This window comes from Melopsittacus undulatus, chromosome 4 (assembly GCF_012275295.1).
Source record: "Melopsittacus undulatus isolate bMelUnd1 chromosome 4, bMelUnd1.mat.Z, whole genome shotgun sequence".
Taxonomy (NCBI): Eukaryota; Metazoa; Chordata; class Aves; order Psittaciformes; family Psittaculidae; genus Melopsittacus; species Melopsittacus undulatus.
In genome coordinates, this window is record NC_047530.1 from 48,837,342 (window position 1) to 49,069,768 (window position 232,427).

General features: G+C 46.5%; 5 protein-coding genes, 1 long non-coding RNA gene and 1 pseudogene across 17 annotated transcripts; 4 read left to right on the top strand and 3 right to left on the bottom strand.

The window, feature by feature from the left end:
* The first annotated feature begins 733 nt into the window (after positions 1–733).
* Positions 734–67,598, top strand: LRRC56 (leucine rich repeat containing 56). Of its 2 annotated transcripts, none has more exons than XM_034062630.1 (13): positions 734–794; positions 12,606–12,772; positions 22,771–22,858; positions 29,818–29,878; positions 49,069–49,165; positions 49,566–49,763; positions 53,743–53,920; positions 56,059–56,259; positions 58,553–58,617; positions 59,856–59,986; positions 60,727–60,920; positions 64,081–64,444; positions 65,206–67,598. In XM_034062630.1, the coding sequence occupies exons 2-13, from the start codon at positions 12,617–12,619 to the stop codon at positions 65,393–65,395; spliced, it is 1,923 nt and encodes a 640-aa protein (XP_033918521.1). In that variant the 5' UTR covers positions 734–794; positions 12,606–12,616; the 3' UTR covers positions 65,396–67,598. The 2 variants fall into 2 exon arrangements, with proteins under 2 accessions (XP_033918521.1, XP_012984561.1); XM_013129107.3 differs by having other exon boundaries at positions 740–790.
* Positions 67,599–86,329: 18,731 nt separating this feature from the next.
* RASSF7 (Ras association domain family member 7) lies at positions 86,330–121,458 on the top strand. 5 transcript variants are annotated; one of them, XM_031049103.2, is made up of 6 exons: positions 86,330–86,456; positions 116,649–116,802; positions 116,960–117,858; positions 118,847–119,015; positions 119,675–119,785; positions 120,487–121,458. In XM_031049103.2, exons 2-6 carry the CDS (start codon positions 116,700–116,702, stop codon positions 120,516–120,518), a joined length of 1,314 nt encoding a protein of 437 aa, XP_030904963.1. In that variant the 5' UTR covers positions 86,330–86,456; positions 116,649–116,699; the 3' UTR covers positions 120,519–121,458. The 5 variants fall into 5 exon arrangements, with proteins under 5 accessions (XP_030904963.1, XP_030904964.1, XP_005149277.1 ...); XM_031049104.2 differs by lacking the exon at positions 86,330–86,456 and adding an exon at positions 91,545–91,658; XM_005149220.4 differs by lacking the exon at positions 86,330–86,456 and adding an exon at positions 103,164–103,300.
* A 1,844-nt stretch (positions 121,459–123,302) lies between these two features.
* On the bottom strand, positions 123,303–127,652 carry LOC117436155 (uncharacterized). The gene is made up of 3 exons (XR_004549593.1): positions 127,607–127,652; positions 124,183–124,375; positions 123,303–124,108 (listed from the first exon to the last, which is right to left on the bottom strand). It is a non-coding gene; the product is annotated as an uncharacterized lncRNA (long non-coding RNA).
* Positions 127,653–130,455: 2,803 nt separating this feature from the next.
* Positions 130,456–160,235, top strand: PHRF1 (PHD and ring finger domains 1). Of its 5 annotated transcripts, none has more exons than XM_031049038.2 (18): positions 130,456–130,474; positions 137,596–137,710; positions 138,044–138,157; positions 139,501–139,733; positions 140,666–140,749; positions 141,696–141,817; positions 145,011–145,108; positions 145,615–145,787; positions 147,202–147,412; positions 147,776–147,915; positions 148,736–148,923; positions 149,605–149,724; positions 151,437–151,591; positions 152,445–155,255; positions 155,982–156,058; positions 156,665–156,925; positions 158,043–158,171; positions 159,348–160,235. In XM_031049038.2, exons 2-18 carry the CDS (start codon positions 137,620–137,622, stop codon positions 159,513–159,515), a joined length of 5,175 nt encoding a protein of 1,724 aa, XP_030904898.2. In that variant the 5' UTR covers positions 130,456–130,474; positions 137,596–137,619; the 3' UTR covers positions 159,516–160,235. The 5 variants fall into 5 exon arrangements, with proteins under 5 accessions (XP_030904898.2, XP_030904896.2, XP_030904899.2 ...); XM_031049036.2 differs by lacking the exon at positions 130,456–130,474 and adding an exon at positions 131,115–131,243; XM_031049039.2 differs by lacking the exon at positions 130,456–130,474 and adding an exon at positions 131,115–131,243 and having other exon boundaries at positions 147,776–147,903.
* Positions 160,236–163,625: 3,390 nt separating this feature from the next.
* Positions 163,626–169,847, top strand: LOC106023466 (malignant fibrous histiocytoma-amplified sequence 1 homolog; annotated as a pseudogene).
* Positions 169,848–170,377: 530 nt separating this feature from the next.
* On the bottom strand, positions 170,378–174,226 carry IRF7 (interferon regulatory factor 7). 2 transcript variants are annotated; one of them, XM_034062109.1, is made up of 11 exons: positions 174,058–174,226; positions 173,539–173,701; positions 173,143–173,305; positions 172,996–173,069; positions 172,774–172,819; positions 172,523–172,636; positions 172,280–172,435; positions 172,002–172,121; positions 171,488–171,868; positions 171,236–171,354; positions 170,378–170,768 (listed from the first exon to the last, which is right to left on the bottom strand). In XM_034062109.1, exons 1-11 carry the CDS (start codon positions 174,069–174,071, stop codon positions 170,622–170,624), a joined length of 1,497 nt encoding a protein of 498 aa, XP_033918000.1. In that variant the 5' UTR covers positions 174,072–174,226; the 3' UTR covers positions 170,378–170,621. The 2 variants fall into 2 exon arrangements, with proteins under 2 accessions (XP_033918000.1, XP_033918001.1); XM_034062110.1 differs by lacking the exon at positions 172,523–172,636.
* A 3,404-nt stretch (positions 174,227–177,630) lies between these two features.
* On the bottom strand, positions 177,631–225,529 carry SLC25A22 (solute carrier family 25 member 22). 2 transcript variants are annotated; one of them, XM_034062557.1, is made up of 10 exons: positions 225,450–225,529; positions 206,731–206,846; positions 202,369–202,494; positions 199,348–199,403; positions 193,556–193,646; positions 185,655–185,773; positions 183,187–183,358; positions 181,912–182,066; positions 180,505–180,580; positions 177,631–179,714 (listed from the first exon to the last, which is right to left on the bottom strand). In XM_034062557.1, exons 2-10 carry the CDS (start codon positions 206,748–206,750, stop codon positions 179,561–179,563), a joined length of 969 nt encoding a protein of 322 aa, XP_033918448.1. In that variant the 5' UTR covers positions 206,751–206,846; positions 225,450–225,529; the 3' UTR covers positions 177,631–179,560. The 2 variants fall into 2 exon arrangements, with proteins under 2 accessions (XP_033918448.1, XP_005149276.1); XM_005149219.3 differs by lacking the exon at positions 225,450–225,529 and adding an exon at positions 224,762–224,778.
* Between the last annotated feature and the right edge of the window lie 6,898 nt (positions 225,530–232,427).

Here is a 232,427-nt window from a genome sequence, read left to right on the forward strand (position 1 = left end):
GCACAAGAAAATTCCCCCCACAGATCAATGGGTATCCTTTATTTGTATCAAGGTTGAATAATGAAAAAGGAATATGATGATGCTATGGCAATCTCCAACCAGGAAATGGTGAATGAGCAAAGAACAGTGAATTGCCATTCACGGATCTGGACTAGGGTTGTATTCTTGCACCAAAAGAGCTGTCTGATCAACAAAAGTTGAACCACATCCTAGTCTTTCGACCACTCTGGTCTGGAACTTTAGTCTTTTAATCTGTTTCTCATTTTAAAAAAATACAAACCGATTTGGTGAAACCAGCCTTGTTATACACAAGTTGTATTTTCCAGTCCTCAATACATCACAGGAGTGTGGAGTCACCTTTCTGCACGACGGCAGTGTTAATTATCCGTCAGCCCACAAAGAACACTTCAGATGCCTTCAACTCCCCTCCTACTGCCACCCCAAAACCTTCAGCTGTATGGTCACTTGCCACCCAGATCCTGCTGCCTTTCCCATCCCGTTCCTATCCTCCCTGCGGTACCCACCCCTGTTCTCCCGACGGGACTGGTAACATCCCTACTCTTCCCCCTACAGCCATCGCCCTCCACTCCCTCCAGACAGGAAGGGGAGGGGGGGGCGGAGCATCGGGGTGTTAAGGGGGCGGGAGGCGGGGCCTCGGGGGCTGTAGGCGGGGCCTCGTGGCAATGGGCGGGGCTTATTTCGGTGGGCGGGGCCGGGTGAGACTACTTGGTACAGCAGCGCCGCAGCAGCGGTTGCCTGGTGACGGTCGCTGTGTGCCCCAGCCCGGCCGGTAGGTAAGTGCCGGCCTCCCCCTGCCACCAGCAGTCAGCCCCGTGCCGAGGGGCTGGGGTGGGGGGACAGCCTGGAGACGGCTTTGTGAGGGTGGTAGGGACCGGCTGAGGGGTGGCTTCCCTTTGGGAACCCGGTGTTCGCACACGTATGTTTAGGGGTCTTGAAGAAAGGCTCTTGTGGTGAGTGACCATGCTGAGTGATGTGGTACACATCTAGTGCGTCCCAGGGCTTAAGTGCCCTGAGAATCAGTAGATGGAAAGCACCTGAGGGTCTCTGTTTATGTTGGCAATGAATCTGGTAGGTTTAACAGTGTGTTTAGCTTTTTTGCTTTGGTATAGCTCTAAGGAGAAAAGTGCTTATGAGTAAACAGTCCTGGGCCATTGCAAGCTGTAGAAACACCCGTGGGTATTTCATGTTGAGAGAACATGGCTCCTCCATGGTGCCTGCTCAGCTTCCCTGGGATGATGGGAGAGCCTTGCCAGTGCCAAGTTTATAGGCTAAAGAAAAAACTAAAAATAAAAGTTAATAGTTAACTAGGTTAAAATAAAGAAAAAGAAAAAATTATTTCAGAAGGCACTCATTTCTGTGATTGTAGTGTCTCACATCAGGAAGCAGTATTTGAAGTATAGATTAATGCTGGCTATTTATCTTACATTTTTTGTGTCTCAAGTTTATATTTTTCAGAATTACTAGCATAAGTAGTGCTTGGGTATATTTTTGTTTTATTTTAATAGAGCACTCACCCAAGTTCAAAGTAATGAATGTGGGGGAAACAAACATATATAGAATGGAGAGTTACACATAAATTATTGCTGTTTGGGAAAGAGCATTAAACTACCATAGTAGTTCTCTGAAAATATTATCTTGCAGCAAGCGAAAAGACAAAGAGCATTAAAATTTTGAAGAAGAGGAATTGAAAACACTGACAATCCATGTACTGTCTCTCTGGCCATTATCTTGAGTCTTGCATTCAGTTTTGACCACCCTGGTAAATGGCAGGACTGAAACTGTTTCTGTGAAATACAACAAGATAGGAAATGGGAAATGGACAAAATATATGAGACTTTTCAGCTAGGAGAGGAGATGAAAAAGGAGATGGTGCAAAAGAAAGCTATGAATTAATGGATAGCATAGACATGTGGATGAATCCTCCATAATTCTGCCTAACTCCTTTTAACTTCATTTATAATCTTAGCCTCCACAACCTGTGCCATTGTCTTCCAAGATTTAAACAAATATAAAAATGCACTTTCCTCTTTTTAGCAACTGATTTCCAACAAAATTCCTGATGTTTCTTTAGTCAATGGATGACTATTTGTCATGTCTTGAGGCATGACAAATAATTGTTTCCCTATGTATCTGCCCAGCTGGGGAGCACAACACACCTTTTGGCTTGGGAAGTTACCCAGCAGCTGATTGCTAGAAATTTAAACAGTGTGTCAGGGGAAGTGTCACTTTTGACTACTTCTGATCCTGTTTTTAAGCATCTGTTTCTGATTACAGTAGCTAGCTGGACATCTGCCTTGATCTAGGAGGACAGTTATAATTCAACCTCATTAGTAGCCTATATTGAATTTGCAAAGTTATTTTTCTGCTCTTGCTAAAATTTTGGGAGTATTTGTGCCATCTTCCACTGTTTAGTATTTTCCTATGAGTTCAGCTAGAATTAATCTCTTTTTGTACAATGTATCCCATGTGAGCAACACATTGGAAATTGGAAACATCTCAGTGTTGAAAATGGTTCTTCAAATGGATTTGTAGGCCATGGCATCTCTTGCTTCTATCAGATAATTACCAAATAAAATGGACTGGAAATTGTTTGGGGACAACAGAGCACTTTGAAACTCAAAAATGCCATATATGATGCATTTTCATCCTGTGCAGAAGTCTGGATTTCAAATGGCTCATAAAAGCAGTTCAGTAGTAGCTGGGAAAAAAATGGGTTTCACTGTCCTTTTCTTAGCTGGAATCTGGCAATGCTTCTAAATGGTGGGTACTAAAAATGCTTTAAAGACCAAAACCATGGTTTTAATTCTCTGCAGCTTTGGACTGCCACTTAGCTCTGAGTCCATGGGTTAGAGTGGCCTGTGAATGAGCAGCCAGCACTATTGGGAGCACCTGTGCAGGGAGACAGTCTCTCAGAAAACTTTGCTGCACTGTCATATTATCCTAATGAATGGAGAGAGCCTGCAAGATCTTTGGGCATGTGGGAGACCAGGGGGAAGGTGCTGGAGAGAGACCAGTGTACAGGTGATTTATCCAGCTTCTTCATGACAAGATGGGACAGTGTCAACTGATGTGAAAGCCTCTTGCTGCTGGTAGAGAGTAAGGCCGGGTCAGAAGCAGTGTTTGTGCAGGGTGAGCAGAGTTTACATGTGACAGGAAAGGATAATTAGTGCAACACTAAAGCAAAATGAAGTTTGCAGTGTGAGAGAGAGAACTTCTTTTATTTGTCCATCTTTGCAAGAATTGACCCTGCCTTGTATATATAGTATTTTTAAAGTGTGTGAAATCTTGAGTCTACGTGGGACATACTAACTTATTCTTTGGCTCTCATCACTTACAGAAGATTAATCTCAAACATTTTGTGCCATGTGGCCACGAGTGGAATATGGTACAATCTACGGAAATCAGTTGAAAAATTAGTTTATTCATTTGCAAAAGCTTTGTTCAGTAAGAAGGTACCTTTACACTGATACCAGAATAGATCTAAAGGCCTCACTCACAAGCATTAACCCAGGGGAGTTATTGCTTGGGTGATGAATTAGCCCTGAGCCACTCAAATCTTGATTAATTTTTTTTTTTATTCCCCCCTAAAATATTATTTCATCATTCTGCTTCTTACTGTTTAAATATACACATTGCAGGCTATGTGCTGAGACAGTATTGATTATTTTTCCAGATGTTAAATATGCATCATAAATGGAGAGATCCCTGAAGGTAACTTTTCTTTTAACACACTCAGACTTGCATAGAGTGGTTGTATGATGTGCAGTGCACATCTTGGGCATGTGGGCAGGCTGACTGCATTTTTTATTTTTTTTTTCAGCAGCAGCTCAGAAATAATATGCTGGGATTCATATTTTCAACTCTTCTCAGTTAAATTTGGGCAAAGTTTACTGATGTGTGAGCCTTGACCTATGGGACTTCATGTAACATGGCTGATGAAGAGCGAAGAGATCTACCTGCTTGTCACCACCTCTTGCATAGGTGTTGTGGTGAAAGAATACACATCTGGAGGAGGCTGTTGGGAATGCTTTTAATAATACTTTACATTATACCAGTGGTCTTGGGTGTTAGACACATGATTAACTTCATATTTGGTTCATCCCTCTACTTGTTCTGCCCAAAGTTCCTCACATGAATGAGTCTTTCAGGATGGGGACCTAAATCCTATGATATGGACTTAGATTTACATTTTGAGCTTGGAAAGTATAGATGCCTGCCCATGACATGAAGAGGAATTTGGATGCCTTAAAATTTGTCTTGTTTTCTTAAGTGACTGATCTTAAAGATACTAACTCTGCAAACGCTGACTTTGTTCATGTCCTTCCTTGATGTGTACAGTAACATGAGAGCATCTGCAATTTAAGTAGTTGCTGAATTAGGCCTTTTGAATACAAGAAAGGTAAATGAATGACCTGGCTGATGTTTTAGAAGAAAAAAATAGTTGCTTGGGTTATATCCAGTAGATATTAAGATAACCTGTGAAGTATTAAACATGAAATCAAATCTTAATTCAGCCTGGCAGGATGCACTTGTACATTCTGTACATTCTGTCTTCTGAAATAAGACTACAATATCATATGTAAGGCCCTAAACTAAGGATATTAAGCATTTCCTGATAAAAGACTTCATTAAGCTGGTGCTGTGGTTTAAATTAACATCTCTACCTTGGGAATAGTTTAAAAGAATAGCATTATAGTTGAGTACTTTTTATTCTAACAAAGCTGAAACTGTAATGTTGGAATTGCCTAAACTAATTATTTTCCCTGATCTTCTGCTCCAGTGACATCTACATTTAAGGCAGGATCTATGTCTGTGACAAGCACAGGTATGCTGGTTCCTGTGTCCCTTCACATTAGCTATCTGTGATAGGATCCCTATGTAAGGACAGTAGGATTTTAAACAGAGCATCCTTGTTTCTCCCTCGCTTAACATGCTGCATTAAAACTTGTGGTCATAAAGAACCAAATTTAGCTTCCTGATCCCTGGCTAGCCTGCCTAAGTTAAAGCAGCAGGAGACTTATTCTTATCTCTCCCACTAACTGAAATGAGAAGATCATTTGGCAGCCTTCTAGCAGTGAACACAGGCACCTTGGAGCTCTGGTTTTCCATAAGCCCTGCTGTTCACCAGCTATCCCCCAATTTACCCCCTACTTTGCTTTCCTTAGGCTGATTGTAGGAAGGAGTGGGTGCAGACAGCAGAAGAGCCATTTGGGGTATTTTTTTGCAGTAGGAAGTTCATCTATATAAGAAAAAGAAAATCATCTCAGTCTGTAGCATCTTGTAGTTTCAGCAAAGGTTTCAGATAATCCATGCTTATTCATAGCTGCTGTCTGTAAACTGCACTGCAGAGAGTACCAATGAATGTTTGTAGGCAGGCAGAAATTGCCACTGATCCCCTCACACCACAGGACTCTAAGAACCAAGTACAATTATTTGGACACTGGTCTGTTATTTTGTTGACACCCAATAGCACATAAAATAGAGGGATCTGCTTTTTACCCTGCTGTTGAACAGCATTTGACAAGATAGCTTCAAAATTATTTAGTTTAAAGGCATATCCAGCACACATGATAGTTTCTCATCACCTTACAACCTCCTCAGCAAGATTTGGGAAAGTATTATATATTCTGCTTTTTTAATGCATGTAATTTGTAGGTAAATGAAGGAGAAATGGCTGGCATTTAAATACATTGCCTTTTTATTTATTACTGTTATGTTTTTTCAAGATTATGAAACACCTTTTATTTCAAGCATGTTGGCTCAAACCTAGTCTGGGTTTGTAGCATGCGTTTTCTTCTCTGGGATCATGGCTGCTTTAGTTCCCAAGAATTTTCACCTAGGACTGTGAGGGACATAGTTCTCAAGGCTCACCTGTCATGGTCATGGCAACTGTAGAGTAGGATTTATATGTAGTACCAAGGGACTTTCTGGCACTTAAATAACAAGAAGACAATTTGGTACACTTGCTTTATATTTGCAAATTTGGGTGCTTAAACTAAAGGCTCAAATTGACTGAACTGTTAAGTAAACCAAACATTGTAAGAATTTGAGTCATTCACTGTCTTTGAAGTCAGTGAATTTTTTATTAAACAGGATAGTGATATCATGATATTTCAGCATTCTTGTAAAAGCTGGTTTTTCTTTAGTGGGGCACACAAGTGGAATACTTATATATGCTCTTTATAGTGTTTACATGATCCTTTGATATTAAAGTAGTGTTACTAAGGTAGTCATTACATCCTTCTGCTTAACAAAACCAGAAGATTATAACAAGATTTTTTTTGTCCTATACAGAAAAAATTCACATTGGTATCAGGTCAGATGTTTTATTTTTCAACTTTTTGGAAATTACACCTGCTAAAATAGATCGATGTGTTGCAGGATGCTTTGTATTACATAAATGTAGCAGGAACTGGTTTTGCCATTAGGGGTGGATTATTTTAACAGTAGTTTCCTGATGACATCATAGTAAATTCCAGCTGCCCAAACAGTTATTTTCCAGAAGAGGTTATCTGTAGTGCACTTGCACAAGATTACACTTAAAAGGGCACTCATAGTTCCCTTGGGACTTATAAACCAAACCTTTTGTTAAATCCTTAGTCAACACAGAATTCTTTGTTTTCCTTCTGTGGCAGTAGTAACAGTATGGACACTACTGTAATTGTGATTCTGGATTAAAAAAATAAAAATTACATTATTCAGGGCAAGAGAAATGGAAGTCTGCAGTGCAAGCTTCTTGTCATGAAGGAAGAGGTAGTACAATGGCTCTCAGATGTTTTTTTCCTAGATAATTTTTAGGCTGGTGACAAAGCTAAGGGCATACAGACTGCGGTACCCTACCTGAACTGACAATCCTCCCTGTCCACTGAAGCTTTTTGAAGGCATGGGAAGCCATAGAGCTAGAGGAGGCTGGTTGAGAAGCTGGCCTGAGGGAGTAGAGATTCATTCTTGTATGGCATATTAATACATAGAGCCATATGTCTTTTCCCATAGTAAATCTAGACTGATAACAGCAACAAACCAAACAACAGTAGTTGTTGTTTTTATTTTTAAATGGCAATGTATTCGCTTGGACAAGCTTTTTAGGTAATGTCTTGGCTACATTAGAAATTATCATGCCTCGTCACACTACTCAGAGGGTCTTTCCCAGACTTAAGAAACCATAATTAATATGAAGTCCAACATTTCCAGCAATTGCTGTATTTGAAATGTATATTAATACATATTTAATGAGAATACATGATCCCATCATTGACTCTTTGATAAATCTTGTAGCAGGAAAAGAAAACCTTGGAATTTTACCTGTTTGTTGGTCCCTAAGAACATCAAATGACTATGCTCTGCCACTTTCTGTCTAGCAAATTACAGTATTCTGCAGGATTTTGAATAACATGTTCCAAGGATCATATAATTTTGATAATAATTTTTATTAGCTGTATTACTCTATATATGTTGACAATGTTGCACAGTTTTTGATGAATTTTCACAATATGTATGTGAATTGAATAGCTTATCATCATCATCATCACACTTGCTTTGGGAAGGAGAGTGGCAGTGGTGGGGAAAGTTGGCGGATTAACTGTTTGTAGAATTCAAGACACTGATTAGCTGCTTCTAGTTATCCACATGTGCAAGAGGCTGCCAAGTCTAGACCTGTGATACAAAGCCTGCAAAATCTAATTTGTTGATTTCTTTATTTTATTCTTGTCAATGTTCACATGCAGGACAAAACACCATGGTTTTTTAATCCATTTTCTTTCCTGACGCTCTCATATACTCACTGATATTACTTTGCTCTCCCATTGAATTTATTGAAGGTTTTTGTTAGGTGCAGTTAGCTTCCATCCTTGTTGGTCTTACGAAGTCTTTCAGCAATCACCTGCATTACCATTGAGAGTACAGATCCAACATATATCCTATGTGACTGTGGAGTAAATCTTCAGTTTCATGACTTCTCAGACCTCATTAGTGACAATGAAGTCTTTCCAGTCCCTGTAAACTGTCCCACTGAAGCTGATATTAGTTTGGATCAGTGGTTGCTTGTCCTGGGTATTTGACAGAGCCATAGATTTTTGTCGTGGTTTGACCCCAGCTGGCAATTACATATAATGCAGCTGCTTGCTCACTCACACACACAGTGGGATAAGAATTAGGAAAACTGTTGAGATAAGAACAGTTTAATAACTGAAATAAGGTATAAAATAATAATAATAGTAATGAAAGGGAAATAACAAAGAGAGAGGAAACAAACAACAACCCCCCTCACCAAACAAACAGCAGGGACACCCAGTAGAATTGCTCACCACCCACCGACTGATAGGCTCCTCCTAGCCAACTCCTCCCATTTTATGCACCGAGCATAATGTGCTGTTGTATGGAATATCCCTTTGGCTAGTTTGAGTCAGGTGTCCTGTCTCTGCTTCTTCCCGTCTTCTATGACAGCGCTACAAAAATTATGGACAGGGGTGGAGCAGTTGACATCATCTACCTGGACTTGTGCAAAGCGTTCAACACTGTCCCACACAACATCCTTGTCTCTAAACTGGAGAGACATCAATTTGATAGGTGGACCTCTTGGTGGATAAAGAACTGGCTGGATGGGCACATGCAAAGAGTTGTGGTCAACTTTTCAATGTCCGTCTGGAAACCAGTAACGAGTGGTGTCCCGCAGGGATCTGTGTTGGGACCAGTCTTGTTTAACATCTTTGTCGGTGACACGGACAGTGGGATTGAGTGTGCCCTCAGCATGTTTGCCGATGACACCAAGCTGTGTGGTTCGGTTGATTCGCTGGAGGGAAGGAATGCCATCCAGAGGGACCTTGACACTCTTGTGAGGTGGGCAGATGCCAACCTCATGAAGTTTAACCATGCCAAGTGCAAGGTCCTACACCTGGGTCAGAGCAATCCCAGGCACAGCTACAGGTTGGGCAAAAAGGAAATTCAGTGCAGCCCTGCAGAGAAGGACTTGGGGGTGTTGGTTGATGAGAAAATGAACATGAGCCAGCTTCAGTGTGAGCTTGCAGCCCAGAAAGCCAACTGTATCCTGGGCCGCATCAAGAGGAGTGTGACCAGCAGGTCAAGGGAGGTGATCCTGCCCCTCTACTCTGCTCTCATGAGACCTCACTTGGAATATTGTGTTCAGTTCTGGTGTCCTCAACATAAAAGGACATGGAACTGTTGGAACAAGTCCAGAGGAGGGCCATGAGGATGATCAGGGGACTGGAGCACCCCTGTATGAAGACAGGCTGAGAAAGTTGGGGCTGTTCAGCCTGGAGAAGAGAAGGCTGCACGGAGACCTCATAGCAGCCTTCCAGTATCTGAAGGGGCCTATAGGGGTGCTGGTGAGGGACTCTTCATTAGGGACTGTAGTGATAGGACAAGGGGTAATGGGTTGAAACTTAAACAGCAGAGGTTTAGATTGGATATAAGGAAGAAATTCTTTACTGTGAGGGTGGTGAGGTACTGGAATGGGTTGCCCAGGGAGGTTGTGAATGCTCCATCCCTGGCAGTGTTCAAGACCAGGTTGGATGAAGCCTTGGGTGATATGGTTTAGTGTGAGGTGTCCATGCCCATGGCAGGGGGGTTGGAACTGGATGATCTTAAGATCCTTTCCAACCCTAACTATTCTATGATTCTATGATTCTTGTGCCCCTCCTCACTGGCACAGCATAAAAGACTGAAAAGCCTTTGATCAGGTAAGTGCTACTTAGCAGCAACTAAAACATTGGTGTGTTATCCGCATTATTCTCACACTAAATCCAAACACAGCACTGTACCAGCTGTTAGGAAGAAAATTAACCCCATCCCAGCCAAAACCAGGACAACTTCTCATTGCTTCTTGGCATTTTAAGTGAGTGGGTGAGGTGGCTTTACAGGAATTATTTTACCTGTCTCAGAAAGTCAAGTGGACCTGATAAACATGAGCAATCTAAATCCTGTATCTGTAGGGGGATGTGCTAGGCCCCTTTCTTGCTCCCTTACAGTACTGGAGATTTTGGAGGTTTGTGTATTTTTATGTAAGATTAGTACCTTACTACTAGGATTCCTGCACTCTTAGCTTTTCTGTATTCCTCATTTTGAGCATGTTACTTTGATCCATGTTCAGGAAAAGATTCCTCTCCAGATGAAGTTCTAAAATGATGGAAGCATGTGAAAAAAAAATAGTGTTGTTTGCTGACAATAACTCAATTTGATCCCAGATAATTTGTAGTGAAAATACTTTTCTCCTCACTAATCCAACTTTACAATAATTGCAAGCAGCAGATCAATAGTGGGAACTACAGAACTGGAAGTGTTACTCAGATATTAAGCCACAAATTGATCCCTCTGCTGTATCAACACAAGACTGGGGAGTGTTCTGAGGTGTAATAATGATGGACTGAAATAATTTGGTTTTGCTTTTCACAGCCTGAATCTACACAATCCTGCTGTTACCTCGTTATGTTTTGAGCTCACACATTACATCAGTGTTTTCTGACTATTGCTCCAGTTGGCTCCAATAACATACGGGATTAGTTCTGGATAATCACAGTCCTCACTTGAATTAGAAAGAACCACCAGTACTTGCATGGGATCCAGCACAAGTCTTGTGCAACTGTCAAAGTATTCCAGAATTTATATGGCAGATATTCTAATCCAAGTCTATTATTGAAAAAATGATTCCTTTTTAGGAAAATAAAGGCAACACTAGAAGACCTTCATAGCGCATACGATTCTTGAATTGCTTTGGGCAACTGATGACTGTTGTGACTCAGAGTACTGACTAAATCATACTGATCTGCTCTAGAGAAAGTAGAGGAAAATGTCTGAGAAATTATAGAATACTTTGGAAAAATAACAAAAATCTATGGGTTGGTTGTAGTGCTTCTCCCAAAAACTTAAGACACACGGTGTTTATTAGATCTCTTTTCCCTCTTAATGGGCAGAAGTATGAAAGTTGTCCTTATATGACTATAGACATGTTGAGGTTTTAGAAGTTGCAAAGTTCAATGCTCAATTCACTTTATGGTGTTTCTTTTATAAGCCATTGTGAAAGATTGAAAGGAGTAATGTGTCTGAAGAATTTCTTCTTGAATATGTTTTTTAAGCATTGAATGTTGCTGTGGCTCAGACATCGCACATTTGAGAAGTCAACTACTCCTGTAGGAATGCTTGCAGTGACCTGAGAAAAATAGTTGTTGCTTTCTGTGGGTCATCTCTTTCCTAATGAATGAGAAGGAGCATGTGGAGTGTGAGGTTTTGGTTCTTCTCTTCCCAGTGCTAGTAGACCCTGCAGGGAGAGGTATGGTGGCTCAGTAATTTTTTGTTGTTACTCTTCTTCAGATAAGGGCTGCCTTTTTTCTGATAGTACAGAGTCTTTTGAATTTCTTTCGTTAGTGCAAAATTGAAGACTTCTGATTGGACATGAGTAGTCAGAGCAAGAAGTCTCTTTGGCGTAAACCCCTCACCTGCTAACCATTCAGTCTTCTCAAGTAGAGATGACTAGCTGACCAGTCAGACCTTCTATTTTACCTAACAGAATTCACTCCTGCATTTAACTATAAGGGGGAAGGAAGGTGGCAATTCTCAGGGTCTGGCCACCACTGAAGCCCTGTCAGCCAATTATGATTAGCTTGATTATTTAATTACTTTTCCAGCATGAAGAAAAAGTATCGCTTCACAGTGGAGAACAGAGGAAAACTGCAGGTGTCCCTTCAGCAGAGTGAAAAAGGCTTTTCTCTAGTCTAGCCTGTTGTTGTTACAGCAGTGTTTCCAGCTGTGATACTTCCTTGCTGCCAAGTAGTAGTAAATAGCTATATAAATCATAGTAATGCTTGTACCATTTGGGTGCAGCTGATTTGCTTTTGGACTCTTAACGGGTGTACATATGCTTAGTCTCATATTTCAAAGTTAATTGTTCATATTTCTGTGAAAGTAATAGCTTTGGGAGTTGACGATTGAGCACTTCTGAACTGCTTCATCTTCAACTTTGTATTTAATTCTCACTTTAAGCATACACAGTTTTGTTTGAATTGTATTTTAATTTTATTTTCTCCAAGACTCTCTTCAGAACTCGAAGTCAGTAGCCCTGACCCAGAGGGCAGCCAGTAACAGTGCAGGTATGTTTAATTTAGGACAGCAAATAGAGACTGCTGCTGTCCATGCTACCTACAGGCAGGGCTGGAAACTGCAGAGAAGTGGTGACATGTCTTGGTGCTGGCACTTGCAGTCTAGAGCCTGGCAGAGTTTTGCTGCGTGCTATTTCCAGAGAAGACTGGAAAGAACTAGTGTCCTGGTTTGCTTGTTCTTTACTGCCTTCTTTGTAGAGAGCCATAGGTATGCCTGACTTTTTGTGTAACTGCAAATGATACCTTGCTGTAGAATCTTACACTCTAAGCTGAATGAGAGGTAGGACTACAACAGTTCTTGAAGGTAAAGAAAAGAAAGGATAAATGTTACAAAATGGATTGGGTTCTTTCTGATTAAAGAAACCTGTATCTCCATGACCATTTTCTGACTTGCAGTTGGAGTCAAAATAGATTTTGCTGAAGCGAAAATAATAAATACAGGAAAAAAAACAGACCACATGTTATTCTTTTATTCAGAGCATACTGAGATGGACCTGACATGGAATACTGGCAGAGTTTCTCATCCAGACTCAGCTGCAGACCAGGTGACTGATTTGAGTTGGCGAGGCAACCTAAATCTCAGTCCACTGATTAAAGATGATGGAGAGCTACTTGTGGATGAATACCTTTCCCCCAGGAAACTGGTGAGTAGACATCCAGCTTTTTAATGAAGTAGAAGAGGCAAACTGGCATATACAGAGCTGTGTTAACTTTCCAGCTGCCTTTGTGATGATTGCAGATTGTTGCATATCTGACAGTTAGACTTCTGCATAAAGTAGATTCTGTCTTATGGAAATTTATCAAATGCTTGTCCTCCTTTCACCTTGTTTCATATAAAAAGTACTCCCAGCATGAATGCTGCTGTCCTTATTGTTAGGTTTCTTGAAGCAGCATGAAGAAAAGTAAGGGTAGCATAATTATAATTTAAACAGATCTCATTAATGCCACCTGAAGTACCTTGAATCTTACCATCAGAAAAAGCCTTTTGCGTTAACCTTGTTCTAGAGATTGGAAATGTAACTTTAAAAGCACAACTTTTTTCTGAATTAGTGAAATCTTCTGTCCTCCTAAGAAACCAATTAAAATATTCTGTAAGTGCTGGAAGTACTTTCTATATATATCAAAGTGTGTGAAATTTCAAAGCACTTTTGAAAGCCCTGTTCCTTTTTGACAGGAGGGAGATGATTTTGGCATGCAGCCTGTTGAAAGAGAATAACATGCTGCAATCTTCATGAAGGAATTCAGTTTGCAAAATACTTGCGAAGGAATACTTGGTTGTATATTGTGCTTTATTTGCTCAGGAGTAATTAAGGATTAAATCCTTTGGGATGAGTAGGGGCTGGGAAAATAACCTCATTTATTCTTGCTAAAGGAAGGAAGATGTGAGAGCAGCTTTCTGTGTTGAGGAATTGTGTAGAGCTTAGTGAGGAAGAGCTAGGGCCAAGCCTGTGGTTCAGATGTTCCCAGCAGGCAGAATGATGATCACTGTAACCACAGTCCTCTGTGTATCCATTGCACCAGTGGAGAGACACTAGCTTCTGCAGGGGGCACGTTCCAGGTGCAATTTTACACCACTCCCTGACTAGATACCAGCCACAATTTTAACTGTGTGCTGTAGATTAGACAGCAGGTTATTCTCAGAACTACTCTTAGCAGCTAAGTTTTCCAGTGTTTATAAGATAGTTGGAGATGTAAAAGTCATTTTCTGTAGAATGTCTATTTAAAGCATTCTGAGGAAATTTGATATATGATCTTATGGTCTATGCCTTTCATTTTTCTTTGGCACATATGAACCTCTGATAGCTTCTTTGTCTTTTGCTAAAATCTGGCATATAGTTTGGCCAGTCTAATGTGTTTGTGGCCTATAATACCCTGTATAAATCCAATGGGAAGCTCTCAGATTAGTTTGTTTTCTTGGGGCATGAACCAAAGTCCATTAGAGTAACCAAAAGAGCTGCCCTCTGACTTCAATAATCTCTGAACTAAATCCTTATAAAGTTCTTCCATAGGCATGAAATTCTTCTTCAAAGGCTCTGCTGCTTTTAGTTCACAGTAAGTTGTAAGTGTGCATAGGGCATTATTACCTGCATCCTATGATGTTGTAGTTCATTATTTAATAATATTCCTTAAAATGCAGATCAGAAGTTAAATTCTCCCATAATTATAGGCCGTTTTTTAAAACAGGAAAGAAATCTTTATTATTCATAAGTACCCTCTTGGAATTAATCAAACCTTGCTTCTTTAAGGATTGTGTACATTAACATTTGTGTGGAATTCCATTTCAAAAAGTCTTTTAAATGGATGTTAACTATCCTATCTATTTTTCTGGACAGAGCTACTTGCTGGCCCTGGAACCCAACATTTGTGTTGGCACAGTGGGGATACTTCCTGCTCAGAGGAAAAATTATATGACATTGTCAAGGAAACCTGTCAAGGAAACCTTTACAATTTTTACAGCTTATTGTAATAACTTATCCAATATCTCTATTCTTTGACCTTTATGTTGATCAAATGGAAACCGCTGCTTCCATAAATTCCAGAGGAACTGGATTTGCAAATGTAGAAATAGAGACACTGTTCAAACATTTAATCAGAAACAAGTTTTCACATGCATATTTATTAAGGAACCACATGCCATTGGTAACCAAATGGTTTGAAAGATTGTTTTGCTTAAATCAATAGACTTGCAATATCTTCTTGATTGTCTTTTAGTTGTGAGTATTTTAGGAGTTATTGATTGTATTTACTTAAGTGCTCTGAGAAGGAAATTAACATTTTTGAAATACAAGCTCATTAACCTAAGATTCTTTTACATTCAAATAAGGACATAGGCCCCAGTTCTGCAGTGTTGTGTAGGCAGATATCTAGATACCTAATAGAGGTTCCCGAGGAATGTTTTTGTCCTGAGGTTTACTTCTTGTCCTTGCAGTGTTCTGTCTTGTACCAGTTCATTTTAACCTCGGGGAGGCTAGAAGGTCTAGCTGTGCAGAATCTGTGAAGACTGGGCACCTTGAATTGCAGCTTGTGGCCTCATCTCTACCTGCACATTTTACTAATTTTGCCCTTTTTTCCAGGGATATGGCAGTCTATTTAGTAGTGAAAACATTAGCAGTCCTCATTATTAAGTTCTCTGTAAAAACTATGATACTTGTATTCCTTCTTTTGACTTTTCCCATTTGCCAGGTTGTTTTCCTCAAAGCAAGGAAAGTTTGGCTCAAACTAATCCTTTTTTTTTTTTTTTTCGCCTCCTTGGATCCTGTTGAACATTAAACAACTCCTACAAAACCATTGATCCCTTTCCCATTCTCTTCTTCTCAGTTGTAGATCCTCACCTCACTTAAATCTTATGCTCACTCACTACAGGCTTTGTGGTATTCTGTGGCCTCATTTCAGCAGAAGGTTTGGTTTAAAGTCCTGTGTGATTCCATATTCCCATAATGTTAATCACATCTTGAGTAGTTTCTTCTTATTGCCGTCTCTCTTGCTGCAATGTCATCTAATGTCCCTTTATATTTGAATACTCTTAATCCAAGCTACAGGTCAAAAGCCTTTGATTGCAAGGGTTGGTGTCATTAGATGTTCTTTTTATTCTTTCTGCTATTATCAATGTCAATTTTCTGTTGTACTGTGTAATCTTCATCTATACAAATAGGCATTCTTGCTTTTCCATTTGTACACAGCCAGTTAATATTTCCAGCTCCCTGCTCTGCCTGTACTTGTTTAGTGCACTCATGTTGTTGACAAATGATGCAGGATACCAGAGTAAGCAAATTCACCATTCTCCCTTTATTCTGGAAACTGGCTATTAATGTGCAATACATTGCAGATAATTTTTAACTTTGTTAGGCCTGTGGCATGGACTCCTCATTAAGTGTGGAGGAGCTGAAGTTAAGGGTTTCACCTGTCTTGAATCAGATTCTTTTTGTTCTATTAACCCCATCTCCTTCCTACCATTTGCAAAGGATCTTTTCCTGGCTTCCACAAAAAGCATTCCAATTCTCAGAACCAACTAATTTTACAAGGTCAAATGATCTTCCAGATATTGTGATGTTATCAAAACTAATCACATTTGTGTGCGATCTTTAGCGAAGAAAGGAAGTAGTATTCTGATTTCACTATTTGTTGATCCTGTTCCAATTAATCATGTTTTCTAAACTCATGAACACGTGTTCGGAAGTGGTGTTTAGTTCTGTTGCTCAGGAGGTTAGGGTGTATTTCATATGGTATGCACTCATCCTCAGGGGGACAAGAAAATCCTGGAGGGTCCTGGAACAACAGACTGGATTCCTGCTGAAATGACTCAGTCGTTTCCTTTTTTCCTTTGCAGAAAGTTTTCCTCTTAGTTTTAAGCTAAATGGATTTGAGGGGGAAAAAGAAAGTTAATCATGGAAGCAAGTGCAAAATCGTGTTAAATGAAGTGGAGTCAAGATTTGGATCTGCTCAATAATGTATTAGAATTATTAGAATTGTATAATCATTTAAAAAATAAAACTGAAAAGATTTGAAGGGACCTCTGGAGGTATTCCAGTTCAGTCTTCTGCTCAAAGCACAGCTAACAAGTTTCAAGGTTAGATCAGATTGGTCAGGGCAGCAGATAGTAATAAACATAATACTGGGAACAGGAAAAAAATTACAAAGCCTCATTTAGTTTCAGAGCTTTTATTTTTTTAGGCTCTTGTACTAACACAAATGCCTTTACTATAGTTAAAGCTTGTAGTTGTTATATTAGTGTTCATCCTGCTACTTAGATATCAGATGTTTTATGTTCAAATTGTCACATCAGAAATCTTTATATGTATACACACACATTTGCATGCCTTTATATGAAAAACCCAGATTTTCATTTGCATACAGTCACAGCTGCTTAGCTAACATGAAATAGCAGATTAGTCTTGAGTTTTACATGTTCAGTAACACAGCACTGAGCACTGATTGTAGCTACTTATGCACCTAATTGCTAGATAGGAAAAAAAGAATTAACATCAGGTATGGCTTTTTTAATATGTATGGAAGGGAAAGTAAATCTTTAAAAGAAATTTAGAGCAAAAATTGATGCCAGAATATTTACTATCCTGTCCACTCCTCACCTGTGTGTTAATTCAGCACGCTGTTGAAACTGAGTTTGATTCCTCCTACCAAAACAATACAGGCTATTTCTGGGAGATCAGCAAATAGTTTTGGTGATCACATATAGTTTCTGGTGCCCCATGTGCCCACTGAGGTTTATGACAGTTAAGAGAACTCTCAGCAACTTTCAACATCAGATCCTTAATGCTGGTTTAAAAATAGGTGTCAGTGCTGTGGGTCCCCAGCATGAGTCAGTGAGGAGCTGAACTGGAAATGGCAAGACTGCGTAGGGGCCCATCCATGCAGATCTGTTGGTGTAACTTGGGGGCTTTAGCATAAGGACATCTTTGATAATGTATCCACCGCTTAAATTTCATAATTATTGCCCTCATCTGCAATTTTCATACAAGCCAAGAAGATTTCTTTATCACAGACTGAACACCTAGTTAATCTCTTCATCTGAGCTGCAAGAAGAATGTATTCGCATGTATATGCAGAAAATAGTGAAATATAGCTAAATATTGTAACTATGGGCATCTGCAGCATTTAACCATTTTGAAAAGAAGACTGCATGTGGGACCACAGGGAAGTTCTGCTCCCTCTCATTGAAAATCCCTTACTTAGAATCACTTAAAACCTTGTGAACATCCTTGTAATTTTCTTGTTAGAAGCAATATTTTGTCATACTTTCAGCAACCTTAGGGGTTTTGTGCAGGGAGAGATCAGAATTCAAAATAAATTTCCTGCAAAAAGCAATGAACACATGAATGGACATGACTCTAGTATTTGCATACAGGTGTAGTATTAAAAGAAAATAAGCTCACCACTCAGGAATTCCTGTCTTAGCCAAATTAACCAGGATCAACAAAATAAACGCACAGCTGGAAATGCTTCTCTGACAGCTGCACACCACACGTACTTCAGTAACCTATCCACTTTTCTTGGAGTATGTGAAAAATCTAGGAAGAGGGAACAGAACAGTTGTGTACACCAGCTTTAACTGAACAGATATTATTTACCAATTAATGAATTTACAGACAGTTGCAAGTGGAACTTGAACTGGGTTTCCCAGCATCTCCAGGTGACTGTTCTGCCAGTTGGGAAGCTTTGCAAGCACACAAGTATTTTTCACTTGCTATTCTTTACAGAATACTTACTGGCTTTTCTTGTCAGTCAGAGGAAAAGCTTTCCAAACTAGTGCACAGTCTCCTCTGAGATGTTGGCCAGACATTTTGCACGGTGGGAACGATTTGTGAGCCGTCGTGGAGTTGCTTTTTAAATTACTGGCGAAATTATTTACCAAGATGTTCTTCATGATCTCCTGTGAAATAGTTTTACTCCTTATATTTTTGCACCTCCTTTAAAACAGGAGAACTTTATCTGTTCTTGCTTTACTTATCATGTGTTCGTCTTCAAGGAATTGTGCAGTGCTTTACCATGGAAATTTATTTTCTGGAATAAACAAATTTAAGGTGAAGTATAATGCTTGCTGTCAGGCCACATTCTTGAACATCATGTGCCAGAAAGGATTTGATGTTTGATTCTTCAGAAAACATCGTCCTTCTCTATCTGATACCCACCTTGCCTTGCAGGCAGTAGATGGGCGGCAAGCAGAATTGTCTTTGAACACCAACAATCAAACTGGAATTATAATTATTTTTCTTCAAAGTATCTTTTTGCTGTAAAATAACTCTGACTATATCCAATTCTTTGCCTAGAACAGATCCTTGGTACATTTTGTCTGCTCTACATTGAGGCTGAGCAGCTGTTCACAGGCAAAGAAATCCCTAGATGGCACAGCACCTTCATGTGTGTAGCATTCCTTGGGGACAGGCAGAGAGACATTCTGTTCCTGGCTGTCAAAACAGCCCTTTGAACTGTGGGCAGGCAGTCATTACCTGAAGTCACAGTGGGATACCTCTGAATTAGTGCAGCAGCCTGCCCTAGGCCTGGCATGACACTAGGAATGAAAAGATTTAGAGCACCTTAGCATCACTTCAACCTTTGTGGTGCCAGGTATCTCTGTATCCAAGCTGATGATCCCTTCAGTGTCTTTGGAGATTTTTATGTTTTATTTCTTTCTTTATTTATTTTTCCCTTTTACTACTCAATAGCAATAAAATTATTCCTAAATATCCCTGCTTCCAAATTTTGGTGAAGGTTCCTGTGCTTTGGCATTAAACAACGGCATAAAAAGGAGAGCCTGCTAAATGTGTCATCTTTGTTTAAATATTTCCACATCCTTCCCTAAATCTCCCTCATTCCTGGTGCCATAATTTTAGCTGTGATACAAGACATGTCACACTTCCAGCTGCACCAGTATGCCAAGAAAGGTGTCTGGGCAGTAGGAGTGTCCTAATTATCTTCCAAAGGAACCATTCACCACAAAACATCCTCTTGAGCTGCTGCCCTGGCCTTTTGCTTGCTAACTAGCTAGTAGTCAACACCTGGGATCTCTGTGCTTGTAGTGCCTTTCAGTGAGCTCGTGCCCAAGAGCATTTCTTGTTTCCTTCATGTAGTCTGATAGCTTTTGCATCCCACAGCAAATCGGTTCCAAGCTTTCCAACCATCTCCTCAGCATCAGCAGATGGAAGGACAGTGATTTTCACAGAGACTTTTGGAAAAGCAGAACAGGGAATTGGGGACTGAGAGCACATGGAGTCTGGTTAGCGCATGCTTCAAGGCAGCTGTCTATAGTTCAAAGAGTTGGTGATGGCAGCCAATAACCCTTTTCAGCACCAGAGCCACAGCTGTGCCTGTTGCAGTACAAAATGCGGATGTGCTAAGATGTTCATCTCTCAGATGGGAAAAAGTACAAATGATGGATCTGAAAGAAGAAAGGGAGGGCAAAAATTCGCACTAATATCCCTGGTATGAGGAAAACAAATAGGGAACCCTAGAAGAGGAGAGAATATAACTCTATGCGGTTTTTATGCTTAGATTTTGACAGAGGAGGACAACAAGCAGAACTGTGAGAGAAGGCTGTCTAGAATACAGCAGTGGGAGGAGAGCATGCAGGGAACTTGCAGACAGCAGAGCAGAAAGGCAAAGCCAGGAGCTTTTGCCACTCAAAACCTGTATGAGCCTAAGCCTATTATTTGTTCTGAGATCTTCCTATTCTGCCTTCTAATGATGTAGGCTCTTAAGACTGTTTTGACGGGGAAGGGGGAGATATTTTTCAGGAGCAGATTCCTTTCATGACCAAAGCTTGTGTCCAAGTCCAGCAATCCAAGTGGGTGCTTGTGTGCCAGGACATCAGCTAGCTCTCATTTCACACGTACTCTCATGCTATATGACAGACAGTGTCATCTGTTGAAAAGGATTACTGCAAGATATATCTTGCAGTGAGGGATTTTGTGTTTACTTGGGGGGGAGAAAGCAGTCTGTAGTTGATAAGCATGGCTTCTTTGCAGGAACAAACCATTTTTTGTGGTGACTGCATCTGGGGATAGAAAGTAAATTTCTGAATGCCATTGAAGACTCACAGTTTTTTACCTTAGACCTTTGTTTCTCATATTCTAGGGGGAAAGCAGGAAAGTAAGAAGACATCTTAGGTTCAGCCTGCTTAAAATCACAGTTTTTTTAAAAATAAGATTAAAAAGAATTTCAAACACAGTGTTATAAAGGCAATTCAAAAGTAAATGAAGATTTTTGATAATTCTGTTTCTTAGGAGTCCAAGTCAAAACCTTACAAAGGGAGCCAGATTTTCAAGGAGGGATGCTCAGCCTTTTCAAGAAACCATGCCCTTTTAAGCTATCTCATTTACACACAGATTGTGTTTGGTCCTTTGTAAAAGGATGCGGAGCTATCATAGAATCAGGTTAGAAAGGACCTTAAGATCATCTATTTCCAACCCCCCTTACACTCAAACTAGACCATGTCACTCAAGACTCTGTCCAACCTGACCTTGAGCACTGCCGGGGATGGAGCATTTACCACTTCTTTGGGCAGCCTATTCCAGTTCCTCACCACCCTCACAGTAAAAAACTTCTTCCTTATATCTAACCTGAGCTTCACTGTTTAAGTCTGAACCCATTACTCCTTGTCCTATTACTACAGTCCTATCAGGGTGAATGAAGTTGTTGTTGCTTGCATGCAGTAAGCAGGAATGTTACAACTGCCTTTTTTCTCTGCAAAATGAACTGGATGTTCTTGTGGTTATTTTTTCTTCTCCAAACTCATCAACAGAAGTGGTCCTACACATTCCCTTTTAATGAATAATTCCCCCCTCATTAAACAAACTAAAAAATGTTATAACTTATAATAGGAAGAAAACTTGTCTCCTGTATGTGGAGGCTGTTGAATGGCTTCCTGTCTTCATCTTAAATAGAGGGGCAAAAGGCAGGTGACACTACTGACCCATGCTATTGACTTCATTATTGAGGGGGAAACAGTGATGCCAGGGCTAGCCATCTCTTTGAAGTAGGTTTTTTTTAGCCCCACATCCTAATTTCTTTTTCACTGAAAGGTGAGAATGTAGCAATTGTATCACCACACAGAGCATCAACTCTTTCAGGTGATTATTGTAACACAAAAGCCTTGTTTTTCATCTTTCAAGGAGTGTTTCAGGCCCTTCATGAACCACTAACACATCAGGGACAAAATATATGGTTCCCCCCTGATCTGTTTTGGTGAATCCATGCATGGAAGGATCTACTGAGCACTGAAAGATGATGCAAAAGACATGGTGGAACATGTAGCCTGAATAAGGAAAACTGGGGAGAGAGGAGCTCGTTGTAGCAGAAAGGAGCAGGGGATAAGAACAGTGGTAACGCAACATTGCTTCAGCTGCTTGTGGAATTGCAGCCTGGCATCTTAGGACTCTTATAGCCTTGCTATAGTTTTCACTGGCTGTCCTAGAGCTTCCCTCTCTCCTCTGCTTGTTTCTGTCCTCCTGCTAACATCTGCCAAGGCGAAACTTACATGTACACATCAATGCAGACTTTAAGATATTAGGAAAGATCCTGCATTCACACACTCTTGTTTAGTACAGTGTTTGACCATATTACTAACATTTTGCAAAAATAATGGAGTATTTTGGAGGCTTCTGTTTGCATTGCCTAGATATCAAAGGAATTTGCAATTCTTGTAATTAGTGCTGTCTTCCTTCAGAAAAGTGAGATGCTTGTGCTAAAATCATGTGTCTTTTTCATGGTTTTGGGTTAAAAGGCTAAACAATGTGTTTTGTTGAGTGTTACTACCTAGTATCTTTTTGATTACAGGTGACAGAGTAATTCATTTGCTGAGGATTAGTACGAGACTTCTGCAAATCTTAAAGCATGGACATAGAGTTTAAATGAAGTTAGGCATGTAGGTCTATTGATTCGCAGCTTGGATGATCCTCAGCTTTGACTCAAAGAGACTAGAATAATTTGGAGCTATGAGGAAGAAATATCTTTGGATACTAAATTTATTTCAATGTGATTGCACATCTAGCCATTTTGGCCTGGAGTATATGTTGACAAAGCACTGGTTGAAAGCCTTTCTACACCTTTTTACTTCTCATCTGGTTTATTGCATGTCATCTGGTTTATTGCAATGAAAGTTTACATATATTTCTGCTTATCTTTACAGAAAATTTTGATAGGGGTAGATGATCTGCAGCAAGTGAATGCCCTAGAAATGCGAGTAGATACAAGAGAGAACAGCTTGGGGAACTTTGGTAAGCAAACACTTTATCTTCTGCTCACTGTCTCAAATTTTCCTTTATTGTGTCTTGAAGCATGACTGGGGACTCAGAAACTAACAACCACTGCAAAGTACTTTCCTGCTCAAGAGCTCTTGAAACATAGTCTCCCTGGAACCTCTCATTCCTTGATCTCTGTTTTCTGTGAAGCTATAAACAGGATGAAAACTATGGCAGTGGGATGAGTAATGCCGTTTCTGTCTAAAGAAAATTAGTTTAAACACGTTCCTCTTGAATGACATGCTTCCAGGCCCTAAATGAGCATTTATTGATTACCTTGCCCTCTAAGTACTTGGCATTACTCTAATAAAGCAGTAGCCAAAGTTCAGCTTCTCTCCACTGTAAGGTTTTCCTGTGGGTGGGAAATCACTAGTGGTATCAGGATACTCATGCAGGCAGCAGCCTGTCTTTGCATCCTGTACTACCTCATCAGGCTGTGCTGGATGATGTGATGGAGGAAGGTCCTATAGATATGTCATTTTGATGAGTCCTAAACAGCCCTAATGCTTGCCCTTAGTTTCTATGTTGTCATCACTGCACTGGGGAAGTTAAGAAGTACTAAAGGAATTCCCTCTATAGTATAGTTAACAGTGAGAATATGAAACCTTCCTTTTTCCCACTACTGGCAGTCATTTTCTCTCATGTGGATGTCCATCACAACCAAGTCTTCTGCAACCAAGCCTACTGCAGGGTAACATTTTCTGTGCCAAAAGGAGTCACATCCCCAAAAGTGGGTGCTGGTATTTTCAGCCAAGCAGTTAATTTTTATATGCAAAGGACTACAATGTAACAGCCAATTAGCTTTAGTGGATTGATTGATGTCTATTTGTCAAGAATGGTGAAGCAAGTACAGTGAAGGGTTTTTTTGTCTTGAATTATATAACCGCTTTGTATTGGTTATTCCGTTTATTTTGTAAATAGTTCTCTTTATGATAGGCACTTGATAATTTAAGGTAAATTACATGCATTTCAGAAATCATAATCTATTCAGTCATGTTTCCTCCGCTTGATAAGAAAATCTGATTACGCCTTTTCTATAATGCTTGAAAGTGCTGCTCCCATTCCAATGCCATTTCATGTGAGCTGTGACAAGCAAGCAAAATATTTCACTTTTTCCACTCTGTACTTCCCTTTCCTTTCCATTACTGGAAATAAATCCTTTTCTGCTCCCTGTGGTTAGGCTTTTGCAACTTTTACAGAATGTGGAGAGCTATCCCCATATTGCAGACAATTTCCATCTTGTTTATATCCCACCATCTGCACCAAGACTTGGCCCATGAGAGCTATAAAACCCAGCAGCTGCAGGTGCCCACTGCTGTTGAGAATAACAGAATGTCAAGACCGAAAAAATTTCTTTTTTTCACCAGACAGCTGATTTTTGGGTGCATGGAGTAAGGTCTACCTTTTTAGGGGTGTCATAGGACAGTTTGCACTTTCAATGCAAATAATGTAAACAGGTCTGCTGTTGGAGGTATTGGGCTTGTTACATGCTTCTCGTTGTCTGCCTGCCCCTAAAACTCTGCTGCTGAGCTGGTCTCTACTCACAGGGGTCTGGATAAATAGATGGAGGGAAAGAGGAGGGTAAGAACAAGACCAGCTGGAATGACAGAATTCATTCCACCATTCCACCAGAAGCTTTTACACCATTAGGACAGTTAAGCAATAGGGCTATCCAGAGAGGTTTGAGTCTCCACCCTTGAAGGTTTTCAAGATCCAGCTGGGTGAAGACCTGAGCACCCTGGTCTGATCTCACAGAAGACCAGGATCTGAGCAGGAGGCTGGGCTCGGGACCTCTGGCTCTCTCCTCCAGACTGGATTGCTTTGGAATTTGGTGGTTTTATTTGCATTCCAGACCTAGCTAATTAACTTTCTTTATAGCCATATTAAATCTGTTAACTTTGCTCTCACTGTGTTCCTCAGTTGCAGAAGGTGGGTAAGAGGATCTTTGTCATCAAAGAGTTCTTTATTTCTATGATCAGTTTGCACTCAATAAACAATATTGTTTGACTGGTTTTATGCATAAAGATAAAATGGGCTGTGCAAGCTTTTAAATGGCCAGGTAAAATAGTTGCAAGTTACTAGACTGCACATAACTCTGGGTCACCTGGAACCTTGCAACACTCAAATCCCAAATTTACACTGCAATTTCTACTTGAGAAACATTTCAATGTTTGCAGCCATACACAGACTGCACCACAAGCCCTCAGGGCCTACATCTCCATTAACATGGTTTCCAGAGGGATTTAAAGCATGTGACTTGAGTTTTTCTCATGAGCATTCCAGTTTGGGATGTGCTAAACTTCAAAGCTTCATCTTGCTAAGCTTCCCCAGTTCGTCAGATCAGCCTCTTTACAATGCAGTGACATAGTGGGGAGGAACAGTTGCATTTCTTAAGGGTAGAGTGTGGGCTAAAACTCAGAAAGGCCAATACTACATTATTTTCATGTGTTCAGTTTTAAAACTAAGGAAAGGCTTTGTGCCAGAGATGGAATCAGAGTCTCAAGGCTTGGGATAATTGCTGACATCTTTAGCTGTTTGTTTTCAGTGCACCCTGCTGAGTGACAGGTAAAACACTGAAGTACCCTGGCAAGTCTTGTACCCAGCTTTGCAGATCTTGGACTTCACTTCTGTGCTCTTCAGTTTGTGTGTAGGCTTCAGTCCATACTCAAACAGATGGATTATTTTTCTTTTCATTAGCTTATCCCTTCAGTTCTGATTGATTGCTGACAGATCTGGGACTGAATTCATGCCCAGCTCGTAGAAATTCCTGTTGAAAGTAATGGTGGGATACAGTCATTTAAGACACTACATAGTCCTCTTCTTTCTAAGTGATTTTAATACCTACAAATCAAGTTACCCACAGTGCTGTTCGCTGGTACTTATTGAATTGCTGCCTGCTGGTGGCCAGGCTAAGTTGATTATGTGTCTGAAGACTGCTGCTTCCCTTGCACATGTTTTATCAAGGAAAAGCTCTGCTAAAGGTTCAGAAGTAAGCACATGCTATTTTTCACTCAGAGTCATCATCTCTCTTTCCTCTTGTTCTATTTGTCGGTATTCCTGATGTGAAGCTGAGAGACATTTACTGGAGGCTAGCATTGCAGTGGCAGGTACTTGTGTGGTCAGGAGGCCAGTGTGGAAATAACATTCAGGTGATGGATCTTACTTGATTAAACACACCTTAAGTGAATTAAATAGCCTGTTTAATTTATGTATTATGTTGTTGCTGCTGCTAGAAGAGTGCAATCTGTGTTCACATGTTCTGTAGGATCACATGTACTGTAGGATCAATAAAACATATAGGTGTCCTGGTAGCAATGCAAGTATTTGTCAGTAATTTCTTTTGTGTCTATTTTTCTCAAGTCCATATTCCAGAAGTCATAAGAAGTCAAGCTACAATGATTTTTTTTTGTTACAATAGAATACATTGTAATTTCAACAAGTTTTATAAAATAAGTGTTGTAGCATGTAGAATATAATAAAACCAGCATCTTGCCTGTATTTCTCCTTACTCCTAGTCAGTTATCTAAACTTCATCTGCTGTACCAAAACAGCTCAGAAAGACACCTCCATTGCTACCTTGCTTGTGAAGTGCAGCACTTAAGGCAACATTGTTGAGTGTGCATGTGTCATGGATTAAGCCCAGCCCCAAATCAGAACCACATAGTCTCTCACTCCCACCTTCCCCACCCCAGCTTCCAGAGGGATGAGGAGGAGAATTGAAAGAATACTCCCACAGGCTGAGATAGGAACAGTCCAGTAACTAAGGTATAATACAAACCACTGCAGCTGCCACCAATAATAGTAATGATAAGGGAAATAACAACGGAAGAGAATACAACTGCTCACCACCTGCTGACCGATACCCAGTCCAACCGAGCAGTAACCCTTCCAGGTAACTGCCTCCAGTTTATATACTGGGCATGATGTGCTGTGGTATGGAATACCTCTTTGGCTAGTTTGGGTCAGGTGTCCTGTCCCTGCTTCCTCCCAACTTCCCCTCCTCCCCAGCAGAGCATGAGACTGAGAAAGTCCTTGGTCAGAGTAAACATTGCAGAGCAACAACTAAAAACATTGGTATTATCAAGCGCTGTTCCCAGGCCGAAAGTCAAAACCACAGCACTGCACCAGCTACTAAGAAGGAGAAAAATGACTGCTACTGCTGAACCCAGGACAGTATGTATCACTTTTATTCACCTACCTTACACTTTGATTTCTTTTGCTCTTCATTTAGTTTTGTTCCACTGGGATAGTACAATAGAATAGGTTAGCACATTGTTGGTGGTTAGTAGTTTCAGACACACGTAGCAAAAAGGGTATGTAGTGAAAGGAAATCTTAGAACGATAACATTGTTCACCATTCTAAACTCTCAGCCTTGTACTGCAGTCATCAGTATTTTTCTGGACCATTCTTATTTTAGAAAGGCAGTTACAAGATGAATATATTGTTTGTACTTTAAAAACTGATTGGAAGTTAGTGTTGTTAATATTTCAGAGTATTTTTATGTTAGTATTATGCAATTTGTATAAATTAGTATAATTTGCAACCTTGCTCTCAGGAAAGATGCCATGAGGGTTAAAATTAAGAAAATTAGAAGTATTTTGCTATATTTGGATAGATCTCTTATTTCTGTCATCTTCATTTTACAATACTCTTTCAACTTAATCTTGCAGTCTCTAATATATATATATGGATGGATGGAACTGGGACTATAAAACCATGCAAAATTAAGTGGGCAATGAATTCTTAGCAGCAAAGAACAATTACATATCAAATATAAACCTTAAAGGAGGGAAGACCTGCAAAACTGGATAAATATGCAAAAATCTTGTTGGTAGAATTTTTCACCACTGCACATAGCATACTTTTATTTCAGTCTACTAAACAGCGTATTAGAGCTTAACACTCTACAAGTTCTTGGGGATAGATTGTACCAAAATACAATAAAATGTCTGAGATGGAAGATCAGGTTACAATAATGAAATAACTAGATGTGAAAATGGTATTGTCAGCCTGTCACTCTGCCTCTTTGTGTTCTTTAAGAGTTGCTTTTTTCCTGAACCAGTTCTAAATGCATTCAGTGGGAAGCTTTTTCTTGAGCAAGTCTCTCGTTTTTCTCTGAGGTAGTCTGCTTGTCTCCTCCTTCAAATCTTCTGCTTGATACTTGTTTTTAAAACCCATTTACTTTGTAATGCTTTGCAATAGCTTTTGCTTGGTAACCCTTTAATCTCTCTGGTTGAACTTGTGGCAAAGCTATTACCTGCTGCTGTGCTGGGACTAGAGAGGCTACTGCATCCTTCTTGTTCTTTCCTTCAACGCTTTTGGGGAAGTAATTTCATTTCTCTACGCTTGAGGTTTTTTATCAGAAACATGGTAGGAATCTAGATTAACTAACAGAGATCCTAGTATCAACCCTGTCAGGACTCCAAATTGTTTTGTTGCCATACTTCATAAAACTTATTTGATGTAAGAAAGTCTGCCCTGCAGGATGGGGATGGTATAATTTGTACACTTTTTAGGGGTATGAAAAATTACAAAACAAAGGTTAGAAATGTGTTTTGGATTTTTAATATTTTCTAAGGAGGTTTGCAAAGACCTGAAGTTCAATATTTGCAGTATAGCATGAAGATTTGTATGTATTATATGTGTTGTAATCAATATATGCATGAAGGTTGATATGCATTATAATCATTCCCAACTAGCACTAGATATACATAATGCTTCTAGTAAACCACAATTTATTAAAATCTATTGGCTGTAAATGCTCTTGTTATGTTTGGGGAAATAGGATGAACAACATGACCTCCTTTGTTTGCTTTCTTTCGTTTGTTCTGTTTCATTTTGATCCTTTCAAAGAGCTGGAATGATGTCCCTCTGGACACTGCTAAGTCACCCATGATAGAGAAAGATTACTCAGAGGACTTACAAAAATATTAGCTTGGAACAGATTTTAATGTTTTAGCAATGATCCAGTTTGTCTAAAATTGTTATTATCTTTACATGGTTGCATGTTATACTGGAGGGTGCTCATCAGCCACAGGTGAACTCCTCTAGTGGGAATGGCTAAAATTTTGGTGTTGTCAATACCTAATGTTTCCCAGAACTAGAGCTTATGTCTAATTTACTTGGTAGCTTGGAGAGATTTTGTGTATGATTTTGGTTCAGAGATACCTGTAGAAACAACCAAAAAAGGAAATGTCTCTTGGGAACAGAAAAAAAGCATTAATCAAAATAACAACAGAATACTGAGGTATCCGTAGATACAAAATTTGTACAATTGAATAGTAAGCAATAGATGAGATCCAGAAAATTAAAAGGAGATGACAATGCATATCAAAACAAAGTAGGATTTTGGGGACCTCTGAACTATAAATGGTGAAGTTATGACATGAGAAATTATGCTATTGTTGTTCGAGTCAGAATTATATTTTGAAGTGTTACCTAGCTGCATATCCAATAAATCTGTCACTATTTGACATCAAATTGGTAGAAAAATATTTTTGGGAAGAGAAGCAAGAACATTATGTAGAAATCAGAGGTCATGGACTGCTGTACCCTGAGCATCCCTTACTTCTTCAGAGTAATCACTCAGTTAACAGGCAATGACTGTCAGGAATGAGACCAAAGAAAGCAGTCACCCATTGAGCCAGTTTCTGTTGTTGTCTGTCTGGAAAGATGCTCTGTCGGAATTGTCAGAGTGGGGTTCCAAAAACTGTAGCAGGGTAGTCATGCAGACAGTACGTATATGGTGCAAAAATGCAAAGGGTAAAATATTTGTTGAGTGAAATGATCTCATTAATTTTCTTAGAAGAGTTCTAGCACAAGTCTGGCAGAAACAGGTAAGAAATGCATGTAAAATTAGATGCTTCAACTTAAAATTTTCAGCAGTTTCCTTTACTCCCAGATCTGCAAAGTGTTTTTTATTCTGTTCCCATAGGTGCCTATCTACCTAATCTGAGAGAACTGCAGTTGAACAATAGCTTGCTTATGTCTGTGAGGTAAGAAATTAATGATAACTGAAATAAACATAAAGAATAACAGCCCTCAATTTTATTTAAGTGATAAAATCTTCATTTGTGCTGCTGTGCTGCTTTCGTTTCTTCCATTTCCCCATGCCATGATAATGAATTAAGTCATGAATATATGATCCACAAGCACATAAGCTTAAGGACAAGACCTTCACTGGAATAAATCAGTGTAGCTGCGATGGTGCCAATGAATTAGCCCCAGTCTACCACCAGAGAAGTTCTTGTCATGCTTAAAGTCCATGGAAATTTGTTACAAAGAGCTAAAAATTCACCTCTTACTAATGTCTAGGCACTTGGATTTTGTAGTGTTTCACCCTTCGGGCTTTTATTGTGCACAGTAGTGTGTTCTGTACAGGTCAGACCAGTTCTTCAACTGATAAAAATCACTTTGGCTTTATTTGAAGTCAATGAAGTTGGGTTCATGAGAGCTGCTATGAAGACTGTGTGTCCCTGGCTTGCTGAGCTTCATGAAAACATCACACGTTTTCTTGCAGAGAACTGGGGAGTTGGCAGGTTGGGAAGGGAGAAATGAAAACCATCACAATGAGGGGGCAGACCTGTCTTCTCTGCCATGTGCTGATATCTGTGTTACCCTTGCTAAATAATGCATAATGGAGAAGTACAGTTCATATCTGTAAAGGGCTGTGTAAGAGGCCACCCTTATGTTAAATAAGACTGCTTTCTGACTCTGCATGGCAATCTGCTGAACTTTTTTTTGGGAAAAAATAAAATAGAAAAATAGTGTTAAAGAGAATATGTTCCCTGATGGTAAACAGCAACAAATTCTCCCTGGTCTCATGCATCACCACTGAAGTAGCTAATGAACTTCAGTTGTCACACTTTGATCTTATTTGCTGTTGGTCTGGCAGTGAGATTAAGTATTTGCAGTGTATTTTTTTTTCCACCTTCTAGTCCATAACATGGAAAAGTAGTGATTTTACATTGCTGCGATTATTTTACTGGCAACCAACCACTATGATAACCATGAAATCGCTCTATTATTGCAATGGAGGAGTAAGTAGTGGGTGAAAAAAAATTTTTTTTATAATATCAAAAGGTATATTATATTAAAAAAGGTGTTTTGTTTGGTCAGAAATGCATATTCTTTTAAAATGTGGTAATGGAAAATGTTTTGACAAGTTCTGTTGATCCTGAATACATGGTGTAGTTCAGTGAAACTAAACTGTTTTGTTTGGCCTATGGCTTTAGTAGTATTTTGCATATCCCTTTGTATTCTGAGACGCTAGTCTCTATCATGGGAAGTTTTGTTAAACCATTTTCTGTGACCTGTCATCCGTGTGGTCCTTGACACAGGTAATGTTGGTCTCAAGTGAAGTTTTGATTTGATCAACTATAGTATAAGTATATGCTATTTTTTTGTTTGGATATCAAGTCTAATATTGTGATGTTTTTCAGGCACACAAACCCTAGAGGAAGCTATCCATTCCTCCTTTAAATGAGCATGCTTTTTGTGTGCCTGTTGAATGCAATTGTCAGAGAATAGGTAAAGGAAGATGACTCTCTTAGGTCACCCTGTCCAGAATTCAGTTGGTATAGTTACAGTAGCTTCCCTTTATTAATTCCCATCTTTGACAATCTGTCATTAATAAACACAGATCACTTAAAGGCACAGTCCATGCAAGCACAGCCTGGGTACTTGAACTTCATTTTTGGGTGTCTGCATCATGTCAAATTAGTGCCCATTAAAACAACACTGCAGCCACAGCAGTAGTGATGTCTGGTATAGCTAATGTAACATAGCTGCTTCCATTCTAGCAGGCTGTTGTCATTTACTTAATAAGGTTTAGAAATCTTATTTCTAAATTAACTTGTTGATGTTTGAATTCTCTCAAAAAGTGTTTCTTTTGTTGTATTTGACTAAACCCTGCCAACTGAGGGTTTTGAGGATGATAGGAAAAATGTTCTTTTCACTAAAAGCAATTCCCACAGACTTTCTCAGCCATAAGGTCAGAATCATTGTGGTTGTAATTTGAAAATGGGCAGCAGATAACAGGAAATGTCTCCTAAGGACAGACTGGAAGATTGGTTTGTTTACTGAAACAAGAAGGTAAGGGCAGAAAAGCAGGCAAAAGGTAGAGGTCATTTCATATGTACGTGGGGTGTTGAAAGGATACATTCTGTTCGTGCTATATTATGTGAAAAAAACGTATTATGATGAATCATTATAAACAGAAGACTGTCAGTGTGTATGCATGAGTGGTTAATAAGATGGGAAACCTGCTTTTTGTCACTTTAGTTTTGTTTTGTTCTGTCTTGCAGAGCAGAATTTCCTAATTATTTTAGGATGAAAAGGAATTAAAACATTGTTTTTGGTTTGAAAATTGAGGAAGAATCTCTTAATAGTTAACTGCATATAGGGATATGTCAAAATAAGGATTTAGTATCCTGACTCTGGTGACTGATTTTTTATTTATTTTTTTAAACATTTACTCCTGTCAACCTCACATGGGAACTGAAGTTGTGAGGATGCTGAGGTGCATTGTGATTCTATAGAAATCAAAGGAGGGAAGTTCTGGGCTTGAGGAATCAAGATATTCGTGTACTACAGTTTTTCATGGAAGGGCAGGGCTTGCTGCATCAGTGAGTTTGGATACTGGCTTTCCCTGGTAGTTCCTGAAGCAGCTCTGATTTCTTTGATGGGGAATGTAGTGGAACTACTTTAGTTGTAAATTCATGGTCCCTCCCCAGCCCTCCTAAAACTTGTGTCACTTTTGAATACTTGAAACTTTGGGAGGCTATATGTAAGTGCAGGATATCATTATCAACTCTTTCATTTGATCTATAAGGAAAATGTATCCAAATTTATTTGCACATAATCCAGCCTGGCAGTTGAAAGGGAATTTCTTTTTTGGCTGTTTCTGGGTTTTAGTTTTTACTGGCCTTTTACTAAAGAGGAACAACTCTGGAACATCTAGTGTACTGGGGAAAGAAAGTAGTTCAGATTGTGGTTAATTTTCCAAATTGCACTAATTTAATGAGGTCCTTTTTTTGGTGACCTTTGCCCATCTGCTAGCAGCGAAGAAATTCTAGATTGATGAACTGATAATTGAGGGTGAATCATGGAGCCTATGCTAAAGAGTGCCTGTTAAAAATTGTCCCCCTTTTTTTTTTGTGATGACACACAGTCCTCATCTTCATCTCATCTTCGTAATGTTTCCAGTAAAAGAACCATATTTCAAGGCCAATGAATTACTACTTCTGGTTTTGGCATGTAGCCTATGTATTTTTTTATCAGATTGCTTTTATTCTCTATTCAGGGATGAATTTAAAGATCTGTTTAAAAATGTTAAAGAGATACCTTTATGAAAGGGCTTATTAAATCAGATACGGGGATCTCAGGACCTGGTTCCCATAAGTTTATAGCACAAGCTGTTTCACCAGCTGAAGTTCATTCCCTCCATTCAGCTGTATGCAATCTAGCCAGCAGAAGACTGATTGGCTCCCAGGACTACTTAAGCAACTGCTTGTAACAGAGAGAAGTTATTGGATTTTAAGTCAGATGAAAGGCAGAATCTGCAGAATGTGGGGACAAAAGTAAGTATGAGGAATATAAGAAAAAGAAAGTATATTTCCTTCATCTAGACAGAGTTAACATTTGTTTCTGCAGTATGTATTGCCTGCAGTTTTCAAATTGCTCTTGTCCTGTTGCAGAAGATTCCCCCAAAACAAGAGGACAGTAATCCTGGTCTACCTTAGTCAGTAAAGTCATCATGGAAATGGATAGCTCTCCTGAAGGCTCAAATGAGCAAGGTGCAGAGTACATTCAAATTCAGTAACTCTTATGCTTCTATGAGTCTAAGGATAGACTTTATTATTATTATTATTATTATTTCTCTTAATTTTTTTTTTAGCGCCAGCTCCAGGGGACAAGACTAAGCTACATCTTAGGCTGTAGCTAATCTCTGCATTCACTTTTCGAAAGCTTCAAGCCCTCTTAACTATGAAGAAAATAACTGCAAATGTGAGCCAAGTGATTTGATTAAGAAATCAGATCCAAACTGATTCTTTCTTAAGTTTAGGGCAAGGGCTTTAAGCTCATGTTTAAAAATATTTTGGAGAGCTGAATTAGGATCTCTAGGAATTTGAATATAGGAATAATACTCCTTAGTACTTATCCAACAAAGAGTTTAAGCAAATCCTCACCTCCTAAAGTCACAAAAAGTTTGACTTCGGTGGAACTGATCACAAGCTGAAAATAGAACATTAGCCCGAGTGCTTTGCTGGATCTGGACCAAGTTATACTATCTTGTATAAGGCTAAGCCATGATACTGATCAGCCCAAAATGTGATATACTGTTGATAGTGTGTCTAGACACCCACTGTTTGCTGCATAGTTTTCTTTCAAGCAGGAGAAATTTAGGGCCATTTTCTCCCTAAATTTGTTTTTAACTTGTCATTTTTGCTTGTTCCTTTCCTTGCTCTTTTTCTTCTCCAGTTTGCTTTTTCTTCTGCCTGTCATTTCTCCTGGATTTTGGGTTAGGGTTCTGTTGTTTGTTTTTTGGGTTGTTTTGTTTTTTTTTTTTTTTCAGTTACTGGACTACTATGCCTTTAGCATAGGTACTACACATAAATGCAATGAGTTTTGTGCAACAGGGATCAGCATTATTTTGATGATAGATAAAATCCCAAAACGTTATCCAAAATCAATTCAGTTCAGTTTGCATTAAAGATGCAAATGTTTGTCAGCATATGATTTATTTGTATTAGAGTATTTGCTTATATTGTTTAATGAGGGATCAGGTGCTCTTGCTCTAGGCTGTTCTTAAACATGCAGTCAGAGAGCCATTGTTTTCATTTGGTCTGAGTGAATCCCTTCATGTTCTTATTTCAGTGCCCAAAGCATCGCTGTTTGCTTTGGTGCTTGCTTTTCTGGATGGGGAAAGCATTTAGTTTCAAATGCAGTCTAGTTTCTTTAGGAAGAAACTGTTCTGTTATTTCTTCTGTGTAGGCAGCCTGAAAGTCCTTCAGCAGTTAAGGTTGCTATGAAGTCTATCTTCAGAACATGTTCTTTGAGGCCTTTGAGTGCTTGCCAGGAACTAGGAAAGCATTTGAGTTGATTTTTAATCTCTGTATTAATAAGCCTTCTCTGTATTAATGCCTGCAGATCCCTGTGAATATTACAAACCTTGGCTACATTACGGTGGCCTCAGGTTTTACTTACCATTGACATCTTTTAAGGACATTCGTATCATTGATAAAACGTAGTGATCTGGGGACAGAAATACGGCTACTTTCAGTTGAGTGGATTATTTTCAGTAAAGCACAGTCAGCCTGTCTGCATTAGGCCCTAGGGAAATCTGATTGCTTTGACCATTTTATCTGTTCTGGGTAGACCTCTCTGAGATGCCTAGCTCCCCCTTGACTAGGAAGGCAATATGTTGCTTTAATTTCTTGCTTTAATTTCACCAGGTCAGGTGCCCAATGTAGAGAGTGTGACTCTCTTTGCGACTTTAGATATCAGAGTCTGACAGGCTGATTCACCAGCAAGGAAAGCTGAGCTTGTTTTCTGTACAAATACACCTCTGTGGTTCTGGAGGTCAGGCTCCATTCTACAGCAAGCTTGGAGGACATCAGCACAAGTTCATGGCCTTACAGTTTCTTTCTATGATTCTTGCCTTCAACATCACGTTTTATGCCGCCTTCCCTAGCTGAAACTCCCCTGCTACTGATTTCAGGCTGCCAGGTGCAGAGCATACCTGTAAGGAACAGGGTTAAGAGATAGGTCCTACCATTCCACCTCCAAGTTTAAAAGTCTCCTGGTCATGACAGGGTCAACAGGGAGGGTCTTGTGCATTCATATCATCTTAGGCAGAGCAGAGAGGATCTGCTTTCACTGTCACCTGAGCAGTTCCATGGAGGTAGTTTTCTTCCCCCAAGAGCACCACTATCATGTTTCTATTTTGTGATCCAAGCTGCGGTACAATACAGGGTATGAAAACCTTGACAGGATCATCAGAGACCGCTGCACTTTTTATGGAGCGAATGTGGCTAGTGAAATAGAAAAGTAAGTAAATAATAGGTAAAGCATGGGGCAAATCTGCCAGTAAACACCTGCACATTAAGGTAAACCCGTCATTTAATAAATAACTGTGCCCCTTTTCTCTGCCCATCTGAGGAAGCACACCACTTTGAATATGTTTGGTAAAAAGTGTCATTTCCTTTCAGGGCTCTTTCTTGTGGCACACACCTGTCTGAGATGAGAGTTCAGCTTCTCTTTACTGCTGCCTCACCCACTACCTTGCCAACATAGCTCTGTTGAATATTTGATCAGTAAAACCTCTGCTGGGGCCTGGGCTTGTTGACATGAATGCCTCAAACGTTTTCCATGTATAATTTTCTCTGGGGTCCAGCCTCACTTAGTGTTGTCCACCCAGCAGATGTAGCTCATCTCAAAGCAAGAAGTCCCCAAGTTGTGGATGTGCTGACAGTATGGTGTGCTCCACAGCGTCAGTGAGTTAAAGGGGAGACCTATATTTCTCAGCTTTCCCCTTCTGAGAATGTCTGAGAACAGAGATTTCCTGCCTTCCTTCTCTGACATTTGAAGATAGACTGTTTGGTCCCATAGGAAGAATTCAGCCCTCACTCTTTTGTCAGTGAACAGAAGTGCATGCATCCACACCTGCAAAAGCCACATCTCTGGCTCCTCTCATGCTCTATACACCATGTCTCATGTCCTTCATCAAGAAAATATGTAGGTAAAAGCTTTTGTTATTTTCAAAGGGAACATATGAAGTTCTATACAAATACTATTTGCTTACAAGTAGTTATTACTTAAGATGCACCAATTCAATTTTAGTGAATAAGGAACCTTTTAGGAGTCCATCATCTCACCTGATTCCAGTCTCTGGGATTACAGGAGCAGCTTTACTCTTTGGACCAACTGGAGATAGCAATGGAAATTACTAGGGGCTTCGTGGCTGACTAGGCTTTGATTAGACTAGGTTGCGGCAAGACTTGGCTTTATGGATGAGCCACTGAACTAGGACTTTAAAAATATGACTCATTTCGTGTGTTAGCTGTTGTTTCTACAACATCCTATGTTAGCTGTAGAAATTTGCTGTATTTTCAATCTCGGTTTCAGTCTCCAGGGCAGACACAGTCTTTTGAATAAGTTATGTACAAGGCTTTGCCTAATGGGATCATGATCTCACTTACATGTTCTGGATGGCTACTACAATATGATAAATAAAAACATTGGTAATAACTGGTTGATCTCTGCCAGCAACTAAGTACTTCCATGCCTGGCTATTAGGGTTTGCAGCTGCTCTGATTCAGCTGTCGATGTCAGGGATCACTAATGATAATTTACACCTAAATGTCCATTTTAGTCAATGATGAGAAAGAATGGTTATAATTGTTGTCTGAGAAAATCCAAAGAACTGGGATGGGAGGGAGTAGTAATTAGCCAATTGCCAGTGGAGCTATTCAGCTGTGGAATTATTGTCTTCATGGAAATAGGTAGGAAAATAATCTTAACATCGGTTTAATGGGTTTGTAGGTTGCTTCAATTCTCTTGTACAAGAGTTGCTTGTCTGCAGCTTGGTTTTGGTTTGTTTGGGTTTTTTTTAATTGAAAATAATTATATTCAGTGGGAAATTATATTCTTGGAATGCTGATTTTAAAAAAGCAAGAGAGTCAGGTTGGAGGGGAGAGTAAGCTATGTGGTTGTATTCATCAGCTGGTAACTGCCAAGCAATCTGAATAAACAATGAAGAAATAAATAGAATTTCAGTGTGCAATCAGTTTTTACAATCTAATTTCTATAAAATGTTCTTCTAGAAGTGAATTTAGTTGCTCCTTTTTTCTGTGGACACATTACTGCACACAAAGGACCTGCTGCTATTTTTTTCCTAAAATACATGCACACTTTTTCAGTAGATTTATTTCTGATTTGCTGTTTGGCACAGTTTTATCTTTCTGTCCTGAGATCTTTACAGGGTGCACCAGGTCACTCAGGGGTGGATCAGTACCTGCAAAAGGAAATTAGAAATGCCTTCGTGTTTTAGGCTAAGTTTGCAATTCCATCAGCAGGTGTTAATATGTGTACATTCTTCACCCTTTGCCTTAAGCTTCACTTTATGTTCTTCTCATGGAGGTGAGAACCTGAAAAATAATGTCTGATAATGAAGCCTACAACCCACTTTTGGTACCAGAAGTTTTAGGAAGGATTGTATGTTTGAAAGACCATTTGGTAGCATCTCCTGGTTTGAACTTCATCAGCCTCACAGTCCTACTACCCTCTTTCCTCGCTTCATCTTACCATAGGCAAGAACTTGCAGTGCTTTGGGTTACTTTCCATGTTGTTGTTTAGTTTATCTTGCCCTTATTTATAATTATAATAATTATCCCTAGTAAGGTCCCACAGACTTTTTTAAGTTCTTGCTCTTAGGATCCCAAGGTAAACCCAGTTTTTAAATGTAACATTTGTTGCATAAAAACTTCTTAAATTAAACAAAAGAAGGTTTTATTGCCACATGCCAAATTTTGATCCTAGAAATAATAAGAATCAGTAGCATTATTTTTCTCCTTATAGATTAAACACATTATAGTTGCTGAATCATACTGGAGGATCTTAAAAATAGTTGAAAATGTGCTTATTTGTGTAATGAGTCTTATTTTGTCACTCATATGTGTTTGAACAATACAGCCACTATTGTTGAAAAGACCTTCTGTAAGGTTCGTCTATGTGAATAAGAAAGTTTTGTGTATTTTGAGTATTTGCTCTCATCTGCAATATACGATTCTTCCCATTACTTTAAGGTAAAAGTGCATTTTGGTTTGTTTTTCCTGAGTGGATTGGGGATTTTTGTTTTCAAGAATCTCATTACTTTTTATTAAATAGTTTAGGTTAACTGGTATTTACTTTTAAACTCACAAAGCATCATAATCAGGGGGAGTCATCTTTCTCTGCCTTTTACACTCATTAATATTAAATACCACTCATAGCCATCATCATGAGGTTTCTTTTCTTTTTGCATTCCCAAGCTAGCTTAATGGAGCAGAAGAAATGTTAGTCTCAACATAGTTTGAAAGAAAACTGTATATGTGTATACCTATATATTTGTGTCTTGTGAAATATAGTTACTTAATTTCTTACTGTCTGTACTTAACAGTGATACCATATTATTCTACAGTACATTTGAGTTAGCGTATATAAAAACTGGTAGGTAGATCAATTTGGAAACCTTTGTCTTAATTGAAGAGGTACAGAGAGACACTGAAATTCATGATATGAGTGTCTGCTTCTGGATAATGTGGCTCAGGAGTTACTCTGCTCACATGTGATGAGGTTTCTCCATTGATCAGGGGAAGTGATCAGTGGCTTCTCTGGCAGCTGAGAGCCCTTGTGAGGGTTTGCACCTCTGCCATAAGGCTCATCTCCATGACTTGAGGACACATTACAACACACTGCTAGATCCCACTGGAGTGGGAATTGACTTGGAAGCAGTCAAGCTACGGGGTGTGGAATTTAATGTACATCCAATTAAAACACCCGCACCAGATCTGGGATGTCTATTAGTGTACTGTGAAATAAATGCTGAGGTTCTGTGTTGTAGCAACTCTCTCAGACAGTATGGAAACCAATAAGGTCTCATCTGCCCCAGTAGGCAGGCTGATGGGCTCAGGGGTCCCCCAAGCTTCTTTTCTGTATAATTTGCTTGTCGCAAAAGAACATCTGGAGGCCAGTAGAAGCAGAGAATGTCTTCCTTGAACCTATCATTTAAGGAAAAAGTCTTGACTTGAGAAATATGTAGACAAGTCTATCATGCCAAATCTGGGGTGAACATTAGAAGCTGAGAGAGAAAATAAATTTGGAGATCAACTGGCATTTGCCAGCCATTCACAGGCACAAGTTGTTCCTGTATCTGTTCCTTGCAAGCTTCTGTTTTTATTCTGTTTTCTTACTGAATATATGCACAGATAAAAAAAGAAAGGAAGGAAGAAATGCCCATCAACCATGGAAGAAAATCATTAGTATCTTACAAATGTGCCAAATCTAAAGAAGCTTAAGAACCTGCATTCCCATCACTGTACATTCAGACTAAATCACTTTAATTTACTTTTTTTCCTCTAGGTTTTCATATCATATCAACCCATTTCTGCAGCATCTCAAGTTTTGGTTGTTTTTCCACTGGAAGTTCTATAGCCATTACCATTACAAAAGTTGAATAGCAACTCACAGCTGATCCAATTCTTTAGTTCTGTATGGTCAATTAATCTAGAATTCAGGGGTTTTTTTCTGGTACTGAGAAACATGGGTTTGGAGGCTTTTTTATTTGTGTGTCTTAACATCACTGAATCTGTCAACTGATTTGGATCTTTTACAGAATATTCCTTCTGCTTATCCTGCAGCATTTAAAGTTTCAAGTGTTGATTTTGAAGGATGAGATCTATACTAAACCAAAGCTGCAATGTATCTGTCTTACTCTGCCAAAGCTCAGACCTGGAGCATGCTGTGAAACAGGCACACAACGTGTGGGAGACTGAAAAGTTACTCATGCAGGAAATTTTAAAGCACTGTGGGATTCATTCCTTAAATGTAAATAATTCATTCTGTAACCACAGTTTCATTATCTTCTATTTTTTTAATATGTAAACTTTCAACAATGAGAATGAACGATTGCCAAAGCTATAGGAACTGTCAGTAGCTCTGGGGCTAAATTGAGGAGCAATGGATATGTGGGTGTGGGAGTTTTATTTACTATCTCAGCTTTATCCTATTTGAAAATTCACTTGCTCTTGTGGGAGATGGAATGCACCCAGTGAGATGCAGCACAGTGCAGTGGGTTTCTACAGCATCTCTGGGGTGCAGCTTCATGCCGAGGGCGGGAGCTGGAATAGGGTGGAAAAAAAAGATCAAGGGCAGGTCTTGGCCCACTGAACCATACTTTAACAACCCCTACTCCTTTCAGACTGTGGGACCTGAGTTAAGGCAACTGATCTTTCATTGTTAAAATGCTACCAGTAAGTAAGCTGACAAGACGCTTTAATGATCAAAAGGAAATTAACACGAAATTACGTTATCCCTCCCACGCACACTCTATATTCATGTGTTAGGGAATTGCTGTTCCTAACTCCAAGTGCATCAACTTTGATCAAGCCCATTATTCTGCTTTAAGTTTTCTGACAGCAACTAAAAATGAGAACACTTGAAACTAAATCTATATTTCATGTGTATTAACTTTAACAGAAGTGTCTGGGTTAACTTAAGCGTGATTATGACTAGTTGCAGAAGTGTGTGTATCAGCACTTGATTTAATTTACAAATACCTCTTCTTGATCTCAGTAAGCACTTTTGGTTTAAATGAGGTATAGTCTGACATGGAAAATAAAGTGGTTGCAAGTAGCATAGCACTTAGTGTAATATTGTGGTTGCTACAGTGAGTTCAATGAGGTAATGAAAAGCAACAACAATGAGTGAAAATGTTTTAAGTGAAGAACAGCCCAGAAATGTATCTCATTGGGGTTGGATTTTTCTTCTGTTGTCATCTCCTGTCTCTAGATGCTGTCTTAGCCTGCTGGCACCAGAGAAGGAGATCTCGGCCCCACTGAAGGCAGGTGGAGTTTTGGCATTGGTGTTAGTGGAACAAGGATTTTTATGGAGTGTCTCTGGTTGAAGCATTGGTCACAGACGAGTCATGGCAGAGCTCAAGTACTCTATCAGGACCACCAGCATGGTCTCTGGCTCCAGTCCTCTACAAAAACCAAACTGCCCTGAACGGTTTGTGACTTTGCTGTAGCTGGGTAGTCTTCTGTCCTTGTTTTCAGGCTTTCACTTTAGACAAAGTGCTGGCCAAAAGCATGTGGCTCCTTGATAATCACAAGCTGATTTATCAAGCCCATGAAAGCTGCAGCAACTGGCTTTCCCTTTGGCATAACGAAACGGAGAAGGCAGAGTTGGGGGCTGGATGAAGCATGAAACCCTGACTGCTCTCCACAACTTACCCATTGTGCAGCACCATGGGAGTTGCCTTTCCTGCTGTCAGCAAAGTGTGCAGCAGAGACCCACAGGTAAAAAAGCAATATGCCAGTCCTTTGCCCCTTTCCAAACTTGAAACTTAAAAGCTACCAAGGAGCAACAAAACCAACAAACAAAAAAAGGAATAAAACTGTGAAATCCTTTTGTTGGGAGAAATATGACCAGTAGCATCACCATTGCAGCCCATTCAGGAAACAGCTTCTTATTGATGTGAAGGTTGCCTCGAAAAGATGGGACAGCAGAGACACCCTACTGCAAAGACATTTGTCAACAGTAGCTGTTCATTCACACAGAAATTCTTTATTTGCATGTAAAAGGGAGGTATTTAAAAAGACATTCTGTAAATGCATGCTTTTTGTACAGCCCAAAACATGTTTGCCTTTTGCTGGTGTGTTTAAGCTTATGAGTTGAGAATAGCCTAGCAAAGTTTCTTCTTGCTTAGTTTTTGAAGTCTCCAATAACATACCTCAGCAGGGTTAAGAACCCTTACTTGGAAAAATGGAAAAGCTGCAGAGCTCAGAACTAAGTAAGAACATTAGGTGCTACATTTCCATAGCATTTCAGCCTAAAAGTGGGCTTCCAGCAGCAAAAGATGGGATGTGATCCTTGTTAGCTTACACCTTAGGCACTGATTCATATTCGCTCAGTAAGCTTAAAATTCTAAGGACAATCTATGTGCCATGACTGTGAGGTGAAAGACAAAGGAGACCCAAGACAATGGTATTTAGTGTATTGCTACTTGAATTTGGAAGAGTAAGTACAAAACCAACCAAGGCTGCAATACTGCAAAGCTAGTCTGGTCTTCACATTCATATGGCATTTTTCTGACTGCAAAAGGCCATGGGAGGGATATAAGGACATGGCCTCAGCACTGCTTGATGACTTGGGGCCTGTGTCGTGGTTTTGATCAAGTACGAGCAACACATGCATACAATCAGGTTTACAATTTTGAATACAGCTATTTGAGAGTACAATGAAACTATTATGTAAGCTTCCTATTAGGACATATGTTACTGATTTAAATAACATTCAGGCTTTAAAGGTTTTTGCTTCTGATGTCAGAAATATCTGTACAACCAAACTATTGTGTGCTGACATACGGACCAGATCATTGTTATCACAGTGCTGCTTGATAAATTCTACTTGATTTCTGTAGATCACAGATGAGATTTCTTTTTTTCCTTTAGTTTGGAAGAGCATAGTTTGGTCACTTTAAAATCTGAACCTCTTCACTTACCAGTGCATCTGTGTTCAGAGCAACCTTAAAACCAAAAAATATCCACATTAATGGCTATTTTAGATACATTTCTACTGAAGATTTATTCGACAGATGCATGTGTGCTTTGAGATAATTTGCAAGTTCAGTGGATTTAGTGTTTTATTTCAAGGTGAATGATTCAAAAACAGCTTCCAAAAGAAACTACGGTTTTAAAGCTGATGAATGTGTTCAGGGTTGTGCTGTTGTAAGTGTTTACCGGGTAGCTTGATCTCAGTGGAGCTATTTAAGATTTATTGTGGTGAAACCAAGAGCAGGATTTGGCTCTCTAGGTCTGGTCTCTGTCCAGTAAAATTTTGGCTGGAACGAATCAATCCCTGAAGAACAAGGATGTTGGATTAATGGAAGAACACATTATTTCTCAAGCTCGTTATTAGGTGTTGTAAGCCAAACTGTTCCTTGCCCCTCTGTTCTCCCCCAGGCTGGGGGAGTGATGACAAGATGGGAGCATCAGATTTCATGGGAAAGAAATCCTGAAGGGTTGTGCACAAGTGCAGAGGGTGTTGCCAGGACCCTCGCAGAAACGCAGGGTTGTTTGATTCATTCCCACCCCTGCAGCAGGATCTGGAGATAGTCAGAACCCAGGTTTCAAACCCTTCAATTTATTAGTATTACTTTTTAAAAAGCAATTACAAACGCTAGTTTATGGGTCCAGACTGAAACTGTATGTTGGTTTCTTGCCACTTTTGGATACTAAAAGCATGATCTGGTATTCAGTGTGTGTCCTTCAGGCAAGTGCGTAGGTGCGTGTGGAGTAATTGCTCTGGAGGACACTGGTTTGGCAACCTCAGAGGCTGTAATCCTCTGTTTATCACAACTAAAAGATATGGCATACACATTCCCACAGCATGCCCTGTCTCTGCTTCAGATCTGAGCTGCAGGATACACAGTTGCTTTACCTTTTGATTCCTTGCCCTTCCTGTAAAGTTCTCAGCTTCCATGTCACTCGGGACGGGAAACTTGTCCACTGGAATAGAATTATCTGTTGTGTATATTAATGGGAGCTATATTTCCCCTACAGTGTCTTCTGCTTCTTTCAATATGGTCTTTGCTGTTTGCACATCACTGGGTCACTCCTGTGCTGCACCATATGACCAACTGCCACCAGCTTTGTACAATGCATCATTGTTTTTTCCTATTTCAGCTGTCAAACTTCTCAATCGTATTCTCAACCCCATTTTTTAATAGAAACTGTCACTTTCTATATGCTTATGTCATGCCTAATACAGGAGGGTTCTGATCTCTGACTTGTGTCTCATTAATCTTTGTCTCAGTCAATGATTATTTTGGGGGGAGTGTTTTTTACACCATGTATAATTTTAGTGGATTTTCTCTCTTGCTAACCTGGTTATTTGTTATACAGAGTTTATTACTGTAATTAATAACAGCATAAATAACAATTTACCCTGGTGAATTATTATCAGAGAGATTCCTGTTGATTCCACTGTTGTTAAAAAGCCATGAGATGCATCTCCCTGGTTTGGTCTGATCTGACCCTCTGCACTTGACATAAACAAAAACATACCCATGCTCACACTTGCACGCACACAGCAGTCATACTTGCTCATGCAGCTCCTTGCTTTGCTCCAGCCCCCTCCGAGGTGGACGTGCTGGATGCAGTAGGGCTGGTCCCAGAGGAGGCACTCCCATCTCCTGCAAGCTCTTAAGTTCCCTTCTCACCAGCCAGAATGTTTCAGAAGTATTTTCAGAAATGCAGGTGCATGGGGCTGTGGGGAGCAGCTTGCTTTGACTTACATTGCCATTTCACCTTGTAGCAGACGTGCTCTTGGGAGCAATTATCTGTGTAGTAACTAACAAGGGAGTTTTCTCTGATGCTGCAGTGTGATTCACACAGATTCCAAAAGATTAGTTTGTTAGTTACCGAATAAAATACTTGCAGCTGTACTTTGCTGTGATAACATCTCTGACTGGAGATGACTTGTTATGGACGCAGGAGTAAAGATCTGCAGGGCCAAAATATGACTGTGTGATCCAGAATTTTAGGCTCTTCCAGCAGCGAGCATGACCCCAGGATCAGCAAAGGGAACTTTGTTCATGGCTTTAACTTGCAGCAAAGCTCTGCGATCAGGGCTGGGCACAGGAAAAAGTCCTTTTGCCTCTTCTCCTCACTGCTGCTTATCTACATAGCAGGGAAGGAGAGACAGCAGTCATGTGCCCTTCCTAGGAGGTGAGGTGCTCTTCTGAAGAGGAAGAGGACAAAGATGCCTTAGCTTGCTAACTCCCTTTCCTGAAATAGAGGGCAAATGTGGGCTGAGTGATACCAAACAGTGTAACCAAATACATGCTTTCTTAATATGTTGTGCCATGAGTTAAAGGTGAGCTTGGGACAGCCAACTTTTGTCTCGTAAGAAACCAGTTTCCATTAGCTTCTTTTTTTCTTCTTCTTTTCTGCAGCATTGCCTGTATAAATATTTCTTAATAACGAGACCGTTATCAAACACTGGGTTTTACTGCAAACAAATGCAGCAGTTCTGCCTTTTGTGAGTACCCAAGATGTGTAATATACAGCTGAACTCTTTTCTCTGCAGTACTAATACTAATCAACCAGTTTAAAAAGTTTTCATACTTTGATTAGTATTGACCTTATTAAACATGCTGCTCCTGACTTGCGCTGAAGTTAGCTGTAGGAGAGTCAGAACTGCAATCAATGAATGAAAATGGTACGGATTTGAGACTGTAGACGTGTCAGTGTAAATTGTAAAGAGTGAGGTAAGTAGGTTTTGGAAGCAATTTAATTAGCATCTTCTGATGGAGTCTGCAGCAGGAGAATGTTTGAAGATTTGTTGGCTAATAACTCATAGTGAATATGTGCTGTGCGTGACTTAGCAGGTGCTGTGAGTAGCGACTGACCCCATTCATGTGCACTGTTTTAGCCATAGCCAGCACTGAAACTGAAAACCGTAACACGCAGAGGGAAATACGATTTAACTGTATAAGTCTTTGATCTGTGAGTAAGAGGAGGGAACTGCTTCTTCAAAATCCATGAAGTGGTGCAGGTTTTAGCAATGGAGGGGATAGCTGTTTCTTCTCAGAGCCTTGTGTAAAATCTGCTTGGGAAATAATCCATTGCTTTATTTTGGCAGCCTTTATATTGACAGAGAAACATTAAGAACAAGCATGTTACCGAAAGGTCCTTCTGTGGCAAAAGACCTGCAGTTAGGGAGTACAAGACAAACAAAAATAAAAATAGGATTCATCAATCATACCTTACCATACACATGTATAATAGGTTAGGTTGTCTTCAGTTTTGCTGGCCTAATAAGCAGAGCGTCTATCAGAAACACTGTTTCAGTGATACAGAAATGAGCACGACCACTTTCTTTAGCTATGTTCAGCAGTTTACAGAAAAGAAAATTCTGCACCAAAATTTGCCTGACATTTGAAAAACTCATCAGTGCTTTAAGTGGGTTGGGAAATGAGCAATGTAGTTCCTTCACATTACTCCTAATGCCATATTTATGTTTATGGATGTATTGGCCTTGGTTGGTGGTAGGTTCTACTTTTGTAATTTAATTTAATTTCTTTCCTATTATAGGCATGCAGTTTGCAAATCTAATAATAAATTTATGTAAATATTACTTTGGAGGCATCTGTTCCTTAAGGAAGCCTTAGAAACCAGGGTTTGTTTTATTTATAAAATACACGTAAATAGTCCCTGAAAGATCTTCTGCAAGGCTGGGTATGTGGTAACACACAGGGACATTACGATCCTTCAGGACAGACAAATCTGAATGAGTACTTCGAAGGAAATGTGATAAATTCCCATCTTTTTAGGTCCTTATCTGGTCACAGGTTTAGTGACACAATGCCAGGTGTTCCACATTGCCCTGATAGCTGTAAAAGGTAGAGGTAAAGTAAGCTTGCAGCAAACTGGCAGAAGGACCTGTATTGTTTATACATGAAGGGAGTTTCTGTGTGTGCTTGGCTTGCTTTACCCATGTGTCTCTACTAGACATCAATGTCCTGTGTCAGTATGGGCAAGCTGCCTAAATACACAAAATTCAGTTGTGGTTTATGTCAGTTGAGGGTTTTCTCCTGTGAGGAGGAGTAGCCTTAGACAGAAAGAGATGTGCTGTTGACTGAGATTTTTCTTATTGGCTTTGTTCTGGCCATTAGATCAACTGCACTGTTTGTACTTCAAAGGCTATAAAATGTTATGCAAACACACTGTATGGTGTATCCATCATGGACTTACTTAAGTCTGCAGCATCCAAAGAAGAGATGACCAGAGGCACCCAAAGCATGGAGCTCCTGCAGTGGATGCATGAAGTGAGATAGGTCTGAATGATGTCCATGGACAAACCCAGAAGGCAGAGGTGTGAAAATCCCCAGTTTCACACTAGAAACTCCTGTTCATTCCTGTATTGGGGAAATCACAGAAGAGAGGCATCTAAGCATGTTTTTCCATGCATCCACCTTTTATTCAGCTTTATGCAGTCCCCTTGCTCCTGACATGACCCTTCCAAAGTGTTCAGATAGTGGAGTAACAACAAAAAAAAAAGCCAGGCAGGAATATAGCCCCACTTGTAAACGTACTGTTCCTGACCTCTTGGCCTGGCTGGCTGTGCAGTGTCCCTGAAACAGGCCATTTGTAGCGTTATTTTCTGCAAGGCTGCATCAAAGCTGCAAGAGGTTCTCCGAGGGCAATGCAAAGTTGCTCTTTTCCCCCATGATCCATAGAGAGAAGACATGAGTAAAGGAATTGAATTCTAAGATTAGAAGGAACCCCATGGCCATATTATTTTCTCTTCTGCAATTTTGCCTAGACAGTGCATTAAAGTGTTATTTCATTGTTATTATTATTTATTTATTTAACATATATTATAAAGATTGATATTATTAAAAAATAGCTAATCCACCATTTTTAAGTCCAAGAATCTCTATTTAAGAACTCTTTAGCTGTTTGAATGTGGTCCTGGGCAACTGACCCTGCCTGAGCAGGACTGGACAAGATTACTTCCAGGGGTCCCTTCCAACCTTAGCCATTGCTGTGATTCTGTGAACTCCTCTCTACCTCCTCTGATAAACTGTCCTCATATACAGTTCCCCACTGATTAGCTGTTTATTATGCAGGTAGCCTGACATCATGGCTCCAGGAAAGAATTCTGAGTTTCTGATTGGTTTGTTGTTTCATAAAGTGTTGTATTTTTGGCGTGACTGAGTAATGGCTTTATGCAAGTTAATGTTGCCAAACAGAAGGTGGTTCAGCCTCAGTTTGAGTTGCCACCATTTTTGCATTTTGCATTACCTTTTGTTGCACACCGTGGTGATGGACTTAAGCAGGTCAGTACGTGGTTTTCTGGGTTAGGACCTGAAAGGTCGGAATCCATATAAATGATCCCTTAATATTTTTCTAGACCTAAAGGGTAGACAAATATGATGGAAAGGATTATAATTTTCTGCTGATTCAAAAAATGTTATTTGGCAAGAGTGCTATTCCTTTCAACTGCAAAATTGGAAGAAAGGTAACTCCATAAGAAGATAGAGTGAGGTTACTTTGCAGTCATCTGAGATATGTTAATTTGGGTTATGTGTGTAGAGCAAATGATGCCAGCATAAACAAACTTCACTTAATTCTTAGCAATTACCTGCGATTTATGACAGAATTACCATGATGTAGGTCTTGGAAGAATCTTAATCCACCTGAACTGGAGCAACATATTGTCATAAAAGAACAAAAGTGTCTGAGAGACAGGTAGAGAGGGGTATAATTTTTTTCTCCACCTTTGAAGGTGAACATTTTTAATGACATTTATTGTAAACAATGTGAAATTTGAAGGAAATAGCAATGGTCTGTTCTTACGAAAAAGAAGCAAGTTTTGAGATCCATTCAAATTGAGTTTGGATTGTTTCTTTCATAAGGGATCTTGGAACCACATTGTCCCATCTCTACATCTTGCGGATGGCTCACTGTGGGCTCTCAGATTTAGATGGGATCTCTTCATGCAGTTCTCTAAGAGTAAGTATAGATGTGTCCTGCCAAATGACAATCTCAAAACTATCTCTTCAGTTGATACTTTTTACTTGTAGTCTTTTTTCTTTTCTGACTCTTTGTTTTTCTAAAGGACTTTAGTTAGATGCCTTGAATTGCATGTGTTAGTTCAAAAGATGCCACAGTATTTCTCTTTCTTAATGAGGTACAATATTCAGGTCTGATCCTGAAGATGCCTAATGCAGCACAGTGCTTATTGCCATATTAGCCCTAACTATTTAAGGTGGCAACAGCCACACTTGTTCACCTGTGTGCTAGTTTCATGCTGTCATGTAGTATTTCAAATATTAGAAAACATTTTGCAAAGCTTGAGTGTTGCTTGTGCAAGCCTGTGGTTTACATATTTATTTTGTCTGCTTCTGCTGAGGAACTCTACATAGCTTATAACAATATCTCTGACCTGAGCCAGCTGCCCTGGCTGGACCACCTTGAAGTTTTGGACCTGGAAGGGAACAATATTGAGGACATCAACCAGATGCACTACCTGGGACTTTGTTGCAAGTTGCGCCACCTGACAGTGGAGGGCAACCCTATCTGTCTGAAGCCAAATGCAGAATCTGCAGAGGTGAGGAACTCAGTTTGCGTATATTGTGTTAATTTTTGGCAATGTATTTTTAGTTTTGAGTTGGAAATGAGAAATGTTTCTTCATCTTCTTATTGTATCCTTCTGAGTAATGATATGGGATGTATTCCCCATTTTTCATTTCTGTTGATATTGTCTTCTCGTGGGTACTGTCTACAAGACAAGCACAAATGAAATACAAAGAGTGCTAGCGAAGACTCAGGCCTGTTTCCTAGCAATGTGTTTCATCTTACCTATGAGAATGGGACTAAACTAGAAATGAGCTTTTACTAATCCATACAGCTGTTCTGTCTACTCCCAGCTTGCATTGCAAGCAGGCATGTTAAAGGAAAACCAAGGACAGCATGGACCACAGCTATTTGGATCTTTCTAGCTTGTAGGGATCTTGCAGCAGGTTAGAAGGTAGCCAATATTTTTCTTACAAAATGTGCCAGTTGCAGTGTCTCAATTACATGTCTGTCTTTGGGCTTTTACATTTCCTTTAGGAGGCTTTCTGGTCCAACAGCAAGTGCTCCAGGACCACCACACTCAAAAGCTGAACCCTCAGACAAACAAAGCTTGAGATAACTAGGAAAAGCAGTATTGTGGGAACTGCTACTTGTCCTTTTCCCTGAAAGATTAAAATCAAATTACCAAAAATTACAGTAGTTCACCTCCTATGTACTGAAATGATGAAATGTTTTCTGTGGAGATTCTGTGGAGGTTGTTGAGGACATGAAATCCTCTGTGTCACAAAGATGAAACCACAGTGATGAATGATCTGTTGAGATATAAAAACAGGCATCTTGGCACATACTAAAAAGGTACTTGGAAGAAAAGCAGAGTTTGAAAAACTTGGTTGAATTAGGTAGGCTGTTCCTCATTTTGGTCACATAATGTCTAACGCATATCATCAGATGGCAGTTTATGGCCAGTGCACAATTTATTGTCATCCAGGTCTTTTGGAAGGTCACAGGCCTATGCACATACACATAGGTATGTAATAGACAGCACTCACTTTGGATGATGCAATCCCCATGAAGAGCTGATAATGCAGGGGTTAGAAAGCAGAGCAGGTCTTGGTGCTGTGACTCCACTGTGCCATGTGCCATAGCTTTGCTGTGCATTTCAAAGTGATTATGCCCATGCTGCTAATTTTCCTAAAAGGTTGGGTTTGATATTTGTCCTGGATTTAGACTTGAAAACCGAGGGGCTGTCACTAACAGTCAATCATGTAGCAGACATGCATGTATTTTAAATATCCTCACTTCTCAGGTACACGAGTTATTAACATTTTTCAGATTTAATTGTTGGCTTGATCATATCCCTCAGTAAATTGAGCCACAGAAGGCAGTGCTTTAGCTAAGATAATATTCCTCTCTGGAATCCAAAAGAAAATATTGTACTCTTGCCTTTCTGTTTTGAACTGGTAGAAGTATACTTCGGAGACTACACTTGTAACTATTTGTAACCAGAAGATGCAATCATGAGAGGAACGCACATATTCCTACAGTAAGGAAGCACTGCCTGCTTCTGATGGACAAAGTATGCTTAATTTTTTGGCTTTCATGGAGCCAAATACAGCTTCTGACACTTCCTTATCATAGCTTCCTAGCATGAAAATGGTGCAGTATATCGTAACAGCATAGAAAGTCTTTCTATTCTCTCATCATTCCTGCTCAATAAAAGTGGTGATTTTGGAGGATGTAGTTTTCACTTGGTGTCTTCAGTCCTTACATGTACTTGTAATGGAGAAATGTCACATTGCCCTTGGTTTGTTTACCTGAGGAAATGAGTCCTTGGGATGTCACTGCATGTTGTCATGTAACAGAAGTTCAAAGAGGAGTGGTATACAGTGGTCTGCACTACTACTTTTCTCCTCACTGAATGGCTGTCTCTACTCCTGGGCTATTAGTTGCATTCAAATGCCAGCCAGAATTTGTTGAGGAATGGTGTGTTTTACACAGAACTGTAACAGAGACAGACTGTGAGTTCACTGTGGTCTCTGACCCAGCCTCCATGCTGGGAAGCTCCTGAGCCCCAGGGAGGTTAGGAAAGTGGCCTTTCCCTCAGCTGCTGAGAGCTTCTCTGTGGACTTTGCTGCTTTCTTGGTTCCAACTGAAGTTTGTATCTTTTCAGGGTAGAGAACTTGAAATATATAAAAGAATAGATGTGGGCTTATTTTGGTGTGCCTTAGATGGCCAGCTCTAATTCCTCAAGCTCCTTCTTGCAATCTGGCCCTTGCTACAGCCCTGTAAAAAGCTCTTCTATTTATTTACTTTCAATCTACAGAATGCTCTAGCTAAATTTACTGCTCTTTTTTTTTTTTCAGACAGCCTGTTTGCTCTCTGTAATTTGATTTTCAGATGAGCTCATCTTTCCCTGTTATCTAAACCAAGAGCACCAACCTGATGATAAATCCTGCAGCCTCTGCTGCACTAATGTAACATGAGTGTAATGTGATGCTCCTCTCCAATAGGACATGGCTGGAAACTGGCTGTAGCCCAGACACTGTTCAGAGTACATGTGGTACAGGGCAGCATGGCGAGTGGTTGACTCATTTTCTAAATTAAGATTAAAGGCTTAGTTAGAGAGCTCCAGTGTTTGCCTCTCAACAACAAAAAGCACACCCTCTATTTGGTGAGTTCCCCTGCCAGCCTCAGTGCTGCACTGTGCAGAAGGAGGGAGCATACAGCCAGGCAGGTCCCACAGAAAGATTTCTGTTTGTGACAGCTGTGTACTGAATGAGGACTTGGCTTTGTGAAGTTTTCTAATATTGCATGCAATGTCTTGAAAAGCATAACATTTATCTGGATGAAGCAATTGATTTGCAGGGAGCTGTCCATTCATATTCTGCCACTAGCAGTGTGCTCTTGGTTTATATTTTTTTTCAGTATCAGTCATCATTGTTTACTGTTTTTTGTAATCTGAGACTATTTTAACCAGAAATATTCCCATTGCAAAGCAGCATGACCCAGTCACCCCTGCTGTATTGCTAACTTTTCCCAAAGACAAAGGTGCCACGTGAAGGTGTCTATACCACCTGAACCCACCAAAACAGCCCAATTTGCAGTGTGCTCTGAGCACAGTTGTAACTGTTCTGGATTGCCTCGCTGCTCAGGGGTCCCAAAGCATTGGCATGTGCTCACGAATCATATCATATCATGTCAGCTTCCCACACACATGCAGAAGGGGCTACACCTGTGCTTTCCCCCATGGCTGTCACACTGAGTCCATGTGCTTTGGAAGCAATGGCATTCTTTATCCAGCACAGAGAAAAGAAACCCAAGTGCAGTCCATTTTAGCCTTCTGTATACCTGCTGTTGGTATGTGACTTCTTGCAGAAGCAAATGTAGTGTGAAGTAAGCCATCACATCTAACAGTGTATAAAATCACACACAAGCCCCTGAAGACTGCCCAGAAAACCAGTGCAGTTCACTCGCTGAACCTAGTTTATGAGTGTGCCTAAAAACACAATCCATGAAAATGCCCTTTTTCCATGAGCAGGTGTAGCAACATTCATCACATGTTTTCAAGTCTTCCTATCACCTGAGTATTGATGCAGCAACCAGAGAATCACAAAACCAGTGAGAGAGGCTGGCTGAATGCTGAGGGTGCGCAGGCTTTCCATGGGCATTAGTGGCTTTGTACACTTCCGTACATTATATATAGTAAAACAGAGACAAATGCCACGATCACCAGTGGGTAAACAGCAAAGGAACCTTTGGGCAGGTGTCATGTGTTTGCACTGCTCAGGGCATGTCCCCAATACATTTTTTAATAAAAAAATAATTATGCAAGCAGAAAGCTCAGTGAAATTAAAGTCTTGACTCTTTATTTCTGTTGAATTAATAGGTTTGCCTCATAGAAGGCTTTTCAAATTATAAGGCAGTCATACAAACTGAACACTGCTGTGCTGCTGGTGGAAGTCCACAGTCTGTTAAATCAACTGTTCAAGTGACCACTTTCTCAATTTCACCAGGAAGCAGATTATAATTACAGAGCTGAAGTAAAAAAACTCATTCCCCACTTGGAGTATTTGGACGAAATACCAGCAAGCCACACTGCTCTCCTTCTTTCCAATAAGATGCATGAGGACTGGCTAATCATCAAGGAATCCATCAAGGAAGGTGGTTTAGCTGGCGGCTTTTCATGGTTAGGTATGTCAGGTTTCCTGTCCAGGTTCATTTTTCAGGTTATGATGTATGAAAAAGAAAGACGAAGAGCAAGCTGGCCTCTTCAAAGCCAACGTTTAATTATAGTGAAGGGACAAAGGATGTTGTTGTGACTTGGGAAGTGAGGAAGCTAGAATTCAGCACTGTGCAGACTTAAATGAAAGCTGTCCGAAGCTGGGCATCAAGATCAGAAAAATGCAGATGACTTCTAGCGCATCAAGCAAATCCAGTAGTAGCTGGGAGTCTGTGCTTAGCATTAATTGTGCATGATTGGAAAAAGCAAAGCTTGGAAAGGAATGTTTCAACAGCAGCTCTTCATAGCCCTTTCCATAGCAGCAGTCAATCCTACACTGGGTGGATGTAGCAGGATTTCCTTCTCCAATTTAATAATAGGAAAGGCAATTTGGTCACCACCCCGCAATGGTAGCAACATCCTAGCAACTGAGATTGCATGGAGATCTGTTCCATTTTCCTTGCCTCTGTGATTAAGTCCGTTACATTCATTAGTAGGGAACAAATGGTTTGAAATAAAAACCTGTTGTCCCTTTGCCTGTAGCCTTGGTTATAGTTCAGATGTCCATGCTTTTATGTATCAATCACCCTACATTCATTTTACTGCGTGCCACTAAATATTACCAAGTATTTCCTAAAACTGCTCCTGTTGCTCCCCATTAGTGTGGGCAATGCACTTGGCTTCCCAGTCCTCTCCCCATACCCCCACTGTGGTTTGCCTGCCAAGTGTATTCCATTAAATATTTAATTTGTTTTGGAATAAGTACATATATTTGTCATTTATTTAATCCCTATGGGTACAAATCAATAGTTGTAATAGAAGTTATTGTAGGAAAAATAACCCATTAAAATCTGATCCCTCAATGATCCTGCTTTGGCAAATATCAGCTATGGTTCAGAAAACTGGTTAAATAAAGTAAGCTGCCAGCTGTGCCAGTAAGGACAGGGCACAAAATTGCAAGTTCATATTATTTCCTAGTGCAGCCAGACTCATATTCTTGCCTTCAGCTCTAAATTGATGAGCTGATATGGTCAGGTTCGAACATCCTCATATTTGTTTCTTTCCTAGAGCAATGTTGACTCAGGTGCTTTTAACACACTGTGTATTTCATGAGTTTGTATTAACAATTATGGCCCAGATATTTTACAGGTCCCTAACATTCCACCCGTAAGGAAATGGCCATATTATTACAGAGCTGATTCCTCCACTGTTAAGCTGGTAGACGCTCAACACTTTTCAGTGCCTAGATGAATGGCATGCTTTGTAATGAAATTCATTCTCCTATGGGTTGTTGGTTGCACATGTTGCTCTTACAGCTGTGATGTGCTCCTAGGGCAGCCGGTGGTTGGGCAAGCAAGAAGACAGGGCTCTATCTACCTTAGTTAGCTTCTGTATTATCCAGCCTTCCCTGTAGCATTACAAAACCTCAGTTTTCACCTTTCTTTCTATGGTAGAGAAGTATCTGTCTCTGATGCAATACTGGAAAAATCTGTCACTGCCATTCTCAAATTTCCATAGCTCCTGATATGTAGTTTGCCCTGATTGTTTAATAGCTCTGGTAGCAGCGTCACCATCTGCATTACACATGGGCATTTAAGCAATATATTTTAAGACTGGAGGCTTGGACCAGTAGCAAACCCACAGTGGTTCCCCCACAGGCAGATGGGCAGCAAATGAGAGGTAGCATGCTCTTACCCTGGATATGCAGACAGAAGAAGTAGCAGAATCCTGGATATGTCCAGGCTCACCTGCAGGGCAATTGGAGGTGGGTGGTGAGCACAGAACAGTTCCTGACCCCGTATTCAGCCAGCAGTCGGTCTCTGGTGTTCAGAAACAGGAGGAGGGTGGGAAGGGACTTTAGCTTAATTGGGGACCCCCGGGTTCTACTGTCTGCAGAGGACAGCTATGGGGGACTGCATGCAGCACCAGGAAGCCTTCTGTCTCTGGGTTTGACCCACTCCAGCATGTTTCTTGTATCTGCAATGACATGTTTTACCATCTCCTACAGCTCCAGGTGTGCAGCAGCAGTCCCCATATTGGCAGTGTACGGTGATGGTGTGGTTTGAAGCCATGAATGACTGTGCTTACTCTAGCAAAGTCTCTCTCTTAGATCCATGTCATGGGGCAGTAGCAAGGCAGCCTAGATGGAACCCAAGACCCCCGACAACTTCCAGACCTGGCACTGCACAGTCATCTGCTCATGCAGGGCAATCTAGCAGTGCCTGCCTCTTGTATGGTGGCTGTCCTCTTCCAGATCCCACTGTTTCTGATGAGCTGTTCACAGAAGACGACTGCAGTGATTTGATACATGGTAATGTATGTTTTTTAATCCTGTTCTTTCCCACACCTCCACCTCCTTCTGATTATTATTGCTGATGAAAGCCTGAGTGCTTTGAATACCACCTACCTATGGTGCTGCTAATCAGGTTCAGCACATGTTTTCTTCCGTGGGACTTACCTGTTTTAGCATGGGATTTCCTTTATTTCCCCCTGCAGAAGGAGGTGCATATCATCTGGGCTTCCCCCTCCTCAGTCCCACACTCCCATCTATTATGTGCTGCTGTCCCTCTTAACAGCCCTGAACTGCAGTGGTGCTCCCTCACTGAAACTGCCCTTCATACCTTGTCCAAAGCTGTTCTGCTCAGTCCTTCAAGTTGCACATAAGCCTAGCTGGAGCTCATTTAAGTCACATCTGGCACATCTCGTTCAGTCACGGGATATGTGGTCCAAAGCAGTACTCTAGAAAGGCATGGTGATGCACATTCACTCCCTGTGGGATCATGTGCTCCAACAGCAGGTACTGCAGTCTCATATTGCAGCATCATCATCACTGCTGTCAATGAGCACTTTCTTTTGGGTTTCCAGGAGTGGGTTCCTCAGCAAAAGGGGCCAGTTTCTTCACATACCTGATCTACAGGCTCACCCAAAACACAGATGTACCAGCTCTCTTTGTGCCCTGGCTACACAGAAGTTCTGCCAAGTTAGCAGCTCCTGGAGACAGCTGGATGGAAAGGGAGCTCACTTCTGGTACAATATTTGGCACTTGCCAAAATGTCCTTTCCTGGCTCCTGAAAATATATTGATGGTGCAACTCCACTGGCCCATGGAGTGCAGATTAGATAGAAAGATGGTGTTTGCTTTCCCAGCATTGTGGGCTGCTTCTCTCAGATGCCAGTCTCAGCTCAGTTCTTTGCTGTAGAAAGACTCAGGATGATGAGCTAGGTGAAGTGATGTAGTGTCAACTGAGTGCTCATTTGGAAAAGAACATGGAAACTGAATGCAGCTTGCTGGGGAATGAGACCATCCAGAGGCACCTTGACAGGCTTGAGAGGCAGACCCATGCAAACCTCGTGAAGTTCAATAAGGCCAAATGCAAGGTCCTGTACGTGAGTCAGGGAAATCCCACAAACTGGGTGGAGACTGGACTGAGAGCAGCCCTGAGGAGAAGCACCTGGAGGTGTTGGTTAATGAGAGACTGATTATGATCCATCAGCTCAGAAAGTCAACTGTATGCTGGACTGGGTCAGAAGAAGTGTGACCAGCAGGTCAAGAGAGGTGATTCTGCCCCTCTACTCTGCTCTCATGAGACCCAACCTGCAGTACTGTGTTCAGCTTTGGAGCCCCCAAAACAAGCAGGATTTGGACCTGTGGGAGTGAATCCAGAGGAGGTCATGAAGATGTTCCAAGTGCTGGAGCACCTCTCCTGTTGAAGACAGACTGATAGCGCTGTGGTTGTTCTGCTTGAAGAAGAGAAGGCTCCAGGGAGACATAGCAACCTTCCAGTGCCTAAAGGAGCCAACAAGAAATTTGGAGGGGGATTTCTGATGTGGGTCTGTAGGGATAGGACAAGGGGGAATGGTTTTAAACTGAAAGAGGATAGATTTAAACTAGAGAGAAGGAAGTTCTTTCTGTGAGAGTGGTGAGACGCTGGCACAGGTTACCCAGAAAAGCTTTGAACACCCCATTCCTGGCAGTGTTCAAGACAAGGTTGGATGTGACTTTGAGCAACCTGGTCTAGTGAAAGGTGTCCCTGCCCATGGCAGTGATGTTGGAACAAGATAATCTTTAAGGTCCCTTCCAACCCAAACCATTCTACTATTCTATGATAATTCTACATGCACTTTCAGGTAGCTGGCACTGCTGACAGAGACAGTTTCACCCAACGCTCACTGCTTCTTCCTGCCCCTTTGCTGCCTTGTACCTTTTTTGGCAGGAACATCTGCATAGCCACATGGGGAACCTGATTCTGATCAAGATCCAGCTGAAAAATGGTCCAGCAAAACAAACACACACCCCCCACAAAAAAGAAAAACAAATTTGGTTTTGATGTGGATCTGTTCCCTGATCTGACACACCGTGTGGCCACACAGATGTTTGCAGCAGCGCAGTGGAGGAGGCAGGGCAGAAGCAGAAGGAAACAGATTCTGGTAGAAACAGAGAAATGCCTCTTAGCAGTGGTGTCAGGCCATGCCAGCTCACACTGTGAACCTACACCATGAAATATTACATCTTTCTGTCTGTGGAAATGATACTGACTGATTTCAAAAACAGCACCATTTGTTACATGCTGGAATAAAACGTTCTCTTTTTCCTTTTTTTCTTAGGACTCAGTCAAGTTACGTGTGGGAACCACACCGAGGCTCCTTGTGCAAGGAGGCAAAAGCTAGGTGTATGTTTTTCTTCTGTATGTCATATGCCCATGGCAGGGGGGTTAGAACTAGATGATCTTAAGGTCCTTTCCAACCCTAACTATTCTATGATTCTATGATTCCTGCCTGGTAATCCCCAGGATCCTGGGATAAACTGAACTCTCACTGTGGCTTGTGGAAGCTTACTCTCTTCTGCAGCACAAAAGCCCCCCGAGATGCAATTGACCTTGAGGAGGACAAAGTCTCTTGCCCTAAAGTTACAAATGCTCCCATGTGCTAGCAACAATTAACCATCAGCCTTAAAGGAGCACACGAAAATAAGGTATCAGCTGATGGTGGTGCATTTTGTGTTGTCCTGGCTGAGCAGAGCACAAGGCAGGACTGCAAAATTTGACAGGATTTCTACAGCAGCTATTAAGCAAAAGATTTTTTTTCAGCAGTGTTTTTTTGATGTTGGTGTAAATAGCCAAATTGCTGCAAAGTCATTCCTACTGATTAAACAAAGGTTGTTCCTCTTGGCAGTGGGGTGGTACCTCAGCCCTGTGGGTCAGCCTGCTCATTTCAGCAGTAACATAGTGAGAGGATGCCCCTGTGTGTAAAGGGTGCAGTATGGGTCATCACGGTTAGCTTCTGTGGGCCATGATGTTCAACGTGGCACAAATGCACACATGCATGTTTTTAAACAGGCTGTACTAAAGCAGAGGGACAGCATGCACAGGACACCTGCATCACTGCATTATCAGCAGCCTCACTTGATGCTGAAAACAGATGTTGAAGAACCACTGGAAAAAAAGTTTCCCTCCCTTGTCTCTCCACTGCCACTGCACAAGCACTGGGAGCTTTTCTGAAACAAATCTGAACACTGGAAATAGATGATCTTTAACCCAAACCATTCTATGATTTGAGTGAATTACTGTGTTATAAACGAGGATGTGAAAGGGGACCACAGTCACATGCTGAATGATGCAGTTTCTGTGGTACTGGTCTTAATATGTTTATTGTCATAGATACTACAGGCTTATACACCAGTGAGATACAAGTCAACATCTGTCTTACTGCCACCATGGGTTCCACAAACTGTAACGGTGCACATGACTGGGGTGTGGGGCTTCTTAAAACTGGGAGCAAGAAAATAGCGAGGTATGATCTGAAGATTCAGGAGTAATAGCAGACTTTGATGCCTTCTAAAATCCACAATCTAGAAGCAGAGCTGGAGAGAGCGCCTGAGGTTATAAAAATAATTTCTGTCATTTTCCAGCCACCTGCAGCGAGCCCTTTGGAACTCTGTGGTCTGAGGACAGAAAACCTTTACAGCTCTGCAGGAGGAGGAAGTCTGCACCAGGAAGATGTGCTCTCCGAACTGAGCGCCAAGAGAGAGCAGCAAAAGAGGTGAGGCTGCAGGGGAAATCTTGTGCAATAAAGCGGGCATTCATTTTCTGCTGTAATAAAATAAGCTCCTTGGCCACCTGGTGGCGGTTTGGAGGGATAGTCTGGGCCTCCTGCCTTCCTGTCCCTGCGGTGCCAATCCATCCATCAGTCCTCCTCACTGGAGCGTCTGCAGGGTGGGCAAGGGAGAAGAAACCTCTGACCTCTGTCGAGAGCAGGCTGAAGACCTGCATAGTCAGGGTGCGCTCACTTGCTTAGTGAGAGCAAGGAAATGACTTTTCACAACAATGAAACATTGGGCCCTGACAGTGTCTACCTTCAGACACTAAAAGAAGTGAAAGTAGATGAGGTTTTCTGCAAACATTGCATTGGCCTAACCAAATGAAAGGCTGACAGGAAAATAACACCCAGCTGAGATTCCCCCACCTCATAGACAATTAATGGCTGTTCTGGAAGGAAAAACAGCTTCATATCTCTGAGCTTACTTCTTTGTGTAGTATTTAAAATCTGTCCCATCTCACTTGTTAACTTCAGGACATTTTCAGATAATCAGACACAGGAAGCTTAGATGGCTGATCGATTTAGAACTATTTTCCATTTTTCTGGGAAAGTGGGAAATCACAGTGACTGACTAAATCCATTTTCTGGGTGTTTGCCTATGTGGCCATGCCAAGCTGCACATGGCTGGCTGCATATTTACAACTCAAAGCCTACCTAAAGGTGTGATATTCGATATTGTCCAGGTGCCTGCATAGAGGACAGCAAGAAAAAGTCACCCAAGCACTGAAGGTAACTCTCAGTGATAAGGAAGAGGGTGAAGACTCCAGCCTGACTGACAGTTATGAAGGTGCATTGAGTGAGACCTCTGATACGGACCTCATTGAAAGGATTTCACTTGATTCTTCTTGCCACTCCTGTCTCTCCCAGTCTTCCTCAGGTACTGAACCTAAACCTCTAGGGAAGGATCAGCATTGGGTAGTGATACTTGCAACTAACGATTTGTAGACTGGTGTATTAGTGACTGCAGTGTTTTAAGAGATCTGGCTTCTGTGCTCTAGAGCAGCAATCTGGAAATATCACTGGAGAGCCAGACCCTATGAAATCCATTCTAGTTTTTAAGCAGGACATGGTGGCTAGCTGTGTTCACCATCAGTTGATTCATCAACATGGATCTGTAGAATTAAGAGGAGCAAAGCTGATCTTAAACCAGCTTAGCATCAAGTCTAGAGGAAGGACATGCCTCTGTCTTCTACCTTGTATCGTCAATTTATGGCAGTGACAAGTAAGTCTAAAACACTGGTGTTCTACCTAAGCTATATTTTAACCCAGCTGTCACTGGTGGAAGTATTGGCTGAGTGTCCTGGGTTCAGCAGTAGCAGTCATGTTTTCTCCTTCTTGGTAGCTGGTGCAGTGCTGTGTTTTGACTTTCGGGCTGGGAACGGTGCTGATAGCACCGATGTTTTGAGTTACTGCTCAAATGTTTACTCTGGCCAAGGACTTTCTGAGCTCATGCTCTGCCAGGGAGGAGGGGAGGCCAGGAGGAAGCAGACAGGACACCTGACCCAGGCTAGCCAAAGAAGTATTCCATACCATAGCACGTCATGCCCAGGATGTAACCGGGAGTTACCTGGAAGGGTTAGTGCTCTGGGGGGTTGAAGGAGGTATCGGTTGGTGCTCGGTTGGGCAGGGTGGGATGAGTTATCTGTTGGCTGGTTGGTGAGGTGTTGTATTCTCTTCACTTGTTATTGGCTTTATCATTATTATTTGTGGTAGTAGTAGCAGTAGTGATCTGTGCTATACCTTAGTTATTAAACTGTTCTTATCTCAACCCATGGGGGCTACATTCTTTGGATTCTCCTTCCTAACTGGAGTTGGGGGGGGTAAGGGGGGGAGTGAGTGCATGAGCTGTGCAGTCTTTGTTTAAACCACAACACTGAGCTAATGATTAAGGTTTAATTGGGCAACTGGGAATTCTGGAAAGATATGCAACCAAAGGGATGCATTCAATAATCAGTTTAAAAATGAAATGTGTTCTTCTACTCATTGAAAACAAAGTCAAAGGCCTCTCCAGAACTGCATTTACATAAATAAAAGCAGAATTCCTGCTCTTCACCACTTATTGAATATTATATTTAAGAGTATTCAAAACATTAACAGTGGTTATTCCAAATACATATTAAGTAGAGTACAAAAGTACAACTTTGCTACTATTGTTAATGATAACTTTTTGGGGGGTCTCAGTAAATACTGGCATGTGAGTTTTTGCTTTATGTTTCTTTCAAGGGCAAAATTGAGCTATTAAAATTTAGAAAAACAAATGTTTTGAAAAACCAGAACTATCATTAAACCATTCAAAGCCTCTGTGTACTAACAGTAATATAAGCAATATCTCTTTAATAAGAACAGAAACGGTTTGGAAAAATCTAAAGGAATGGCCAATTGTCCAGTGACCACAGAGGTCTTAGATTATGATCTCATGGTCTCTTTAGGTTTAATCAGATCTTTTTTAGATTTAATATGATTTCCATAAATTGAGTATGATTTATTATGACCTCATCATCTTTGTAGATCGAGTAAACAATGCCCCAGGTGTCTCAGTGCAGCAGGGCAATGCCTGATAGGACAATCAAAGTGAATGCTTGAGCATAAATCTGCCCATCTTGTAACCAAATCTGCTAGCATCTGGTTACAAGATTGTTGGAGTGGTTTGAAATCTAGTATTACATAGGGGATGGGGGGTGTGCAGATGATCCAGATCCCAAATTACAAGCAGCTGGCCATAATAACCAAGGTTCAAATAATCACAAGCACAGTAGCCTTTGCCCGTTGTCACTAATACACATATGTGTTTTGCAGAGCAAATACCTGATAAAACTTTAGCAACTGATGGATTTTATTCAGCAGGGCAATTAAAAATATGCTTGACTTCTGTGACTTGAGACCGCCTCAGGGTTTGGAGAGGCATTTAAATGCCTCAACACTTAACTTTGGAAGTGTATTCTACCCAGTTGCTTCTGTGAATTTCTCACAGATGAACTTGTTGCTGAAAACAGTCCTGATCAGGAAAGGAGAAGTCATTTGAGCAAAACCACTGTTATTTAAAAGTAGTTGCAACAACAGATCCATATAATCTGCACCCTTTGGAAGCTGTTGAGTGTTATTTCGGGCTCTTGAGTCAGGCATACCAGTCTTTCAGAATGTCTTTACTTAAATAAAAACCCCTATGAAATTTAGACATTTTTAAAGTATAGTATTATGGAAATTGTTCAGTGAAAATTTTGTATCAGCTTTAAGTTGTTACCTAAGCAGTAAAATACATGCCCATCAATTAGGAGCTGTGAAGCTGAACTCTCTGGGCTTGGTGGCACATTGTTTAGACTGTGTCCCTGCCCTGGACCCCACACATTAGTCACTTAGGTACAGTTAGTTCTTTTAATAGACAAGAGTAATAAGACCTCTGCCACATATAGCATCATTTTAAGTATGCATACATGCATGTTACATTCATAAGTCAGGAACAAGACTTTTCTTCTCTATATGTTGCACCTGAGATTACATGGGCTAACATATGAACAGCCAGGTAGTAGCCCTGTATGTAGGACAATATTTTCCCTATCAATCAGGTCATTTCCATAATTTTAAGGCTAATCTCAAGATCTTTATCTTATATCTTTGCCTCTGATTAAAAAAAATCCTCTGATTAAAAAGTGAATCTACTCATCTACAGTTATTCCTGTGCCTTGAATTTCCAATCACTGGATGAGGTCCTCAGGTATTTAAAACAACCCAGTGCAAATGCTAGCCAGGATTGATGCATGCATGATCCTGCGTGAGAACAAGGGGATGGGTGAGCTGGTTTGCTCCACTTGAGCTGTGCGTTGCTCATGAGCAGTTCCAGTGCTGGGCATGTCACCAGCAGGGAGGCTGCCAAATAACCCAAACCCCTGGCTCTCAGAGGAAGCAATTCAACAAGGCCAGGGACATGTCTGCCCACCCATCTCCATCACACAGCATTCTCCAATACATTTTTCTCACCAAGTCAGTAATTTAGGAATAAGTTGAACTGGTAAATCACTGTACTTCCCTCCCTGTTTCAGGTTCATCACAGGCTCAGGAAGGTGCAGTGTCCTCCAACCCAAGCCGCTGCCTAATTCCATCTCCTCCAAAAACCCCTTCACCTGCATCTGTAACAGGTGTCGCAGGAGGATCCTGGAAAAAAAGGAACCACAGGATAAGATGCCTAAAAACACCCAGCCAAGAGGACAGGCAGTGGATACAGCAATGCCAGCCAAGGGCTCATCAAGAAACTTCAGCCCAGCCTCTGGGCAAGAAATGTGCTCTTCTGAGCCAGCACAGCATGCTGGCTGCCTCTGGATCTCCAGGGCAGCACCAGACTGCTGGGAGCACTGGCCGGCAAAGGCCTATTTCAATACCAACAGCTGTTGGATCAACAAGCATCAGGTATGCACACTGCCAGCAGCAGTGCCTGCAGTGTGTCTGGGGAAAACAGAAGGGACTTCACAACAGGAAAAAGCAGACTTCTGTGTTGTATCTGGAGTCACCTGTCTGTTCTGTAAAAAACACATCTTTTATTTGTGCTGACATTTACTTTTGTGCATCTAGTGCTAAACTAAACATTTCCTCATGTTCCTTATAGCTTGAGCATTGGAAATGTTGTATTTTCTTAAATAATAGCCCAGAATTTTCATGTGTTCTTACTCCTCCATTCTCATGGACCGATGCCTATGTCTGTTGCAGAGTTCTAGTAGTGGCAGTTATTCAAGACTCTCCTTAGCTAAACCCCAGCACAAGTTCCTGACATCACACTTCTTATTTTTTCCTCCCCTTAAAACTTACATTGATTCATGTTAGAATGAGCTTTGGAAAATAAAGTAAGCATTAGAGAAGTGTTACATGCACCAAAACATGGTTATTTATGAACCTGCTTACTGTAAGATTAGCATCTTGTTGCTTCTTTGAAGCAAAAAAACTGAGGAGCTGTGAATGACACTTTGATTTTTGAAGTTAACATAGGCATTATAGAGCAGTAGAGGCAGAGAGTACATGCCTTGTGTGGGAAGCTGGTGTGTCTTCTGCTGCTCCCAAGCCTGGCAGCTTTCTGTTGAGTTTTCAGAGTGAGAGACAGCAGAGCTGGTGGGGAGAATGCAGATATCCAGACCTTGAGTGCTGTTTGACCGCAGTGTTCCTCTCTTTTCTCTCAGGCCCATTGTGGATGAGAGCCCTCCTGGAGAGATCAACCACTACCAGCCAGCTGTCTGCTCATCCACAAAAGCCTCAGAGAGACCTGGACTGATGAACACTGCTTGGCCCCTGACTGCCAGGGCCATTCTGCAGCCATTGCCACACAGACCCACTTCCCCAACATCTCAGAAGAGAAGTCCCCAGTCATAGAAGATACCTATGTGGCAGTATGTGTAGGATCTACATACACAGCACAGTCTTGAAGGATTGATGCTCTCTTCTTTCAGCTTCTTCTACAAGCTAAATGCAGAGCTGTGCAAGTAGAGCAGTTCAAACAAATGACATGATTTGCCTCAATCAAGACTACAGCTGGTCCAGAACTGCTTTCTTCAAAGAGCACCTGCTGATCAACAGAAGAGCTAATAAACCTCTTATTATAGACAAACATGGTTATTTTTGCAGCCTTCATGCACTAAAACAGAGCAAGTCCTAGTGTATTTCCTGATCCACATTGTGCTCTACTCTGTGAGTCAGGCAGGGACACTGAACCAAGCAGAACGTGGTGCTTGCAGTTTGTGGAGCTGGCTGGAGGAGGTGAGGGACAGAGCATTCCTTCTCATTCTTATCCTCCTGATCTAGCAGCAGCCCACAATGCACCTTATGCAGCCCTGGATGTTTAACATGTAAGGGACAAGCCAAGGGCTTGGGAGGAAGCAATGTCTGGAGCAGGTTGTAAGGGGAGTGTGCATGGCCTGAGGAAGAGCCCAGGAAGGTCAAGTGTTTTCAGAGCTCATGCTCCCCCAGGAGCTCACCCATTCACAGGCATCTGAGGATCTTGTTGCCTACATTGCTATGGGAGACAGTGCTAACAAAGTGGCTTGCAATATTAACATTTTTGTTTGCTCCTTAGCTACGTGGAAGGATTTATCTTGTTTCCTATGGATAGAGGCATACTGGAATGTCATTAGCATGTAAGCAAGATGTCAAGAGCATCCTCTGCATGTGCCTTTAGTGTCAGGCATCCCATCTCTAGCTTTTTAGACCAAATAGACTTCTAATTTCATATGACTGAATAATTTTAAGTAATGCTGCCACAAAGACAAGGCAGGGAAGTAAGGGAAAAATCCTTTTTTTTCTTTTTTTTTTTCAATAGGGCATTTATTTGTTTTACATTTGGGTGAGATTCAAACCATTGATTTGAGTGACTGCAGACTGAGATGCTGATCCAGATGACTGGGCCTTAAAACTTCATTGCTGTTGCAGTCTGAAACCATGCATCATTGCATTTTTTCCAGTTTAAATTACTCTGCTGGAGATATGTTTTTAAAATGGTTGATAAACAGTGATTACATGACAGGTTAACGAATTGGTTTATGTTTTCTTTCTGCTGGTCAGCTTAATGTAGAGGAGCAGAATAATACAGAAAACACCAAAACTTTGTCTCATCATAGTTATACTTGTACCACTTTTCCCTACAAAATAGTCTGGAGCTTTAAGATAATTTGCCCAGTTTCGGCAAGTCCTAGAGGAATTCATCCATCAAAAATCATTAAAACCTATGAGGTATGTGATCCTGTGCAATATTATGGGCGCAGGCAGGATTTCCCATCAGGTGTCGCCCAACACCAGTGCCCGTGTCCTGAAACAGGCTCCTAAAATTCAGTTTTTGCCAGTGTTGCTGACCATGATCACCATAAAACCAAAAATCTGGCACAGAGAATGGGGGAAGACTTATTAGTTCTCAGCACATGACACCTTAGCAGGTAGCAGAGCCAAGCATTGGTGGACAGCTCTGAGGCTTGAGTTTTTGTGTACCACCTTTGTTGTGTCTCTTCTGGGTGATCTGACCTGCTGAGTAGTATGTGCAAGAGTATGTGCTCTGAAGCTAAACGCATAACGTGACTCAGCACCAGGCTGTCATGCTTGGAGCAGCAGGGAGGCTTGTTAAGAGAGCAAGCCTGTGATCACAGACAGACCTGATGACTGGAAGAGGGCTGGTTGTCTCCTCTGCCAGGAGTGGGTGCACCTCAAGGCTGCCATGCTGTTGTCACAGTTTCCAGGACAAGCAAAATAAATAAGGCCGCTGCAGATCAGATCTGCACAGCTGTAACAGATGCACAGAGGAAATTGTTCTCTAGTTTTAGCCTCTGTTCATCTACCTTCCACCTTTTTCATCTAGAAAATGTAAAAGCCAGCCAGGGCTTTATGTGCTTATTATGAAATGTCAGGCATGATGGGCTACCCAGGAATTCTGTTCTCCTGTCCCAGAAAGGAAATATATGGGGAGTTTCACTCTGAGTTTTGTCACTGGTTCCTCTGCTAAAATTCTGTGTTGGTCTATTGAGTACAGACAAAATCCTTTAATGAATGAGCTTATTCCTATCCCTGCCGTTGTAAACTCTATTAATATTTATCTCAGTAGGATCCTTGCTCTCAGTTGGATGCAACTAGTTTCATATGTACATTAACAGCATCCATCCCCTTATTCTTGTAAGGAGTTGCTGATGGCTTTAAGTATCTCACTGCCTTAATGGGATTTGCTGCCAGCTGCCAAATTGATATCTAGAGTGTAAGCAGGAGAGAGGGGTGAGAACTACTCCCCCCCCCAGCTATTAATAAATAGAAGTGCTTTCTGCCGGGAGCTGAGTCTCATCAGCACATGCTGCTGAGCGATGGGGTGGTTAGCTGGGGCAGATGCCCTGCAGGGAGCAGGGCTAGCAGCAAAGGGATGTGGTCCAAAGTGGTCCAAAGTGACACTGCTGTGGTGTTAGCAGAAGCACAGTCCACCCAGGGGGCCTCTCAGCCTCTTAGCTGGTGTCCTGCGAGCCCCTCTGCTGGAGTGCTGGTAATGCCCTGCATACTGACAGGCTCTGCTCAGCCAGAGCTTTAGAAAATGACTGAGAAAGAAGTGTGGACTGCATGCCAGTTAGTGCAGTGTCTAACAACCCATCCTCATCCGGAAGGGAGCATGGCTGGGACAGCATCCCACCCAAACGAGCTCTGACCCGTCCACCAAACAAAGCATCCACCACTGACACATCCTCTCCTCATTGCCATCAGGAGCCTTGCTGTGCCTGTCCATCTCCAGCTAGAGCTCAGCCTGATTGTGCTAAAATTAAGGGAGTAGTTGAGATGGTTTTTAAGCACGTCGGGGGGGAGCTGCCTTGCGACAGGATCCTCCCGCATGGCACGGTGTAAAACAGAAAATGAAATGCTGGACTCCTGGGTGGAGAGTTGCAGTATCATTTACAATGTAAAACCTGTGCCTGAGGAAGAGAGTGACCGCACATGCGATCAGGCAAGCCGCGCTTTGCTTAGGAGCAAGAAGAACGTCTCGAAACGGACGCTAGAGGGAAGAAGAGAGTCTCACAAGTGTAACTTTCAAAAGACTCGAAAACCAGCCACAAACAGCTCCAGAGCGTTTGGGAGGTGATCGACACCGCCTGGGCCCAGCATTTTCTTTCCTACCTTCTCCAGCATCCAGTGTTCTGGCCTTGTATGACGCTCCTGAATGCACCATGCTGTATCACATACTATTTTGATTCATTTGGAAATACTTCCGCAGTGTCCACAAAATGTAATGGAGAACATCCTGGGCCCTCCCTCTGCATGGAAAAGCTGTGGTGCTATAGAGCATCCGTGGTGCTACAGGGCATCTGATGATGCTACCGTGTCTTAAAGAGATGATTTTTGTCACAGGTCATAGCTGCAAGCAGGGTCTAGACTGCATGGCTTGATCTCAAGCTGTATCCTCATCCTGCCTCTTGCCATGCCCAGCTGAACTGAGGTGGTCCTGGGAGGGGAAGGGGGTTATCTGCACAAGATCTGGGTGCTCCTACAGTTGCAGCAGGAGCAAGTGTCTGTTGAACCCGCAGCTCAGCAACCGGCCTGGCCGCCTCAGCTCTCAGGCTCTGGTGGACAATGCTCCAGGAGCACTACACGGTGTGTCAGGCTGTGTGTCCAGGCTCTGGAGCACGGGGCACATGGGATGCCTGCATGGAATGCTGCCAGGCCTGAGCAGGAGGGGCCTCACTGCCCACACAAATGGGCAGGGATGGAGAGGGGCTGTGGTGTCATGTTGGCATTTGGGATGGTGGCCAAAAGTGCCAGAGGGGGCTTTGTGTGTGCGCATGTGTGTGCGGCTGTGTGTGTACGTGCATCTGCTCCCTGCCAGGTATCGAGCCCTGATGAGAACAGCTCTGGCATCACTGCCACCGTGCCCTCAGCCAAGAGCAGAGGGCATGGGAGGTTGAACCAGGGCAGCAGGGGGGGTTCAGGCTGCAGGAGGGCTTACCCAGCAGGACGCTGATTATTCTGAGTCAGCCATTGCCAATCTGGGGCCAATGTGGAAATAGCAAAGAGCTGCAAAAGCACTCCTCCTCCATTTGCAGGTCTTGGCAGGATTTGTGTCTCCCGCTGCATGCTTCAGCCAGCACAGTCCCCCAGGGAGGCTCTGGCAGAAAGGCTGTGAGAATCCTTTCATTTGAGATGCCCCTAGAGCTGTCCTACCCCAGGGCACAGTCCCCATCTGCCCTGCTGCAGCCCTTTCCTGCCCCTGGGTCACTGTAGATGGAGGACCAAGCAGCTCTGCAAGTCCCAGCCTCACTGCTTCCCTCTCTTTTGAGGTGTCAGTGCAGTGGGGAGCATCTCCAGGGTCAGTGGTGTAGTTGAATCATCACAACATCTTCAGTGGTCAAGCAGCATTTCAGCCTCACAGGAAGGCACCAAGAGTCCTTTTGTCCTGCCCATGGCCAAGGTAAGCTCCTGAGTAGCACCCTGGGGTGCATGGGGTTGGGGTCAGTCTTTCTGGTTTACAAAGCCTCAGGCCAGATTCCCACCTGGTGCAAGCTGGTGCTGTCTCCCTGATTTTCACACAAGCCACATTGTATGTGCTAGCTGCAGAGCTGGTCCTTCCCTCTCCAAACACTGTGCCCATCTCAGCAAGGATCCTGGAAGGGTGTCAGGGTTTTATTTGATGGGCACTGGGACTGTTGCTGCCACATGCAACACATGCAATTCATTCCTGTTCTGGATCATGGAGCTTGAACCATCTTTCCTATTTTCAGTGTTCCTGCCATGGCTTCGTTTGCAGCATCATTATTGTTCAGCAGCTGCTTGTGCTGCATGTCCAAGTAGGGTATCAGAGCTCAAGGGCAACTTCCAGGCTCCTATGGGACCAGCAGGTGCTCAGCAGCCACCCACATCTGTGTCCTGCCCACCTCCAGGAGGCATTGCTCGAAGCCTGTAGCTTGAGTCCAGGAGCAGTGTGCTTTGGTCCTGGAATGTTGTTGATCCAGTGGGTCCAGGGTTCTCTATCTGCTCAGGCTTTTCGTGGAGGCAACCAGCTTTTTGTGATGGGATCAGGTTGGCTTGGGATGAGAGACCCAGGGACATGCTGGTGTTGATCTAGGTGAGGAGGCAGGTGCCGATTCACCGGCTCTGAGGATATTCATGGTGCTGTCAGGGAGGAGGCAGCAGAGAGAAAGTAAATACAGCTCAAACGCAGGAGAGAACTACAGGAATACCTCTGCAGGGTAAGTCCTAACCCCCTAAGCCCTCACTCCTGGTCCTGTGTCATCTCCAACTGTAGAAAGTAGCAGATGCCCAGAGAAAAGCTATCAGAGCATAGGAACATGACAAGTAATTTCTCTTCCTTGTCTCTCAGCTAAGTGCCTGTTGCACAGGACAAATGAACACCAAAATGGGCCCAAAATGCTCTCCCAGCCTCCAGCAATCTGTAAATTTGAATATTTGCATTTAATACATGGCGTTGGTTAGGTATTGTTAGATTGGGCTGGTTTTGGGGGAGCATCCTTCCGCAGCTCCTTGTCCCCATCCACAGCCTGAGGGTGGGATGCAGCCGGCATGACTGCCAGTGGCTCCACACTTCCAAAGATTTGGTGTCGTTTTGTCTTTTTCCGAACATCAGAAGCCCAGAATAACAGCCAGGAGGGGACACAACGTGTGTTTGCCAAGAGGAATGGAAATCCAGGCAGGCTGCCATTGCTCCTCACTCTCAGACTGTCAATCACCTCCAAGTCTCCCCGCTCCCCCCAACACTGCCACATGCCACCATTCCCCTGCTCCATGGCTCCCCTGAGCAGGCTGTCCCGTGTATTACCCGCCCCTTCTTGCTCTGCTTTGGCTTGCTGGGGCTCATTGGCGCATCCTGCCAGTTTGCCCTGGCTCCACACACTTCTGCCTTGTCTTGCAGGCCTGGTGTGAGCAGTGATGCTTCGTGCTGCTATCACTGTCTCCCTGTGCAGCACCCCTAGATGAGAAATTTGGGTGCTCTCCCTTCAGACTGTGGTGTGCAGGCACTTTGTGCTCCAGAGTTATCCCTGACTGCCTGCAGCCCCACTGCCCAACTTGTGCGCAGTAGCTGATATCTCCTGCCAAACTGCAGAGCAAGCAGCAGAATCATGCATGGGAGAAAGGAAAAGCATGCCAGGCTCCATCCCCCTGTAACATCCCAGCCAGTGTCACACTCTCCCTGACATGCCCATGCCCCTGCCTGGGCAGGGGTCACCATGTCTGATAGGTGAGTACCTAGGGCTGTGGGTGCACATACATGCATCCAAATTCCTGCCAGTGCTGCAGAGGGCAAGAGCAGTCCCAGCCACATCCCCTGATGACCTTGTCACCCGGCAGGGACCTGCCACAGTGCCAAGTGCTGCTCTTCCCCGTGGCTCAACCCTGCAGCATCCCGCCTTTTCCTTATTTGTTTTTCTCCCCTTGAGAGCTATTCTTTCCCTCCCATATGCTGTAATAATTACAAGCGATAACTCAGCAGCTGCTCTGCTATTCCAGGCTCAGCAGAGCCACGCGCCTCCGCCTTCCCTCCCTCCCACTGCTCCAGGTCAGTGTCTTGGCTCCAGCAATCAGGGATTCCTGTGATTTCTGCCACTTGGGAGGATCTGGACCCTTCTCCCCTCCATTGCCATCTGGCTCCTGCCCGCCCGCCCCAGCATCACCAAGGGGGATGGGGCTGCGACATCCATCTGTTACCATGGAGAAAGCTAAGCCAGCAAAGGGATGCACCCTGCATCCCGGGTGAAGGGCAGGAGAGTTGGGGAGGAAAGGGATTTTCTTGTGTATTTGTTTTATTGTCATGTATCAGGTGTCACTCGTGAGGTCTGCTGCAGCTGACAACCACCACCATTGCTCATGATGGATGCTACCTCCTAAGACCTCTTGCTGGAAGAGGTAGTGGCCTTAGATATGGTGTGGCAGCTGCCACCATTGTAGCTGGTGAACCAATTCCCCATCCCTCAGATGAATGCAGTGCCTCCCGTGAAACACTGGCAGTGCAAAAGTGATTACAGGAAAAAACAGCTTGGGTTCAGCTGCTTTGGTAGCAGCCCAACACTGCAGGCTGCAGCCAACGGAGCTAAAAATGGTGCAGAGATGGAGAGCAGAGCAGAGATGAGAAGGCCAAACGCAGCTTTTTGGTGGTGAGCAATAGCAGTTGCAAAACCAGACTCATGTAATTAAAGGTTGCATCTTTTGTTGGCCTGGGCTGACCCCAAAGACGACTTTGCTACAGAGATAAGAGAAGAGCAAGGAGGCTGCCTATTGCCTGGAGGTCCTCTTCCCTGTCCTGTGCCACATGCTGCTCCAGCTGAGTTGACACATGCACACACAGCCCATAGCCCCCTCTGGGCATGCAGTGCTATCCTCAGCACTGCACTGCATCACATCCCATCCTGGCAGACTCCCAAGCAGGTGATTGCCCCCCATGCAGCATCCCTGGGGCCCAGGGTAGCATCCAGCCCTCCTGCTCTGGGTGTGAAAGGGGTTTTCTTCTCCCTTTATAAGAGACTTCTGCCTATGTTCTACCCGACTGCTGAGAGCTCAGTGGAAAGCATGGCAGGAAGAGGTGTTTCTGCCTGCTCCCCTCCCCGAAGAAAGCTCTGCCTCTCTGACAGCCCCAGCCTCCCCCCGGACAGTCAGGCTGCCGAGGCCAGAAGCTCATCTCCAGCACAGATGAAGCTTCCCAGAGATGTGTCAAAACAACCTGATCTGTGCCAATGGCAGCGAGACGTGAGAGTCTGCTTTACACTCACCCAGCCCATGGGGGGCTGAGCTCCCCTCCCCAGGCGGTGTAAATGCAATGTCTGCCTGCTCCTGTGTGATCCTATACCTGCTGCTTCCCGTCTCCCAAAAGTGGCATTCCCAGTCCAGCTGCAGTGGGTCTGGGACAGTGACAAAACCCCATGACAACGTGAGGAAAATGTCTGCAGCGTGGCTAGCACCTGAATTCACTTTTGGGAATCTGGGGTACAGGCGAGCTGCCTGTTCTTCCTTCCTCTTGTGTGCTTCTCTTTACTGAGATAGCAAAATGCTGGGGGTTAAGGACAGGGATTTACTCAGGGATGAGATTTGCCACAGCCACCAGCTGGCAGTGGTCCTGGCTCTTCTCACCTCATTTCCACATGGAGATGTGTACCACAGCAGTGACATCAGCCAGACTGTCCCTGCAGGCAGCGGATCCTGCAGGATGTATGGGGCAGGTCTCTGTAAGGGACAGGGGTGGATGCTCTTTCTCATGGTCTTCCCAAAGCTGTGAGAGTCTGCAAGGATGAGGGTCTTCCCAGGAATTTTGCTTCCCAGATTGGGAATGCTGCTGCTGGCACCACTTCAGTGTGGTGGTGGGCCAGGTCAGGGTCTGTGGCTGAGGATTTTGTGCCACAGAGGTGCAAAGGTAACCATGAAAACTGCATCCCTCTGCTTTCGGGCCAGCAGCAGCAATGCTCTGCCTTGCATTCCTCTCCACCCAGAGGGCACTTGGAAGAGGTGACACGGTGCTTATCGGAGCTGGCTTTGATGCTTCACACTCTGCGAGACCCAAGCACAGGCTTCAGTGCCGGTGCTGGTGGCACTGGGACGTGCTGGAGGACCACTTACCGGGGAGGCAACACGTGCCTCAGTTACACCTCCCACACGGGAGTAGGCAGCCCCAGGAAGAGGCATCTTGAGCAGCCTGTGCCATCTCGTACAGGCGAGCTGGCAGCTCCATCTGGCTCCGCTTCGGTGGAGCTGCCGAGGGCGGCCGGCGGGGGCTGTGGGTGGCGTGCTGGGAGCGGGTGAGGAGGAGGAGGAAGAGGAAGAGGAGGAGGGGTACACGTGCCCCACACTGACTGATTCCTCTTGGCAGGTGCTAGCCCTCCATGAAATCACCTGCTCTGCCCCATGAGAGGGGTGATGGGTTTGGGGGCCCATTTACGGTGGTTGCTGGAGCTCAGCTGGACAGGAATGTGCTGTGGGGGCTGCAGCTGGCCCGTACACAGTGACCCAGGGCTGGGCTTCTTGCCCAGGAGCTCTAGCTGCCGCGTGCATTGGCCATACGGTGAAGTCTCTTTGAGGCTCTGCTCATTTTCACGGGTCTTGCACTTTGCTTTTACTGTCCCAAAATGCGGTGAAGTTTTTGCTTGAAGCTGGAGATGTGAGAGCAGGCTCCTCACTGAAACAGGGCAGCTGGGGCATTGGTTAGGATAAAAACACATGGAGTTATCCCTGCATCCCTGGCCTTTCTGAGCCCAGGGTAATTCACAGCAAAACTACAGCCCTTATCTCCATCCAAGCTTTGCAGCAGGGTAACTGTGACCGCTTGGTTATTGGTTTCTTCATTTCAATCTCTTTGATCATGTGCCACGATTAATCTGATCTCCACGAGGCGGGATGAGTAGGAGTCAGAAGAGAAATTGCAGTCGTCTGTGCCTTTGGCATGCCAGAATGGAATAATTCCCTAGGCTCATCTCCACACTGGCAGCTCTAGGAAAAGCCCCATCACTTTAATGGCCAGGGACACTGTGCAAGGCTGAGAGACACCGATATAAATGGAAATACTTGACCCATCTAATTGTGTAGCTTCCTTCAAGGGTTTCTTACCTCTCTTGGAAAGCATCATCAGCACAGAGCAGAGATGACCATGCCTGTTTTACACCAACCACTATGCCGTGTGCTGTGATAAACTCATATAATGGATTATGATCCAAAGCATAGTCTGTATAGCAATTCTCTCATCCTGTATCCAACTGATTTTTCCAGCTAGGACAGCTCTGTCCACCCTCCATTTGTCCAACCTATCATCCCATCTCACCTCACCCTCACTTCTGTTGAAGTATGTTCTGTGGGGTTTTTTCCAGCTTCTTTCTCTGATTTCTCAAGACCATTTTGCATCATAATACCTTCCTCAGGCGTGCTGGCCATTCCTCCTGTTGCTCTTATCTCCAAACTGAATACCTGAATGGGTTAACAATCTTGGACCCTCTCTGTTTTGACCTGAGTAACCAGTATTCACTCTGTGCACTCCCTGTATAGTATTTTTCACCTCTGTAATCATTCCCCAGGCTTACCTACAAGAATCCATACATACATACATTGTTACATACATACAATCCATAGAATCATAGAACAGTTAGGGTTGGAAAGGACCTTAAGATCATCTTGTTCCAACCCCCCTGCCATGGGCAGGGACACCTCACACTAAACCATATCACCCAAGGCTTCATCCAACCTGGCCTTGAAAATACATACATACATACATTGTTATCCATAACAATGACTAAAGTCTTACAGCAAAATACATTGTCTCCTGCTTTTCCTCCCTGCAAAGCTGGTGGGTCCACATTGGGAGGAGGCTGGATGAGTCTGGCACAGCTCACCTTCAACAAATCCCTGTTGGTGATGGCAGGGGATAGTCTACACTTGCTCACTTGCTGGAGCAAAAGCAAGAATCAGGTGGAACATGTGAGCAATGGGGGCTGCTGTTCATCCAGTGCTTCACTGTATGGTCTTGGTTGCATTGGAGAGTAGCCCAGAGTGTCGTGCCTGTTCTGACCAGCCTTGCTAATGGGGCGTGATAATAAGATCTGCTGTGGATTTCGTGTCCTTGCCATCTCCCATGCACTTCACTGCCACACCAGCACCCCCCTGCCAGGCAAATGGTACGTGGTCTCAAAGACAAGTATATCCCAGGAGAAGAGTGAAGATGAAGGCTGTCCTGTCCCTCTGGACCTGTCTCCCCATGTCTCTGTGGTGCCTCTTCCCAGTTGCCACCTATTGTTGCTGATTACCAATAACTCTCATCTCCCACTCTGCCCCCAGAGCCCGGCTCTTCTGGAGAGCAGCCAGTACATTTCATGTCAATACATTTCCCAGGAGCAAAACCTGTCTCACTGTCAGCCTCCTCAGCGTTCCCCACCTGGAGCAGACCTTCTTTGCAAAGCAGTTTTAGAAGGAAGCCCACTGAGAAGCAGCTTAGGCTGAGGAGCCTAAATGGGCCCTTACAAAAACACCTTCAGAGGGCGATTTTTACCAAGACCCTAACTCTCACCTGGGACTTACTTCAGACCAGAAGAAAACAAAGAGGAAGAGGCTGTTAATGCAGCCTTATGGGCAGAGGGGTGGCTCACAAGTCCCTGCAGCCTCTTGTGTAGATCAGGCTGGGCTCAGCCCCCCTCCTGCCTGTTCTCTGCCCTCAGCCTGCCCAAAGGCTGATGAATGGGGCTGGCGCTGGCTGCTCCTGTGCCCATATCCGCTGTGGGGCTATGTGCTGGAGCCGAGCAGAGCCACGCTTCCTCCTCTCTGGCACTGTGAGACACAGATGCCGATTGCTCCCTTCCTGTTTCTGGCTGGGCTGGGCTGCCCAAATATCCCAAGCTGATGCTGGCTTCAGGGAAGAAGCCTTATTGCCTTACAAGTGATGATGGACAACTACTTAGTGATTGGCAAGGCACAGTTTTGGGGTCTGTACCTGCTGTGTGCAGTAAACTGCAGCACTGGGCACATGCATAACATTAATATGCACCCATGCAGTTCCGAAAAAGCTTTGAGAACTGATCCCTGTGGTTCCGGATCCCTGTGGGGATGGAGGGTGTTTTCACTCCCATTCCCTTCCTTCTCCCTCTTCTCCAAGCTGCTCAGTACTCTTCTGACTGCTTGGGTTTGATGCATCTGAAGCAGAGATGGTGGGAAGGGCTGGGGACCGTTTTCCTCATCTCCATAACATGCTTAGCTGGGTTTAGCTTAGACAGCCGTGCTCCCCTCTGAAGCTCCCCCAGTGCCCAGCTGGATCCTGTTAGGAAGCAGGCCCCAGAAGTTACTTTTCTACACAGGGGAAGCTGCCCCAAAGCCCCCATCTGGAGCAGCTGCTGGGTCAGCACTTCACAAGGTGCATGGTTATTGTGTTCATCAAACTCTGCATTGCAAAGAAGAGTATCTGGAGGCTGTATCAGGTACCATGCTCTGCTCTACTGTCCTTAGCGCTGCTGCTGAGACTGGGTGGGTTTGGATGCAGGCCGGGGCTGTCCACATTCCTCTGCATGGCAGCACCAAGAGAAGCACCCCACTGGTTGTGTTTGAGCTGCGGTACCGCCCCGGTGATCAAACAGGAACCACTGCTCCGCTGGGGACGTCACCGTCTCAGCACACAGCACAGGACAGACCTTTGCTTTGGAGAAGAGGTGCCAGAGCCCGGTACAAGGAAGCGTGCGGGTGGCTGAGTCAGTCTGTGAGCATCCTGCCTGGCATTGTCACCAGGGCACCAGCTGTGCAGTCAGGAGCTGAAGCCTGCTCTTCCCAGCACAGCTCAGGTGCCTGCAGACACCTGCAGGCATGTAAGAGTGAGCTCTTCCTGGGAAAGAGACCCGTGGACTTCAGATGGGACAAGAGCCATGGGTTCTCAGTGCTCTCACATCCTGCCAGCCTGTGGCAGAGCAGCGACCAAGGTGTCCTTCAAACCCAAGGCAGCTCCTCTGCAGGAAAGGGAAAAGGACAGAAAGAAAGGAGCGCTGCCTTTTTAAAAGTGCTGGCTCTGGGTGACCCTCCTGCCTCAGCGTCTTGGGGCTGAAAGGCAGAGAAAAAGGGCTTGTTGACCTGATGTTAACCTTCAGCTGCCAGCCGTTCAGCTCCCTGGTCCTCACATGCCGCTGCTTAATCCAGGAGGAAAAAAGTACAAAGCCTGCCCAGAGCCTGTGCCGTCTCATTAACATTTGGCTTAAGTGTGATTCTTATCCTGCACTGCCAGTGCAGCGGCTCCAGCTTAAGGGGTGTTTTCCTCTGCCTTTGGCTTCCCAGGCTGTGCTGGCAGTGTAGAGGTTTATCACATCTCCTGCAGCACCATGCATCAGGCTGGGGTCCCCGAGGTGAGCACTGGATTGTGAAATGTAAGCCACGTGGAGGCACTGGCATTTTCTGGCTTTATGAAAACTTGAAAACAGCTCTCTGTGAGGCTGCATCATCATCCTTTTGGGCAAGCTGAGGTGGTTTCTGCAGGCACAAGACACAGACCAAAGGGGTTTGGCTGTTGCCTGGTACCTTTTGTTGAGGGTGGTGATTCCACAAAACCATAAAAGTCAAACCTCAGTGTCTGGCTTGCCATCATGTCCCTCACTGTGTGCAGAGGAAGGGAAGGTTGGAGGGATGCTCAAGGAAGACATCACATGGGAGATTCAACAAGGAGCACATGGGCATGTTGAGCTTCAGTCAGCTCTTTCCTGCCCCACATCTGTGCAGACTTCATTAAACATTACAGCTCTGCAGCAGCTAACACGTATTACATGAGGTTCAGCACTCGTGAAGCTGGAAGGGTATCTGCTGCCCTGTGGGTTGGCATGGGGCTGGCAACGTTCCTTTGCTCAGCTGGGAACTGGTGCTGCTGAGAGTGCTCCCACCTGACAAGTGGGTCAGAGGAGGGAGGCTTTGTGCTGTCTGACATGAGCAGTGTGCTGTTGGTGGTGGAGGAACATAGCCACATGCTGAATAGTGTTGCATGAGCTTGGAGATGGAGCTTCAGCCCTCTAAAGATGGACAGCTTTCTGTAGGCTTGATGGACTTCTTCAGTGGAAGGACCTCTGTTTCTGCTGAGTATAACACATCATCTCATAGCAGTAAGTCTTTTGGGGCTGAAGCTCTGTTTCTTTGATGTAGGTTAGTCCTACAGCAAAGCCTAGCTGAGAATACATACTACATGGAGAAATCACTTGCTGTTAGGCTCTTTTGTGATCAGCTGCAGAACAGCTCTGAACCTGGGAAACCTAATGGGACAAGACTGGGATCCATGTTGCTGCTTAGCCATGAGTAAGGAGAAACCCTTGTACCATGTCAGACCAAGGATCCGAATTGCTGAGCATCCTAGGGAGCCTTCAGGGAGCAGCAGGTGCTCCCAAGGGCATGTTCCTCAGCACTCCCTCGATTCCACCCCTTGTCATCTCCTTCAGGAGTGAGGCCCGTATGTCCCCTCACCATTATCTACTAACACAGGTCAAGAGCAAAGCCCCCATGCTTCCTAAAAAGCATGTGCCTGTGTTTATTAACCCAGGTAATTCTTTATTCCCCACCAATTTGTCCAGTCTCATCTTGAACCCATGCAAATGCTCACAGCTGACAGCATCCTTGGGCAAGGAGTTCCCAGGTCTGTCCCCACTACATGGGGACCTGAGTGCTTTGAAAGCAGCCTCAGTTTTGCACTGGGGAGAAGCAGCAAGGCCAATCCCTATGAGCCTTCTTTGGGCCATGCATGATTTTGTAGCCCTCTACCATAACATCTTCAGTCATGTCTTCTCTAGACTGCACAGGTCCTTGCTTGCAAGGCAGCTCCTCCAGACCTTTGATCCTCCTTCATCCCCTTCTCCATGTTCCCCTGTTGTATTTTGGGTCTGAGGCAGCAAAGAGGAGCCTTTTGGGGCACAGGTCAGAGCAGTGGCTTGGAAAGCATGCCTGCTGCACAGCGTGTGTGCCAGATGCTGCTGTTTCTTGGCCACAGGCTGTGCCAGCTCCTGCAATCCCATTTGCTGAAGCAATTGGCACAACACACCATGCATAACCTGCTTGTTATGATATATAGAAAGTCTCTTTTTTGGTATTCAGGACTCTTTCTCCTCTGAAGGGTAGAGGTGACATCTCTGAGGTGGTTCTATGTGCATTGGGCTACCTCCTGACTGCAAAGTCATCCTCCCACTGCTAAATCTCCTTTGTTTTCCTGCAGAGACCCCATGGTGCGTAAGGACTATAGGTGAGAGCCTGATGGTGCCAAGAGCTGAGAGGAGCATGTTTAGTGTTGTACCAGCTTCTTCCCTTTGCTTTTATCCCAGGTAAAATGTATTTACAAGACAACACAGAAAAGAAAAGCAAGCAAACAAACCTCACTGTGGTCAATTATCTCCTGGCTTCCTTCATGCTGATAAGTCAGACGGACTCCAGCTGGAACTTCAAACTTCTCTGAAGGCATTCAGGCTATTATAAAAGCAAGAACACAGTTTGGATCCTGAGATGAACTTTGCTGCAGGTAAGGCTGTAATGTGATCCTGTCTTAAGGAATGATAGCATTTGTTTCCCCCAATGATTTTTCCTTCCTCTTGGCCCCACCACAGATTCGCTCTCACCACTCAGCTCTAATCTTTTCTTTGGCAGCCGAAACTATTACCTTTATTGTTTCGGGGCTTGGTTTCTTCCTGTTAGATCTCCTAATTGGATTTTTACTCTCTGATCCATTTAATCTCCTCTTTGCATTCAGTAAAAGCCTTTAACCCTTTGGCACCCCTCCACCTTGCTAACCAGTTACCCTTGAAGGTGCTGTTCTCCTCATGCTGCTCTGATTCACCTCATCTCCCTGATTTGCATGGGTACAGGCTGACATCTCCGATCTCACTGTCAGTAGACAGAGTGCTTCATCACCACCTCCTTCACTCTTTGCAGGCTGCAAAGGCTTTTTGGGTTTTAACCAATACTAAGCCAAGCAACCCACATCACCCTTTAAAAGAAGGTTTGTGGTCACTGTAGGGTGAAAATCATTCAGAAACTATGACATTTTAGCAATGGATCACAAAGGCTACTGCTCCATCTGGTTGCCCCAAAAAAGCTGTGGCTGCCCCATCCCTGGCAGTGTTCGAGGACAGATTGGACAGGACTTGGAGCAGCCTGGTCTAGTGGAAGGTGTTCCTGCCCATGGCAGGTGTTTGGAACTGGATGAGTCCATTTCAACCCAAGAATTGTGATTTGCCTCCCACCTCAGTGGAGAGCCCAGTCCATCAAGACCAGATGTCAGTTCTGTGTCTCTGGCTGCATCTTAAAGTACTGGGAGCCACGAGAGAGGTGATAGAGCAGGGGGGTTGCATCCACTTCTGGCTCTGGCATGGGCATCTGGGCTGACTGTGGGCAGGTTGCCCAACCCTTCCACTTCTCTATGTCCTCTCTGGAAAATGCAGATCATACAACATGCTTTCTTCTGCCTCCTATCAATCTTCCTCCTTTGGCTCTCAAGCTCTGCAGGATGGGGTCTTGTCTATGCAGTGCCTCATGTAATGGGGTCAGGGTCTTCACTGGAGACTCTGAGCATGCCAAGAATGATCCGGTTGGTGCTTTCTGTACAGCTGCGATGACCTCGGTCCCCCATACCCTCAATTTGTCCTCTCCATGCGTAAATTGATGCAGAAAAAGGAAAAATGTGCTCTGATTTATCCAGGCAGAAGGAATGCTCAAAGCTACCCTATGAGCACAGGTGAGATGGTGATGGGGTCTGGCATGGACAGGACTTGGGTACGCCATATCCGAAGAAGGAGATGTTTAATTCTGTAGCCTAAGCCGTGCAGCTCAGCTCACAGGAGGAGAATGGAGCTGAGACAATAGCATCATGCCACTGGTCTGCTTTTAATGTCAGGCCACGCGGCGATGCAGTGCTGTGATTTTCAAGCAGCTAGGATTTTCACTTGTAACATGTCTTGTTTACAACCCAGAGCACAGTGGAGCAAGCTCTACCCTAAGTCATTCGAGCCTAATGATGGAATAAAACCTCTGCTTAGCAAAATGCTGAGATGTAAGTACAAAGGGAGGAAAAGGAGGGAGAAGGGGTACCAACATCCCTACTACCTGTCTGCTTAACCCAGGCCCAGGTGCCTGGCTTCTGACAAGCCTTGAGGGATCTGGTCCCTCTCCTCCTTTCATGCTTTTTTCCAGCCTTTTTACACCTTGGTGCCTTTGTTTTTGTAATGTTGGTTGCCATGGTTAAAGCTGTTATTCACAGCAGAGTTTGCATCTTATCCATGAGACAGATACAGAGATGGAGATGTGCATGAATACACGTGTTTATCCTCATTCCAATTCCCCCTGGACATGTGGAAAAACAAATCTGATGGGGAAGGAAAACCCTTCAGGTAAATGGAGAGAGAGGGAGAGAGTCACCTTGGAGGAGTGTGTCCAGTTAAGACATAGACTAAGCCAAAAGTATGGCAAAGAAGAGATATCACCTGAGAGCAGGGGATGCAGGAGGCAGAGGTGGACTTAGGTTTGTTGGAGGTATTATTGGGTAGGGAAAATACACAACTTCAGTCTATTCTAAGGGTGCAGCGCATGTCTGGAAAAGTGGGGGTCATGGTTATCTTCCCGTACACCGTTCCCCCATCTGGCAGAGCCAACATGATTCTCCTCCTCATCCCTGGTATTTTCCTGGTTGCTCCAAGTGCTAAAGGGGTTTGAAAGGGATTTTTTGTCTTTTTCCCAAATGTGCTTGTCAAATATATATATTCTTAATTTTACTTTATTATTCTTCTTTTGTAATATTAACTATCCAAGGAAAGGGGGAGATATAGAATTGGGTCTCAGGCACATTCACATAGGGTATTCTTCTCCAGAGAAAAGCAATAGCAAAAACTTTGGCTTTTAGACTTTGAGGGGTTTTGGCTTTGGTGTATCAGGCCGAGATCATCTTATTGTTGTAACTTAGAGACTGATTCAGAAGAAAGAATATGCTAGGAAAGAGGGACCAAGTTACAGAGTTTCGTGGCTAATGTTGCACAAGTTTGAATTGATGGGACAGTTCTGAATTGCTTCACTCAAACATACAGCGAATGAAGAATTGCATCAATAACTGCTGGGCCTTCTTACAGCCTCTCCAGAAACAGCTGATTTATTTCTCCCCTTTCACCAGCCCACCAGCTCTGATGTTTCTAGGGATCTAGGGATTTTGGGCAGCTCCAAAAGGAATAACCATTTGTAGGGAATTCACACTTCGCTGCTGCATCCAGATACAGTCTTGTCCCATCATGCCACTGCCTCAGTGTGTGTCTCACCCACAGCCACTGATGCCAGTACACATCTGCACAGATAACAGGCAGAGAAGATCTGGTTTGGAGAAACAAGAAGGGGCAAAACTGAGCCACTGGACCCTGGGAAAGACTACCCACTTGCTGGCCTGGATGGTAAACTGTCTGAGTTCACTCTGCCCCATCACTGAGTTAGTTTAGCACATTTTACTGCTGTCTTTTAGTCTTGTCATGAGATGACTCATACTGACATGGTGAAGGAGGTTTCTGGTGGGACCCTTTTCCATTGTAACCCTTTCAAAGGGACCATGGTCAGATGACCCATCTGTCCTGATGGATGTCTGTTGTCCAGCAGCACAACAGCTTTGCTGACAGCTCAGCTGTGGGAGAGCTGTGTAAAGGGGGATTTTGCGCTCCCTCCCGTGCTGGCAGCAGCATCAGCATTGTCTTCAGCTCTGGAAGTTGCTGGTGAGTCCTGGAGGAGGGAGCTGAGCTCACTCACCCAATCCACCAGCTGTGCCCATGCTTGGACAATATGCATGGGGCTGCCCCGCGGTAGCTCCTAGGTAAGAAGTGAACCCAGGTCCTCTGGGGTATTTTGGTATCCTTTGACTCTTGCTGGAGACAGGACTTGTCTCCTATGTTACATGAGGCACTTGACTATGCGTGGTTATCCCTGGCTCCTGCCTACCCAAAGGAGGGAGATGGCATCCTTAGGGGCTGAGTCAGCCACCTAAGAGACAAGTCACTCTCAAGTGTGTTTTTATCACTGACTGAAAATCAACCCAGGAGACAGGAACCCAAGATTAACTGCTGACATTAAAACTTGAGACAAGAGATCCTGAGCTGGAGGATGGAAATTCACTCCTGACTTGTTTGGGGACAGGTGGGTAGAGGATAAAGGTGATCACTTCTAAATCATATGCAAGAAGTGCAGAAATGGCTCCTTCTCCATCAGAGCAATGCTGGTACAACACCAGCTCAGTGATTTTGACAGCCTCAGGCTTATGTCCAACTGCTGGCCAGCGCTGGCCATTTGCCTTTTGATTGGGTGCAATGTCACAGCTCACTGCCATGTGTTTCTGCACCACAGCAATGCCCAGCCAGCCAGGTCTTAGTGCTTTGCAATTTTGTCCATCCCTCATAACTGCTGCTGCAAGCGCTGACAGCCCTGGTGAGGATGTTGTCCATACTCACCTGGCCCCATGCTGATAGGCACCTGCTGTCTGTTCCCTTTGGGAAGACCCCCAGAAATGTTGTTTTCTCACCCTTGTGCACTGTGTGTGCCAATGGGACTGCAGCCCTGCCTGACAGATGCCACCCTCCCCAAGCTTTGTAATTGGGATGAGGGAGCTAATGAGGGAGTGAAATCCATCCCATTGCTTTCTGTGATTGTTTTTTCCCTTCTGCTCCATTGAGGCAATGGAGAAACCTGATATCTGAGCCAAACAAGGGATGTCTGTAACCATGGTCCTACCAGCAAGGATGGAGCCTAATGCCAAGAGGAGCAGAGCAACCCCAGAGCTACATGAAAACCTCCCTGTGCTTTTGTCTTCTCCATAAAGTCACCACAAATTAACTGCAGGTACATCCTGAAAATGAGTTGAAGTCCTTTACAGCCACATATGGGCCATCTTCTGCAGGATGGGTCCTTAATTCAATCCTACTTCATTCCTGAGGTGCTGTATTGAGCCTGATGGCAGGAAAGCACTCTGATTGCCTGGTGCTGTACAAGCAACATGCAGGTCCACTGGGAAAAGCCTGCTACAGCTGATGTGCATCCTCCTGTGGAGCAGAGCAGGGTGAGGAGCCAGCCTGGATTCATTAATGTCAGCACTGGGTGACGAGCAGACCAGCCCAGTTGCTAGCCCCAGGAGTGGATTGCACCTCGGCAGTGTAGCAAATTAGCAAAGTGAAATCAGTGTTTGGGGGATGCTATAGTGGAGACATGACTCAGGCACAGCACCACACACAGCCGATCCTGTGGTTCCTTCCTCCAGCCTGCTCTTCTCTTGAGACCTGGCAAAACCTCAGTTGCCTTCTTCTCAGGAGGATCAGTGGCAGGCAGCAGGGTTAGCAGGAGCCAGGTATGCTTATCCCAGAGGCTCAGCATCTGCTTTGGACATGGAGGATGTTACCCTGCAGCTTTGTCCCATGAGCAGGAAGGAGATCCACATAGATTCCTGGGTTGGACGGTTTAAGTGGCTCAAGGGGAGGAACTCTGCCAGGATACCTGTGTCCCTGTTGTCATCCCTGCTGTCCATCCCCCTGCCAGCACCACCAAGGTAATGTGGAGAGCTCTCTTCAGTATCAGCTCAGGCACCTGGACCTACCTCACCTTGGGAAGAAGCCTGGTGGGTCTAACCCTCTCCAGCTGTGGGCAATCAAAATGGCACTGAAGGAGCAAAGACAATGCTGCTTCTTTCACCCATGGATGCACCTTGGCAGCAGCTGAAGAGCAGGGAAGACAGCACCAAGGACGGTCTGTCTGCATTATGTACCTGAGTCCCTTGTGTCTGTCAGGAGCTTAGGGCTCCCATTCTGTCCTCTATACAAAACATCTTGTAGGGCCTGACTGGGAGAAAAGTGCCCTTATGACTGCATGTGAGCTCGAAAGCAGCCCTGAAGCTGTGAGTCTGTGGGTCCATGCCTATACTCCGTGGTCTGGAGCAGAGCTATGCAGATGGAAGCGGCTACACTGGGGGCACAAAGAGCCCCCTGCCAGCGCGGAGGAAGCTCCACTGCTCCTGCACAGAAATGAGCCGGGTGCTGCCTCTCCCGGGTGAGGTGACCGCCAGGATCTGGGCTGGAGCTGGAGTAAGGGCACATGCAAAAAGCTCTTTCCCCTTCCCTTCGCCGCCGCTCTTTTGTTCAGCACAGCCTGGCAGAAGAGGCTTCCATCAAGCGGCCGGGGCGGGGGCAGCCCGGCCCGCACAAAGGCAGCGCCCCACGGGCTGTGTGACCGCTGTCACGCTTGTTCTCTCCGATAAACGCCGGTGCGGATGACGTGGGGCTGGTGCTCCCCAGCCCCGGGGCTGATTGGTCCCAGCTCAGGTTTGAACGCCAAAGGTGTCCTGGCAACGAGAAGCAGAGGAGCCAGACTTCCCGTCCCCGCTGCCCGCGCTGGGGAGCGGCAGTCGCCGCGGAGCGAGGAGCGGCACACGGGGCCACCCCACAGGTACCCCCTGCGCGGTCCCGGCCCATACCTCATTCCCAGCGCTGGAGCCGGGGTGAGTTTGTCCCAGTGTGGGTGCCATCAGCAGGGACTTTGCAGGTCGCTCATCCGGCACCTGCACACCCTCGCAGCGGAGAAGCTGGTTTGAAGTGGGAGAAGGGCAGGGGACATCACTGGGGCTTTGGGGGTCTTGAAAGTGGAGCATGCGGGAGGAATGCTCTGGGAGAAGCTGTGTGGGCAGAGGGGAGCTGAGGAGCCTTCAGACAGTTGTGGGATCAGCTCTCTCGCCCCAAGAAGGCAGCGCAGGTGATTTTGGGTAGGTTTGGCTTTGCTTGATTAATCGAATTCAAGAAAACTCCGCAGGGCACCTAGGGCTAAGAACTATGCTATAAGAAGGTGGCTTTAAATTAAACCTAATTTAAAGAGGTTTTCCTGCTGATAGAGAGCTGCTCTGCTTTTGCCTCTGTGAGAAATGCCTGCATGTCTGTTCCCTGGAGCCAGGGGATGAAGGGAGAAGGGGTCCCATGGCTCAGCTGTGTGGAGGGAAGCAAGGAGCATTTTGGGGGGGTGTGCTATAAAGAAAGGGGATTTTCTTCCATTTCGGAGATGGGAACAGAGGTGCAAGGAGCTGGCAGGGGATGGATGCTTGCCTGCGTGGGGAGGCAGCCCTCAGCACAGTGTATTTTGCACCCATCGCAACTGTGCCAGCTGTTAATTATGGGGTAGGTCCAAGCTGTCCAAGATGAGAAACCCCCTCCACAGGGTAACCCATCCCAGAGGAGCCTCCTAGCCCAGTCACAGATCATGAGCTTCAGAAGGACCCGTGTCCTGCATGGATGCAGCAGCACGCATTGAAAAGCAGAGCCACGACTCAGAAAAGTCTTGGTGCCACAAGTCAGGGACAGAGAGGGCTGGCAACGCCAAATCCTTCTGGCTTACAGCATATGGTATTTATCAGGGCACAGGGCTGTGGACTGCCTGAACAAGCCTTTCCTGTAGACCTGAAGGCACAAGGAGAATTGGAGATCCCTCCTAACATCATGCTTGTAGCAGAAGAGCAGTTTCTTGGCACCCTGGTGGCAGGGCAAGGCAGAGGAACAACACGAAATGAGCAGAGAGCGTGTTGCTGACAAGTGTGTCGAGCAGAGCTGGAGCAGGAGGGGAGGATCCTGGGGCTGAGGGGGCAATATTTGATTTGCCTCGTCCCTGCCACAGCATTTGGAGGCTTTGTCCAGAGATCCCCTGGGAGCACACCTGGCACAGGGTACATGCTTTGGCAAAGTGACTGCAGCCATAGATCTGTTTCCCTCCACCCCCCCAGCCAGATGACAGCTGGATCTGTCCCTAGAGTGGGGTGATGGAGCATAGAAGCTGTCCCAGACCATTTTCCATTCAGAGGCACAGGGCTTTGGGAGCAGGAAGCGGCAAGGTCTCCTCTGACAAAGGAATTCCCAAACCAGTGTTGCAATCACTAAGTAGCCTTGTGATGGGGAGCAAACTGCCGATTATCGCTGACCTGGATTTGCACTGGTGACCTGGAGGTGTAAGATTAGCACAGCCAGCCCATCCCAGGGCTGTGGGGGGAATTAGAGAGAGGGAAAGTGTGATGCCTGTTAACATAGATCATTTTTCACTGTTTCAATGGGAATACGTAGCACAGGTTATCAGTTAAAACAGAAATAAATCCTGCAGCATGCAGTGTTGTCAAAGTTTACAGTTTTAGGCAGAGCTTTAAAGCAGGATAAGCTTTGGCTAGAAGACCCAGTTACTGGATCTGTGAGAATAAATGATGCCTTTTGTATCTTAATAAAAGCTAGGGAAAAAAACCTGTTTGTGTTAGTTAGGAAAGGTTTGACCTGGGTGAGCCTGGACATTCAGAATCCTGAAGGTGAATGAAATGAGTTGGGTATTTTAATTTATTGTTTTTCAACAATCGTGTTTTTAGAGCTGGATTTTAGAGTTCAATGACTCCCACTTGGACCAACAGCTCTCCCTGCTCCAGTTACTTCAAATGAGATTTGTTTCTTTGAAGGGCTAAGACAAGCACATTCTTCAGGCTTTATTAAACCCATGAACAGTAGTGTCAGTCTGAAACCCAAGAGAGAGGAAAACATACACACACCTTGTAGGCCATAAACAGGAATAAATTCAGCTTTCACCGTATCCCCCCAGCAGTTCTGTTGAGGCAGTTTATGAACTGGGAGCACTAGCCCCAGTGAAGCAGGACTTCCCCAGATAGTCATTAAATAACTTGTCTTTCCTGGTGTCTTATGGAATAAACACTGTCTGTTGCTGGCTAATAGCATCTGTTGCGAGTGGGATCATATTTTATAACAATCCTTCTGCTCAGTTTGCATGTTTGCACTGACCCCAGCAAGTAATCACACTATGGCTGGTAGTAAACTCACTCCCAGATGTTTAATGATAGTATTTACTGTCAGATATAGGAGCTACCAGTTTTAGGGCTGTAGTGATGATGTAGCTATCAGGGTGGGTTGATGGGACACAAGGCAGTTGGGTAATTGCTAGCAATGAGCTAGTGAACTCCCAGGTAATTGCACCTTACCTGGAGAGGTGTGTTGTTATGAGTGGTGTTTTAAAGGCAAAGCTGTGAGGTGTATAAAGGACAGTCACTGATTCCATATGACAGCGTTGAATCATGACCAGGAAATGATCCCTTCTCCTTACCAAGAAAAATAATGATTGGTCTGTTTTCTTTCCTCTTGCTTTATTGAAAAATGAGACACTCATGGCAAGCCTCATGTGCCTGTCAGTCCGTGCCCCTTCCTTTTCCTCATACCCTTGAAATGATGTTGAGAAGTAGAGATGCCTGTGGCTGGAGACCTGAACATGTCCCAGAGATGGGCCTTTGGGGGAGGAAACAGAAACACAAACTCACTCACTGCCCCTAGGAAGAGCCAGCATAGACCCAACCTCTTTTAGACACCACAAAGTCCTTGTAGCAGAGGGACCCTGGCAAAGCTCACTCCTCAAAAGGTTTCAGCATAAGCTCAGATCTTCTCCATAGGCACAAGCCCCAAGCAATCCTTGTTCCTAGGAGAGCAGACATCATTAATGAGGTTATTAAGGGGAGACATTTATTTTACTTTTAATGAGTATGGGATCTGCAGGAGTTTGTGTGGCCACTCACTAGAGCCCCGTTGGCCTTGGGCAAGATTTCCCAAGTCCCAACCATCTCCATGCACATGTGGGCTCCTCGGGATATTACTCAGCCTGAGCATACCCAACGCTGAACTAGCCCTAGTGTCTGGGGCTGCCTCCAGCTCTGCATCACACCAACGCCTGTGGTCTCCAGCCTTGGCACACTGTGTTTGCTCACCTTGTGTAGCTACCAGTGGAGAAGCCAAAATTACTTTGACCTCCTTGTTTATGGAGGTGAGGGCTGGAGACTCAAGTCTTATAATTGCCACATTCTCCTACCCCAGGAAGGAATAACCCCCAAAGCAATGGTGACACTAAGGTCTTCTAATGCTTCCGGAGTCTTTATCAGCAAGTCCTGGAGGGCTTTGGGAAAGTCACTGTATGCATTACATATGTTCTACAGCTGAGAGAATGGAAGTGGGGGCAGAGCCTTGACACACATTGCCAGGAGAAGAGAAAATGGAAGCTTTAGGGGGCTCTCAGCAGTAGAGCCAAGGGGCTGATAGTGTTGCTCTCACCTCACCCCCAGGAGCAGCTTGTCAGGTGGGTCTGGTACTGGGAATGCCCTGGTTGTGTGGTTTGTTACCTGCTAGAGACTTTTCATTTTGCCTCATGATTAAGAGACAGAGAGTGTGTTTCTTCTCTCCATTTTGGTGAGCTTTCCCCTCCCTCTGTGCTAAGTGAGAAAAATTGCAGCAAGACCAGCAAAACAATCTTCAGTACAAGGTTGTTCCAGTGATGGGGAGAAAATAACTAGTTTATGAGCCCGGGACCACCCAGGAGAGGCTGCTCTTGGACCAACAACGATATAACAGGCCAGGAATACCGATGGTAAAGCTGTGGCAGGGTTATCAATATATTATCAGTTTTAGGCAACTGGACCAGATATTTCCAGGTGCAGGCTGATACAAATGACAGTGCTGGTCTGGGTGTCCGTGTTGCTATAGCTCCATTGACATGACTGGAGCTGCTCTACTGCTATGGTTAGCAATGGGAAAAGTGTTTTAAACTGTTCTCATCCCCCCGCCTGGTCCACACACTCCTCCACCTTCTCCTTTGCTGGCATCAGCGTTTCCTGACTGCCTGATGCAGAGGCACTGTCTGACCAAATAAAAATTAACCATTGTCTCCCCTGGGGTTTTTCTACAGCTGGACCAGTCTTTGATCGGGTCCTCTGCAGAGTAGTGCTGGTGTGATGGAGGGGGCAGCGCAGGCTGCAGGGCCACCACTGCCTGCTTTAACCCGTCCAAAATATCAGCTGGAATGAGAGGTCACAAATGGATCATTTCCCTTCTCTTTTTTGTGGTGCTGTTAAGGGAAATGTTTGCTGATTGTGTCTGCTCTATGCACTGTTAGATGTTTGAAATTATTTAGTCTAATCATTGATCCAGTGTCTGTGACCACAGGAGTGCTGAGCTGAAGCAAACCCCTTGAAATCTGCTCCTTGGTACCAAGATGAGCACCAGGCTTCCCGACACTATTTTTAAACCTGAAGGTAGTGAGGTACAGGCAAAGACAGGAGCATGAGACTCAAAGGCAGGTTCTGCTGAGTGTTGATCCTGGCTCTACTGATGACTCTTATTGTCCCGAGGCAAATTATTTAGCTTTCCTTTGCCCTGCCTGCCCCGCCCCCCCCTTCCCTCCCCCTCCCCCGTCCATCCCCTTTCCAAAACCTTTGTCACATGAGAGTTAGGGAGAAGTGTGCAAAACATCTGCTGAAGTGCTTTGAAGATGGAAAGCAATGTGCACAAATGATAAGTTACACAGGCAACATAAACAAACCTGGCTATGTATCTCCTAGGCTAAATGAGGAAGAAGGGATTAACTGGTGGGTGGCATCCACCTCCTAATTACAAGGCTTGTCTCTGGATCCCTTCAGTGTGAAGCATCCTCTTGGCTGAAAAACAGCTGGCACGGTCACACATGAGCAGAAGTAGGGGATGAAAAACTTGTCCCACGAGTGAACTGGAGTGGCCGGAAATTTCCTCTGGGAGGAAGTGGGGGAGCAGTGGGTGCTGGCAGTGGGTTGGAGATGGTGTCCTGGACCACCTCCAGACCTCCTGGCTCTGCTGTATTTCCTCTTGCTGCTTGTCTGGTGAGTTTTTCATGTGGTTGCTATATGGTCCTGAGAGTCCCATAGGATCTAGGAAAGACACTCCTGTAGCTGCCATTAGACTCCTTTTATCCTCTCTGACACCTGATATGGGTGGGGGAGATACGCACCTCTGGTATTTCGGTACTCTGTTGGTCCCACATCAGTCTGGCAACTTAGAAAGCAACACACCACTGAAGTGTAAGATTTAAGAAGTTATGGGTATGCTTTGCTTTATGAACCTTGGCAGCGTTTCTAGGTCACACTTCTAATGTGTCTTCGCAACAGTGAGTTAAAACCTGATGGTGCTTGTATATGTGCTAAGAAAAGTGAGATATCCATGTAATCAGCTACTGTTGGAGTGACAAGAAACACAGCAGATGCCATGAGAGCTGCTGGATCTTCTGAGATCAGCCCCAGCCAGGTGCCTTGGTCCTCTTCCATAGTGCCTGTGGCACTCTCCTCACTGCTGCTGCTTGCATTTCACACGTGCTTATGACCTTGCTAAGTCTAAGTTATTCTTGCAGGCATAGCACCCTCTGAAGAGCACCTGGGATAGGTTTGCAGGTCTGGCCCCTTGTTTTGGCTGAGTGCAGCAGAAGTTTTCTGCACAGGCAGGGAAGTGCAGGTTTAGCAGCCTGGGACCAGGGAAAGCAGTTGCAATTTGTGTCTCTGCCTTTGATGCTTTGTAGCTTAGGCAAAAATCAGCCAGGACCAGCTGTGTGAGGACAGGTGAGTACCTAAAAGTGCGGGTTGATGTCTATGTCCTGGTTATTTTGCTTCTAAGCTGAATCTGAGAATTTTATTCTTTGTTTGGGAAATAGGAAGAAGTATCTTTTCTCTCCCTGTTTATTAGTCTTCTCCAGCCTGGAAGCTTCTGGGCTAGGACATGTTCCCATATGTGTGCAAGTGCAAGTTGCAGGCCCTTATCTCAGCTGCAGACACAAAACCAGCTCTGGAGCTGAGCAGCCCGAGGTACACTTTAAGCCTCACAGAACTCCATGCAGTTGAGGGTATTCTTTCCCTGCTGAGTGTTTGATTCCTGCAGCACTATGGGAAGAAGGGGATATCTTCACCACTTAGGTGTTCCTCCATCACTCGCTGGGGCAGAGCAGCGCCTGCTCACAATGGCTGCTTCACCTTGGAAACCCCTGAGGGGTGCCAAATATATCTGCTGCCTAATTTCTCTCTTAGTCTGCATATAATAGCCTGGGAGATTATTGCCCCCACCCATCCTGCTTTCCAGACAGATGTTAAGTGACAGTGATGGACGTATTTGCTCTCAGACTAAAAAGCTGTGTAGAACGCATCCCCAGCCAGCTGTGGCCCTCTGCCCTGTTAGCTTTCAAGAGATCTCTTGAAGAAATCCTCCTTTTTTAACTCAGCCCTACCCTTTCCTGCAGTATTCTGCTGGTTTCTGCCTGGCAAAGCTCCAATAGCAGCCCCCAAGCAACATGGCACGTGTGGTGGAAATGACTTTGGCTGACTGCGATGCTTTTGCAGGGAGCCCAGGTGCTGCACACAGTACAGTGGGGAGGAGAAGACGCCTCCAGATGGAACTTAGAGATCTTCTCCTCCCTTTTTCCTCCTGGATCCAGCAATTCAGTGGTTGTGTCAGCATAACTCAGCAGTGTGGAGATAGGGAGGAGCTGGAGCTTCCACCGCATCAAATAAAAGCCTGGCTTTGCTCTCAGTTGCCTGTTGCAGGCACCTATTTATGCCTCCTGATTATAGTGGGAGAAAAGGAGCTGCGTGAGGAGGACACATTAGGACAACTTCTTTGCAGGGAGTGTAGACTCTTTCTCCCCTGCATAGGGGGAAGGGTATTCCAGCTTGCCCTGCCCTGATGTGTCTACACAGGCAAGCTCTCCCTTGGTATGGATTTGCCTGCCTTTTCCCAGGGACCCTGAGAGCTGGTCATCCCTGGGCTGCCTTTCCAGGGCTTTTCATCCTGTCAGAGACTGTAACAGCAGGGGCTGTGGTGCAGGTCTCATTTCTTCCCTCAGTTTGTTCTCCCACATCAGCAGCAAGGACTTGCTGGTCCATGCAGTCAAGCCAAGGGCTGGTAGGCTGCCCTTTTGCCTAGGTGGATATGAAAGTCTAAGAGCAACAATCCTCAAATAAAGTACCTCCTCCCTTGATAGGAGATCGGAGTAAGAAATTCTGACTGGGGCTGATGCTGTGTTGGGGCAGGGGTGCTGGGATGGCAGTGTTAGTGGGGAATGACTCCTTGGGGCTGAGGGGAAATCCTTAACCTGGAAAAGAAACATGCAGATTAGATGTGTTCTATAGATAAGGTATTTCTATCACTACTGTAAATTCAGACATTTCTCCCCATCTCCTCCCAGATTTTACCAGGCTAAACTGGAATTTTCTGTGCAGTATTTATTTTCCCTACTAACACTTGAAGGAATTCTATTTTCTAGCAGCCAAGGATTTTTTTTTTCTAAAAATCTCAATTTTCCATCAAAGCACCTGTCTCTTGGAAAACCAGGCCCCTTTAAGATGATTCTATGTCTCAGGCTGCTTTGAATCACTAATTGCTTCTGAATAGGCAGGCCAAATGTTTTATCACTTCAAACTCCCATAGCAATGCAAATCTATACAGCTGAGAAGCCTCTTTCCATGCAAGGGGGTGATGGGTATAGATAAGGATTAAAAATGGAAACAAATTCAGCCCGGGGGTCCTCTTTGTTCCTCCCTGCCTCCAAGGGGTTGCCAGGGCTACATTTGTTCCCCTGCATCTTTTTTGGATGCGATCCAGCCACCCTTGAATGCAAAGGCAAGAGGTACAGTGGCTGGAGAGGGCTGGATGAGGTCCTAGGTACATACATATTTCATTGCCTGTGCCAAGCTCTGTATTGACTTCTCTCTCTGGTTTCACAAAGGTGGTGTTTTCTAAAACTCTCCCTTGTTGAGGGTGACTGGGTCCAGGCTTCATCCTGTCTAAAGTTTCTGGCTGTTCAGTCGTTTTCCGCCTTCTCTGAATGCCAGCCAGGCATATTTCCCATGCCTGATGGGAAAAGGGGGGGGGATGCTTGGTGAGAAAAGCAGGACTTGCCAGAGAGCCATTTGGAGGTGGCAACACCTGCTGTGGCAGGTCCTTCTCAGGGTTGTTGCCTGTGTTTTGGGGCTATGTTGGTTCGCGCAAGGTATGGGAGATAAACAACAATTTGCAGAGCCTCGTGGGTGCTGGGTTGCCCCTGACCCTAAAGGCAAATCTTGACCATTAAAAGGTGGAAAATATCGGTGAGCAAGGGCAGTCTAAATCCTCCTTTCTGCTTAGATCACCTGTTATTAGAGCTGCTTGTCATGTGCTGAGTATGGCTGCACTCAAAGATTGTCAAGAGCTCAGCATTATGGAAGCAAAAGGCAATTTACTGACTTTCCGATAGAAAGGAAGATACATGCTGAATATGCATCTGTTGGATGATATTTCTATTTCAGGCATGCTGCTAGCATACAAATGGAAAGGCAACTTTGTTGGCATTATTTATTTATGTAGTTACTAGAAAACCTTGGGTTAAGAATGCAGCAATACTTTGTAGGCATTGGGTACTATTTATTTTTAGCATAGTAGGTAATAAATCTATTTTCTCTTTGGCTTTCCAAATGAACTCCAGTTGACTGAGATACATTACCTAACCTAAATCATGTACTCTGGATGTGGAGAGCAAATAAAGTATCCTGAAAAACAGCATCTTCATGTAAAATCCATAGATAATAAGAAATTGGTCCCTTGAAGATATTAACAAATTACCTTTAAAAGTGAAAGAAAAACTGCAAAATTTTGACAAAGAGGAAAAAAATTCCACTCTGCTCCTCTTTATTTGGGTGTTATTTTTTCTGTGCTTCAGGTGCATATAGGACCCACTTAGGACTTGAAATAACTAAGGGCAACTATTGTTATCTTCATTGTACTTATACAAGAGACAGCTGCTTGGGTGTTTTCCCAGCAGACTGGGATTTCCAGGGAGGCACAGCTGAAGTGAGAGGATGTGCCAATCACCTCTCCCTGGAACAACTTTAGGCCTCAATTCATCCTTGTTCACTGAAGAACTTTGACTCAATGGGACTGAAACCCATGTTTAAATCCTGCAGTGGTTTAAGTCTGATGTGCTTCAGCCAAGGCATAAGTGTCTTGCTGAACTAGGGTCTTCCTACATAACCCTGGGCTTCCTAGCTGGTAAAAAGTATAAAACAGTCACGAACATAAAAGTAATACAGGACAATTAGAAACTAGAGAACTTGCCTGTCCTTTGCAGGTCTTAGATGTCCATGTTAGGACCCAAAGCAATTTGGGCTTGGGACTCTACCCATTCCTGTCCAAGTGGGGACCACTGCGGTTCTACCAAGGCACAGGCCTGATGTGCTGTGTTCTAATGCCTGGCACCAGCAACCGCAGCAGAGGGAGGCTGTGGGAGAGGACCTGGTGTAGGTGGCATGAGAGAGAGAGAGGACTGTGAGGCTGGAGATGTGGGGCTGGCCATATGTAACATGGAGTTTTCTGAAAGCACAGGCTGGCAGGTGGCTTCTGAGGCATGGTGTTGGAAAAACAGTTTGGGACCAATGGGAATGGCACAGGTAGAGAGCAGGAAAAGGTGTCCCAAAGGATGGAAGCCAGGCTCAGGTGCCCTCCCAGTGTGAAATTAGGAGCCCAGGCAGGGGAGGAGGGGGAAAGTCTGCAGCGAGAACCAGAAAAACCTGCTCATACCAGCCCTGGATTCACATTACTCACAGTGGTTTAAAACAGGTCAGGCTCTCTGGTTTCAAGGCAGAGATGGCCAAACTGCCTAAAGACTCTTTTCAGCCCAGCTTAGAGCTCCTGCATGCCTGTTTGCTGTGTCACTGACCCCATGCTCTTCTAACCCATCACCAGTGCAAGGTCTTACAGAGACTTTAAGCCTTTCTAAACAAAGGCTGGGCTAGGTGCATTCACACGTGCATGTTTGCCAGCCCATCTGAGGAGTGGTGACCATGAGCACGGGGATCACATCTGGGTGCTCGCACCTCCTGACCTGCAGCGGGCTTTGAAGAAGCTCAGCCAGCAAGCTTGCTGGTTGAACCTGGATAAAAGTCAGCTTCTGGGGATGCTCCCCATTGCAAAAGAAGAGTGGTCTGCCTCCACCAGACACCATTACAGGTGAGAAGCTCAAGGCAGTGGTGAAAGTTGAAGCTGCTCTACTGCAGGTCTCATTTATGCTATCACTGAGGTTGGCTGCATCACCCTTCCTTTTCACCAGAAGATGGGAGAGATGGGTCAGACTAATATGATTTATTGGGTTATAATATTCAACTGGGTGAGAGTAGCGGGATGAAACCATGCCCTTGTGGGGAAGGAGATGAAAAGAAGCTAACAGAATTAGAAATCAGATTGACCAAGGCTAATGGCTGTATCTGCTTATTAAGCAACAATAACAATAATTTACCTTTGAATCTCAATAATTCATCATAATGCTTTGCACCTACCTCATGAATCCTTTCTGCTTATCTCACCTTTCTTGTTCACAGATCTAAAAGCACTTCATAAACATTAATTAAACAGTCTTCCACACCCCTGCAAGCAAAGTAAATATTATCCCCATTTTGCAGCTGGGGAAGCTGAGCTCACCTAAGGAGATAATAGCTGAGCAGGGATTCAGGAGCCCAAAGAGCAGGTTCCTACCCCAGCTTCTACCACAAGCACCTTTCTGCAGAGAGCTCTGCAGCATGGAGGCTGGGGACATAAACCAGGGCAACTGATACCCTCACCCATGCACGTTTCTGTGCTTATCACAGGTTTCAGGTGGCAGGACAGTTGTACAAAGGGTGAAAGCTGCTCCTGCCCTGGAGATGTCTGCAGGAAGGAGCTCATGGCTATCTCACCACCTTCAAGCCTCCACCACAGGGACCAGGCACCTGCCAGTGTGAAGCACCTGACATTATTCACAGCAGGACTCTCCCTTTTTTAATGACTGTGTTAATGACCCTCATCTGTTGGTGTGAATGTGGTTAATCCCAAAACTGTAGGGACTGGCAATTCAGAAACTTTTACTCTCCCTCCTCCTCACACCTCATTTTACATCCTACCTTAATGCTTTACCACGGGGTTGGGCTGGTGGGACTTGCACAAAGCAAAAAGCACTGACCCCTGTCCTGGCTTTGAAATCAGGCTGCCGTGAGTAAATATGCAGGATCCAACAGTAATGAATCAGGCCTAGCTTCTCACTAGGGGACACACAATGAGCAGTGTTATCCTGAAACAAGACGCTTGAAGTTAAACCTCTGCTCAAGTGCTTTGCTGATGTTGGTCCTTGAGGAAGAGGAGTCTGGCACCATGGATGTAGTGTGCGACAAAGATATAAATAAAGGGGAGGATGTCCTCTGAAAATAACGCGTCTTGACGGTGGAGGGGAGGATGAGACACCACAGGTCCATGTGAGCCCAGCAGTAGCCTGTTGGGAGGGGGTTTATCCTTATATTTTTCTTTAGAAACCAACAGTTGGCTTTTGAAAGCCAAATGGATGCCAGCATTGGAGCAGGAGGAGGGTCATGTTTCATAGACAAGTCACGGTGGATTAAATGTAAATGAATCTGCAGCTTGATGGACAAATGGGATCAGTGCCGGGAACTTCAGCTCCTGGTGGGGGATGGATTAGCAACGGGTACCAGTGCGTTTGCATGCAGGGAGGGAATGAATGGCAAAGCAGGGAGGTTTCCAGCATTGCACTGCCTGTAGCACTGCAAGAAAGAGGCATCCCTGGGCTCAGAGAAGAGAGGTCAAGCCTTGATAAACACCAGCTTGGTCCCCCATCAGAGAATCACTGAGGCATGAAGAAAAACTTTAACAGCTGCAATGCTGCTTTTGAACCTCCTAGTAAAAGGGAAGGTCAGAAGGTCAAAACTTTCAATGCCTCTGGGAAGGAGAGGACTTTTTCCGGCAAGCCTTTGAAAAACCTGAACTAAATTAGCATGACCGCACTGCTAAACGCTTGGGAAACCCGGACAGCTCGGGTCACAGGCTCCCCCAGCAGCAGAGCGGCAACGAGCTGCTGCATTCCCATACTCAGCAGCCATAATTAATGGAGCTATTTCCTAGGCGAAAGGCAGGTCTAGAGAATCCTACACATGGACTGGGGATTAAGGTTTGCGGGATGTGTCCTGGGCATTTTTTCTCCTCCTGATACTGTTGCCCTTTTCCCTTTCTACTTCTCCTCTCTGTTTTCATCCATGTTTCACTTCATCTTCATCCACTGTTTTGGCTGTTTCTTCCTCCCCTGTTGTCACACAGCTGAACTGCTCTTGAAGTGGGTAATGGCAATGGTGTAATAACCCAGCCGTACTCTCCCCTGGGGACACTGGACAGGAATGCAGGAGCTCCAAACTAATTATATCCTTATTTTTCTTTTTCTACTTTTTTTGCTGCAAAGGTGTGAGTGGGAGCTCTGCTCCACATTTTGAGCCATTCCCTTCCACTCTAAACGTAGGTTTTGCTGATTTGGACCTTTTGCAAGAGCCATTCTAGCAAAGGGCAGACAATGCAGGTTTCTGGAGGATATAGGTTCGTAGGATTTCTGGGTCTGACCCCATCATGTTTTTTTACAATGCTGCCTTTCTACTTGGCTCTCATTTGTCTGCACTGTGAGTTTCCTGGGCACCAGGTCATTGCCCTTCACAGCTCCCACCATCATCAGTGTGGAAAGCAGACAGGCACACACTGCTGTTCCTGTTTCCAGAAAACTGATGTATACCTATGAGGTGCAATCCAAATACATAAGAAAACCAGTGCAGCCAAAAAGTTTGCTGTCTGCAGCTGCAATCCGCAGGATGCTGTTGAGCATCCTGGCTCCTATTGCAGCTGCAGGACACAAGTGCTCAGCAACTTTTGCAGGCTTGCTGCAGAAGTGGAATGAATACTTCATTGAATAAAGGAAGAGGACAGGAAATATATCAAGTTTCATAGTGCAGAAGGCTTGCCCTTGAAAGAGAATGGCTAGCCTTCCCACCAGACCAAGGTTTTTCCTTCCTGCAAGTTCTAACCCAAGCAAGCCTGCAGGTGGGAATGGTGGAGGGCAGACCATGGTACACTGGTAGTCAGCTGCAGTGGCTTTGCAGTGCTGAGCCCAATTGAGCTTTCTTGTGATGCTGCAGCATCTTTTTCCTTCTCGTGTCTCTTGTTGTCCTAGAAACAGAGGAAAAAATTCTTCCAGACAAGCCCTTTTGTTGCACTCAAGGCAGCATCTTCTGTTTCTTGGTAGAGCAGTGTGTGATTGCATAATAAAACCCCTGCCAGAAAAACAACGGTGGGTTCAAAACCTTCCAAAGAAACCTGTAAAGACTTCATATCCTCCGAACTTTCCTGAAGTCCTAAGACTGCTGCAAGGGTCAACAGGCACTTCCCAACCTTGTTACAAATATATGCTGAGCAACAGGAGGCCGTCCTTCCCTGGAAATGCTGGGATTTGGGAGGCAATTGTTTCAATTTGAGAGGGAAGCTCATCCTTTGGGAGTAAACGTGCTCTTCTATGTGCTGACTCAGGCAAGGGTTATTTCTCTGTGGCATATGAAACTTTATGGCTGTGTTGGGAAGGGGTGATGACTGACAAGTTTCCTGAGGCTCACAGGGCCTGGAGGCAGATTCCCAAGGTTTCAAGGAACTCATGGCAAAGGGAGGAGAGAAAAGCACAGTGGGAACCATGCAGCTCTTGTCCCCCAGGAGCAAGGGGACTGCAGCTCCTGCCTCCAGCAGTGCCTGGTGGAAGATGGTGAAAAAACAGATGACCTTCAGGCCAGCAAGAAGGTTTGATAGCCTGATAGCTGGATGATGCTGACCACATTCAGTTCCTGTGGACACCAGTGGATGTGGAGCACCTCTGAAAACCTGAATTCTGACTTTCTCCTTTTTGAGATGGTCTTGCAAAATTGACTTTCCTCTAGTCTCCTCCCCCTGCCTCAGCTCAGGTGGTTTTGGATTTCAGCTCAAAAGCTAAAACCCAGCATCTCTGCAGATTCTGGTGCCTCAATTACCTGTTTTCCCCTTATCCCCAATGCTGACTATTCAGTGAAAAGTTGTATCAGGGGCTAACACTGCTGTGCTTGAGCTGGTGTGGGTGGCCCTCTCAGTGGAGGTATGCTTTGTTAAGAGAGGAGACAGCTGGTCACCAAATGATGACCTGCTCCTAGCACACAGTACGTTTGTACTCATGAGAGGGGTTTTGGTGCAAACAAATTCTGTATGTTAAGGAGCATCAGAACAAGGAGTCTTCCTGTTGCACTCCTGAGTACATCAGCAAGACAACATCACCTTCTTTGGGGAAACTTCAGATAGGGTTGCTATCTCATCTGCAGCAGAGAGGCTGCTGGAGAGACCAGAGGACCTGCTTGGTTATAATTCAACTGCTCAAGATGCTGAGATAGCTCCGCTCTCCTCCCGAAAGCAGCTTGGCTGCTCAGTGTACAAGTACCTTTAGAAAAGCCAGCAAGGAACCAGTGATCACAAGTCAGAAATCAGCTCAGTCGCTGTTCCTGTGTCCATCCCTGAGGATGGCCTTGGCACCACAGGAGCTTCAGGAATAAATCTGGAGGTTGGGCTGAGGTGCTGCAAGTGTTGGAGAAGGTGGTCCATGAGTAGCTGGCCTGGAAGGGCTCATCAGTATGAAACTGTCCCCTCGACATTTTCACCCATCTCAGCCAATGGAAGGCGTGGAGAACTCTTTGTAGGGTGAGGGATCAAGGGTTCATGTAGACACACAGGTGCAGTTTGAAGTTTATTTTAGAGTAATAGCTTTACTTTTACAAGTGAAAAGAGATTTCCAATCTTTTGACAAGCTGCTAAAGGTAGAAAGATTTAAAACTCAAAAACCTTTTTATTAAAGGCAGACAACTTACCTCAGTAGTGGTAAATGAACTTCTGCTCAATTTGTGTCTGATTAGGATCTCGAAGAGTATTCAAGCTAATAAATAAGATATGTATCTCCTGAGAACAGCTTTTGTTGTTTTCTTATAGGGATCTTTGTTCCTCCTGTGCTGTAAGGTCTCCAGGGCACAGCCGTGTTACGGAGCACCAGATGCATTATCTGATTTTAGGAGATCATAATTATGAGGAATACGTCAGGACAACAGAAAACTTCATTTAAAAACCCAATTAAAGCTGCCGAGTGACAGCTACATACTCGTGTGTTGCATCACCTCTTAATCCCAGCAGCTTGGATGTGGAGAAGCAAGTAGTTAAGGATGTCATAAATATGGTGAGAAGCAAGTAGCTAAGGATGTCATAAATATGGTGAGGTCCTCATGAGATGGAGATTTTTCTGACTGTACGTAAAAATTAACACACATTTCATGATGAAACAGCAGTTTTGAAATCCCTTTTAGAGCAGCCACCTCGGGACTAGTGGTCTGATGGGTAGGTTGTTCATTCTCATGAGTGGTAGGACATTTCACAAGAGATTCTGGATAAAGAAATATACAGGTAACTGTGTGTCTGTCCCACTGCAGGAAATGCTTGGCACTGGGGTTGCACCCGCACAGGCATGGCTGAAGTGCCTTTGCTGTGGAGACATCACCATCACAGCCACCCTCATTGCTTGGTGGGCCATGGAGGAAGGGCATTGTCATGCAAGGCATGAAGAGCTTTTGGGTGGGATTTTGGGGAGCTAGGATGGGAAAAGCAGGTGGAGAGAGGAAGTGAGGAGTTTCCAAAGCTTCAGACATGGCAGCAGACACCTGCTTCTTCCCAAACCGGCTGAACTGGTCTCCCTCCCATTTCCTTGCTGCAGTTTTAGGTCATCCGAAGCCCCTGGACAACTGAAGGGCACTGGGTGCAGGAGCTATGCCCACCTCCTCGCTCAGGCTGAGCTCTCCCTCTGTGAAAAGGGGTTTCATCCTGCTCGGGCAGGTGGAGTCCTGGGCCCTGCCACTGGACAGGCACTGGCTTTTAGGTACAGCTGAGGGCTTCCAGATGGGAATGAACCCATCTGCATGGTCCCGCGGGGCAGGGAGCTGGGGGTAGAGAAATACAGTGTGGCTTTGGTTAGTTTTCTTACTAAAAAAGGAGATTTTGAGACTTCTTTTTAAAATACATGATAACGATTTAAGTCTTTTTTATTATTATTTTTAAGAGAATTTACGACTTAATTTTTAAATGGAAGGAGAATTTAATACTTTTTTTAAAAAAAAGAAGTGAGGATTTTTGAAAGGAGAATTTAAGCCTTTGGTGGTAAAAAGCAGAATTTAAGAGTTCTTTTTGGTAACAAGATGGGAGAATTTAAGACTAAAAAAACCCAAGAATTTAAGTAGGTTTTTATTTAAAAAAAATAGAAATTGATACTTTTTGTCACAAGAGAATCAGCGATTTCCTTTCCCAGCACCCAGGATCCTGCAGGACTTGGGGTGCTGGGAGCGGGGGGCGGACTGGGCTCACCTGCCGGGGGGGCGTGGCATGAGGAGGGGGCGTGTCTCACCTGGCGGGGGCGGGGCCGGGGGCGGGGCGAGGGGCGGGAAGGGCTGTGGTGGTGGAGCTGCGGTTCGCTGCGGCTCCGCGCTGCGGAGCGGGGCGGCGGGGCCGGGCCGGGCTGGGACGGGCCGGGCCGGGCCGGGCCGGAGGGGAGCTGCCGCCGCAGAGGGGCGGAACTGCAGCCGTGTAGCCGTGGCTGGGCCGGCGGCAGGTGAGTGCGCACCGGTGTGGGGCCTGGCCGGGCCTCCCGGCGAGAGGCCGCCGCTGCTTTGCGGTACCTGGACGCTGTGAGGCCCTGCCCGCAGCCGGGCCGGGGGCAGCCCCGGGAAGGGTGGTTGCGGCGGCGGAGGGATCTCCTCGGATCGAGCCCCCCCCCCACGGGGACAGCGGGCTCGTCGCCCGCCTGGTAGGGCCCACCGTCATCGGTGCTAACCCCATCCTATCAGGGCTGTGAAGTGCCAGGATGTGCCCGAGTATACGGAGCAGGGCAGGGATGGCGAGGAGGTGACAGGGGGGCAGAGTACCCCTGCAGAAACTCGAAATCCATTAACGAGAGCCCGGGCTGGGATGACGGGGACCAGCGTTCATCACTGCAAGACCCCGAGTCCCTGTGCTGTGCCCGAGTCGGTCGAGCCCTGAATGGCTTTGCACCGGGAGCTGGCACCACATCTCCGGCAGCTTTGCCACCGATATGGCACACCCGAGCCCCACTTGAGGGAGCAGCATCACGGTCCCTCTTAGCACTGAAAATGCCGGCCAGAGACCACGGTGGAAGAGCAGCCGAAGTGGTGTCAGGTCTCAGCTACCGGTGCCAGGAGCCTCCCCTCGCAGTCCCCATCCACAGGGTAAAGCTGTCCATCCTCCCCCCGTTCAGAGACGTCTCCAGCTCCCTGAGGAGAGGGGTTAAATTCCTCGATAAGAGCCTGGCTCCTCGCTGCATACTTCTGATGCCTTCTGTGAACTCTGCCAGCAGGTTGTTTCGTAACTCTGCTGATGGGAGAACAAACTCTTCTCCCTGTTTTTTTTTTTCCCCTGCCCTGTAACAGCACTTTGTAATTGCATGTTAAAATCCCAATGGCAGGTTAAAAACCCAAACGTGAGTTTGAGGGTGGCATTACATGCAGAAAGGGGCATGCACCTTGCACTCGGAGCCGCTGCCTCCAGCAAAGCCCATGGCATTCACCTCTGGATGGCCGATTTCAGGAGAAATTAGGAAAAGGCAGGTGCAAATGGATGAGAAATGACCCAAGGAGGTGAGATGGGAGCTGCGGGTGCTCACCGCAGTAAGCCAGGGCCGGTTCCCAGGGGTGCCGGTGCTAACGGCACACTTGCGGGCCCTGGCATGGTGCTCTGCCGAGACTTGCCAGGCAGGCGCCGAGCCCCGGGACGTGTGGCAGCACGAATATCAGAGCTCGGCTGTCAAATGGTGGGGCACTGGATCCAGCCAGGATGGGACAGGGATGCTACATGCAGTTGTCAGCTCATCTTGCAGGATAGCTGTGTGGGATCACGCTCCTCGTGCAGCAAGAACTGCAGCTCTTGCTAGGGAGAAGAGAGCAAATGCATGTGTGCACATGCTCTGTCTGCAGTGGTTATGAGCAAGAAGCATATCTTAATGCTGCTTGCCTTCCTTACTGGGCAGTGCTGGCAGTGTCTGCTTGGGAAGGGGTTTTGGGGAAGGGGGGGGTTCTCTTACCTTCTGCTGGTGTTGCTGGAATGCCAGGAATCCTCCCACATCTTGGTTATCTGCTGGTTATCTGCTGAGAGCCTGAGAACAGTGCCTGGTTTCCCTTTCACCATAGCTCTGCTGGCTTCTCTATGCCCTCTTGAAAGAAATAGCATGGAAACTAAGAAGCCCCCCCCCCCCCCAGTGCCTGCATCTCCTTAAAGCCTTCCTTCCACCTTTTCACAGGCCAGGGAGCACTGCAGCTTGAAGAGCCTGCAGGTGCCCAGCACCCCGCAGCATTGAGCACTGGGAGTCCAGGGGTTCCGCACTCTTGAGTGTGTGCCAGTTGCTCTAAAAATTAAGACTCTTTGCGAATGAGTGCAAGAGAGATGTGTGAGTTAGCTCTACCCAAGGCTTGAAGGAGGGGACCTCTTCAACAGTCTGACCACGAGATAATAAACCAGACTTAGTTCTTAAACTGATTTATTTTAAATACCTTATCCTTATGCTTAAGAAAAAGTTAGGGCTATGCTCAGGTGCCCTGTAGCTTTGGGTACCTGCAGGCCCCAGCGAGCATGCTGGGGAGCTTGCCAGGCTTGACCAAACCTTTTGGCAGCAAGTGGTGTCTGGCCAAAGCCATGCGGCAATGGCTGGTCTGAATCATCCCAGGGTGATCCTGTGCCTGCTCTTGGAAGCATGACTTGACCAAAAGAGGTAGGGTGGTGTACTTGCTGAAGACGCACAATTTACTGTGCCCAGGCAAATAGAGGAGCTTCTGTGATGAAGTGTTTTGGGGACTGAAGGTAAAATGGGAGCTGGTGTGATTCAACAATGTGTGTGTTGTCCACCTCTGTAGTGGAGATGTGTTATGGTTGCCTTCACCATTGCCATGTGCTGCAGACAAGTATCGCCCTACTGGTTCATCTCATCCATGTTTTAAACATCTCTCTGCCCTGTCTTGTGTGTGTTCTCCCTATGGAAAAAACCTCCAGTGGTGGCTTGCAAGTGACCCGAGCCATTCTGCTCTATGCTTTGGGACCAAATCCAGACAAGCGGTTAATCCTCCCTGGCTGGGAGGCCATGGTGTGTGTGCCAAGGCTTCAGAGCAGAGTCTGTGATGTTGGGTGCTGTGGTGAGCTAGGAAGAAGTCCAGGTGCTGCTTGGAGAGGGGTTGCTCCGTGCCCAAGTTTAAATAAAGGCGTGAGGCATGTTTTAAGTACTAGCTCTGTTTGTATGCGTTGTTTCTAAGAGCATCTTTTTAAGGGATATTCCATGATCTGTCCCAACTTGTCCATGCCCTTGTAAACCTGTGCAGTCAAATTAAGACATAAGCGTGTCTCCACTGAGAGTTTTTAACAAAATCCTATTATTGTAAATGATTGCTAACAATTTCATGCCCTTCCATTTTTCAGATGCCAAGTCCATGAGTATCTAAAAGCAGCTGATTATCTGCCTTTTTGTGGACTGCAGTCAGCGCTTTCTTGAGGGCTGAGGTGCTTCCAGATGCCCCAGGCTAGTCATCTACAATAAGAAAAAAAGAGGGGGGGAATGCCACAACACAACACTTCTTACCTGAAGACATGGGTGGATCAGCCCTGAGCTGGGGCAGCTGAGCACTGGCTCAATTTGGGATGGCTTCCTCTGCTCTGCTTTGTAATCCTGTGCAGCACAGGACCTGCTGGAGCCCTTGGTCTTAAAAGCCACATGCTCAAACCCTCTTATGTCTCCCAAATGCCTTCTGTATAACTGGCAAGGTATGCCACAATGTATTAGGGTCCCCTTGGAGGTCCCCAATGTTGTTAGACCTACCACTGTGCTCCTGAGCACAGGGACTTTAGAGGCACCTAAAACATCCTGTAGATGAGTAGCTGTGTCAGCAGGGAATCCTGATGAGCAGCAGCCTCCCCTTTGCTCCCTGCTCTTCCTGCCAGCATGGGGAAGCCATTGGCAAGGGGTGGAAGCTCTTGCTTGTTTAATGATTCCTGCTGGGAATATTACCTTCCCTGGGAGGTGTGAGCATGCAGCAGGGAGCTGGTCTCTGCCTCTAGATGCTTGCCTCAGGCAGTTGGTGGTGTGCAGAGTGTTGAGTGAACACCACAGACATATCTAGATAAGAATAAAAATGGGTTGGGTTTGCTTGGTTTCGTTGGAGTCTCTGAGGTTGCTGTTTTCACTTGCTGATTTTTACTTTTTTCCTCAAGTTCTGGCAGTTTTGGGAGGTGGCAGTGCTCCTCTGCAAAGAGCTGAGCATACCTGTGCTGGGAAAGCTGGGTGGACCAGGCTTTTTCCTCTTAGCATGTTGTTATTGGTGCTGGCTAGTTCCTGCAATGTGACGCACCCCTTGCTTCTCTGAAGAGAATCTTGAGCTTAATTGTCAGGAAGCAGCTTGTGGTCTCCTTGACCAGTATGCCCAGGTCTTTGCTTAATGGTTTGTGACTGTAGAAAGTCAGGTATTTCCTAGGCTTGCTCCAGGTCCCTTCTTCCTCTTCTCCTTGGCCTCATTCCTCTGGGACAGAGCTTTCTCAGGGCAGCTTGTTGTGTCTTCAGGGTCCCATCCCAAAGGGAGGGCTCTGTGAGGCTTTCCCAGGGCTAACCTAGTCTAGGAATCAAGTTGTGCCACATCCTACCTGGTCCAGGGTATTCCCATTTGCACTACCATTGGTGGGGAAGAAAGCTGTATCTGCACAGGGATTTGTACCATGGGAAGGATTCCTGTAGGGTTTGTTTGGCACTTTTTTTTTTGTGGTTGTGGGGTTTTGTTCTTCTCCCATTGCTCCTTCTAATCTTTTAAGAGTCTTGCAAACTCAGTATCTCATGTAGTGAAAGGATGTTTTCTCTCCCACTCTGGCAGGGAAATATCCCTGGGACTCAGGATTAGATGTGCTAGAAACAACATAGCTTTGCATCTTTGAGATGCTGCATGCTGAGGGTTAGTCCCTCAGATCTACTCCACCTTAAGTAATTACTGGAGTGTTTTAATGCGGTATGAGGATTGCCTAGGATGTGACATTGGACTTGATGTTGTCCTCTTTGAATTCATTTGGCTTTTTAATGACCTGCTGGGAGCTTAAAGAAGTTGGGGTAGGAGGTTCAAAAGGCTGAATTTCCCCAAAGCAGGCCCAGGTGAGCATGAGTTGCATGGGGATTCAGCTCCTCAATCCTTTTGGAAAACACAAGGTATTTTTATAGCATCTCCCTCTCCATGCAGGCAAGAGGGCCATTGCAGTTCCTAGCACCAGTTTCCAGCCCATCTTGGTCCTCCAGGTAACAGCAAGTGCAGGTGGAGCCTTTGACCGCCAGCATTTGTAAGCAGGAGACCTATGTGTGGAGCAGGAGACCTATGTGTGGAGCAGGAGACCTATGTGTGGAGCAGGAGATGAAGACCTTTGACAGCATCAAAACCCCTTCAGCCAGAGGTTTGCCACCTCCCAGCAAGGTGATTTCAGGGGTTAAAGTTGGTCATGCAGCCATGATATCCATCACTTATTGAAGGACAGTGACTTGTATCACTCCCCCCCAGTGGACAGCCTCTTGTATTTGAGTGCCAGACAGGGGGTTGAATTGCCTCTCCAGAGATATGCCTCCATTTTAGTGCTTTAAAGGGCTTATTATCTCTGGGTGGGTTCAGGCGGGGATTGATATCACCTCTGACTAATTGATCATGTGCCAGGTAGCATGAAAGCAGCGACCTCTAAAATACCCACGTGTCTTATCAAAGGTTTCAGCCTGGATTAATTCTGGGTCTCGTCTATATTTGACTCTGCTTCTGTGTGTGAGAGAAAGGAGTGACTTCAGCTCTCGGCAAATGGTCATTAAAGGCCTTTTTAATCCTACAAAGTTATAAATAAATATCTGTGGCAGTGCACCTGCATATTCATCAATGAATCCTCTTTTCTGGAGACTCAGCAGTGTGTCCTTGATGTGTGACCGCTTTCCAAGGCAGGGTAGGAACCTGAAAGCTATTCTGGAAATGGAAAACAAAATCCAGAAGATTTATCCCCAGTTTTGCACTTGCTAAATTGTTAATTACCCTCTCCCCTAGGATGAGAATAGGAGTGGAAAGAGGTTTGCTGCTGGTTGATGCCAGCTGTTCTGAAGGAGGCTGGAAGGCAGGTTAAGGAGGAGAATTTCTGTGGGCCCTTTGGCTTTTTCTGGTTATACTCGGAGGAGAGGTACAGAGCCTGAAATTTCCTGTAATCCTATGGAAATAAAATCCTTGATCACTTTGAGATGAGACAGGGAGAGCGGCAGGTCAGTGTTTGTCTCTGCTTGGCTTGAAGGTGGCCAAGGCGCACCTCATCCTCTGGGCTGGACCAGGCAAGCATCACAAGCTACATTCTGAGGGTGATTTCTGGCTTCTTGGAGGCATTGGGAAAAATAGATCATTGATTGGGTGTTCTCCATTTTGTTCTCACCCTTGGATTGGGGAAGTGGAAATTTGCAGGAAGTTGAAATGCTTCCTCTCTTTGGCTGGGGAGGAGAAAGCAGGTACTCTGGGTATTTCAGATTGTTTCCAAGGCTTGAACAGCTCTTGCACCTCCATATTTGAAGCTTTTATCCTGTGTGATGAGAAATATAAGCTGTTTTCTGACCTGGGGAATGGGCCATTTATAATAACGGGGGAATAGTCACAAACTGTGTCATGCTTTCCCTGATGACTGCTGTAGAAGATGAATGCTACAGAGATCCTGGACCTGCTGGCAGATGCGTGGAAGAGTTGTGTTTGCATGTGGATGGTCTGGCAAATACCCCTCAGAGCCTGGCTTTTAGGAGCTGGATTGTGAGTCTTCCACTGAAGATGATGAGCATTTGGGCATCCCAGCACTGCTGTGCTGGGGCTTGCAGCTGGGCTGTGGCTGCTCAGTGCAGCAGTGCCCAGAACTATAAGGTGGTAGTTTTATGGAAAAATTGTGGGGTGGACTCAACTCTGAAAGGTTTCCAAATACAAGCCCTAATCCTCAAGCCTAATCTAGGTCAGCCTAGAGCTCAAAGGTACCTACACCCAGCCTGTGTATATACACTTGCCCCTGTGCTGGGAGCTGGGCACTCAAACATCTCCCCAGCCCTCCCTGGGCAGGTTCAATTGCACAAGAAAAAAAGGAGTGTGACAGTGCAAGAACCCTTCCTCTTTCACCTCTAAGCTAAACATGGCTAATTTTGCTTCACCCCTTGAGAAGAAACTGAATTTACTCTCAGCTGTTTCCATGAAGTTGCTCTTCACTCGAGCGTCTATGGCTGATGGTAATGGTTACAGCAATAGCAGGTGCTGCTGATGTGTCCCTTGCAAACCTTCATCTTTACAACAGACTATACTAGCCAGCCTTGCCAGCTCTACTCCCCCTGTGGGCAGTAGTGCTTCAAGGGAGAAATACGATGCAATAAGGTGAGGAAGATGATCCTTCCCCTTCCAGGCTGAAACGCTGTAACATGAGTGTGTGCAGTAGGTGAAGGGGGGTTTTTTGCTTCTTTTAATTTATAATGAGCTTTTAGTTGGGTGCTCATTTGTGGAGTGGACTGGCTAGTAAACATCCCTGACATGTCACTGCTGCCCACAATCCTTGATGCTTCAACATAGCTCTCAATACTTGCCTGCCATAGTCACCAGCTGTGGTTTAAGACAGAGGGAAAAAGGTCCCCCAGCTCTTTCCCAGTGCTATTTCTGAAGCCTTCCTGTAGGTCTAATGCTGTAGCAGAGCCAAAAGCTTGGGTGGAAAAACTGGTGAGAGAAGTCTCTGCAGGTAGAGCTGGGATGGGGTGACCTGCTTCTGCATCAGCTGGGTTGTGAGCCTCCCTGCCTTAAATCCCAGTGAAAGGCCATCACTCCAAGGCCAGTCACCATCCTGCATCACAGTGCAGGGCAGGATTTGTCTCTGGCTCTTCCCACCCTGCTCAGCATTGAGCATTAGGGTTTACCTGTACACCCTGGGCACGTTAACATGGGTCTGTAATTTTGGGGAGGAAGTGGAGCAGAAAATACATAACCCTCTAATTTGCTCTTAATGCGGGGTTGCCAGTGTGGTGCTTATGGCTCTCCAGAAATCTGTCTCTTCAGGCATTTCCTGCAAGATCCTAATGCATGGGACATGTCTGCCTTGGGATGCCAGGGGACTTCGGCAGGGATCTGTGGCTTCAAGCTCAAGTGATGTTTCTTGCCAATACAAGTACCACAGGACTTTGATTTCCTGGTCTTGGCCATTCAGTCTCCTTCGGGTTCAAAAAGCCTTTGAAACATGAATGTAACTTCTGGAGATGCCAAGTGTGTTTTATGCATGATAAGATGCTTCCAGCAGAAGCTGCTTGCTGTCGAAGTGCAACAGGGCCTGGGGATGCATGTGGGTTGGGATCCATCTGCACCTTTCTGGTGAAGCTGCACCTTCAGGGTACATTTGCAGTGATAATCCCTGTCCCCAGCTGAGGCTTCTCCAGCTGAAGGAGGAGAAAAAGAAGTGGAGTTCTCAAAGTCTTTGTGGTTTTAAAATTACTGATTTCAGTATTTGCCGATTTTTAGGACTTGCTGTCAGGCATGCTGTGGCAGATCATGCAGCTGGATGGGGCATGATGGGTGGACCACGGATGCAGGAATTATGATGGCTACCCCTAAATAAGACATTTGGGTGTGAATTAGAGCCCTGTGCCTGCTGCTTCCTTGCTCCTGGGTGCTTGTGGCCACCTTGCGTAACAGCTGGTGGCTTCAATAGGCCTGTGGGGTGAGTAACACTTGCACACCCTCCTTGTGACAGGATGCTGCCTCTCTGGGCTGTGACTGCTCTGGTAGGACTTGTTTGTCACCTCTTGAGCTTGTTTAACCTCTGTCAGCTCTTTGCATGGGGATAAAGTAACCCATTTGCTGCCCCAGGCTGGAGGCCTCTGCCTGTGTCCTGTGTGCACCCTCATGGCCTCCACACTGCAGAAGATGATGACCTCTTTTTGGCAGGTGGTGCTCTTGGCTGCTTTGCACTAGGCTATGAGATGGTGTCTGCTTAGGATTCCAGGGCCAGCATCCTCAGGATGAGCATGGCACTGTGGAAAGGTCCTGCACCACAAGGCTGCAGACAGGGCTCTGCCTGGTGCTCCCTGCTGCAGTGGCAGCAACCATCAGTGGCAGCCAGATTCTGCTGCACAGAGCTGTGGATGATCATCTCTACCTACTGTGGGACCTGCCAGACCAGGAAGAGCCACAGTGTAAAGCTTTGCCATGGCTGATCTTTGCCCAGCATTGAACCTGCCAGTGGTGTCAACCCTTGGTGATGGCCTCAAGCTGTGACTCTGGTCACCTCCTGGCCTGGAATGGGCATGGTCTAGAAAGCCCAGCAGAGCTCCTCTATCCCTGCAACAGCCCAGCCAAGGGCAGGTGATGCCGCTCCAAAAGAAGGACCTAAGATGGGAGGATGCTGTCAATGGGCTGGAGGAGAGCCTGGATGAAGACCCATCACCTCCAACCCACTGCAGGATGAGCACCATCAGGGGGATCTTCTCGATGTTGGGTCACCTCTCCACACCTGAGTAATGGCAAGGTTTCTGTCCCACTAGAAGGTTTCAGCATGTGGGCAAGTACCATCTCTTCCCTTTGGTGTCTGTGCTTGGGGCAGGGAGAGACCTAAGGAAGCATTAAATAGCTGTTGGATGCACCACCACAGCAGCTGATCCCAGGCGGTGAGTCAGAGCCAGCCTGCCGGTGTTCCGGCATGCAAGATGGTGGCACGGGTGACTCCTCCCCTCATCACTTGCTGTTTACTCATGTATTTTTTTTTACCTGTGTGTCTGCACACAGCTGGGATGAGCATACCCCCAGCGCAGGGCAGGAGAGGAGTGAGAGGGTCAGGTTTAAAGCAGGAATAAAATGACCAAGAGTACCCCAGCATCTGCCTGGAGCACATCCAAAGGGATGCACTGCTGCTGGCCCTGTAGACACCTTGCTCCTCTTTGGATGGTGAGCTCATCATAGCCTGCTCTCAAGTACAAATACATCTTTATTTGTTAGTTATGAGTCTCTATAACCCTCAGCCCAAACCCTGATGTGAAAGGATTCTAGTCTTCTGTATTTTGCAGTTTTAATTAGGCCTGCTGAGAAGCTCTCACTGTGCTTCCTGCCTGCCCAGTGCTGTACCCAGCCCTCTGCTGGGGTGGACATACCAAGTGAACCCCCCAGAATGGTGAAACAGCACTGGTGGGATGCTTGGCTCAAAACCTTCATGCTGGTACCAGACAGTACTTGTTAGAAGGTCTGTTGGAGGTGTTTGGGATGCAGCCTAGAGGCATTTGGGATGCTTTGGGATCTGGGTTGCAGCTGGCCTTGCTGTTGCATGCAAAACTGGTAGGTTTTTTCCTCCTAAGCAAATATGATTTTTTTCTTCTGTGTGAGAGAAACCCACTTGCAGTGTTTGCAGTCCTCGGCTGGAAGGTGCTGTCTCAGCTTCTCAGAATTCCTGTGGAGGATGTGGGGGAAGCCCCTGAGAACTGATAGTGGTCCTCACTTGTGTAAGGAAGAGGGCTGGCCAGTTCTCTTGGCTGACCATGTATTATTTCAGGTTCTGGGACATCATCAAACCCTTGTGAGTCCCAGCAGCCGTTAGGATGGTGGTTTGCAGGAGCTGTGCCAAATGTGCAGCCCCATCCTACACATGCAGAAATGCTCCTTCAGCTCCTCTTTAGCCCGACAGCTTTGGGGAGACTGGGAGATGGCAGTGCCAGGAAACAAAATAAAGCTGCAGGATCTGAGATTGTTAATTAAAAAGCACTAACAACAAAAACAACAACAACAAACAAACAAAAAACCCTTTCCCCTCCCCCCTTCCCACCCCCACCAGTGTCAGCATTTGAAATTCCAACTCCCAGTTAGGAAATTTGGTGAAACTGTGGTATGAATCATTCTTACCCTCAATTTTAGGACCCATTGCATGGGGAAGGGAGCAGAAAGTCACTGTTAATCTGTTTCCAATAAAAGTTATTTATAAATCTATGGAGGGGGGGTTGTAAGAATAAAATGAGAGTACCCTTTGGGATGCTTCCTGCTGCCTACAGCCACCTGCTCACTTCCCTGTGCTGTTTTTGGGATGGCCAGCAGGACCTGGCAGCTACCTGCACTTCTGGTTCATGGTCAAAGTGACCTCCTGGGGCAACTACAAACAGAGGCAGCTGGAAGCCGTCCTCCTGTTGAGAAGTGCTGCTTCCCGAAGAAATGTGATTCTTGTCCAAAAACCAAGAGCTACCTGGTGGTGTAACAAAGGCACTTGCTAAATAAAGCATGGGGTCGGCAGTGAAGCTTGGAGAGAGGAGGGTCATGTTTGCAAGTGGAGGAATAACAGTGCCCCCCAGCTGCTTCTTATTTTAGAAGTGATGATAAAGAGCTGACGGGGGCTACAGCAGAGGTGATGCTGATGTGGTAGGTTACTGGAGACAAGATGCTGCATGCAGTTTGTGATGTGTGCAGAGAGCATTGCTATCCTCCCAGATGAGGATGAGCCTTTGTCCCATCAGCTCCTCCATGAGGGCCAGGGCTTTGAGGGATGAGGGGCAGGCGGGCTGGTTTTGGGTGAGCTGGGGGAGCAGACCCTGAAATTCTTCATGATGAGGGTGGCTAGAACCTGGAATAGGCTGCCAAGAGAAGCTGTGGCTGCCCAATCCCTGGCAGTGTTCAGGTTGGATGGAGTTCTGAGCATCCTGATGTAGTGGAAGATGTCCCTGCCTGTGGCAGGGGGGTTGGAACTGAATGATCTTTAAGGTCCCTTCCAACGCAAGCCATTCTATGATCCTGCCCTGGAAGGGGTGAGGGGGGAGCAGCTCCCAGCCGTATTTGCCACGCCCTTGCTGGCTGCCCTGTGCTTGCCAGGGTTTAAGGACATTAGTCATAGAAAGGACTGGACTTTCGAGTGCCTGGGGATGTGTCCAGGAGAGGTGCACCAGCTGCTTTTTGGGTGGTTTCCCTTGCATTGGGACAGAAACTGCTGCTCCCAGCTCTTTGGCAGCGGTGCTGCTGGTAAATGATTGCCAAGGCGGGGCTGGAGGTTGGTGCCGGATTTGAACCCAGGCAGGTGCCTGGGACTGGTGTGCCGGCAGCCATTGTGCTCCCACACCCGGCAGTGTTCGGGAACCCCCGGAACTTCCAGGCTAGGTAAGGCTGTGTGATACCCGGGTTATTGCTTTCCTATCTCTTTCCAATCTCTTGGCCTCCCCCTGGGGTTGGGGCAAGAGAAGCTGGGTTTGATGCTGGTAGGGTCCCTGGCTGGGGTGGGGGTGCTGCTCACCAGCATGTGTTGCCACCCCAGATTTGGCATTAGGGTGCTGTGCTGGGAGGAACCAGTGGCTTCAGGGTGAGCTGGGTGGTGCCGTGGAGGTGCTTGGACTTTGCTCTGCACCAGAGGCCACTTGTGGCTTTGAACACACAGGGTATGGGGAGTGGTGGCAAAGCCCAGCTTTGGGATGGAATTGGGCTGAACCTTGCAAATCTGAGTGGGTTTGGGCTCACAGGGGGAGCAGCCGAGCACAGGGTACCCTCCACTGCCACTGGTTTTCCCTGGCCACCCAGCCAAGGCAAACATGAGCTCAGCACCAAGGTATTTGCGGAAGCCACTCCATGCCCACGTTTCGGAGGTGAGCAAGGGGGGGTGGCACCTATGGGCAGCTGCCTCGACAAATGGCATCTTCCCTGGTTTCTCCTTGTGTTTCTCAAGTTATGGCTAAACTCCCTTATCACTGGGAGTGAGACTCTTCGAGCCCTCCCTTCGGTTACTCAAGCAGGCAGCAAGCAAAAAGTGGTGTTTAACCTGAGGCCAAGCTTCCTTGCAGCCTGGCTACAAACTTGGGAGAGCTGCAGCTGAGGGATGGAGAGGCTGCAACCAGCCGGGTTAGGCTGGGAAAGTGGTTTGGGACCCTCCAGACAGAGGGGCTGAGAATCTCCTGTATACAGCCCTCTGTTTATGGCTTTCAGATGAGCCTGATGCTAGAAAAATAGTGTTATAGGGGTGGAAAATGTACATCTTTGTTTGCACAGTGTTTGAGAACATTGTAAGCTCAAATATCTGAGTCCTTTACAGATCATACTTAATTTTTTTATTAGGGGCTTTTTTTGGGGGTGGGGGTCGTTGAAGGCTTTTGCAGTTGTTGAGCTGCTGGAAGAGGCAGGAGTTGGGTGCACCAGAGCTAACAGGTGTTATTTTAACACAGGACAAGTAACTGCTGGGTGGCAGTCAGGCTGGGCACCAGTGCTGGCAGAGCATCCCCGGGAGCCCGGGCTTTGCCTGGCTCCCCCTCCCAAACACTACCTCTGGTTTTGTGCAGAAGGAGGCTCAATTTTAATCTTTTAATCAATCTTTTAATCAATCAATCTCAATCAATGTCTTAAATAAACTCTCTGATAAATTGAGATGGATATAAATAGTTTAAAATGTGCACTGTCTGCACCTTCTCTCAATATCCCATTGCAAGCATGGACAGCCGGTCGTTTCTCTGCCTTTTCTACTATTGTTTGGTTCTGTGCTGCTAAATTGTAAGAGAAATCACAGTGAAAGTCCAACAAACCTGTTAAAGATCTGTGCTTGCAGCTGAAATAACCTGGGCATCTTTTTCTGGCCGCTATGCAGGCACACAAACCCCATCATTTTCCACCACGGGAAGATTTGAACCCACTGCTCAGATATGAGAAGGAAAAAAATCAAACAGCTTTCTTTTTTTTTTTGCAGGTAAACACCAGTGTTTTAATAAAATCAACAAATACGCAGTCTGTGTGCAGGGTGAGCCGCAGGCTGAAGGAGGGCAGCAGCGAGCAACTGCTTGATCTGGGATGCACCTTAAGGGACACTGGTGTTAAAAGATGATTATTGATGTTGCTTGTAAAGCTTCTCGTATTCCTCATTAGCAGCTTGGGATGTAAACCTGGTTTCTTTACTCCCTACAGACCACCCGTCCTGCAATGACCCAGTGCACCTGAGGCCCGGCAGCCGTGGGGATGGAGCTGAAGGTCTGGGTGGATGGGATCCAGAGGGTTGTCTGTGGCGTCTCAGAGCAAACCACCTGCCAAGAAGTGGTTATCGCCTTGGCGCGGGCCATAGGTGAGCCATGTCCATCTACTGGGGTGGGGAGGGATGCCCCTTTGCAGGTGCTTCCTGGGAAGAGGAGACCTTGGGTGGGTAGGGGTCCTGCTCTGGGGATGTACACCACTGCTGGCCATGGCTCTCCCAGTCTGACATGCTCACCTCCTCCCGGCAGGTCAGACGGGCCGCTATGTGCTGGTGCAGAAGCTGCGGGAGAAGGAGCGGCAGCTGCTGCCACTGGAATGCCCCTTGGAGTCGCTGGCCAAGTGCGGGCAGTATGCCAACGACGTGCAGTTTGTGCTGCGCCGGACAGGCCCCAGCGTGGCCGAGCGGCCCTCCTCAGAGGGTGCTCCCCAAGCCCCCGAGAGGACGTTCATCCGGGCCAGCTTGCCCATCAAGCCCAGGCCTGCCAGCACGGATGCACCCCGTTCCCGGGAGCCAAAAAAATCCATGACCTTCAACTTGGGTCCTGCAGGTGACCCCTTTGCCATGAGCCGCTGGAGGCACCAAGCACGGGAAGGGATGGACTTGGAGGGTGGTGGGGTTCTCCAGCCTTCCAAGGAGGAGCTGTTTAGGAGGGTGCTGCGGCAACAGGAGCAGCTGCATTCCTTGGAGGCCCATGGGGACACGCTGGAGATGGACCTACGGCTCTGGGAGCGTGGCCGGTTCTCAGGTCAGGAGGATGAGATCCTCTACCTAGAGCACCTGGTGCGGAGGAATGAGACAGAGCTGGGTGAGGAGGAGTTTTGGCAGACTGAGCTCCGGCTGGAGAAAGAGTGTGAGCGGGAGCGGCAGGAGCGCGTTAGGAGCCTCCGGGCCAGTCTGGAGGAGTACACCCAGAGGATCTACGAGCTGAGCGCCCGGACCGAAGCCCTGCAGGAGGAGATCCAGTGGGAGATGGCAGAGAGAGCCAAGAGGGGGAAGGAGATCCCTGTGCCCAGTCCCACGGAGCTGGAGGACATGGCTGCCAAGATGAAGAGGGACCTAGAGGCCAAGGTCAAGCAAGGGACCCAGCTGGAGAGCAACCTGGCCAGTGTGGAGAAGGCCCTGGAGGAAGCTGAAAGGAACCTGCAGGTAGATAGGACCAGGTCAAGCAGCCTCATGGGGTGGTATGACCTTTGGGAGGTGATGGGACCAGCCTGCTGGAGCAGCCTAGGGGCTGACAGGTTGTGTGGGGTTGGTCTTGCCACACCTGGCTGGTGAGCGTGGAGCTGGGTGCGTGGAGGTGGCTCAGTGGCAGTAACCTCTGCTAGGGGTACACCACTGGTCTTACCCAGCCAGCACAGGGTCCCCCACAAATGCAGCTTGACCCTATGCAAGCTGCATCTGAGCTGGAGCTCCCCCAGGCTGGTGCACAGGAAGCACAGAATCACCCTACTACCGTACGGACAATGGTGCCAGAGCAAATGATCCACGTGCAGGATCAGTGGCATTGGCGTAAGGGTTAATATAATCTTGGATAAAGGAGTTGCAGAGGTGGACAGGACAGTGTAGGTCCCATGGTGCCTGTGCATGAAACCTTTTGACCATGCAGACTGTGCAAGGGCCTGTGCAGTGTGATGATGGCAGCTTTGGGGCTGAGCTGTGATGCTTCCTGGCTTGCCTGCCTCCCAGATTCAGGGTTTCCAGGTGCTGCATGACACCTGCTTTCTGCCCACCCGTCTCCTTCGGTGGGGGAAAATGGAGCAGCTTTTGCTCAGCCAGGGGGTGGCAGCTGCCCTTCCCCAGGCTGGCCATGCTTCCAGCATCTTATCTTGAGCATTTCATTTGTGTCTGGCACCTCCCAGCACGGCAGCGGCCACGGTTTGATGGCTGCTCACACCCTCTTGTGGAGATGCAGCAAAGCAGGGCTCTTCCCAAAACAGTGCCTTCCCCATCCCTTCATCCCACAGGCCCTCAGAGAGGGGTGGCTGAACCACGCAACCCCCGTGGTCTCTGCTAGCTCTGGCAGGGTAAGCCCCAGCTAGGGGAAGCAGCCCCGGGGTGGGTATGCCAGCTGGTTTTGGGGCATGGGAGGGACATGCAGCTCATCCTGTCCTCCCCCTCGGTGTGTGTTTTGCAGGCCCAGACCCAAGAGCTGGAGGAGTTAAATAAGGAGCTGAGGCAGTGTAATTTGCAGCAGTTTATTCAGCAGACGGGGGCCACGGTGACCGTCCTGCAGGCCAGGTCCGAGGAGGATGCCCAGCCGGAGCCGAGCCAGTGCGAGCTGCCAGCCTACCGGAGAAACGGAGGTCAGCACGCTGCCGCCGGCTCGGCCGCGGGGGCTGCTCCGGGGGACTCCTGCCCGCTCCCAGCCTCCCCCTCCAAAGGGGTCCGCACCCTCTCCATGGGTTCTGCCCCAAAGCTGGCCAGTTCTGCCCTGGGCACTGCTGGTAGGCAGCAGGAATGGAGGTTTGGTGCTGGCACAGCACTCGCTCCCCACCCCGGGGGTCTCTGAGGTTTGCCAGCCCCGGGGCTCCTTCCTCCTCCCCACTGAAGCCTTGGGGTTGCTTGTAGCCACGCTCAGTGGTCAGATCCTGCATTGCTGTTTTGGGGGCTGGGGCAACTGCAGGGAGCTTTTCTTCACAGCATTGCTGCATGCTGCTGCCACAGCAGTGGCAAAAAGGTTGCTGAGGGCCAGTGTGGGGATGGGCTCCAGCCACTGATGACCTCTTTGTGTTGGGGATGGGTAAGCATGGTGCCTGGGGCTACGTCCGCATCCTCACAGGGGTGAAAGGAGATGGTGGGGAGGCTCCTGTGGAAAGTGACAGGGAAAAACAGGGACCTGGTCACTTCTCCTCTGGAATACCCAGAGAGGATGATGTGGCTGCCCCATAGCACTGCAGCAGCTTTGCCCAGCAAGCACGGGGGAGGTGCAAGCCCAGCCTGAGCCTGACATTTTTCCCCATAGGTTTTCCTCCCACTACCGGCGCAGACTCACCTCCCCAGGCCAGCACCAAACAGCTCCTCGGCCATCCCAGGACCCTGCCAGAGCCACTGGTGTCCAGCCTGAGCCCTGAGGGTGCGTATGTCCCAGCGGATGCCCAGGAGCACAAGCTGGGCTGGGGAAGGATGCATGGGAAGGAGGGGAAAAGGCTTTTGCTGCCCAAAATGGGCTGCAGAGAGCAAGCGTGTGCTGGGAGCAGGAGGCCAGAGCTATTTATAGATGCCATTAGGAAGAGCAAAGCTTACACCCTGGCAGTCTTCGCTCTGCTGCCAGGGGCTCACATGCTGGACATCCAGCTCTCTGCCCTGCCAGGGGCTGTGGAGAATGTTCCACATCCCCTCTCCTGCCACCCCACATCCCCCAGGGCTAAGACCTTGCTAAGGTTAGGATGGGGATGATTTGGTGCCCATTGTGTACGGGAGTCACTTTTGCTCCATCATGGGGACCAGTTTCCCCCAAAACTCCTCCCACCTACTGTGATCCTAATCCTAACCCTGCACCACAAAAGAGCAAGCTATGATGCTCCTGCCAGCTGTGGCAATGGTGGCTATGTGCCGATATCCCATTCCCACCCACACCACCATCCGCTCAGCGAGACCCCACTGCCATCCTCCTCATAGCCCCAAACGTCCACCCCTGTCTCAGCAGATGCACTGGTATCTGCATATCCATCTCCCAGCCCAGGCTTTGCCCTCATGTACGTCCTGTTTTCTATTCCCCTTTTTGCTTGCCTGTTGTGATGGGGTTGCTCAGGTGGTTTTTGTCTTGTCTTGCAGTTGTATCAACCAGGCAGAGCATCTGGAGGTAGAAGGGCCTGGCCAGCAAAGGATCAATTGCCTTGCAAGTGTAACTGTATAAATAAACCATATTTTATATATATATATTTTTTTTTTTTACTGCTTTATATTGTGAATGGATGTGGACGGCCAGAGTATTTTTACAGACTGTAAAATAAAACCAGAGACCAACGACACAAAGCAACCCTCCTCCCTGTGGATGGAAGCAACCTCCTTCGAGTTCTATTTTTTAAGAGCTTTCTATATCCAACAGAAAACAGCGGTGCTCCCTTTCCACGCAGCCTCCTCAAGACCCATCGTCCATTTGGAAAAGTCCTTGCTCTTTTGACTAGGGGAGTGAAGCTGCAGTGGAGACCTGCCTGGAGACTCACCTGGATGGAGCAAGTTAACAGATTTTACAGCACCTCTCTGCAGCAAGTGGGGCCATGACAAACAGCTTCTTCATGGGCTACAGGGAGTGAACAAGAGCAGCTCTAAGACAAATTTTTGCTCCCCTCTTTTATAAGAAATCTGTAGTAGAAACCCCTTTATCACAGTGCCATGGACCAGGCTTTAGGGGAGCAGGGAGCACACAGCAGGGGCTTGTTTTTCTTAAATCCCCTTAATTTTTCAACCTGTTTCTAAAGTACAGTCCTTGAACAAGCCCTTCCCCAGTGGCAGTGCAGATGGGGAGCAGGACCAAAGCGCACTTGGTCACATTTCACTGATTTATAGTTTGGTTTTCCCTTTGATGGCCAGTAGTTACTCTCGGGTGTTGTTCATCTGTCCCCGTGGGTCGCCTTGTATTTTAATTGCAAAACCAAAGTGGTCTGGGGAGGGGATGGGTTTGTCGAGGAGGTTTTCAACACATCGTATGCAAAAACTGTGACTCGGGCACCCCACTTTCCCCTACGAATGTAACCCGGTGTGCCGCGGTTTCCGTCTTCAATAAATCTTTGGGAAAGGACTTGAGCAACGCGAGTGTGCACGTGGTGTTGTGGGCCTGGGTGAGCCCTCTCTGATGGCTCCTGGTCAGGTGCCCCATGGACACATCGCACCCTGTGGCCACCTCTTTCATTCCCAAGCCATCTCTTCCCCTTTGCTGAGTTGCAGCTGTATTTTATGACTGAACACATCTTATGCACATGCTGCTCTTTTCCTTTGTTCTTATTTATTTCATTTTTATTTTATTTTAAATCACAAAGTGCTTTACAGCCAGCGGCTGAAACTTGTCTCCAATGAGAGGCCGGCCATCTCTGGGATGAAACATGGCAGCATTTTAATAATGCACAGCAGCAGCATGGAGCATTTTAGGACAGGAGGCGAAGGAGATAGCACATGGCTGCAGATAAGAGCAGGTAAGGGAGAAACCTCTCATTCGCCTTCAAGCCCCTCTGCCTACCCCTGGATTACTGCAAGCAAGAACATCTGCTCTTGCTCTCCATCAGTGTCTCCCCTGAGACTGCTGGGTTCTGGGCCCTGGGGATGTGCCCTTCTCAAAGCTGATTTTTTGAGGTGCCACTGCAGCTCAGCAGGTTGGTCAAGTGATATTGAAGGATTAAAGTGTGCTTTGTTGGGAAAGTGCTGGTGCAACCAGTTACAATGGGAGAGCTGCTGCAGTGAGAAGATGCAATTTCAGAGTGGTCTTTTTTGAATCATGGGTTTTGGGGCTTTTGGGCTGGTTGGTTTTTTGTTAGTTTTTTTCTTCCTCCTTAAATCACATATGTCAGGGAAAATGAGGTAAAACTGTTTATTCTGTGCAGCTGGATCTAGGACTTTCTCTCCTGTTTGCTTCCTTTTTGGCCTTCTTGTGGTCAACTTTTTGGACTTTCTTGTGTTTAAAAGTGAGACTCCATCTTGATAGGAAGAGCAGCAGAGGCTGATGGACGTTGTAAAGAGCACTTCAGTGCTGCTTGGGGGGGGAAACACCCAAAAAGCAGGTTCAGAAAACCCACTTGCCTTGGACATGGCCAGATTTGGGATGTTGTGCGAAGTCCTCTGTGTGCCCTGAAATGCTGACCTCCACAGGTTAAAAACTGGATCTTCTGGTTTGGGGGCTAAACCTGTAGCTTTGCATTCTGCAAAATAAATGGGAATAAACACCAAAGGGTCACTGCTTATGGCACCTCCTGCTGGGAAAAACAGGGCAGAAAATTAATCTGAATCTGATTTTGCGTAGGATTTTTGCCCTGCGCTTCTGCTTATATATTTGATGGTGCTTTTTGTGGGTCAGTTCCACTCAGCCGTGATCTGACAGGTCAAACCAGCATCAGTCTGCCTTGGGGCGGGGGAATAGCAAGGGAAATACAGGTTTAAAAAATATGCATCACTGCAGATTTTGGCCCTGAGTGCTGGGATGCAGGGTTTGGAACTGATGTGTGGGATGGGGGACAGCATGATGTGGCTGTGTCTCTCAGAGGTTTAAGCATCACACAGAGGGTTACGGTGAGTGCCATGGCTTGGAGCTACCTCTGCTTTTCCAGTGCAAGGCTGTGGCATTTTGTGTCCCATAAACCATCACCCAGCTGCTGCAAAGGCAGCGGTGTTTTCTAAGGTGATAAATTACTTTGATTAACGCCTCTCTCCCTGCTGTGGTGCACACCAGAATGGGGAGAGGCGTTAATCAAACTCATTTATTACCTTGGGAAACTCCCACCCGCGGGTGACCTATATTCCTCCTGGTACTGGGGGTGTGCAATGGCATGGTGAGTGTGCAGGTCCCCACGTGTTATTTAACCCACTGAAGCTCAATACCTGCTCTGGCTCCCCTGCCTTTCTCTGCTCCAAAGGCTGTGTCAATAATACATTTCTGCCATTGAATATTTTATTGATGGTTTGACTTTTTTTGCTGCTCACAATTCCCATTTCAAGGCTGCGTGATTGTTCCTAATTAAAATTTTATGCCCTGGGAGAAGCCTTCTTGCTACAGTGGAGATGATGCTGTCCTTTTCTAGGCCACTACAGAGTGCTAGGAAGGAATTACTCATTGTTATGAGATTAAAACAGAGCGAATGAATTATTGTTTTTTCTCCTAAAAACAAAAACACAAACCAAAAGCCCAGCGTACGATGCGTACTGGAGAGGGAACAACCAGCTGCTTGTGGCTGAGGCAAGGATCCAAGCATACCAGGTGCCTCGAGGATGCTGTGCTTGGGTGAATAGAGGACAGCCATGTCCCCATGTCCCTCAGGAGCTGTGGACCAGCTTCTTCCTTCCCTGCAGCAGGCAGGAATGGGATTCAGGTCTTCTCCCTCCTTGAATGCTTCTCACCACCAGCTCGGGTGGCACCCAGCAATCACAACACAAAGGACATACCTGTTTTTTCACTGGTGATCAGCCTCAGCATCCTTTTGAGTTTTTATTTTTAATTAGATCTGCAGCCTCTCAGGCCGAGGCGCGGTTGAGCAGAGCAGTTCGGCCACCTCCAGCCCTTGGGCCTCTTCTGCTTTCTGTGATACCCAATTACTACCATTTTTTTTAATATTGCATAAGCAAATAACATGGCTCCCAGATCCTCACCCACCTACCCTGGGCTGTGCCAGCTCTTTGGGTCAGGCATCTTCTGCAGATGGTGCTGCCCCAGACCAGTACAGTTCCTCAAGGGCAGCACAGCTGCATACACCTGAAACACACCCAGTTTGCGGTCATGGGTTTGTACGAGTTCCCCAGTGTCTGAGTTTCCCCCTTAAATCTCACCTAGAGTGCTAGAAGCAAGCATTTGTGGTGCCTCCCGGCCCCTGGACTTGGCAAGCACACGCTTCAGCACCAGTTACATAAGGAAAGGTGTGAATGACTGGAGGAGAAAATGCCTGTTGGTTTTGCTGCCCAAGCTGTGTACAGATGCTCTGCTGCTCACTCCTGGGCGCACAGTTCCTCTGAGGGTAGTTCACTGCAGAGAGAGAAGAGAATCTCCTTGAACTGGCATGTGTGTCTGTGCAGGGAGCACTATCTGCTCTCCCTATGATGGTTTTCCTTTCTCTGTCTCAGGGCAAAGACTGAGTGCATTCTACCTTAACCTGAGAAATAAAACAAAAACTGAAAAAGATTTAAAAAACCATAAAGCACTAGAGGAAGCTGGGAAATTTCCTTGTTTATGGATGAGCAAGTTTCTCTCCCAATGGAACCTCCTGCCAGCAGAAATTTTATTCCTTTTTTTTTTTTTTTAGGATGTATTATGTAAGTCCATGTTTGCATTTAACTGACTGACTCCCTCTTAAACAATTCATGTACTCCTTCTATTCCTCACAGGCCAGCTTGCTCCTTCGGTGAGGCTCACCATCGACCTGCCATTGGTACACATTACAGACAGAACAGGGTAGGCACTTCCTAGCACAATGCTTGAAGCGTTAGGCCTGCTTGCTTCCCTCTGCAAAGAGCTGAAACAAGAGAGCAAAATATGTGAGGAGAACAGAGAAGTCCCTTCAGTGTAACAGGCCTGACAGTCAAGCATCTTCCCCTCCTGTAAAGCACACTCCTGCCTCTCCCCTGAAATCTTACAGCATCATTTCTGAGCAAGAGCTTTTAGCACCAACTATTCTTGTTGCCAAGCTAAGCATGTCCTTACCAGTCTGCTCATTAGCTACCAAAAACCATGAAGGTAAGGGGTATCTTAGCCCTGGTGCTGGGCTTTCTGCTTGAGAGACAACCAGGTAGCACCCCTTCTGCTCTCCTTTTCAAGCCACCTTCACTGGCTGCAGAGGTAAAATAATAGGTAGGAGGCACGGGGCATGCAATGCACATTAGGTATGTCACCGAGAAGGTACAGCTTTCCTCTTCACCTCGTCTAGCACCCAATAATACAGTAATAAGCACTCAAGCACTGGTTTTGCACTATTTATTGAAGACAGCACAGGTGACAGCAGAGCAGCTTAGTTTTAAATCATACCACAAGAATGCTAAAAACAGGAATTAAGCTGTTTACTTACCACAGCTTACTGGAGAGAGACACAAAATAAAAGCAAAACCAAACAAACTTCAATTCAACCCCTTGCATTTGCTTACTGGAGCTGAGCAGGATGGTTCCATAGGTAGTAGAAAATTCATACCACCACGCTGCTCGTGGGAACTGGGACAAGCCTTGCCAGGCAACCCACAGAGCTGCTTCTGCCAGTGGCATCTCCAGCTGTTAGTCATTGGGCAGCACAGCCCCACACACAGGGATATTTCTTCAAGAAGAAACAAAGCACCTTCATTTTCAGATGCAGGTTTGTTACATGTACAGTTACACATCCGATGAAATGGGGTGGCAGGGGACCACGGGGCTTCCGTTTGTGCCCACAGACACGCTCATACACAGGTGTATCTTGCACCAGGATTCCCTCTCCCTGCTCTCCACGTGGCTACGCTGTGCTCCTGCTTGCTCGGCACTAGCAGTGGGGAGATGCTGTAAGTGTAGCTAGGGAGGAGGAAAGCCTTCTGCGGCTGAGAAAGCTATGAACTTATCTGACCCCCCAGTCGAAAAAGGCCCACCTGGCTTCTGAGCAAGTGAGAAAGCAGCTTTGGTGAATTCAGGTGGTTTTCCTCTCTTTTCACCCTTTTCACTCTTTTCACGGTTTGAGCACCGTGCACTCACCCAGTCTGCATGGGGCACAGAGGGAGCTGATTTTTTCTTGCAGAAGAGCAGATGCTCGTCCAGGACCCAAAGGGAGACACAACAAATGAGTGAGGGCAGGAGAGATGGGGACAGGCAAAATTACTCTGTGACAGTCTCTATCAGCACCGACGACATTGCTCTGCCTTCTGAGGAATTAACTACTTACTGACCAGAGCACTGCTGAGTCTTCCAGACCAAGCCTTTGTAACAAGTCCAGGGCTACATGTGAGCAACAAGAAGACCTGAGCCCTTCCAGGAAACCTCAGCAGGCTGTGGTGAATCCTGGCTGGTTATTATGAGTTTAAGCTGCTGGTAAAGCTGTGCTGTGCTTTAAAAAGGGTAAGTTTCAAATACCAGCTTCTTCACCAGTCTAAAACTGCAAGAGAGAACTTTGGAGGAGAAGCAATCTGCGTCGTCACTTCCTCCGTTTCTAGTGACAGCCACTCTGTGCGGCTGGAGGAGTCCCTGCCCCGCTCGCCTTCCTGCTCCTTGGGGCCATGAAGTCAGAGCCGCCTGCGTGACATCACGGTGTGATGGCGCAAGACAGCCCTGCCAGAACCCAGCCAAAGGCTGGGGACCCAATAGAGCCCTGGCGCAAGGAGGGGTAAGCTGGGTGCAAGGAGGGGGGGGCTGGATGAGAAACAAAACGGCCACAGAAAAGCAAAGTGAAGCTCATTTCTGTTGTTCATTTAACAGACTAGAGAGTCTCTTTTTAAAGGTGACTCATCCGGGGCAATACCAGGCAGTTTATTCTATTAACACACCCTTGGCAATAGCACTTCAGTTAGTCACTGACTGGGTATCAAGACGTCACTGGCTGGGATGAAGCGCCTCTTTAACTTGGTACAGAGTCCACTAGCACTTACTGACTTTGGAGAAGAGCAGGGAAGGAGAGAGAGGGGCACAGCATCCCTCCGGCGCAACTTTACCAGGGGCTCCTAGCACCCACACACCGCCACGGCCCGTTCCACTCATCTCCGTTGGCGCTGGACACACCGAGCCCGGCTGCATGAAACCTTAAACCTTTTCACACCCCACCACGCCGGGGGTGCAAGGCGCTATCTCTGCATGTCAGGGGTCTGCCGGGCCAAGGATGGGAAGCTGCTGGAGGCAGGACAGTGGCGTTTCACGGGGGGACGGCTCCTCCTCACGCCGAAGCCGCTCACTCGGGTGGCACGGAGGGGACGCAGGCGTCGCGGCGCGGGTCCGTGGAGGTGAGGCGGCCGCACAGCGGTGTCCGAGGAGCAGGTTAGCCGCTGTCACACGCACAGTGGAGTCGCCGAGAGCACAATGTGCGTTAGTCAGTGGCTCACCTGCTCCTGGAGGATGACGGAGAGCGGCGGGGCCCGCAAGCAGCACAGGAGACAGCGCGAAGGATGGGTCGGGGGCGGAGGGGGGTCGCGCCGTGCCCGGCTCCGCGGCGCATCCCTGCACGGGGGGTGCAGCTCCGCGCAGCACCCCCGGGAGAGGCCCCCCCAGTACCGCCCTGGGGTCGCAGTGCCTCCTCCGGCCCCGGCCGCCGCTCACCTGCGCTCCGCGGCTCCGCGCTCCCCCCGCAGCCGCCGTCGCCAACTTCTCGCTCTGCCCCGGCCCGGCCCGGCCCGGCCCACGCCGCGCGCCGCGGCCCCTCGCCCCGCCCACCACGCCTCGCCTGCCAATAGCGACGCCGCCCGCCCGCCCGCTGGCCCCGCCCCCACGCCGCGCGGCCCAATGGCGGCTCCGTCACCGCCAGGCGGCAGAGGCCTCCTCCGCCCCCCCGTCAGTGACAGCAGCGGGCGCGGCGCGTTCGCTTCTGCACGTCGCTGCTGCGGGGAGGAACCATTTGTACCTGTTGAACCGCCGCCCGCCTCCCGCTCACCCCGCCCCGCCGACCCCCTCCCCGCCCTCGCCGCTAAGCCTAAGGCCGCTGCCGCTGGCGGTGCCCCCTTTACCCGGCCGCCGCCAGCGGGGACCCCTTCCCCGCTACACGGAGCCCCGTTGCCCCCCCCACTTCCCTCCCTACTTCCCCTCCGTCCCCTTCCCGCCCCCGCCGCAGCCCGCCCATGGTACGGTCCGCCGGGGCCGTGCCATCAGGGCAGTGTCGGGGCGCACGTACGCGGGGAGGGGGGGGTGTACTGCGGCCGTGTACCCCCCGCTGCCGCTCTGCACGTCGTGGTGGTGAATTTCACCTCGCTGCATTCATTTGTTATATAGTTGTTCCCGTTGTTCCTCTCTAGGTTGGAAAACCTGGCCACAGAGTGATGCTCCCGGGGGTCCCGCAGCCTGGAGCCCCCACTGAACCCCGCGGTCAGGGACCGGATGACCCGGGCATCTTCTGCCAGTAGCGTCTTTCCCCCCCAAAAAAGCACTTTGTGCTTTTTTGTGAGAGTTCACTCTTGGCTATCAACCTACAAGCTGTCAGACAAACGGTTGAAACGCTGACAATGTTGGGGTGCCCCAGCGAGGGTTTTCTCAGTGCCAAAGGTAGTGCTGGATGGACGTAGCACTGTTCTGTGGAGGTGAAGAGCCTTGCTGCACACACACGGAGAGTCGGGTGTGTGGCTGGCTCCCGTTTGCCCAAAGATACACACCTTTCTCAGACCAGAAACTAGAGCGTGTCTGGGGAGCAGGCACATGTAGTGGGACCCCCCACTTCATTCACACTGCTGGTGTTCAAGAGAAAGGACACTTTGGGTACAAAAGTGGCTGCTGACCAAACTGGCCAGACACCACATCCCTGCTGAACTGGTAACACCCGCTGTCTAGCAGAAGGCACTGGTTCTGCATCCCTTGAGGAAATTGTCGCAGCTCTGATGGGCGTTCTGCTGCCTGGTGCTCTTCCTGCAAGGTGTGGTGCAAGACTTGGAAGCAAAACCTAGTGCGGGCTCCCCGATAGCCGACGGTGATTACCGACGGCAAAGGATTTCCCTATGTGTTTTGATGGAGCGTGTGCCAGCCATCCGCGGCTCTGCTCTCTCGCTGCCGGTGGGCAGGGGGGATGGGGACAGCCCCTCTTCTGCGTGACAGCCCGCACAATGACAGCCTCTGTTGTCATTTCGTGCGCGTGTTGTGTGGGGCTTTTTTGTTTTCACCCAGCAGCCATAGGGAAAAAGTCACGTATTTTAATGTCTTCCCCAGTACAGGGCTGGCGCCCAGACTGGAGCGAAATCGGCCACGGCGCACACAGGCCCCTGAACCAACACCGAAAGTCAGGCGTGGCAGTGGAAAATGTCACTTTGTTTAAAAACAGGTATTTCGTGTGGAGCAACGTGGCTGGGTGCTGCCCAGACACCTCCTTGCCGGGCTGCTGCGCGGGACACGCGTGCCGTGGGCTGCCATCTCTTCTTCAGACGGTGCCTGACATTTCATGTTTGGTTTTAAAGTAAATAAATAAATACGTTAAATCCTTCCTCCCCCGGCTGCGAGCAGACAGGGAAGGAGTGTGTTTCGCAGCGGTGCTTGCACAGCTGGCTGTCGGCACGTTGCTCGGACCTCCCTGCGCGCCGCATTAAACCGTCCAGCGCGGAGTGGGGCTGGCTGGGGTCCAGCCGGGCACGGCCGGCGCGGCTGTGGCGGACGAACCTCTCGCCTGCTACCCGAGCGAAGGGTGAGATGGGATGATGTGTGTTCTAACGAACAGCAAGACCGCTCAGGGCTTGGAGGAGGGGGCCTGCCATTGCCCTGGCGAGGCTCCTGTCTGGGGTGCTTTGCCCCTGCTCCCCCGACAGCTCCGAACGAGCTCGTGGCTCAGCGCTTAATCTCCGGGATGAAATTTCCTGCTGACACGGCCGGTGCTTCCCTGAGGGCAGCCCCCACTTGTTCCAGCCCTGCAGCTCTTCCCTTTGTTCCCAACTGGTCGGTGTAAGCGGTGACAGTGAACCGCGCCCGCTGACTGCGGGGAAGCGCCGGGGAGCGCCCGGCAGCCCCCGGCCCTCATTGCCGGTGCCGTCGTGCAGCGGGGACTGAGCCCGCGGGCTCGGGGAGGAAGCCACAAAGGGAAACATGTCCCCGGGGCCCAGCAACCGCCGTGACCATTACTGTGCAATTAAAAAGCTGTCCCCCTGACAGCGCAGATCCCGTTTTCTCAAACATAGGCGGGTTGTGTTCAGTGGCTTCAGAAGGGTGCTCGCCCTCAACCCCGCCTCGCCCCGCTCCCGAAGCCCTGAGCGGGCAGGCAGCAGCACGGCCTGAGCAGGGGTTGCTCCGCTCTGTGCGGTCAGGAAAAGGCCCTTACTTTCAACCCTGGCCCCCATCTGATTCCTGACAATGGCCCGAGTGTCTGCGAGGACGTGCGCGTTAGCGCTGGGTCACGGCCGAGCAGACAGGGCTGCGCTCCCCACCCGGCGGAGAGCAGGGGCTTGGGCAGAACACCACGGCTGGTGGGACACTGCGAGAGGGGGAACAACCCTTCCTCCGGTACGTGCGTGCGATCAGCCAGCAGAACGGGAACATTTGGGCTGGGATCAGCCACGCGTACTTAGAGGGAAAAAAAAACCCAGCCGCGATCTGCATCGCCTGACAGAGGTACTTAAGGCTGATGCGCGCCCGCACGGACCGCACGCCTGCCTCCTCCGAGAACAGCGTGTCCGGGCGCAGCCTGCCGCGGTGGCAACGTGCGCTCCACCGGCCGTTCCTAAGGCTTCTCTGGGGACCGTAGCCCCGACCCCGACGCTCAGGTCGGGTTGTCAGTGTGCGGCAAGGGAAGGCAGCAGCCGGGCCCGGCCCCGGCAGTTCCCCGCCGGCCTCACAGCCTCAACACCGCAAGCCTGGGGACACCGACCGAAGGGACACCGAGCACCCCGGGGATGGAGGGGGGGTGCCCCTGTCCGCCCGGCTCCTGTGGGGCACTCCAGCCCCGCTGCCCGGTGCTGCCCACGGGGACTCAGGTCCTTCCCCTCAGGGCGGTGCGGTGGTATAGCCCGGTGCACCCCTCCTCCGATGGTTCAGTCCTGCGGCAGTTCTGCTCCCCCGTTCCCTCTAATGGTTCACTCTGCCTCTTCACTCCTTTCCCCCTCCCGCACGCAGTGGTTCAGTCCTGCTCCTGCAGGCGGTGGCACCGCCGTGCCCCGGATGTGTTCCCGCAGCACTTCCGAGGTGGGGGGGTTTTGTGCCGTGCAGCTCCCGGTGGTGACGCGGCCTGGCCCTGCTGGGCCCGGTGACGTGAGTGCTGGAGCCTTCTCCTCGTGTGAGTGCCCGGGCACGGGCGGTAGCTCTGGGGCTGGCCTGGGCCAGGGGAGGGCGGCGGGGCCAGGCCGGGCCTCGCCGCGAGCTGCAGCTGCGCGGAACCGCCGTCCTCCGCCGCGGTCCTCCGTCCCCTCTGCCAGCTCCTGAGGGGACAGCCGCGGCGCGCCCGGGCTGTCTGTGTGTGTTTAATTCAGGCCCTACAGAGGTACCTGCGTAGCGATTTACTCTGAGCAACCGCTGGCGGAGGATGCGGCTGAGCGGGGGGGCCGCCGCGGGGCTGCTTCCGCTCTGTCCGCAGCCGCCTTTATCCCGGAAGCGGTCCCAAGGGGTGGGAAGCGGTCGAGCGAGCGGCAGCCCTCTGCGCGGTGGGGGCCGGCGCAACGGCGGCCCCGTGCTGCGGAGCGGTCCGGAGCCGTGCGGCAGTTTAACCTAATGCTGCGAAGACTTACTGCATACAACCGAAGGTTTCTGTTTCTCGCTCCCCTTCCTGTTGTTTGTGCTGCACGTGTGAGTGTGTTTGAAGAAGTTGTAAGCTATTTCAGCCTTCTACAAGGAAGTCGGTGGGTCCCTGGCTAAAAAGCAGAAATAAGACTTTTTGTGCGGTTTTTTTTTAACAGATTAACTTATTGCAAAGCGCGTTTGGGCTTAAAGATGTAGCCTAGAGGGACCGGTACTTGCTGACAGGTTTTAAAGCTCAGTGCTCCTCATTGTGTGCCCCGTGTTCAGTAACAGTCAGGTGTGGGGCTTTTTGTAGGCTTGGTTACTGTTCTTCCTGCTGGTTGTAACATAGATGCATTGCTGATGTATTGCAGAGGAGTTTGCTTCGTTATTTCCTTCCTTGAAGGTCAGTAGGCCTTGAGACCTTTTGTTGACGGGAATGCACAAAAAAACACCCGACCCCAGCACACAAAAGTGCAGCATTTCGTTTTGCTTTTTCCCACAGCCTATAAGCAGCAGGGAAAGCTGTAGTTAAAGATGGGAATGGTGTGAAAGACTAATGCTGCAAAGGAACTCGCAAGTAAGTATGACTCTTCCTAAGAAAAGGAGCCTGCTAAGAAAGAGGAGGATGTGTAGCATTGGAGAGTGTTTGATTCCCAGCTGGAAACTGAGCTAGTGGCTTCAGGGAATCACAGGCTGGGAACTGTGTACATCTTGGCTCCTGCTTTGAATACAGAGGTACAAAACACCCAGCTGCTCCTCGGGGTAAAATGCTGCACTTCAAAAGTGCCTTTGCAAAGCCTGTGCTTTGTTTGCATTACAAACATATGTACACTCCCAAAGAATGGGGAGTGCGTGTCAGCTACTGGGGAAGCTTTGATGGACAATTTCGATCTTGGAATTTAGGGTGGCTAAATTCTAGGGCAGGACCAGGATGGGAGAAAGATAAGGGCTTCCTAATCTACCCCAGGATTAATTTTCTGTGCCTTATCTGCTAGGTTCTTAGGTACAACCATTATTTAAATTGCTGCATGGGCTATTCTAATAGTGGTTTTTAAGAGATAATCCTTTTGTGACTTAAACAGTGGAAAGTCAGATCTAAATTTAGATTTAGAGGGCTCCCTGTGTATGAGAGGTCAGCACTGTGTGGTTCTAAGCTGTAGGAGACTTGTTAGTTTGAATACTTTCCCTTCTTAGTTCCTCTTACTTTCACTTTTGGAATGTGGTGGTGGCAGATACTAGTCACACCATATCCAGACATTTTCCAACCAGGTACAACCATGATTTTTACGACATTCTTTCAGTGTAGTCTATGAAATTGGAAACAAACCAGAAGCTTTCTGATGTGTGACGGTGATTTTCCAGAGGGGCCAAAACGAAAACCAAACCAACAAATAAAGCAGATATGTCAACAAGAACTGAAAGCTCAGGTGTCTGAATATTTAGTAGACTTAAATTTAGTCATAGCTGCTCTTTGTAACATGACTGCTCAGGAACTGCACATTAGATCAGTGTTCAAATCTACCCTGTGAGAAGATCCATCTGACTTGCTTCTTTGCTTGTGTATAATCCTGAACACTACCAAAGCAGATTAAAGTAAATGTCTGGTCTAGCAGCTCTTCTGTTTCTGAAAAGTAGACACTACTGTAAGAAGTTGGAAATGGAGGAAAGGGGTTGGTGCTGGAAAGGAAGGCACACGTGACTGGAAGAATCGCTCACTGTTGTAGGCGGCCCAGTCAGCTTCGTGTCAGAGTGACACAGAACTTGAGTGTGTTTTGCAGGTCATGGCTCCTCTTATGGTTAGAAACCTGCACTTCTAGCTGGAACATACTCAAAGTATGTTAAAATACTGATTCGTGGTAAAAGGATTGTAGTTCAAAAACTGAATGTCTCCTCCAGAACAAGCATTTCTCGAGCAAACATTTCTCAAACAAGCACTTCAGTAAACAGTCTTCTTTGTTCTTAAAGCCAACAGAAAACCCTGTTGCTAATACAGCTTGAAGAAAGTATTTGTAATTGCTGTTTGATTGTACAATTAAAATGGCTTAAGACAGCTTGATGTAAAAATGTAATCTCTCTTAATAGCAAAGCTCAAGCTTATGATGTATACTGCTGCAGAACCCATGCTGCAGGGGGCACACACTGCTCAATGCACATGCCACAGGCCTGAGAGAGGTTGTGCCTTTGTGAAGGGAACCTAGCGCTCGGGAAGAGCGCTGGTGCATGTGAAGTGATCAGACACCTGCCATGCACTCACTGGCTTTTTGCAGTTTAATGTTTGATTAAAATATTGTGAGGCTCTTCTAAATGAGGATCTGAAAACAAGGATGTTAAGGAGGAGTACAGTATCTGCCTTCAGCAGATGTAGTGTGCAACCTGTAATTCAATCACTGGATGTTCTGTATGCACACTTCACACTTGTGAATGATGTACCTCCCCAGGGAACTGAAATAGGTTTTGCTGTAAGTGGTGATGTCTTGCACTAGTGGTATTGAGCCCAAAGACAAGCAATCTCTGGCCAAGTTATCCTGCATCTGTGCTTGTGAGCCGCCTGCTGTGGGTGCATCCTTAATTACTTTGAATAGGGTCTACAAAGTGGGATCCTCTCAGATGAGAGGGCCAGCGGATGTGAGAGCCTCTGCTGCTGAAGGGCTGCATGCAGAGTACTGCACACTTTGGCTTTTTCCAAGTGACCAAGCAGCAAGCTGTTGGGTACAGCAGTGGGGGCAGTTCCTTGGTACCCCTCAAACTGAAAGCAGCTGTAATTGCCTCAGTCAAATGGCCTTCAGGGTTAACTCTGCTTTTTAGCAGTCTAGGCTTTTGTGTTACAGAAGTTCATAGTTAAGGTTTGCCTCAGAGGAATGACTACAGTCTCCTCATTAACCAAGCTTCTTGGTTTAAATAATAATAATAAAAAAATGCTTCCTATGTATTTTGTATCTGCTAGTCCTAGCTTTGTGGGGGTTGGAAGAATTCTGATGTGTAAGTGCTGGAACGAAAGCTGGGCTTTTGTACAGGTGGGTGAGCTCTCTGAAGGATATCACGAATGTGTTTCATAGTGATAATTTGTTTGAAATGTCTCCCCATAAGAAAAAAAACCCACAAAAAAACACTTGGAATGACTGGTTATTGTTCTTAAAAAGTAGGAGAACAAGCTGTCATTTTAGGTGTACAATCAACTTGTGTTTCCTTCTTTCATTTTTTTTTCTTTAGAGCAGCTGTCCAGTTTGGAAAAGGTTATTTGGAAAGTAAGATCTGTGATGTTCTTAAAATCTCAAATTTACTCCATCTCTCTTGGTTTCTTTTTGTCTATTCCCAACTATCCACAAACCAGACTTTTTACTGACAAGATTTGAAGACTTGATTGCTTACTGCAATTCCAGATTTTCCTTAACTCGGGGTTTTGCCTCCGAGCAAAGTACAAGCTTACATTTGCAGCATAAGTATGTCATTTTAGATTGTCAAGTCACAAGAGCTGATTTGTTTGCCTCTGTACTTAAAGGATATCTTTCCATGGGGCAGCAGGGCGAAAATAACATGGGTAGTTGTTTTATTCCACAGCAGTGAAGAAATGCATGCTCTTTGGCAATGCAGTTAAGCGTATGTTGGTCAGAACTGTAGTTTGTGGGAGCCGCTTTTAAAAATAAAAAGGTCCTCTCCTCACTGTGCTGATTGCTTTGCTTTAAGAAGAACTAGGGAGCTGGGAAATGAAGGTCATCGTGGTGGTGAAGTGGAGGCTCATCCACTGTTATACCACAGTGGCTTTGGGTTATCCTCTGTGGCTCAGGCAGTGATAGGTCAGCAGGAACCCACTCTGATTCCAGAGCAGGTCAATGCAAAAGTGGTACAGGCAGAGCTTCTGCATAAAATCCAAATCTACAATGTAAATTCACACTTAACAAGCATGCCTGGTGCTGCTGTGCTGTGGGACTGGTGCTGACAGACTCTGCCCTTGTGGTGGTGTTGCAGCTGGTTTTGCATGAGTTTTGCGCTGCTGTGGCTAGCTTAGCTTTTTGGAAGGTGTTACATAATTGAGTTTGAGTTTGAATAATTCATATGTATGCATTGCTGAAACTTGAAAAATTCACAAGGTTTCTGTCAATTTTTTTAAATTTATTTATTTTTAAGTTATGTTATGGAGTCCCTGGCTTTTGATAAGTCTGTGTGTTTTCAGCCAGCATAAACTGTTTTTAAGCACACTCCTATTAACAGTCACAAATTCATCTAAAAGTTTAAACTTCTTAGGCAAGATTTTTCCTGAAGTTACAAGAAATCTTTACCAGGAAGGTTTTGTGTTGAAGTTAGATTTTATTTTATTTTAGCCTTTTTTTTTCCTCTGAGCATCGAAGACTCCATTTGCAGTTCAGTCTGGTTTAGCTAAGTCTGCAATTTTAAGGCTCTTAAACGTAGAGCTGTGCTACGTGGCTCAAAAAGGGAGTGTGCAAGTAAAGATACAGATCAAGAGCGCTTGAATAAAACATAACATTTTGTTCCAAAGTTTCTCTTAATATGCAAGATGTGTAATGTGGAGCGAGAAGAGCACCTGATTGAAACTTCTGTGCTGTGCTTGTTGGAGAATCCAGGGTTTTTTTTTCTTGTATTAAGATATAATATCTAGCTTTGTAAGTGTCAGCTAGTTATATTTTTTCCATTACTTTCTTATAGAAGCTTGCAGGGATCTGTCTGTCTGAACACTTTGTAGTGTTATGTATTAAAAGCTCTGGTTTAATTGTCATCATGAAATTAGATCATGAAGCATCTCTCAGTATTTGTCAGTTTTATTGCCAGTCTGTGCTAATGCACAGCAATTAATGTGATTGCATTAATATGCACTGAATCAAGTCTTCTCCTTTCTGTGGGATGATGGTTATGAGATCTGAGACTTCTCTGTTTCATGACAGCTGTGAAAAGGCCCTTTTTAAAAAAGATCTAAAATAACATACTCTTTCATAGAAACACCAGAATGTTTTGGGCTGGAAGGGACCTTAAAGATCATCCAGTTCCAACCCCCCTGCCATGGGCAGGGACACCTTCCACTAGACCAGGTTGCACAAGGCCTCATCCAATCTGGCCTTGAACACTGCCAGGGATGTGGCAGCCACAGCTTCTCTGGGCAGCCTGTGCCAGTGCCTCACCACCCTCACAGGGAAGAACTCTTTCCTAATCTAAGTCTGTCCTCTGTCAGTTTAAAACCATTCCCCCTTGTCCTTTTCCTGCAGGCCCGTGTCAAAAGTCCCTCTCCAGCTTGTCAGCCCCTTAGGTACTGTAAAGCTGCTCTGTTGTCTTCCTGGAGAATTCTCCAGGCTGTACAACCCCAGATTTTTCAGCCTGTCTCCATAGAGGTGGTGCTTCAGCCCCCAGAGCATCTTCGTGGCCTCCTCTGGACATGAACCAACAGGTCCAAGCCCTCCTTATGGTGGGGGCCCCAGAGCTGAATGTAGTTCTTATTGTTTCTTTTTAATCGGGCAAGACAGTATTTTGATTTAACACACGTGTTGTCATCCTGTTAGGGCCTCTGATCTCTCTCAGTTCTGTGTTTTGTTTGTAGTCCACACGATAGATGGTGCAGGTTTTCTATTCCTATATTCAATGGGGAGTTCTGTTTATAACTTCTTCCATCATCCAGGAGCACAAGATAAAGCTGAATCTTGTACCTTAAGTGAATTTCATAAGCAGCTGGATTCATCTATCTTGGTAGGGGTGTGAAACTTCATGTAATGACGAATGCTTACTGGCAGCAAGCTCCAACTTGAAACTGGGAAAACTGATCAGTGGTGTGAGGAGCCTTTGCTGTAGAGCAATGTCCCCTCTACCATTCACATCTCTGCAGATGCATTGGGTGCTCTTTGCTGGGCTTATGCCCGCTCTGCATGTGTAGGTGATGCACTGCCTCACTGAAGTCTGCCTTCTTGCAGAGAGCCAGTTTCCAATGTCCTGCCATGGATGATGACAGCCAGGATGAACTGATAAACAAGAATGCTGCACTGGGCAAGAGCAAAAGACAGAGTCTTGTGCTCCTCAGTGAAACAGGTAAATGCAGCCTCTCTACATGTGCACATTTCTATTTTTAGGTTGGAGAACCTATTTGGTTTAACCTCCAAAGAGAAGTGAAGATATATTAGTGACCATTTATTTATTTTTCCCTGAGAACTGTTTTGATTTGATTCCTAAACTCTGTATCTCAAACTGCCGGCATGTTTCCCTTGAGTTCCTCAGAACAAGCAGCTTTGATACCAGTCAGAAAATTGGGGTTTCACTTCATATATAACATCCTGAGCAGGAGTTCTGGTGTGACCTTCACTGTTCTGTCTGTCTGTCTGCATCAAATAGGTATTTCCTCTCTTCTTCTCTTTTCTTTTTAAGAAAGCAATGGTGGAAATAGCGATGATTCAGAAGATGATACTGGAAGTGAAGATGACCCTGAGGAAGAGGGAGGTGAGGAGGATAAGGAAGAAAGTGAAGATGAAGAACTAGAAGGTAGTTCTGTTAGTGCACATTAACAGCCTTTTTTTTAATAATTGGAGGAAGAGTGGTAGGAAAACTTTTCCTCCAAAAATTAACCATTAAATATAAATCCACAGATGCTGCTGTGTCAGGCTGATGCTTAAAGCCTGCGGTAGTAAACAAGTAATATTCTCCAGTTTCTAAGTTCTTAAAGCATTTTTCTATTTGGAGACTATCTGCTAGCCAGAGTCATGTACTTATAGTCAGTAGGAGTGAACTCTGTCCCAGCAGAAGTAGGAAAAAAAAAAAAACAGAATTGCAGCAATGGCTGATGCTATTTTTTACTTATGGAAAGCAGATTTGTTTGCTTTGGAATGGGGCTTTAAAGTGAGTTTTATGATGGGGAGTTTTGGAAGTAAATTGGTTTTGCTTTAAGGCTATGGAGGGGGAAAGAAGACTTGACTAAGTTTTCTTTGAAAAAGGAATATAGATGTTACCTGGATTTATTAGTTTTACTGAAAATGTACTTCCTAGATTATGTACTTCTGGAACTGCTGCACTCAACTTATTATTTGAATAGACAAAAATAGTTTTTTAGCATGTCTTAAAGCTTGATGGGAAGGCAAGAGCACAGTTTTCCAAGTTCCTAGTTAGACTGATTTGAGCACAGACTAAAAAATGGATGCCAGGTGCCAAAAAGCCTTATTAATCCTTCATTTTCTGCTATGTCCAAACAGGAGAAGACAAAAGACAAAACACCCCACCCCCAAAAAAGATTTATTTATTTTTTTATTTAGGTAACTTTTCACTACTTCTTGAAAATGTCAGATAAATTCATAGGTTTTAGGCAACGACTAACAGACACTTCTGTATTTTGCGCTGAAAGTATGAACACCTTTCAACAATGTGTGCTGAGTGCTTAAAATTAACTATATTCAAACCCAAGGTTCTTTAAGCAGTCTCCACCTAGGCCCCCAGATCTCTTGATCCTTAAAATCATGATTTACTGGTGAAATCTCAAATCTGTTTTTCTGCAGATGAGTGTATTGCTGCTGCTTCTCCTTTGGAGTGCATTTAAAAAAAACAAACCAAAACAACCTCCTGTTTTTCTGCTGTCTGTCCTTCAAATCTCTTGCAAGACTAGTCACGTTATCAGGCTTTATTTTCCACCAGAGTAATCCATCACTTTTTAGTGAAGGGATTTAGGAAAAAAGAAAGCAGCAAACATTATTGCCTCAAACTTGGGAAGCTGTGCTTTGCCCTATAAAATAAGCTTACTTGGAATCTTCTGTGACCTGGTACCTGCCTACCCCCTCTGCCCTCGCTGCTGAAGCCCTGCAGCAATGAGAGCTCTTTCTCATCTCTAACTTTTTAAGATTGTGAAGATGATGATGATGAAGAGGAAGAGGAGGAAGAAACTGAGGCCAGTGGGGAGGGAACAACTGATGCTCTGGAGGCAGAGTCACGCGTAAATGGAGCAAGCGTTTCTTCTGACGAGGATGGTGAACACTGCCCCATTTGCCTCAACACGTTTAGGGATCAGGTTGTTGGGACTCCTGAGAACTGTTCCCATTACTTCTGCTTGGACTGTATTGTGGAGTGGTCTAAGGTGAGCTCTTTTGTCCCTGATGTCCTGTGGCCTTCCAGTGTGCTCTGCTTCTTCCCCTCTGATCATGCTGTTTTGCTGTAATGAGAACAAAACACTGTAATATTTATATTTGTTTTCTTAAACTTTTTTTTACACAGGCTTGGGTTACTGCTCCATTTGGCAGGTTTCACGTTTGTGAAATACGTATCTGTTTCGTACCCATACTGATCTGTTGGGTTTTCTGAAAGCTGTAATGTCATAAGTGTGATGCTAGACCATCTAAAATTATTTTTTCAAGTCAAAACATCAGTAATACTGGTTTTTTTTCTGTGTATTTCTCTGTACATCTCTTGTTGAATTCTATGTTTTGGCTGTTGGATTGGGAGGGTCTGTTGCAACAATGAATATTTAAATGTAGGAAAGATATAAGAGAATACTAAATCAGCAGTTTGCTCTGAATTTAGTTCCTTGCAACCTGTGTAATTCTTGTAATCATAAACTAGTGTGAGATTTACAACAAAACTTCTTGCACACACAGCAGTACCAGTGGTAATTAATTAGTTAAATAAACAAAAAAATCACTGTTAATGAGTATGTTTGTAAGCCATTCCCACTTGCTCATTCATCCAAAAGAAAGAAAATGCCCTAATACATGAGCAGTATTTCTAGGCAATATCTAGAAGAACTTTTACTCTGGCAATTGAATAATAATTAAATGACTTTGGTATTATAAATGCTTTTCTGAAAATGCATGTTTTCTCTGATGCAGTGGGTTGATTGTAAACCAGGTAAGTTGGATTCAAGTACTTAAAATGTGAAGCCCAGTAGCTGTCAAAATGAGTACTACATTAATGTTTATTGCATTAATAATTGAAGATGTCCTTTTTAAAAATTGAATGAAGAGGTGTGCTTATTAACTGTATAGGGATTTTATTTTTTTTTAATCTCTCTAGAATGCCAACTCCTGTCCAGTGGATCGAATCCTCTTTATGAACATTAACATTCGGGCACATTTTGGTGGTGAAATCTTAAAAAAGGTAAGCTTCCTGCTGTGGCAAACAACAGGGTCAGTTGCTATGAAATACCTGTTTAAAGGTTTACATTTCTAGCATGTTTATCTGATATTTACTATCTGGATGTATTTTATTTCTTTCCTATTTTGAGATTGCCTTTTAAGGAGCTGTTACAGTTTTTCTTCTTCCCTAAACACATTTCCTGCAGTACTGCATGTGGATTGAAGTGTGGCATCATGTCTGATGGCAGAAAGGGTGGTTTTCATAGCTGCCTCTTTTGCGTAATGGACATTTGACTCTGAGCTGTTATGCATTAAGAAGCCTGTCTCTGTGGGGAAAATGCCCTCCATACTGCAAGTGCTGCTGTAATATGAATAGGCATAATTAAGGTTATGCATGATCTTTTTCTTATGTCTTGTTGCCAGCTATACTGTGTATCATTTGGGCTTGTAAGAGGAAAGAGACAGAAGGTAATAGGAGACCTCTTAAAGGCACAGTGTGCTAATAGCCTCTCAAAAATGAATATTGAAGAGTCGTTACTGCTCTTAGTATTGGAAACGTTGGTTTTCAAGGGACATTTATGAGTTGGTTTGTTTTCATGAAGTGGTGGTTTGTTATTGTGTTTTAGCAGAGGTGCAAATTAATATTTAAATCACACATTTAAAGAGGAAAAAAGCTAAGCTTGCTCTCTTTTTGTCTTGCTTTTAGTTTGACTCCTTTTGATATCAGGAACTTTTTTTTTTGCCTGTTCTTGAAATGCAGTTGGTGTTTGACAGTAAACAAGTTCAGATAGATGTTTTCAAGCATTTGATCATGTCCTGCGTGGGTTGAATGAACCAAATGAAGTTTCTAGTGTGTACCAGCTGGTTTGGTTCATTCACTTTTAGACTTTGCTGCAGGTACCAATGATGTGACTATGTTTTAAAAAGTTCTACATTCTGCAAAAAATGTGAATCCCTCTTTTATTTAGATTCCTGTTGAGAACACGATTATTCAGGGTAATTATGGAGAGGATGACCCAACCTTCTGTGAGGTGTGTGGCAGAAGTGACCGCGAAGATCGCCTGCTGCTGTGTGATGGCTGTGATGCAGGGTAAGAAAGGTTGAAATTAATGTAGCACCTTCATGATTGCAGATGGCACTGCAGGGCTGGCTGGTATTTGGTCTACAGGTACTGTCTGGGATGTAGGCTGTCCCTTAATTGTTTCTTGAAGCTTATCATATGACCAGACTTGTATCCATATGCTTATAGTGCAAACATCCCTATGATACGCTGGATCCTTTTCTGGTCATCTAGCAGCATATGTGGGGAGAGTCCTGCACACATCAGGTCACTGCAGCAGGTGACCATAGCTTCAAGTGATGAAGATGTTGCATGGATGAACACAAAAATCTGGGTGCCTGGAGAGTAAAAACGTTTATTCTTTATGTCTTTTTGAAAAGGTGCATGATTTATCTCAGCTGATTGGGAACTAGCGCTGTGCAGGAGAATTGCTTAAGATTCACAGTGTCATGACATTTTGAGGTCTTTTCTTTATAGCCATAGTTATTAAATGATGTCCTTACTCTTGCTTACTTCTGTCTCTGCCAAACATGTTTTTTTCCCCTCCTTGATAAGTAAAATAAATATTTAAGTAGAAGCATCAAGGTACTTGAACACAACATCAGGCCTACAGTCTTCTGCTAGAATATACAGTCTTACACTGTTTAATCACTATGGCAGCATTGTCGGTTTCATGATGTCAAAAGTTACCCATCGAACAAAGAAAGATACTTGCTTGCAATGAACACATAATTTAAAAAAAAAATACTCCTAGCAAGCTAACTAGATTTTTGGTAAGTGTAGTTCTGGCCTTGCATTCTTTAGAGTCCATATACTCTGATTCACCTTTGGAGAAAAGGCAAAATCAGGCATGCTAAATATTATTAGGCATGTCAGAACACCGAATTTAAAATACTTAACCAAAACCAGTGTTTCATAGGTCTTATCTGAAGTCATGTATTTCAGGTCTTTCTGGACTTTCATAAGCCTTATCTCAACCCAAGGTATTGCTTCAGATATAGTAGTTCCCCTGTTTCTCCCTGGAAGCATCTGTTCATAACTTAAAGGTACAGGAAAAGTTTGAAATCCATTGGACTTCATTGCCAGTCACAGAGCCCAAGAGATGTTTTGAGGACTTGATGGCCAGTGTCTCTTGCCCCCACAAATAATCCTGGCCAGACCGCTTAGTTACACAGTCTTTGTGCTTCTGAATGGGTGGGTGCAAGAGCACAAGTAAATGAACCTGAAGGAATGAGTCTGAGTAAAATCTGTTTACTTGGAGTGGGTTTGTTTTGTTTTTTAAAAAAACCCCAAACCAAACAAAACAACCAACAAACAAGTATCACCTTATCCTTCCATAAGATCTGGCACTGAGTTTTGTTAGGATGATTTTCTGTGTGATGAGGTTCCTTTGCTGTGCACAGAACTCGACATAGCTGTTGCAGGAGGTTCTCCAGTGTCCAGACTTTTAGGGCTGAAAGGCTTTGCTTGTCAAGTGGGTCATAACATGACATCAGAACTCCCAGAGGTCATTTGAAAAGTACACGATTAAGTTGTTGCTACAAGCGTCTTTATTATGACTTTAGCCTGAATCTAACAATATTCCTTGTCAGAATACTGCTGTGGAGAAATGATCTCATTCCTGGTATGTGGCAGTTGGAGAATAAACTCTCTTTGCCCAGAGAAGGAAAATTCTTTGCTACCCTGATTTTAAAGTAATGATCTGTTGCAAACATCATTTTCAACCTCATTTCAAGTCTCTGAAAGAGTATAAAATCTAATCTGCATATCTTCATGCAAGAAGAACGTGATACTCCGTTTTTTGTATTGACAATCTATTTTAGTATAAACATAATATTGGTGAAGCTCCAAATTGAGTTTATCACAGTATGGTTGGGAACAGGTTTGGAAGACAATCTGAAGTTGGGGTGATGGGTGGAAAGTAGGCTAACAACTGTAGTCTCTGTGTGGGTTTTTCTTTTGTATTGCTGTAAAATTGTATTAGACTGTCAGATGGATGTTCCTTCCCTTTCTTTTCTCTTTGGCCAGCACTGGGATGTATTATCAGACAGTGGATTTTGGCATGTGAAAGTGAAATGGAGAGCTTTACTCTTTCTCCTTATAGGAGCGTTAAATACTGTACTACATCAGAAATAACGGTAGGGTTTCCTTGTTTAGAAAAAGAACAAAGTTGGTCACAGAAAAGGTTGTTAATTTGAAGCTGAAACTCTTACTTAAGGCTGTGGTCTCTGTTCCTTGCCTTGGGAACTTGGTCTGAGCACTTGGTTTGCATCTCCTCGACTTGGAGAATCTGTTTTAATTATTTTTAGCAGGAATATAAGTTGTTTTAAAACTTCTGTGCTACTAATACATATTGCTGTGGCTGGGCTTTGATTGCTGAAAACAAATTACAGCACTGAAGTTGGGTAATGTTGAGAGGCTTTCCTGGGTAGCTTCTGTGTAAGTGATTGATGAGACTGTTAGTCTAGCTGCTTAGCTTTTTGGGTAGAAAACACTCCAGAAGGCCTGCCTCAGGGAGCACCATACCATCTTCTTTCCCTATGAGGTATGATAAGGACAAGCACATATCTCAGGTGGTGTTTGGAAGTCAGTATGGTTATTCTTCAGTCCTGCAAGCAGCTGTATGAAGCCAGTGTCTGATTAAAGCTCTACAACCTGGCTTGTGCAGTTACACAGACATCCTTATCACCAGTTGCCTTCCTTATGCCAGGTGTATGTGCAATACAGTGCACTTATTCAATGTAACAAGGCTTTGCACTTGACCTGTGTCTAGTCATGCAAAATAAAATGCTCATAAGTACCAGTGAGGTTAATGCTATGTTGGTTTGCAGGAACTGATGTTGTTTCCTGATTTTCTGTCTCCCCAGCACCTCAATACATCTCTCCTTTCTCTTTGTCACCGTCAGTTTTGTCTCTGCACGTTTCTTGCAGCTGGGGTTCAAATGGCAAGCGATACACCAAACAGTGAGGGGAAATATGCTCACTTTTCTGAGCTTTATTGATCAAAATATCACCCAGAATTGAAGATCTTTATATAATTATCGGGTAGCATCGTTTCTCTGGAGGTTGGTAGAAGCAGATGGGTAGACCATAGTTTCAAACTTCAGAAAATATGGCTGCCTTATGCAGTGTGTGGATAAAAGTAAAAGGCTCTCTTCCCTTGGAAAGGAGCACATTCTCTGATTTTTATTTTACTTCTGTTTTGTTTTCTTTTCCCCTTGAGGTATCACATGGAATGCCTTAATCCACCTCTGAGTGAAATTCCTGTAGATGAATGGTTCTGTCCAGCCTGTGCCCCCATGGGTGTCAGTGCTGCTGCAGGTAAGGGTTTTGTGATCTCCAGTCAAAGTAAATATTTTTCTCCTGAGCTAGATGATGATGAAGCATGTGCTGTTTTGAAGAGGTGTTTAACCCGTGGTTTTATCTATTTTAAATAATTGTTTTGATAGGTATTCTCTGTTTAGGTTCAAAAGTTGACTTGAACTCTTGACTGATAAGAGGATCTTGTTTATTGAAATTTTCATCTGCAGTTACAACCTGTGAAGCGTATGCATTCTTTAACCTTCATGAGGCAACCCCAGCACCTTAGTGCAACTGCATTGTATTACATTGGAAAGACTTTGTTAGTATCCTCACCTCAGATTGCCAAGGTAGCAGCAATTTCTGTCACCTAGAAAATTGTCTTTCTCTGCAACAGTCTTAAGCAGTGGTGTCTGTGCTCATTTCCTTTTGAGAGGATAATGGCTGCCTTTGGAGGTGATTGGTTTAAGGAAAGGAATACTACTCGATTCTTGAAAGACAAGTGACATGGCATCTTTTCTTTCAAGACACAGATCATGTCAGTGATGAAGAGGTTGCTGCCATCATGGCTGATGTTACGCCTACCACCAGCAGGCTACGTCCCCAGGCCCGAACCCGAGCTATTGCTAGAACTCGGCAGAGCGAACGAGTTAGGGCAACAGTGAACAGAAACCGGATAACAACAGCCCAGCAAATTCAGGTATTCTGGAAGAACCTTGTGGGAGAGTTGAAATAAGTCCCCTCTTAAATAGCTCAGCTGTCTGTGTTGTGTAAAGCACAATAGCTAGTAGTTGTGGAGTTCTTTTAAACTGAGATTTTGAACATGGGCAAGGTGAGTGCAGCACATGACCAGAACTCTTTATTTTGAAATCTGCAGTAGCTTCCTCTTAATCTGCATCTTTATCATCTCAGGTGTGAGCAAAATTGTATTTTTATTCCCAGTGGCTGTTATGCACAGTTTGTGCACCACTTCTGGGGTTTTTTTAACATGTTTTTTTGTGGAGACAGGGCATGTTTATTTGACTTCTGTGCATTGGCTTGTTTGTTGTCCTACCCCCTTTACCACAGTAGTAGAACCTGTTGACCGTCACCAGCCAAACTGAAGAATGTCAGTGTTTTTAAGGTTTCTATGTTTGTGAAAATCAGCTTGTTACTGAAGAGAAAAAGTCCAGATGTTAGTGTCCTCAGTGGTGTCACAGTGCAAGTTCAACCACATTAATAGGCTCCAGAGAATACATGCAAGGAAGTATCCCAAATACCCATGGTCCCTCAAATCCTTTACTACTTGATTTCACTGAAAATTTCTCCAGCTGTTTCTGGATGTTTCTGTTGGCAGGGATAATTACAGTCCTTTAGGTAACTAGTATGGTACAAGCTGAGAACTTTTGAACTTCAGGATCTCCAGCCTGCTTTGCTCTCTGTCTTTAGTCAAAGTACTCTACTCATCACTTACATAAATATAAAAGGCTTTAAATTGCAAAGGAGCACATGGTGATTTAGTGTGGAAGGAGATCCTGTAAATAACCTTCATGTGACTAGTAATGTTAATTGGTTCTTTATTCATGCTGCTGTTGGAATTTGGTAGAAACATACAATTCTACAACTTCTGAAAGGAAGAGGAGAATCTGACTTAAAATAAGGAAAATTCTAGAAAACTCCTTCTAGAAAACAATCACAGTATCCTAGAATGATTTGGGTTGGAGAGGACCTTAAGATCATCCAGTTCCAACTCCCCTACCATGGGCAGTGACACCTCCCACTAGATCAGGTTGCTCAAGGCTCTGTCCAACCTGGCCTTGCACACTGCCAGGGATGGAGCATTCACAGCCTCCTTGGGCGGTTCCAGTGGATCACTACTCTCACAGTAAAGAATTTCTTTCTTACGTTTAACCTAAATTGCCCCTGTTTAAATCTGTACCCATGTTCTCTATGATATGATAGTCAATAGGTGAGAAAGATGACATAATTGCTTAACTGGCAGCTTGGTGACAAAAGTGCTTCTCATTTGAATCTCAAACCCTTTTTTTATTTTTGTTTTCATTGAATGCTTTTATGACTAACTTGTTGCTGACCTTTAAATACCTGTATCATATAACTTCCAATCCCCCACGCAGAATGTGCCAGCGTACCTCATGCCCTCTCTTCTGGATGAAACAATTGAGGCAGTTATTTCAGGCATAAACACAGCCATGTATGAGCGTCCTGTTACACCGCTTCCTCCACTGGTTCCTGATCCACTCCCTGCACCATTCTCTATACTGCCTCGTCTACCAGCTCCTGCACCGGCCCCTACACCAGCCTCTACTAGGCAGAAAAGAAGAACAGGTAAGGGCATTGGACATCTTCCATGGTTCCCATCTGCAATAATAAAATTTTTGGGTAGATGAGCCCAAATCACACAAAATACTCTAGATGAGCTGTGTGCTGCCACACCGCTGCAGCTACAGAAGTATACCACACGTATTTTCTTCTTTCCCCATCCCACGTCTTCTCAGAAGTGTCTTGATGGTTGCTTTTGCATGAATCCTAATGATTTCACTTTTTCTGGTCTGCTGTTTTATACTGTTGCAACACACTGTAGGCCTCTGTGAGCAGCTTTGAATGCCATGCAAAGGTGAAAAGAGGAATACAGGGTAAAATGCAGTGCCAGCACTTAGCTAGATGCTTGGTTGTCTTTTGTCCCATCAGGCAGGAGGAAGAAAGTAAGAGGCAAAAAAAGAACTCAGACAAAATCTTCTGCTGGGAAGAAGAGTTCAGGGGCACAACTGAAGAGACGCAAGATTCTCATAAAGAAGAGAAGGGGGAAAAAGATGAGAGTAAGATCACGTGTGAGTTTCTGCCAGTGTCAGCATCTGCCATTTTTCAGCTATCTGTAAAAGCACTATAATGGGGGATTCAGTGGAAAAAATAATTGGTTTGTAATGATAGCTGCTAACTTACTTCTGGTGGGGAGTATGTGCAGGATGTGTCCAGTGTACTGGAGAAAGATGCTGTACATAGAAGTGAATTGCAACTTTCAGGCAGGGCTGCTGAGTTTGCTGACAAATCCTGTTACCTGAACTGCAGGGATCACACTGTAAAGTGCATCCTGCAGGCGTTATGCCTTACCATTCAGCTGTAGTGTTTACTTGGTACTGATACAAGCTAAGTTAAAATTGCCACCACCTATTCTTTTCAATAGGCTGTGGATGCTTGTGTTGTTGCAAACCCAGTTAATTGACTGTAAGGGCTTTCAAAATCTCTTTCAGTTGTGGATAATGTTCTTGCATGAACTGTACTGAATGCTCTGTACTAGCTTCACTTTTGTCCTCAGCTACCTTAAGTAGAGGTTACATTCTACAGCCAGAACTGTCCCTCCAGTCTTTAATAAGGAGTTAACAATTTTGCATTATATTATTAAAGATTTTTTAGAAACTTACCTGGTCACTTAAACAGAGACATGCAATCTGTTTGAAGTGAAATACAGGCCATAGTTGGAAGTTTCATAAATGCTTTTAAACAAATATAGACAGTAAATGCACACTGCTGCTGCTACCAACGGTAGTAACCTGATGACTGTATTTGGCTTAAGTGAAGAATCTGGGGCTTTAGTAACAGGGTACATACCTGCCTGAACATGCAAATAACCCAATCTCTTTATCTGTGCAGGTGAAAAATGAGGTTACTACTCGCTCCCGTATTGCAAGAACTCTTGGTCTTAGTAAACCTGTGCGTGGGGCCTCGCTTCCTTCCATGTCCAAACCAGCAGAGCCCTCACTTGGCCTGATGAGAGCAGATATTGGTGCAGCTTCTCTATCTGTGTTTGGAGATCCGTATGAGCTGGATCCTTATGAAAGGTAAGATACCTCTGGATTATGATTAGGGACCTAATATTTCACAAGGGTTGTTTGTACACATAACTTTCTGCAGTGTATAGATCTTGCATCTGAAGTCAGCTTTGGATACACAGCTCATAGCAGCGTATTGTCCTGTTCTTGGCTGAGTTTCTGAGCCTTTAAAGAATCAGCCGCCTTTAAAGAGGTTTGCTGAAATAATAATCCTCTTGAAAACCTTTAACAAGATCTGTGGGGTTATTCAAAGGCTAGAATTTGAGGGAGTCAGATCCTAGTTGGTCAGTTTTTATTTATTTTAAGTGAACATAGCTAGTGTGTTTGGTACACAATAAAAAGTGACTTCACATAGAACTAAATGGAATCCTCCATGTTTCTCCTTTTCTCATCTTCACTTTTCCAGACGGTTTAAATTCAGGAGGAATCTTACTGTACCATAGTTTGTGTCATGCTTAAGCTTTGGGGGTGTTTTTTTGGGGGGGGGAGGTGCATGGACATCTGAAATTTTTGTTGGTGAAATTTAGTTATCCACAGAAAATAAATATATTGCACAAATATTTTGTAATAATAATAGATGATAATCTCTAGCTTCATATCTGAAGTAGCAGTATTATCTACTTCATCCATTTGGCATGAAAAACATTCAGACAGTTTCAGAGTCTGTGTGTGTATGTGTCTTACCCACAGTAATGAAGAGGCTTCAGCAAATCCAGATTCACCAGTGAGTGCCAAAAGGAGAGTTCTCTCCCAGTCAGCACTGAGGTCTCACCGTCCTGTAGCTAGACCTATTTCAGTGGGACTTCCCAGGTAAAAATCCACCAAGTTACTTATTTTCCTTAATTAACCAGTGACTCTAACAAAAGAGCAAACTGTTTGATCATCCTGGTTTAACTCTTTTCTTACCTGGAGTGTTTTGAAAAGAGTGTGTGTGCATGCTCATGCATAGATAAATAACCACAGTGCTTTTTTTTTTATGTTGAAGGACACATGCTCAGTCTTTCATAATAGCTCTAACTATTGTATTGCAATTTCAAATTGGTGTTTCTGCCCTAACCTAACTTTTCTTGCTTTCTGTTTTGGAATTGTTTAGTAATCACAAAGTAATTGGGATTGTTTAGTAATCCCATTAGTATGTTTTAAACCTCAGTCTCATTAACCTTTAAAAACCCTCTTGCTTATTTAAGAGGGAGAAACAATTTGTTTGATCTTGCAATTTAACCATTACTTTGCTATGCTGGAAAAGGAGCATTGCTGGGTGCCTTCCACTGACAGCCACAGTGGGTTTTCAGGAATAGGGTGAGGGACATAGGGCAGAGGGGTAGGACACAGGGAGCAAGAGCATGATGGGAAGAAGAGGGATGGGGAAAATGACTGAGGCAGGTACCAACTGAATTGGAGAACTGAAAGGCTGGGGGAGCTGAAGACTAGGAGAAATAGGGGGAGCTCAGCTTAAATGATTAAAGATGTGAGAGGTTTACATATCTGCTCTCTAATGCATCTGACTTATGGTAAAGGTTGGTTTCTCAGGACTAAGATAGTATTATGAATAGTACATTGTGTAGAAGGTAGAACTGCTTAGCTGAAATGCAGCTTTTCTATAGCCTTGGTTTACCTGCTTTACAGTGAGTTTCCTGGGCTGGGCTGGGCAGGCAATTCTTTTAGCATTCTCATTTGCCTTTCTGTTGTATCTTATGACAGGTTTTTGGTGTACATTGTTTGGAACCTTGGCTTTGTTGTCATACAGTAATGAAGTGCAGCTCCCTCAGAGAGCTGGGGCTCTTGGTCCCTTTTGAAGTTTTGTTTTGTTTTTTTAACCCAACCAAAACAACCCCCCCAAATCCCACAATACAAAACTGCCACACCCCAACACCATGTGTTTGTGTTGTCCTGTGTGTGGGAGCCTTGCTGATGTTTTTCAGTGTAATTCCTCCTATACCATGCTCTTAGCTGGCCTACCAGTAGTCACCTCTGTGTATTTTGACTAGTGCTAAACACTGGTTTAAGCTGCATCAGTTGTTCTTAGATAGTGGTGTAAGCCTGAGGAATACACTTGAGATTGTGATTTGATGGGGATAAGAGAGTCAGCTGGGACAGAAATATCTCTGAAGTGATGAACAGCAGTTTATGCTTCAGAAATGCATCTTAAATGCACTGGAAAGTTAACCTTGATACACAATGCCATCAGCACCGCTCTTATGTAGGATCAAAGGCATTTACTTACCAAAGGTTTCTGGTATGGTTACATGATTTCCTGTCTTGTGGTGTTCCTGTGGGAAGTCAGTAAAAGCCTCAACTGCTGTTTGTCAGAAGGAGATCATAGAATCGTAGAATAGTTAGGGTTGGAAATGACCTTAAGATCATCTAGTTCCAACGACTCTAGTGAAGCCAAAAAAAGTAGTGAACTTCTCTGGCTGACCTCTGTTTATGCCCTTGATTTTGGTTTCTTTTGAATGTAATGTGTGTGTATAAAACAAGTGCTGTTAAGAGTAAAGGAAATATAACCGCTCTGAAACATGCAGAAACAGTGTCCCTGCTGTGAGTCCTGAACAAGAAGAAGAAGCTGCCCCGGTGCCTGATTTGCTGGGAAGTATCCTGTCTGGACAGAGCCTTCTCATGATGAGTAGTTCGGATGTGGTCATCAACAGAGATGGTTCCCTGACGGCAAAGAAGGCAGGTAAGGGTATAGCACTTCATAGTGCAATTGGCCTCTCTGTTTCATCTCTGTCTGCCCTGGTCCTACAGGCTGGATAGTTTCAAACATAAGGATGCTTTTATTTGAATACGTAGGATAGATTCAGTGGTTGCCAGCAGTAATCCAGCTAATAAGATTCTAAGGTATGCTCTAAAATAGTGTTACTTGTCCCTGTTTTAATTGCAGAGCTGAGATGCTACTGGATGATTTTGGTTTTAATAGATAGTTTTCTTCTTTCAAAAGAAGCTGTAGTTTTATGCTTCGTTATAAAAAAACGAAGGACTGGATAGAACAGAGGTATCTTAGTACCCAATTTTTATGGTGTTTGTCAGGCATTACTGCCATGGCAGTGAACTGTACTTTGGTTTGAAGAACAGTCATGAGGACCTTGGCAGGAAGTTTCTTTGCAAAAGTAGAGCTCTAGAATATGTGCTAGTATCTCCAGCTTCCAAGCTTCCCTTGGCATGCTATTATTTGGAAAGAATCTCTTCAAATTGCAGCTTAGAGCTTTATTCTTAAAATAAGTACCTGTAACAGCCTCTGTTGTGGTCATTTTTATCAATCAGCGACTGCAGGGTAATAAACACGAATCTGGTGATATCTACAGAACAGAGTAATTTCTTTCCAAAACATTAATGTTTACCTCAAAGATGAGGTTGTCTGGCATTAAACCTTGAGCATCTGACTGAAAGAACTGTTGGACCGACGTATTACTGTGGTATGTCTGCAAACTAAAATGGAACTTAAAATAATTAGCTCAGTATTTCTTTTAATGTTGGTGGGAAAATGTCCAGTTACATACTGAAAAGCTTAATTATTTGCTTGTATGTCATAGCTCCACTTAATAGAAAATCGGCGAATGACTCGAGAGCAGATGATAGTTCAGGACGTAGCACCCAACCAAGTACAGTGCATTCAGGGACCACAGCAAGCAGCTCAACTCCTGGACCTTCAGTTTCCTCAGGGCTGAGTACTCAGACCAGACCCTCCTCCTCTTCCTCCTCCTCCTCCTCAAGCTTGTTTTCATTGCGTTCACCCTCACTGAGCAGGACTGAGCCTGCAGTAAACTCGGCACAGGCCACATCAGAAAAGGCAACTGTAAAATCAGAATATTCAATGACACCCAGATCTGTTCAGACTCAAAACATAGCTGCTCTGAACAGGCATGGTTCCAGGCTAGATGAAATGCCCAGATGTAATGGAAACTCTAAAAGCTTTGCAGCCAGTAACTTGTCATCTTCAGAGCCCCTGAGCTGTAATTTGAATTCTGCCTCGAAAGCTGTAACCGTGAGGCAGCCAATAAAACCACCTTCCAAGAGAATTGACATCTTTGAGCTTCCCAGGATACCAAAGATTAAAAAGGAAACCAACAGCAAGCAGGTGGAGCCAGAACCCTCAGGAAGCCAAAGCTGCGACATCCCCAGCTCCTGTATAACCCATCTGACTGGCAAAGAGAGCACTAATCAACCAGGAAAGGGTAGCAAGGTGGAAAGTCAGAAGTCAACTGCCAAGGAATATCATCAACAAACACGTACAAGTGGGTTGTCTTTTTCTGCCAGTACAGGTGTTCATGGCAGTTCATTGCTACTGGGCACTTCAAGAAGCAAAGGCCCAAGCTCTTTTGAGAGTTTTAAAATCAATATTCCTGGGAACGCAGGGCATCCCAGCAGACTTTCTAACCCAGGATTTTGTAACACCTTCCGCCCTGTGGATGACAAAGTGCAACAGAAAGAGAATCCTTTGCATCTTTTCTCAGTTAAGAAAAAGCAGGTCAAAAGTGAGATATATGATCCTTTTGAGCCAACAGGATCAGACTCGAGTTCAGCAAGCAGCAGTCCTGAAAGGCTTGGCTCAGGGATTCCACTAACTAATATTACCAGGACTATTTCCATTGAAAATCCCAAAGTTCAAACGTTTCAAACTGTCCGCCGTTTCACCCCTTACAGGGTAGAAAATGTGTTTGGATCTGGGGCTGACTCTGATGTACCATCTAGTAACACAGAGTCTCATGATCATGTGACAGTAGAAAGCAGGATTGTGGAACCGATCTCTGATACAGAGGAGAGGGACAATATGGATGAGGAAGACTTTCTAAGCAGTCCTTGCACTTCATCTGCTGTTAAGCAAGTTTCTAATGCAGAGTGCTTAAAAAGGGAAAGGAGAGAGGGCCCTAATGTGTTCTTTAATGCTGAAGAATTGATTAGACCTAACGTTAATGTGAAAGTAGAACCAGAGAGTCCCTCAAAGAATGATGAGCAGCAGAATGTCCAAAAGGTAGAACAGACAGAGAGGCGATCACGTTCCAGATCCTGTTCAAATTCCAGCTCCCGAAGTAAGAAGAAGTTAAAAAGGAAAAAGGCACTTGTCAAAGAGCACAGGAGATCCCGGTCAGGGTCTAGGGATAAGGCACACTCAAGGGACCGAAGCTCCAGATCTGCCTCTTGGTCAGAGGGAGAAGAGTGCAGCAAAACACAAACACCAAAACCCAAGAGCAGGAGGTCTTCTACGGACCGTTCTAGCAGCCACGAACGATCTAAGAAAAAGAAAATGAAGGATAAAACCAAGGATAAAAAGGCAAAAACTTCTTGGTCTAGGGAGAGAAGAAAATCTAGGTCACGTTCAGGTAGTCCTGGAAGTACTTCTGAGTTTTATGAAAACAGAAAGAAGAAAAGACGGTCTCGATCAAGATCAAGACGGAGGGAGCGTTCCCGATCAAATAGCATCGAGAGGACTAAAAGGCGGAAACACAGAAGAGACAAAAGCCATGAGAGGTATGATAAAGATAGCTTGAGGTCAAGGGACAGAAAGAGATCAAGATCCAGGTCTCGGGAGAGGAGAAAATGGAGGTCTCGGTCTCGGTCTACATCTCGATCTCGGGAGCACAAAAGCAGCAAATCAAAGGAAAAAAGACCACGATCAAGATCATGTTCCAAAGAAAGAAAACACAAATCAAAAGAGACATCACTTCCTCCTCCACCAGAAAAGGATCAAAAACCTCCAGCTGAAAATGTGTCCAGGTGTCTGGAGCAACCCCATTCCTTCAAGCGAGAGCCAAAGGAGGAGCTAGTACTAGAAGAGCTTTCCATAACCATCCAACCAAATGTCAAACTTGAGGAAGTACAAGCTGAGACCCCAGTTCAACTCAGAGAGGTCCAAGAAATTATAAAGGTAGAGCCCACCTGTCAGGAGGTGACCCGTGAAACTGCATTCCCTGTGCCAGAGATCACAAACATTTCTGTTCCAGTTGGCAATGTGGATTCTTTTGCTGAAACAGAATTAATGAGTAGCAGTGATCCAGGAGTACTTGGTAGCTGTAACAATACAAACCTTGAGATTACAGTTAAAATAGAAAATACTTCATTATGTCCATCTCTGATGGACCCACCCCCAAAGAAGGAAGTTATCCTACATGCTCCAACTGAGGCTGCACCAATTCAAAGCCCGTCCAAAAGCAAACTAACAGATTGTGTGAGGGAGCTTAAAGATGAGTGCCTTGTGTCAAACGAGAAAACTGGTAATTTCAGTAAGCCTGAATTGGAGGTGGTGCCTCAGGGTCCTGCACTGAAATCAAAAGCACCAGTGAAAAGAGTTACCTGGAATCTTCAACAGGAAGAAGGTGGCACACTGTCTGCTGGAAAAGTTCCAAGTAAGTCTCTCATTTGGAAAACAAACCGTAATTGAAGCGGGCTGTATATGGCTTAGAGTTTCAGTGCCCTAAGCTTCCTAGCTAAACCTGGCTGTAGTGTAACAGCTCTGTCATGTGCGCTGAGGTGTTCCTGTGGTTTCCAGTCCCAAGAGTTAGCATTTTGCACTTTGCTGAAATCATGAGGCGAGTAGTGTTGGTGGATTTTAGAGGACATGTGGTCAGCTCTGCTCAGTGAGCCAACAGCAGCTTGTTTGGCTGTGTACCTGTTGCAGCCAGATCTCTGAAGTGGCCGCCTGTGTTCCACCCGTTCCGCAGTGAACTAGAACAGTGGTTTTGCCTTCAGAATTTGTGAAGGTTTCTGGGAACTGGGGAACACAACAGATCTCTGTAGCTTGCTCCTCTGAGCTCTGCTAAACCAAAGCTGCAAGAAACAGCTTGGCTTGGGACCCTCTGCTACATCTGCTGACAGAATTGCTTTTGTGGTTCTCATTGGTTACTTATACAGAAACCCAGGAAAAAGCAATTGCCTCAAGAATGACAAGTCCTGTATTATCAGAAGCTTTAAAACATTGATGACTGCTAAACAAACCCTTCTTATAGCTAGCTTTGTTGTTAGATCCTTTTTATTTTAATTGTTTAAAATATAAGTGGCTTTAAATCTTTGACCTGTTTATTTTATTCTTAAATGTTCTCAAATGTTTTCCTTTCCTTCTCTTGGGAACCTAGGGATGCCATTTTACAAACCTCAGCGAGCAAAAGAAGGGGCCTGGAAAGCAGAGGACTTGAACCAAACATTAAATCAGGTGCAGTTAAATGAGCCTCCTCCAACCAATTATATGATTCCTGAGCCTATGTTTCCTGATCTAGATTCCTCTCAGGTTGGTTCCTATTCTGGCACCCAAGTGTCATGGAAGGCATCCCACCTCATCTGTGCCCTCATTGTGCAACACCCTCCTCTCATAGCAGAGTTCGCCTTCCTCTGCGTGTGGTACATTTCATATAGCCCATACACCTCAGCCATCATTCAGTCTCTCCTTACTGGTCCTTACTGTTTGACGAAGCGCATTTTCTTTAATTCTGCAGTATACATGCAGCTTCTGTTTCCACTGGTAACTTGTGGAAAGGTGGTGCTGTTTGAGAAGCTGTGAGCTTCTCCCTGAATTGTGATCAGGCTGTAAAAATTGGCCTGGTGGCACTGGTCCTTGCAATCAGACTGTGCTGTCCACAAGGTGTAGAAGGTGAGTGGGGCTGGTGTTAGCTCCTGGTGCACAGAGACCTAGGATATTAGCCTCCCTGATTTAAGCTAGTAATTACTTATCTCAGTGGATAAAAGGTGCTCTGAAAATCATGGTCTCATGACGCTCTGTCTTGTAAGTACAGGCATTTACAGAATTATATCTGTTTCACAGGTGTACTGTCAAAATACACCTTTGACTCCACCTCTGCCCTCCAGCCTTCCCCCTTATGCCCCTGTCAGCCAGCCCACAGTTCAATTTATCATGCAAGGTAGCCTCCCAGCGCTTGTCTGCATGGCAGGACAGAGCCTGACTCCAGAGCCAGGCAGCCTGGCAACTGCATCTGAACCAGGAATCCAAGCTGCTTCTGTTGGAAACGCAGAAGAAGATATCAACGCACCCAAACCTCCAGTGGATAAAACAAAAAATGAGGAAGTGAGTGAATGCTACCAAGTGGCAAATGCATAGCATTAATGAGCTGTTTGTTTGAACTTTTAAATTTGGGGGGGGGGGATTAACTTTCTTTGTGTTCTGTTTTCCCAGCACCTCTTGTCACCATTGGTTTTGGTGACTGACTGTGCTAACCCAGTAGTTGCAAGCAATCCTTTCTTTGATTTCTTTTGGGATTTATTCCATTTGATGATTCCACTTTCTACTGCTTCATCACAACAAGACAGAGGGGGATTAAAGCATCTAAAATACATTATTAAAGTTCTGAAACCTTCTTGCATGAATGTTTGGAAAGGACTTCTCCAGAAGTCAGAATGTTCAGATTTCTCTCATTCAGTTTTCTCCTTTCCCCTCCATCTTTGAAATTAATGTCAATTCTCAAAACAGTCCTACAGGGAGGTAGGACTGTATCTTGCTACTTATCAGCACTGAAAGTGCAGCTGTAGTAGAACACTTTGGAGACTTTGCAGTAGTAGACACTTGCTGCTAAGTTTTGGGTTTGCTATAGAAACCATCTGCTTAAGCATAGTGGATGTTAACACAAGAACAGGAACTTTCTTGGCCTGTTATTTTACTTTCTACCGGAAAACAGTAAGATACTTTTCCCACTGAACCTCCATTCATGAGCAGCAGTTTCTATGAACTTGTCATAGTGAAATATGTTCTGATGTCATCTGTAATCCTTAATTTATAGGCAACTCTAGTTTTCAGGGTGCTTGTAGAGCTGAATCTTTATATTCTCAGCTATGCCTTGCTGCTTTTAGTTTCTGATGCCTCTTGGTGGGTGTATGTTTATTTCACAGCTATTGGAAGGGAAGGAGGAGACCAAAATTAGTAAGTGGACACTTTAGTCACTTGCTTAAAGCACATTCTCTAAGGCATAGAATAAATGTCACATAAAACAAGGGTTCCTTGTAGCAAGAATTAGTATTTGTTTCAAGACTGCAGTTTGTAGGAAGGGAAATCATTTGAGGCTGGCTCTTATTTGGATCATTGAAACAGTGAAATGAGTATTTCCATTGTTAGAGCATTTCTAAGAAAAATAAGTTTAGAAACCATTCCCAAGATAGCACAAGTTAATAAACTTCTCTTTACTGTGCAGTATATGAAGAAGCTTCACATGCAGGAAAGGGCTGTGGAAGAAGTGAAACTTGCTATTAAACCCTTTTACCAGAAGAGGGAGATTACAAAGGAGGAGTACAAGAGCATTCTTCGAAAAGCAGTACAAAAGGTAAGGTGACAGTGAAGTGGAGAGGAGGAGCTGTGCAGATCATTCAATAAACGCACTTAAGATTGCATTTGCCAGCTTCAGCAGTTACATGCTGTGACTGAGTAGCACATCTTTGGACTCATACTCTGCAGTCTTGTGGTAACGTGGTACTTGGTTTTAGCAGGACCGAGTAGTGCCACTGATCAGAGCTGTCAGACTGTTCCTTTTAGAAGATCTTGTTTTCAGTGGTCTGGAATATTGCTAAGGTTAAACTAGCCAAGCTGAAATGTTAACTCGTACGTGCCTTGGGTGAGAATGGTCAAATCTCTCTCATTAAGAACTTAGGTCAGTATCATCAAGCTGTTCTGATAAAGTGAGAAAATACTATGTGCATTAATTTGTTGAGCATGTGTTGTGTCCCTGAACTTTGGAAGAGGACCTTGCAATTTGGCTGATGTTGACTTTCGTCTCAAATCTTAGTGCTGACCAGATCATGGCTAAAAAGGACCTGATCAGCAGGTAAATGTTGTCTTGTGCGAGCAAGTAATGCTGCTGTGGCCAAGGCAGTTAAATGATATGCTGCTGTGCATTTCTGCTATCACTGAGAAATTCTGTCATAAATCAAAAGTCCTGAGATAGTGGCTGCAGTTCCACATCTTCTGCGTGACCCATGTGAACTTCAAATGTGGTTTGTTAGGAGAGCTGAGCAACACCAATTGCTGCTGAAGTCACTGAACTTATTTCTGAACACTGGTGTAAAGTTCTTTGAAGGGTCTCTTCTCTTTCCCCCCATATCTCAAAATGGGCCCTTAAAACTGCCAGATTTTAATCTGAGCATCACTTCCTCAAAACCATCAGAGAAGAAGAAAGTCAACACTTCCTTGGTTTCCATGGATTGTGCAAAACTGGCTGGGCAGAAGAGCTTGTAAAAATAAATCTCCTTTCAGAGATGCTGCTTCATTCATGCAGTTGGTGCTCAGTAGATTAAATGGGCCATTTTTTGAATGCTTGAAGTAAAATACTACTCTTACCCTCATCAAGTTTTTTGCTTCATGTATTCTGCCATGAGACTTGAGGGCCTATGCAAGAATTGATTCCCCTGGGAAGCTTAGGGCTTCTCTGTCATTTATCTGTCGCCTGCCTGAACTGCTGTATTACTGCCATAATTGACTTAATGCCTTTTCTGATCCCTTGTAGATCTGCCACAGCAAAAGTGGAGAGATCAACCCTATGAAGGTGGCTAATCTGGTGAAGGCATATGTGGAAAAATACAAACACATGAGGAAACATAAGAAATCTGATGGTGATGATACACAGGAAGTGGAAAACTTAGAGCAAGCCACAGCCAGCACAAGCTTGGACTGAACTTACTCTGGCTGCAAACACTATGCCAGAGAGCATAATAGCTCTGCAGTTGCATCTCATTGAAAACAAAGTGCAGAGAAGCAAGGTCATAATAAGACTTATCTGTGGCACCTTCTTCTGAATTGTTTCCATGTGGGAATGAACTCGGGTTTGGGATTGGGGTTTTTTTTTTCTTGATTGCCTACAGTTGTAGAACTAAGTAACAATCAAATGTCTCAGACCAGCAGAGTAATTCCAGGGGGAACACAGAAGAGATTGTTTGGGACTCCCGGATTGCTACAGTTTTCAGGGTTACTTTGATCACATTTTTAGGTTGTGTACCTGTCTTGCTAGAAGTTTGACTCTGGACACCACTTTTCATATACAGTACATTGAGAGCTGTATACTGTTCCCTTGTGTTTATTTATCGAAATACAGATTGTCTTTAGAAACTTCTGATTTAATACTTGAAATGTTGTATTTTTAGCCCGTTTGATGGTGAGCGAAGCTTTCCTCGCTCTGTCACTTGGGGATTGCAGAAATGAGTTAACCTTTATAAACTGACTTCAGAAACACTGCTCAAGCCGTGGTGTTTATTTACATTCTGTTGGAAGCATCTTGTTAGTGAAGAGTTGAGTTTGGGGGTGGGAGACTGCATTGCACTTCTGTAAATAATGCACTGATGGCTGGTTTTGTGTATGCCTTTCAGGAGAAAAATAAACAGAACGCAAGCATTGTGAATTTTCAGTAGCAGGGTGAAGGGATGAGGTTGAACTGATGTACAAAGCAGAAATGTGACAGAATTTATAAAGTTATTTTGAATGGTTTTAGTCCTATAGCGGGTGTCATTTTTTTGTCTTACAGCTGCCTCTCGCCACGGCTATTCTGTATAAACTGCCACACTTGGCTCTTGCGGGAGGAATACTGTTTCTAGAAGAGGATGGGAACTGGATAAGTAGCTGTTCCCCCTCCTCTGCAGGAGGGCTGATTTTCTTGTCAAGAAGCAAAGGAGTCCAGCGCGCACACACACACTGAGCTCATCTTCCTTGCTTTAAAAGCACTCCTTGTCTATAGGTTTTGCAGAGCAGTCAGTCTTTAAGTGGTCTGTGTACATGACTGAAATAGTCATGTATGGATGTATTCAGCACCCCTGCACCTGACAAAAAGCATCATTCCCCATCTAACTGTGTTAGGGAAAAGACATTTAATGGGGAAGCTGAAGTGAAAAACAGTAACTTACAAATTGGAAACTAGCTTTCCATTCAGTGAGAACTTGAATGTATGTGGTCTGCTGGACCAGATGACAACAGCATAGCTTAGGTGGGGGCTTTCCCAGCCTCTTAGAGTGCACTTGGAAACTGCTCACTTCAAGGGTATCTTGCTGCTTCTCTTCAAGGGAACTAGGCTCTCTGGAGTAAGTTTTATAAATCAAATAACTGCAGGCTCAGGGTTTTGGTTTTTTCCCTGTTGAGTGTAGGAAAAGTCACAGATAGCAAGATGTGTCGACCTTTGTTACGGTGACTCAGAACCATGCAGCTGCTCACTGACTTCCCCCTTCTTGCTCCCCCTACTCCCCAGGGAGGAGAATCGAAAGAATGTAACTCCCACAGGATGAGATAAGAACAGTCCAATAACTAAGCTATAACACAAACCACTGCTGCTACCGCCAATAATAATGGTGATAAGGGAAATAATAAGGGGAGAGAATATGAAACTGAAAGGGGAAAAGAAAATAGCTGGCAGTGATGCACAATACAATTGCTCACCCAGCCTGACCTGAGCAGTGATCTGGCCTTCTGGCAGAGCATGAGAGACTGAAAAGTCCTTGATCAGAGCAAGTACTACTGAGCAGCAACTAAAAACATTGGTTTGTTGTTAGCATTGTTCCCAGGCTGAAAGTGAGAAACACAGCATTGCATCAGCTACCACGAAGGAGAAAAATGACTGCTCCTGCTGAAGCCAGGACAGCCTTTGATCCCCTGTTGGCACTCCAAACTTTTCAGTGAACTTTTATTTCAATCGTAAGATTTTTTGGTCTCATGCTGTAATTTTGGCTGTGGTTCCAAGTAGCTGGTGACTGTTTGTCCTTTGAAACAAACCAAACTCATAGGCCAGTACTGTCTGGACTGGCAAAAGACTCCCATCATTCACCATCCTACAGAAGCATTTATGGATGAGCTCTGAGCATCCTCAGCCCTGTTTTGCTTGTGTGAAAGTGCAGCCTGTAGGGACTTTAAGGGATTGATAACTTTGGGCTTCCTCGAAAGATGTTGGAGTTAAGGCTCACTAAGACTGCAAAAGAATAGTTGAGAGAGAAGCTTTAGTTTCAAAGCTAAACTTGTAGCTGGAGTCTGTACCTCATAGATGGGGGGGGGGTGTGGATGCAAACACTGCTGACAGGCTTCTTGACAAAATGAAGTTCAGAAACTCTATTGCACTGGTGGCACAAGAGAATGTGATCTGTCTGTGAATGCATGTGATCTGGAAATGGGGCACCTTCGCACGTATTGGGGCAGCAGCTCTGGAGTAAGCTGCCTGTATTGAGTGTAGGTGATGTGACAAAGCTTGACCAAATAATAGAAGCAATTGCACTGTTCACCAGGAGGACGTCTATCTCTTCTGTTCCTCAGACTGATTCACTGCATTAAACTCTTGAGTTAGTAATAAACATAACAGCTATATTCTATATCTGATACATATATCTGTTGCCAGATAAAAGTGCACATACTGTATGGACTACACATGCAGTAGTAGTTCAGCAGTAGCATAACCTCTTGTCAGTGTCCTTTCTCTCCTCAGCAACAGTGGTCACACCAAAATCTCCTTTAGCAAGAGCAGCAAAATCTCCTTTAGCAAGAGCAGGGATGCTGCTGTAAGAAGTTGACTTGGGGGTTACGCTGCCACCGTCCTTGCCTTGACCTCCAGAGCTGCTTTTGGAACATACCCATGGCCCTGGTATCTGGCCAGAGGTGCTTGGGATGTTGGAAGCTGCTCTGAGGATGGATGGAAAAAGAGGGGGGGGGTTCCTGGGTAGAGCTCAGGGAGGTGGGGAACAAAACAAGACAACGAAATGAAAGGGGAAGGTCGAGGGACCTGGAGGATCCAGCTGCAGGGCCATGAGCCAGCCCAGAGCCTGTGAGTACCTGCCCCAGCTCTTTGCTGTTCTGGTTCAGAGCAGTGGTGGGAGCCCTGGGCTTGTTTCTGATGGTGCTGGAGGAGAGACTGGGTGTTTGGGAGAGGGTGAAAGCTTAATTCCTGCTGGGCTCATTGCATGAACCAGGTTTGGGTGGTGATGCTAAGAACTAGTGACACTTGGGTCCTGAGCCAGCTGCCTTGCACAAGGCGATGCTGTGATCTGGTGAGGAAGTGAAACAAGGGAGAAGAAAGCAAAGCTGACCATGTTTTGTCCTAGTACTGTGTGATCCACATCCCTCCGGCACATTTCTCTCCTGCAAACCTCTCTACTCTAAACACCCTCCTTCTTGGGGATGCCCTTAGCCATCACTGGGTCCCTTCTTGTGCACCCTGTCCTGTGGGGGACTTGCTGTCCTGTGTAACTCCCCTGGTCTCCTGGGGCTGCAAGCATCTCTGAGGGGAATTGCAGCATGCATCTGGAGCAGGAAGAGGATGTGAGAGAGGAAGTGTCTGAACTCACTAACCCTGGCCTCAATGCATCCCCCTGGCTGTAGTCAAGAGCAGAGGGCAGGCTGGAGGAGTGTTTTGGAGAGCAGCTCTCCTCCTGACGTCAGCTCATCCCGTGCTGGGATTGAAAACCTGCTGGGTATGGGATATGTACATCTGCGGCTGGAGCTCTTGTGGTGCTTTACTGAGGGCAAAGCTGCTAACCTGACTCTTTGTCTGGTGGGTGCTGTTTCTCCCTGGGTCTTCGGGCCCAGCCAAGATCCTTGTGCCTCAGCTTTGGTTCCCCTCTTGAGAGGACACAGGAGCTGCTCAAGCAGCAGCTCTGTTTTGTTTCTGCTTTACCTTGCTGGCCAAAACAATCCCAACATTGTGCAGAGCTCAAGGGAAAGATCAGTCTGCAATCCAATGGGTGAAAGTCTCTCCTAACCACCTTCCCTGTCCCATGCATCCAGCTCAGGAGCAGAAGGATGGTTTGCCTGAAATGGCTCTACACAGAAGCTGTGTGTGCTGCCTCCAGCAGTCCTGAGCAATCCCATGCTCAGAGCCTTGACCCTGACAGGAACAAGCCCGGGAGCATCACTGGCACTTCCAAGCTTTGCAACCTGAAGAAGCTGATGCTGTCCAAGAATGAGACTGTGGACTGTCCCAATGAAATCCAGAGCCTGGTCTGGTTAGAGAAGCTCGAGCTGAATCAGAACCAAATCTGGGTCATCCCAGAGAGGGTTCTCTCCCATCTCCCCAGGCTTAAACACTTGCGGCTGAGCAACAGCTGTCTCAGTGCCCTCCCCAGGGACGTGGCAGCTTGTCAAGGCAGCCTCCTGTACCTCACCATCTCCAACAACCTGTTCTGGACCCTCCCCCAGCCTGTCCTGCAGCTGGCACACTTACAGGAGCTCCACATGCAGGATAATGCCCTCAACCAGGGAACTCTTCCAGGGGCAATCCCTGAAAACCTTCAAGGCCAATGGGAACCCTCTCTGGGAGCTGCCCAGTGAGGTGTGCACTGTGGCATACAGCAGATCCAGACTACTTCAACCAGCTTCAACATGGCTCGGAGCAGAAGGACAAGAGAGTCAAGACCATGTTGCTGGGGGCCTTGCTGGCAGGGAAGCCCACCATCTGCAGAAGCCTGAGGCAGGGGTAAACCAAACTGGTGTCCCAGGAAGAGTGCACAGTTGGGATAGAGATCAGCGAGTTCCGGATCGAGGACTTCACGTTTCTCTTCTGGGACTTTGCTGGGCAGCTGGAGTACCACATGGCTCAGCACATGTTCATCACCCCCCAGGCACTTGTCATCCTTGTCATCAATCTCCATATGTAAGTGCTGAGCTGGTTTGGATTCAAAGTGGAGCGTGAGAAGAAAAAAGAGGCTGGGGAAGTTTTCTGTTGTATGCGTTCACACCAGTTACATTGCACCTCTGTGCTGGTCTTCCCAGTGCTGGAGTAGCCAGCTCTCCCTTCCCCTTCCTGCAGATCATTCTTTCAATTAAGCCACTAGCTCTGTCATCACCTTACTGAAGTCCTCTGGTTTGAGAAGTTAGATGAGCATTAACTCCTTATGTGACAACTGATCCTCACCTAAACAGCTCTGCTTTCTGCCTTGGAAATACCTCTACAAGCCATAGAATCACAGAATCATAGAATAGTTAGGATTGGAAAGGACTTTAAGATCATCTAGTTCCAACCCCCCTGCCATCTTGTATCTTGTGGTGCTCCCTGAATGTGGAGGGAGGCTTAGGCTTTGGGCTACAGTGGGATGCTCCTATCCATAGCAGGGACAGACTCTGCTACACCCATAGTTTTAACTGGCTTAGCTTATTGATGGGAAACTTAAGGATGAGCTTTCATACGGCTTAGGAGATCTGAGCTCTTCTCTAGTAAGCCCTCTGGGGAAGCACAGGTGCCTGGTCAGGCTTGTGCTGGTGGATGCTGGTTGGAGATCCAGAGGATTAGATGTAAATTTGGGATTTCTTTTCCTCCCCAGATACCAAACTAATGACAAGGCTTTCAAGGAGCTTGTTGGTTTCTGGATCAACAACCTGTCCATGCGGATCCCACACTCAGTGGTGCTTCCTGTGGGAACCCATGTGGACTGCTGCCAGGAGGAAGAGGTGGAAGAGAAGAGGCACATTGTCATGGCCAAGATTGCAGCAATGAAGGGGGAGGGAAAAAGCAACCCTGCTCACTTCATCAACAACCTGGAGGACAGCGAGGAGCCCGAATTTTATGTGGAGCAGTGGGAGAGGCTGAAGGAGATGGGGAGCTGCACGCTAACCGTAGGGCTGAGATTATGGTGACCTCCTTGGCAATTGGTCCCTCTGTTAGCTCACAGGCTAAAAGACTCCTCTGGATGTGCTGTTGGCAGATGTGCACTTTCTCTCTTCCAGATCTTGCATCTAGTGGCTGTCAACTGCACAGGTCACCACAATACTGAAAAGCTCAAGGCCACTGTTCTGGAACATACTAAGAATGAGAAGCTCTTCCCCGAGGTTGTCCGGGTGCTGCCACCCATCTACAGGCAGGTGGAAGCTGCCACTGTAGATGTTGCACAGGACGAGGAGACAGCAGACCATGGTGAATGATCCATCACCCACTGCCCCTTCCTGTACCTGCTGTCCTGCGGCAGGGACAGGGTCCCCAGTGCTTGCTGCACCCCCTGGCCCTGCTCATGTTGGGGCTGGGTCACTCCTGAAGACCTTGCAGTGTTATTGCTGGACCATTCATTGTCCCTTGTCCCTGTCATTACGAGCATCTACCCTGAAGACAAGGGAAAAGCACAGGAAAAGGCCAAGTGTGTCAAGGCTCTGCCAACATCTACCAGCCTGTGTCTGGAGGCATCCTGAGCTGGACACGTTGCCTGGGTTGCCTCTTTCCAGTAATGTTCCTTTTCCCCTTTGCCCCCTTTGCAACTAAAAATTGCAGGAAGGAGCTCCATGGCTTTAATGCTTCTGAGTGATTCCCAAACCTACACCCTTCCAGCTTTATTTAATGGCCCCTTCCTCTTTCTAGCTCCTTCCCCATGTCACCTGTGACTTAGCAAGTCCAGCAGGAAGCCCCAGCTCCTTGCTTATGTACCTAAAGCAGGTATGAATGCCACCAGTGCCTTGTGTCATCTCTGGCTCCCCTGGCCACTGTATGATTAGAGGAAGGGAAGCAAATGGTTTTCTTCTGAGGAGATAAGCCAGGGGTTTTGCCTGTCTCACTGCACAACTCAATGACAGTCTGAGGTTTTCCAGCTGGAAACAAACCTGCTCTATCAAACAATGAAAACACCACCACTAGCCTCCTTTTTCAGGTGCTCCATTGAGGCCCTGGCAGGCTGCTGGCACCTCTGAGGTAAGACAAGACCCTGGGAGCTGCAGGGTGGCAGTGACACAGCTGAGGATGTGGCAGTGATACAGATGTGGATGGGCAAAGCATCATAGACTACAGCACTGGTCCCAGATGCTTCCCAGGCTGGCATGTGTGATGCCGGCTGCTGCTGTTGTTTGTTGGCTCTCTGCCTTGGAATGCTGGTTCTCAAGAGATGTGTGTTGAGCTATGATGGACCTCCAGTACCTGCTCAGCAGACTCTGGCAGTGCAAACACCTGCCAACCTGGGCAGAGAGCTCCTGGAGGACATCCTGTGGTGGGATGAGCAAATCCAGCACCTGGAAAGCACTGTTCTCCAGCCCACCTTCCTGATGACTATATTCAAGGTGAGTGTGGGGATCAGGACCATCTTCTCTTCAGGGCCCACGCTCTGCCCCTTTGCTGGGCTCCTCCCATTGCTGCCTCTTCTCTCCTCTTCCCACCCATCTCCTTGTGAGGTATCGCCTCGTCCAGCAGCTTGAGAGCATCCCCATGGACACACTGACTGGGGAACATGCCACCGTCAGAGACAGGTCCAGCTGGGTGCAGTCCTTCAAGCCAAAGGCGATGCTGTGCCCACGGGCAGTGTGTGCCTTGGTGAAGCACCAGCTCTGTTCGGAAGGGATGCAGTACATCTTTGAGGAAATCATGGGACACAGGCCCCACAGAGGGAGGGGAAGCTCTTCAGCCTCCTGGAGCACTCTGGGCTCTGCCTGGAGGTGAGGCCAGTGAGCTGCTCAACCCACAGGCCAAGGAGGTTGTACCTGGGAAGCTGTGGGAGACAGTGCGGAGCCAAGGAGAGTCCTGGTGCTTGTTCCTGACCTGTCTGAACCGGACCGAAGAGGTCTCTGAGGTGTGGGGAGGAGATGGCCTTGAGGACCTGCACATCCATGCCTGCTTCTCACCTGAACACCTGAGGGTTTCTTCCAGAGGTGAGCAGTGGTTTCCAGCCCTCAGTGAGGTTACATGGGTCAGGGTTTGCTCGGCAGCACCAGTAGGATTGTCAGCAAGCCCTTGGCTGTTAAGACTGCATCAGCTGAGGAATGAGGCTGGAACCCAGGAGACCAGGGCAGCTTCCCAGCTCTGCTGTGACACATGAAGCCCTTGATGAACCACTTCAATATTCACTGCTGGAATATGAGCAAGGACCACACTCCTTCTGGTTCACCTTTCATCTAGGATGGGTTTTGGCTGGTCTGTGCCCACCCAGCAAGCCAGAGTTCTCCCAGTCCCACCTGCTCCCATTCCCACATGTGCTGAGACAGTTTCCAGAAGGTCTCCTGCTCTTGTGTGGTTCTTGACTTGTGCCCAGGGTTTTATCTGGTGGTGTCGAGGTTTAACCCCAGCTGGGTACTGAGCACTGCACAGCTGTTCAGGCACTTCCCTGCATGGGGACGGGGGAGAAGATCACAGGGATGAAAGTAAGAAAACTCGAGGGCTGAGAACAGTTTAATAATGGAAGTGAAATTTGAAACAACCCAAATGTAATGAAATGGGAAATAACCCAAAGAGAGACAAATGAAACCCAAATGATCAAACAATTGATAAACCATTTCTCACCCCCCACAGACCGATGCCCAGCCTGTTCCCAGGCAGTGCTCCCCAGACAGCTTTCCCCCTAGTGCATCACGTTCTGTGGTAGAGAATATCCCTTTGGCCAGTCGGGATCAGCTGTCCTGTCCCTTCCCAGCAACCTGTGCACCCCCAGCCCCCTCGCTGGCAGGGTGCTGTGAGGAGCAGAAAAGGTCCTGGTTAGGGCAAGAGCTGCTCAGCAACAGCTGAAACGTTGGTGTTTTATTAGCGTTATTCTCAGGCTAAAGCCAAAGCACAGCACTGTACCCACTACCAGGCACGACTTAACTCTATCCCAGGCACAACCATGACAGATGGAAGCAGCTCTTGGCTTAAGAGTCTGCTGCCGCTGCTCGAGCTGTCGGTAGGGCAGGGTCCTCATTTGATGTCTGCCCCTGTTCCTGCTGATGCTGGGTTTACATTTCCAAGCCCACACTTAAAGCCACGCTTCCTCCCAGTGTGCGAGAAGCAGGGTGGAGGCTGGTGAAAGCCCTGGGCAATCTCCTTGCAGGTTCCTGGTGAAGGCTTGCTCCTTGTGCTCCACACACTGGGTGGCCAAGGCAACCTGTCTGCTTGTATGCAATGGCAAACCTCTGCTGATCAAAGAGCAGGACCAGGGAGCCTGCAGCTGCCTGGTGCTCCAGTGCAGAAAGCCAGCAGGAGGGGTAGGTAAGGATCCTTATTTCATGACTCCCAAACACATGCACCCCCTCAGCTCCCTGCTGCCACCTCCATCCCTCTGGGCAGAAAGCCCTGCCATGCATCCTGATCAGGCCAGGGCCCACCAGCTGTCCAAGGAAAGGTTTCTTTGCTCTCCATGCAACCTGATCAGATTCCTCTCAAAGTACCACAGGGGAGCGAAAGTCAAGTTTTCAGTCTTCTCATGCAGCAATGCAGTCACCCTTCCCATGAGCTCCCAGCACTCCCAGGCTGGTCCGCAGGTGATCAGCAAAAGGACCATCAGAGCTGGGGAGCTCTTACAGCGTAGCTTTGACTTCGTGCTGTGTCTTCAGTGTGCTGTGTCCTGCCAAGGGGCCGGGCGGCTGCACCCGCAGTGCTGTGGGGCCAGTCAGCTTCTGAAAGCCACGTTGTGAAATCAGCTGTGAAGCTGTCTGGGCACTGTGGTGCCCTTGTCCTGACCATGGGAGCTCACGTCCAGTCTGGTGTTAGCCAACGCTTGTGAGGGCAGTTTGAGCACGGAAAGGAGGGGGAAATCCTTGAGCCGGGCTCAGGCACAACATGACCGCTCTGGGTAGGTGCCCACATGTCTCCTGGCTCATGAAGAATGGAAGGAAACTGAACAGTGAGACCACCGGTCAGGTTGGAAAAAGGGAGCCTCTTCCATTGCCCGGCATTGTCTTCCATGGGCAGTGCTGAGGGCAGCTCCTGCTGCTCCTTCCTCTCAGGACCTTTTCCTCCATGGGGTGAAGGAGGATGTAACAACCTGTGGGACATGCGGGCATTGCTTTGGCACAGAGCTACCCCTGCCTAAAGGGGAGCCCGATGGCCCTGGCTTTGCACCAGCAGTGCTTGGGACAGGGTGGGAGGAAGGCTGCGGGTTTGATGGAGCTGAGGTACCGGTTGTGTCCCCCCATCCCCACCGTGCCCAGGCAGCTGGAGCAGCCCCCAGTGCAGCCCTCTGCTCACCAGTTTGCCACAAGCTACAGGACCACCACCTTCAGGACCAGCAGCATCCAGGTCAACCATCAGGTAAGGAGGTTGCCACCTCCCCTTGCCCAGGGTCCAACACTGATGGCCAGAGTTGTCCTCCCCTCCCTCCTGGAATGAGGGCATGCAGCCGCTTCCAGCCCGGGCAGGGGACACCCCCTCCTTGGGCAGTGCTCTGGTTACCACACTCCTCCCTGAGGTACCACCACCTCTGAGCCTCAAAGCTGAGCTCTAGGGCTTCACACTGTAGTTACTGCCTTGTTGTTCCAGAACATCTCAAGTGAGTAACTCCAGGCCAGTGGGGAGGAACTTGCTGAAGACCTACTCTTGTTTAGCCAAGCTATCCTCAGCACACTGTGCCTCCAAGTCATGTCTGCAGCCTTAACACACAGAAATGAATGCACTGATAAATGCATCCCTTCATGTGTGGGAAGACACCTCATTTACACAAATGTAAGGGGGAGAAGCTGGTGAGGAGCACTCTGGTACAAGTCCACTGGCAGCAGGGGCTTTGGTGGGATAAGGCTGGCCACAGATCCCATGGTTTTGGAGGTGGGAGTGTGAAGGTCTCAGAGTGACAGTGAGGGCAGATGCCCAGGCAACATCAACAAGCAGGAAGCATTGTTCTACACATATATATTTAAACTTAGAAAAGTTAAGAATATAAACCTGAAAATGACCACCCTCCACAAACATACGTGTTAGCAGCTGAAGGAAGGGAAAAGCAAGGTGTCCTTCAGCTCCAGGACTGGCCACTGAAGCCACCCTTGGGGTGCAGGATGCAGAGGAGGAAAGTTCCCCACCCTAAGCATCCCACTGCAGTATTCCAGGGGGGATGCCGGTTTGTGCTGCCCCGGATGCGTCAGGCTCCGGCCGATGCCTGTCCCGGGTGGGTCAGTCCAGCTGTATGTTGTACTGCTCGATGAGCTCGAAGAGGCTGAAGGAGTCGGAGAGCTGCAGGCTGACAGTGCCGCTGTCCAGGGAGGACGCTCCCTCTCGCAGGACCTGCTCGTACCAGTACTCACAGAACTTGGGCACCAGCTGCGGCAGCAAAACAACCATCAGGGTGAGGGGCAGCTGCCCAGTGGTGCTGCAAAGCACTCTGTACCTCCCCAACCCCTGAGGGTCCCCATCCCTGCCCAGATCCCTCCTGACCCATCCTGCTGCCCCCTGCTTAGTGTGGCCCTCCCTGGTCTCCCCCTCCCCAGGCAACTGGCACCCCCGTATGTCCCTTGTTTCCCAAAGGTTCCCCTCCCTGGCATGCAACCATCCACACCCCCAGTCCCGAGCACCCAAGGGTCCTGCTCCTTGGGCCCCCTCTCCTGTCACTCAGCTCCCCCATCTCTCCCAGTCCCCAGGGTACCTCCTCATTGAGTACCCAGATCCCCACATATCCCAGACCCCGAGGGTCTCTTTCCTTAGGCACCCAGACCCCCCTCTCCCCTGGCCTTCAGGAAGTCTCCCCCCCCAGGCAGCAGTGGGGCAGTGGTGAGTGTTGGTCCCTTCACCTTGACCAGGACGAGCTTGGACTCTTTGGGCTTGGCCACAGACAGAGACTGCCCAAAGCAAAGGTAGATGGTGAAGTCAGGGGACTGCTTTCTTTTGTCAGTGCGGAACTCCCTCAGCTCTGCAAAGAGAGGCAGGTCTCAGGTTTGGGGTGCACGGAGGGGCTGGGAAGGGTTCAGATGCTTGTGACATCTTGGTGCTGGCTCCCATGAGCCCCAAAGCCAGGACAGACCCACCCGGGCACCCCTGCCCACCTGTGCAGAACTCGGTGAAGTCAAAGATGGGGGTTTCCTGGTCCCGGACAAGGGGGTTGGGCGGGAGGTCCCCAATGCCCTCAAGCTGCCGGGACAGGGCCCAGAAGACCCTGCACTGCTTGAGGCGGGTGGCAAAGAGCTTGTGGGCACGATGCTCCAGCAGCAGCCCCGCTCCGCACAGCAGCTGCTCGGTGAACCCCATCTGCTTCCTGTCGGGCAGCCTGGCGGGGCTGGGGAAGTGCACCAGGCGGCCGGGGAGCTCGGCCACTGCCGGGTCGGAGCTCTGGTACACCAGCAGGCACCGGCTGCCTGACACCTCCTCGTGGTGGACGAGCCTCCCCCGGTAGTAGATGCTGACATCCAGGTCGGGGATGAAGACACCTGCACGGGATAGCGATCAGCAACCACATTCCCCCCAACCCAAATGCACCCTGTCCAATAGTAGCATTATACAATGTTTATTATTAATAGTTAGAATACTTATTTGCATCTATTAATAATTAATAACCCTCACTTGTGTTATCCTCTGGCGGGGGCACAGGGGCAGGAGTGGCAGCAGTGAGGAGCATCACTTCCTGTGGGGTTGGCACAGGGACCGGGACCTCTGGCTGGTGGCATGGCAGTCTCATGGCTCCTGCAGCAGGAGACAGACAGCACTGACATAGTGATTTGGGATGCAGCAGGGTGGGAGGGCTGCTTCCTCATGGGGTGCACAGGGCAGTTCCCCAGCCCCTTCCCACCCCAATATGGTGTTCCTATGCCTGGCACTGGATCCTGTCCCCCAGTACTTACCTTGCTGCTCCAGCAGCATAGGGTCTGGGGGGCTGCAGGCACTCAGGGGGGGCTGCTCCACTGGAGGCACCCACTGCAGAGGGGGAGGCTGGAGGCAGTTGTTTTGGCTGAGGTCTGGATGAGGCTGGAGCAGGATGTTCTGCTGGGGGGCATCACCTGCAGAGAAATCACCAGTGGGAAGTGGCCATGGTCACCCACCCACCTTGTCATCACCCTGCACCCTGTAAGTGGGGCTGAACCCACCTGCAGGTGCCCAGGATGGGGTTGGGGGGCCAAGGTCACTGGGGGAGATGCCACACTGCTGCAGCACCAACTGCAGCTCCTCCAGAGATGATGGCTGTAGAGGGTCAGCACAGCCTGGTAGGGGATGGGGTAGGAATGGGGAGACAGTGGGTGGGAAGTCTCACAACCCCAAACCCATCCCAGATAAGCCTACTGGAATGCCCCCCTTTCCCCCTCCCCCCAAAAAAATATCCTGGGGGACCAGCACATACCTGGGGGAGCAATCTCTGGGTCCATGTCTTGGGGGTCGAACTGCAGCTGTGGAGGGAAGTGGGATGGGGTCTTATCACTGCAGATGGGGGCACCCAGCAGTCCCCTGTCCCATGCTTCAGCCAGGTGCTGGGCTCCAGCTCAGGAGCACCCCGAGGACATGGGGGTGCAACACCTGTGAGCAGCACAGGGGACTCTCCAGCCTGCCATGCCCACCCTGTTACCTGCAACTGCTGGTGCAGCAGCTGCTGGTCTGCCGCAGGGCTGCTGAAATCTCCCATCTTGCTATGCCAGAAGTCTGGAAGGAGAACAGTGTGAATGGGGGGTCCTGAGATTGCCCCAACAAGGCCTCCCCATGGAGCCAGGCTCACCTGGGTTAATGGCAAACACCTTGTGTGGGTCATCACAACACCTGGAGTGGTCCTCCAGCTCCACAAACATTCGGGTGCTCCTCAGGGCACAGCGGAAGTTGGTCTTCCATTTGACCGGGTTCTCATGGAACTCCTCATACCGCCCGCTCACCCTTGCCCAGGCCTGGGGGTGAGGGGAGGTGCACATGGCACCATGGCTCCGTGAGCATAGAGGTTTCAGGGATACCCAGTCACCAATTCCCACATCCCACCCGTCTTAAAGACCTTGAGGTAGCTGCAGTTCACTCCTCCCATCCCACCCATTCTGGATACCTTGAGCTTGCTGCATGTCACCCCCTCACCCAACCCACCCTGAGTACCTGGGGGGTGCTTCTGGTGAGCCCACATCCCACCCACCTTGAAGATCTCCCGGTCGCTGTTGGTGACATCCTTCCTGGAGTTGTGCTTCCAGGGGACGCGGAAGGCACCGCGGTGCAGGTCGGTCCAGCAGAGCCCCTGGTAAATCCCACTGGTCACTGCGCTCAGCAGCCAGGGCACGAACCGCAGCTTCGGGGCATCCCTGAGGATGTGGGGCCGTCATAGAATCACAGAGTAGTTAGGGTTGGAAGGGACCTTAAGATCATCTAGTTCCAACCCCCCTGCCATGGGCACGGACACCTCACACTAAACTATGTTACCCAAGGCTCTGTCCAGCCTGGCCTTGAACACTGCCAGGGATGGAGCATTCACAACCTCCCTGGGCAACCCATTCCAGTGCCTCACTGCCCTGACAGTAAAGAACTTCCTCCTTATATCCAGTCTAAACCTCTGCTGTTTAAGTTTGAACCCGATACCCCTTGTCCTGTCACCGTCACCGGCAGAACCGGGGCTATGGGGGTCGGTGACCGGGGGAGGAGGGGCTGGGGCGCTGCTTACCCATCGCTCGCCATGGCCGCGGTGCGCCGGTGCTCGGTCCGCGGAGGCCTCCAGCAAGGCTCCTTTATAGGCCGGGTTCCTGGAAAACACGTCACCAACCCGAAAGTGACACGGGACCTGCTCGAAAGTGAAAGTGTGGCCGCCGCGGGACTGAGGGAGCGGAGAGTGCGTGTGTGTGTGTGTCTGTTCGTGTGTGTGTCTGTGTGTGTGTGTGTCTGTGTGAGTCACGTTCCGCTGCCAGCCCGGGGATGCCCCAGGCTCAGCCTGGTCCCACATCCCCCCCGCGGGTGCTGGCTGCCGAGCCCCGCGCTGCCCGCCCCGCGTTCCTGGCTACACGAACTGTGTTCAGCTGGAGAACGGGAGACCCTTGGGCAGTTCCAGTGCCTAAAGGGGCCGTCAGGAAAGCTGGGGCGGGGCTTTGGACATGGGCGTGTAGGGGACAGGACAAGGGGAATGGCTTTAAACTGAAGGAGGGCAGATGTAGATTAGACATTAGGAAGAAGCTCTTCCCTGTGAGGGTGCTGAGGCGCTGGCACAGGTTGCCCAGAGAAGCTGTGGCTGCCCCATCCCTGACAGTGTTCAAGGCCAGGTTGGATGGGGCTTCGAGCAAGCTGGTCTAGTGGAAGGTGTCCCTGCCCGTGGCAGGGGTTGGAACTGGAGGAGCTTTAAGATCCCTTCCAACCCAAACTATTCTATGTGTCCTGATCACTGCTTGGGTCAGGCTGGGTATGGGTTGGCAGGTGGTGAGTGGTTGTATTGTGCATCACTGCTCGTTATTGTTTTCTTTTTGCCCTTTCAGTTTCAAGTTCTCTGCTCCCCAGCAGGACATCCTGCTCCAGTCTTACCCAACCACAAAGAACTGTCATGGTTTAAGCCCAGCCAGTAACTCAGTAGCATGCAGCCACTCACACTTCCCTCCTTCCTGCCCCTGCTCCTGGAGGGATGGGGAGGAGAATCAAAAGAATGTAACTCCCACGGGTTGAGATCAGAACAGTCCAGTAACTGAGGTGTAACACAAACCACTGCTGCTACCACCAATAGTAATAATGATAAGGGAAATAACAAGGGCAGAGAATACAACCGCTCACCACCCGCTGACCAATACCCAGTCCAACAGAGCAGGACACAAAGAATAGATTGAGTTGGAAATTAAAAATCTCTGCAAAGCCCTGGGACACAGCAGTGGGAGCAGGCCCCAGGCTGAGGGGAGAAGCTCCCAGAGCCCCATGCTGGGGCTGCTGTGGCCCCAAAAGTGCTGCTGCGGGATGGCTGCATCCCAAAACAAAACCACACTGGCTTGTAAGGAGCACAGAGCAGGCAAGCACTAGGGATGTGCTTGGGCTTAGCATGAACGCAGCTGTGCTCACTGCCGCTGGGGTTTCCCAGGGTGCATCCAGCAGCACAGCCCAGGAAGCACAGGACCGGTTTCTGGCCTGGAAACTCCCGTGCCTGCATTAAACGTCATAAACCAGAAACTATTTTAATCCTTCCCTCAGGTTGCCTTGGTTCTCACTCTCGGGGCAGGCAGTAAAACAATGGGAAACGAAAGCAAACCCCAGGAGGGTAGGGCTCCCAGTCCCGGAGCCAGTTTTCCAGGAGCTCCCTTTCCCTGTGAAGCTGAGGTGCTCCTGGCATCACGCCTGCTCCCAATGCACCTGGTGCCACAGGCCCAACAGCCATGAAGGCAAAGGTGGCTCCGTAGATCTATGCAAAGAAGAGGAAAAAAGAAGGAAAAGCAACGCTGGGGTCCTGCATCAGCCCCACACGTGTGTGTGTTGGTGCTGCAAAGGATGCTTTTCACATCCATGCAAAAGGATGAGAGGCCCATGGGGGTCCCCATCAGCAATGCCAGGCCTCAAATGCAAGGAAGGGGCAGGCACAGCAGCCTTTGGTTGGTCAGAGAAGAGATCCAGAGCAGCCCTGGAGAGAAGGACTTGGGGGTGTTGGTTGATGAGAAAATGAACATGAGCCGGCTTCAGTGTGTGCTCGCAGCCCAGAAAGCCAACTGTATCCTGGGCTGCATCAAAAGGAGCGTGACCAGCAGGTCGAAGGAGGTGATCCTGCCCCTCTACTCTGCTCTCGTCAGACCTCACTTGGAGTATTGTGTGCAGTTCTGGTGTCCTCAACATAGAAAGGACATGGAACTGTTGGAACAAGTCCAGAGGAGGCCACGAGGATGATCAGGGGACTGGAGCACCTCCCGTATGCAGACAGGCTGAGAAAGTTGGGGCTGTTCAGCCTGGAGAAGGCTGCATGAAGACCACATAGCAGCCTTCCAGTATCTGAAGGGGGCCTATAGGGATGCTGGGGATGATCTATTCATTAGGGACTGTAGTGATAGGACAAGGGGTAATGGATTAAAACTTAAACAGGGGAAGTTTGGATTGGATCTAAGGAAGAAATTCTTTACTGTTGGGGTGGTGAGGTACTGGAATGGGTTGCCCAGGGAGGTTGTGAATGCTCCATCGCTGGCAGTGTTCAAGGCTAGGCCTGAAACAGCCATGAGTGGCATGGTTTAGTGTGAGTTGTCCCTGCCCATGGCAGGGGCGTTGGAACTTGATGAACTTAAGGTCCTTTCCAACCCTAACTATTCTATGAGTCTGTGATTCTGGGAATTCCCCTACTGGTTAACAGGGATGTTCCCCTGTGCTTTGTAGGAATTTCCCCTCAGGGATTTAGGAATTCTTCTCATTGTGTTGCAGGTAATTTCACCAGCCCAAACTGACCCACCTGCCTAAACCTATGACAGGGTGTACAGCACCTCCACCTAACTGTATTTAAGAGCAGTGAACAGCACAAAACCCAAACACAAGAATCACGGTCCGGGCAGGAGCAAGGGGCAGGGTTGACATGGACAAGGTACGACTGCAAAGGGCCTGGGCTCAGTGGACCTTTGCCAGAGGGATGGTGATGGGGTAGGATGCACAAGGAGTTGAGCCTATGCTGGTTGTTGTTCCCTGCACCTGGGAAAAGTGGCACTCACAGAGTGGGGAGCAGAGATGAGTTTCTGCATGTGTATTTAGGTACTTTTATTCCTCAATACTGCAAACAATGCTTAGAGGTTCCTGTTAATCCAGGATTAAGTTGACAGATATTCTCCCAGTTTAAATTAAACTCCTGCCTGCTTGTGGGGCTCCCATGGGACTATCCCCTGACACAGCTCCATGTCCTGGATCACAGGCACATCCAAGCAGCGAAAAATTCAGCCCCTTTCAGGTCACCAGCTCCAATGTGGAGGATGAGTCAGTTTTACAAAGAGGTTTTTAAAAGCATCCAAAAGAACAAGAAGAGCTTTCTCTGGACCTCAGCCTTCACTACACCAAGTTTTCCTCTGAACATAACCCCACAATACAAACCTGCACTCCACACTCCTCTGCAGTCACATGGCACTCAGCTTCAAGGGAAATCCTTGCAGGCAGAAGGGCAAGCAGAAACCCCACTACTTTTATGAGCCAAGGTTTTGTGTAAATCACCAAGCAGCAAGGAACAGAGCACTTAAACCCCAAACCATTGCCCCCCAAAAACCCCTTTCTCTTCTAATCCACCCAAGACAAATGCAGAGCAAGAGCAGCATCACAGCACTAAGCACAACACAGGCGTTTATCACAGTCTTCACACAGATACCTTCCCAGATACACAAAGCCATTAAGAAACAAAGAAAGGAAAAAGAAAATGATTCACATATGAAACCAACAACTAACAAATCAGCCACAGAACAACTTACTTGAAGAGAAAAAATATGCATTAGGGACCTCAACATGGAGGTCCTGCAAAAACCTAACCCAAGAACATGGAAACAGAGGTGGGTTTTGTTTAAACATTAAAAACAGGGATTTTTTTTTCTTTTTAATTAATTTAAATATACATTTGAAACACAAACACCAAGCAAGTGCCTGGAGAACAAAGCGAAAAGAAGGAATGAAAAGTTAATTCAACCAGTTTAATTTAAACACCAAAGTCAGGTCGATTGCACCAAATCGAATAAATAATGGAGAAGATCACACTGGGTTGGTAGATCTCACAATATCATTTAAGCTAGAATTAATTACACAGCCCAAGAGTACTGAAACAAGGAAGTCCTCTGGCAAGTGATGCTAGCTGAGGCAGTGTCCCTTTGACACAGCAGGCTGTAGGTGCTCTCAGCCACTCAACAACAACCACCCAACAACAACCACCACCCAGAGGCAAACAGGATGATAGTTTTTATGATGCAGAGGACTTGACCCAGCCATCATGTACACACAAACAGCTCCTCGCTTGGGTGCATGAACCCTCTGCCTCTTCAGCACCAGCTGGCTCCAAACACACCCACGTCAAACATCAAAGCACAACAAGACCTTGTGTTTTCACCCTGCAAGGTGCACACACAGGCACAGCATTTCTTGCACTGCTCCCTGAGGTCTGGCACTGCACAAGAGGAGCAGGCATCTCCTTTCACACACCTAGCGCCAGGCTGGAGAAAAAAACAGACCCAAAATCTGCTAATCTACACTTGCGGCCACAGCGTTATCACCCTGGCCGTGGGCAGGCTGAAGGAATGTAAGTGGTTTCTTCATTTGGTTTTGCCACCCCACAACCCCTACATGAAAAAAAACCCAAACACCCAACCCACCCCTCTTCCCTGAACAAAAATAACTTGATCCCGAGTTCCTCTCTTCCCCCTGCCTGTAGCCAAGCAGGGAAGCACCTTCAGACTTTTGTGTGATCCCACTGATGTGTTCCCTACAAAGCAGACATCTCACCTTTGTACCTTACCTGGATGTGCCTGTGACATTTAGTGAGGAGGAATATCCCTTTGCTTTAAACCAAAAATAATTACAAAGTCAATAGTAACTTTGCCCTTTACCTTCCTCTGATCTCCTAGAATATTCAAGTCCAACTCATCTGTGAGAAAGGGAGAAATGAGGGGTGAAGGTTTCCAGACCAAGGAACTTGCCCGATCTAGCACCCCACCCCGTGGTGCCCCTGGCTGCAGTGAGATGAGCCCCTTCTGCACAGTGCCTGCTCTCTCCTCTGAGGCCAACAGAGCTGAGGAGGGGCTTAGGGGAAAGGACACGGCTGCTCCTCCAGCTCCTCATCAGATAGCTGGCAACTCCAGGAAGAAAGAGGGGAACCGAGTGGATGAAGATTCAGACTATTTCTTTTCCATCCCTCTTCCTCCCCAGGGCTGGGAGAAGAATTGTGGGTCTGCAAGCCCAGCCTGTGCTTACCAGTGTCCTTAAGAATAACAATTAAAAAACAAAAAAAAAAGAAAGGAGAATAAAAAAAGACAATGCATAAGTAGGTATTGTCCGTGGAAGGAGCAGGAGGGGGCAGGTTCCAGACTGAGACAGAAAAGGGACTATATCCCTCACTGCATTTGCTTGTCTGGGTAACACATTCCCTCGGCATCCCTGCGCGAACCCTTTGTGCTGTTGCTCTGACATCAGTTGACATGGATGATGAACATGGGGATGAATTCAGCGCTGCAGAGGGCAGGAGGGCACACAGAGGTGTGCTGGGGCTAGGCCCGGTGCTTGGGGAGCATGTCGAGCAGGAACTCCGCAATGCCAATGAAGTAGACAACTTGTGCAATGCCGAAGAGAGGAGCAATGACGAGGGCTCGGCAGTATGCCCCTTTCAAGAAGGCCATGGGCCCTTCCTTCTGCCAGATCTTCCTGAGGAGAAATGGCACACACAGGTCAGTGTCCATCCCACCACACCACCAGAACTTCTTCCTTCCAGAGGCTAAACCCAGGCAAACACTATCATCTGGCACTGCCTCCACAGCAGATAATCCACCATACCCAGGTGCTCTGCAAAAGAACGTGCCCCATCTGGCCAGGAGCAGGAGTGTCTGCCTGGGTCTGGATGTACAGCTAAGACAACCGCATGCTTGTATCAAGAGGTCCCCCTGTTCAAAAGGTGGGGCCAACTCCAACCTTCAGTATAGGGAACAGCCAGATAGAAAGAGACTCTGACAACAGCAGCAATACATACAAGCTGTATTGAGCACTTGTGTTTTGAAACTCCCTTTATGTTCTGAAGCAGTCAGGCCGCAGTTTTGCAAAGGGTCAGAGGAGAGTGCAGCTGGGGACAGCCCACTCAGACAGGGCTCCTGCAGCTGCTGTTCAGAGTGGTCCCAGGAGGAACATGAGACTTAATGCTGTAGGATTTTCAGGCAACAGGGCCTTAGGAGAGACAACCACTGTCTCCCTTTGCAGAAATAAAATCTCACTGTTCTGACATCTGGGGCTTGGATAGAAGGAAAATATATATGAACAGTATATATCTGGTCATATGTCTATATCTCTATCTATATAGATAGATAAAAGCACATGTTCAGAGGGAAATCAAAACAGAGAAGCTGCTGGCTGGGGATCTAGAAGCTGCACTGACTGCCTGGCAGCAGGCAGCAGCAGATGCCATACATCTGATATAGTAGCTTGCTTTCACAAGGAGGCTTACTTGGTGCAGTCCAGGATTCCTGAGTAGGTGTCCTCGTTCACTCCCCTCTGCAAGGACTGCAGCCGTGTTTTGATCACTGGGAAAAAAGGAGAGAAGAGAGACAGGAGTGAGCACTGGGAATGTAGCATGCTCTTCAGTAGGGAAGAGCCACCCTGAGAGTAATGTATTTGAAACAGTCAAAACCAAATCACCAAAACCACAGACCCTTTTCATACATTTATCAGCACAAAAAAGTGAAACCAAACCATTCCTTTATAAACTGATAAAAGAAAAACACAGCCACCCAAACCCCAACCACGTCCTCTCACTGTGACCAAGGTTTCCAAGGCTGATTTAAGCTTTAAACACTTCCAAATCCAGATACCCTTCTGCAAAGTGGGAACTGATCTTCAAATACTGTTTCTTCTCAAGAAGTATCTAAAATGTATGACACTGCTCTTACATTTCTTCACACCTTGGAGCGTGTGCAGTACTGCAGAGAGGATTTACTTTCTGATGTTCTTCACATCAGAGAAACCAAGGTGGCATCTTAAGGCAGATGCTGTGGAGCAGGAGAAAAGGCCACATATCTGAGGTCTGACCTGGTTGTCCATGGTTCTTATTTGCATACTATCACTCCACGTGGAAATGTGCCTTTTCAGGGGCATGCTTGCAGCCATTCCTGTGAACAATGTTGGAACAAGTCCAGAGGAGGGACACGAGGATGATCAGGGGACTGGAGCATCTCCTGTATGAAGACAGGCTGAGAAAGCTGGGGCTGTTCAGCCTGGAGAAGGCTGCGTGGAGACCTCATAGCAGCCTTTCAGTATCTGAAGGGGGCCTACAGGGATGCTGGGGAGGGACTCCTCATTAGGGACTGTAGTGATGGGACAAAGGGTAATGGATTAAAACTTAAACAGGGGAAGTTTGGATTGGATATAAGGAAGAAATTCTTTACTGTTAGGGTGGTGAGGTACTGGAATGGGTTGCCCAAGGAAGTTTATGAATGCTCCATCTCCAGCCGGTGTTCATGGCCAGGTTGGACAGAGCCTTGGGTGGCATGGTTTAGTGTGTGGTGTCCCTGACCATGGCAGGGGGGTTGGAACTAGATGATCTTAAGGTCCTTTCCAACCCTAACTATTCTATGATTCTGTGATTCTGTGAATGACTGAAATGGATGACACCCTTTTCCTGACTTACCTAGTGAGTATTGCAAACCTCTGTGTAAGCAGTGGCCAAAGGTATAGCTCAGCTGAAGAAACCACCATCTGAGATGGAGGAAGCTCAGACAGCAGAGGTGCCCATCTACACCTCCCTGTGTGCTCATGCTGCAAAGAGGCTGGTACAATCACTCTCCTCCTCACCTAGTCTGGTTCTGTCTCCTGTCACCTGGCACCAGATCACCAGCACAGACTGCTCAGGACTCACCATCACAAGGATTGACAGCCACCGCAGCTGTACTGCCAGCCACACATCCGGAGAGGAAGGACACATAGAATGGAGCCTTGACATTGGGGTCTTTCTGGCCCAGCTTGTTCAGGTTTGCAAACAGTGGGAAGTAAACAATGGAGAACGGGACATCCCTGTGGTGGGGAGTGAAGAAGGGAAAAAAGAATAAGGATGAGCAAAGTCAGAGTGGGGCACCAACAAACTGAACATCAAATGCTGCAAGCATCACACATTGGCAGCACAGCCACAAGTGCAACACAGATAACCCAGCTCTGCAACTGCAATGCAGATAGGAGCCAAAACCCAGCAGGGGCAAAACTGACTGCAAAAATACAACAGGCCCATGGGAGGGATAGAGTCCTGTCGAGTCAATGGCCTCTCCCTGATTTTCGACACTCAAACTGAAAACCATGGCATATTCAGAATCAATTGTTTGTCTGTTTCTGTTACATCAAGAGGATTGCATCCTGCCCCATCCCACTGAGATTTGCTTTAGCTCTGCCTTTAGTAAGAGGAGAGTCACTCTGTAAAAGGGTAAAGAGCATCAATGCAGATACCGATCCTTGCATTCAACATGCTCCACAGGCCAGAACCTGTTTTCCACTCTGGAGACTCAGGCTGACAGTTCTGATTAGACAGCTCACAAGGATTTCTCTACATTGTTAAAATGTGGGCCATGTGGGAATAAAATAAAACCTTCCAAAGAAAGCAGTAGAATTAAATTTCCCAGGAACAAAAAGGCAGCCTCCCTTGCTTCCCTGACCTTCCTTTCATTAATATGCAAAACCTGCACATGGAAACTAAACCAAATCAAACCCACACCACTGAAGCAAAGCCCCTTTGCAGGCTCCTCCCCTGGATGGTTGACGCTTTAAGTTTAAGACTGGGAACACTGCTGCCCTCGAACCCGTGCCATCCTTCCAGTATTTGAAGGGGGCCTACAGGGATGCTGGGGAGGGACTCTTCATTAGGGACTGTAGTGATAGGACAAGGGGTAATGGGTTAAAACTTAAACAGGGGAAGTTTGGATTGGATATGAGGAAGAAATTCTTTACTGTGAGGGTGGTGAGGTACTGGAATGGGTTGCCCAGGGAGGTTGTGAATGCTCCATCCCTGGCAGGGTTCACGGCCAGGTTGGATGAAGCCTTGGGTGACACGGTTTAGTGTGAGATGTCCCTGCCCATGGCAGGGGAGTTGGAACTAGATGATCTTCAGGTCCTTTCCAACCCTAACTATTCTATGATTCCATCTTACCTTAGCAGTGTGGCTCCCAGGCCCTTGTAGAGTCCTGCAATGCCTTTGCTCCGCAGCAGCTCCCTTGTTATCTGTGTTGCTGTGGTGCGTGTTTCCACCACTGGCTCTGCCACCCTTGTCGCAGAGGAAGAGGAGAGTTGGGCCTGTGCTGCCATCAGCTTCTTCTGTGCCGCTGGGGAGGAGCAGAGAGAGAAGTGGTCTGCAAGATGCTCAAGAGCAGTTTCTTGCTGCCTGGTGCCATGGGATGAGGAGGAAGAGGCAGACTGGCACATTAAGCATGCAGACTGAGGCCAGCCAGGTGCCCTGAAAACTTTTGCTCCCACTCAGCCCACCTCCCTCAGCCTGTCCCAGTGTGGGAGCCAGCTGCTGCCACACAACACTGCCTGCTCTACTCTCCTACTGACTGCTTTTACCTAAGCAGGAGCACCCTGTCACACACGACTTCCACAGTGCAGAGAAAACAAAATGCCATGAGCAGGCAGAGGATGGTACCTGCTTCCAGCTATGTCCTCGAGCCCCCAGTAGGACAAACTAAAGAGAGGTTCAACAGTTTTGTTCTTTGACTCCTTCCCTTTAAAGTAATCATTAACCTGGGAGTTCCCCAGCCACGTTTATAAACTCAACCTGGTTTTCCCAGCCTTTTCACACTGATGCATTTCTGCTCTTTCGCCAGAAGATGGAGAGCACATCAACCCGTAGGCAACCCGCTGGCTGTCACCAGCACAGCACAGGCCTCTTGCCGCATAGGGCACAGGCTGTTCACAGCAGTCAAAACCTCTTCTGAACCCTGAAACCACAGCTTAATTCCTTCGAACATTTTAAAATAATGCACACAAAGAGGATAAGGTCTGCATCAAAAACAGCGAAGACAAAAAATAAATCCGTGATTATTCAGGAATGCCACATCAAAGAGAGATTAAAGGACAAATTGACCCATTTTCCAGGAAGGGCCACAAACATGGTATCTGATGGTGTGTCACACAGGGGCTCCTGGGAACAAGGCAATACCCCACCCAGTTGACCTCTGGAAAGGTGACAGTGTAAAGAATATGAGAATGATTCGTGTCAAGAACTTAGGAATCGTTACCAATGTACTTGTGACCAGTGTACCATGTGTGGAATGTATAAAAACGACTTTGATTATAATAAATGTTGTCAATGCAATGAAGGGAAAGAAGAAGAAACAAGGGAATAGACTAGTCCCCTCTTTAATCATTTTTGACTGTTAAAAGAATAAGGGTGCTTAATGGCTTTGTTTTACTGCTTGAGTGCTTTAAGGAAGGGACTGGGTAACCCAAAGATACATCTTGTTACAGGGGTTTATGAAACCTATGTATTGAATAAATAACCATATAAGAAATGGAACCTATGGTGGTTAAGCTTGTGATAGACATCCTCTTGAATTATTCTTTTTGTGTTACTGAGGAAGATTGATAACCTTTTGTAAGAAGTTTTTCAACCAGAGACAAGACCCCAGCAACCAAGGAAAATCAACAGACATAAAGGAGAAGAAATGATTGACTGAGACCCAGGACCACAAAAGTATAAGAGACTGAACCCCAAAGACCCCAGTGTGCGTTCTTGGTGGAGCGGAGACTCCCCGGTGCACCCAGCGCTGCTTGCTTATTGCCTCTCGATATTAATCAATTGTAAATAAAATTAATTGGATTAGACCATGTCTGAGATGAAATTTTTATAACAACAGTCCCTTGCTCCAGAGACTCCATGTCAGACTCTTGTCTCCATTCTCACCAGAAATGCCCCACAGTTTCAGACAAAAGGCTCACACTCCCTCCTGCCTCTGGCTGCCAGCTCCTGCCCTCAGCCACCACAGCCTGACCCTAAACCTCTTCCAAATCCAGTTTGCTGGGAGAATTTTATTTACTCTTTTATTTACTTTATTTACAAAAGCTGCTGCTTTTGTCAGGAAGGGAGGAAAAAAGAGAGTAAGAGGGGAGACAAGTAATTTGGAAAGGACACATCCAATTGGGAAACTCTTAGGGATGTGTTACAAGGAGGCACAAGAGAGAACAGACATCTGAAAACATGGAGATGGAGGAACTGCCACAGGAAAAGCACTGGAAGATGCTAATCCCTTCTTGTGTGCACAGTAACTAATAAGTTTCAAACACCTGCAAGCTGACAACCCAGTCACCTCTCCTGTCTCTTTCCATCCACCTCAGTATTTACTGTTTCACTTGCCAAGGCTACCGTTTTCAGCAAAAAAAAAATCATCACCTTTTACAACTGTAAGGGCTTCTGCAAAGCCAGATGAGCAAAGGGTGGGGGAAAGTGAGCTGGGAAGAGGAGGAGAAACTTCTACTACAGCCTGAGATACCTTTGACTTAGGAGAGCAGGTGCAAGGCAAAGGGTTTTCTCTACTCATTATCTCCCCTTCTGCCTTGAGAGCCCAGTCCCAGCCCTTTTCCCACAGCTGCTCAGCACCCAGGGAAGAGAAGCCCACGTACCAATTCGCCCTGCATCCTGCAGCTGGATTTTGAGCATCTCCATGGGAGTGGTGACAATCACCTGGCAGGTACCTGCACCGCAGCCCGCCAGCATCTCCCTCAGCAGTGTCAGCTTCTTCCTGCCCCAAGAAAAGAGAGAAAGAGTCAGTCAAAGGAGGTGGCCGGGAATAACACTGCGGCAGCTGCCCTAGCAGGGGCTCGGACACATCTCTGACCCTGGGGGTTATAGGAGAGGCAGCTCAGGGGAAAGGAGAACCTTCTAGGCTTGACAGGTCAGCATAGCCCAGGCTTGGAATCTCTGCCAGCATCACCTGTTCTGGAAGAAGAGATCCATTTTGGCCCCAGAAACAGAATATTGAGAAAAAGCCACAACCGCAGCTGGAACAGCCCAGAAGGGAACACACAACCCTCTCCATGCCCAGTGAGAGAACTGCAGCTCTCTTCCAGCACAGTGTTGCCCATGGTCAGGGCACAGCCTTTAGACAGGATATCACTTCAGAGGGCAGCAGAGGACCTGAGAATTAGGAGGGATAAGCAGTTTTCCTTCTGCCAGCCTAGTCCTCTAACCATTGTCAACATCCCCACAAACAAACAAAGCAAATGGCAAGAAGGGAAAATATTGGAGTTATCGCTTTGGAGTTGACAAAAGCAAAATAAATAAACAGCAAACATGAGAGTCAGGGAGGCAGCTGCCCTATGGTTAGGACCTTCTTTACCTCATCAGCCTTCCCAAACCTGAAAAAGTACCCTTTGTAATTAACTGGTCCTGCCTGAGGGATGAAGGATGGGATGGACCCCCACCACTGCAGCTTTGTGCATCCTCTGTGCTAGAGAGCAGGGATTATCAGCAACATGTTCTTGCCTAACAAAATGTAGCATTTCATAGCTCCCTCCATATCAAAGCCATGGAACAGCCTGGCTAAGACTAAAGAGAGGAATTTAGGATGTAAATGCTCAGAAAGCCTCAATTTTTAGAAACTGACAAGTTTTCACGCTGTTAAAAAAAATAAAAATCTGACCTGCTCTTTTCTAAAAAGGGAGGAAAAAGCAGCATATATAGATCACACAGTCAGAGGGAAACAGCCTCCTCTCCTCCTGTTTTAAATGCAAGTACTATTTTTACTCCCTCCAGCCCTGCTTCTGCAGCAATACCTCATCTTAACCTACTCAAGGCAAGTCCCGCACTATGGCAGAAACAGTCCCACAGTGGTATACCCTGTTTCCTTGCAAAAGCAATAGGGTCAATTCATACTACCTTACCAGGGGTTTCATATGCACACACAGCAGAGCTGCAGCACTGTGGGCCAGCAGAGAAGTTTTCTATAGGAAAGGGAGGGGAAATGTACTGTAATCCTGCTGACCCAACCACGTCAGCCAGACCAATTTCTGCACTTCTCATCTCCTCCAGGGAGGATATTGGAGCAGGGGATTAGAGGCACAGAGCCACAACAGAGATTACCAGTGACTAAATATAGAGCTCTTCTGTGATGCTGAAGGGAGAAACATTTCAGAGTCTCCCCTTTCCAAATCACCCCATAGATGAGAAGCTGCAAAGAACAACCCCTCCCTTGGAGGGGCCACTGAAGTGTGAGCAGCAGTCTCTCCTGAAGGGTATGCAAGTATCAGGGTGTGCAAATCCAGAGGTCCTGGAGGTGGTCAGGACCAAAGGAGCCAGCTGCCAGTCCCCCTCTACAGCACAGCAGGGCAACTTCCACTTTAGCAAGAGCTGTGGAGCATCCCTGGAGTACATACCTCCTAGCTTTCAGCCAGGGCAACTGCTCTGATACACAACTCATAAGATGAGGAAGATTTGCCCTATATGTTCATCTGTGGACCACTATGCCAACCAAAATAGAAGTCAGCCTGCCTTGATTGAACTCTGTTGAGCTATGCCAGCATGACCCAGCAAAGGATTTATGTGCATGGGTGTATTTTAGAGATGTCAAACAGGTACATCAAAAGCACCTAGAACAAGGGCTTGCAGCTTTTGGTTTGCATATCCTGGGAACTGCAGGGAGTCCAATTAAACCAGCCCAAGGTAAGCACATCTTTTCTCAGGCATTGCCATACAAGGGTCAAACTTGCTTTGCAAAACATCACCAGTCTGCACAAAACGAGTTTGAAAATGGTTCATCTCCAGATAACAAAGGGGTTTAAATATTTAGGGCACCACAGGTCTTATCCTCAGTAGTTTAAAAACCTGGCACATCTCAACTAACTTCAAAAGCTGCAACAACAGAAGAAGCTGACCCTACAAATGCAGAAACCATCTTTTACCATAGCAAGAGGGTGTTAGATACAACATAGGCACAATAGCCCCAAATTGCACACTGGCAGAAATCAGTTGTTCCACTTTGTTAACTAACATGTAATTAATTAGTGACAAGTTAACAATGTCAAGGGGTAGAAGATTCATGCTTGATCTAAATGAGAATTTCAAACTACAGCTGAAAAATAATAAAAGTCCATAAGCAGGAACTACAGGCTTATGAAAGCTTTTCAAGAGCCACATATCCCTCCAAAGTCAGGATTTATGAAAGCACTGGAATATTGATGTCACATGGAATTAAATTAGGATTTTTTTCTGAGTTTCTGAAAAATGTTGTCTGTGTATGAGTTCACTGTGCTTGAACAGGGACCATTTCCATAAACCAGCCGTTCGAGAATAAGGCTGACAAGACAGGAAATCCCTGACCTAAGGAAACATCCACACAAAGTCGTATGTTTCTATGTGCTACCCAAGTGCATTTACTTTCTGGTTTTGACGACCTTTGATGTCTACAACTTCAATCAACTGCAATTCCCTGAACCTGTGCTCTAAACAAAAGAGTCCCACACACCCCTAGTAGCTATCCCTGCATAGGCATAATGAGATTATCAGCTCTGAACTGGCACTTTCTCTATGGGAAGGGCTGAATTCCCCCACCTAAAGTCCAAGTGGGTTGGATGAAGGTTATCTGACTTAAGAAGTGTCCACACATCCAGTGAGTAACTACAGGAGAGGCTGCCTTGGCTCACAAGGGTTCCTGCTCAGAGAAAAACCTAAGCATAGTGCATGCAAGGTAACACAGCAGCTCAGCACCAGGACAAGCAGCATCCTCCCTCCTTCCTATAGAGAGCCTCACTTTATAGCCTGAGTATTCAGCAATTTAAGGATCAACCAGGCTGTGCAATGGCTACCTAAATACATACCACAGAAGAGATGGGCTGAATTTTTTTTCAGAGGGCCTGAAAGAGGAGCAGATGAAGGAAGGAGCTCTGGGGAGATGCATCAGCTGGGAAGACAACAGAAAACAAGCTCCAGTCTCTCCATCTGTATGGGAAAAGTGCCTTCATTGTCTCAGGATTACAGTTGGCTATTTCTCATCTCTACAAAAAGCTACAAGGCAGGGGGAAACAGAAAGTAAGAAAATCTGCTGGCATCAGCAAAGACACCATTAACACAACTGTGCTGGTCTTCCTAGGAATCCAAGCTGCTAAGTCAGCTGATTTCCAGCCTTTACTCCAGAACAGCAAACAAAGTGAAGGTCAAAACTGAAGAGGACAGGAGATGTAAGGGTATAACACACCTTGGAGAAGAGCAGCAGCAAACTTATCCAGGGACACTTGAGAGTTTATATGAGCAAGAAATTGCTTTTATAAGAAGCCATGAGACACTTTTTACCACAGCCAAGGCAGAGTACTTAACCAAGAACCTGAAAAATGCCCATAAAACCTGGAACACATGCCAAACACAACAACTGTCTGGCACCCACACTTTGGAAATAAGCATGAAGAAGCTGTAGCAGTAGGCTGTCATAATGGTCTTGACATCAAAACAGAAACAGGTAAAGAAGAAATCCAGTCCCCTAGCCTGTGAGCACGTTCTTCCTGCACCAAAAGGAGAGGAAAAGCATTGCATGAGCAGAAATGTCCCCCCAAGCTGGTACCAGGGTGAAGAGAGCTGCAGGAATACACATCTTCAGACTGAGAAAGACTGGTGCACCAAAAGGGCACAAAGTCCCATGTGAGTTCCTACTGCCTCACCACTCTACCTCTAGCAGCATCCTAGAGCACGGCCAGGGAAAAGGGAGTCTAGCACAAACCTGCTGTGATACATCCCCAAAATACTCTTCCAGCCATTTGCAGCCAGGAGCTTCCTACATCACAGATGTTGTTTTCAGTCTGGCCTTTCGAAAACACACTTTATGCCACTTCTTTTTTTCCCTAACAGTTTAAAAGCAAGTTCATTTCAATTCTTAAGTTTTAAAAAGGATTAAAAAAATTGCACACTAGAAGTTGTTGTGTAACTTGAGACTATTTTGGGTTACTCTGGATTTGCCACACTCTCTGTAGTCCTTCTTCCACTTGCACATGGAGGACATGCTCAGCATATTTTAATTAGCAAATACTGATAGAACATGCACGTTTTGTCAGACAAGGATCTCCAATCCATGCAACATCAAGGAAATCAAGTGCTAGAAGCTTAGCATCAAAGGCATTCAATGTCAGAAGGTCTAGAAGACTTTTGCAGCTCTGAGTGAGAAAAGCACAAGAGCATCCTTTGCGATGTTGGCCTAAGAGCACAGCATACTGTGAATGTATAGCAGATAGTCTGGCTTGTGCAAACAGCACTTCAGTGGAGCTATTTGTGGAGCTACCAAAACCTTGGTAGCTCAGCATGGAAAAAAAAAGACCCCAGCCTTACACTGAGCTTAACTCCATCAGCTGCACTTTACACCACATAACACCTTCACTGTTGCAATTACCCATCCAGAAATTAAACCACATTGACATGCCAGGCAGCTTGAATCTTCACCGTTCTAACCCTGCACTCTTTTGTTATTCATACCTAGGCTTTGACTGGAGTTGTGAAATAGGTGGCCCAGCCTTGTGATGTGCTAGCAGGTAAGTACCCAGTTTTGCCCTGGGTAGGAGATGAGTTTGATTCCAGCACTGCTGCCACATCTTACCAAGACAACTGAGCAGGAGGGGACAGAAGCATCTCAAGGGCAGACTGCAAACAGCTTGTAAAGAACAGAGCTTCATGTGTCAATTAAATGGCCCCTCGCCATCACTTCTATTTGTCACGTGCAACAACAGAAGATCTTGGGAACTGCCAAAGGCAGCATGCAATGACTGCAGCACGGCCAGGCACAACCCTCACAGGTTACATTCTCCATCTCCATGCTTGGGATTTTCCTAGCATGGAGAAAAAGAATTCAACAATAAGCAGCTGCCCTACAGTTTCTAAGGGCACCTATCCTCACTGGTAATGTCATGGCCTTTTCCATCATCCCCTGCTCCCAATGTACTAAGCAAAGTTACAATATGCACCAAACCTTCCAGCTAAATCATAGGTTCATAGCCTGTGACAGCCACAGACAGCCTGCAAGGCATTTTCTTTCTTGTCACATCTTGGACTGACATTTCTACTCAGAAACACCTCAAACTATCTTTCACAGCAGTACCACAGAGAGGCTCTGCCTCTCCATCCAGCTCATGCTGTTTCTCCTTGTAAGCAGACCTGACAAGATTTCATTCATCTAAGCCCCTCATAGTAAATGAATGAGATGAGTGATTCTGACTCCGCATGATGTATAGCTTTTGTCACCTAACTGTGGCCCAACCTTTCTTTTCCCTAAAGGAGTAAAGAATGCTTAGTGTCCTGACTACCTGAGTGTTATCACGCTCCTGCCCTGGGTCACTGTAGTGCCAGTCCCATCAGTGCATGTTTTAGGAGAACAGCATGGCTTAGTCTTGCCAAAATTCTGTCTCCCCTTTATTCTGAGTTGAGCACAGCACATCATCTATGTCCTGTGTGGATCAGCCAGGAACCCAGAAGTCAAACTGGAAGATGCCTGGGTGAAGACCTCAGCTGCTTGAGGCAACAGCTGCATCCCACTTACCCAAACACTCGCTCAAAGCCTCCCTCAGCACTGAGAGGCAGAAAACACACATTTGTTCCATGAGGAAGTCTGTATGTCTCATGGAGCAGAACACTTCATGTTTTAATGGCTGAAACATCACAGCAGTGATTGTTCTCACAGAACACCAAACACATTGTCATGGTGATCTGCTCTCTTTCATGGGCCACTCTCTCAGTGGTGGTACAAAGAGAGGCAGCTTTTGTCTTTCCAGTACCATCAACTAAGCTCTCACCTTATACCTGGTGGCAAAGAGCTAGCTGTGCTTCTGTTTACTGCAGTATGCCAAGGCCCACCGTGTTGTCTGCTGCAGGGATCACACCCACCATTTGGCAGAAGTGAGGCGCAACAAGGACATTGTTACCTCCCACTGTCTGAGCAGAGCACAGAACAGACACTATTTGAAGAGACAGAAAAATCACAAGCAGCTGCAAGATGGTGAGTCACAAAGACATATGGTAGCTGCTACTTTAAAAGACTCTAGAACAAGAAAATTAGGTACAGGAAAAAACTAGATCCCTAACCTGTGTCAGTCCACAATCTCCACTGAAGTTGTTCAGCCACTAATCTCCAGCAGCAGAGATTGATGTGGTATGTTATGGGAAGCTGTTAAATCAAGTAATTGTGGCAGAGCTTAGCGTTATCAGTGAGTCAGGATCATATCCCAAGCAGGCTGTTTTCTAACTACTGTCACTGAGAACTGGAGACAGTACCTTTCACCGTCTGTCTCTGCAGAGAAGTCTCTGTCTGAAGGGAGACACGAGTGTTCTCCAAATTGCACAGAAAATGTCTTGGTGAAAACAACATTATTCAGGGTCCAGCTCCTCCCAACTGCTCAGCTAGCATCATTTACTCTGTTGTGATTTAAATCCAGTCAACAACTAAGTACCACACAGCCACTTGCTCACCCCATCAGTGTGACAGGGAGGAGAATCAGAAGGTGGCAAAAACCCACAGGTTGATGTAATAACAATTCAATAATTGAAATAATGTGAACTATAGTAAGAACAGGAATAATAACAATGAGTAACAATAATAATAGGAAAAAAAGAAGAAGAGGATTAAAACTCAGGAAACACAAGTGATGCACAATACAACTAACTGATGCCCAGCCAATCTACAGAGCAGGGATCAGCCCCTCCTGGCTAACTCCCCCCAGTTTATATACTGAGCATGATGTGCTGTGGTATGAATATCTCTTTGGCTAGTTTGGGTCAGGGGTCCTGTCTCTGCTCCCTCCCAGCTTCCTGTGCCCCTCCTCACTGGCAGAGCATGAGAGACTGAAAAGTCCTTGATGTAGGGTAGGCACTAACTTAGCAAAAACTAAAATATCAGTGTGTTGTCAACATTATTCTCACACTAAAGCACTCTACAAGCTACTAGGTAGACAATTTATACCAGATGAAATCAGGATATACTCACTCACATTTTCACGTTTAATTCATATGAACTAACCCCCACTTGCAAGCTAAGCAGATAATTTTATTCCTTCAGCATTTATTTGCAGGTCAGCTGCTGGGCAGCACTGCAAGTGCCCTTTGTCAGTTCAGATTCACTACCTCTCTAAAACTGTTTTCCAGCTAAAAAAAGGACAAGAAAGACACTAAGTTTGGGGTCTACAGAACTTGACCTTGCCATCTGTTCAAGCCAGAAGAAGTGTAAGAGGATGCTGAAAACAAAGGTCCTCCCAGCAGCAGTTTGAGCAGTGATCAGTGCCAGTGGGTTCCTCTCAAATATTTTGCCTACAAGTTCTGGACCTGCTAGCCTTGGCTTAGATCTGAGACTATTTTTAGAAGATTGAATTAAAAGCAGTCATCCAGTGGAATGCTTTTCACTTGCCGTTTTAGACATTGCATCCTTAGCCCAAACGTAGTCACCAGCTGAGCCATTCAAGGTCCACTTGTATTTCAGTCATCACATCACCCCATTTGACCTTTGCCCTGACACCTCACCAGACTTCTCTTTTTAAGTTGAAGATGAAGGGTCCCTACTCACCCATCCTTGGAGAGGTGGTGCCGGAAGAAGTCATTGGCTGCCAGTTTGATGGCCTTTTCTGGTGTCACGAGAGTCAGGTTCACTGCAGCCCCTGGGCAAGGAAAAGGCCATTGGAGAACAAGAATAAAGGAACCATTAACTGGATCTTTCAAGAATGCATTGTAACTCCAGCTCGAAACCAAGGTCTTAGGAAGGAGAGCTCCCAAAGCACCAAAGGGGTTAGGAAGCATGAAACACCACTGGAAATTAATAGCATTTCTGCCTCCCAACACCTTGGGGTTTTGAAAACATCCTCTGATGGCGTTTCTACTCCATTTGCAATGCTTTTTGTAATTTCTTTAGCTTCACTACTACCTCCCCACCATGCAAACATGCATCCTCTTCTCTCATCCAAGGATGCATTCCTAAGACTCCAGAAGGACGCAGATCAGACCTTCAGGAAAGGAGTATAAGTTGATTTAATAACCATTCCCAACTCCCTTACAAATATTTTGAGGCTGAGAAGTGAAAGCCCCACAGCCCACATTCTTGCTAGTGCTCCTGCACCACTACCACCAAAAGCAGAGCAATTTGCTTACCGGGCAGCCAAGAAAAGGCAGAACCATTGAAAGACCTGGAGGCTGGTTAAAGTCAGCTGGCTCATCTGCATGGAAGTCAGCCAGCTCTAGATCAACCTCTGCAGTTAAATGGCTTCCCTTGTATATCACCACTGGGTGTCACCCTCAGAACAGCCACTGCTGAAAAGTGGCTTTTTGTCCACCACAAACTGCAGGGTGCAGAAATTCCCCTCTGAGCACCATGGCAAGGCTTGCTGGGGGACCTGGACTGTAGACAAGCCTTGGCTTCACCAGCAGCTCCCGCTGGAATGCCCCTTTGTCAGGAGCAAATTCCTGTATTGTGCCTATCACAGTGAAAAGTCTGCGTGGCCTGGCAGGCTGCTGTGGGCCATGGACACCAGTATTAGTGCAACACAGTGGCTGGGAGGCAGCTTTCAAGCTGCCCTCAGAAACACGTGGTGAGGAGAGGGCCAGTCCCTCCTGAATGTACCAGGTTTTGCAGCACTTTATTAATGCTCTAGAATATTCTCCTACCTTTAGATCTCATAGCTCAAAAGGTCCTCCAGTGGATGATTGCAAGCTCTCTTTGCCTGCACTGAAGCATTCTGAGTTCTAATGTCCCCAAAGGAGTTTTACTGGAGACTTCCTAATGGCCTATGAATAACTTTGCGAGGACAAACAGAAAAGCTAGCATATACCTTTTGCCATTATGCTTATGGTAGAGATTTAAACAACTTGTCCCAAACCTCCGTTTTCCGAAAAGGAGAAGAGAAGCCTGCACTTCCACTAGGCTCTGAACACTTGGGATTAATTTTCAGAAGCTCTGAACCTGAGTTGACAGGAGCTGTATGGGCTCAACACACCTAAGGAAAGGCAACCCAGTCCTCTGATCGTCAGGATGGACCCCCCTCCCCCACAAAAAATGCTGAAGAACACCTAAATTAGACATGGAAATACACCAGGTTTGGGAGAACTTTCCTCAGATTAGATAGCAAAATTGCAGCTGGGACTTCTGAGACCAGTACAACTGGGACCAAGACATGAGAAACCTTGGCTCCACATCCTCTGCTCAAAGGACACATCTCCAACATGTGGGAAACTGCACAAGAAAACAGACAGCTTTGCCATGCAGGGCTGTGCAGCTCAACACAACTCCCCCTCTTCCAACTGCCATGCTCAGATTCCACAGAAAACAGAGTAACCCTGCCTTGCAGCAAATCAAATCAGTGCATTCATTCCACACTGGCCATGACACCCAACAGAGGCCATCATCTTCTAAAGGAGCCGAATTACCTACCCTGGGAGCAGGGTAGCCCTCTCATACTCCTGAGTTTTTGCAGACTTCAAAGTGTACCAGTGACTGCACTGCTTCAGTTTGATGTGCTTCCTACACACCACATGCCCCTGCCAAGGCTGTTGCATGTGATGAGAAGCCACACAGACATGACCCTTACACTTTATCTCCACTTTCAATGTCAATCACATCAGCATCTACAAAGCAAATCCATGCAGCCCGATTTTTATGTGGAAGTGGCTACCCATGAAGTGTTTCCTGGAAATGCACTTGAAGACAACTTCAACCCCACTCCTAATGGCTAGAAAGTAAAACACTGGTATATTACTGTCATGCAGCGTGAATAACCATTTTCTTGGTAAAACAAGGAGAAAAAGAGAGGAGAATAAACCTACTAGTCTATCACCAGTGCAAAGGGTTCACTGAAAGAAAAAACAAACTCCAAAACATCAAGGAAGAAAGGTAAGCAAGAGGTACACTTCCATGTGCTGACCTCCTCCAGGAGCCAAGAAGCTTTCACAGCAATTCCTCCTTCAATTGCAAATAATGTAGAGGGCAATAACATACAACATACAGAGGAAAATTAATGAACCTGGGTTTTCTCCTGTATCTGATATTTTCAGTAAGCTGCTTAGCAGAGAATGGATAATCCCTGTCCTCAATAATCCATAACAGCTTCAATTCACTGGAGGAGGAGAAATCACATACTTCAGCTGCTGGCTATATGCTTTCCATGGCATTTTCTACCTTTTTTATAAATCTCCTAGCTCTTCAATTCTCACTGCACCAATGACTATTTCCCTAACTAAAGCTAACCTTAGCCTATAGGCAATGCTACCGGTACCAGAACCAATGACACACAAACAGAGCACAAAAGTAAATTACTGTAATTAAAAAACATAAAGAAGTACAGAAGCACTACAAAGAATAAAATCAACTACAATCAAAACCAGCTGTTTGCCAACTGAACTCGTAAGTGCCCTCTTCTCACTAAGCCTTGGGTTTTGTTATTAACACACATTTCTCATAAAAGCCATATATGCCACCAGCAACCTACATAACAGGGGGACTGATTCATACCCAGCGCAGCACTGGTGCAATATGGAAGGTATTATTAGCAGAGGCTGGGGAAGGCTGCCACACTATGGTAGCTGAACTGTAGCTACGCTCCAAATGTCATCAACAGCAAACGGCATTTCCCCAGCCTCATTCAGGCCTTTGACTTGCCAGCTAGACTAAACAGCTGGTCTGCAAATAGCAGTGGGACTTCCAGAATGCCTGCTGGGATCTGTAAGTGGCTTCTGGACAGACTGCAGCAGGAAGCAGTGGAGTTCTCCAAGGTACCCTTCCACTGATGTTCACATTGTCCAGGAGCCCATCAGCACCGTGGATTCATTTGCTTGGCATCATGCCTGAAGGCAGCATGCTGTCATTCCCTGAGCATAGACAGGGCTAGACAGCACCACCCAGCTTTGCGGCACTGCTGCTACCTAAATGTTATGGAAAAAAACACGAGAAAAACACTCTTTTTCCTCCATCAAGCAAATGCTAAGAATCCCTGTAGGCTGGAAGAAATATTGGGACTGCCTTATGCATCACACAATTCACTATGGCTACTCATACAGAGCAAGGACTGTCTGCCCACATACCCCCCTTAAGAAATGATTTGTGAAAAAGCATCTTACTAGCTCAAGCTTCTCTCTTCTCTATACTGAGGAGCTTTGATTCACAGGTGAAAGAGACCTGAAATCACGCAGTTGGAATGGCTGCACCCAAGCAGACCCTTTCTGTCTTCCAACAGAGGCCAAGTACCCTGTGGGGCAGACTGACGCAGTTGTGACTCCTCCATGAGGCATGGCAGGTGGCACTTTAGCACATTAACATATAATCCTCCCAATTTCAGCTTAAAGGCTGCAAATAAGAGCTTATGAGTCATCCCTAGCTTCTGCTAGGGAACTGGGACAGACTGAGGGAGCACGAACCAATCCACAGTCTGATTTCCATCTTCCTCTGCCTGCAAGTCTGAGCTGTCTCTTTACCTTCTTCCAAGAAAATTACTCACACATTCTTCATGAATACTGGATGTATTTTATTCACCTATCCTCTCCCCAATAGGGAGGGAAGGCTTGCTAATGTCAGCTCACAGAACTGTGGCACAGAACCAGGACTGCTGTACTTGGAGAACTCACCTTTGCACCCTGACCATTGTGAGGTATCTGTGAATTTCTGGAGCTATTGATAGAAGCCTTTTCCAAAACCTAGCTTTCTATTTAATCCTAGGAGGTGACAGGTAAATCCAAGCCACTCTCAGCTCACTGAACAGAGAGGTATGAAGTTAGTGGGACATGGACCAGACTCATTGTGGTTTGGAAAAGCAAGAGCTATGCAAAACCCACTGCACCCTTTGAGACTTTCCTTTGGGAGTGAAAAGTGGCCTGGAGATACACATCCCCTCCAGCACCCTACACCTTACAGGACTGATATGTCTCTCCCAAGTACCCTGATAGGTCCTACAGCCTTATCTGTAAGTTTCCAAGACCCACTTTTTCCTTCTGCTCCCTGCCAATCAGCCTGCCACTGCATATTTACACTCAAAGTTAATGCAAGCTCTGTTCCCAGCTAGGAACAGAGAGGCAGCCAGCTTCTGGGAAAAATCAAAGGGGAATGTGTCACTGCTAGTGCTGAAGAAAGACCTTGCCAGGGTTCCTCGGGGTTATTTGTCTTGTTTCCTGCTCCCATGAAAGCTGGAATGAAGCAGCCAATCCATCCCCAGCATCCACTGCACTCCCCCAAAACGCCCACCAGCAAGTTGGGCAAGAGACACTGCCTCAACAGCCAGCACCAGCTCCCAGGCTGGCTGGCTGCAGTGGCTGTGGCTCCTGAGGAACTATGGAAGAAGTGGCAAGAGATGCCAACAACAAGGTACACGCATCTCTGCACTCCCACTTGAAATAAAGAGCAGGGACTCAGTTAATCGAACCACTACTTTAATCAGGCTTTATCAGCGAATGAGTGCCACAAAGAATGCTATCAGAATGCCTCAGAGGAAAAAAAAAGCATATTCAGGCAATTGAATATGAGTATATAAAATGAACCAGAGCTCAGTGTTGATTAAGCCAGTTGGACTGTGCCAAAAGGCAAGAAAATATTCCACAGTTCCTCTCCTACAAGTCAGAATTTGACCTGCTGTTCCCCTCTCCTCAAAACCTCCAAAAACTTTCAATGACTTTGTGTTTAAACCAGAAAAGGTACAATGTCAGCTGAGGAACTCACTCCTGCAACAGACAGCCTGAGCCAAGGAGTCAGGAGATTGCTAGCAGGTTAGCATACAACAAACACCCAAAGCTCTACCATGAGCAAACCTCTGATTTTCTTATCACCACAAAGGAGTTTCTTTCTGGGGGAAGATTAACTTTTTTTAATTGCAGCTTATCTTAATACTTGAACAAAGGCACTCAGGTGTGCTTGAGAGATAGCTAAGTTTGGAGATAACCTACCAATGAGATGGGACAGCAGGCCTGATCATGTTAGTGGTGGGGTTTGACTCAAATTGAATCATCAACCACAAAGAAAGATACTTCAAGAGGTTTGCTACTGCCCCTCTGACAAAAGTTATCTATGCCCAAACTAGGAAACACAGACACAGAGCCCTGAAACAAAGTCCAGCAGCTTCATTTAAACTGCTAGTAAAGATTAACTTCAGGAAATGGTATGGTTTAACACCAAAACAGCCATGGGGAGGACTCATGTACTCAATGGTGGAGAGCTCAGCAGACATCAGCATGGGGGAGTTTATTTTCAGAAACAGATGCACCTTTCAACATCGTACGGTATTGCTAGGTTATTGCTTTGTAAGCATGAGAACATGCGCTTTTCCTCCCACTTCCGCACAAGTGCTTCCACCACAAGATCTGCACCATGCCTGACTCAGCTTCACTTACCTCTGTACATGCCAAAGTAACCTTCCGATCTAATTGTTTTAATGAGGCAGTCAGACCTGCGGACAAAACAAAGAGAGATAAACTACAGCGGCTCAAAGGTGGCTGACAGCAGAGAAAAAACAAATCTCTTGGAGTGGTTTTCGTTTCTGATCTGGCTGCAAAACCCTGAGCTGAGAAGAGAACCACGTCAGCTTCTGAATGCACCATTGTTCAGGCCCCAGTCAATTTTTAGCCCCTAATTCACTGGGGCTTTGAAACCCCCGGCTCGTTCTGCATGCGCTGTCGGCTTTCTAGAAACACAAAGGGGAAAAGCGTCACTGCAAGGGCTGTTTATCCAGGGTCCTCTGTGGCAAATGTGCATGAGATGCTTCAACAAGCAGATCCCCATACACATGACTTTAAATCCAGTTCTGGAAGGGAAAAAAGGGGAGGAGGGGGGGAAAATCCCCAGTGCTGACTTTCTTGACTTCCTCCATGAAATTTGACACAAGCATGAGATGATCCAAACACTCAGTCCATCTGTGACCTCCCATGAAGATTAAAGCACTCACTTTTAATACATCAGGTCCCACAGTAAGCAGAGAGCACTCAGGCTCTTGCCCTGGGGAGAGTGAGGCAGAGTGCTGTGGAGGTGCCTTCCAAGGGGAAAACTGTTGCTTTGCTTCAACTACATTTACTGCAATTGGGAAAACTCAAGACTTTTCGAAGGCACAGACACACACCTAACAAGTCTACAGGCAGTTCAGGAAGGCAGTGCAGACCCCCTGGCAGTGTTTCCCTCTCTAGACCACAGGTGCAGAGGTTTGGGAACACAAGGAGTAAACTTCATCTCTGCTTTGTAGTAGTGCTGATGTGAGAGAGAAGGAAATAAGAGTTCCATTGAGGGCTTTATGGCCTACTTGGGTCAAGGCTGTTTTAGGGTACCCCATGTTACCTGGGCTACAGAACTGGTAGATATGGGCAGAGCATGGTCTACTTGGACTTGTGCAAAGTGTCTGACACTGTCCTCTTGCATGCCATCCTTGTGTCTACATTGGAGAGACATGGATTTAATGGATGGACCATTCGATAGATAAAGAACTGGCTGGATGGCCACATGCAGAGAGTTGTGGTCAATGGCTCAATGTTCAAATGAAGACCAGTAACGAGTTGTGTTCCTCAGGGTTGGTGTTGAGACTGATCCTGTTCAACATCTTTGTCAGCAACAACAGCAGGATTGAGTGCGCCCTCAGCAAGTTTGCTGATGACACCAAGCTGTGTGGTTTGGTTGATACCCTGGAGGGAAGAAATGCCATCCAGAGGGACCTTGACATACTTGAAAAGCAGCCAATGCCAACCTCATGAAGTTCAACCAACCCAAGTGCAAGGTCCTACACCTGGGTCAGGGAAATCCCAGACACAGCTACAGGTTGGGCAGAGAAGAGATTCAGAGCAGCCCTGGAGAGAAGGACTTGGGGGTGTTGGTTGATGAGAAAATGAACATGAGCCAGCTTCAGTGTGCGCTTACAGCCCAGAAAGCCAACTGTATCCTGGGCTGCATCAAAAGGAGTGTGACCAGCAGGTTGAAGGAGGTGATCCTGCCCCTCTGCTCTGCTCTCGTGAGACCTCACTTGGAGTATTGTGTGCAGTTCTGGTGCCCTCAACATAAGAGCATGAAACTGTTGGAACAAGTCCAGAGGAGGGCCACGAGGATGATCAGGGGGCTAGAGTATTCACATCCAAGCTTTGTTGCAGATTCTCAGGAGAAGCCAGCTCAAATATACAAGTTAAATCCTGTATATTCCTTAATGGCGCCTCATCCCACCACAACTCCTGGCTAGGGACCAGATATGCACTTGACTGCTGGAGGTTAAAAGCTTCTCTCCTACTGAGCCCCCCTCCAGAGAGAAGGCATGCCCTCCTAAGGGGACCCTACATCCTGCCCAAACTCCTGTTGCTGTTGCCAGGGGGAGAAGTGATCCTCACGGAGAAGAGGCAATCTGCAGCAGCAGCAGGAACAGGACAAAACAAAAAGAGGCAAGGCAAGACAGGAGGCTGCATTCTGCCAGCATGCCTGTACACACAAACAGTGCAGGGAGCAGAGAGGGCTGTAACTGTCAAGGCAAACAAGTCGCTGTGACATGCCAGAGCCTACAATCTAAGCTCATGCATAACTGCATGTTGTCAGCCACAGCAAGGAGGCCCAGAGACTCAAACCATCAATGTACAGAGCGTTTCCTTCCTATTCTCAGTCTGCCTAAAATTCTTCTGGGCAGGAAAGAGGAAAATATTGGCAATGCTACTTTTGAACACAGTGGCAGGAGGACAAGACAAAACTTGTCAGTCCCAGTCCCTTCTGTGACACCAGTACTTCTGGAAAACTAAGGCCTGACTCTGGCTCCTACAATAAAGCATCTTGTGCTGAGTGTGGTGCACATTTCCACAGCGGACACAAAGCCTTAACCATCCCACACAAACCCCAGGTGAATTTGGCAGGCTGTATAGATTTATGCCTTCTTTTCCCACCACACCTGATTATTTTGGACACAGGACTGCTGGGATAACTATAGCATGTGTCAGCCTTTGAGCCTTCAAAAGATCTGCATGCAGTGCTCTAGACTGGGAACAAGTGATTGCTTCCTCTTTTTAAAACTGACACAGCAAATGAAGGACCTGCAATGAGAAAATTATGGAAACAGAAGAGAGGTAGAAATTCCCTCATGCACTCAACTATGGCCCAGCAGAGAAACAAATCGGCTCCTTGAGTTTTGGTCCTGGGCCCTGACAGCAGCGATCATGGCACCCCTAAAGCAAGGGATAAAGAGATGTGCCCTCTGCAGAGATCTCACCTGCTGTGCTCCACAGCTTGAACAGCTGCTTTATTTGCTTTATCTGCCCTAGCACAGCTTGGTTCAAGATTGTCCCATCTTTCCTGAGGAGAGCCCAGTTCCTAGAAATGCTGAACTCACTTGAAAGAGGTAACAAAGTGGAAAGCCTCCCCCTGGGAGCCCTGAGGGATGCTGCCCATGCAGGGGTACTCACATGCTGCTGTACAGACGCTGGCCATTCTGCTGGTTCTGCAGGCGAGTTTTTGCCAGGTCAATGGGAAATACACAGGTGACCCCGATCAGCCCAGCTATCCCTCCATTGATCAGCTTGGCAGGTAAACTGTAAGGGGATGAGACATAGAGTAACAGATTCGTTAGCATTGGGATAATGTCAGGGGAGGGAAAGAGGAAAGAATATGGCTCTTCTGGATGACAAGAGTTAACACATCTCTGTGTGACAAGGCTGTCCTCCTCTCGTAGCATGGCAGGAGCTCTCAAGGCAAAGCTTGGCCCCTGCTGTACACAGGTGGGAAGAGGGGAAAGCAGCACATAGCATCAGGACACACCACTGGCTAGTGGAGTGGAGGCCAACAGCTAAGCTACACATCACTAAGAACAAGAAAAAACTCTGTTCGCCAGGACCCAAGGATTTCAGTTGTCCCTAGAGGAGAAAAGAAGACTGCTGAACCATCTTACAACATCAACTGATTTGAGTTAGGGCCTGATGGCACCCAACCCAGGTTTACTGGCAAATGCTTTTTAGCACCACAATCAGATACACATCTAATGAGAGGTTCATGACACATCAGCTGCTACCATCATGTGGGAGTGAGCCCAGAAGTGCCCAACTGGCAGCTGAGGAGCAGACGGCTGCAGCTCCAGGAAACTGTTTCCAGACCCACTGCCCAGGGCCAGGGGAACACACACAAACCAACAGCACAACAAAACCACCAGACCAGCAGCCTCCATGGCTGCAGACACAGAGACATGAGCTTATACCTCTCAGAGAAGTCAAAACCTGGCTGGCTCCATGTGCTTCCAAAATGGGGGGCCTTTTCTGCTCACCTTTGTGTTCTCACAAGGAATTCTTGCAAGTGGTGTTGACTGAAAGCCAGATCAGCTAAACACGGGTTTACAGCAAATTCAATTACGAAGAGTGTCCAGCACTTCTATGCTTGACAAACCACTACACACAGAGACAGAGGAAGCCTGTTTGAGTCAGCTCCCTCCAATAAAGCACAGGATATGGCTCCTTGAACACAGGACCTGTCGGATATTAAACTGATGGCAGTCCTAGATTGCAGCTGGGAGTCGGCAAGGCTGAGGCCTTCCATGGCAGGAAGGGGCATGCTGCCTTTCATGACAGTGACATGACGCTTTGGATGGGGACACAGACTGCATTACCCACTGGAAGCGGCAGTGGCAAGGCCAGACATGGCATGGTGGTGTGAAGCTCTGCAAACACATTCCACCCAGCAGCACTGCAGAAAGGATCAATAAGCAGCTATACTGAAAGAGCTGCCCCTCAGCTCCAGGCAAGGGAGGTTGGAACTTGATGATCTTAAGGTCCTTTCCAACCCTAACTATTCTATGATTCTATGACTCAGGGTTCCAACTTGAGGTCTCCCTGTGGGAAGCAAACAAAAGAGGGGTGGGGGAAAAAAAAGTCTTAGCCCACAAGTGCTAAGCATGACCTTGACACCCCAGGAAACTCTGTTCAACCTCTGCTCTCTGCAGCCAGAGCTTCTTACTCCTCAACACCTACACCAATATAGCACACACACAGGCCCTAGGGCTGGCACAGCTGGAAGAAGAGGTGCCAAAGACAGGCAGACAGACCTGAGCTCAGCCCACATCCCCAAACAAGACTGTGCTGACTGAGATTAAATCAAACACAGTACATTAAGAAGGCAGGCCCAAATCAGTGCATGAGCTCAACACAGGGCCAGACTGCAAGATCTCAGCAGCTGGAGACTCTGTTGCCTCAGGGATCTCTGCACCACAGTCTGAGAAAGGAACAGATTTGCCTGCAAACTCCTACGCTCAACTTCTCAGGACATGGGAAAATTCCAAACAGTTAGCTTCGTATCATGGCACTCTCCTTAAACCATAGTCATACTGAAAGAGGAGGTTAGAGACCAGATAAAAGCATGTCAAGATGGAGGCACCAGTGGGAAGGAGGGTGTCTCAAGACAGTATCACATCAGCATCCCCAAATTCAGCTCTGAAGTCACTGCTGGCAGGTCAAGACCGCAAAGCACAATCAGTGCCCCCCCAAATTCAGCTCTGAAGTCACTGCTGGCAGGTCACAGACTGCAAAGCACAATCAGTGCCCCCCCAAATTCAGCTCTGAAGTCACTGCTGGCAGGTCACAGACTGCAAAGCACAATCAGTGCCCCTTTCCAGCCTCAGCACTGTCTTCGCTTCTCTAACTGACCCTGAAACACCAGGGCCCGCAGACACTTGCCTCTTTCAAACCTGTTCCAACAGTGAAATCACAGGGTTTGTACCAGGTGGGAGTGAGACAGAGACACTTGGCAAACATCTTGTCTGCTGGCACCGTAAGTTCAAAAGATTCCTCAATTTCAGCACAGACCCCAGATAATGAGGAAATAGCCTGGTGTGCCTGGGCAAGCCAAACATTTGGGCAACGGGAGCTGCAGAAAGCCTTTCACTCTGCAGGTGAGAAACCCTTGCTCAACATCTGTATCACACCTAAAACCAACCATCCAGGTTCCCCCAAGCATATGACAGAGGGAGACTATCATAGATGGACTGTGCAGCAGTGTCTGGTGAGATGCTGAGATCAGGTTCCACACACACTGCTGCTGAAATGCAATGCCTTTGATCTTACCCTGCAGCAAACTGCTGCTGTGGATTTTAGTCTTTTGGTATCAGTCTCATCTTGCTAAAGGGTGACAGATGCATGCTGCAAGGGAAGAGGGGTTCACTAGATCCTCCAACCTTTAACACGTCTCCTTGGCTCAGCTGCCTGTGACCACTGTAGACTTGTAGTCACACAGATGGGAGAGATAACCTAAGCAGGAGAACTAAGGGATTTGGGGCACAAAGAATCTGCAATAGAGAGGGCACGGCACCTGAATCAAAAGCTTCTTCCCTTGTGACCAAGTCATCCCACTTTTCACGTCAGTGTTCCCTGCTCTCTCACGGGGTAAAAATCCACTGTGCTTTGTCTCTCTGTCCTATTTAGCTTCTGCACAGCTACTGCCTCTTGCTACCAATGTGCACAGGGCTTAGCGTAACAGGGACAACACAGGCTAGCATACAAATAAAGCTGTTTTCTCAGTTTAACACAAGAAGGCATCCAGTTCTAGTGCTCCTCTTCAGCCCTTTTAACTAGTCCCTGTAGCCATCAAGGTCCAGTTTACATTGCTGAGAGCATATTGGAGGGGATGGGGGAGATCTTGGAGGATATGTCTTCCCTTCCTTCAAAATACCAGGCTTCAAATGGCCATGGACAGGTGGTCCTTTTAGTCTTCCAGGGCTATCAGGGACATACACTCATCCGGCTCCATGGAGGTGAATCTCAGCCTGCCTTTCATGGGTGTATGAGAAGTGTGCCAAGTACTCTCTAGACTGGGTAGCATGATGAGCAAATAAACACTCCACAATGCTGTCTTGTTATCAGGACAGCTCAGGATTGCTTTCATTTGCAGAAGGCAGGCATGCAGAAAGATATCCTTATCATAGTAAGCACTAAGAAGGGGCAGCCCTCTTGCCTGCAGGATTCAGGCATTGCCAAGTCCTGGCCATCTGGCACCAGATTTCATTCACCCATTGACCACTTTTTGTCCTGAGCTGGTAACCTGGAAAAGTACATGTTAGAAGAGGACCACAAAAACCCACACCAGAATCCCACAGCATGTAAGAGCCATTTACCTAAAGCAGCTACTCAAGCAGCAGAAAGTTAAACCCACATGCAGGACTGTGCAGATCCACCTAACACAGCTCTTAAGAACCTAAGGGTACAACTCTATCTTTCCAGAAAATGCATCCCAACTCATTTCCAGGGAGGACTCAAATCCAGCCTTTGCATATGCAAGGACCAATGCTCTTAAGTTCCTGCTGCGCACTTAAGTGTCTCTTATTACTGTAGGTACTTTATGATCCTGCGATCACTCAAGCATTGACTGGCTTTAGAAGAGGGGCACAAGGCTGCATCTATGTGGACTTTGTCATTACAAGCACTGCATCCTCGCTGGTCAGGGAGCTGGCTTTGCTCCCCTGATATCAGCAAGCTGAAATCAGCAGGTCAAGCTGACCTTTGAAAGAGGAAGCAAAAACAAACAGACTTGTGCAGTGTAAAGGGAGACAGTAGGAAGGAAAAGGCAGTGAGAAAAGAGAACTGAATAAAGCAGAGATGCAACAACATGGCAAAGACAGAGAAATAAGAGAAGGTTGCAAAAAAGCAGGTACGAAAGGAGTGGAGAAGAAATCAGAACTGTTTAAGGCCAGAAGAGATCTCCTCCAACCTCCTGTACCACAAAAGTGATTGAAAGATTTCAAAAGAAAAATCCAAAGCACAACCAACAAACCAAACACTTTTTAAAATTACCTGATCTGTTTATCAGCCATTTAATTCAAACTTGATCTTGTTAGGAAATGAATCTCTTCCTTCAAATTGCTCCTCAATTTCTTTTTCAGTCACTTCTTTTTCACTTCAGTTTCTTCCTGGGAAAGGAGAGAAAGATACCAAGGAGACAAAGTTGAAACACTTTTACTGTTCCTCAAGCTCAGGTCCTACTGGGCAGCTGCAGGGTGAAGCCAGCCGAGGAACAAGTGACTTAAGGAAGCACCTGCTCTCCTTGGAGTGGAGACATAGCTTCCCAGGGAGCCTTATAAATATGTGTGTGTGTATAAATATAGAAACATATAGGAAGGAAAGAGATGCCAGAGCCATCAGGCTCCACCAGCAGATGAGGAAGGGCAGCAGCCATGCAGTGCACAAGCTCTGCCCAGCATCCAGCACAGCAGTACCCATCACAGCTCTAGTGCCAGGGAGCATTTAAAACTGCACTGTACGGATCTCCAACCCCCTGTAGGTCCACCCAGCCACCCCAAGATAATCACATGCTATTACAAGAACCATTCACTACTTCCCTCTAACACATGTGCTGGCACCAGAGAACAGTCTTCAAAAACCTGCTCCTCCAGTGGTTACAATCCTTCCTTTACTTTCCAGCCGGAAAGGACAGCCCATCCTCAGTCTTGTGCCAACACTGTCTTTAAGCAGCGCCTCTCCCTCCCCAGGCTATTGAATCTTTGGACCACTCCTTTCAGCTCAGTGCCTACTGGCACAGCACTGAAGTTCCAAGTCTGCAAAAAACCATTCTAAGACTCCTATTTGCTACTGTTTATCAAGAGCTGGTAGAAGTCACCACACAAAGAAATCTGGATGCTGGAGAAAATTTCAGAAGCAGACACAACCTTCAGATTTCTGGAGGCATCTTTGTCTCCTCTTCATCTCCAACCTGGGAATCAGGTGCCCCATGCTTTCTTCAGGCATCTCAGCAGCACCCAGCCATTCTCCTCCCTCTCCCCTTCCAGATGACATGTGGGTGGCAAGCCAGAAGCAGAGGAGATACATTTGCCCTTTGCTTCTGGAATGCAATTTGCCCCTTAATTGCAGATTTCCTAAGCCACACCAGATCTCACATCCAGCAGTGTACCTTCCAGACGGACACTTCTGCTCTGGAGATGCAACCTGAGGGCCAGAGGCATTCCTGAGCATAAAAGGACCCTGAAAGTGTAAAAAGCTGGTGACGGTACGAATATGTATGGGAAGGAGAGCAGATGAAGTTACACACAGTCCAGCAACAACCTGCTACCCTCCCTGTTACATTAAGTGCCAAGAACAGGGCAGCATAAAAGCATTTGTCCAGTCCCACACTTGGGCAATGTGAGAGTAAAACTGCCTTTTCTGGAGTCCTACATTTAGCTAAAGCCACAAGAGACCAGAACATGAAGCTTACTAAGGAAAGGAGCTTCTCTCCAAAACACTGCACACAAACCTCGTCCACTGCACTACTACACCTTCCATCCCTTCTGTGAACACCAGGGAAGGAATGCTCCTGCTGCAGCTGCACAGTAGGAAGGGGTAAAAACAGTCTTCCTGGGTTTAAAACCAGACAAACAGGATGCCTGTATGGCCAGCAAATGCCAGGACTACTGTCATCTCCCCTAACACAAGTGACTCAACTCATGGACAAGTGAGGGGAAGAGAACTATGCGATCATTTTACAGCAGACACCAGCACTTGATAACTGTTTATACAGCATCTGGCACAGCAAAAGCCTGAATGTGTCCATGATCAGGGGATTTTAATGCATTAAGGGATTTTAATGCACTGAAGTGGAAAGTTTATTTGAACTGTTTGTTTAAACAGAGCTTCAGCAAATGACCATTTGCAAAACAAATTCAAGTCACTGCAAACTCTATCTGAACACTTTGCTGCAAACAACAAAACTCCCCAAGTCCCTTAAAAGATGGTGAATGCCGAAGCCTCCAGCATCCTGGGAAGAGCTGGACCCCAGAGTCTCTGAGGGCAGGAAAAGAGCTGCTGCAATCCTGTAGCCTGAAAGGAGGAAAAATACAGGCTGGGAAGAGAATGGCATTAATTTTATAGGATATTAAAAAAACAAATCAAGAACAAATCCATTTAACCTAGAAAGGAAAGAGATTAAGTAAAGAACTGAGTATATCTCCCAAGGAACACGATGCTCTTGGGAGCCAGAAAATGTGAACAAAACCAAAGATTCTGCAGCCAAGCAGCAGTGTTGTCCAGGGCTTCCCATTTGAGCAGCGTCAGGGAGCAGGGCTTGCATCTTCCCAGGAAACCTCCCATCAGCATATGCACTGGGGTAGCAAGCAAGCCAGCAGCACCAGAAAGGTGCTGATGCCTTTTCATGTGGTTAAACTTCACAGCCAGGCAGACAACAGCACTGCTGGAACTGGGAACCTGAATGGCACAAGGAGGAGCTGGGAGGAAACTGGTAGTAGGTACGCAGGGGAAACAAGAGCTGCCAGAGATCCACCTCAAAGCTGAAGAGGCTAAGCAGCCTGCACAGAAGGAGGGTCCTGAATCAAACATCTAGTAATTAAGAGACTGACAGCTGCATGGGCAATGAATTATGTGGCATTAATTCCTTCCTAGAGTGCTGTTAACACAGCTAGGCACAGATTAATGCCCCATTACTTGCACACCAGGATATCCCTTCTACACTTATTAAAATGAACAAGCAAATTTAGTTTCAGAGTGATGCACACACTGCAGCATGGGGAATCGCCTTCATGCAAGGCAGAGAAGCAGTGTAAACGTCCCAAAGCTCACTCTGCTGCATACTGATACCCCAGGACTCCTCTATTCAACCTCTCCCTTTCCACAGCTCACAAAATCCAGCTCCAGAGAGTAACAGAGCAGCCAGACTGGATGTACCACTATGCAAACCAAGCCAGCTTTGGATGGTCCTTCACAACCTCTGCCACTGCCAAAATGGTACTGTTTTGCTTCCCTGCCTTGCCATGCACCACACACACTCATCCACCTACGCTACCCAAATGGCAAGACCTTCTTCAGGATGACTAACCTTTGCAGACTGCAGACCTGCAGCACTCCTGATCAGCCCAGGGCATAGGGATGGACTTCTAACCTCAGTTCTCACCTTATCAACCTGAAGGAAAAGTGCTTACTGAAGAATCACAGCCCAGCCTAGGGCATGGAGGAGACAACACACGGAGGAGACTTGATACGTGTGCTGATGGCAAGCTTGGATGGAGATGCATGCACACACCATTTCCACAAGCAGAGACATCACAGAAGGAACAGATTAGGCTTACCCACACCTCTTTGACCACACTGATCACATCTACAGTAACTGCACAGCTCTATGGCTGTAGATTGCCACCTCCAAGTCCAGATACTACTGCTCTACCCACAATCTCACCTTGAGGGTCCCCACAGCTCAGAACCTTCCTTCTTGTCCCACTTTCCTTCTACCAGGCTGCCAAAGCCACCTCCAGCATCCTCCAAGCCAAGCCTGCCCACCATCTCCCCCAGTCCTGCCAACAGCCCCCACAAAAAGGCCAGCTCTATGCTTCTGCCCTCTGCCCACCCTCCCATTTCCAGGCTCCCCCTCCCAGCAGCCCAATGCTGCAGCTGAGCACAGCCTCTAAGGCACAGTCTGTCAGACATGCTGATTTATCTGGGTGCGCACAGGCTGCCATTTTGAAAGAAGACCTTTAGCCAACTGGTGCTGCGGCCAAAGGAAGCAATCCCGTCCTCTCCCTACACCCAACCGTGTGTTCCCATCCTGGCTGTCATGCCAGCACAAACATTCGTGCAGCATGGTCAGGCAGGGATGAGATGGAACTGGAAGCCAGCACATGCTGGAGCCGTCACTGAAAGCAAACATTCAAACCACAACCCTGCTTTGAAAATAAACAGCAGAAGGGGAAGACAGGCCTCCCTTCCACATATTTCCATTTGTCTTGAGAGCAGACAAACTTGGTGCCCAGCTGGAGAAGCAGACGTCAAGAAGTTGGGCTCAAAGGGTGAGAAGGAGGGAGCAAAGCTGTGCCAGCATTCACTACATCGAGAGGACACAACCATGAAACCACTCACAATGCAGGGGGCCAGCAATCAGCAGCTAATACCTGCTGGGAGAGTAAAAACCCTCTGGGACCAGCACACTGTTTTCCTTCACAGACAAATGCATGTGAAGGTGCAGAGAGCCTGCCAAGTTTTGCTAACTACTGAAGCAAAGCAGCCGTTGCAACAATAATGTTTAAGGAGTGCGAGCGGAACTGCAAGTATTCTTAAGAGAAGCTACTTCATTTACCTTCACATAACAGCAGTCAAGAAAACAAAACTGGCCTTGGAAATGCAGCTACCTCCACCAGTCATCAACAAGGGAGACAGCTCTCAATAGCTTCTTTTGAGCTGGGCCAACCAATCCTCCCACCTCAGAGACATCAAAAGCCCCATCACGTGCTGGAGACAGCTCGCTCTTTCACTCCAGATTTGCCTGTTGGCCTCAGTCACTGCGAAAGAGTTACCAAAGACATCAGACAGACACTTTACTACACCTAGCAACAGTCCCTCTGCCTGCTTAGCCTCAGCCGCACTGGGAAAAGCCAGGCCACTTGCTGCCTCCAAAGTAAGGATCAGAGCGAGTGGAGGAGCAGGTATTACTGGAAAGGAAAGGCACAAAAGAGCAGAGAAGGAAGTGGGGATCCTCCTGCCTCTGAGCAGTAGAAGCAGGAGGAACACATCCAGTTCTCCCAGTCTTCCTGTGAGCTCTCCATCTTGCTGGAAGCTACAGCTTAGCCCCTGCTCCCAGTACAGTACTTTCCCTACTTTGCTGAGAAACCTTAAGCAGTAAATCAAGACAACAAGCATCTCCTGTTACTTCTGTGAGAGCTAAGGCTTGGAGGAAGGCCTCCAAAAGGCACTGTGAGCAGCAAGAGAAGCACCTTCCTGACCTGGAAAGCTTCTCAAGGCAAAACAACCAGCAGCTCTCTCAGATTAGTGCAGAAGCTGTTTGCCCTATTGCTCAACAGGAGGAGTCCCATGGAGGCCTCTCCTTGCATCAACATGGTATTTCTCCCAGACAAGTCTTCTACCCCTCAGTTCTACTCCAGCACAGCTCAGGAAACAGAGACCAGTTCACAGGTCACAACACCAGATCACACTTCAGTTACTAGAGCACATCCTACTCTGGCTGGGCAGAAAGGTTTGCAAAGGGCAACTGCTCAATGCCAAGCCATCTGCATTCGAGTCAGACAGAAAGCCCTGAGCAAGCCTGTGCCAAACTAAAACAAATGCTAGATAATGCCCTTTGACTCTGCATGTCTTGGGAAACTGTCCTGGATCAAGAGCCAGAAAGTTGATGTTCACCTTGAAGCTGGGCTTGGATATCAGCACTGCAGCACAGCAAGAGACCCCATGCAGATCTGGGACCCATTACTTTAAGGGCTGGTCTTTCAATCAAGAACAATCCCTGTCCTGGAGGTTTTGCAGCAGAGCTGCAGGATGGGATGAGTGAAGACAGCCGTTAAAAGTGACTCATCCAGGGCTCACGCAGCAAGTCTTACTGTCCAAGACATCAGGGCTGCCAAGCAGAAAGAATCAGAAGGAAGGTTTCAGAAGGACAAATGAGTGTGCAATGAGAACACATAGCAGAGTCCTGTTCCATAGGAGGGCACATGTTAAAACACTCTCATAAAGCAGTAACTGTGCTATCTTCCCTCACAGGAGGGAGCAGGGCAATGGGTCCAGGAGTGTTCATAGCACCCCTGCCAAGACTGAGGGGAGCAAAGGGAAACCATGGGAGCTGTTGGCACTCTTCCCATCTGAACCTGCCTCCTCTCCAAGCTCTCAAAAAAGAAACTGGGTCTAGTGAATGAGACCTCAAGAGACCTGGCTCTTCTGCTCTCCACAAATGCCACATAAAGCATGCTACAACCCTGCTCTCCTCATTCATCTGAAACACGTGTAACACAAGTAACAAGCCTCTAAACTATGGACAATTATTCATGCTCAAAGACAAATTCAGCCTTGTCTCTCTATGGCTTCTACAGAAACAGGGACCAAGAGGTACAGGAGCCAGAGGGCCAAAAATTCTTTCCATGCATCTCTTAACATAAAATCTTCAGGGATGTGGTGATACGAGGTCAGAGCATGGGCACAGCAGAAATTCAGGCCCAGCATTTTACTTGAAAATAGTGTTGTACTCCAGCCTATGGTCTGTTGGGACCTGCAAGTCCTTGCACTATTTCAAAGGGATCTGTAAGAAGTAGCTACAGAACAACTAATCCATATGTAGACAAAATGAACTACATATATGTGGCAAGTTCTAAGGAAAATTATTATTTAAATTAAGTTTATAATGGTCTATGTTGTTTTGCACCTGGAGATCCAATAGTGGAAGCACAGGCTAACTGACAGATAGTAAAACTGCCCACACATGATCATGCTGGTGTACAAGCAAGTTTGCAGCTTGAACATCTTTGGATGATGTAAGTGGGTGCTATTGCCAGTGGTGCCCCTTTCCAAGTGCCCCTTTCCTTCTTGAAGGGGGGTGGTGGTGTTGGAATAAAAAAATTATTCTTCTTTTGAGAAGAAGGAAAAACAACAAAAAAAATCCAAGTTTGCTTCCCCTGCACTGTATTCCTTCAGGCAGATATTGAACAAGACACAAGCCAGAAATAGCCCCAGCTTCAGCTACTCCAGGGCCATAAATTAAGCTCCATCCCTTCCAGCCCAGCAGCCAGCAAGGGGCCTGCCCAGCCGACCCTGACATATGGCTGCAGTGAGAGGGACGGCCAATGAAGTCACCAGGTTAAATTTCAGGGCAAGGCTTCTCCTTCCTTCTCCAAACTCATCCAAGCCAGTGAGCAGCCAGAATGAAGAGAGAGGGGAACACAAGTCCTCACTGGCTAAAAACACTGCCCTGGAAAATGCCCTCTGCCTTGGTGTGTGCCAAGCAGCCCACAGATCTGAGCCAGTGGGCTGCTGTGATCCTGCACAGAAAGCCTCTACCCACCAAGCCAAGCAGTGTCATTACCTGCCCTTGAAAAAAAAGGCATGGGGAAAGGAAGCACCACCTCCAGCCAGCATCTGAGTTACCCAACAACCATTTCCCCTCTTGCAGACTTTCAGGGTTTTTTTATCTTTTATTTCCCCCCACAATGCACCCTACAGGAGCTGTACCACCAGTACAATATAGACTATCACAGCTCCTCATCCCACTAACCACTGACAGTACCTTCATCCAAGCATTGGGATGATGTGTGAGCAGGCTCTGAGGAAGGAGAAATAATGTATCTGCTCCAATCTACTGCAGACAGATCTGTGTGCAAACCTTATCACCCCACTGAGACTTTTACTTTCCTACTGGCTCTCCCAGGAGGGCCAGGTCTTCAGCAGATGCAAGCCAGAAAAGCAAGTTGTCTCTGCTGGAGTCTGGGAGCTTGATCCTCCACCAGCTGCTGTGAAGAGGGCACATTATTACATACACCATTCTGTCCAGTTTCATGGGATTTCTCTGCCTTTCTATAACAGCTTCATCTTCTCAATGATGCTCCTGCACAAGCTCACAATGACTTGGAACAGTTCAGAGCTTTACAGACCAAGATTACTTGGCAATGGGGAGAAAGAGCAAATGAGGAAGGTAAAAAAAAGGGACCAAGAGCAGGCACGATGCCTACATCTCACCCCACCAGCTACTTCCAGAAAACTTGACCAAAGCTGTGCAAGCACATCAGCTGCTTTTCAGCAGATTCTTCTTACACATGATCACCATGAAGAGCATGACCTGGGATTGTTGCAGGGAGGAGGGGAAAAAATGCAGGAAGCCTCCTTTGCACACATAGTGATCTTGGTTGAAAAGAGCCCCCCAGATGCTTAACTCACTAGTTTTAGAAGCAGTACAGCACCTTACTATCCCACATGCAGGGCCACAGGAACACAGACACATGTCACCATCCTGGACTTGCAGACTGCATCATTCCAGGGTGGTGGAGCACAAACTGTCATTGCTGTCATTCACCCCCATAACTTGCATCTTCTGAGAGGAAAAAAAACCAACAAAACAACAAAAGACACACACACAAAAAATAAAAAAACCCCAAACAAATAAAACAAGCAAACAAAACTACCCAGTGGCAAGAATCCCATGGGACCTGGCTAAGCTCTGTAGGTGGCAAGACCCAGAGCAGCAAAAAGGGACTGAGCACTGTAGAGAATTAAATTGCTTACACCTATTTTTGTTTTTCAAAGAACTTTGCCCTTTCAGTCTCACTTATGAGTAGCACCAGAATACAGCAGCTACTTCCCCTGCCCCAGGATTCACTGAGGGGAAATAGGTTAGACAAAGAAGCAAAATTGCTATCAGTACCTAGCTCATAATTGCAGCAGAGTTCAAGACTGGTTTGCCAAAGTTTATTTCCGTACATTTCCATCTCCCATCCTGTATCATACCATGCTGATTCATTATATAGACCCTTTTCTACAGGCACTGTAGAGCATAGGAAATATTCAGGGCTGGCTGGCAAACCTCACTGAAGGCTTCCTTCCTCTACTGTACCTCCTGCTAATTCCCTTCACAGCTCTGCTCATTAATAAAAATACAACACAATAAAAGAGAACCACACACAAATACAACTTGCCCAAATTCCCTTCATACTGGCTGATCCTGAGTCACCACCGGCGATTAACTGTTGCCATGTGCTGAGGAGGACACAGTTATTAAATTAATAGGGGCTGCTTAACCTGGCTACAAATATACATGAGTTCTTTGTGCCTTTGTGAGCTAATAAGGCATGTGCTAATTACATTAATTCAAACAAGCCCAGTGTGCCCTCAGGGCAAAGTGAGAGAAGGGCACAGCAAATCCAAGCTCTTCTATAATAGCTGTGCGAAAGTGGAAAGTACTTGCCTTGACAGAGCTTTCAGAAGAGAAGCATTGGAGCACTGCAGCTTGCACCCTACAGTTCGCTCAGCCCAGCTGCCTGGCTCACATGAAAAGCCTTGCTCAGTCACCTCTCTCCAAAGAGCCAGCCAGCTTGTTCCTTCCTACCTCTGTGGCCCAGAGCACATCACAAGGCTTGGATGAGAACCCGCTGCTTTGGGACTGTGAGCCTGGGACCCTGCAGGCAGCCCCTTTCCCACAGGCACCATGTGGCATGAGCAGACTGCTGCCCATGGAGCAGCACCAGGGGCTGCAAGCCAACCAGCATCCTGCCATGTGCCACTCCTCACGCTGACCCATCTCCTCCATGACCCTAGAGTTAGCCACGGGCAGTGCAGTGGGACAGGCTGCAGTGCAAGCTCAATCAAGTCAGGCGATCACAGTCGGCTTCCTAAACCCATCTGCACTGGGGACTGGTCAGACCATGCGCATCTCCCATGTCAAAACAGGAACAGAGACTTCAGAAACAGGAGGGAGAAGTAACAGACTGTGGCAGGAAGGAGCAAAAGGACAGCAAGAAAGACACACACAGCCCCAGCAAGGTTCAGACATGCTGAGAGAGGAGCCTCCAGTCCCAAGGGGAACCAGTTCCCTCACTTCTGCCACCCCTGGCAAGGAGCCTGCCTCCGCATCAGCTGTGCTCACAGTAGGGGTGTCGGCTAGGCACTGCCACCACCTCCTAGCACGCACGGGAGGAAGAGGAAAGGAAGTCGGTCGTATTTCTTGGCACCTCCAAGCACATGTGCTCGCCGAGCACTTTCTAAAGCATGCACTTGTTCCTGTGAACACTAGGGGGCTATGCCACAGCAAAGCAAAGACGGGTTTTCTCCTCTCTGCTCCCACTTCCTCCACACACCTTGAGGTACCCAGGGCCATCCCCAGGAGCCTGGGAAAAGCAACCACCTTTCTCTGCAAGGACTATGCCATGCAAATTGCAGAGTGTTTTAAAGACACAATGCTGACTGTTCCCCTCAAAGAGAGAGTCTACAATCAGGCACCAGGCAAGACCCAGGGCTGTGAAGGGGTAATACAACACTTTGTCCTGCACAGACACTGGGACGGACTCAATGCAGTCTTGACAGTGTAGTGGCAGAGACGGTGCAAATATTTGCATGAAGAAAATCATACTAGGGATTTTTAGCCCCTGGAAAGTGGATCTCTCTTAAACCATGTGATTCTTTTTTCCCAGCAAAGGCTGTGGTTACTCAATCACTAGTCCAGCATAACTTCAGGCTACTTCCAAAGAGTAGGGAACTCTTCCCTCCCCCAGCAACCAGAAGAACTCATTTCAGAGCAGGCCTATTCCCAGGTCCGCACATAGCTGTGAACACACAAATGCTTGTGCCAGCACAAAAAGAGCGAGGCAGGAGTGAGCAGCAGCCTCCAGCCTGACTGCTGTGTGTACTGGAAAAACTAAAATTAAACCAATAAACAACAACAAAATAGAACAAGAACCCCTCCAAGGAAGCCTGGAATATAAAGGCTTCAGGGATCTGAACAGAATTCAGAGCCCTGGGGGGCTGCATGTCAACCAATAGCTGTCACTTAGAGTCTTGAAGAGGGACTGCATGAACCTGGCTGGAACAGCAATGAATCCAGCAAACCTTCCACCCTGTCCCTGCAGCAAAGCCACAGTGCACTGACAGCACCATCCACCAACATGGGTGCCAATGCCAAAATACTGTAGGTTAATGAAACAGGACCCCAGGGTCTGGAAGGACATAAACCCTCCTGTGTCACCCTCTGGAATTAGGAGCTGGGCTACACCTAAGGCAATGTGACAAGAGAAGCATCAAGTAAGAACTACCACGTAAGCATACAACCACTGCTGTACAGGCTGCAAGCTCAGCTGCTTGCTAGAGCCAAGTCTGTATTTCAGGTGCCTTTTGTACAAAAGACCAGAAATGGAGAGTAGACAGGATAACAAAAGGCCATCTCCCAGCCTCCCAAACACTGCAACAGCAGGTAGACACCTTCCAAAGGAAGTTTATCTCATTACTAACCACTGAAGGCAGAATTTGACTAATGCTCCCAGTACACTAGAAGAATGTCAGTTAAATGTCATGTTAATCAATATTCTCTGCCTCTCAGCCACATGAAGAGCAATACAGGACACTGCTGCTGCCAGCTTCTTTGCTGCAGGGATACTTGAATGTACCTGCTCTGCTCCTGCATCACAAATGGCAATTCCCTCCTCCCAACTCAGTTTGCTTACGCCAAAGCTGTTCAGATCACAGCAAAATGGTTCCTTGCTAAATGCACGTCAGCGGCCCCACACTGACGTTTTTGTTGCTCCTACAGAGGTTAGCAGCTCTTCCGGGGAAAGTCATACATGCTCTGTGACAAGCAGAGGAATTGTCTGCAAGGGGACTACAGCCACCACCTGACAGCTCAGGAGTCACGATGCACTTACCAGCTCTCTGCTCACCCAGACCGCTGTGAACCAGCAGGAAGGCAGGCAAGGAAAAGAAAGAGAATGACAGGTAGAAAGTGAAATAAGTCAAACTTTGAAAGTCATTCTCTGGACATTGAATGTCTTACCTGGCTACCCTGCATGTGTGGTGCAATGCTGATATCTGCCAGATGTATCCACAAGAATCTACCCAACACAGTAAGCATCATCAGTAAAGCTCTTAATTTTGCACTGCTTAAGAATTAGACCTGTTTTCAGAAAGCTTCCAAACTAAAAAAACTTACCTGACAGCTATGCTCCAACTACCAACCAACAGTGTCTCACCAAAGAGTGCACAGCAGGAACAGCAAATAGCATTAGACACAATAGAATTGTGCATGAGCACAACACAACAGGCACATTGTGTGGGAAGACTAACAATGGTTTGGCAATGCAGACACCAGACACACTGCTCTACTCCAGAGGTCCTTTGGACAAGGATTTCTAGGCTCTAATCCATGATCCACACTGGAAACAGCTGTGGGTACTGGGATGGGAACCTGACTGCCCCATAGCAGAGCCCACAGAACAGGTGGCACAGCCCATTGCCGCTGCCAAAGTTGGCATCGGGACCCCAGGTCTGCTACGAGCTGAGGAAACCATGTTCTTCCCCTGCATGAGCAGAACCTCATCAGGAGAGAGAGGCAGTTACCCACAGCAGCCAGCTCTGCTACTGTTCCTTAGAGTCCCTGGCCATGACCATATAAAGCCCCTTTCATTTTATGCCCTCTGAGGCTAGCAGCAAGTTTGTCAGCTCACATATATGCATAGGTGTGTCCAAATAGCCTTTTGCCAGCTGATCTGTTTGCTTCCACCTCCAGATCACCTCAATTTACACTGTCACAGGTAGAGGTAATCGTGTCAGCGCAAGAGACCACCTGATTGTCCGAAGACCACAGTGTGATCTGACACCTTACCCCTTGCCTCTGCAAAAGTAACCACAGCTCACCTCCACCAGAGCAGCCCAGTAAGCCAAACCTCCCCACAGGAGAAGCAGGAGCTTGCTCAACACCAGGGACCTGGCAGGAGCCGCAGAGACTGAGTCAGCAGTGCACAGATGCCTCCTGAGCAGGCAGGGGCTGCGGGAGCAGCCTGCTCAGCCTCCCCAGCAGCATGCAGGCAAGCAGCACGCTGCACAGCGCACGCAGGCATGCACCCACACAGTGCAGCAGCGGCCTGGCATTTCTTCCCTCCTTTTCAGAGCCAAATTCAGACCATCTGTTGAGGTATTTCTGCAAATCATCCCTCTTTCAGGAAGGACTGGGGGCTGAGTTTAGTTGTTTATATAGTGTCTGGCATTTCTGTAGCGCTTATCACTTCAGTATCCAAGCTATTTCCTTCAGGCCCTCCATTAGTTTTGAAGAACCAGAGCAGGGCACCAATGTATCTGGATTGTAAGTTTCTGGAGAGGAAAAAACAAACAAACAAACAAAAGCAGGACAGTTCAGGGAAAGGGTCAGGCCAACACAAGGTAGCTTATGTCCTTTAAAAGAACTACCACCCTTAGAAAATAGCTATAAAAAATAGTTCATAAACAACAGCTGCTCCCAAAGGATGAGATGAACCAACAAGTGCTCCTGTTGCCTTACAGAGAAGGGCTCAGATTACCCAGGTCATGGAAAATGAAGCTACCCCCATCTTTGAGGAAGCCAACACAAAATGAAAAAGGAAAATGAAGCACCCAAATGAGACCATTTACGACATCAGATCATATCTTCTACAACAGCTTGCACTGCTTTTGCTTACAAGAGGCAAGACCCTGGAAGTGCTGCTGTCCCTGTTCAATTGTAGGGGTAGGGTCAGAGACAGGAATTTTAGGGCTTATTCAAGGTCATGCCCTGGATCTGTGGCAAAGGTGAACACTGTACCCAAATTCACAGTTAGTCCTGACATATCCTGTCCCTAAAACATGCTTCCTTCTTTTTTCTTTTATAAATCCCTGCCTATGACAGATCACAGCATTGAACAGGACACCAAACACACCCCCAGTCTGCGTATGGTGTTGGCGACGGTGTTTCCATCCCACTCTACCCTGCAGGCAACAGGGAACTGCCCTCAGCAGCCACAGAAACAACAGACTAAGCACACCGCATGCTACCACTTCCTTCCACACATGTATCCATGCAAAGCCAGCACTTGCCGGGCACAACACAGAGCACAGACCCTCGATGAAACAAAAATGGTTTCACTGTAAGCTGCAACTGAATGCAGAAATGAAGGATCACGGCCACTGGATTGCCTTCTGGGTTGATCTGAATCAAGAGCTCACTTGCACAGCATCTCTCACTAAAATGACTTGCTGAAAGTCCTGTCTCCATGTTCTAACAAAAAGAGAAAAGCACACATCTCTCTTGCCAAAGGCCTCCTCCAAGCCAGTTAGTCACTCAGTGCAGTAGCACTGCTGCTCTATATATGAGGGGAAGTTTTCCTTCTCCTCTCCCCTCACTTTGTCCATGAAGCTGGGACAGCCTTTAAATCAAGAGCGTGAGCCCCAAACCATGGAGTCAAACTCCAGGCGGGGCAGGCAGTGTCTTCAGTGGGACTTCAGTCATCTGCAGCTGCTTGAATTCATGCCATTCTGTGAAACACAGCTGAATTAAAGGAAAAAATAACAAATCCAGACAGCTCCCCTGATACACCACACACCAGCATCAGTGCTAAAAGGAAAGAGCAGGGCACAGGGAGGTTTGACAAGGCGTAGCCAGCTACCCACCCACAACAGCACCACCAAACCGAGAGCAAGAACCGGTTATCAAAAAGTTTAACAAGAGAAGTGTATGACTCCATTGCTGTGAGCAGCTCACCACAAGCTGCATTAAATCAACAGAGACCCCACAAATTAAATAAATGGTATCCCATCACTTTTATCCTGACACAGAATAAACGTTGCAGACCAGGTGCCTTTCCCTTCGCCAGGCACATAACCTCCATGTAGGTGGCCCTCCTAAAACAGCAAATACTCAAAGCTTTTATATTTGCATATGTGTAAGAGGAAACAGCCAAACAGAAATCCAAACCGCCCAGAGTGACGAGGTCTTTTCATGGGGTTGTCTGAGATTTTGCCTTGTTTTCTACAACTTTTGTACTCCCTGTTACTTTAGCTTCACAATTGGAACTACCAATCAAAACTGAGAGGTTAAAGCAACCTTCAGTTTCACATTGGACAGCTCAATCCACCTCCTCCTTCCTGCTATGTTTGCACTGGAAGGCAAACAGAAGAGGACAGGAAAAAGTTATTTATCTGCGGTTGGGATTAACTTGAGCAACACAACATTAGCTCCAGCAACCATCTCCGCTATTAGCTGGATATGGCCAAATGATGGTCCCCACTCCAATGAGGCACAGGCCAGAAGACTCAGCCTTGCAGAAAAAAAAGCAGCTTCATCAAATCACAGCACTAGGGAACAAAAAACACACTGCCCTGCTAAACTGCAGACACCTCTTCACCAGAGGAAGGGATGCACTTGCAGTCATGTCCTGCTATCTCACTGCACATAGACAGGCTAGAGTCCATGAGAGAAACTGCATTTATGAGAAATGCACCATGAAACACACACACTGTATATGACATGTTCAATAGTAAGATATGAAAACAATGCACTGGCTCACACAGGCGGCATCCATAGCTCACTGGCCATGAAAGCAATTGGTAATTCCAACTGTCCAAAATTCCTGGTACTGCAGGAAAATGTACAAACATGGACATTAAAGCAGTCTTTTGCATTTCCTAAAGACTTGGTTAAGAATTTATACATATACATATACATACATATACATGGACATAAAAGAAATAATAACTAGTCTTTATGTACCTGCAGTAGCAGAAGGCAGGATTCTGTGACCAGGCAGATTCTTCCCAATCCTGCACTGTCGCTGTTGAAAGAGCAGCACAGGTACTTGTCCTTATGCAGTACTGCAGATTTAAACAGGGGAGCAGAGGCAGCTGGAAGAGAAGTGTGTCCAACTGGAAGCCTAACGGGACATTTAGCAAACCTGTAAATGACAGGCTAAATAGGCTGAGTGCCCAGGCACTTCCTGTAGCTCAAGAGGTTCTACATGATAGCCCAACCTCAGAGGCTGCAAACCAGATTTACTCTGCTGCCTCTACCAGAGCAACATCAACTTACTCCAGTCACAGGTGTAGGTGCACAGCTCTGGGACACTGCTGAACTGCCAGCAGCTGTGTAGAACAAGGAAAAAAATCCAAAGCACACACTCTGAAAAAGGACAACCAAGAAGGCATTGGGGAGAAATGCCTCTCTGTTCTGAAACAGCCTAGAAAAGGGGAGATTGCAGAAACTCCCTTCATAGGACATAAGCATCCTATCGTAACGTACATGAACTACAGTACTCTCGATCATAATGAAACTTATTTGTCCCAGCCATTCCAAACCCAGTTTGGTTACATGTCATCTCCTCAGCATAGGATCTCCTAACAACTGGACAAAAATATTTTGCATTTTTCCACCTCTTTTCCTTCTCCCTTGGTGCCTAGTTCAACAACTTCTTATGTCATTCTGGCAGGACAATTTGATTTGACACACGTAGGAACAGCGCATTAAGAGGTACACCTGTACAGGGCATCTTACTGGCACTGGAAGATTGGCAGTGCAAAAGATTTGCCATTCCCTGCCCCCAGGTGAGCCCAAGGATCAAGTGACAAAAGAAAGCATCACACTGGAACAGCTATCACCAAGGGACACAACTCAGCCACATTCAATGCTGCTAAACTTTTCTGGCCACAAACTTCACAAGGACATACCACCTTCCAGCAGCTACTGTGAATATGGCAATTGCCCTCCCAAGAGTGTTTTATTTCCACAGTGGGGTGAAAGAGGGTCCAGAGGCTATAAAACAACTAACCCCCTGTCCAGCAGCAAACCCAAAGCCTGGCCCTTTGGAGGACCAGAGATAGATCACAGCCTACACCACACCTATGCGCTCCTTGCTGCGGGACAAGGAGTAACTCACTGCTCCTGCCTCTTAAAGCCTCCTGGCTGCAGATTATTCAGATAAAACCAGTGCCAGAGATAATTAACTACTTTTACAGCACTGCATGGTCATCACGCATCCCGTAACAAGAGTGTTCCTTAAATCAGTCTTTAGCCCTCATGGAAAAGCTGTTCTTAGGGGAAGCTGCAAAACTGCTACCCCAGTCAGGGATGCTGACTCCAAGTGTCTTTTACTCTAGCTAAACACAGCACAACATTTTCCCACCTAAAAATGCTGCTGCCCTACTCCTGTCTCCCTCCTACTATTTCACAATTCTCAGCACGACAACAGTTACGCAAGAACAACTGTATAGGCACATGAAATCCTTACAGCTCCTAAGTAAGACTTTCCCCACTATAACACCCTCAGCACAGCACAGCTCCAGATCCTACCAGCTCCCAGACTTTGAGGCACACCAAGTTCCAGCCACTGTGTCCCAGTACCTCACACCTCTGCCCTGCCAGAGACCAGCAACACAAAACATGACACAGAAATGAGCAGGGGGCTGCTTCCACATGTACATGCTACTGCCACTGTGGGCAGCCAGGTAGATATTTTCCCTGGTCTTGCCCACTAATTTAAATCTTAGCAGGCAAGAAGGAGCAAATGGCCCTGTCAGGCTGTCAGCGGTTCCTACCTTCTAGTAACCTAATACTGCACATTCCTACTTTTTAAAATGACATCAGCATGATCTTCTAGGGCCCTGGCAACATAGTAAGACATTAACAAGATTCCCAGGCATCAAACAAGGCAGCAGACTTTCCTTTAGAGCAGTGCCAGGCCCCAATTTATGACACAGATTTGCTCCTTACTCCTGCTTGGCTCTGCCATGGATTACCCTTGCCCTCAAAACATCACGTTCCTTACTATGATGGGCACGGTGAACAAACGAGCCCAAGGGCACCAGGAGAAAAACTTTACCTGTGTGAATGACAAGAAGCAGTAGTAGTGCACAGTTAAAAATCTTACAGGCAAGACATTCAAAGGGATAAATCCTCATTAAGTACTGGTGTTTATTTTCTGGCGAAGAGGTAAGAGCAACTCCTCTTATTAGACCTCATCTATGCCTTTTGTTTATAACAGCCTAACAAGCGTAACACAGCTGAGGACAAGAAGATGACCACCATCCAAGCTCCACATGATACATCATTATCAGCCAAGCACCACTCCAGTTCAGTTGCGTTTTGCTTGCCATTGCCAAGAAGCAAGTTCTTGAGAGGCAAAGCCACAGTGACTTGCAGTGATTAAAATCACTGCAGATACCATCCCAACAGCACCAGCCACACCACAAGAGGTAGATCCTAACAGCAGAGAGATTAACGGAGATGAATACACTGTGGTAAGCACAACCAACCTTTAACTATGAACACCTAATACAGATTAGGCTAAATAAATATAGCTGAGATTGTGCCCTGATGTTTGTTACTCTGACAGCCTGGCGAGGTGAGGAAAATAAAAGCTGAGAAGACCTGCAGGGCAGATGCCCTGGGCACTGGAAAATCCCATTTCCACAACTGCACCCTCACCCAGCAGGAGACTAGCTCTTTGGGGGTGCAGAGAGAAGAGGATGCTTGGGGTCCAGTTTCCAGGGTGACCTTGAGGAAATCCCACAGCCTATTCACATTTTCACATTCCCCATCCACAGGAGGAAGAGCACATTAACCTTGACCTACCTCAGAAAAGCACAGATCTGCCTTCGGAGGGCCTGGAAGGAGCTCAGAAGGACTTAGATGCAGGATCCCGACCTGTGTGACCAGGGTAGCCAGAGGCAACCCCGGAGAAACGTGCAAACCGCTTCCAATATAAAAAGCGGGAGCTCGGAGGCACTAAAGGGCACGGCTGGGACCACACACGTGTCACCCGCAGTCTCCCCGGCGCGGCAAGGGGAGGACGGGCAACGCCGCTTACAGCCCCCAGCACCCGGCAAGGGCAGCCCCGGGAAGCACGGAGCGATCTCCCTCCGGCTCGGTGCTGACACACGCAGACCTGCCCCCCAGATCCAGGCACACGGACCCCCACCCGCTGGGACCGTCAAGGGGGAGATCGGCGCTTCCCAGCGGGAGGGGAGCAAGTGGAGGGCTTACAACCCTCGGGATAAGGGAGGGGAAGTGGGGCCCAGGGGAGCCTGCACCTCCGGGGGAGGAGGGTACATGGGGGCCAGGGAGCCCGCAGCCCCCGGGGCGAAGGGCCGGCCCCAGGGACCAGGGATGCAGGAAGGGGGCTCGGCAGAGCTCTGAGGCGAGCGGCCGCTGCAGCGGGAGCCAGGCCGGAGGAGGCGAGCTGCAGGCGGCCGGCAGGAGAGGAGCCGGGACAACCAGCAGCACCACCCGAGGGCCGGGGAAAGGCTGCGCCCGCACTTACCAGTCCGGGGCGGCGGGGTCCCGCCGGGGCCGGAGACCGGTGCGGCGCGGGGTGCGGAGCTGCTCAGCTCGGCTCGGCGCGGCCCGGCCCGGCTCAGCTCTGCCCCCTCTGGCAGCGCAGGAAAAGCCGCCGCCTCCGCCGCCGCCGGGCCCTCCCCGCCGGGGCGGCCGCCGCGTTGCCATAGCAACGCCCGGCGGGGCGGCCGGGCCTGGCCGCGGCCTCAGCGGAGCGGACGGTTCCCGGAGCGCCGCGTCCGCAGGCATCGGCAGCCGCTGCTGCCCCGCCGTGCCCGGCGCCACCCCCCCGGCAGCAGACACCCCTCGGCAGGGTGCGCGCTCCCGCAGCTCCCCCGGCAGCCATCTTGCAGCCACCTGGCGAAGCGGCCGGCGGGTTGGGCAGCGGGACAAGTGAAAACGGGAGGGGTGGGGGGGCTGGTGGCAATAAATGGCATTACCTTCGCAATAAAGACCCTTCAGAAAGAAGACGAAGCTGGCTGTGGTCAGTTGGGGCACAGTGCTTGCTGCCTGCTGTCCTGCTGGGCAGCCTCCAGGCCACAGGTGGGCATGGCTCTCGGGTTTCATAGGCTCGCTCATGGTTTCGGGAGCATAATGGGTCCTTGCACAAAAACATCCACAGAGACCATTTCAGTGGCTTTGGAAACTAAGCAAGAAGGTGAGGAGCACAGCAGCAGCCAGCCAGTTCTCTGTGCCTCTTGGGATGATGTCCCCGGGTGTGACAGAGCCAAGGGAAGAGGGGAAGATGTCCAGGGGGAGGCTTCTGAAGAGCATCCCTCACTGTTCACATGCACCAGGCACAGTGAGTGCGGGGTTACCAGCTCTGTAGCAAAGGCTCACAGTAGCCAGCAGAGCACTAATACACAGTTAACCTGTGCAACAGGTTGGAGATGATCAGAGAAGATGGTGGACAGGGAGCAGGGATGGGGGACTGCCTCAAGCTAATGGGGACTTTGTGTACATAGGAGAAGCCCCAGGTAGAGGAAGTCACAATGAACAGGACAGGAACATCAGAGGTGTGCACACACCTGAGAAAGAGAGGAGCTTGTTATCACAGTTAGGGACCTGTAACCCAAGGGGAGAAGATGTTCACCAGACATTGGTGAAGCAGCAGGAGCCAGTGCTAATGAGTTGGATGTAGGGGAGAAAGGGAGCAGCATATGCACTTTTCAACTTGGACTCGGCAAAGCATGAGAAGATACAGCACAGGAGGTGGAAAGCTCACTCCAGAGCAGTGGTGCCTGACCAAGGAGGAAGACCTGTGCACCATGGCCATTTTTTTGGCATGTACTGGATGAGCACCCATCATAGGATGAAAGTTCAGGTGCTGTGGGCAGGGAGCCACCAGCTCAGTCTGCCCAACCCCACAGCCTTGTCTCCACCATGGCCTTGGGAAAGCAAGCAGCAAGGCACGGGTTGCAGGCAGGCTGCTGTGGCAGGCACTGACGTAGGGCTCCCCCAGTTTGAGGAGCAGTGACACAGTGCATGGGAGCTGCAGTCACCCCTTCTCATTCACCAGCTGCAGCACTCCTTCCCAGCCCCTTCCTTGGTGGTGGCAGGTCCCCACTGCCCTGTTTTGCAAAGGCATCGGTGGGTTTCAGTGTGCTGTACCAACTTGGACAAAAGCTGAACTGAACTCGGGGTGAATTGAGGTGCATAGATTTTACCATTGGTCATAATGTGCCATCCCATAGATGTGCAGGTAGGACAGCACTGTCCCCTGGCAAAGAAGAGGTTAACACTGTCCAGCTTTGTGCTGAGTTTTAAGAGGACTGCAATCACCAGTCTTTATTTTTGGTTCTTCTGCAAAAGAACAACTGCTCTTTATAACCCGTGGGGCACAAAGGAGCCGTTTCTTCTGGCAGCCTTTAAGAGATGAGATAGAAAAAAGCAGAAGAAAGTTCTCATTCAGCGAGTGCCAGGTTGTCAAGGTTTCCTCTGCTCTCAAACACACGTTTTTTTTTCATCTGGCAGACACAAGAGGGATTTAAATCTGTTTTGCACAAAATGGAGCTTCAAAAGCAGCAATGTCTGTGTCAGACACAAGGTGAAGAGCAGAGCTCCGGACTTTCTGTATGAGGCAATATTATCATCATCATGGCTCACACAGGAGCATGATACCAAGTTTGTGCTCAGCTTGTCACAAAGCTCCTCCTGTACGAGTCTCCAAATCCTGTGCTGTGCTCAGCCCGGCTGCTGGAGATGCCATGGGCTGGTTTAGGCTGCCAAGGACACGGGTCAGGTTCAGTCTGCTGGAAAAGAAAGAGGCTTTCATGAGGTCGCATTTTTCAGCTTCCTTCCCCATTTACATTGCTTTCTATTTTAATAAACTATGGCATGATAGTGAAATCCCCGCATGCCTGATGAGTGTGGGTATTAAACCAACGCTTAACAAAGCCAAACTGGGCAAGATTGGTCACTGCTTTCTTGCCCTGGTGGCCATCCTGCAGGGGATTACCAGTGTGCTGACGGATAATGTAACTGATAAAGACTGAAGAGACAGTAACATATAATTAGCATCATCAACATTGTTTTCTGGAAAAGTCAGTCTCAGCCGAGCCTGATCTTGCTCTCCATTGGGAGCACAGGATGGGTTACCAAAGGTAACGGCACAGAGGTGATAGGAGAGGCATCCAGCATGCAACTGCTGAGAATACAGCCAAACAGGATGAATGAAACAAACAGATTCACATTGTAAATGCTGAGGATCACACAGACACCACTGACTCAGTAGGTCTGGTTTCATTTTCTGTGCAGACACTTGACACTACAGAAGCGAGAGGGGATCTGGATGCAGCTGGAGAGTGAAGGGAGTGCACAAAGGGGACAGCTCCACCTCAAGCCTGGCTCTGTTGTCTCTGAGGGCTCAAGGCTGCAAGATCATGCATGTGAACTAGCATACATGGTCTGGCTGTCCCCTCTGCCATCTTTCCTTGGAAGGAGGCTGTGGATGTCTTCTTAATAGCTATGTGATTTCAGTGCCTAACAACTAGTAGGTGGGAAGTCTCTGATGCTCAAGGCACACCAGTGTTTATTGCATTGCGAACAACCAATCACAACCCTCTGAGACTGGTCATTCAGCCACTTCTCAATTCACATCACTGTCTACTCACCCAGCCCACACTTGCCTGATGTTGTGTGAGAGTGTCAAAAGCCTCGCTGAAGTCCATGTAGACAACGGGGGGACAGCAAATGAAGGCTCAGCAATATTAGTCTCTGAAAATACAAAAACCAAGCAAAAAGCTTTCAGGCTTCCATCATTAATCATCAACAAGCTAAAAAGGCAACATGTCCCACAGGGCTGGCAACTTCCAGTAAGCACCAGCATCTCACTGTGCCTAGCACCCATAGGGCTCCAGCCTCAGGGCTGCCTGACACGTAGAACCCTGGCTCCTGTGAGCCCTGGCTCTTTTGGCACAGAGCACAGGCTCCCACACTCAGCACAAAGAGCACAAGGGAAAGCAGTTCTATGCCCTGCATGCTTATCTCCTGGGTAAACCAGCAAGGCACTTTTGTTTATTGAGTGCCGATGAATGGCCGCTGTCTTGGCTGTGAGATCCGGCTTCCAGATCCCACTCTAGGCACAGCTGCTGGCAGGGAGCCCACAGCTGCAGCCACCTATTGCTGCAGGAGCCCTTCAGCAGAGTTTAGCCCTTCATTCCAGGGAGAAATTGCTTCACAGCATCCCACCATTGGCATCTGCTCCTGTGCAGAGGTGGCACCAGGTTTATAGGGCACTGCAAGACAGGGGACATCACTGTCTTTCCTTGGGGTATGTGGCCAAGCAACACCAAATTGTGCCATTTGCTCCAGGATTTTATGGTGCTCCCCACTCTCCGCAGCGTATTTGTTCATCTGCTCTTCCAGCACTGGCAAACAACTAAGGGAAATCTGCGGCTGCACTAAGCTGCTTTTGGGGCCAGAAAGGTGATATGGCTCCATGCCACCATGCTGGAGGGTGAAGTGGACACCCAGGACACTGTCATCCTGCCTTGGGTCAAAATGAAATGGCCTGACCTGCAGGGAGAGTCATGGCTTCTTGGACTCACAGCCTTACAAAATGCTGCCACAAGCTTCTTTCAGGGCTCTGTTATTTTGGGCCCCCAAGAAACTGACAGATCCATTTGTGACTGCCTTTGCCCTCCAGCCATCACTGATGCACAACAGTTGTCACAGATAGCATGTTTCATCAGGAAAAAAAAAGGTTTTCTGTATTGGGAATGAACTCAACATTTTCTGAAGCTATTTGTGTTTTTATTAGAAATACCAAGGTTTACCCTTGGTTCAAGCAGAGAGCTGACAGGGCGGTGAAAGCCTGGAAACTTACAGCAGCTTGAGCAACTAAAAGATGAGGAATATTAGCTTCCTGTTTTCTCAAGTCACTCACTCAATGTCTGCAGACAGCATCCATCAAGTTCTCATATCCCATTAGCTGAATCAGACCTACTCAACTCCTTCATGAGAGGCTGTCCCGTATCCCTTGTGATCAACCTGTAATCCCTCATGGCCTCCTGTGACCCAGTATTTGATGGCCACACAGAACCTATGTGGTTCCACCTGGTGACCCAGTGCATGGGAGCAAGTAACCCACTGCCTAGGACTTGGTGTGCCCACAGATCTCTGATGAGATGCAGTGAAAACAAGGCAGGTAGTTGTTTTCAAGCTTATCATGTGTAGGGTCTGTCTCTTCCTTTGGGCAATGATGTCTGGGTTGTTATGGGTCACCACTAAAATTGTCAATACAACTGACAGAAGGCAAAGCTCAGCCACATGGGGTCTAGGCAACAGTCACCTCTGACCCATGCAGGCCTGGTCTCCCTAGCCATAGGGCAGCTTCAGCTTCAGTGGAAGCAAATTTCTTTTGCTTTCCTAGAGAAAGCAAGCAGAGATGTCTGATCTGCCTCCTCTGCCTGCTTTGTTTCTCCACATACTCTGTTGCTGCTGTCTTATTTATCTGCTGCCTGAGAAAGGCAGCCCGGCTCTCTTGCTCTCTCCATGTAGGAATACATTCAGCTTTCTCTATTCGTTTGCTTTTTAGAGGATCTTTTTCCCACCAATTTAACCAATTACTTTCTGAACACAACATTTATATTTTGCTCTCAAACATGTCACAGCAATGAGTCAGCATTACAAATATGCACAGTGGGGGAAAAATGTATCTCCTCTTGCTTATTTGCAGATGATGTTGGAGTATTTCATTCGGTGCCACCTAGTTGAGAAACAGTGGACAACAAACAGTCTATTCACAGTCTTCATCCTCTCCCAGAAGATGTAACACTCTGCTGCAAAAGTTCCAAATACTCTGTAGTACTTGTGTCTTGGCATCCTTCCTGGCCCTTGCACATTTCCCAGTTCCACTATTTCCTATCTGGAAAAGACAAGAACTGTACTGGTGTCCAATGAGCAAACCAAGCAAAAGGTCTTAGTCCCAGCATCCTAAAGCAGCCTTCTGCGTGGGTTCAAGCTGCAGACCTACAGTGAGCCAGGAAGAGTAGAGGCTAAATTTTCCATCATCATGGTGCCAGCCTGGTTTCTGCATTACCCAGTCACCAAGTTCCTTCAAGGCAGCTGAGCAGTGAAATGAGCATCAAACTTTCCCTGTGAATTTTCAAACCGCACCAGTTTACAGAAGAATCATGCTTTAAGGACATACAGTTTATTTCTGTGAAGTTCAGGAAACAGACACATGCTTAATTGTAGCAAAGGCTATTTTATTCATTTTAACAACATTGAACTGATAAGCATGGTGGGTTCACTTCAAGACAGCCCTGGGCTGGGGCTCTGATGCACCAGTGGCTGAAAACAGCCCCACGCCTTTCCCAGTGAAAGCAATTTTTGTCTTTAAAGGCTCAAAACATGCTGTGATCCTCGTTTTGGGGGAAAGCAGTGAATTTAAGGACCATCAGATTTTCCTTTCAATAGCAACGGCAGCATGATACTGTTAAGTATGGACACTGGACAGCAGGAAATCTTATAAATTGGCAGGTTATCTCATAATGCTCCCTCAGGTTTGTCTCAAGCCCAGTAGGTTCATGGCTGAACCATCCAGCCCTCATTGCACCACAGGTATCTCCTTCTCCCTATGGATGTGCTGAATTTTAAAGTATTGTTGTCTGGCCACAGCAAGCAGACAAACTGAACACAGCCCCTGTGGGTTCCCTCCCACCTTCATATTTCCTTCAGGTTGCTTAGTGGGAATTGTACATATTTTACTGCTGGGATCATGTAAACAGTTTAACCTCCTGCAGGATACCGTCTTTGGCTTTGCCTTCCTCTTTTTGTTTTATAGAATTAACACAATGATTTGAGCTTTGCCTGGCCTTTAATTTCTCATCAATTGCTTTTATTGGTCTGTGCAGGGGCTGGAAGAGCCTTACCTGAATCTGTCTCCTGGCAGCTAGAGGACTGTCGTGGTTAGCAGAACCTGGAAGTGGAGAGTGGTGCAGGGGAAACACACTATTCACCTCCCAGGGCCACCTGGTCATTCTACTGGAGATCTGCAAGTTTATGAAGTAGGAAAGGGTTTAACAATGAGAGTCAGAGCAGTACAGATGTTACAGTCAAAAAAAGGAGGAGGGAAAAATGTTCCCACTCCCAAACAATCTTTCCTTTTATTATTTTTTTTTGTAAGGAGGCTTTTCTTGTTTGAAATTTATTTGGGGAAAATTCAGATGCATCAGTATCATGCACAGTGAAAACCACAAAATCTGTCAGATCATCAGGTAGGACACTGCAAGATGCTTAAAAGGCACCAGTAAAAGACAGATAGCTGGCTGGTATGTGATCAATTCATGAAAGAAGCCAGGAAGGAAATAGATCTTTTGATTCCAAAGAATATATGGCACATGGGGGGGGGGGTTTGCATCTACTGCAACTGTAATCAGTATTTCCTGGCCATAGCAACTACAGGCTTATGAAGGAGTTACTGTGCCTCAAAGAGATTATTGACAAAGATAACATCTGA

What these genes read in the sequence shown, in the direction of transcription:
- LRRC56 (XM_034062630.1), top strand. Translation starts at nt 12,617, where the DNA reads ATGGACCTGACATGGAATACTGGCAGAGTTTCTCATCCAGACTCAGCT. An exon ending in ACCTTTCCCCCAGGAAACTG is followed by an intron (nt 12,773 to 22,770) that starts GTGAGTAGACAT and finishes TTATCTTTACAG; the next exon opens with AAAATTTTGATAGGGGTAGA. An exon ending in AGCTTGCTTATGTCTGTGAG is followed by an intron (nt 29,879 to 49,068) that starts GTAAGAAATTAA and finishes TTCTTTCATAAG; the next exon opens with GGATCTTGGAACCACATTGT.
- RASSF7 (XM_031049103.2), top strand. Translation starts at nt 116,700, where the DNA reads ATGGAGCTGAAGGTCTGGGTGGATGGGATCCAGAGGGTTGTCTGTGGC. An exon ending in AAGCTGAAAGGAACCTGCAG is followed by an intron (nt 117,859 to 118,846) that starts GTAGATAGGACC and finishes TGTGTTTTGCAG; the next exon opens with GCCCAGACCCAAGAGCTGGA. An exon ending in GTCCAGCCTGAGCCCTGAGG is followed by an intron (nt 119,786 to 120,486) that starts GTGCGTATGTCC and finishes CTTGTCTTGCAG; the next exon opens with TTGTATCAACCAGGCAGAGC.
- PHRF1 (XM_031049038.2), top strand. Translation starts at nt 137,620, where the DNA reads ATGGATGATGACAGCCAGGATGAACTGATAAACAAGAATGCTGCACTG. An exon ending in TGTGATGGCTGTGATGCAGG is followed by an intron (nt 141,818 to 145,010) that starts GTAAGAAAGGTT and finishes TTTCCCCTTGAG; the next exon opens with GTATCACATGGAATGCCTTA. An exon ending in GAGCTGGATCCTTATGAAAG is followed by an intron (nt 148,924 to 149,604) that starts GTAAGATACCTC and finishes TCTTACCCACAG; the next exon opens with TAATGAAGAGGCTTCAGCAA.
- IRF7 (XM_034062109.1), bottom strand. An exon ending in TGCTGCACCAGCAGTTGCAG is followed by an intron (nt 172,820 to 172,995) that starts GTAACAGGGTGG and finishes TTCCCTCCACAG; the next exon opens with CTGCAGTTCGACCCCCAAGA. An exon ending in CTTCACCGAGTTCTGCACAG is followed by an intron (nt 171,355 to 171,487) that starts GTGGGCAGGGGT and finishes CTCTCTTTGCAG; the next exon opens with AGCTGAGGGAGTTCCGCACT.
- SLC25A22 (XM_034062557.1), bottom strand. Translation starts at nt 206,750, where the DNA reads ATGGCTGATAAACAGATCAG. An exon ending in GGCTGTCAATCCTTGTGATG is followed by an intron (nt 180,581 to 181,911) that starts GTGAGTCCTGAG and finishes CTTTTTTCCCAG; the next exon opens with TGATCAAAACACGGCTGCAG. An exon ending in GGAATCCTGGACTGCACCAA is followed by an intron (nt 179,715 to 180,504) that starts GTAAGCCTCCTT and finishes ATTTCTCCTCAG; the next exon opens with GAAGATCTGGCAGAAGGAAG.